We start from the raw sequence: 288,358 nt of genomic DNA, 5'->3' as shown, positions 1-288,358 counted from the left end.
CCTTCTTGTATTGATTTTCATTTATAGGTTTTCATCCTTTTCACTCCCATTTCTCTGCAGTGATGGCACCTTGCAGCTTGCCTCTCACTCTGCCTCTTCCTTCACCTCCACTCAAGTAAATGCCTTACGCGTCCTCATGCCGTTCTTTTGTGATAATATCAGACACTTCTGGACTTTGCAATACCAAGAGGCCTAAGCTGCGACAAAGAGCATGCACCACGGGTGAACGGGCCTCGGTAGCCTTACACTATTCAAAAGCAATAAAGGTCAGGCTTTTTACTTATATGTCAGAGAAAAGGAGCTGGTATGGATCCAGAAAGCTTTCAGAAGAGAAGAAGGCACCAGTAGCTATCAAAAGATTTCTTATAGAGTATATTCACAGCAGTGTGAGGACTGAATTTAACTCATGGATGTTGTTGTTACTCATATCAAGTGTTTGCTGTGAGTTATGAGTCAGGAGGTGGATTGGCTCAATACATATATTGTTAGGGGTCTCTGTGTCCACATTGTGGATTCTGTAATCACAGCAAGGTGCCATGATGGATGAAAAATAAACAAAATGAAATCAGACTTGTCAAGTTCCTCGGTTTCGACCACTGACCCGCAAACAAGCCACTTTTCCAGATTGAAACAAACACATGGTCAGCATGAGCCTTCGTTAGTTTGTCTCACTGTGTTATTTTAAACCCAGCGAGTTATAATATCACTTTTGAGTTGTATTTACAAATGATTACAAGTCAAACTGTCTTATTTTACTTTGATATACTTTATTTTATATGAGAATTGTGCTCTGAAGTTTGACACTTTGTCCAGGGAAATTATTATTGCAACACGTATTTTGAGTATATAATACTAAGTACTGATTTCAGTACCATATAATGCAATTATGATTTACAGAAATATTTTTGAAACCTTTTATTTCTTTTAGATGATGTTTATTTAGTGACAGTAAGAAAATCTATTGCTATACTGACAAATAAACATTGAATGGTTTTTCCCCTCAGACATGAGTTTGCCTCACTCTTCACTAAAACATGTGTATCCTCTCAATTTCTACGATACAGTCAGCAGCCGACTGAATAGGTACTGAGAACCTCCTTTAAAATTGTGTGAATTATTGGTAGCATTGATTCAACAAGGTAGTCCTAAGAGGTTTTGGTCCATTGACACAATAACATCACAATACTCAGGTAGACTGTGACAATGCTTAAACAATGCTCAGTAAATACTAAGGTGTGTACGGTGTGCCAATAAAATACCCTGTAAAACGTTACACCAGCAGCAGCACAGCTTGAATCATTGATACAAGACAGGATGAGTCCTTCTTTTAATGTTGTTAACGCCAGATTAGGACCCTACCATTTGAATATGGCAGCGGATGTCAAGACCCTTCAGACCAGGACACATTTCTAATTTCTTGTTATCCAGATTTGTTGAGCCTGTGTAAACTGTGACTTCAGTTTCCTATGATTGCAGGAGTGACACACTGTGTGGCCTTCTGCTGGTGTCGCCCTTCAGGTTCAAGGTTCCGCATGTTGTGCACTCCGAGATGGTCTTCTGCATACTTTGGTTTTGAATGGGTGGCTATTTGTGTTACTGTTGCCATTCTATCATCTCCAACCAGTCTCATCGCTCTCTCCTGCCCTCTGGCTTCAATAAGGCATTTTGTTTTTTTCCAGCGAAGTATTGGTCATTGGATGTTTTCTCTTTTTCGAACCACTTTTTGTCAACCTTAAAGATGGTTATGCATCAAAATCCCAGCATATCAACAGTTTATGAGATCAATAACTCATCAATACCTCCACTTCATTTCTTTAACCCCTTCTCACACACCTCAACAAGTCACTGGCCAGGTCTTGATACAGTGAGTTGCTGCAATGGGATAACAGATATACCAACAAAAAATGTGACACAGGCTTCGTACATAATTCACTGTTGTTTATCCAACAATGCCCCACATGTCTGACATTTCTGTGCCTTAGCTGATTAAGTGCTCTGCTGAGAGGTGAACGTCACTGGATGTCGCTGAAGTACATTATATGACGTGGTGGAACACTTCTACGAGTTTGTCCCTAAAACCGTGTTACAGCTTATTCTTGAAGATAACTGCGCAAAACAGGAGTGAATCGGTGATGACCTGAAACAGCCTGAACACTTAGAATGACTTTACAGTAGATTTGATTGTATCCATGTCCTTGAATGAACTTTCAATCAAAAGACAAGAAGACAGGTAGCTAAATCACATCTGTCCACAAGTGACTGTGACTTTGTACCTGTAATATCAGACGTTATATCTAAACCAACACTATCCTCACAAACAGGCTTCAAGATTCTGTGTCCTGCGTATAACTTGTAGGCTTAAAGTACATACAAGGAGCCAAATCTACAAAGAAGACTTTGTTTAACCAATTAGATGGATAGCCTTTAGATTGTGTGCAAACTAGACACCGTGTTTGTTTTGACTGTCCGGCCAACAAAAAGAAGGCAGAGTATCAGCAGTGCAAAATGTCAACTAAGGGGAGATAACGAAATGGCGTCCTCGGAAATGTATGCCCTTACTCCCTCGCTCCTTACACAAACACGCTAATATCAATGCTAGTTATTAATTGACCAGACAAAGAGTGATCCAAGAAAACTGGCTGCTTCTCCCTGATAACGACAGACCTCTTAAAGATCCGCGAAAGAAGGAAAAAAGCTTGAAAAGAAAGAAGAGAGACTGTTGGGAAATGAACTCATATACATGTCTGTACCTGTGGTCACCTGGACTGAAATATGACTGTAGATTTGAATTGGTATCAAGTGCACAGATGAAGGATAGCTGAAACAGAAGAAACTTTTATCTGCAGGGCAACTTATCACAAAGACGTCTGAAAGCTGCAGCGTTGTAAGTGCTTTACAGCTCTGAAAAAAGATCACGATCAGGTGTCCATCCTTTACACATCAACGGAGGAATGTCAGGATATTGCGCAAACCATTCAATGTGTTCAATTACACCTTTACTATGACCAATTCTGAGGAATTCTCAGTGCCCCTTTAGTAGGAAATCAGAGAAGAATCATAGTTATGGATGAAAAGAGTGTGGTTTTGAAGTACAGTTCAAGTTCAAATGATTATGTTAGAAAAGCATGATCGTTACTATTATTAATAAAGCAGCAGCAGCTTCATAAAGGAATGCTGCTCTCCAGAGTAGCTGTAATGCTTCTTTTTTGTAATTTGTCATTCTTCTTGGCCCGAGGTGTTGCACAAAAATTGCATTCACCCGTATGACACAAATAAGAAAAAGAAAAACTGTAATTTATTAATGAAAGATTGGTTTAAAGAGACCACAAGAAAGTAGTCGGCAACCACTAAGCAGTACCTCAGGAGAATTGGTGGGTTGCTGAAGGACACATGCAAAGACACTGATATCATTTTTCACACCAGGGATTCAAACCAGCAATATTCTAGTTACAAGCTTGCTTATTAACCTCTCACCCAAAACTTTACTAATAATAATGCTAATAATAATAGAGTCACGCTTTCGGGAGCTTGTAAATGAACTTTACTTCTGTAAAGTATTAATTTCACTCCAGATAACTTCCATTGAAAGTGCAAATTTATCATCATCACTGTAATTAACATAACTCAACAGACCAAGTGCAATGCTGCAATGTGTTTATGCAGTCATGTCTTGCATGTAATTTCACTTCACACTTCACACATCATATCTGGTGGAAACACGTCTGAGTCAGAAGCACAAAAGCAGAAAAAATCCAGGAAAAAACATGAAAAAAAAAAGTCAACATCTGCTCTACTTCTGAAACGTTGCTGGTGGGAACTGTGGTGTTAGTGTCAGGAATTAAAAGAAACAAAACAGAAACAAACAAACAAGCCCCTCTGGTTGAAAAAGCACTGTTATTTGGAAGAATAAATCTGAAACCGTGCAAAATATCATATAGTTAAGTGTTCATTTATCACGCCCAACAACATCATGTTTAACTAATACATCTGAGTGACAAATGAAATTTGATAATTAAAAATAATAAAATAAAGGTGTTAAAAGTCTGATAAAATGTGTTCAAACGGTACATAAAGATGTTTGGTCTTCATGTAACATTTGTTTGACGCAGAATGTGACAGGATCTCAGTTTAGAGTATAATGAGAAATATGATGCAGTGTGGTGACGTCATGAATCGGTGGCATTATGGGTTAGTGTTAACGTGGCTGCAGAGGGGATAAGCAGAGTGTCATTTTTCCACACAGTGGCACACTTGTTGGAGCTTTTACTGAGTCTGCCATGTTTGCTGGAAATGTGAGTGTGAAAACCTGAAAGGCATCACTATGAATCCTGGTCATCATTTCACTGGACTGATGTGGATACAATCAATATTATACAGTCTTAATCTTTGTGATTATTGCAATTAGTCAAATCTGTGTCAGACACTCGATCATGTGGATTAATGCAAGCTGTACCAGCTTAACCTAGCTCAGGAGATGTATTAGTTGTTTCTATAACATAAATCTTTAGATTAGACAGCTGATCGGTTACAAAATCTACAGTCATTGATTCAACTCACCACCTGGAAAATACCTAGGGCGACGACGTGCCTCTGAGAGCCCAGAAATACAACTGTAAGAAGAAACAAGAGCCTATGACTTCACTGCTGAGACATGGCATGAATATGACTTACTTCTTCAGACAGACGCACGACCACCGCGCACCCTCTTTCTTTTTTCGCCCCAGGTCCTCACCTCAAGCACTACTTTGCTATTTTCCTCTTACTGATTGAAAAAATCTAAAAGTGTCCAGTAAAACAGGGGTCTTTGCCCCTGTAGCCTGGCATTACCAGGAGTCCTATTATCCTCAGTGATAGCGCTGAGACGCACACACACACACACACACACACACACACACACACACACACACACACACACACACATCGATCACACATCACTACATTCTGACATTCTGAAGACACCAATACGCACACACACATACACACACACACACACACACACACACACACACACACACACACACACACACAGACACGTGCGCGCGCGCAGCCACAACAAAAACATTGATTTGCCCCCCTCCCTCTGCAGAAAAACACTGCCAATCTTCACCAAGCTGTAATTTTATGGCACAACAAAATGAAAGGGTAATTTCAGCCGGGTAGTGAGGGAGAGGCACAATCGGAGATAAAGGGACAAAGTTTGGTGTCTGAAAGGCCGGTGATGATGATAGCAGCCGTGCAGCGGGAGAGAAAGGAAAGAGAGAGAAAGGCCGTTTGACAAGGCTGACAGCCTCACGCCTCGCTACCCAGCTCAGCGCAGAAAGACAGGCGCTAAAACACTGCAATTTAGATAGTTTACTGGCCATTGTCAAAACACTAGCGCAATCTGTGGAGGGTTTAACGGGTTTAAAGTCACTCAGTAGCACCCCTCCACCTTCTACTCATTACTTTCCGCTGTTGTCTTCTGTATACATGTGGCGATTGTACAAGATGCTCGATCTGCTTTGTCTCTCACTGAAATTTCAAAACAATTATACTGAAAAAAATATAGCATAGCCAGAAATCACTATTAATTTGATCTGTATAAGAGATATTATCTATCTTAGTTAAGTAGGTTGTGGTCCTGCATTACTCGCAACAGGTGATCATTGATACACCATAAAGGTACAACATTCATTTTCATCTGTTGTCTGTTGGGTAAATAAATATTGTCTTTGAAAACCACAGCAGAGCATTATGTCACGAGTCTTACTCCGGCGTGTCCTGACGATTTCTTTCAGAACAGCTCCCGCTGCCTCTTACTCACTTTGTCCTCCTTTTCGGGCCAGATGGTATCAGTTTATTGTGGATCACTGATGAAGAGGGCTTGTGCTTTTTATTCAGTTTGAAGGAAGATCGGGATTGATTGATATTGATAACTTCAAATGGAGGCTTTGGTCTGCGGTTTGCAGAGTGGAAGATGTCCAACCATTTCCACTTTTCCTGCCCTTGCTGAGAGAAAACAGTGCAGATTCTTCATTGATGAATGCACTCAGCAAAGCCCAGAAGTCTCTGACAGTTAATCAGTTTTTCTACTCCTTTGTCTTTCCTCCTGTATCATTCATTTCCTCTTGTCTATTGAGGAGTTTTGGTTTGCCTAGTTTCCCCAAAACATGTGTTCTTTACGGTCATTAATCATGGGAAAATCTTGAACTTTTCTCATATTTCAGTCCGGCTGTCAGTGGTGTGTAAGTTACTGCAAACTGAGTTACATTAGTCAAGCAAAAATGAATAACTTATTTTTAAACTAAAACAACTCCTCTGACTTTTACTTGTCTCTCTCAATGCAGATGTCTTTATAGTGGGCTCACACTGATACAGCAGTGATACGTCAGCATTGTGAGGGTCACTGATTTACATTTACACAACTTAGTTAGCAGTCATATAGTGGTGCGTGTTAGTTTTTTTTAGAGATAATGAATTATTATAAATAATTACTGCTTTCAACTCAATATGCTCCAGCAATATTGATTTTTCGTTTTAAGAACTCACCAAAACACTGAAGAAAAAAACAAAAAAATAGATCTTTAACTTGATGAGGGTAAGTAGCAAAAAAAACAACTGCTGTAGTAAACTACCAATGTTGTAAAAAGTGAGCTCATGTCCTAGGTACTGTAGAGTCAAAAAAAGAAAAGTGTAGCATTTACATCGTTTTGAAAATGACAGAAATTATGAAAATGATGTAGTTTTCAAGTTGCACCACGAGTGGGTGCTGTTGTTGGTTTTTGGAATGAAACCACACACCTGCACAGAGAAGAATAGGGTATCAATGTTAATTAAGCATGGCTAGTACACATTTGTATGGATAGAAATTAAGTTGGATTGCTATTATGTGTGACTTTAAAACGTCCAAGTCCCAGGAGAATTTTGAAGCATGACAATCTGGAGGAAACATTGTTGTTACTGTCCGTCTATGCTTGCATGTGCAGAAGAAATATTCGCTCCAGCCATGGTGTGCATGCACAACATTTCAGAAAAGTTGTCTTTTCCCCCATTTTCACTGGGACTGAGTCAGAGCATTTCCAAAAAGTTCCACCTTGGCATCTGTTTTCATAAAGTTGCGTTTTCAGTGGTTCCGACCACCGTTGCCGCGTAAACGGACTCTTAAAATGCAACAATAGTTTTCCACTATCGCTTGAAGGGGTTGTACTGTATATGGAGCCTAAATCATAGGCTACCACCAGCTCATAGGACCTTCATCAACTGTCACAGCGTCATGTATTTCATGACAGAATGAAGTTGCTAGTCTAATGCATCGAAAAGTGTCACCACATTTATTTCAGGGTTCAAAGTAATCATCATCTCCTGCGTTTGCATTATTGGATATTGTAATTTAGTTGATGGATTAACACATTAATCTCTCATGTATTTATGAATGTTTTGTTGGGATAGTGATGAGGTGAGGGGAACTTTTGTGTTAAGTACTGTTTCTATGAGGACCAAAAATGGAGTGAGAGAGAATGCAGCTTGACTTCATTGCTCCTCATTTATCTACCTATTACAGCTCAGTAAGTTGTTTTCACATCATTTATGTGAGCCTCATAAAGGCCTGTATGACTTGTCTGGAATTGGTTTAAGAATTCATTAGTTTTGCCAGTTTCTTCTCAATGACACACCTATTAGGTCAGTAACGATGGTATAGTGGTGTTAGAGAGCTTTAATGCACATTGGTAAGAGCAGTGTCCATTACTTAACAGTGCTTTCATCCTTAAGATGCCCTATGTTCAAGGTTGTTACTGAAATGGCTATGATCCATAGTTATATTGAATATTTTTTATGGTTTCTGACATTTTCCATGCTATAACATAAAAGGCAAGATATATATATAAGATACATACCATTTTGTAATTAATATATTTGTGTGGCCTGTAAATACTATAAACTTGTAACAATGAGAGCGGCATGTTTAAGGGGCTAACTGTATTTTGTTGATGACGATAAAACTTTAAAGCAACACTGAGACACATAAATACAGTGAAAACAATGCATTTAGAAAAACAAGAATGTTCATTTGACACAAATGCCAGGGGACATGTGTAAAAATTTAAAACCAATTAGCCATTGAAAAAAAGTAAAAAGACAAACAAATGTTAACGGCAAAAGAATTTCATATGTTCAAGTGTTTAACAATAGAAGCATTCCACCTGGACTGCTCCTCATGGAGCTACCTTTCATGGGGTCAATTCGAGACAGTTATATATGGTACTTTAAAACATAATGTTGCTCGAGTAGCAGGTTAATTTTCAACATGTTATTCCAAAAACTGCTTGTACTCAAAGTAAGGCAGTGGCAGTTTTCTTTTGTTTTTTGTTTGTACCAGGCCAAGTAGCAACAATTTGAACTAAAAAACAAGAAGACCCCGGGCACTTGAACAAGTTTCTCTGCACAAATGACTTAATTAAACTGTGCCAGTTTCGGGGCAGGTCACCCAGGGTGGTGATGTTGGTCCTGTAGTCAGTAAACCTATTAGGTCCACAATGAAATATCTCAACAAGTGCTTGAAGGATTAGATCCCTCAACTCCCTTGTGTGGATTCAGCTCTTCGGCTGAGCTGTGACATTTAGCTCTCTGAGGGAATATATTAGATTGCTGTGAAACGCTGCGGCTCTCACTGTGAAATTCTCTGTTCCCCAGCAGTCTGTTTAGCTACAAGCATGGTTACAAAGGTCAGTGGTAATTTTTATTGTTTTCTCACAATGAGTCCACATTTCCAGTGTCACTATTTTCTACCTGTTGGGAAAAAAAAGGCAAATTATTTTGTCCAGAGATTCTAGATGGCATTTAATAACATGTCCAAGAACTTGATCAACAAATCCTGACATGCTAATTCAGTAAGCTGCCTTCTGAGTCTTAAATGAAAGTGACATCCTATCCACATCTACACGCTCAGTCGGGACTTGTACCAGACGAGAAAAGGGTGAGGCAGAAAGCATTTGATCATTTTTCCTGACGATGTGGCATTTCAGCATTTTCCTCCAGTCCCTAAGATGTTTATCCATCAGCAAAGGTTCCCCTTTACTTTTACCTCACTGATGATTCCTCAGCCCCACTGAGGAATCATTCTTCTCATGGATGAGAAGTCTTGACCACCATTTCATATGAAGTCCCACCAGGACACAATAAATGTCTGGTGTCTATTTGTAGATGTGATGTACGACAGAAGAAAAGATTCAGAGGTCAGTGAGAAGTTGAGACCAAAAGCGCAAGATAGTGCAGAATACCACAGCAGCTATACGGCTGTATGCAGCTCATACTTACTTCTAAAGTGAACGTGTATAGTTTTGTATTGCCTTACAGTGGTTGCCTACACTTCAATCACTGAGAGAGAACCATAGAATGCAAAGAATGAATGCGGGGGGGTCCAATAAAGCATATTGCCGCATTTCTGAGGGATTTCTGTGACATACACAGAAAGTAAACTCAAATAAGTCCTGTTCAATAGTTGGGGAGTGTGTTTCTGTGTTTGTTGGCGAGGAATGTCATTTCATTTATATAGCTCACCATTAGCTGCAGCCTAAGCAACAGCTATTTTTCCTGGAGTTCTCAGGAAGCACAGGGAACTATTGGCACATGGTCTCATCACAATTGTCCACAATAGTATCATTCACAAGAACAAAAGACTGTGACAAAACACTTTAAAAACATGAACACATTACGAATCATTTTATCACAATGTCCACATTAGCAGAAATACATAGAAAATAGACATGACACAAGACCAAGTTTAAGTTAGACTGTTTGCGTAATGTAGAGGTATTATAAATCTCTGATGTTTAGGCTGCACATAGCATCTTAAAACTGTGTATTCATTAGAGCTAACAACATCTTTTACTGTAAATGATAGTAAACTGACATGTATTCATATTTCTCACACAATAATCTTATTAGTCCTCTTCATTTAATCAACACGGTTATCAAAGTATCATCAAAATCCCAGATTACACAAACTAAATAAATACATGAACAAGACGTTAAAGAGACAGTCCTGCCTGCTGTTTGTTTTTGGTGCTTGTCAGGTCTCCTTCTGTGTCTTTTGTAAAGTCTCTATCTTACCTGTTTTGTCCCTTCCTGTTTAACTTTGCTTCCTCACCTGTCTCATCTCTGTCGCTGCACACCTGTCCTTCCTGTTTGCCCTCCTGCTGTGTGTCCGAGCCTCTTCATGTGTTTCACCTGTGTGTTCCCCTTCCCCTGTGAATATAAACCCCCTTCCCTCTTGTGTCTGTGGCAGATCGTCTTCAAATTTAGCTTGTGTTTTGTTTTATGGGAATGCTCCCGTGGAGCTCACTCAGGGTACCTTCACCTGGTTTCAACTTTACGATAAACTCTTTGAACTTTGATCACTGTCAATGAGTCTGCTTCTGGTCTGCCACTGATCCGTGATGGTGCTGTTGGAGGATTAACTGTCAAGATGGACTTCAGTAAAGAGGAGTGTCTGATGTGATGAATTGTTTGACACTGTAAACGGCAGGGAGAGGTGGAGGAGGGGAGGTTGAAGAAAAGGGCAGAGCGAAAGGGGTGGAGTTTTCTTCTCCCTGGATAGTGGAGGGTAAGAATCAGCTAGCACCTGCATATTGATGATGTCATTTGGAGGGTCAAGAACAAGAATAAATGGGGAGGGGATGAATGGATGGATGGATGGATGGATGGATGGATGGATGGATGGATGGATGGATGGATGGATGAATGGATGGAAGGATGGATGGATGTTGAGAGAAACAAGATTTTGGGGGAGGAATCACAGTTTAGAGGTCGTAACCTTGAGTATTGATCAGGTTTTGTCATTTCCATGGTGACTGGAGGCCCCCTCGTTTCTGACCTGCTGGAGTACATCAGACCTGAGATCCATAACTCCTGTTTGTTTTCTCTCTCTCTCTCTCTCTCTCTCTCTCTCTCTCTCTCTCTCTCTCTCTCTCTCTCTCTCTCTCTCTTTCTCTCTCTCTCTCTCTCTCTCTCTCTCTCTCTCTCTTTCTCTCTCTCTCTCTCTTCTTTCCTATCTCACACAGACATACAGCGACACACCTACACAGAGGTGCAAACACACTTATCAATGGAGAATAAAGAAACACACACACACACACACGCACCTACACTTACACACACACACAGCTGCTCATCCAAGCACAGGAAGAAACTGAATTAAACCTTAAAAAACAATCTGAGCCTGCAGAGAGAACAATTCATCATGATCTCTGTATGTCAGAGCTCCGTGTGTGTGTGTGTGTGTGCGCGTGTGTGTGTGTGTGTGTGTGTGTGTGTGTGTGTGTGTGTGTGTGTGTGTGTGTGTGTGTGTGTGTGTGTGTGTGTGTGTGTGTGTGTGTGTGTGTGTGTGTGTGTGTGTGTGTGTGTGTGTGTGTGTGTGTGTGTGTGTGTGTGTGTGTTTTAGGGTTTGGTGAGGTGGCAGAAATGGGACCAGTCAGTGACCAGTAATCCACACATGCGTACACACATGTCCTGGCCAACCCTGATCCTTAAACACTCATCCACATTCCAGCCAAGGTCAGCTAGACTGTAAATGAAGCTTCATGTTGACCAGCACTTTGTGTGTACTGAGGTAAAAAGAATGAAATGAGAGACAGAGGAGATTAACAGGAGAAGAGAGGTGCACGCGAACCAAATCCAGAGAGTCTGTTAGCGACCATCTAATTCTGCCTCATTCCAGCCTGTAATAATTTATTTTGATATCTATTTTCTTAACAGTCTTTCACACTTTTGAACCATGGGGGGGGTGAACTATATTTTTTTCAATTCACATTTGCTCTGCTATCTCTCTTTTCAGCTTTGTCCACATGTGCTGTGTCCATCGCTCCTGGAGTCAGTCAAGGCAGTAGAAGGGCTCAGTAGTTTGCCCAGTAGGCTGGCAGGGGCCCACAGAGCCGAGGGGCTGCCTCTTTGTGAGGAAATGATTTTCTCTGTGCTGAGGAGGACAATCCAAATCATCTCCAGCAATCTCAGTAATGGCCCTGAGACGCCGCTGCCTTTGTCCTGTAATGGTGACAGATGACTGGGTGGGCAGACGGGGGCCGTCCAGCCGCCTAGTGAAGGAGCGAACAAACCTTCACACACACACACACACAAACACTTGCATAAAATGCCTCTCCACTAGCAGCCCGTGTGATTGCAGGTAATTGTCTCTTCTCGGGCTGTGGTGTTAGTGGTTATCCTTAACGATCACTCTCAAAGAGGAGTTCTAACTATCTGTCCTTTCAAAGGAAAGATGATTCCACTTTACAGAGTCACGCCTGAGCACCCCACCGTGCCCGCCTCCTTCACACATAAGAGCTGTGGCAATACTGCTTTTAATGCCAGTGTATTAAACGTCTTTGGCCTTTACGCACCTCAGCTGACATGTCAGCATATGAACAGTTAACACAAATACGCATATAGTACTGTCAGGTCTCCTTCAGTATATTATTACCACATTATTTATTTAGGAGAAAGAAAGATCAACAACATTAAGGTGACTGACACCTGTGTGTCATTTGTTTGAATTTCCTAATAAAAAGGCTGGATTTTATTCAGGCAAACAAATTGAACAATAATAACACCCGAGTATCTTTGAATAATGTATTAAAATAGATGTTTTTAAGGCATTCTGCAACAGTTGGCATTTCCTTGGCTTGTTTAGGACAAGGACCATGCTGTTTACATGCACAAAGAGCTTTCTTTTTTCTTTTCTTTTTTTTTTTACCATTCAGTCTTTTAAAAAAAGAATAAAATTAAGACCTTTAAAAAAGGGTTTTGTACTATTGAATGGATATTATTCATCAGCAGCTGCAAAGAGTCTTGGCTTGGACATTATTATTTGATTTATTCAACAAATTAGACTGCAGAGTATCACAAGGTGATGCAAAATGATATGTAATGTGTTGCTGCATGGGATGAACGTAAAAGAAAGATAAAACAACACCATTCATGTGCTCGAACATTTAAGTTCAGTTTCCCATGGTCAAAGCACTGCATGGTAAAGACCGTTCAAGATGGAGGAAGCGCTGCTTTGGTTCAACTGTGTTGTGTTTTGAGTCCCACCACTGTCCCTCTTACTATGACATGAAAGGACAGGTTTGGATCACCAAGGTCGAGAACATGAATCGAATCATTTGACGTGTCCAAAAATTCGACTTTTAGCCAAACAAGTCTCAAACACATGTCAGTGACAGAATCAATGGGTGTAAATGGATAAAGCCTGTTGTCTTGTTCCGGGCCTGTTAAAGACGGGGTGTGAGATGTTCAGTTGCAGTCCCAATGGCCTGAGGTGTTACCTTCACTTAACTTGTTTGATAGCCACCAAACCCAGCTTCTGTAAATAGAGTGGCACTCTTCCAGCTAAACTAATCATACACTTCGAAACAAGTAACACGACTTAGGAAATCTTCAGTTTTCATCATTTCTGTTACTAAAATGTCAAGTATTTGTTTTATCATATTGAAATTGTGAGACATATAAACAAAGCTGATATGCGTATACATTTTCCCTATGTAGTAGTACAATTTCAGTCATCAGGGATGTTATTCATGCACATTCCACTTTATTGCAAAAAATTGGGGCTGCAAATTCATGAAAAAATCTGTGTCATCACATATATGTGCATGAACAATTCCCATATGGTTAAATAGTAGTTTAATAGCTAGATTAAACTATAAATAGTTTATTCCTCCAACTTCTGCAGCATTTCTCCATTGATCTTTCATTCCAAAGCTGCAGAACCGTCTTCACACATGTCACCAATAGGAATCAATAGGCAGAGGATACAGTCAATGGCAGCTCCCTCATTAGGAGATGCCCACCAGCAGGCCTCGGGGCAGATCAAAAGGGCTGGTCTGAATATTACCTTCAGGAATAGAGTGGGTTTTTTTTTTTTTTTTCCACAATCAACTGAAGCCGTCATGTCTGACTGTCTGAAGCTTGCAGGCATAGCACTGTGTGGTCATTTGGGTTCGGTGGTGGGTTGTTTGTCCACTCCAAAACAAACTGGGTGGATCTTGTCCAAAGTGTTTGCTCTTCTTCACAGTCAATGTGGAGACAAGACGTGCAGATCGACCGTGTTTAGGCTCGTGGTTGACTGGCGAGTACATAAGTTGGGATTGAGTCGGTGGTAAACTCAATAAATGCAGGACTCATTCGGGTCTTCTGGGTGTGTCTTTGAGCGTGGGAATTTCTTCCACTTGGTCTCCTATGTACAATAAAGCCAGAGAGTCTGTACACCCAGTCACCTTCATCCCAATTAATTACATAACACACCCATTCTGCTATACACTGGGTTGATTTAAAAAAAAAAAAAAAATTGCGTTAAGCATCCACACATAATTGCCAATAATTACAAAGAGCTTTTTATTTTTTTTGCTTAAATAAGTAAGCGTTACATATCACTACACACCTATAGCCTTGATGCAGCTTCGACAGAAATCACAGATTCAAGGTGGCTCTGGAAAAAAAAGCACTGACCTTGCCACACTTGTTTCTTTGGCTTCTCTCTGACCTGGTTACCATATAAATATGTGGTATGTGGCATTCTGCCTTGTGGACTGATCACTTGAAATAGTCCTACGTCACAACAAAGATACACTGAAACTGGGTGGGTCTTGTCCTGGAGACCCAGCGTCACAGGTCATTCAGCTCTGTTTAGCAGGATACTTGGTAGATCTAAACTTCCAACTTTCATGATTGATAGTGAGTACTTCCCTTAATCTAGATCCAGAGTGTGAGGTCTGCTGATAATAACCATTTGGTCTGTGGCTCAGCGTTTGTTCTGACACACACCGTCACCCGAGAGACCTTTCACAAGCTGGTGTTGGCTATCTCTAATCATAACATTCGAAGTTTCACAAATGGACCGCAAATAAGTTCTAACATGTCATCTCAAGCAGTTTCACTGGAGTCTAAATACATCTCATCTCAGTTTTCAGAGTGTTCTTTCAAAGCAAAACATATGTATGTATTTTAGATTTGGATTTTCAATATATTAACACAATCATTTGTCATTGAGGGCTACCTTGTGCACATTTATGTTTTAAATAATGAATTCAGTCGATGGTAGAATAACTTTGCGGTGTACAATATACATGTGAGCACAGATTTCATGGCTTGACTGAATGACCGTGCCGTTACAAAAACAAAATTTTAGAATTTAATTCGTCAAAAGTTTTCAGATGATGTACTAAGATGTCATACAGTATACACAAATATCACGCCAAAAAAGGAGCTCACTGGAACTCTTATGAGACTGTGAAGAATCAACATAATAATATCTCGTGTACACCATTGCCCATGTAGTCCCAAAACTCGTGTTAATCTATCAATAATGACAAAGTGAAAAGACCAAGTGCTTCCTCTTTTATCGTCCCTGATGACTGATAAAAGACACGAGTCCAACTGAATCACATACCTTGACCAAAGACCATACACTTTAGATAAAATGTCTTTTTAATGGAAAACTTTTTATACTGTGAAATGCTGAGCGATTAAAAAGTGGAAAAATATAATGCAATATTTTAGATGTCTCACCCAGGCCTAAGTGTTACTTAAACCTTCCAGGAAAACCAAGCCGAGCAAGAGCCTTCTCAGGAGGACGCTTACTGTAGAACTGTCTGGATTAACTGCACTTACAGTATGTTGTAAGTCTGTGCGTGTGTTCGTCTGTGTGTGTGTGTGTGTGTGTGTGTGTGTGTGTGCGTGCGTGCGTGCGTGCGTGCGTGCGTGCGTGCGTGCGTGCGTGCGTGCGTGCGTGCGTGCGTGCGTGCATGTGTGTGCGTGCGCGTGACGGACAATATGTAAGAGAGCGGAAAGTGGTCGGGGCCAAATTGCTTTATCGTTTGTGGATGAATTGAATAAAGTCATATCTGGCCTTTTTGGAATGTTACCACAGCGTTCAGGAAAATTGGTTAGTGAAGCAATCTCGCTGAAATTTCCAAGATCCTGTTACACTCTGACCATGCACTCAGTGAAGAGTGTTACGGAAAAATATCGCATGGATTTGGGGGAAAAAAGGAAGTGGCTCCATGAACAAAGTCAGAGCCATGTTGTTTGGGGACGCTGCTTTAAAAACAGCAGTGAAACTTGTAGCTGAAACAAAGAGCGGCTCTGACTGTAAACATGGAAAAATAAATGTCCAGCAAAAAATCTCACAACCAGACATCCATTCCAAGTCCAATTAATTCTTATCTTGAAGATGGAAGTGCAGTGAGGAATATGCTACAACAAAAACATTCACCAGTGCACACCAAAGTATGTAGCGGTCACTTTTAGCAGTGAATAAAGATGAAAAGCTCCTACATACGGTGGGATTTCAGCATTCTTATAGATTCATGAGCTGCTCCACTGGACTTCTCAAATTTTGATATAATGGAAAGTTTGACTGTATGATATAAAGCTCCATTGACTATGAGGTGGGAACTAGTGGTGGGAGGATCGATCCAAATAGCAATAATAGTGATACCTATGTTGGTATCGATATCGAACGATACCGGAGCAAATGAGATCAATACTCAGTTTCAGTTTTTCCACTGTATGCTTGCTGCTCCACCCGGAACACTAGTTCTGCAGTGAGCGCTTTGTGCACTTTGTGTATTCAAGAAACAAATCCTGTGTTTATATTGTATGGAATAAAAATATATATTTTTTGTGATGTTTGAACAAAGAAATTCATTATCATAATAAAGTTTTTTCTGTTTATCTATAAATTTTTCCCAAATTCTGTCCTAATTTTCAACTAAATAATAAACCAAAGAAAAAAAAACATAAAATCTCTCAACGGTCATGAAAATGCATTCATATTTTTTCAAATTCGATGATGCATTACCTTTGGATATTACAAAGTATTGGTATCGGCGATACTGGCCCTGTATTGACTTGGTATCACATCGATATCAAATCTTGCAGTATCGTGCACCACTAGTGGGAACAGCAACAATGTATCCAAATGAATGAATAAAAAAATAAATGAATAAATGTTCCAGTATCAGTTATGTGCAGTCGGGAAAAGAAAGAAAAAAAAGTTTGTATGGAAGGAAAATAAAAATGGTCTTCATACTCCATGTCATTTAGGTGTATCTGGCCTGGAGTCATATCTGCAACATTTCTGTAGTTGCAAGTATCCATAGATTGTAGCAGCAGTCGCGCTGTGGTGTGTAGAGAGATGACAATTGGCAAATTTTTGACAGCGTTTGAAGATTATCTCAGTGTATATTCATTCAGCCCTCCCACTGTGCAGCACATGACCAACGGAGGCTTTCAGGCCAAAACACAAGACATCATTACAATATTCTGTCTGCAGGCCAAAATTGCACTTTTAATAATGGAGCAACCCAATTTAAATATAGTATTGCAAGAAATTATACTTGCAATAAACTAACACATAAGTAAATGGTGTCTTCGTGCCTTTGGGATTTGTACTTTAACAAAAGTGCGATGGTATTTCCAACTGGGCTGCTGTTTTCATTTGAAATCACATATGTGACTGTAGTTGGGTTTGTTATATTTTCTGAAAATTGCCCTTGACTTTTGAGGTTTTGTTCTGAATTTCTGTTTGTTGCGGTTAAATATATTATGTCGTATTGACATAAAATCCGATTTGTTGTGAACACATTCTTCAGCAGTAAGGCTCCATCTGATTGGGCATTTGCATGGTAACATCGTTTATTGCAGTTCAGTCATTAGCAGGATGTATATTGCCAATGTCGATATTGTGAAGACAATAAATTTAGATTGTATAATGCAGCCCTAGTGTACACCTGCCTTTAGACATTGATGAAATCTGAAGGTGTTGGATGATCTTTGTTACCTTGATGTGTTCAAATATTTTCTTAAAGGCATCTGTCACAAAGCGAGCCTTCAGTTTTACCTTCAGGTAAACTCCTGGTTCTGCTCCTTCAAGTAACTATAAATTTCTAATGTTCCTGATGAAGAAACAGTAGCCAAGCATGTATTTGTTACCTACTCATAATTATGGCTCTAAGGTGTGTATGATTGCTTAAATAGAAGACCATGTGCATGCAGCCTGCATTTGTCCTTGTGTGTAGGTGTATATGTTTGTGTGAGAATGTATGTGCGTGCATCTTTGCAAGGTGGGGCAATTTGATAAATGACACCAAAGTAGAATAGACTGGTGTTCAGATGGCTTCAGCCTTGTAAAGATGTGACAAATGACGGAGCAGAAAGTATTGATTCCAATCTCTCTGGTGCAGTGTTTCACTGTGAAGGCTGCGTGCGCGCACAAACATACACATAGGGACACGTGCACGCGACACAGAAGTGTACTCACTGGCACACACAAGGGAAAAGAAGGAGAACAGTACACATACAATGAATGCATGCATTATGTGTGGACATGTATGCAATATGTGACTACTGTGTGAATATGAGAAAAGGGCGACAACTAAAGTGCGTGAGTGCGTGAGTGCGTACGTGCGTAGACTGGAATCTATTTGTATTTGTCAGTGACATGTAATGTATTGTACACTGGCTTGCTTTCTACAGATGTGACTGCAGTGCGTGTGTGTGTGTGTGTGTGTGTGTGTGTGTGTGTGTGTGTGTGTGTGTGTGTGTGTGTGTGTGTGTGTGTGTGTGTGTGTGTGTGTGTGTGTGTGTGTGTGTGTGTGTGTGTGTGTGTTCTATTGTTAGTAGTTAGCCCAGGGATCCAGCAGGAGTCCCCGGTCACACACATTAAAGTCTCATCTCACTGTGTTTTAAACCAGCTGTGTTTCTCCACGCTGTCAAGAACATTCAGTCGGTCAGATGATATTTGTCTGTGTGTGTGTGTGTGTGTGTGTGTGTGTGTGTGTGTGTGTGTGTGTGTGTGTGTGTGTGTGTGTGTGTGTGTGTGTGTGTGTGTGTGTGTGTGTGTGTGTGTGTGTGTGTGTGTCAGGGAGTGTGTCAGACTGTTTGTCAGGGTGCAGAGGAGTGTGTGCCGTGTTAGCATGATCACACAAGGGGTCAAAGGTCAAAGACAGCTAACCAGGAGAGGATGGAGGGAGTGGAACTGATCAGATGAAAAGGGAGGAGAGAAGGGTGCGCAAAATAATTCAGTGGAAGGGAAGGAGAGGGCTGTCAGCCATATTGCCTTTATGGACCTGTGGATGATGGGTGGAGGAAACACACAGAAGGACAGAGGGACAAACTAGACTAGACTTTACTTCCTCTTCCTAGTCTTTGCTTTATTATTTTGTAATTTTATTTATCTTTCCTTTTACATTATTCTTTTGCTTAGTGTATTGCTGCCACAGAGGATGCTTAACAGTGCTTCCACAGAGACAATAAAGAGCTCTTCTCTTCTCTTCTCTTCTCTTCTCTTCTCTTCTCTTCTCTTCTCTTCTCTTCTCTTCTCTTCTCTTCTCTTCTCTTCTCTTCTCTTCTCTTCTCTTCTCTTCTCTTCTCTTCTTGAATGATGTGGTCGTGGTTTGTGGCTAAGATTAAGGAAAGAAACTGAATGGGTCTTTTTCTGTGGTGAGTCTGAGGTTTCCCGGTTACATGAAGGCCAGCATTAATTATTCAATCAACAGTGTCCTGTGGTTGATTTAAAAACAACCTCCAGGCCTCTTACTTGCCACAAAACGTCCCCAGAGTCGTCCCAGAGAGAAGGTTGTTGTTCTCTCACACTGGATGGAAAGCTCTTTTAAACTGTTCAAGGGAATTCTACATTAATAATAATAATTAAAAAAGATACATAGGTAGTTAACAAAAGGTAATCAACCAATCATGCTGTAGCACTCATTTTAACAATGAACTATGCAGAACAAAATCGATCTTAATACCACCACCCAATTTTACCTGACTTTACAAAACTCCCTTTGAGGATCATGTTATTTATTGCAGCAATTGTCCAACCGTCTAATCATAGTTTCAAAGCTCTACATTTGGGTTCAAGTCTCGATATCAGTAAATGCTGATAATTCTGGCTGCACAACAAGCTACATATTGTGGGTTATATTCTGCATAACAATAATAAGGCCTTTGGCTTTTGTCAGGTTCACTTCAACACGTGGGCAGGACGAGATTAGGAAATACCAACTTTAGAATTGGAAGATGACCTGCTTGACCAACTGAGCCACAGACATTCTGACTAAGTATTTTATTGTGTACATATATAACAAACATTTTGGGTGGGGAAACTGATGATTTATGTGCCTGAGATAGATCATCATAATTATCATTCAACAGAATTAGCTGGTGCCAGTTGCATCTATTGTAGCCAAAGGCCAAGATTTATGGCAGCCTCTGGTTCCCCAAATAATTATGACTGATTAAATGTACAGAAACAGGAGATGCCATGGTGGAGAAAGACATTCATGTTTTTTTGTAAATGCACCGAAGGTATCACATCCAATAGTAAAGCATATGTCTCACCCAAAGACTGAGTCCCAAAGATATAGTTGTTTTCAATATGAATAAAAAAGCCAAGTACATGAATCACTCAGCCTCTAAATCTGATGTGTGCTTGGTAATGATGTACTGAGATGTGGAGGAGGACCAGAACACACAGTTTATAACTAATGTGAACCAGCAATGCTCATTCAATCAACGGATGACATTCAGAGTGGGTGCAAATACCTATCATGAGCTCACTCATGCTGTTGGATCATCTCACACTAAAACTGTATGACACCAATAATATCATGGATGGATGGATGGATGGATGGATGGATGGATGGATGGATGGATGGATGGATGGATGGATGGATGGATCAATTGGAAAAGATTTGGATTTGGATGCGCACAAACACTATCATTACTGTCAGTCAGCATGGCAGAGAGCATTCAGCAGGGGGTCAGTGCAGGGGTCAAAGACATTCAGAGGACCAACCACCATCCTCCCCATCCTCCCCAACACGTCCTCCCCTGGAGCACCACCTCCCATCACCCTCACTCCTTCCTGATCAAGCCCCTCACATTCACCTCTCCTCCTCCAGCCAGTATGATGTGTGTGTGTGTGTGTGTGTGTGTGTGTGTGTGTGTGTGTGTGTGTGTGTGTGTGTGTGTGTGTGTGTGTGTGTGTGTGTGTGTGTGTGTGTGTGTGTGTGTGTGTGTGTGTGTGTGTGCAGCACCGGGCTTGCTCTTCTCCCTGATGTGCCTGCTCCTGAAGCAGCTATTGGGGGAGCATTACTTCCCACCTTTGACCTGGGGTAGAATTGACTCTTCACCAGGCCTTGAGGGGTCATGCACCCTTGACCACAGAGGTCATCTAGTCAAAGTCAGCCAATCACGACTGTCTTTGATTCACTCCTCGACCCTCCGCTCAGTGGGAAGGAGGTTGGGCCTGCGGGGGTGGGGGAAGCTGACCATAAAAACATACCACCCTGCTGTGATGGAGCATATGTTGTAGCGTCTGCCTATCATGGCAGATCTGTAGGGTTTCTGTCACAGCAGTCGCCTTTGACAAGCCTCAGCTTGGCTGTGTGTGTGTGTGTGTGTGTGTGTGTGTGTGTGTGTGTGTGTGTGTGTGTGTGTGTGTGTGTGTGTGTGTGTGTGTCCAGCCTCTCTGGTGGGAGCAACATGCGGGACCCCACCCATGATTTTACGAGCATTAAAGGGTTAAGATGTGGTTCTATGGCAAAGGTTACCGTTTGGTTAATGTTTTTGTTTTTACTACAGGTTTTTTACGCTGCAGCTTGTTGATACTGCCAAGCTAAATATATGTCATTTTTAATTGCAATGACAATAAATCTGTGTGCTCTTGTCCTTTTGTTCGGGTCAATGTCAGGGTTAACTCTGACGGTTAAGGTGAGCATGAGCTTGAAAATGTTTTATGTCAAGAAGAGGGATCCACAAGTTAAGCTGTACAAATGTGTGCCTATATGTTAGGGGAAGTACACATGACACTAAACAGATCTCCAGCTGATCTTAGAAATGCAACTAAGCTCCTACATGATACACAGAGGATTCTGGCCAGGATGTATGACTCTATCCAGCGGCCTCCTGCTGGTCTGGTTTGGTCTTGGGGAATAGAGTTTACTGGAAAGTGATAGAGAATCCTTACGGTCATGACCGTTGGTGTAATCTAATGACCGCTCTCTCAGAGCGGGAGGGAGGAAGGGGGACGAGGGGGCAGTGGAGGCCACGGGTGTAGTGGACAGGAGGCAGGAGATGAGGAGGGGGATGGTCAGGAAGGATGGGTGATGGTGAGTGGAGGGAGGATGTGGGGGGGGTTCCTCTGTCCCCGGTACTGACCGGCTGGTGTTGACCTCTATTCAATCAAATCAGATAACCAGCTCTCAGTCAAAGCCATTGTCTTGTCACGTGCCATCAAAAGCTGAATACAGATTTGGACTCTGGCCGTAAACCCAGAATATTTCACTAATAATTTACTGGGCAAAGTTTGCACTTCAGTTTTTCTTCTGGTTTTGACTTGCTTTGAATTTTACTCTTCAGAGTGTATTATGACAAAGAGGTTCTTATTCATTTTGCCTAAGAAAAGAATGTAATCAATATAGAAACAAATACAAATTTAACATGCTGGATGAGACATTATTTGAGTTGTTTATTGGAATACTTTCATTATTGTGTGCTTGTTTCCATAATGTATGGTGTGTGTGTGATGCATGTGTGTGTGGCTACCCTGCTGACCTTTGAGGATTTATGAGCTGCAAGTGTGAAAGCTTTGTCATAGAGATATATCTGCAAGACCTATTGTGTTAATGCAGTGTGTGTTTGTGTATGTGTATCTGTCTCGCTCCGTCTATCTTGCTGTGTGTGTGTGTGTGTGTGTGTGTGTGTGTGTGTGTGTGTGTGTGTGTGTGTGTGTGTGTGTGTGTGTGTGTGTGTGTGTGTGTGTGTGTGTGTGTGTGTGTGTGTGTGTGTGTGTGTGTGTGTGTGACAGGGACTAATTCCATTAGTGGTCTAGTGCTACGGGAGATGAGCAGGGATTGACAGAGCTGCAGTCGTAATGAATTGGCTCTGGCAGCATCACTCAGCCTATAAGTTCCTTCTCTTTCTCTTCCCCTTCCTTCTTTCCTCCCCCACATCTCTATCTCTCTCTCTCTTTCTCTCCCTCGCTCTCTGCAACACTTTCAGCCAACTGCCTCTCTATAAACATGCCCTTGTTAGAGCCTCTCTTGCTAATCACAGCTCTTCATTACAGCCATGTCCGCTTAACTGGGTGGTTTCATTACCGCTGCTGCGCCTGCAAAACACCAAGCTACCTGCATTCACCAATTTCCTCTCCATGACTGTCAGACCTCACTAACAAAATGAGCAATTAACTCATAGTCACTCTATTATGTTTGTGTTTATGTTTAGGAATGATCTCTTTTGTGCACATGAAGTAGCACCAGTGAAGTGATGGATTTTGTTGGTGTCATACTTTGCAATGCAAACGAGATGCACCGGCCACGTTTTTAATCTTCATCATTCACACTTGAGAACTTAGTATTAAATTGACAAACAAGCAAAAGACTTAAGACTTGAGTCCAGTTATCTCTTATTCGTTTATCTAGGTCATTTATGTCCTTCTTGACCTTTGATGCAGAGGTCATTCCAACAATTCTATAAGTTTTGTTTGTTATATCTCATATTCAAGTTTTTAAGTTTATAGGTTTGTGATGGTAAAAATGGAAAGGGGATTGAACCAGTAATACATATAGGAAGCTGCATGAGAAAGTCCAGATACAGTGAACACATCTGAACAGAGTCATCTCATACAGACATTGTATTCTTAGCTGCAGCTCCAGAGAGTTTACAGTTTGGTTTAACCAATCACAGATTCAAAAGCGAACTTTATTCAGACACATTGGGGTGCTGCTCAAATGTACATTTGCATTCACTGGAATGGTATTGTGACCATTTAACTTCTGAGAAGCAAACAAAACTCCAGTCTTTGCTCTCCTAAATATTAACATAAATAATTTACAGTCAATGTATTTTACAGTTCCTTGTGTCTGGACTAGAGGGGCAGCTGGATGGACGGAGGACTGAAAGCCTCCAGGCAACATTGCTGACCTTTAGGTGGAGAAAGCCCCTGCTCCTGTAGTGGGGGAACCCTACTGGTTGCTGCAGAGCCATCAGACCCAGTGATAAAGGAAACCAAGGTGGCAGGGGGCTTCAAAAGGGCACACAATGTCAATACAGGAGGAGGAGTGGTCTTCAGGACCCCCACTGGTACACTGAAGATGAACACACTTGGGGTCTGTAGGTCTTTATGCGAGCGTTCTGAATCGTTGGCCTTTGTGCTCATTGTGTGGCGACTGAATGTGATCCCGTGTCTTGATCATCAGCCTTGAATGAACTTCACGCCTCATGACATCAGACGCAGATGGCACTTTTCTCTCAGCGAAACGTCTTGAGCGGTTCAAAAAGTTTTCAGCGCAATTTGCAATCTCCTTTGTGGGCAACTGAAGCAAATCTGTAGAACCACCACATGCCAATAACTTTTTCAAAGAGCAACATGTGGATATACTTAGCAAAAACGGCCACCGATCAGCTTTGCAAATCCATTTATTTTCAAGAAAATGTGGTTAATGTACATGTATTGGACAAAGCAGTAAATACTAGTTAGTAGGGTTGCACTGATACCAGCTCAAGAATTTAAGTTCAAAATATCCGAGGTATCTGGTCTGACCCTGTGTGTGGGTACTCAGACTCATCGCGTGACACAAAGTTTGACATCAACGGATATCGGCCTTTCAGTGGAGCAGGCAGCTTATCATCAACAAATGAACCATATCAGCCACATGGGATTTTTTTTTTTAATTATTAAAAAAATACTATAGCAACAGAAGTAAAGTTTACTGCAATTAATGGACAGGGCCTCGCCATACTATGGCTTATTCTCCATAATGGTCATATTCCCACCGGTTGCAGAAACACGTTTTGCTCTGTGGCCAGTGCTCAAAGTCTGTTTTAATGGAAGCCTCCTCGGGTTGTGCAAAGAAAATAAAGACAGACATGAAGAACCAACACGAAAGGGCATAGTAAACCTGATCATTGTCAAAATGACGGGAATATTATTATTATTTCACTTCATTCATACGAAATTACATCATAGCTCCTGGCAACAGGCCAGATGGCAGAGAAATTACAGTTTGTAATGGTTATGTGGTTGGATTTTTGTAAACTTTGTGAGTCAAGTTCATGTTTGAGAAAAACAAAGTGAATATTCTAGTGCCAGTAATCAAAGTGACAAGCTTTTAGCAAATAGGAGTTACAAAGATGAAGCATACAAGACCATATGGTAGAATGTTATCTTTTTCTGTGATAGCAAAAGACAAATTAGATCAGAGTTGCAACAGCTTATAAATATTATCCAAGTCTATAATGCAGTAGACATTGAAAACATTTATAACTGTCAACCTTGAATACTAGAAGTGAAAGAGACCTCCTCATACATCCTAAACATTAAAATTAAAAGTTTCCTTAACTGGGTATCATGTGGAATCAACGTACGTTTTTAAGATATAAGGTGGAGCTGGATGATATTAGGTGAACATGCAATGTGCTGAACTTAATAAATGCACCAGTCATGACATTGGCAGTTCAACTATGCAAATACAACTTTGTGCACATTGTTAAGACAGAATACACTGAGGGAAGCTGTTTACAACAACACAACAGTTACTTTACCAGGTAATTAGTCAGTTTTTGTTATAGGAAGGTGTGTTATTAAGCAATGATTTGCTTAGGGAATCTATTTGGCCAGTGGCCTGGTTGGTTCAAGCAAATATGTGCTGTGGAGGGGAATTCAATTAATTATAGAATCATGTAATTAATCACGATTAAAATTCCTACCAGCTCAAGCACTAATTATGATCCAGTAGAAAACTTATCAAAGGGTTTTCAAAGGCATTCAGTTCTTCTTGAAATCAGAGTTTTCAACTTGGAAAAATATATTCTAGGCACATCTGCAGTTCGGCTTAATACCGCAACACATTTGAGATTTGACAAAATGTTAATTCAAGATGTTTGTAATGTTCTTAAGCATAACTTGTACATCTAGCTACAGAGCGTTCAGACAGCAGTCTGCCTGCCCCGGGCAGTGATCATATAGACGAGTGTATAAGACAGCGTGGCGGGAGATTAAAGGTGCACATTTTGACAGAATTTAGTTATTTCATGGGCGCAGTGCATAAACATCTCATCTCAAGGATTTTATATGAACCTGCTATAAATAACTGCTGCTACAGTTAACCAGGCTCAGACTAGTTTAACTGTGTTTGCTCTTATGCTGCCCAGTGTGAGAAGATAAAGCTGCTCATCACAAGAGTGACCCCTTAAGATGTTCTTCCACTTGACATTTTTGAAGGCGAAGGCTTTAGGAAATTAACAGAAAATAGCACCATTGTGCCATAACACAAAATAATAACACTCAGAGTGGGCGGGGTCAATTAACCAAATATAAAGTCAACTGGACATGAAACATTGCAATCTGCTAATTGCAGAAGCTTCAGTTTGAAAGATAAATAAACCCCATTCCTCCACCCTCTACTATACATAGATAGGTGCAGCCTATTTGAGTGACACAGTATGGAGTGGGTGCTTCTCCATGTTGGTAACCAATCAGCTGCCATAGCACAAGGCACTTGCATATCTGCTGGAGATCTGCACGATTAATAATGGCGCTGGCAGAGCTGGTTGCATCAATTCAAAAGATACACCGGACAGAAATTATTTCGGACTATTTCAGATTTCAGGCAACGAACACAAAACCCCAAAATATTGTTGCTCTGACAAGAAACTACAGCAAATGTTCATGAGCACTCAAATAACACCACCAGTGGACTCGGACACCGTTGTATTTTGTTCAGCCTTTTTGAGTTTCTGTTCCAAGTGCAGTGTGGCTATGCCACTGTGTAAAAATCTAATTCTCAGAGGTCTTGGAGAGGCTATAGTCCAAATGTGGTGCGACCTGAGTGCAATGTGAAAGCAATGAGGGTCGACTGTGGACCAAATGCTCCAAATAAGCCACAAGTTTGATCTATATGAGCAAAGCAGATGACTTTCTAAATCCACAGCTATCCCCCTGACACAAACGGAGTGATTAATCATCAGTTCATGGAGAGAGGGCTTTAATCTCTTCCTATAACAATGCCACATTGTGATGCACAAAATCAGGTCTGTAATAATTAAGGATGCACCGATAGCGATTCCAGGATCGGGTATCGGTTCGATACCAGGCATGAGTACTCGTATTCGTACTCGTACAAATTGCCACTGATGCCACTTTACGGCAGCGCACGGTTTACGGCACTTCACGGACGGGCAATGAGGCGAAATTTAAAATTTTTAATGGCTTTGAGCAAACTGTGCGCTATTTTTTCGGCCATCTTTTTCGAAAATTGATCGTCCAAATGACGGTTGGAGGCTCGGTGCCTTAAACTGCACTGAAATGGAGCTGCCGCTACTTAAACTGACTTTAGCAGCCAAAATACTGCCTGTGTTTGGTCTGTTCCGCCAAGCGCACCCCGCCCCCCTTCAAGAGAACCCGACCCAGTGCTGTGAAGGTGGAGACTTGTGGCAGCGTGTGTTAGCGTCAATTTAAAAAAAAAAAAAAAGGTAAATTTGAAGCAGGAATGGCGACCCGCCACTCCAAAATGAATGTTGAGGAAGCCCTGCAGTTTCTGACAATGTTTTATTGAGAGCACTTTTTTTAAATGTTGGTTCTCAGTTTCTGACAAAGTGTTAAGCCTTCCTGCTCTGGTCTCCAGACCGTGGTCGGAAGACGCAGGGGAGATGAACTTGTACTCGGGGGCGAAGCTGCAGCTTCGGGGTTAACTCCTTTGCCTACCAGCCGGTTGAAAGCAGGACGTGGAACTCCGTTTCTGAGATGAACACTTGTTGCATTTATGAGCCAGTCACTTTTATGTACAGCTTCTTGTGAGAATTGTTCCATGCACGCTCACTCCCTCGTGCACACTGGCCAAGCGAGCAGCACACCCCAAAAACTGTGAAAGGGGCCACGCACCCACACTCTGTGATAGCAAAAAGTTTTATTGAAATGTTTTCTTACAGTATGCGTGGCAGTGCCATAAAATAACTCATTTTGAATGTCAGTAAATCACAATGTAGGAGTGTTGTTCAAATAACATCTGCGGAAATTTTTTTTATAATAATAAATATGTGTGTATTGGCCTAAGTACTCCGGAATCGGTGAGTACTCAAATGCAAGTACGCATACACTACTCATTTTGTAAAAGTCACTTCTCCAGTAGTCATGGAAATATGAAGCTCCACTTTGTTAGCCATCTCTGTGTTAATTGAAGATCTTGAAAACAAATTAAATCACAATGTGTGTATCCATCAATACATCCATCTTCTATCCCACTTATTCTGTTCAGGGTAAGTCGATCCCAGTTTACAGTGGCCGAGGAGGATACACCTGGACAGGTCACCAGTCTGAAACAATGTGTGGAAAAAAAGAAGAAGAAAAAAATCTCCCAAACCACCCTGATCCAGAGTGCTTGAAGATAGTAATTAAAAGCATCAAATGGCACCTAAGTACTTAACCTAGGTACTTCACTTTGAAGTATGCAAGATTTTGACAGTTTCCTGTGCATTTTCTGTCTTTTAAAGTAATTGAATACCCATAATAAAACTATTTGATTAGTCCACAGTTGCCAGTAAGTTGTTACAGATGATCAGAGATGAGCAGAGTGCATGCATAATTCAAAAGATGGGGCATTTCTGTTGTACGGAATATGCACAAATGTACTTTTATGTCTTAATCAAACTGTTTGGTCATCGGTGAGTGCTTTCTGTTCAGCTGAACTGCTCCCACTTCCTGTCATTTGCTCTTTTATACCAACATTGATTCTGTAGGTCAGGTCTGCTGACCAGTCCCCCTCCCCCTTGGAGACTCTTTCATGTTCCCAGCAGCAACCTGACACCTTCTCTGGACACCAGCAGTCAGCTTCCATAATCCATACATCACACACGCATGCATTGCCACATAGAAACACATATTACATGAACAATGTAGTCACACGCATCTTCCGATTCACACACGTACAGGCATGTTTGCAAACCCACTTTCAGCATAACACACACCTCCTCATGTCGACAGTACGACATCTCACCTCCACGCCAGATGTGAATATTATGGTACAAATTGATTGACTGCTTGTTGTGGTGCATGGAGTGTCTAAACACATTCAAAGTAATTCTATTAACACCTCAGCGGCACTGACAATGATCCATATGGCTTCAAAACCACAGGCCACATCACATCTCTCTCTCATATCAGTGCAGACTTGCCAGAGTATACCTGGCTGTTAACCCAATGCATGCTGAGGTAGACTACAAACTGTAGATGCATGGATCTAAAGAAAAGTGGGACTCTTCAGACATAATATAGGACAGCAATTGGTAAATGAACCCCACCTATTTGCACTTCAAATGGATGCTCACCATTGGTAATGGGCTGGTGAATGGAAATGGTCATGTATAGTAGAAGAAAACCTCTGAAGCTTTAAACAGCAGGTTATACAAAATAAGTCAATTTACAAACTTGCATTCTAACTTCATGATTTGAGCGAGCAGGGAGGATTAAAACCTCCCAGTGGTGAAGGAACTGGCTCTCTCTCATTATCCTTAAAAAGATCCCCGCAGTCATGCAAGAGTCAATTACGTGTTAATGCTACTCAAATATGTGTAATTAGTGCCTGGTTTGACACAGACATCGAACCAATAGATTTATGTAAATGACATGCAGGCTTCAAAGCTACAAAAGTATATATTTTTTATGCATGCCCTTTGGTCTGACTTATGGCCCCCACTGAGGAGGAAAAGACTGACAAAGAGTTGACGAAGTGAGTGCAGTAGGAGCAGACGCCACCTGCACACGGCTTCATTGTGTGCTAATTGTGTCTTTAACTATACTTTCCGGTGTTGGGGCATGTGTGAAGCAGGGAGTCTCCAAGCTGATGGTCTTCCAGCAGGTCCATATATGAAGTACCTTGTTAAGCTAAGGTGGTCGATAGAGTCGACGGTGTTTGTGTGTCCTCATTAGCTGCAGGATGTCCCTCAGTAGGAGAGGGGAGGTAAGGAGGCCCTCATCGATGATGAGGTTGTGCATGTGTGTGAGCGTTTGTGTGTGTGAACCATCACATTGATCGATCTCACTCATAATCTCCCATGACCCCCTAGGCAGCATGAATTACACCAGTGGGCAGTGTGCTCCCCGTGTGTGTGAGTGTTTGTGAGGCTGAAAGAGTTTGGGGGTGGGGGTCTCTATAATTACAGCAGATGGAGATAGTATCTGAGGGACCTGCACACAGGGGAAGCTGAGTGAGGGCAAGTGGATTAACTCAAGGGAAAGAAGATGTGTGAAGAAAGCAGTTCTTCTTGTATACTTAACTCTGCTACACAAAACAGCCAGGCCGCTGGCTCCTCTTGTAAACAGTGATGCAAGTTAAAGCTCGTCATTATTTTCTCAACTCCTTTATCCATTGCACCTTTTCCATACACGACACAGAGTTACAGCTGTAGGAGGAAACTAAAGATAGTGAAGTTTGTATTTATTACCCAGTGCATCGATAACTATGCATATGACGAGCATGCTGAGTTTGAAATTACCCTGTCGAGCTTTTACCGCATGCAGAGATGCTTTGTTGGGTTTTCTTTATTTAGTTGCGTCCTATTGTGCACTTGTATGTGTGTACAGCAGCATGTTAGTAATACAAAACACATTCTTCCATGGAGTTTTATCCTATTTCATTTTACAGTTGGCCCCTGTCATGCAGCATATGATGAGGCATGCCTACAGCTGAAGGAAGTGAGGAAGTATACTAATAAGTGTGGATGCAAACAGCATTGGTATTTGGTATTTATTATACCTCAAGGATGCACGCAAAGCATACATGCCTGCGGGGAAAAGCGATGTGTGGAGAAATGCAGCCCCCTCATTCATTACACAGAAACCACGGTGCACAGTGTGGGTGCAGAAACAGAGGCGTCAGGCAATAACGCATGGAAGCTGGTTCAAGTTTAGCACAACCCAACGCTTCATCATCCAGCAAAGCTCTGCATGGGTAAAACAAATGAACGCAAGCACACATTCCCAGTTTTCCTGATTGTGATTGTGTACATGGTGCATTTGTGACAGTAGAAGTTTTGAAAGCGTGTTTCAAAACTACTGCACACAATATTTTAATGAGAAACCCATGGCGAGTGTTATTGGAAGCAACCTTCGTGGGTCAACTTGTCGTCAGATCACATATAATTTAATGTTTCTTCACACAACAGTTTTCCACAGTCTGACGAGCCAGATACACAATAAACCCAGGGTGCTTCGTGAAAATTACTCAATTTCAAACTACAACATGAGGAGAAAGAAATATGAAAAGATAATATTTGAATAACTGCACACAAATAATGACATATTTGCCTCAGATTTTTGTTGTACATTACTTAAAAACTTTAAACAAAATGTAGCCCACTGTTTTATAATAAAAATTGAGAAATGACCGGACATAATGCTAAAACAAATCTAGAGATAAAAAAAACGTAAAAATTAATTTTGGCTCAACGTTCTCTCTTAAAATAAATTGGAAAATTATATGTATTCCTTTCGCTTGACTTTTGAATTTGTCCTTTAAATCTCAGTTGTCCTTTAAATTTCAGTAGGCTTGAACACACAAATCTGCATGGAAATATTTACACAGGCTTTAATTTTGACATTGGAGGCAGAGGGTTGCCCGTGGTCAATGAATTGCCATTCTGTTTCCATTTATATAAATTTTTATTATATTATATTCTAAAATGTGTCCTTAACAAATTATCCAGTATATCCATTCCTTTTCAATCATTTTCATCATGTAAAAGTGTGGTAGCTTGCTGAAACGGTCTGGGTCCAAACAGCAGCTTTGACCAGTCATTGATCCTTTCACAAGTAAAAAGTCAGGAGTTCTGAGCTGCATAGACTCTCATGGGGTTTTTATCAAAGTTTGCCTCATGCATTTGAATCTCCAAGCTTCACTGTGGCTGACAGTCCTTTCACTTTGCTGATGACTGCTGATGAAAGCACCTGCTGATTGTTAGCTGTGTGTTGATCAGTGACAAGTTGGAAATATCATCTTGATGATATTTTAGAATGTACTACATTTCTTAGACCTACTTACGCATGTATTTGTATATCCGTCCATCCATCTTGGATCCAGCAGTGGTGCTGGAGTCGATCCCTGTTGACTGTAGATGATGGCACACCCTGACACACACGCCGAGAACCCCAAACAAGCAAAGAAAGAAAATGCAAGCTCCAAATAGAAAAGGCCCTAAACCCAATGCAGAGCTCTTCATTTATATGAACTGTATTTGAAAGTATCTCAGAACAAATGAGGGGTGCAACAATAATGTAAGAGATGTAATCTTTTTTATAAAAGGGAACCAAAGTTATGTTGTTGACGGGTTTTTTTTGTGTTTTTTTGTTTTTTATAAAACAGAAGCAATCTCATCTTCTCCTTCAGTCCTTCAGCCTCTCCTGTTAATTTTCTTGGAGAGGAAAGAGGTTGGAGTTATATGAAGGTTGTCATATGAGCCAGCTCATACATCAAACCAGATGACCTTAGCCTCGGTGACAGTCAGGACAGGACAGTGTGTAGTGTGTGTGTGTGTGTGTGTGTGTGTGTGTGTGTGTGTGTGTGTGTGTGTGTGTGTGTGTGTGTGTGTGTGTGTGTGTGTGTGTGTGTGTGTGTGTGTGTGTGTGTGTGTGTGTGTGTGTGTGTGTGTGTGTGCTGCTGTGACTGCCTGGACATTCGTCCTCTTTTTGTTTTTAAGCCTGATTTAGTTTTCCGTCACATTGATCTGTTCTTCTTTTTCTGCCGTGTTATCTGATTTCTGTGCAAATACTGGGAATATGCAAATCAGACACAACCAAACAGTGGGTGAAACCAGGAAGCTGTGCGTGCAGAGGGATATCCTCAGGTATAGGATTACACTGGCTGAAGATTATTATTGATTTGCTCATGGAGCTGTCAGTCTTCGCTCAGCCAGCAGGAGCAGGGTGACTGACAGGGACAGGGCTGGGTGGCCTGCAGCCAACCAGGAGCAACCACTCTGCTGGATGGGCTGGGAAGATGGAGGTAGATTGAGGGAAGGATAACACAGAGGGATGAGGGTAATTGATGATTGTTTCAGCAGTGGACCGGGGAGAGGAGAGGGAGAGAGCGTGAGAGAAACATACCCAGAGAAAGAGAGGGAGGCTGATTAATGGGAGATAGAAGAGAAATCACTGAGAGCTGAGGTAGGCAGGTGATGAGATGGACACACTGGATGAATCTTTCACATCTGCAAACATAAACAGGCACTGAAACAAATGTGTAAATTATTGCACATGTTTAGTTTGAGGTGGATAAATTTCCTAGTTTCACTGAAGGTTAGAATCTGTATTTGTGGCTCAAGTTGTATTGATCATTATTCTGTCTTGTCGAAGGTGAAGCTAAATTATCGAAGACTTCTCAGTGCGTAGCACTGTCATCTGTGTGCATAATTTTATGTGAGTACTCCGGATTTCTCGCACATGCATATGAGGCAAATTAGTGATCCTAAAAACGCCCACATGTCTGAATGTGTAACTGTATTTGTGTTTACTCTGTGATGGACCTGTGACCTGTCTAGTGTGTACCCAACCATCACTCAAAGTCTGCTGGGATCAGAGTTGGATGAAATGATATACAACATGGATAATGTCAGCTACTATGTACAGGTTCAGGGATGAATCTCTGATATCAAGACCAGCTTTTGTACAGGTCATATGTAGACTGACTCCTTTTTTTCTAATTCCATGATACACTATAATAGAAGCCCATATGCGTTTGGAGTGGTTAGGATATCTCACCTCACAGTGCGATATCGTTGGTTTGTGTCCAAGATCGGAGACCTTATTGTTGTGCAGTTTGCATGTTCTACCTTCTAGTTTCCTCCAGTCTGAAAACGTGTTTGAGGTTACTTAGTGTGGATGGATGGATGGATGGATGGATGGATGGATGGATGGATGGATGGATGGATAATTCATCCATCCATCCATCCATCCATTTTCTCCCGCTTATCCGTTTCCAGGTCGCGGGGGTGGCAGTCTGAGCACTGTCACCCAGATCCCATTGCACCGATTCAGAACCTTTCCTGCAGGTGGTGAGCCGACGGGAAGGTGGCGCGGGACACGAACCCACTACCTTGATATATATATATATATATATATATACAGTATATATATAATTTTTTATTAATTTTTTCAAACTCAAGATGTGATCATGCTGTGGAGCCTCGTTAAAGTCAGCCACTGAAGACATTGCTCAAGCACGCCTTCGAAACTTGACTTGACTTCGAAACTGAGACGCTTGACAAATATAGGTACTAAACATGTACGCACACAAACAAGCAAACAAGGCAGCCCAGCTAAAACGTGAGCCCATAAACATTACAGTGGGAGACAGCACACCCAGACGTGCTGTGATGGTTGGTGCCAGACAGCAGGGTTGTTCCATCTCAGAAAACAGACGCCCTAACTGGATTTTTAAGCACTAAAGTGTCTAGCTCGTGCTCTAAATAAATAAATAGTTGCATTTCTGGACTTTTTATTGTGTACATTTGTGCATAATATAGAGGGAGCTTGCATTTACATTTCAGGCATTCAGCTGATGCCATTTCCGACAGTTACTCTAAGTGCGAGCATGAGAGGATCGGGCATGATATATTGAAAGCAATGACACCTTGCCCTCATCTGCAGAGAGTCCGTGTGTGTGTGAATTTGTGTGTAAGTGTGTATGTGTGTATCTTTCAAAAGTCGTCCTTACAAAGAGGCACTTTAATCACCCAGTATCCGTATACACGCACACAACAATACAGCATGGAAAAACCCACACTCACACACATATTGCAGGATTCTTTTCTCACACTTCTTCTATTCATGTTTCGCCTTCAGCCACTTCTATACTCAATCTCTATGGATCGCACTCTCTCGCTGTTTTTATCCCCACACACGCACACGCCAATACACGGTGGTTCCCTCGGAGTGCAGACGCATGCAGAAACAGTCACTTTGATATTATTAGACATTGCACTTTCGAAAGCCAGATGATTCATGTTTTTATTTGAGAACCATAAAACAATAAAGTGTGATTGCTGCGCCTGCTCCTGCTGCAGCTTCCTGCCGTGGGACAAGACGGAGACCCATAAATGACAGTTTTGATTTCTGCTCACGCGTTACTCTTTGCCGTGTAAAATTATCCATATTCATCTGTGGTGGCACAACGAAAGGAGCTTTTAATGAAACACTGACAAGACATATTTACACTAATGAGCCCTGACAAACATACAAGTCACATACAGAAAATGTGTAGCACACTCTAAACACTCTAAATGTCTGTATTACATGTTAATGGTCATCTCATTCATTCAATGTGATGCACTTGAATTATATTACTCAATATTGGGTAATATCCAGATGTTGAAATGCTTCCACTGCCACGGTTTGATGGAAATTGTACTAGTTGTACGAGCTACTTTACTTTAAACTGTGAAGCCTTGAAAGACTGTGAGAGGCCAGAAAATGTTGCCTGAAGGCATCATGTGTGCTTCAAATAAAACACCTGCCAGACCACATCGCTCTGTCATTGGAGGTGGGGCGGGCTATGGCCAGAAATCGTTACTTCCCAAACTGTCAATTCAACAAGCATCGCAGCTTTGCAAAGGTATTGACTCGGCGCAGGGAGGTGAGACAAGGCTATGCTGGTATGCAGGATATGAGCTCTACTTTGTGTGCAAATGAAAAGAAAGAATTATGAAAGGCTGCATGGATGAAAACATATTCCCCTATGACTCAAAATATATCTCCCTAAAGGTCACACACTGGTTATTTCATTTGCATTGGAAATTGATATATCAGATTTCAACAACCACAACTATCACTCTGAATGAAATGGAGCGTGCTCAAGTGATGGTGGAGTCAGACATCTGACCCTCATCAATTATGCCCCTCTGAAGGGTTTTACACTTTCAGACACTCAAGAAGGAAGGAAGAGGAACAGAATAAAAGAAGAGGGGAAGTCCATGCATGCATTAATGTCCAGCAGATCAGGTGTTTTCAACATTTCTCTGATGTAGATGACTCCCTGTGCTGGGGCAAGGATTTTTAAAGGCTGGATTCACTTTGAGGGGCAATTTTTGATTTTGATTTTATTTTTTTTTTTAAGTATCAACCTTTAAAAAAAAAGTATCTTCATGCTTTTATCCCACACACTAACCTTGAGTCTGTTTGGTGTGCACCAGGATTCAAACAATAGCAGCAGAAACAAAGCAATCCCACCGGTGCTTAGTTTGATCAAGTAAAACCATTGATGTCTTAAAGGAGACATATCATGCTTTTAAATCCTTCCTTTTTACATATAAATCATACAGTTGTGGTCTATACAACGCGGAACTGCAATGCTTGGGTCTGAATTCATCATTATTAGAGCTCCACAGGCCCCTTTTCAACCCCTTTTCTGATGTGCTTCTGAGAGCAACTCGTTTTGGGGCGGTCTCTTCAAATGCAAATGACACACTTCATACCCCGCCTCCTCTCCAGGTTGCAGAGGTGACACTCGGTTCAACTACACCCTGTTCGGCCATCTTTGTAGTTTGATAGAACAGATACAATTATCTAGCGGCGCAGAAACTTTATATTCACACATTATTTACAAAATGTCAACAACGGAAGATTTGTCCATCCAGCCATACATGTTGGAGCCAGAGTCGGACCCGGCGGAGCGAGATGAAAATGACGATGATGCACCTACAGAACAACGTCTTCATATGGATGTAACGCAATGGTGTGTTACTATATTTACACTAACTTCTCCATCCATGCCCACTACTACAATACTGCCTGTATTACAATGACTATTTAACACAGAAGTTACATTATAATCTAAAACGAGCACACAGCGCTAACATATGAAGACGGTGCAACTGCTAATGCTAACAAAACAATGACAGGGACGTCTTATCATCACACTTTTTAGCGTTATATACAGCTTACCGAAGTGCTCTGTTCGTCGTCTCCATAGATAGAAGGAACTGACCGCTCAATCAGACGAAGTCTTTCGGCAAATCCTTCTTTATACTGGCGGAGGTTGCTGAAGCAGTCGTCCTTAAAGTGATTCGCGCACACAAAAATGACCTTACCCACAGATGTGGGTACATTTCTGTGAAAAATAAAACTCAACCAGGCACTTGGAAAAGGTTCTGATGCTGGGAGACGGTGTAACGAAGCTTGTGGGTTACTACATCCAACAACCGAACATTTCGACTTATCCTCTCGTAACTTCGGTTGGACTACAAAATCGCAGCGAGAAACAAAAATGGCGGATTGCTCGAAATGTCGATGTCCTAATTTGGCAGTTCCGCTGAGAATACTGTGACGTCATTGTTCAAAAAACGTAATAGAGAATAGAAAAATCGAAACCGATCGCAAAATATGACCAAAACAGAATATAAAGATATCAACGGAGCACCTGAAGAGACTACTTTGAACTTTTCTGTACTTCTAAACACTCTAAATATACAACAAAATGCATTTAAGGGCTAAAAAAGTGGATTTAGCATGATATGTCCCCTTTAACATGCTTCAGATATACAGGTTACGGGCTTGAAGACATCAGGACTCGACCACACAAAATATGAAGTCAACCCAACCTCACCACAGGTGTGGTGAAACATTTGTCATGTTGTCTGTGAATTTCACATGTTTTGACTTTTTTGTTCTTTCTTCTTGTTTCTACTAAAAAGCACCTGCTTGTTTTTTTTTGTTTTTGTTTTTTTTTTTACAATGACAAGTTCAAAACATTTGTTGAGGAAACTTTCCGCATAATCAAGGTTACAATGTTGTTTTATCGCCATGGCAAAAACATCCACATTGTGACCTTTATTGGTAGAGTCTGCGCTGTCCTTGTCCGGATGTACATCGTCTCTTGTCGCTGGGATTCTTCGTCGGCCCAGAAACATGTTTGTCGTATAAATTGGTAACTTTATTTTGGCTGAAGGTGTGCATGTGCATGTGTGGATGTTTGTGTGTCTCTCTGTGTGACTGAGGCTGTACTCTGGACAAAGCTGCTGTCAATAATAAATGGACGGGACTCAGTTTTATTGGAAATATGATGCAAATGAATGGGTTTTTTCTTCATTGTGTAAGTTGTATAGAATGTGGAATTATTTTATTGCAGCAAACATGTGAGAGAGAAAAAATAAAATTCAAATGTGACACCAGCATGAAAACTAAGCCTATGTCCTACATACAGTTTTATTTTTTAAAGCATCACAGTCAACCTGAATTTAAAAGTTTTTCATGATACCTACCATTTTCAAAGACAATGCATATTATACCACAAAATGTCAATTATTGGGCTGAATAAAATTCCATTTGCTTCCGGTGTTTTTGACGATAATGGAGTCAGACACTCCAGTGTACACAGAATTATACAATTATTTATTGCAAATACTAAAAAAAATTGATAAATGTGCTTCTTTTCAAGCAAACACGGCTTGTGATCCACATTTCTGTAGATTGTATTGTACATCAGGATCATTTTCCTAACATTTCGAGCACTTGGTTAAAATCCACTGTTTGTTGGTGAGGACACTCTGCCGTAGTGATTACCACCATAACCTCAAAGCATAAAGATCCATGTTCTGTTAGGGATTAAATCTTTCCCTGAGTTTGCATGTTTTGTCCATGCACGGAATCAGTTTTCCTCTGGTTTCATCCCACAATCCACAGACATGTTTGTTCACTGGTAATTGTTAGCTCTAAATGCTCAGTTGGTGATAGCATGTGCTTTAATGTCTCTTGTAATAAACTGGTGACCTGTATAGTGTCTATTTATTTTTGCCCAATAAAAGCTGAGAAATGCTTCAGCACCAAACGTGGATAATCACCCCTTATAAAAATAAAAAATAAACAGTTTTATAACAACGTTGATGCTTGTAACACAGTTTGAAAGGTGTTCTTGTATTATGCAGCTATCTGAGGAAGAAACTCGCAGCATGTTTATTTTGCCACCAACCTCACTGAAGGTGAAAACTTCAGAACTGAAGGCCTCTGAGCCTTCGAGAACTTTTTCTTTGTACACTGGTATACTTGCCTCCAAAGTTTACAATTTCAGTTCTCTTGATTCCTTTCTCTTGCAGTCTTTGTGAACTGTCACCTCTTCCACGGTGAGTTACGTCGAGGCCAGTGGATTAAATTTACTACAGCTGGGCCCATATTTTTAAAGGAAAGGTGATATATTTTTGAAAATATGTCCCGTCGTAAAAAGGTTGTTGTGATGTTTTTACTCGAGTCTGCAACTGCAGAGCATTTGGCATAAGTAAAGCGGCTATGTACGAATATAATTGTTTTCTCCAGGCTTTGACTTTCCTGCCCAGCACACATTATTTACAGGCAGATGGTGGCTGTCTGCCACACCTCAAGGTGCTTGTGTCAATGCCAAGTACACACACACACACACACACACACACACACACACACACACACACACACACACACACACACACACACACACACACACACACACACAAAGAGACACACTGAAACATGTCCACTTGTCACACCACCCCTGGCCCCACCTCAGTCTGTCCCTTTAGCCTGCCACTCCACCAGCACCTCCCTTCCTCCTCTGTCTGTGTGCGCTGATATACATGTCTGTATGTGGCGCGATGTGTGTGTATTGGACCGTGAGTGCACACACGTCTCCTTCTCCCATCTGAAATATGGCTGCGTCCGCCTGGCCTGTATATCTTGACTCGTTCCTTCAGCGAAAAACCTTGGTCGCTGCTGATGGAAAAAGCACCACCACAAATAGCTCAGACACACACACGCACGCACGCATGCACACACACCCACACACACACACACACACAGAGTTCCAACAGGTCGAAGGCTGAATGAAGGTAGCATGCACTTAATGACATTTGTAGAAGACGTTCATGCACTGTTGACTCATGGAAGAAAAGTGTTGTATGTGGCCATGAAAAGTTTTAACAAGAATAAAATATAAAATCCAATACCTGGTATATAACCAGAATAGACCATCTTTGAAGTGCTATTGGATGCAGTCCATGCTACAAGTTTATTGCGATTATGGATTTTTTTAGGTTTTTTTTGTTTATTAGCCATTTGACACGGTCACATTGGTGTCAGAACCCTGATGTTCTGTTTGGTATAATCTTATAATGTTTGTCTTGTTTAGTGGTGAGCAGTCTCATTTTATAGCAAAAATAATAATGGTTCATACTCAATTGCACAATTTATCGCCAGTTAGTCCGGTCTTCTTCCATGATTTAAAAACATGCACTTGAGGTGGAAATTGTGACTCCATAAATCTCAAAGTTGTAATGGATGGATGGATGGATGGATGGATGGATGTGTTTTCTTATTTTGTTCCATGTTCCATACTGTCATCTTTCATGGGTTTAGTTCTTTATAGTTTTTAACATTTAAACAATTTCTTATCTTATAGGTGTGTTTTGATATCCTGGTCATATTTAGCCATATAGTTGTCTGCCTGCCTGCTTGAGTGTCATGCATACAGTTGTGTGCGAACGTTAGGGCACCCCTTTAAAAACTGCATATTTTATATATAAAAAAATATATGTTTATATTTATATTTATGTTTATAGTCTCTCTGGTATATGGGAAAAAAAGACAATGTTATCAGGAAACATTAATGCATAGTGACATTTTATTTTATGAATTGAACAAAATTACAAAAATATAAAACATCACTTTGGCATGTGCAAAAGTCGGGGGACCCTGAGAGTTAGAAAGTGTCAAATTCTATTTACAAGTTCAGACCTTCACCAGCTCATTAGTCCTGAATCATGTGTCAACAATTGTCATTAGGGAGTGCCAGCTGGTGCCAATTTCAGGGTTTTCGGGGACAGGAAGAATGAAAGTTATTGATGCCCACAATCCCGGGGAGGGCTACAAGAAGACGGCAAAGCGTTTTTCAGCTTGCAGTTTCCACAGAGCGAGGTATAATTAAGAGATGGCAGGTGAGGGGAACTGTGCAGGTCAAGATGAGATCTGGAAGACCAAGGAAACTCTCGGAGAGAACAGCTGGTAGGCTCGTCAGAAAGATAAAGCAACACCCACATTTGACTTCAAAAGACCTGCAGGAAGATTGAGCAGACTCAGGAGTGTTGTGCACCCTTCCACTGTGCAGCGATACTGACACACACAAGACCTTCATGGAAGAGTCTGCAGAAGAAAACCTTACCTGCGTCCTCATCATAAAAGTCAAAAATATGCAACAGAACATCTACAGAAGCCTGATGACTTTTGGAAACAAGTGCTGTGGACTGATGAAGTTAAAATTTGGCTACAATAAGCAAAGTTATGTTTGGAGGAAAAAAGGAGCAGCATTTCATGAAAAGAACACCTCGCTAACTGTTAAATATGGGGGTGAATCCATCATGCTTTGGGGTTGTGTTGCAGCCAGTGGGACAGGAAGCATTGCTCGGGTGGAGGGAAGAATGGATTCCATTAATTACCAGCAAATTCTGGAGGCAAATATCACAGCATCTGTGAAAAAGCTGAAGCTGAAAAGAGGATGGCTTCTCCAACAGGATAATGATCCTAAACATACCTTAAAATCCACCATCAACTACCTCAAGGAAAGCAAGCTGGAGGTTTTGGAATGGCCTTCACAGTCTCCAGACTTAAACATCATTGAAAATCTTCGGGTAGATCTTAAAAGAGCTGTGCATGCAAGACGACCCAAGAATATCGCAGAACTGGAAGCCTTTTGCAAGGAAGAATGGGGGAAATCCCAAATAATAGAATCCAGAGAAAAAAGGATCTACAAGCTGTGATATCTGCCAGAGAGGGTGTTACTAAGTACTGACGCAACTGATGCTGTAGGGTGCCCCGAATTTTGCACTTGCCAAAGTGAAGTTTTTTATTTTTGTAATTTTGTTCAATTTCTAAAATAAAATGTCACTATGCAATAATGTTTCTTGATAATATTGTATTTTTTTCCCATATAGCAGAGAGACTATAAATATGAATATACATTTTTTGATGTATAAAATATGCAGTTTTTAAAGGGGTGCCCTGACTTTCGCACACAACCGTATATTCTCATATAGGTTCCTTGTTTATGTTATGCTGGATGTCTGCCCTGTCCGTGGGCACTACCCTTGCTCTCCTCAGGTGTCTTAATGCTCCGGCCACCATGCGTCTCACCTTGATTACTCCTTTATTGTTCTCAGCTGTGCCTTTTCTAGCTCCTACTCTCTTCTATGTTTAAAGTCTCGGGCCCTGTTTACACATACCCGGGTTTATAGAAAAACTGATATTTCCCCCTCTACGTTTACAAAAAGAATCTTCACGGTCACCGACCGGCATACACACCTGTAGGGGGCACTGTAACGAGGAGCATGAAGCCATGATAGCCAATCAGAATCCTGGAAAAAACACCACGTCACATAAATCTCTGCCTTCCCCTCCTTTGATGCAAACGGAGACACAGAGTTTTTCTAAATCTCCACTATGGCCGGGGTTTTCAGGAATCATCGTTTGTGGTGAGTCCTCGCTGTGCTGATGTGGAAATGCAAGGTCCAAACGCAGCGCAATATCACAGTTTTTCAACGTGTATCTGTAGCCTCAGTCTGTCCTTATCAGTCCCTCTATTCAATGACCTGTTTAGTTTCCTTGCTTCCTGTTGAGTTACTAGTTTTGTCATATGTCTCCTGGTCCGCTGCTTTTCTGTGATTCATTTTTCTTGGCAGTTTACTTTGACTTTGGCTTTTGTTACAATTACTTGGACCATATAACCATTAAAGATAGAGTTTTTGAGTGATCTTTACACATACATTGTCAAAATCCACTTGCATTAGGTACAGCCCACAAAAGTACATTAGGTACATGATCAAGAGAACTTTCAAAGCAAGCATCGTCATAAGAAAGAAAGATGATCTATCTCTTGTTAATCCCAGGTGGGCAGGTCTGAGTTGTTGGAATGTTTTTAAACTGGACTTTTATGCACAACCAATGTTGAACCAAAGTTAACAGAAAATGATCCCCAAAAAAAGACAAAATAACCAGTTAAATCCATGAATGACAGGAAGTGGACAGTTACAAAAATAAAAAAACAACTGTCGCATGCAAAAGACCATCCAGACACATGAAAGTCCAGAATCAGATGGTTTATACAGGACTGTCTCAGAAAATTAGAATATTGTGATAAAGGTCTTTATTTTCTGTAATGCAATTAAAAAAGGTACTGAGTGCATTAACTGACATTTTGAATGTTTGATTTTGTTTTGCTGTTATAAATCTTTTTTTTTTACTTGGTCTGAGGAAATATTCTAATTTTTTGAGATAGGATATTTGAGTTTTCTTAAGCTGTATGCCATAATCAGCAATATTAAAATGACAAAAGGCTTGCAATATTTCAGTTGATGTGTAATGAATCCAGAATGTATGACATTTTCATGTTTTTAGTTGCATTACAGAAAATAAAGGACCTTAACACAATATTCTAATTTTCTGAGACAGTCCTGTATATACAGGTTTCCTGAAATGGCTGCACCTTGGTGTAGGGGACAGATCTCTAACCTCATAGTGACAGTTTGGATTGCAAGTCTTTCTCTGTTGTTTTAGTTTGTTCTCCATGCAGGTGCGTGGCTTTGCCCTGGCAACTCCTCTTTCCTCCCACGCACATTTAAGGCAAATTGTTGATTTTAAATGGTGGTAGTCTGAGCATGTGTCTATCTCTCTGCGTTTTCCCTGCAATGGATTACCAGCATGGCGACCTACCTTGACCCAGAGTGAGTTTATTTCACCTCCATTGCCCTGCAATCCTAAAGATGGATGAATGGATTTTTGGATCTGAATTAATTGTCAGAATAATGGAAACTAAGATTAAATTATAAAGATGTAACTTAGCGGGAGAAGAGTTATTCTTTAGGATACTAAAACCTGTTGTATTTTGTGAAATGAAACTTTAATTAAATGTGGGCTTGAGCAGACTAAAATGTGGTTCAAGCTTTGTGTGTGTGTGTGTGTGTGGGGGGGGGGGGGGGGGGGGGGGGGGGGGGGGTTACTTCAACTGAGTTAGAAACTCACTCAAACCACAAGGGTTCCGTCACAAACTGGCCCCATGTCCACGATATACAGTCCATTCCGAGGTGGGATACTCTCCTGCGTCTTTAAAGAAATATTGTGTTTGGTTCTTTTTAACCTGCTTCAGAGCCCAATAATGAGTATTCCATGGACGTGTCTGTGATGTTAACAGATAAGGAGTCAGCTCAAACAAGAAACACGCCTCGGGAAAGTGGTCATGTTTCTGCTGTCATCGATTTGCTGCTGACTGACCAGAGAAAACTTACTCTTCATACCAGACATGGGAACTCTCTACATGACTCTGATTGAGAGGGGTGCTACAACTAATCAATCCACTGCTTTGATGTTCCGCTCAAGATGTTTCAGCTCTTCACAACATACCAGCTAGACCCACTGCAATGTTGAACTTCCCCATATGTTTTGTATATATTGAAATTAATTGTCCTGGCTGGTGATTCACAATGCCAGAGTGATAGATTAGTTGTTAATTTTTTTATTTTTTTCTTCAATCGCGTGTCACTTCAAAGTGCAATAACATATGAAAAGTGTCTCATCCAGCTTTAAAAGTGTTTCACCGCAGTGTGGGATTGACTTTCACTTCACTCCTTGTATGCACCATTCTCTCATTAGTGCCACCACAGCTTTCTAGGGCTTTGTTCAAGAGCACTTAAACGGTCACTGAGTGTTAACATCTAATGACAGCATTGCACAGTAATCTTTAATGTGTCACACGGGCTCTCCAGTTGCACAGTGATGAGTGGCGGATGATTGTGGAGGATTATGTAGAAAATGGATCCACTCAGGTAAAGTCCCCTTCAATCTCTCAGCTCCCTCCTCCAAGTGGTCCACAGCCTTGCAGCTTGATGAAATCAATTATCAGTTTCCTCACTCAGATCACAGACTTAGCGACGACGGCGACGTATGGAAAGACCCACACCTGTGAAGACTCCCAACAGGCACAATGAAGAAACAATGAATTATTCCATTCACTGTAGCAGAGCAGGCTGTGTGGGATGTGTTTAATGAAATGGAGGCACTCACAATGCTCACACACCACAATGCTCACACACACACACACGCACACGCACACACACACACACACACACACACACACACACACACACACACACACACACACACACACACACACACGCGCGCACGGGAGTTGCCAAGATATTGAACGGGAAAGGGCTCGGATACCTCCCATAGCTGCTTGAGAAACAGGATGCCCCAATCAGCCTTGGGCAATTCTCTCTGCATGTTTGCACATTTGTTTGTGTCTGACAGTTGACTCCATGCTTGTATGCATTTCATCCATGTTCATGCACCTGTATTCATCATCGTCTGTGCTGCATGTTGTATTTTCATGAGAAAAGAGTAACCACGGGTGTATGAACTAATGAGTCTCTTTGCTTTTCTTTGTGTGCACCCAACTGATCGGCTCTTTTTGGGTTATTCACCGGTTATTACAGCTCAGCAGTGCTAGAGGGAGCCCTCCTACACAGCACTCAAGGACCCAGCTCTCTCCCCTACATACAGCCCCCCCCCAACAGCCCCCAGGCAGCCAACAGGGCCACTGGGCCAAGGCCAGTCCAGGCCTCCAGCCCCGGAGATGGGCTCGGACGCCCCAGGGGACCAGAAGGAGGACCTGCCAGGGCCTGAGCCGTGGTCAGCCACAGGGTGAGACAAAAGAGCGAGGATGCTGAATGCAATCTCACCCTGTCACTCACTCGGTGAAGGAAATGGGCAGAAGAGAGGGGCCAAATAAAAGGTGGGAAAACAGAGTGAGAGAAAGACCGGGTGGAGTAGGGGGGAAATCGCACAAAGGTAGAGAGCAAGACAGAGGTCCTCGCAGGGTCGAACGGATCCATCAATACAGTGAAATGAAAGAAAAGAAAAAGATTCAGGCCAGGAATTATTTTTGGTCGGTTTGAAAAAAAAGAAATAAAAACCTTGCCACTTTGCAGATTGGGTGTTTAGTGTAAAAACCCAAGGTCTGAAACGTGGCTGCAGTCTGGGTGCTGAAAAGCCATTCTCTGAATTCTGTTCTTTAAATGGGGAGAAATATTGATCTGGCTCAGCTGGCCCTGTAGCGCTCTATGTGCAGTGTGTGTGTGTGTGTGTGTGTGTGTGTGTGTGTGTGTGTGTGTGTGTGTGTGTGTGTGTGTGTGTGTGTGTGTGTGCCTTTGTCTTTTAGGACCTAGTGGGGGTGGCAATGGGATGTTACCATGGATACAGCCTCACCCCCTCAACCATCTCAATGTGCACACATACACATGCATGCACACACACACACACGCACGCACGCACACACACACACACACACACACACACACACACACACACACACACACACACACACACACACACACACACACACACACACACACACACACATCCAAACTGATAGTTTTCCTAAAGGCGCATGGTAAAAAGATGCAAACATTTCTTTAGGCGTATGTTGACGTGTCACAGTCCTGGATGAACAGATAAGGTTAACAACAGTATCCTAAGGCTAAACAGTGCACACCCACACACACACTCACACATACACTCACATACGCTCACACACACACAATCAAGGTAAGGCCAAGAGAAACCGGGAAATCATGTGGAAGAAAAAAAACTGGCAGAACACTAATGTGCGACACAGACTCATCGCTCATCATTTCCTTTCAATTTACCCTCTTTGTCTCATGTATACACTCCTCTCTCTCTCTCTCTTACAGACACACACACATACACACGCATCATGTAATGATATCTGTGTACAACTCCTGCTGTATATATTTACATAACCATGCGTGCTTACCCACACTCCACCTCCAGGTAGTTTGCGTACAAACACAGCAGTCCAGTGAGAAAGAGACATGAGCAGAGGAGATCAGAGGGGTTTACTGCCTGGTAACTGATATAAATACCCCTTATTACAATGGTGACAGGAGTTTCTTCCCTCCTCTGGCAAAATAGCATCATTAGCGTCCCCCACACTCAACTACACACTTACATACACACACATACTGACCCCAAGAAACATGGACAAGCCTGGAGATGAACGAACACATCGAGGGGACAACAGCTGATTTTAAATGGAGGTGTACAAATGTGATTACACATTGAACAATGAAACAATCACATGAAGGCACACACATATTTACATAAAAACGCATGCAGACAACGAGATAAATATGAAGTGAACGGCTGTTTTTCCAAAATGGTGATGTTGATCATGATAGATAGCGAGGGGTTTCATGGGGTCGTTATAAGGCAGGAAGTCGCAGTGCTAGCCGACATAGAAAGATCAATACGCCCAGGGTCAGTTACAATATTTAGGGTCACATGACTCCAAGACTAAAATAAATCAGGATGTGAAATATTGTTGGGCTGGATGGCGGGATGGGCCAGGGAACCAAATGAGTCTGAGGTAGAAGAGAAGGCTAAGATACAAGGAGTGAGGCATAGAAAAACAGAAGAAAATACCAGGTTTTATAAGATATGATACAGCTTTAAAGGTTTAAAGTGGTATTTTAAACACAATGAGAGCAAGTATGTGAGGACATGTGTGGTCATGCAAAATACTACATTCTATTCAAAAGCAATTGTTCAGTCACACATTCACAACATGGCAATTACTGGGCAGGAAACATCTATTTTCTTTTTCCCCATATTGGATTTGTAAAAACTATTTCCCACCAGTATCCTGTTCATACCTCTAAGGAATGGAGTGTTTACTTGCGTGGGGATATTTGTTACATACGTGGGACAATAGACTCACAATGTATTTTATTCATTTATTTATTTGGCCTGTTTGTGTCATTGAATGTTTATTCTGCTTTGAAACTAAAACTGTCAGGTAAATTCCAAACTTGCTCAGATAAAAAGAGACTCTGCAGTGCAATATATATTTTATACATTCAGCTTTTGGACAAATAAAGTCTTTTTCTGTCATTTATCAAATACAAGTTAGAATTATTTGCACTTTTTCTCGAAGACACACTTTGGTATGATGGGATGGAAGTGTTGTGGTGCTTAGGGACTTTTTTTCTCGTTGGCTCAGTTTGCTGGGGTGGCGCAGGGCAGTTAGGAGGATTTTTCATGCCAAAAGAAATTATTGATAACGTTTCTCGCAGTGGAAAAGCTTATTTCAAATCATTAGCCTTTTAAAGCCTTGGCGAGTCTCAAAGGCTTCCCCAGATCTTCTGCTGATGTCCTTGAAAAAGCCTTTTGGCATGATGATATCATATTCAGTTGATAAGAGCGAAACAAACCTTAAACATGAGAGGTTCAAGTAATATTTCCAATTCTCTGGCTGTAATCACTTTGATTATCGACTGTCCTGTATTTTACATCCATCATGGATATAAAATGAAAATCTTCCATTTCATTTGTCACTTCATATGCACAGTTTCAGAGACAAATGTTGGAGAAGAGTGGCTTTGCACATCTCTGTATGAGGTGTGTGTGCATCAGCTCTTTGTGTGAAGTTGGTCAACTTATTGAACTCAGTAAATCATTCAAATCAGATCAGTAAGTGTCTGTAATTTCATGTGATTGATGAAGCCATTTATAATAAGGACTTAGATGAAGCATAAATGAAACTCTTGATATAAGCAGATAGTTGCGACTCGAGCACAAATTGTGAAATCTGCTCGCTTCTGGTCGTCTTCCACTTTAACTGAGAAAAGATCATATCTCACCTAATCATTTTACTGATGAGCAGATCTGGTGTTTTGCTGACTAATGCCACTGCTGTCCAAGTGGACAGTGCACAATAGCAGACGGCGAGACAGATGAACAACATAAAAGAGCAATTGTGTTTTCTCTTAGAATAAAGCTTTTAAAGTTTTAGCTGATTCGGCGCAGCCGGGCGAGCAGGGTGGGGAGAGAGTGATAGATGGAACCGCAGATACATTGTTTAAAGGAAAAGCCAGAGCAGAAAGAGCTGCCGTTTAGCTCGTAGCTGCTCAGGCTGTTTACAGATGCTGTGCTTCCTATTTGTTGTTGACTGATTGTCGATTCACTGCCCCCACAGAATTATATCCGTCTCTCTTTAGTATGCAGCAGCATGACTCCAAACCCAAAAATGTATCCACTTATAATAGACCTCAGTGATTCTCCTCCGTGTGTGTGTATACGTGTATGTGTGTGCACACATGTGCATACATACTCATACATGTGTCGTAAGCAGTCATATGTTTGTGTGTTTGTGTCTGTTTGTGTAATTAATTGAGGATTTCTCAGCCTATTCAAGGAGAGTTGACCTCTGACCTTCTTAACAAGTAGCAGCTCCGCCCCCCTCTGGCCCCCGATTCTCTCCATCTCAGAGTGTGTTAAAGGAAATTAGTCACACACTTAACCACACACACCCTGCCTATTGTTAAGTGACTCCTAAAGTGTGCCAGAGAGGTTTCACGGTGCCTTTAAACAGCTCTTGGCTCGCTGCAGGCTCGCTCAGGTTCAGCCATGACGCCTTCTGCACACTGCAGACGAGCTACTCAACCTTGGCCCGTGACTCTTAAAGACAAAAGGAAGGCTTCTGGTAAACAGAATCCTTCCTTCCTTCCTTCCTTCCTTCCTTCCTTCCTTCCTTCCTTCCTTCCTTCCTTCCTTCCTTCCTTCCTTCCTTCCTTCCTTCCTTCCTTCCTTCCTCTCTCTCTCTGTCAGTTGTGAATCTTTGGACAAATTTTAAGTGCACTGCTGAAAGTAAGTGACAGTAAGCACTGTCTCTTTTATCAAGAGCAGCAGGCTGATAACTAGTCCGTTCCCATGTGGCTCAGTATTGGTGATTCCAGGAAGTGGCACTATAACACTCAAGGTTGCACCAAGAGATGTGGATCTTATCTTAGAGAAACACAGATAGAGGCTTAAACTCTTAGTTTTGCGGTTTAACCGGCAGTTTTTTGAACCAACCTCGATTTTATGAAGTAAATAGTACATGAATTTGAGTAAATGTTATATTATAAGGTCTATTTCTAAATCTGGTTACCTTCACTTTATTATTTGGTCATTTTAAAAAAAGAGAGGGGAAAAAAACATGCCAACGTTAACTAATTTAGGCATATTGAAGTTTAGATTATTGGACCTCGAAAATCTTGGCTTATGCCTTGTTAGGGTCAGTAATCAATTCAAGAAATCCGGGAGCAGCAGAAACACACTGTAATTGGACATTTTTAAACATGACCAAAATATGTTAATATATTAACTGTGTGTGTGTGTGTGTGTGTGTGTGTGTGTGTGTGTGTGTGTGTGTGTGTGTGTGTGTGTGTGTGTGTGTGTGTGTGTGTGTGTGTTTGACACACACACACACGCACATGATTGAAAGTGTCTGCCGATTATTGATTTCCCACAGAGAAGTTGCTAAAAGTCTCGCAGCTAATCCTGGCGGGCTGAACACGCAGTAGATAATGACGTGTAATGAGCTAATGACTTGCTGAAATATTTAGTAGCGCTCAGTAAGGTTGCACTATTAGAGGTGGGAGAGGTCATTAGAGGACCGTCTGAGGGACGGCCCTTCGATTAGTAACACCCGGGGCCTTCGCCTCTGCTGGTCCTTGGAGCTGCACAAACACACCGGCAGGTACACGCATGGATGAAAGCACACACACCTACCAAGATACACATGTAGCTACGCGCACTTATGATCAAACAGGCGAAAAAAATAAAAGGCCGAATGGCCGAAAAAGCACGGCTGTTAGGAGTTGGACCATTGATCGGTCAGCTTTTAAGAGAGTGACCTTTTGCAGAGGGCCCTACTGGCCTTGATAAATCTGATCTGGGGGCCATCTGTGTCTGGGTGGGAGTAGCCTCTCTGGGATGGGACCCCAGAGAGGAGAGGAGAGGAGAGGAGAGGAGAGGAGAGGAGAGGAGAGGAGAGGAGAGGAGAGGAGAGGAGAGGAGAGGAGAGGAGAGGAGAGGAGAAAGACAATGAGGAAATGCAGGGAGAAACAGCACGGGAGAGGAAAGGTCAAATAGAAGAAAAGTGAGAAGATGATTGAAGCAGAAACGGTAAGAAAATATCTCAGATGAGTGGACAGAGAGAACATGAAAATAAAAATGAGAAGAGAAAAGAGGAGAAGAGAGAAAACAGACTGGAACTAGTTGTCTGTTATTGGCAGCTAATGAGTTGCTGGACTGTGATTGTTGGTTGTAAGTCTGACAGTCCACACCGTCGTCCCACAGTTCATAAGGACTGTGCAGAAAGCCATTTAATAGCCTATCGATGCAAACAACTTAATTGCACAATGACTATTGACAATAGCTTTTAACATCCCAGGGTTTGGAGTGAGCTAATAGAGATCAAATTGTCTAAGTTGGCACTTCCTAATGTCTAAATTGCATCCCATTTGTTTTTAAATTTAAGGACTGAAATGCGATGAGTACAAATGAGCGCACCGCGACTCTGCCTCTTCTTGTGTGTGTGTGTGTGTGCGTGTGTGTGTGTGTGTGTGTGTGTGTGCGTGTGCGTGTGCGTGTGCGTGTGCGTGTGCGTGTGCGTGTGCGTGTGCGTGTGCGTGTGCGTGTGTGCTGTTCTTCCTGGCCGCCGTTATTGAGGAAACATTGAATCGAGGCACGTCACAAACCAAAGTGCAGAATGATTCAATGCAGTTTAATTTGCTGAAAAGTGAGTCGTCTCTTTAGTTGTAGTTGATGATGGTACTCCCGCAAAGATCGGTCAAGAAAGTCATCTGACACCAGTGAAACGTGCTGTAAAGAACACGATATATATGTATATATAAAAAAATAAAAAAAAGATAGTAAGAGAGAGGAGGGATAGTGCATGAAACTGGACGCTGAGACTATTAATACAATGTACTGTAAGTAGTACTGCTCTCCCTTCCAAACAGCTGGTAAAGTGCTGGGAGCTTTGCACTAATGCAACTAATGTCATGTCCCCATCACTTCAGCTAATACACGGCAGTTTGAGAGTCTGCTGGCCTGAAAATGATTCAAAACATTTAGGCCATTTAATACTTAATAAAGGATCATCTGTAGGGTGCTTGTTATTGAGCAAGAATATTCAGCAGGAAGATGCAGCTTATGATGTTTTGTTAATGACTAATTCCTGAGAATAGTTGGTAAACAAGAATTGGTTTTCAAAGCAGGTCTTATAAGAGGTTCCAGGGGAGTAGCATCATGAAAGTCCAAGAAGCAGGAGGGTGCCTTTTTCCAGCATGACTTTTTAGAAGAATCCAAAATGAAAGGAGACGTGTGGAGGATAAAACTACTTCGATCTCATTATAGAAATAGTTTTAATTAAGTTTAGAAGTGCACAATGTGTGAGATTTGATCAAAAGACTCACCAGGCACTTCAAAGTATTTAACTTGGCACAATGCAAACAACCAGCTTGTGGTGAGCCAGTAGTTTAGTTCAAGGACTATATTCATGGTTTGAAGGTTAAAAAAAACAAAAGACCTACATGCACTTATGTAGAAATTAAACTAATTTGAGTATTTCACCTAAAATTTCCACTTGTATTAAAGATATGAGGCTGGGAAGAAAAAAAACAAGAAAACAACTTCCTGTTTGTTTTCGTCACCTGATTTTGTCAAAGCCAGGAAGATCTGCTGTCTTTGGAAGTAAAATGTTGCAGGAAATGCTGAAATCTATAAGGGAAATGTTGTTGTTTTTTTTCTTTTGTCTGCTGCAGTTGCTCCCATGATACGAAACACCAACACACACAAAGTCTAACATCAGCAGCTGCAGTGAAAAAAAACATGTTGACTAATAACAAAACCAGCATGTTCCTCACAAACTAACCACTCCTACTGCCCCTTCAAAACTTAACCTTAACACACACGCTCAGACATAAACACGCACACACATGCTCACACACACCATTACTCTTTCTTTCTCCCTATCCACTACGTTTAATTCCCTTTGGAAAAGACAGGTGCAAACGTTGATTGAGCCTGAGCCAGATTTAGCCCCAGCTCTCAGTGTGCGTCCAGCTGTACTCTCCAACCCACTGAGATCGATGTCCAGCCAGCCAGGCAGCCAGCAGGCAGGCAGCCAGGCAGGCAGCCAGTCAACCAGGCTGCGCCCAGCGGGCAGAGGGGGCCTACGGCTTTCCCCCGGCCCCAGATACAGCCGCGCTTCACTGGGCTCATTGGGCAGACCACAGCGGGGCATCGCACAGTGCCAAGCCCAATCACTGCACCACTGAGGCAGGATGTGCTGGAGGCAGGGCTGGGAGGGGACCCCGAGAAGCCTGCTGGACTTCCACCCGCTTTCCCTTTACAGCTCCTGCTAAAACCACCTTTCCTGCCTGCATCCTCCACTATACACCTCCACCTCTATTGAACCCTCACTCCCTCCCTCCTCCTCTTCTCCCTTCCTCTCCTCGCTCCATCCATCTTGGAGCTACTTTGATTCAGGTCTCTCTCTTTTCCATCCTCCATCCTCCATCCTCCCAGCCCCAGCCGTTCTCCAGCCAACCACAGTTTCCTATTGATTTATTGATTGCTGTCTGCCTGTGGGAGAGCGGCCGCAGTCTCCCTCTGCTCTCCCCTGCATGGATTTGTCTTCCCTTTCCCCTCCTTTCTTCTCTCTCTCTCGCTCTCTCTCGCTCTCTCTCTCTCTCTTCACCCTCTCCATCTCCCCGTCGATGCAGTAGCTCTGAAACATGAATTAGAGAAAGCAGGGGAGTCCAATTTACCGGGAGAAATCGGATTCATCTTCTCCTACGCTCATTTCTTCTTTTCTCCCGCTCACTCTCTTTCACTTACACCTGTCTGTCCCCTCCATTTTCTTCCTTGTTTTGATTTTTTGGCCGCCCATTTCGGGACGTCACATTTTTGCAGTTTGAACGTTAACGCCGCAAGCATCTAACAACGTTTCGTGATGAGGTTAACTATGATCAGACCTCTTTTAAATTGAATCCAGTTCTTTCAAATACAAGAAAGAAAATCAGTTTTAACTCTCTGGCCGTGCAGAATATTAATTTTCTGGATGGCTGCAGGTATTTCGACTTCAGGAGGGGATCAGGTTGTGAATGGACACAAATCAGAACATTTCATTATGCTTTGAATTACATACAAATGCATCCCCCAAAGTGATATTGACTCAATATGATGGAGGTTTTGGTGTCATTGCCACAGTTCGTTTCATATGTTTGTTTTTTTTCTTTTGTGCGCAACTGCAAATATACTTACATTTCTCCTTCTTTGTTTGCTCTCCCTGCACTTTATGTTGCATTCCACAACGCTGCGGATTCAATCACAAGCCCTCCAGCCGTATTGTATGGGTTTGAGCTCCAGGCTGAGGAGAGACATGCTCTTATAGAACGCCGTCCCCTGAACTGCAGGTTAGCGCTGGTCACAGAGAAAAGCATCTGATGGTCTGACCTCTCGGGTCGTCTGGCAGCTCTCTGGGTTTGGAACAATAGGATGAGCTGTGATGGATGTACACACAGAAAGAGTCAGAGAGAGAAGAGGAACCTCAATCTATCAAATTTAGTCTGCAATGTCAACAGAACATTTTGATCAGTTTTGGCTCATATGACTCACATTTGACTGTTTGAATATCTCCAGATACACAGATTGGACATGGACAGTAAACCTATTGTATTTAACTGGTCCGTTCATTGAATGATTACCTAAGAAGATCAATGTTATCTTGTAATCCCGTAGATCATTTTCCTTTAGTTTTCTCTGTTTTGTGAGGTGGCTGAATTCCTTCACTTCAATTCAAAAAGATGTCATCACAGTGTTCCTGTTGGACTGCAGCCAAACCACCAAGGCTTTCATTTGAAATACTCTCTATGGAAACAACGATCTGTACACAAACTGCCAAAGAAGAGAAACTATCATCGCACTGCGATACGACTAAGATATAAAAATTGATTACTTTAGTTTGTCTTTATAGTTAATTTTTATGCAACTTTCTGCATCAGCTCCAGCACTCATGCAGGGAAATATACAGTGATGCATTATGAAGTGTTACACCCTCCCTGACACTGCGAGTTTTAGCAGGAACAGTTCGCTGTTGTTAAATTAATGTACCGAAGTTGAACTTTTGTAGCTATGGTCATAGATGAAACGATACTGAAGCTGCTGTCTCTCTCTGTCCTGCTGCCTGAGGCCGTTTTTAAGTTTTCCATGAACATTAGCTTCAGTCCACAGCAGATCTGTGCATGGATTTGTAGACCCTGAGAAAACTTGAGCTCGCCTTTATAAGAGCTGCCTCCCGCTGTCTACTTGTTTTCAGTCGCTGCTGCTTCTTCATTTATTCATTCATCACCCTGTTTCCTTCAAGAACAGGTGTTATGCCAGGTTTTGTACGGTGGTTGTTTCCCCCTCACGCGCAACAAGAGAACATACCAGGCTTTAATAATTACTGAGTCAAAAATGTCATTTACAAAATCCTGTGACTTCAGCTGAGCATGAGGGAGTCTTTAGTCCGACCCACACAGCTGATGTGTCAGAGCAACACATGCCTGCAAAATATAATGCAAATATAAATGCTCAAACAGAAGAAAGACAATTAAATGTCGGGGACGAAGCGCTTTATGAATCTAAAGTGAAAACACTAATATTGTGAAATTATGCCTGGAATTCTCAGCTGTACACAAACATTTGATGGACCAGAAACCATCTAAAATCATGATAATAATTCAGTTTTGTGTCATTAGTTTTTTATTCATTTGACAGTTCCCTCAATCAATAGCAACAACAACATTAACAACAACTGTAAATGAGGTGAAATTTGCCCTACAAAATGTTGCTGTATTTGTTGTGCCTGGCATGTATTTATATATATATATATATATATATATATATATATATTTATATAGCAGCACGATCCCAAAATGTTATTTTTCTCTACCAAGGTTTTATGATGCCGCTCGCTGATGTTTGTTGAATGCAGCCTATTTTTTTTAAAGAGTTCCAATAAACCGCTGAATATATCAACCATACCAACCATACCACAGTTCAACCCCAATCCATCGTCAATATTTACAACCTCTGCAGAAGGAGCTGGGATAATATCACAGACAAAACATCAACTGGTCTTTGCAGGTTATGGTGAGTATAGAGAAACAGGACATCTGGACTCACATTATGTAGTCCCACAGCAAACTTTAGCAGAACACACTATGAATACATGTTGTTGATAGTATTTTGTTTTTAAATGATGAATGGCGAAATCTCTTGAAAGTTTGCACATTTGACATATTTTGCTTTTAGCGCTTTCAGTTTTCTTTGCTTCCATCTTTATTTCCTTCTAGCATCACTTTGCATGAAGAATGAGTTGACAGAAGTTGTGCTATTTTTATTACCGAAGGCTTTGAGTCCTTCTTTCCAGCTCTGCGCCAGCTGCCAAACTTGTCTCCGCTCGCTCCCACTGCCAGAGAGATCTCTCTGCAAGTGATGTTTCTTGTCCAGGAGAGGAAGACAAAATCCCAAATGGGGATGGGAGGGAGTGGGAGGGGAGCGCTGCTGCCGGTGGCATTTGACTGCAGCTTTTCAAGAGACGACTCCAGTTCTGATTACTGCCTCTGTGCAGGACGCTCCTTGTATTGATATAATCCGCACTCCTGAGGTACGCCTGTGTGCGACGGGGAGCGTGAGATTAGTTTCCTGACTGGAACCTAGTTAATTCCACAGAGAAGGAGAGGCGGCGCACCTGAGGCCCCGGGAAGACACGGGGCTCCGACAGGCCGGCTGCACAGGCAGAAGGCGACATCCACTCAAGTTGCGGACGCAGACAGAAATGTTCTAGGATACATGTTTGAACTCACACACGCACGCACACACACACAGGCTTTATACACACCTACATACACGTGCACGCCCCCCCCCCCCCCCTCACAGTCTGACGCCGCCGCCCCGGCAGGAGCAGGGGGGTTAGGTGTCTGCAGGCCAGAGAGTGGCAGCACAAGGACAGACGTCTCCCTGGCTGTCTGGCTGCCGACAGGTCTACTCGATCAATATACTGACTCTCTCTCCTTCTTCCTCCCCTTTTTCTTCAATCTTCTCCCCCTCCTTTACTTTGCTTCCTCAATTAACCTTTTCATTCTTCCTTTCCTTCTCTCATCTTTATTTTTTCATACATTTACTCACCGTTTTCATTCCCTCTTTTCCCTTTTTTATCCAGGTTCTTTCTCTCTATCTTATCACTGTGTGTTGACCACTTGCTCCGACCCTTCAGAGTGACCCCAGACACCTCCCTCTCCTCCTCTCATTAACTGTTCATCACTCGCCTTCTCCTCCATGAGAGATGAACAATGGGCGCAGGGGCAGGAAGGAGTATTTAAACACACTCAAGGCCTCCTGCCACTTGAGCCGAAGCACCAAACACAATGCAAATTTTCTCCGAGGTGATGTTATTGACTGGACGCTCCATCAGTGGAGCTTTGAAAATGAGCAGGCTGAAATAAAATGTTTTTTTTTCTTCACACGCACACACACAGATACATACACACACACACACACTCACACACACACACACACACACACACACACACACACACACACACACACACACACACACACACACAAACACACACACAAACAATTTTCTAACAGCTTTTTCTACGATGGTGCTCAACAGCAATAACAGTCAACCATTTCATAAAGGTGTCTTTATATGTGCATTTTACACACACACACACACACACACACACACACACACACACACACACACACACACACACACACACACACACACACACACACACACACACACACACACACACACACACACACACACATATACATATATAGAGCTGCACATAAGTGGCATCTGCATGTTTAATGCGATTTCCCGTGAGGTGTCTTTATTTGAGCATCTGGTCCCATTGAGAGCCAAAACATCTTCAGCAGAGCTTTGAAGGATGAAAGGATCATGAGGGCGTTAGCACCTACAAAAGGAATACGAGACCAGCTCAGACTGCATTTAAGACTGTCATCCTTTCATATTCGGTGAAGAAAAGCCTAATTTAGAACTCAGACTTGTTTTAAAGTTAACATAAATGTGCTTTGTTTTTGTTTTTTGTTTAGCTTGACTTTAAAACTTGCATAACTGCTTGTCAAACAATATTACTACGATGCTTTTACAACAGTATCGTCTTCACTGCATGAGTATATAGAGTCGTCTACTCAAACCGTGTGTCACACCAAGCTGCTGATTATTTCTCTGAATTTCTGTGAATGCTGCAGAAAAAGATCACGTACAGGTTGCATATGCCAAAAACCTATTTGAAACTGACAGGAAGCTTCTGTGATCTTTGTCACTTTGTTACTGGACTGTATTTTGATGAACGATGTAAAATCCCTGCATGTCCATGAGAAGACTGACAGCAGCGACGATCAGTGACATGTTTCATCCATGTCCGACGTTCTCATGAGAGACGTTCCCATCAGAAGTGGATCCAGTGTTAGTGGGCAGGGCACAGGGGTAAACTGAGAGTGAACCCTAGAGGGTGGGGCAGGCGGTGGGGGCATCCAAGAGTGACGAAACTGAAGGCAGACACTGATGTCTCTCTTTTTTACAAAGAGGGATTACATCTTTTAATGTTTGAGTTGGTCTATTTATATACTCATCTCGCTTTGGTTCATTGAAAAGATCCATGTGACGTCTTCATGTCTCAACATTAAGACTAGGTTGGACATGTCACCTTCGTTCAGTTGTTCTCTTGAAATCTTCTATAAAAATATGTATGAAAACCAAAATGAGACAAAATTCTGAAATTAAACAAAAAAAACAACTATAAAGAGATGCAAAATCACTGCAAGTTGACACAACTTGGTGCAAAACATCTGCTTAATAGAAACAAAATACAAGGGCTTGAGGTTGTTTTTGTGTCACTTTCAGTCTGATCCAGTCGAGAGAATAGGGCGCCTCTCACTAAAGCGTTGCTTTATGCTCAACGAGGAACACTTGGAAAACGATTTGTCCATCGCACAATGACACACTCTCGCTTTGATTTGCTTTAGGGTCACCAATTAACCTTGCATGCTTGTTTTGGAACTGTGGGGATAAGGAAACCCATATATGTACAGAGGGAACACGCAAACAAAGAAAGGGAGGGATTTGAACCGGCAACATTCGCTCTATGCGCAAACCACTACGCCACCTTGTGGTCGTACTGATGATCAGGGTGCGATATAATGGCTGTATTCCTCCTGTGGCCTTTTGCTTTTGTTTACAGACTACATCCACCAACAGTCATTTTTGCTTCTTCACCAGCAGACGTCATCAGACACAACACATCGAATAAATGTAGTCTCAACTCTGACACACCACACCTCTCATGTGAATCTTGATTCAGTGCTGCACTTCCTCTTGATTGGTTTCTACTGGACAAGTAACCGCGAGTCTTTGCATTCACTGCACCCGGTAAACTTTAGGTTTTGAACTATATTGTTTACATAAAAGAAGTGTCATACAATAAACCACCGGAACCTTACTTCAAGTATTTAGTTGCAGTACTTCACTAAAGTCGCCCTGCAGTCCTTGTTAGTCAACAGGAGTGTACACTTTACGTGAATCCTGTTGGTTGTTTTTTTTTCAAGTAAGGCCATCATAGTGTATGTAGTTTGGTGTTGGTGATGGGGTTTTTTGGGCATGACCTCACCCACCGAGGAGTGCTTACATGTCTCTAATCTCTTTTAGATGGGATGCCTCACTTTCCCATCATGAGTTTTTTTTCTCGTGGCCCCTGGGTAATAAATCTAATGGTCTAAAACTTGCTATTCCTCCCCCAAAACAGGGAAAGAAACTATGCGCTTTATGTTCTCCTGAACTTCGTTACGCCGTGCCAGAAAGGAATGGTTTCACAGGAAAATGTATGTATCGGCTTTGATTTTTGTCTACTTTCTCGCAATATGCACCCGCTGTAGTGGAATAAAAATTGATTTTTTTTTAGCTTTTTTGTGCATTAGCTTTTAAATTTGAAATTGTATTTGCAGAATGTGTTTGTGATCAATGAGAGAAATCAAGATTTATAGCTGTGATGTAATATACAAGGAACCGCAACATCTGAATGTCTGAGAGGGGGATTACATCCTGTATTATCTGCACAGAAGATCTGTCTATCTATCTATCTATCTATCTGTCTATCTATCTATCTATCTATCTATCTATCTATCTATCTATCTATCTATCTATCTATCTATCTATCTATCTATTTATCGCCTTCACATAATGCTCTATTATCAAAATGTACACTGAAATTGACTGTAATTTTAATATCACTTTTTTCTTTTAATAAAACCACGTTACCCTGAACCCCACAAACATCACCTCTGTGCTAAACTTTAATGGACTTTATTACTGAACGAAAAATACATTTTAAGCCCTAAGACAGTGAGAAATAATTGGGGTGTTTTCTCATATGTTAGCCATTATTATTGTTTTCTTTCCTTCTCTACCTTTTTTGCCTTTATTTGCTTTGATACAGATTTACTTTAGCCTTTAAGGAGATAAAAGCAGTGAATCAATTTCCTCTCATCTACTCCTAATTACTCTTCCTCATCATCATCATCTCCATCTTCATCACCTGCCTCTTTCTATGAAGGCCTCTTTAATGACTGGGTTTGATGCCCTGGGTGCCTGTCTCCAACTTTGGAGAGCTTCCTTGAAGACAAGCCTTTCATAAATACGCATACAAGTACTGGAAACAGCCGTGCACACACACACACACACACACACACACACACACACACACACACACACACACACACACACACACACTTACACAACCAGGCACACAGGCTGCCCTTGCTCCAGACTGTCCATTGTGTGTATCTGCAGCCTTGAAGAATCTTGAGGAGTGTCTTAAAAGCATGAAGAGGTTCTAAGAGGGACACACAAACAAGCACACACACTAATGGCCTCAGATTAGCTGTCAGCAGGCACACACACACACACACACACACGCGCACACACACACACACACACACACACACACACACACACACACACTTCACAGAGTCCTTTCGTCTCTGCAGTCTTTCAAGGGAAAAGAACAATTTTGGGGGCCCCAAAAGGCTCCCAAACATCTTCTTTTTTGTAGTTATGCTTGGAAGTAAGGTCAAAACCCTCGATATTCTGTCCCTGGAACAACAATCTCAGACAGTCACCCTGTTTGTGTTCTGTGTGTCGTCTCTGGTTGTGGTTGAAACTTTTGGGGCGAGGTTAAAATAAACTGAAAAAATGTATAAAGTGATTTAAAGTTATTTATTTCACTTATTTCACTATTAGTAAGCCAAACAACAAATATGGGGTGCTTCTTAGCTCTTAAAAAGAAGTATATAGTCTGCACTTTTTACTACAGGTCAAAGATTAGTGTAACAGTAATACTGGCATTTACTCTCACTTTTTCATACTTGTGTCTTCATTTACTATGAGTGAATTAGAAAAAAATATAAAAGAATATTGTAATACAGGTTTGGGTATGGTAACTACAGACAGTCTTTGTTTGTTTGCAAGTATTGTACAGAAACGTCAGGAGCTAAATATGGAAGCGTGTCAGACAGCCCTGACCACTGAGAGTCCAATGAGATTTCACAATCACTTGATAAAAGCTGTACAATGATCCGTGTAGAAAAGTTGTTTTGTTTGGCTGTCCTTGCCAGCCGCCTGCTTTAGATGATCCTCAAACTTAGTCTGTGCTTATTCACATGTCACCAGAATTAACAGAGTATTTGTATCTTTCTTACTGTAATTCAGTAGGTTTGATTAGGCTGAATATATAAGCTCTTCATACAATCAATACTTGAATTCACAAAAGCATTTTATTTTTGAACCCTAAATAAAACTGAAGCACATCATTCAGATTGACATCATCTCAGTTATCCACTTTTTTATTAGCAATTTTTCAAATTACTCTTGAAATTACTTTTTTTTATTTGTGAAAAGCTTCAAGCTATGTTTCATTCACCAAAGTTTTAACATAAAAAAGTAATCAGCTTCTCCTAAATACTCAAATATATATCATAGTAAACAACTGCTCGTAATAATGTAAATCCTATAGATTCAAGAAAGATTCTATCTTTTGTCAGTTAAAATAAATGTTGCCACAACTTCCTCACTGTCAACTTTTTCATCAGATACTTTTGTGGTTTTAATAAAAGACATTCTGGTGGTCAAACTGGTCATTTAGAGTGTTGTGCTTAAAGTTCTCACCTCACAGTAAGAATGTTAATAGTTTGAACCCAGTTGAAGGCCTTTCTGTGTGGCGTTTTCATGCTTACCTCTTGGGTTTGTTCCTCGTCCTCCATTTTCCTCCTCCAGTCCAAAACTAATTCAGCTGAATTCTACAGTCTGGCTATGTTGCATAAACTGGTACCGAGGGTCCGAGGCTATCCCAAGAGTAAACCTCGGGCAAAAAAAAAAAAAAAAAAAAGACTCGACACATACCATCACTTTCCAACACATCAAAATGTTGTGATGCTGCAACTCTGTGATGTGGCTGCAGATGGAGTTTTATTGAAATTGCCCGTCCATGTAGTTGCTGCTTGTGCTGCACATCAGAACAGTGCACTTACTCTCCTGAGTCAGCAAAAACAGTGCTGCAGCTTTCTTGTGATTAATTGCTTTGCATTTCTCCCGATGCAGACATGCAGCATCTTCAAGTATTATAATGGTGTGGATTATCATGGCTGAAAGAATTTTAAATTTTTTTAAAAAAAAAGTAATGCAACTTATTTACAGTTTGATAATTCACAATTTTTTATTTGCTGTTTTTCTTTTTTGTTGCATTTATTCCATCGTCTTGATCATGAGACAAACAAACAAAACCCTTTAGCAGTGAAATACAGTATTTATTTGACTTCCCTTTAGGTTTTCCAGAGTGGAAATGCTGAGAAACAATATGTCTCAACAGCTTCATACTTTCCTCTGGGCTTCATGAGTTTGTCTTCTAAATGTACAGAAAAAAAAAGAGCGCAAAGAAAGTTTCTGAGTTATAGGTTTATTGAAATGTAGAGTTGAACCCCAATAAACAAGGACAGTGTGAAACTGTCTGTTACACAGATTCAGGCAAATTGGTTCGGCACAGTTTAACGATCACTTTGTTATATCCAGTTTAGGAATTTGTTTGATATGAGGCGATACTGTAATGCAAGTACTTTTGGCAGTAACATTCAAGTGACTTATCGCTGTTATGGAATAAATGATAAGTTAGAATTACTGAAAAGTCAATGTGTTTGACTCTTTGTTATAGATTAAGACAGCCATGGAGGCACTGTCTCTCTCTCCTTCCTGCTGGAGGTGAAGGGACCTTCAGTTTCAGCCAGAGCTTTTCTCCTCTACAGGATCTGCAGCTATTAGCCGCCCTCACATCACATTTATAGCGGCTGTTATTCACAAGGTGGTCGTTTTTCTCACCTATTTTGTTGATACTTTTCGGGTTTCATTGGTATATTTTTTAATCATATTCTTTCTAGAATTGGTGTTATGATGAGTTCTGCATCACTGCTGAAAAGTGTGTCCACATGCAAGAGCAGTTGCAGATAAAAATATTCGACTTCAATTACTCAAACAGACCATAACAGTGTGTCCACCATTAAAATCCTGAATAACTGACGTAATTGAAGTGAATCCCTCAGTAGAAGGAGTCAGGATCACTCCTTACTTTTTCTTATTAACTACTGTACATCCCACCATTTTTGTTAAATGTAAAGAATCAAGTTCTAATTTTCCTGCACAACACTGGTCATATCCAATATTGTTTCTTTTCTTTGTGGCTTTACTGGACTTTCTCACTTTCTCGACCTCACAGGAGCAGGCAATAGTGGCAACAGCACATCTACTGTGGTCATATCCATTGATTCGGATACAATGCAGTTATAGTCCGAAGCAATCACCATTTCTTCCAGCCTCTGCCACGAGAGTCAGACAAACAGCTGCAGCAGAGCGTGCAGAAAAGTGGCATGTGATGCAATAAGACATAAACATACGACCACTCTTCATTGTGCACATGTAACTAGCAGAGCATCGTAACAAACACACTTGCTGCCCCCATTGATCAGTGGAGGAAATAATATTTTGAGATGAGACAAAAACTCCTGAAAGGTTACATTCACAGATTGATTGTCATACTAAAACCAATAAAGAATCTGTTTGAAACAATATTTGAGCCACACATTGCCACACACATAACAGTACATCGTCTATATAGTCCTGAATGTCGTCCAGTGGCATTCAAAAACTTAAACCTAAAGGTCGTTTTGCGATACTGGCCTCAGAATTTTACTCTATTGAGTATTTTGCAGCCCTGGGTCTCCTCTAACCACAATGACAGTGTCTCAATCAGAGATGTGAGAATTAATTAAACTTCTATAGCTCTCACTCACTGCATGTGGCTGCTATTGTTATTTTTCAAAGAGAAAAGTTTTAAAATCTGTTCACCGGAGTATTTTAAAGAAATCCCTGCTGTCATCCATAATATGCACATTATGCTTTTGTATACTTTCACCAGTGAAGGAAAATCAAATAGGCAGATTTAAGTCACCGGGGTGGCTTACTTTCCTGTCCCCCACCGTCCCTGCATGTATGTGAAGGTGCGTGCACTCGCATGGCAGCAGCCTGCTCGGCTCGGTGATGGGGGACATTGATTTTTTTCTCTCTCTCTCTCTCTCTCTCTCTCTCTCTCTCTCTCTCTCTCTCTCTCTCTCTCTCTCTCTCTCTCTCTCTCTCTCTCTCTCTCTCCCCCCTCTGCTTTCTCTGGGATTTTGACAGAATCATAGCACCATGGAAACAAAGAAACTGCTTTGTGACAGAGGAAAACCTTTCATTTCAGCTGGAGTGAATGGCGGCTTGCCGCTGATAACAGCATGGGTAATCAAACACACACACACACACACTCGTAGAGAAACACACATGTACACGTGTACGGCACCACAGAACACTCACGTATAAGGTTAAGGTATGATTGTTGCACATGATTGTGAAAATAAACAACTCAAAGGTCCCTTTTCACTAAGCTGCAGCTCAGGCACACAATCACTGTTATTATCAGCTTCTGCAAGGAAGAGATGTCAGCTGGAGGGTTATTTCTTATCCGGTAAAACAGGTGCATACTCCTGGTGTTGTGTGGAAATACAGATCTATTTATCATAAAAAAGTAGGTTAGCTTTTTTTTTTTTTTTTTTTTAAGAGTATCATCCCACAGGCATAAGGTAGTGCATGAGTCTATATTCCTGTATCATTAATCTGATCCTGAGATGAAAGTCCAGTAAGTGTGATACACTCTTAAGGTGCACTTCATCCTCATCTATTATCTGTAAATTTATATTCCTATCTCAACACGGTGCATTTTTCACCTGGTGTCTGATCATATTAATGATACGGAAGTTTGTCTGCATCTTGTACTGATCTGTTTTTGTTCTTTCCTCCAGAGCAACACTGACATAAAAGCATTAAATAATCAGATTACTTATCTGGTATTCATCTCTGTATTGTTGTTAGATTATATGTAAGTGATTGTTAGCATGAGAGCGCATTTGGATTATTTCATTAGGAGCATAGATTTTATCTTTTTAAAGTCAAGCTAATCCAACAAAGCATGTGGAAAAACAACATCCTAATAGATAGCATGCAGTACGAATTCTGAAAGTCCAGAGTCAGATTGCTCTTCATTAAACGATTTGACCCCAAAATATTAGATTTCAGAGATTCTATTGCATTTAGCATCTTTTCTATCATTATTGAGATGACGAGGGATCGGATCGATTCTGTGTCAAATTAACTTGAAGAACACCAGACTGCCAGACTTTCTCTGTGCGTGTGTGCGTGTCTGGTTGTGAGCACACATATTTCCAGATGTGTTTAAGGTTCACCTAAATGAAATTAATGAGCATGTGCAGGCATTTATATCTTCATATGCAATTTACTGTGACTGTGCTGTATTTGTTTGGCGGTGTGCGCGGGAAATCATTTTAGGAGAGTTTTTCAGACAAATTGGAAGTTTCCATCGAACCAATCATTCAGTTTTAAGATGTTAAGGTTCTATTAGGTAAAGGTTAAGGTTATGTCAGGAGTTGTATAGTGAGATGGTTTGAGGATTCTGTAAGGGGCAAGCATTCTGTCAATGGGTGGGCTCCACAAGTAAGGCTATAAAAACCTGTATATGTGTGTGTGTGCGTGCGTGCGTGCGTGCGTGCGTGCATGTGTGTGTGTGTGTGTGTGTGTGTGTGTGTGTGTGTGTGTGTGTGTGTGTGTGTGTGTGTGTGTGTGTGTGTGTGTGTGTGTGTGTGTGTGTGTGTGTGTGTGTCTGCTGTGGCATGCTGAGTTTGTCTCTATTGAGCTGTTGGTGTAATCTGAACAGCTCTACTGAGAGGCTCCTAACCTGAACCAGAACAGAAGGACAGCAGTCAGTGGTCACTGAGAGCCGGCAGATAAAGAGACAATCTGCTCGAAAAACATAACTCGCCCTGAAGAGGTGACAGAGGCAGGCCTGGAGGTCCTCGCCATCCACCAACATGTTGCCTCACCAGAGAAAACCAGAAACAAGTTGAGGTTACTGTTTGGCACACACTGCGGTAAACTTATAACACACTGTGACTGATAAACTGCTCAAACTGGATGAATTCTAAGGCCATCCAAAGTCCAGAAATGACTCAGACCATCTGGATGTTGTACTATACAATCTGACATCAAATATCCATTTACTTTTGTGGCATTACCCTTTCAGGTGTGGGAAAATACACTTTGTAACAGCATCCGGGATCTATACTTCAAAGTAGATGTGGATCTTACATATCACTGATATCTTCATGCATGTATAATTTATTCTCGATTAATGGTAAACAATTTCATAAACATCTCATAAAATATATATACCAACACGTGTTACTGTAGGTTCAACCGAACAAACTGTGCAGTGATGAAATCAGCCTCTTTTCCACTATAAGGCACATGACAGAATAAAACTGGCTTGAAAATAAAACTCCTCATATTGTAAGGCAGAAAACATCACAAAACAGTGTCAGTAGATCCAAGAGGTGCCATAAAATGTTGAAAGATGACACATACATATTCCTGTGCCCTATGCTTCATATAAATAAATTTCCCAAACTATGTGGTACTATGGCAAAATCACATTGTTGTTTTTTTTTACAATATTCAGTATAATATAGATCTGAAAACTGAATCCAAATTCTTAAACTAAGACTTCAACTCAAAATACGTTTTCCTATTGTATAAACCACACAACGTGACAGCATTGCTAAAGATCTGATCCCGTTGCTTCAAAGACAGCTGAGAGGGACAAAGTACCAGAAGACATGTACCTCAAAACACTGTCTTCAACTTTCATTCTCTCTTTAAGTACTTGTCATGTTTTGTTTTTATTATTTCTCTAAAAAAAATACATTAAAGCCTAATGTTTAAGCTTTAATGTATTTCTTTCATTTATTTGTAAAGCTCTGTGAATCGCCTTGTATCTGAATGGTGTTCTATCAATACATTCGCTTTGCCTTGGCCTTGCCTTGCCTTGTAAGCTCTACAGTTCACAATCAGAAGAGGTTGTCATGCAAAAAAATAATCGATCTTACAATAAAGACACAAAAGTGAATTGATATTGTTCATTGTAGAAGAATGTTCGTGGGATCAGTTGTTCAGTTCAATAAACGCACGCGTATGGTTCAGTTCTGTCTCTGGAGTGCAGACAGGTTAGGTTTAAAGAGCATCAGCTTCACAGCTAACACTCGAGTACAATCCCAGTAAAACATCCGTGCACCAGAAAGAATATACCTGGGTTTCTATGAAGAAATGTAGTTTAATCTTGAAGGATTGTCCGGACAACATTTGGTGTTTTGATGTGCATTCACTGTGTCTCTTTGCCCTGGCCTTTGGACAATGACTCGTCTCATCTGAAGCCACTCACAGCTAAATGTCCCATCTGGTAACATTTCCACGTTTCTCCGCCTTAAATCAATAGCAATAATTTTCCTAAGACCCTTGCGCGCACATACACATACACACACACACACACACACACACACACACACACACACACACACACACACACACACACACACACAGGGTTTGGGGGGGTGGATATGCCTCGATCTGCTTGTTTTTGTTTCGGTTGCCATTTAATTTGATTGGCATTTCTGTGGCTTGTTGTCCTTTGAGCATTGGGTTTTGAATGTGCACTTCAGTCTGAAACAAAACGACATGCTCATTTCTTCATGAGCGTGTCGGTCGTCAGATTCACAACTCTCGATTGAACTCATTGATCGTTTTACAACCAATATTGTTGATTTGTGGTTCATTTATTGAGCGTTTTGGCTTCCCAACAAATCAATACCCCCTTTTGCGATACTCCCGATGCACAGGAGCTGAGAACACACACACACACAATCACCGGTCTCCATTTTAGCTCGCTCCAGCTGCAGGTTGGGCTTGTGTGATGGCCGACACTCTGCTTTGAGGTGCAACACATTAATGCGGCTTGCTCAAACAAGCATGCGAACACATAAGAATACATGCACACGATTGCAAAATAGCGCTCACACTCACACACGCCCAAACACACTTGGCTGCGCACCGTGATTGATCCGGGACCAACGGAGCCGAAGAAACCGTGAGTGATGCTTCGTTATTAATGTATCCAGATGAGATAATTACTCAGCCCTTCTGCTCCTCCGCTGGTCAGCCTGTTAGTTAAACACGCGTCGGGGATTATGATGTCAGCCAGATTAAATGATCAATTACACACACGGCAGAGTGCATGCTCCCTCTCCTGCTCCTTTCCGAAAACACACAAAATATACACACAAACACTTAGTGTGTGTGTGTGTGTGTGTGTGTGTGTGTGTGTGTACTGTATGTGTTGGTCAGTGGCCGGTTGGGCAGGGGCCCTGGCTTCTTGACCTTGAGCTCTGGGGTCAGGCAGCAGACGGCCAGCCAGCTGGACATTTCCATCAGAAAGACCCCGAGGACCTCTAACACACACACACACACACATAAACACGCACACACAAACGCACACACACTACCTCTAAGATCCCCTCCCTCCTTTTACTTGTATCTCATTTTCTCCTGCTGTGGACGGTTGGATGGTTTATGAGTGCAGAGAAGCTACAGCCATTCATTTTTCCCTAACTGGGGGTCTAATGGAGAGGTCTACGCTGGAAACCTGAGCTCTCACTGAGTAATGAGCCGCCCTTTGCTGTCCACTGTAGTGTGTGTGTGTGTGTGTGTGTGTGTGTGTGTGTGTGTGTGTGTGTGTGTGTGTGTGTGTGTGTGTGTGTGTGTGTGTGTGTGTGTGTGTGTGTGTGTGTGTGTGTGTGTGTGTGCGCGCGCGCGCGCGCACGCGTGCATGTACATGTGCGTGCACTGCCCAGTAAGCTCCGTGCGGCCAGGCTCTGACCCTGTAAATGATGTCTCTCCTCCCCTCATCCACAGTGGCTCTTTACTGCTAATAACCTCTGATCAGATCTCACATGGCGGAGTCCACTGCTGGGCCTGGACTACCTTCAGCCCAACGGATCGCTAATACGCTCCAATCAACCGTGAGCTTCACTATTGGAGTTTGATGCGCAGGGATTCGCGGTCGGGACGGGTCACGCCCAGTGCCCCTGCGTTGTAGCTCCACCAGGCCCCGCCATGACTACCTCTGCCATCTCTGAGAGAGCGTGTGTGTGTGTGTGTGTGTGTGTGTGTGTGTGTGTGTGTGTGTGTGTGTGTGTGTGTGTGTCTGTGTGTGTGCGTGTGTGTGCGTATGGGGGGTAGGGAAAGTGAGCCAGCCACTTCTCCACAGTCTAATGTAGTTAGACCAGGGCCAATCAGTCATCCCGACCAATACTAACCATGTCGCTGGGCCTCTCCTTCCCATCTCTTCCACACAGGAGCCACGGAGAGCAGAACTGTACATTTACCTGCAATTAGATTTGCTGGAGTATCCTGCTGGGAGTGACGGCGGCTCCCTCAGACCAAGAGATGGCGACCAATCCTGTTGTATTGCATTTATCTACATAAAAACACATATGCTGCCTGCGTGGGTGCGTGGGTGCGTGAGTGCGTGCGTGCATGCGTGCGTGCATGTGTGTGTGTATGTGTGTGTGTGCCTGCACTTTGGTTGGTGACAGCCCAGTAGTGTTTGCCTGGCCCTTTGCAAAAGGTGGTGGATGGATAATGATTTAACCATTGAAGATTAGTGATCAGATGAATACAATGGAGTGGCTGATAGCTGCCTCTGTCTGTTTGCTCTGCCTCTAGCGGGAACGGGACAGATCTCATGCGCACACACAGAGCTACGTTGATTTAATCCCCTGTCACTGAGCTCAATACTAAACTCAGTGTGAGCATGAAGCACTTTTGACTGGGGACACAGCTCAGATTGTGTGTGTGAGAGTGTATTCATGTATTTCTCTCTTTGTGGGGCCTGAAAAACTGCAGGAACTCACTTCCTCACCTGCCTTGGTGAGTCCAAAATTCATGGCTCAATAAAAGTTAATGTGTTGTTATGAGAAGTTTTGTGGTTTTATGGCTGAGGTTACAGTTGGGTAAAGGTTGGAGTCATGGCAGGATGAGGGTGGACACTTAGTAGTGAAGGTTAAGGTTGGAGTGATGTGCAAGGAAATGCATTATATCAATAGAAAGGTCTGACAAAGATATTGCCTGAAAGGCCGAAAATGCAAGGTGACACACCGGCTGACATGTATGTGGGGATGAAGATGTGGTTTTTAGAGGTAACGGTAAAATTAAATCAGGATTAGACAGTTGGTTGCAATGGTTATAAGGGAATGTGATAGCAGAGATAGCAGTGTGTGTGTGTGTGTGTGTGTGTGTGTGTGTGTGTGTGTGTGTGTGTGTGTGTGTGTGTGCGCAGTGTAAACACGTGCAGTTTCGGAGGACGGCTCTCACCGCCTCGTCAGAATGCACACACACAGATTCCATTCCCTCGTCCCTGAATCCCCTCTCGTCTCCCTCCTCTCCTCCTTTCGCCACTCCTCTCGCTCCTTTCTTCACCTGCACACTCCCCCACCCCTTCCCTCCCACTCCGCTGTGATTTACTGTGCCCAGCCCCTCCCCGCACCTTGCCAGCACATTAAGAGCATTTAAACTGTGGCCGTTGCTAAACAGGGGTCTTTGAGGAGACGCGCCACACATCTAAAGCCCATTACAGCTACATCAACACTGGATAACAATGACTAATGAACAATAGATATCATGAGAGACTGTGCCAAATCAGTAATCAGTATTCACTGGTACAGAGAGGGTGTGTGTGGGAGTGTGTGCCGGGCTGTTATTGCTCCATTCATTCACACGTTCTTTCATTGTTTGTGCTCTGGATCAAGAGTACGAGTCTCACAAACACATTCAATTTGGCCAAGATCTGCGGTACAGGCCTGTAACTGAACTTACATATTCTTGTGTGTATACCCGGAATTGATGCTGTACAAATGGCACTTAGATTACCTTTTTGTTAACCAATAGTGTTGCATCCACTACTGTTCGTGAGATGTAGTGAGATGCAGAGAATTTCTATATTTCCACTCACCAGCACATGCTGTCTTATCCTGGACTTAACTGTGGGATAACAGGCACAAATAAACCCCAAACTCCCAACAAAGCAGTGTTTCCATTCTCCTGAACGAGACCTTGTTCCAGGACTTCGGTGAGGCTTTGAACCTGAGTGCGGAGGTATTTGCAGGCTTTGCCCTGCCCTGCAGTGTTGAATGGAGAAGGTGGAAGTGGCGTCCGTAATCCCATAATGGCAGGTACATAATGACAGGGGGAACCTGTGTAATCCTCTTTTAGATGCAGCTATCATTGTGTCTACCCCAGCCACTTTCCCTACTAATCCCAGAACCCCCCCCCCCAACCCCCACAAGCATGCACACACAACTCCTCAACACACACACACAAATACCCACGCTCAATGCCCCCAAGAAAAAAAAAATGAGAAGCTGGGATTTGTTTGCATTCTTGGAAAGGATAAATACACATAACTAAACAGACCGGTTTCATTCACAAACACTCTTCTGTGCTCCTTGAGCCTCAGACAGTTGGAGTGGGATTGATTCACTAAACTTCCCAGCACCTGAGAAGAGGTTCACTGATGAAACCAGAAGCTCACAATATTTCTTTATGAACGGCGTTATAAGGCCGTGACACACAGGCTCATTTGCTACATGTGGCCAGAGAGTGCCCTTGAGCGAAGAGGCCTGAAGGCAGTGGGTAAGTGACAAATTAGACAGTTGGAGGACAGGAAACTAATAAGAAATGCTGCAGGGATCAGACTGACCATGGTCTCCAATTTCATGCTGGAAAAAGTCTTATTTTTACTTCATCTATTCAGGTCACCGGCTGAGGTATTATCATGTTGGGGTTTTTTTTTTACACTGAGCTCCAAAATGAAGAGTTGAATTATTCCACCACCGTGAAGCAGTTGGAGTAGATTTTATCAGAAGCTGCTCAATGAACCACCTGCACCAAAGGTTGTCATCTGACTGATTTGTACATTAACTTTCACCCTACAACCAAGTCAAATCTGTTACCTGGCAGAATTTGGCAGAATGATGACAGTAATTCACAACAACACAGTCAGAGTTGGTATGAAAAAGTTTCCATGTGCGTAGAACAGTAGTCTTCTTTATGTTCGGCCGGTTTGGTCCTCACCGACAGAAACACCCACAAAAACTCTTACACTTTCACAAACACTCAACACTCACAGAGACCTCTTGTGCGCCACGGTAAGCCGCTCACCGCCAAACACAGGCTGACACACAAAAAGAGAGGACCATCTCTTGTTGACATAAAATATATAATCCTTCTCTTTTCTGAGGTATAGATTTTCAGGCCCAAGTAAAGGACGGCAATCCTTGACCTAACCACTGAGCGCCTTGTTAAATCTACACACACTGTGCACTGCGCACACACACACGCACACACACACACACACACACACACACACACACACACATCACTTTTACCAGGTGAGACCTAGTTATTAAATATGGCACTTCCCATGGCTGAGAGGATCCTAACTGATCAAGAGGGACACTCTATTTCAGAGCATTATTAAAGTTTAAACAGTGACAACCATTTCTGAGCTTCCCAGCGTCCCGATGCAGGAGACACACAGAAACTAATTCGCTCGCAAAAACAGATCATTCTGTAAAAGAAAACAAATACATAAAACAGTTATAATGAGACACCTTGTTGATGTGTTGTATATCAGGAAGGCCTGATTGTTAAAGTGCCCCCCCCCTCCTTTTCAGTAGATGTTGTACTTTAAAGTCTCACCTGTGAAGAATAAACACCACAAAACCACACAGTTCTATGCAATCACATTTCTAAAAATGAAATCATGCTGCTTATCATGTCATATCAACAGGGACGTGTCTGGTTGATCTTTACAAAAACCACATCTGTGTGGATTTATATGAAGCGATTGAAGGATCTGAGCCGAATACATTCACAGAAGCTCTGTAATTGTGTTGTTAAACAGCCTAGCAATGCATAACCACACCAAACACTGATGTGTCTCCTGCCAATTCAATTCACATTTTGCATAAAAGAAAAAATACCTTATTTTGGAAAGCATTCTTTCACACTGCACGGATGGATCATTTCCTTTAGGCTTTGTGTTCGTGATTTACTGAGAAAAAAAAATAACACAGACATTAGTGAATTTGCCTCTTTGTTCAGATTTACTGAATCAGCTGCCTCTGCACTGGATTACCACCAGCCTAAAACTTTTGATTATCACGAACTTCTTAAATAAAATCATTTCTTTAATGTGGTACATCTGGAAGACATATTCAATTTTTATTGGAAAAAAAAAAAAAAAGCCTGAGACTGCAACCGAAGAGAGACGGAGAAGACCCCCAATTATTTCAAGTTACTATCTACCATGAAATAAAATGCATCTTAATTTACCGGTCTCGTCAGTCATATTTGAACAGGTCTTCACACATCAGCAGGACAGCATCCTTATTTTTTATATTCACCTTTTAATCTGTCCTCAGTGTGTATCTAGCGGCACACTGACCACAGAGCCCCCAGGCCCTTGGGTTGGCTGACCCCTTCACCCCTGACCCCTCAGCTGATCAAACTCTAACCCTGGGACAGATGGATAACGGACTCTTTGCTTTATCTCCTCCTGACCACACTCTCTTTCTCCCTGCCCTCGCCATAGCCCTTCTTTTCACCTCTTGCTGCCCTGCCTCTCTTTCCCTTCATCTTCCCTCTCCTGTTCTTGATTACCTAAACTCTCACATCCACTCATGTCCTCACCTATACACTCCACTTTCTCATTTTCTTCTCCCTACTCTTCTTTCTATGTTGCACTGCTCTCCAACTCTTCATCTTCCTTGCTTATTTTCACTTTAACCTTTTTTTTGTGTTTCATTTCCTGTCTACAGTCCAACTTTGCCAAGTGTTTCTGTACTCTAATATGTACTTATAAGCCCTAGGAAAGATTTTTGTATAGAAGAATGAGTCAAACAAACCAAAACTATATGAAAATATGACAGTAAATTGTATTTAAAATGTCCTTAATGCATGATTATGATTGCGGGAAAAACAGTGCTTGTGTCATACTTTAAGCTGCTGGACCTGATGATAACCACTATAGGAGATTGTTGAGCTTGCCACAACCGAATTAGTTTTTTCTCTTTTAAATATGACTTTTAATCTTGAGGAAATGTTTATGATTTCGAGAGATTGTATTTGCACACATGCATGATTGCAACCTGCAAAAAAAATGCAGAAAATCTGATTAAATTCAACATAAAATATGTCTTTCGTTAAAAACTTCTGTGTTCTTTGATGGTGAATTTTCCTTGGTCTGTGGGTTTATTTCACCTACAAGAAAATGTGTTTGAATGGGTTCAGAGATGCTCCCGTTTCTATCTGGATCCCACTGCAATCCTGCAATTTAAGTTTATTTATCCTGCAAAATGAAGAAATAAAAAAACCTTCTAGGTTTCCAATCTTTATAATCGTTCTCCGTGTTCCCTCATCTATCTCTCCCTCTCCCTCTGTTAATATATGGGATCATTATAAACATTTATGCAGCTTCTCGTGCCAAAGGGGCTGACGCTCAGGCGGATCGAACCTTTCGATTGATACTGAAACAATTTGCATACTGATTCTCTTTCAGTGCGCACGGATCCATAACAACACCGGCCAGCTATTCAAATGCGCCTGCATCAAGAAAAGCACGGAGAGAAGCGCGGCGCCGGGACAGGAAAAGAGAGGCTTTTTGCAAGACGGATAATTTTGCGATTGGAAACGCAGACGCTTGCGGCGGCGAAGGATCTTTACCTCGGTCAGGATTTCAGACTCTGGCGGCTCTGGAACAAAATGCTGGAAGCCGGAGTGGAGGAGGAGGAGGAAGAGGAGGAGGAGGAAGAGGACGGGGATAAAACACACACGGGTGGAAAAGCGAGGATATGGCTGATGCTTTTTTTGCTACTGTTGTCGTGTAGTAAAAGAGTTTATGTAAATTGATGTTGAAGTGCTTCTCGCTGTGCTGTGAGGGAGTGAGCTGTGGGTGGATGATGGTGCAGACGCAGGATCCTGCGGTAAAGTCTGGGACTCCAGTGTGAAAGTGTGCGCGTCGCAACGCGCGTGTGCATGTCTGTGTTTCTGTGCGGCGCAGAGGAAGAAGTGTTTGAATGCAGACGTTTCAACCCTGGCACCCCGTTGAGAGGAAGACGCGGGGAGAAAAAGGTGCTGTCCAAATCTGGCGCACACCATCAGACTGTTTCTCTGCACTCAAACTTAAAGCAGCTGCGCCACGCGTCCGTCCGCAGTATCTGCACACAGCTTGTCAGTTCAAACCCAAAGGTCCATTCCCTTTCAGAGCTTAACTATATCCTAAAATAATGCATATGTCACCGTCGGTGATGCTACAACTAATGATGAAGAACTTGTACTATTTTATAGCAAATATTAGTGTGCGTAAAACGCGATTTAAAAAAATATATAAAAATAGAAGAAATTAATTTCACAATATTGCGCACGACAGACGCAGTTGTTTTGTCCCATGAAAGAACTCCTGCACGCATTAATCTGAATCTGAAGTCATTCTCTGGAGAGGTTGAGGAAGTGCAGTTCATTTTGATGTAAAGACAGTGATGCACCATGAAGGATGATTATCCGGGAAAACATGTTGCCAAGTGTCTTATTGGAAACCAGCCCCACCCTCTTATTGTTATCGGATGGGAAAATGACAAAGTGCCTGTTCAATCTTATTTATAGTTATGAATGGTAAAATGATTGCCTCCTAACCATCCCAAATAATATAAGAAATTGTTATGAATAATGCGGAGACAATCCATTTAATATGAATTAATTTGCATTTTACTCTATGAAAACTTACAGAAGGACCAAGTCTTAATATCATGTCGTAACTAATTACTGACTGTTGATGGCTCGATTTCAAGTTTTTATTTTTTCCTGGAGACAATCTTTTTTTAATCTCCAGATAAAATATTGAACTAACTTTGAAAGGCGATTAAAAATACGAGGCATCATATAAAACACCACCTATAAAATATTTTTAAAAATCTTCTTCTTCCTCTTCCCTTAACAGAAACTTGAGACACTTTTTCAACTGTCCTCTGATTAGCGATTGCCCTTATTAGTGTTGCCCCAAAGCTCAATTCAGCCGCTTGGTGTAAGAGGTCACTTGGACTGGAGGCGCACATATATAGGAGCTGGTTGTGCTATCGTTGTCACGGTTTTGCTGTCATAATTAGAGTCTCACCAAAGTTACAGGCGGTAATTGAGCGGCATATGGACATCTTAATGTAAAGTGATGCCTTATTATTCTCACATGAGTGCACGAATCATAGCAAGTGACGCGGAATAACACTTGAGGAGAGGCAGTTGATTTACCTCTGAGCAAGGCAGGTCCGGCATCTGCTGTTCTGCCATGATGGCATTTTCAAACTATTAAAAAGAAATTAAAAGTACATTCCATAATCAAGGGGATTAAATCTGGAATTCATATTATCGCAGGCTTGAGGTTTGTAGTTTTGCAGTCCTTATATCTTTAACTTGGAGAAAAACCAAAACTTTGAATGTGGTAAATACATTTTTAAAGCATTAAAATATGAGAAGGTTAAAAAAGTAAATTAGCTCTCTTCAGTTGGTGATGCCATTTGGCTTTTTGCAATTTTTTTTATTTTCCAAATGACTCTTTTTAAAATAGTTGTTGAGGATGTGAAAATAAAATTTAAAAAATGCATTGAATAAACGTTATTTGCGCACCTTTAAATTTCAATATTTTGTCTTAAAAGCCATGTTTCTAAGTAAAACAAATATCTGCTGATAATGTAAATAATCTGCTTATTCGAATAGGGAAAACTAGGATTAACGGCGAAAGAGCCACAGATAAAGCAGAATAAAAGAAAACGGATATTGTTTGGTATTTTTAGGCTTGTTTATTCTAACAAATTGAAGGCCCGAGCCCTCTAGGAATTATAATTTTATTCAGTATTGATTGGCGCGGTGTGGTGTGCTTTCAAGGCCTATACTTCAAATGTACTCTAAAGGCCAGCCACCAATGCTGCAATGCACATTTCTTACAGAGAAATCCTTTCAGGTGTTCTCAAATATTTTATAGTCTACATATCTGCATTTGTCCCACAGCACACCTGGATTTGATAAAGATATGACATCAAAACTATCATCTGAATGTAGAGAATGTAGAGCTCTGGATTTCGAAGGTGAATCGGTGAATTAATTTATGGGTTCAAAACAATAAAATAAAAAAAAGGCGCAATTTGATTTATTTTCTAAAGGTTAATTCAGTTTCTGCGTGCGCTCGACCTTGTGTCATATCCATCCGCTTTAAATGACCAAACAGGCCAAACTCAAGGAGGCTCATTTATAAAAGTTTAGTTTCACCAGATGCCATTTAACAAAGGCATATTTCTAAACAAGCTGTAATTGTCATTTTAAACGTCTGTAAGGCTTGCATCGCTGTGTCATTTTAGCAGGGCTGCTGAAATATTGATCCACGGTCCCTTCAGCCAGACATTATATTGTTTCTGCTCGGATATGCTGCTGTGGGCTTCACGGGAATGATGCCCCTGATTAATAATCAGCGTGGAACCTGTAAGTAAATGACACAGTGCCTTTCAGTGCCCATACCCTGTCCCCTTTTTTTATTTTTTTTTTAAATATATATGTGTGTGTGTTGAAACCCGGAATATTTGGGAACTCGTGCAGCAGCACATGGACGTGTGAGGCGCAACTTGTTGGGCTCTGCCTGGGCTTTTCTTTTGTGCTAATTGAATTGAATTCCCACTGAAATGTATCCTCTTTCAGGGGTGCTCGGGAAAGCGCCTTTCCCTATATTCTCTTTGCAAAGCAAATGTCACAGGCTCGTAAGGCCAGGCCTGGCTCGGCACAATGGCCGCAGAGAGCCAGCGCACATAAACACTGCGCGGCTCAGGTCGTGCAGACGTGGCAGGAGCCTATCGATCCGTATGAGAATGTGTAGATGAGGTCTGCTGCCAAGTAAGACCAAACCTTAGCCTTTCGTACTCATCTCCTTTCTGCATCTCGTTTGTCTGCGTGCGAGTGTGCTGCGAAATGAAAATAAAAAGTGAATAAACCTGTCTATAAAAATGAAGTTTTTAGAGAAAAGGAAGGTCGTGAGCGTAAACTAAATGGGGGAAAAAAAGTCCAAATACATATAATTGACAGTGATTTTTTTTCTTACTTTTTACTAAATTTAGATTTAAATGAAGTACAGCATGCCAGGTTACAGTTCTTTTACCATTAATATAATTATGTCTGCGGTGTTTTTGTTTCCCTGTTGTGAGCTGCCTCTAAAGTCCATTATGTCCACTGGGCTGCACGCTTGGACAGCCACACTTGAAGGAATTAGTGTCCCTTTGTCTCGACACACGTCACACACACGCCGTTGACATTGACTTCACATCAGAGACAGTTTAACTTCTTCTCCTCTTTTTTTTTTTCTTCTTAGTCTTTTATTTAACTCGTTCAACCGAGCGCTGGGTCTATTGTGGGTGGGAGGGGGCCCGACAGATGCGGGGCCCCTAGCAGGTCCAGGACAAGGAAAAGTCTGAAAGGTTAATCTGTCCCCCCGCAGATGTTGGCTTTGGGAGTCTTGAAGCGTCACCTTTGACATGTCCCTCATTCAGCAGGGGGTCCAGAAGGACACTGACCGCTGCAAGCTGTCACCTCGGGCCGGCTGAGGACGCAATGCTGCACCGCTCTATTAGGCTAAACGGCCCCTGAAACCCAGCCAGGGCCCGGGTCCTTCATCAGGCTGCAGGTTGGGACACTTTTGACTCTGCTGCTGCATAATGTCTGCTGCATAACCCATCCTGTTAAGTGTCTGCATGTCTTTTACTGATCATGTGAATGTAATTGTGAGTGTACATGTAAATATATACGTTTTCCAATAATAAAAAAAAAAAAAAAAAAAAAAACAGATGCATATTTAAACACATCCTATGTTGTTGAATTTCATTTATTTCCCAATGCCACCGTGTAATCAGACATGAAATATCTACTTAAATAACTCCAAACATCGGGATTAAATGTGCTTCGTCTGCAAACAGGACACACACACACACAAACACACACACACACACACACACACACACACACACACACACACACACACACACACACACACACACACACACTCATCCTCACATGCTGGGCTTGGTTCGTTAAGCCTAATAGGTGAACAATAGACACATCTGCTCATCTTTTTCTATCAAAAGAGAAGGTAGTACGGTCCTCTTCGTTTGGTTAAACCGCCACATATTTGGCAGAAGTGTGTGTGTGTGTGGGGGGGGGGGGGGGGGGTGGTGCTGAAGTGGCCTCTAATAATGAAAAAGTGGATCTCTGTGATGAATACATGCAGCCTGTAACTTCATCGACAGCCCCATTAGGCTGCTAATTACCTCATTTTCCCTTTGCTGTAAATTTGTGAATTTATTGCAGAGTTGAGTAGGAATAACTGGTGCTTCCACTGCGGGGATTTTAAGGTTGTTGTTTTTTTTATTATTATTATTATTTCACTTGTTAAAAAAGAAACTCCAAATGAACCCGGAAGTTTACTTCATTTGCAGTTAATGATTTAAGGAGGACTGAAGATACCGCCTCATTACTGCGCTAATGAATGAAGCGTTTTCTAAACGGGAGCTGGTTTTTAAACATTATGCGCCGTGACGCACCATTTCTCCACCCTGCTGAGCGTTTAACTTTAGAAATATGTCTATTTGTATCACTGACATTTGCAGTAAAATGCTTAAGGCTGCTGCATGTGTGCTGCTGTTAGGAGCAGCTTTTAGCAGGTGGCGTAATACCTCCCTTCCTTAATAAGGTAACTGACGTCAGAGTAAGGGGGCGGTTATGTGCGTGTGTGAGCGTTTGAGAGAGAGAGGGAGAGAGAGAGAATGGGAGGAGATGGGAGCGCACAGTGCGCATGTGTGGACGGTGATCTGTGCTGCGGTGGAGCGGGGACTGGACACACACAACTAGAGAGATGGCGCGGCACCCGACCGGAGCGCAAGGACAGCTGGTTGGCGGTGGGGGGGCTTGAATTATAAAAAGAATCAGAAGAAAAAAAAATTAAAAACAAAAATATCAAGAAAAAACCGTGGGGGTTCCAGAAAGGACTAACCATAGCTGAAATAAGCAGCAGGGTTGGAGAATAATCACTTCATAAGGACTGAGCGGAGGCGAGCGCTAAAAGGAGGCTACTGCAAGAAGAAGAAGAAGAAGAAGAAGAAGAAGAAGAAGAAGAAGAAGAAAAGCAACAAAAGAGAATTGAAGTTTACTGGACGTGAGAACTTGTGGACATTGGCTGCCTGCGGTAGGTCAGATAGATGGTTGGTCCACAGCGCTGCCCGGATCATGAACGCACAGCTGTCGATGGAGAATATTGGCGACCTGCACGGAGTGAGCCATGAGTCCGTGTCCGGTCACGGAGAGCTGCTCAGTGGCCACAGTCCGCATTCCCGTCCGAGCCCCCGGGGTCTGAGCCACCGAGCTATGGGCATGGCGACCCTGCTGGACACCGGAGAGTATCACCCCGGGCACCACGGACACCTGCATCCAGCCATCAGCATGTGCGAAGCCCCCCCTGGCATGAGCGCCAGCAGCACTTACACCACCCTGACCCCCCTGCAGCCCTTACCCCCCATCTCCACCGTGTCCGACAAGTTTCCTCCCCATCACCACCACCATCACCATCCCCACCATCCTCACGCGCATCCCCACCAGAGGATCCCCGGGAACGTCAGCGGCAGTTTCACGTTGATGCGGGAGGACCGGAGTCTGGCGCCCATGAACAGTCTGTATCCCGCATATCACCACAAGGATCCCTGCATGGGTCAGAGCCTCTCCCCGCTGTCTGGCTCCGGCCTGGCCAGCATACACACGTCTCAGGCCGGCATCCCTCCGTACGCTCACCCCGGTGCCGCCATGCCCGGTGAGAAGATGCTCACTCCCAGCGGATTCGAGGCTCACCACCCGGCCATGCTCGGCAGACACGCGGAGCAGCACATGAGCTCCTCGGCGGGCATGGTACAAATCAACGGCCTCCACCACCACCCGCACGCCCACCTTGGCGCGCAGGGGCACGGCCAGGGGCTGGGGAACAGCCGGGAGCAGGCCTCCGGGCCAGGGCAGCATGGGGTGGGCGGTGGAGGGGGTGGTGTTTCTGGGGGACAGATGGAGGAGGTGAATACCAAAGAGGTAGCGCAGAGGATCACCACAGAGCTGAAGCGCTACAGCATCCCTCAGGCCATCTTTGCCCAGCGGGTCCTGTGCAGGTCCCAGGGGACCCTGTCCGATTTGCTGAGGAACCCCAAACCCTGGTCAAAGCTCAAGTCCGGCAGAGAGACCTTCCGCCGCATGTGGAAATGGCTGCAGGAGCCTGAGTTCCAGCGCATGAGTGCGCTCAGGCTCGCAGGTGAGCGAAGCCTCGGTAAAGCTCCTTTTTCTGCTTTCTTTTTTCCCCTGAATATAATGCAGTGAGTTAAGAGCAGTGGCTTTTTGTCATCACGGAGGGTCACTGGCCTCTGAATGGTTCCTAATGCCGAGCAGCGAGCAGGTCAAGTGGGCTGGAAAGCAAAACTGACCTTGTTGTATTTACTCAAAATAAATTATAATTCACGGCAATACAAGTGTGCGTGCTCAAACAAGGTTCTATTTAAGATAAATGCTCCCTCTCATCCAACGTTTATAGAATTAAAAAATACTTATAATAAAATTATTCTGGAGGTTATATAATATCAGACTTAGAGGGAATAACAGACGTGCATTATTTAGACATGGCCTCTAAATTTGAGATTATTTCTAATGGCTGGTCAAATCTAGTATTATATAATATGACACACAATACACGAGGGTGAAAAGTCTTTCACAAAGAACAGAGCCCCCTGCACAGGACGACTGTGGCTGATATCAATACACGTCCCATTTCTGTCTCCACACTGATTTGGGTGCTTGTTTGAAACAAGCTCTCTTGTCATTTTACCTCAAAATATCGACCTCTGGACCCTGTACGTAAACCAATCCGTCTCCCAAAAATCGTTAGGAATGTGTTTATTTTGGTGTTGATGCAACTGATCGGCTTTTTTTTTTGGTGTTGCCCTTGGTGTAAACAGAAAGGGTGTGTGTGTGTGTGTGTGTGTGTGGTGGGGGGGGGGGGGGGGGGGGGGGTAAAGTGTGTGCGTGTGCACGTGTTGTGGGGAGTCTAAGATAAACTAAAATTAAATGTCAAGTGAAGCTGGACTCATGCATTATTCAGCTGGCGAAATGGGCTCTGGCCATCACTTGGTAAAATTATAGACCTCATATCACAGTGGAATAGAATAGAATAGAATAGAATAGAATAGAACACGTGTTCATGTTTGCTTGTAAAGCAGCTCTGACTTGACTGAGGTTTCTCTAATTAACTGATAGACCTCTGTATTAATTTGTCCCTGAGGTACGCACGAGTCAATTAGGGGCGCGCAGCGAGGCCTAAATACCTTGAGCGCGTTCACAGCCAACCAATAGATTATTTTTTTTTTTTTACCCTTTATAGTCCCAATCAATGACCTACAAATGGGCTTTTTGGCTTTTTGAAAAGTGAGGCAGTGGAAAGTGCGTGTATCTGCACGTATTGGTGCGTGTGCACGCGAGTGTAATCGCAATTGATTATTTTTCAGTTTTCCCATCTGCTGCTGCTGCTGGCTGCTGTGTGTGTGTGTGTGTGTGTGTGTGTGATTGTGTGTGTGTGTGTGTGTGTGTGTGTGTGTGTGTGTGTGTGTGTGTGTGTGTGTGTGTGTGTGTGTGTGTGTGTGTGTGTGTGTGTGTGTGTGTGTGTGTGTGTGTGTGTGTTGGTTGAGGATGAGATTTTATCACTGACTCTTTTGCAAATGCATAAACGAAAAACACAAATTCCCAGTTCGAAAGATTGTTTTGCTTATTCAATGAGCTGATATTTATAACTGATAAAATATCGGGCCTGCTCCACTTGTGCTTATTCATTTTTTCTGTGTGATTCATGTTGTATGTCTTTTTAAACACAAATGTACTGTTAAAAACTTTAGTCTTTATTATAAAAATCAAAAAATGCAGTTAAAAAACTTATTTTGGGATATTTTATGAAAAGTTGTGGAAAGAAAAAAAAGAGGATTACAAAGTAAATTAATTTACAGGAATACTCGGAGCGCCGTTGTATTGATTGGTTCGTTCCTGTGAACTACATATGTGATCGTGTGCTGAAGTAGATGTGATATTCTTATTGATTTTAGGCTCCTGAAAATTCATCTCGGGCCTTCTCTGCTTTTCCCACGTTTTCAATTACCCATCTGAATTTGTTTGTATAGAATAGAATAGAATAGAATAGAATAGAATAGAATAATTAGGATATATTAATAGATTTTTACAATGTGAATCATTTTTGATTCTTATATTCATACTTTTTTGTTCAGTGTTGCTTATATTTGTAGTATTTGCTATGATCAGTCGGTTAATCGAGGTGAAAGATCTCCCTGGAATAGATTCATGTTTGTCTTTTCAGTTTAATATTTGCAGGACTTGCAGCTCAGAGGTGTGTTTGTTGTTCTCTGAGCTGTGTAACATTATGAAACGGGACTGTCGTCACTTCGTGTCGGTAAAGACCCTGTGTGTGTGTATGTGTGTGTGTGTGTGTGTGTGTGTGTGTGTGTGTGTGTGTGTGTGTGTGTGTGTGTGTGTGTGTGTGTGTGTGTGTGTGTGTGTGTGTGTGTGTGTGTGTGTGTGTGTGTGTGTGTGTGTGTGTGTGTGTGTGTGTGTGAGTGTGTGTGTGTGTGTGTGTGTCCAGTCTGTGAAGTTATCTGCCTGTTTGTAATGATTAGCCGGAGCAGGGCTGTTGTGTGTGTGTGTGTGTGTGATTAGCCTGATAATGAGGCCGTTGTTATTTTGCCCCTGGTCCTGGGAAAGCTGCCTCTCTGGCCGGGCCTCCTGTGTCGGGGTCGGGCTGCTCTTTGGAGGCTCCTGTTGTCTGAGTGGCCTTCACTTGCTGCTGATTTATGGCAGCCTTTACAGGAGGAGCTCCGGATCTCTGTTAATATTTACCAGCACTGGAGACACCGGGCTGCTAATACTCACAATTATACTCCAGTTTATGATCATGCCAATAGGCCGCCTCACTGTACTTCAGCACACAGCTTGAAACCAGGTTATGGAGTGGAATCTGCAGGAAAATCAACTTTTATTGGACTGATTTAATTGTTATGTTTATTGTATTGTATTTTTTATTTGACTTTACTTGCGCTTCAACTTGCATTGGAAACGAAATGCTGCAGATAATACATCACAACAAAGATTAAATACATTTTACAAACAATGAAGTGCAGAAATTAGGATTGATTGCATATGTTTATTATGTTGTACAAAATGCGGAGTTGTTAAATTAGTTTAGCTTTACCCTCGGGTGATTGGATGTTTGTTTCTACATCTAAAACACATCAAGCTTACCGACTCACCGTGGTTTAGATCATGTTTTTCGGGTTTATAATGAAATGAATTTATCCGCCTTAGTTGCACTTTGCAAAAGGAAAAAGAAAAAAGAAAAAACATAATCAGTGCATGGGTACTCGTTGTTTTGCAGCTGGGATGCGGCGTTCATTAATTTCCCCGGTGAGTCCACTCCAGACCCGGCTCCAGCAGCTCACGGCTGCCCCCTTCTGGCCCCAGCTCACACATCAACCGCCACAAAATCATAAAACATAAAATGAAAAGGCAGCGAGATCAGCTGAAGTCAGGCTTTTGTTGTCATACGGAGTCCTACATTTGTGCTGTTGATAACACTCTACCTGCACGTCGTCGTGCTCCAGAGGTTCTTGCATGATTTCTTGCATGATTTGGGGGCAGCCCCAGCTTTCAGCACCGTGGACAGCGCTCATTGTTCCCCCGCTGACGGGGCTTCTCCTCTGGCTGCTTTCCATCAGCACCAGCTGGTCCAGTTCTCCCGGGCCGTACGTCAACGTGACTCCCAAACAAAACGAGAAGGAGGGAAACTTTGCTGTTAATTCCCATGCATAATGACAGTTTTCCTTGTGATTAATAGGCTGTTCAAACATGCAAGCTGTTACATCAATATGTTCCACAAAACCTTCTGGGAAATCCTGGAAACCTGTTTGTCTGTCTAGGAATCTCCTGAAAAACTACTATTCTATACACTGAGATGGTGTCAGAGTGAAGGGGACACACGTTTGGGTGAGACGGAGGAAATTATTCACTGAGGAGGTTTATTTGTGTTACTCTGACTGAAATGCCACAGCAGCTGATTTGACACGTGAAAACAGAACGAAGGAACCTGTCAGGATTTGCATATGCTTCTTTGGGAGCAATTGCATGCTTTCCCAGATATTCAAATCAGTAAAATGATTAAAGATCTTTAGATTTTGCTCTTGGTGCTATTTACTAATGATGGGCATTATGACTTGCTTCCTTTCAATATACTTTAGCCTGTGAATGTGTCCATGAATGTAAAGCAACAGAGAAAATATATGATCATGCCTGAAAGGCTTAGCCTTTATTTATTTATCTGAAAGGTTTGCAGTAACATTTGTTGAACAAATGAGGAGGGGCTTTATCAGAATCAGAGCCCAGGGATGTATTGTATTAGCTGACACAATGCAGAATAACAAAACCAAGAATACTTTGTTCTCACTTTAATCAGGACTTTGTCACATCTATAATTACCGTTGTGTTTTATGCCTTCTGACGCTGTATCTCTTTCTGTTCCCTGAATCCTCCACAGCATGTAAGCGTAAGGAACAGGATCACGGCAGAAGTGAGCGGGGTAATGTGTCCAAGAAGCCCCGGCTGGTGTTCACAGATGTGCAGCGGCGGACACTCCACGCCATCTTCAAAGAGAACAAGCGACCATCCAAAGAGCTGCAGCTCACCATTGCCCAACAGCTGGGTTTGGAGCTGGCCACAGTCAGTAACTTCTTTATGAACGCACGCCGACGGAGCCTAGATAAGTGGGTAGACGACGGCTCCGGTCATCCAGCCAACTCTGGCCCCAACGCCTGCACCAAAGCCTGAAGACGGACTGATTTGACCAACTCATGGACTGACTCAACCTCGGTGGAAAAGCTTTAAAACTTTAGAGAAACAAAGAGAAACTTAAAAAGACCTTGAAGCAACATTTTGCCCTTAAACATGTACTATATTGATATTTATAGTATCCAAAGATGAAAAAAACAAACCAAAGACTTCTTGTTTGACCTGCTTTAAAATGTTTGTTTCAGCAACACGTTTATGTGTAACATACTGCAAAAAGACTATAGTTTTTCTCCCCCTCACACACACACACACACACACACACACACACACACACACACACACACACACACACACACACACACACACACACACACACTCACACTCACACTCACACTCACACTCACTATCAATGGTCTCTAGCTTTACTACACCCTCCCCTCACCTCCCCAACCAGTTTCAGTCTATCATTCACCATCCTTATCTTTAATCTGATTGGTTGGTTTTAATGATGGGTCCCTCAATGGAGGTCTAATCAGCCTGTTGGCAGTCTGATCTGCAGCTGGCCACACCTTTGAAAAGTAGCTAGAATGTGGAGCTCCAGTGGGATTGGCCAATCAACTTTAAAGAAAAACAAAATCCTACAGGAGCACGTGGATTGTTGGGTGGCCTCACTGGATCAGCTATGTGGACTGTCTGACTGTCTGTCTTACTTTTTTTTTTTCTTTTTTTAATGTCCTGATGTCTGTCTTTCTATCAAGCATTCCAGACAGACAGGGAAATGTCCATGCGTAGACTGCTAACCCCAAAACCTAAACCAAACCAAAAGATGTAAACCCTGACCTCACCCCACATGGTAGTGCTTTCTTCCGACATGCTGAGGCGTTGAGTACTTTACACAGAGAAAAACCAAAGCCTCCGTCACCCTGAAGCCTCTCATGCAGCTTTGCAGACAGAACCGCTTGGAAACATGATAACGAAGTAAATTGACCAAAGAATATATTTTGTAGTGAACCATAAGAGTATTTTTACCTCTTTTCCTCCCTTACCTCCTGAGGTAGACTGTTAGTTACGTCTCACAGAGAAGAGAAAGTTACTGTTCATGCAACATTTTGAGTCATGCTTTAATTTGTGCTCCGTGCTAATGAAAGTAATATATGGCGCCAGTCTGAAAATGAATTATTGACATTTGCCTTATGGATGCCTTCTTGAATCAACCAAAAATATCCCCGTTTTAACTTCACAATCAGTCAGCTGAATGTTACTGTAAATGCTCAGTGTGAAGATTGAGCGCTGCGGCCCACCCTCTGAATCAAAGCTCTACTCGGTGTGTCCGGACGCCAGCAGCTGACTGAGACAAATCTGCTCTGTGTTTTCTCTGCAAAAGACACAAACACAAGATGCTGGCTCGGTGTGTGGTCTTGACACTGTGTGAGGGAGGCAGACAGCCTCTGATGGGGGGAGGGAGTGAGGGTGGGAGGGGGGGAGGGAGGGTTCCTTGAGGACAAACTGCTTCATTCACCACTTCAATAATAAGCACTGAGCGTGGTTCCATCACCCCCCTGTGCACTTCATATGTATTCGATTTTATCTCCTCATCAAAGATGTTGGGCAGTCGGGATGATATCAATGATCAAATCACTTTCAGGCGCTTACACAGCAATGTCAGCTCGTCACCTGAATACAAAAGCACTTCCACCCCTGCCTGCTGCCAATCCGCCCGACCCTCCCCTCCCCCCGCACCCCCTCCTCCTTCCTCCGCTCTCCAGGTTAAGCTATGCATTTCGGCACTAGGAGGAAAGCACTACACAGGGCTGGATCAGGGGGGCAGCATAGCATTAGATATATTAAGCTGCCCCCCCCCCCTTGCCTTCATCCTACTCACGACCAGGGTTAGCAGCTCTGCTTCATCAGAACAAGCGCTGAAGGAGAGGCGAGACAGAGACACAGAGAGCTGCTTCTTCACCTCTGAGAGAAAAAAACCCAAAAAGATGACAAGAGACAAAAAAAAAAAAATGTGTCAAGACCTGCTGATGTTTTATAGTGTGAACCAAAGATGCTACCTCACTCAAGTTCCATACGTGATTTCTATCACTTTGATGATACCAAAGATAACCAAAGATTTTTTCTCATTGCACGGCCTCAACGAGTGGTGTTTAAAGATGTGTGATATATGTGTCCCCTCCCCCCTCTGTCTCCTCTCTCCCCACCCCTCCCTCCCATCCTTTCTTCTCGTGCTCTTTCTCTCGCCCCGCTCTCAAACCCATGCACCCCTGCTATGCGTGCTCTTGCTTTATCTGTGCTCTGATTAAAACTCCATAGATAGTCATGCTGACGTAGCTATAGGCAGATGTGCTGATTGAGCCGTAGATACACACAACCGTCCACGCAGGTGCCTGTGGGGTTACAGCAAAACTTGTCCGTAACGTGATCAGTCTTTGTTTGTGCTTGTTGGTGACAGAACCGCATTCGTGTCTACTGCTTTATCGACACAAAAGACAACTGGCATGTAAAATCTGACACTGTGGCAAGCCAGCGAATCCATCAATCTAAAAACTGGCAGATGACAGATTTCACAATCATGCATGTGAATTCATCATAGTGCCCCCCCCCGCCCCCATTTACTACCACCGCCATCGCAGTTCTAACTTTTGCAGCTATATTTCACCTGGCCCTGCCTCTGAGTGTGTATCTATTGGTTGATAAATTTCTGATCTAACAAGTAAGTCAGACATCTTCACATGACAATGGGCAGACAGCCTGACATAGCCATGGGCAGAATTGTTGACTCAACTATAGGCAGACATGTTCCTGAAAGTAGAAGCAGACGTGTTGCAATCTTTCTAAAACTCCCAGGACGAGTGCCTTGCTTGAACCAAAGTGTTAAACCGCTGTTGACCTCTCACCTTTGACTCTGTGAATACCTCAGCCTGTAGAAGGGCCACTACTGAAGAAACACGGAAAAGGTTTTTCTTTCTTAACTTCTCTTTTTTCTTTGTTTTGTTTTGTTTGAAATCACACCGTGGTGCTTTCGCCAGCGCAACCATGCAATGAAAACATACCAAAGGAATTTCTGTTGTTCACTTTTACAGATTATACCAAAGGTCTTTGTTTCTCCCTTCCCCTGCCCTCTTTTATCCCTCCATCCCTCTTTCCCCTGAACCTTCCTTGTCTCTCTACTGTGTGTAGGAAGGCCCAGCACTCTGGCCGTGCATGTCTTTTAACAATGTCTCTGAATACCTCATAGTAATAATTGCTTTGAGTTCTGCATTGAGACGTCTATCTGTGAGTAAGGCAGGACTCCATTTGTGTGGTAATTGTTCTTGTTACTTCAAAAAGCTGTATGATTATCTATTTTGAGGTTGTTATTTTTGTTTCGTTTTTTGGCAGAAGTGCTCTGTTTCAAGTCACGGAGGACAAGTTTCAGGGTTGATGTATGAAACTTATGGGATGGAGGGAGAAGCGTATTTTTTATCAGACGTTAGTTTATGCCAATCTTATAATGGTAGACTATTGCTTTTACAGGGTAAAACCAACTGCTGTGATATTGTGTTCATATGTTCCCTTTTCTCTACTTCTGTGTTGTGATTTTTATTTAATTGCATTTTTGTATTGGTTAACCACTATTTTAATTTATGCATTTGTAGAAACTCTAGATTTGTATATAGTAGGTTTTTAAAAAAGAAAAGAAACAAAAAAGACCATTTATGTTACAGCCTTATTTCCCATGCTTAGATATAACAAAGGAGTAGTTTTTCTTTCTTCTTCTTCTTCTTCTTCTTCTTCTTCTTCTTCTTCTTCAGCTAAATCCTAGCCGGCATTTCAATGTGTGTTTTAAACACTGCCAGAAACCCAGACAGTTGATTTGCCAACGCAGACAAAGTTATACAGAAGCTACTTTGTTGAACAGCTGGCAAAAAAAAGCAGTGTGTACGTGTGTTTTTTCTATTCCTTTGACTTTTTAAATAACGGTTATTTTATGGGTATTACTGCACATCCAAAGATTTTTAAAACAAACCAAAAATTGGAAAAAAAAATATGTATAATGTTGAAAAGCACTGGCATTTGTGAGGTAGACTTGTTGAGTTTTGATTTGCCATTCGCACGGGTATAGAATGTAGAAGGCGTAGGGCTATGTAGGCAAGCTTACTCTACCATGTGGGGAATCTCCTGTTCAATGTACAATCCGAAGCATTTGAAACGAGGGCTACAAGCCCCCCGCTCACTTTGCTGTCTCATGCACCGAGTGGGGTGGAGCGTAGGCTGGGCAGCCGGTCTGCCAGGGGCTGTGCCACGGAGCTGGGTCTGTTTTTATTGCCGTGGCACCGCCGCCTCGCTCCATCTAGTATCTGTTCGTTTGGTACGTACTCGTGTAATGACTATAAGCAAAGTCTAATAAAACTGCAAAGAACCTTCCCAAGGAATCCGTGTGTGAGTGTGTATGGAGACGATCGCATGGATTGCTCATCCCTTTTTCTGTCTGCAAGTGTGTGTCGCACGTGATCAAACTGCCTGCTGTTGTGTGTGTGTGTGTGTGTGTGTGTGTGTGTGTGTGTGTGTGTGTGTGTGTGTGTGTGTGTGTGTGTGTGTGTGTGTGTGTGTGTGTGTGTGTGTGTGTGTGTGTGTGTGTGTGTGTGCGTAAGTGTGGTTAATCGGTGCATATCACAATGGCAGTTATTAGTACTGTTTCCTCTCTGTCATGCTCAGGCAGCACAGAGTATCCACGGACTGAACGTCGTTCACCAAAATGTCCATGACAGATCGATTCCACCACCAGGTTATGCAGTTCTTACATCATGGGATGGAGCATGTGGATGCTTCTCAGCACAGTCGAAGGTGCTAATATTTTACTTACAAAGCCCTAGATCGATGAAGGAGTGGATGATGCCGCATGGACCTAAGTTTTATTTTTTTCCATATTATCTGTTACATATTTCACCCATAAGGAGAACCCATATGATGGGTAGCTTGGCTACAAGTCTCATAACAATACTGCAGCGCCGAAGACAATCATCTGGATCTCTTGAGCTGGGGAACTAGTTTCTCACCCGCAGAGGGGTGTCCTCCAGCTATTCATATACAAAGATGCTTGAAGGGTTTTGATAAACAAGCATATTTGTTGTCATAGACATGTAGGTATAGATTACAGTAGAAGTTGATTTTGCACTTGTATTTCAAAAATGAAATCCCATTGCTTCTGTCAGCCTTGTGCTTTTGTCAACCTTGATCTCTTCTTTTATTTGGCCTCCCTCTTAATTCACAATGCCTCTTCAGTTTTCAGTCTATGTATGTATGCAAGTGTGTTTATGTGTGCGAGCGTGTGTGTGTGCGTGCGCGCGTGAGAGAGGCAATACTGTTCGGTGTTACTCTCAGATGTAGAACTCCACGTCTCATGTCCTGATTTCTCATTGCCTTTTCCCAGGCTTTGCTACTGCTTTCTCAGTGCCGTGCAATATCATCTGTTGTGATTGCTAAGCAAATGATAAAAAAAAAAAAGAAAGAAAATTGAGAAGCAAGTGATGATGTCATCCAGCTTTTTTCAGTGTTCAGATGTTTCAACCTTTCTGTAGTCACAAAAAGTAGAAAAATAAACTGTTGGTATTTCCAGCTTCTGAAACGTGTCTTTTGTATTACTGTCGTTTTAGTCCATGTGTTGGATTTGTTTCTTGCAAAGACGCTTGATAACTGCACGACAAGCAGCTCCAGAAGATCAGAGGATGGTTCATGTATAACACCTTATTTTAAACATCCACTTGATGAGCAGATTATGTGGATGATTTAAATGGGAAATTCCTCCTTTTTTTAAAAATGTTTTTCAAAAGATTATATTCCCCAACTAAACGTGATCTTCTTTTTCAATATTTAGCCGAACTGCAAGTCGCAAAGACGTAAAATGAGTCCAGTAAAATTGTCACCCTGCTTTTATATTGCTGTCTCATAAAATCAGTGATGTACTTTTGCCCCTTACAGTGCAATAACATATATGTCAAACTATAAAATCTAGACAGCATCCAAGGTAGTGATGCCATCACTCCATTTCCATACAATATCCAGGTTTAGATGAGTCGAATCCATGTGATATAGCTTCTGTGGGATTCAAAGAATCCACACATTGTGAAATTCGCCATGCAAATGCTATGCTATGTATTTCATTTAGATATACTGCATTATAAAGCAGACACTGGAGGAGTCAGTTGCTGCCACACTTGACTGACTGAACACTTTCACAGCAGTGAAGCAAACTCAGCAGTATGAAGCTCTGAGCTCCCTAAATTCCTATCAGTTATACGCTCTCAGTGGTTCAATCATATTGTACTTTAGTTAACAAATAAACCAGCAACAGCTTGTCTGTGTTCGTGCAGCTCAGGATCAATTTGTATTTCTTATTTAAATCTAAAAGGACGTTTGTTTCTGAAGTACTTGCATCCTGCCACTAGATGGCGCCGTAAGTGGATCTTTCGATAGCACAAGTAATTGCAGAAATTCTCTGATGTTTATGTATACATTAGCAGCCATTACTACATGTATTCATGTGTCATTTATTGACATTGTGCCACTGTGAGCTGAAGTACCAAAAACAAATGAGTTTCATGTTCTGTGTCTGCAAAACACTTGAAACGCCCCTGTAATCCCTGGAAAATCAGCAGGTTTGTCACTGCAGCTTTCAGAGGAGCTACTATTAGATATTGGCTGAGTTTGAAACACTAAAAAAAAAAAAAGAAGAATTTGCACATTGGCAGGTCAGTGTGCTTTGCAGACATCCAATGAGCTTGAATGATGAGCTTTCAACTAAATGTGGTTGTTTACTTTTAATCTCAGAAAGGTTTTCAGCTTAACCTCATGCAAATTATTTTGATAACTATAGATAATCAGCATAACATGTTGGATCGCCACATTATACCACTGTGTTAGCCTTAGTGATTTCAGACAAGGAATCCTCTGTGCCTCGGGGGCATTAACAATACATCTCTTTAATCACTGGCAGGGTTGGCTGCTTTAGTCTGAGAAGAACAGACAGGCTGATGAAATTTCACCGGGCACAACACAAACAATAGTTTCACGCTGACTCAGCTTTGCTCATCAGTCAGATTACAGCTTCAGACCAACCGGTTTGAGGTAACAATAGATGAAGGTTTGCCCAGGCTGATCATGACATGATACAGCTATTTTTCCAGGTCTGAATCTGTTAAAGTCACAATATTACTAACTTTAAACTCTGGATTTCCACAGTGCGAAACTATGAGAGGCTTTTCAAGCAAACAACAGAAAATCAATACTCTTTGGCTATTTTGAATCAGAAATATCTGCCAGGTCTAAGTTATTCGAGTCTGAAACTGTCACAACAGTTACAATTGTGAATTTGCACTAAGAATTTTTGAAACTGATTTTATTGAGTGAATTATTGGATTACCTTGAACTTTTTTTCCTTTATTCATATTTACTCATATATTAAAAGAAACAAATCATATAGAAAAAGGGCATTCCCCTGACCCCCACATTTTTCCTGCTGCTGCCCGCAGGGGAAATATGCCCCATGCTTTGAACCTGCTGCCTTAATCCAAACGTAAATCCAGTCAAGCTGCATGGAACGGCATGTAAACACAAAGTTCCAACAGGTTTGAGCAGAATGCAGATTAAAGATGTTTCCTCTGCTCTTTTGCAATGAAGAAAAACACTACACATCCCAACAGGAGCCGAACTGCTGGTTTTAAACATTTTAATTTTTTTCACCTGATACATGTTCATATGTGGAGGCTCACTTTGAGCTCTTTGTTTTTATTGAGATTCTTTTTTTTAACCCCACAATAAGAGGACATTTGATTGATGTTAGTTGCTGTTGTTTTCTTTTCTTAATTTAATTCTTATTAAAAAACTTGTTTCTTTAAAAAGTAAGGAACATTACGTACTAGCTGTTGAAAATAAGAAATGAAACAGCTATTTATGAAATAAGCATTTCTTTTACTTGGACTTGAGTGCTGCTGATGACACCGTGTGACTCGATATACAGATTAATTAATTTCAAAGAAGCAGAGAGACGTAGTCAAACATCTGAGATAAACTATATCTACACAGTCCAACATTACTAATTCAATACAGAAGTCATGGTATGTTCAATACAACTTTATTGAAGATGTGACTCAGCAGAACAGGGACAGCTGTGAGACTAAAATGGTTTATATCCATTTAAAATAGTCTTAAAAGGAGCCACTTTTAATCAAATTTTTTACTTCCTCATCACCTCTTCCTTTAAAAAAATACCCTTTATTGTCAGATATGCTTTTATTTGAAAGCTCATATTGGCAGATTAATTAGATATAATGTAAAATCAGAAAAGGAAAAGCAGAATTAGACATTTAAATACACGATGTTTGGAGGATTCTGTTTATTGAACGATAAAATTGCTGCTTTAAGAAAAATTCTGAAATGACAGGTTTATAAAAAAAACCTCAAATCAACAAACATTCCTTCATAAGGTTGATAAGAAGCAAATTTGCCATTATTTTAAAATGTGATTATGAATGACTGCTTTCCTCCCTGTGATTTCCCATTGATGGACTGGTGACACATTGAGAGCGTACGGTACCTTGCTTCACCTATTGCAAACTTGACTGAGACAAAGACAACGCAAGGAAAAATATCTACAAACATACATGTCTGCACATATAAATGTATGTTAGCACACATGGACACGCACAATTTCGAACAATAAAACTAAATGCAGAGAGCAAGAATCATCAAGCTTTGAATAACTTCAATCAACTTGTCACTGGCGTGGCAGAAAAGAGCTTGAGAGTGCATCCTTTACACAGCTGGAGGGCAGCAAATACCTGCTCAACTGTGACCCCTGCCTCAAATACAACATGAGGATAATATTCTAGACTGAAGCTGAAAAATATTTTCATCTGTGGACTATTCCGTATTTGCCAAAATCACCCACGTAAACATGTCTGATGGTTTTATTTTCTGCGGTCCTGGCAACATCAGCTCCTCCCGTCAGCAGCCAATGAAGGAGTTCAAACCCCATATTCATGCTTGTTTGCCAATAAAACAATGCTTCCAAGTGTTTCCAGCATGATAGCAGGAAGCTAAAACGACGAGCTCACACTAATGTTTGGGATCAATTGCTCAAACACGTCATGGCCCAATGTGCAAGAATTCTGACCAAAAGAATGAGCAACGTTAACCTTCTCCCAGTGAAAGTCTACTGTCTTTACACGGTCTGTTCCATGGCCTGCTGATCCAGAGGGGGGGGAAGACAGCTTCGACGCTGTCACCTGCTGAGCAGACAGGAGTTTGTCTGGTTTTTCTGTCACTCGGGTCGGGTGTGGAAGCATGTGCTGCTGCGCCACTTTGGCACTTTGATCTTTCTTCTCCACCCTGCTGGGTTACTGATAGCGCCAGGTCCAGCAGGATCCCACTGGCCGTCTCTTCTAATAGTTTCCCAGTTCTGCAGCTTCTTTTTTACCCAGCAAAATGTACTTTATTTTGTCAGGTTATACAGCCAATGCACGTCTTTCTGGGGAAGATGAGTTTTTACATCCCAGAATCAGGACACATTCTAGCAAACACATCACCTCATATTTGATTTGTTTGATTTTGATATTTGATTATTTTGGAGGTAAGCTAAAATTACAATTACAAGGCAAACTATATGGACTTCACTTGTATAGAACATTTTGACCCATTTGACCAGTTTGGTTGTCTCAAAGCACTTCACACAGTCACATGCACACACATACACATTCACATACAAAGAATGACAGCTGCCATGCAAGGTCCTCGACATTCATTAGGAAAAGTGTGGGATTGCTGTCTTGCTCATGGACACTTCCACATAGGATCGAGGCAAAATGCACGGAAAAATCTAAAGACAAGCTGTGACATTTCTCCTTCAGCTCACCTGAGTAGCAAATAGTACTGCAAGTCAATATAGAATTTTAAAGAGAAATCTCTAAAATGACAGTTAGTCAGTGATCCAGCCTCTTCACTCAGTTTAGGGTAGCAGGGTGGTGGAGGAATCCCGTCTGACTGTGGGTGACGTCAGGGTGCAGCAGCCCATTTCGGGACAAACACTCACATTCACAACCTACAGGCAATTTATAGACACCAATGTTTTTGGATCATAGGAGGTAAGAATTCTCAAAGTGTGGGGATGCCTTTTCCCACTATGTTGTTTTTTCTTCAATTGAAAAATTCCCGATTTAAAAAAAGAATAAATAAATAATAAACATATTTAATCAAAACACTACTTGATATAACTCGGTGAAAGGCTAGCGACCTGTCCAAGGTGTATCCTGCCTTCGCCCATTGTTAATTGGAATTGGTTCCAGCAAACCCTGAAACAGATGAAGTGGTGAAGAAGATGGATGGATAAATGTTACTGGGTTTGTTCATGTGGTGTAAATTCATAATGATATAATACACTAACGTACAAAACCATAAGTGTAACAAAAGTTGGAGACAATATTATTAAGACCTTCCAGATACAAATTAAAAGTGTCTCACGAGTATGAAAAAAAAATTTTTTTGGTTGCTTTTGGCCTTCAAGAGGCAGCATATTAATATATGAACAATGTTAGGAAATAGGTCAATCATAAATTAATTTTGCACTTGCCAAAAAGATAGCATGAGTTGGAGGAAAGGCACAATTATATTTCATTAAGCTGGTTTGTCTGGTGTTCATTATTTTTCAAAGAGCTCTTAATGATGTTTTTACACTGTCTGACACTTTGCACAGAATACTAGACTATCTTATGGGTGCAAATATTAAAGCAGCATTGCTTCATATATCTGCTGACAAAATGTTTGTTAAAATAGTATCTTTGTGAGTCTATTTTTATTTTTGGGAATATTATATTGAAAAAATTACTATTTTTTTCAGTAAACTATTTTGAGACAATTTAAGTTTGTACCTTTGTTGATAAAGTGATATGATTTAGTTAAATAAGTGAATTCATATCCATATAGAGGAGGCATACTTTCAGAATAAAGGTTTTTGGTTTTTTTTCATTAACTTAGAATATAATTCAAGTCTCGCGAGGCCCGGCCAAGTGTATATTTTGGAGTGGAAATCCAATTATAGTCACCATAACAAATATATCCACAAATTTATCAATGTATTCTAGGGTCCGTCAGCATGTTGGGACTCTTAACTGGAACATATATTAGTATTACTATAAATATTTCTGATGTTTGGATTAAAACGCAGAACAAAATGTTCACAACGCAAGGGAACAAACCCTCACGTGCGCACGTGAACGCGCACAGCCTCGCACTGACCAATCAGCTTCCAGAGAGTAGCCCACCACTTCTCCTGGTCGTTTCCCCGCTTTCTGCCCGAAGACGTCCGCGGTACAGAGCATCGCGGACCGGGGATATTCGGAGTGGGGGTTATTTTCACAGGTGAGACGCGGGCATGTCTCCCGCGGAAGCTTCGGTAGTTGGCGGTTGCTATGGCTGCGAGTTCATGCGAGGCTGTGGCCGCGAGGGAAGTGACGAGCGTGGCTGTTGTTGGGACACGTGACTGGAGCTGCACTGATCTGTTTTGACAAGCAGGGAGGGAGGAGAGGAGAGGAGGGGAGGCAGGCTGCGAGCATCACGACCAGGAGGGACTCACTGTTCATTTCCTCCGCATTTCTCCTGAATTATCCCCGCAGCGAGCGACCTGCTCCGGCGGAGCCCCGGCGCTCACCTCGGCCTGTCAGTGGACACAGCGACCGCCTCTCGGCCCGCGCTCTCGGAAACCGTCGTTACCGAAGCGTCTGTTCAGGGAAGGAGGGGGGGAAAGTCGGTGCTTCTTTTTTTCTCTCTCTCTCTTCTTGTTGTTGCTCTGAAAAGTTTTAATGAGGATCACAAAGGAAGTCGGTACAGGTGGCGTTTCTGACGCCAAGTAGATGGACGCGTTTGGAGCTCGGCTCGTGGATAAAGTGGATCGTACCGCTGCGATATCACGATTTTTACACGCTGGGAATGTTTTCGTCGTAGTTAAAAAAAAAGAAAAAAAGCAACATCAATAAAGACTTCTAGGTAAACTGTGGCTCACTTGCGGCATTTCTGCGGTGGTTTAAAGAAGCAGCCACGGAACGTTCGTCGGTTGTTTGCTACCTACCGAGCCACCGCAGCTCCGCGAGCCCGCAGAGAGGAGCCAGTGTTCGGGACACACGCACCGACATGAACCGCTGCCTGACTATTGCTCCAGGTGCAGGAATCCCACGCGAGTCGCGAGCTCGCTGGTTAAACCAGTAGTCGTGTCGGTTACTCGGCGGGTTGACAGGTCGGTTGACTTCGCCTCGCTGTCAGCGGGTCGGTTGGACGGTACAGTGCTATCCGATGGAAGCGTACAGCAGCGTGCTAACAAAGCAATGCTTTGTTGTTAGGTAGGGGGCAGCTGGCACCAGCACGCAGGCTCCACAGCTGATTATACTGCTAAGGTGATCCAGCAGGTCTCAGTCAACCGCAGGGGGGGGGGGGGGTGGTGTTTGGGGGCGTCCAGACACCGAGGCCAAGACAGAAAAAGACCAAAGAAGACCCCAGCAGGAGATCCAGAAGGCAACCTGATGACACTGGACAATATGAAGTCCGAGCGAGGTATGTGGCCCACAGGATCACACATCCACACACAAACTCGCACATCTCCAGGGTGGACAAGGGCTGGTCAGTGTGTGGGCAAACTGTGTTTTTTTTCCAGCTTCAGTGGATTGACTGTACCCAATCCCCCTGAGACAAAAAAAATAAAAAATCAGGCCAGGGAATTATGTAACAGCTGGTCAGCCTAGTCACTGGTTATGTGAACTAACAAAGCCTGGCCCGGGTAAATGAGGACGTGTCGATACAACACACATGAGAGGCTCTGGCTTTAAACCTTACCAGGACTGTCAGGTGTTTCTTTTCACCCAGTTCTGCAGCGGTGTGCAGCTCACCAGCCGCCACGCTCTCTCTCCCCTCTTCCAGGAGTCTTGTTTTGACAGTCTCCTGCACAGGGCTGCTGCAAAATGTTCCTGACACCCACCCTGTTGTAGAAATAAGGCTCCTGCCTTATGCTCGCCAACCTGTTTACAGCTTGCTGTATTTGCAGCATGAGGTAAAACAAGGACAGAGGGGACTGCCTTGTTTGTTTCAATGTGATTATGCTAATTTTACCATCGCCTCCATTAGTAAAGGGTCTCTCCGAATCCAAATCCCCGCCCCGTCTCGATTAAAAATAGGTCCTCTATAAGCTTCTGGGTTTTTTTGCGAAATCATTGTTTTCTTCGGGCTTGGTCCTGGAGTAACCCTGCCCTACTTGCTTCAGTTGTCACCCATTGAAATGGCCGTCAGCATCCACTGTAGAAGTCGGATAATTAGCATTTCTTGGGACTCAAGCAGGCCAGGGCCAGGAAATCCAATCATCTGAATCAGGTGTTTGTTACCGCAGTGAGTCGCTCAAGCAATCTGAACAGCACTGAAAAACAGAGTGCTAAATGATTGACTGAACTAAGCTGTTTGTGATCCACTTCCATAAAAGCAGTGAGCAGGACTTGTTTTGAGTTGTGATCAAATCATCTGCTGCCAATCAGCGATGGTGTTTGTGTTGACATGTTACACAGCCAGGGCTACCGCCCACTCTGAAAGGCAGCTCCATTTGAGTCAATCTTCTGATAATGGACCTCCTAAACACCTTTTAAACCTGTGCCCCATATGCACATAGGCTTTTAACCCTCCACTGCAAAACCCTTTATTTAGACTCCGTGACCCTGACATCTGGGCGATGTGGCTGCCCAGGGCAAAGGGCACGCTGACTGGAAAACAGTACCAGCCTCAGCCTCAGTACCTGGGTCAACTGTGTGAACAACAAAAAACTGCTCACCTTCTCCTGATCTACAATCTGTAATCCTGTTTTATATGAGCCGTGAGATTGAGAACTGCTGGCCTGCGACACATCACTACAGTGCATCTGTTCTTCAACCTTCACGGATTATTAGCATGTCGGGTCAAATCGCTCTCTGTCATGTTCTAATTATGAGAGCCGAAGCCAGTAGAAGCCGCTCCACAGCAGCAGCTCCCCGTTTGACTGGCAGGCACTGTGGTGCTATTGTTGTTTTGAACGTATTGTACCCTTCCTGTGGTGGATACACCAAATTGCTTAAGGGCCAGATACCTTCTTTTCTGGTTGCTTCATTCCCTGCTTTCAGGAAAACAGAGAACTGCAGTGGTGAGAGGAGTGGTTTGCTCGGTAGCCCGGACTCTTGCAAGGTCGAGTTGGGCACAAAGCCGCTCGGTTCATTGCTTTGATGCCGAGCTGAGGGCTCTTTGGAAAGCCTGGCTCTGGATATTAAGTTTTCGGGGGAGAGCTGAACAAGTCCAGGCATGTCCATTTTTTACTGGGATAGGTTTCTCAGGTGGGTGAAAGGGGTCATGCAAAGGGTTCGAGTGGGGAAAAAAGAATTACTCCACCTTTCTTTACTTCTGGCTTCACTTCTTGTTAAGATGCCCGCTGGAATCTGGATCCAGATCAGATCAGTACTTGCGCAGAGGAGATTAAATGAATCCAGTCTTGGGGTGATTTGACAACTTTCCCTATGGTAAGGCTCCTCGCTTTTTCTAATGAACTTGGTTTTATAAAACCAAGTTATGTCATATTTTTCCTGCTTCATCCCAACTGAGATCATACAGTCCTGAAATAGAATTAGTTTTAGAAAGTTTTAGTTCATCATGCTGAAATTACCTGTCCACTATTCATAAGGAATTAATCAATTTAAATATTTATTAGAGTAAAATAGATTAATTTCCTTATTTTTTTTACTATGAATATTTGTGCTTGCATTGATTGTGATTAATGTTTTTTGTTGTTTATGGAAGAAATACTTATTTTGAAGAACAGAAATATGTGCTGTTATCAGTTTGGGACCTTTTGTCTTCTAATTTGTTGATTTTCTTTTTTCCTGAATTGGCATTTCGAGGCAGAAGCGGGATTAGTCCAGGTCTTGAAATACTGCTGCTATTCAATAGAACAAAGCATTTCGCCTGCTGGTCGGGAGGTGGGTTTTTTTTTGTTTTTGTTTTTTCTTACTCAATTCACGCAGCATCTCTTCAGGGCGTTTCTCGAGCTCCGCCTTTTGTTATAAAGGGAGAAAAGGAGCACTTATGTTCTGCTCAGAGACCTAACCAAAGTCATCTGACCCTCCTTGTTTTCCTGTGAGTTGAGCTATGAGTCAGGACAGCATGTGTGTGTGCGGGCGTGAGTACACACACATGCTGATGAAGTACTGAGTTTTTTCTCAGCTGGGTTTGCTTTGCTGCCTAGAGTAGACATTAGGAATGGAAATAAATAACTTTGCATTAGATGTAGACATGACGCCACATCAATAAAGATCTTAGCAACACCCTGAGAACGGTAACTGACTGCTTCCTTCTTTATGCCCTCAACCGCAGCTTCCATTATCATCCCTTTTGAAGTCACGCTGAACAATATACGCTGAGATGACCTCAGAGGTAGTCATGGTGGAAAGCCTTAGTCAGCTGGCGAGCCCCGGTGCAGTGTTTCTGTTCACTGCAGAGTTATTTGTATGGCGGTGCTTCCTGTTTGGAGCCTTAAAGGAGGGGATGAATGCGAGTCCACCTTCCCCCCACTCAACCAACTCACAACACTGGCTGCCTCCTGCGTGTGCGTTCAGCCAGATTACAGCTGTCCTGAGATGTCCCAGACACTTGCCAGGGGATCAGAGAATACACTCTCACTGACGAGGGACCCAGATAATACAGAGCGACGCACACTGCTGTCCCATATAGCACCTGTTTGCTGCTCTGTTGTCTTTGCATCCCTCCTCGGCTGTGATTTTATCCGCCACAGCAAGAGCCGGCCAACAACAGGTGCTCGCTTCTGCTTCGCTCCTCTCCATCTGTATCTTTGTTTTATTTTCGAGACGGAGTCATTTTGAAGCTGAGACACCATATTTGCAATCTTCTGTGGTACATCACAACTAGAGATGTAACACGTCACAATCGGTGTCACTGAAATCATCCCGGGTATTTGTACTGTAATAGATGTTAAAACAAAATAAATAAAAAATATATATATATTTTAATGTACTTTTTCAAAATGTATGGATGTTTTTCTTTAATGCACTGTTTATTAACGTTTTACAATGAAAACCACATAGCACCTACTTTTTATTGCCAAATTTACCACAGTTTTTGTTTTTCTAGGAGGCATTGGTGTAAATATTTCTTCCTAAGTGCTATATTTGCTACTGCTATACTTATTAGTAAGCAGCTACTCTCAACAGAAGAATCTGATTAGACAAGAAACTTCACATGAATGCTTCAGCATTAAACTATAAAACTCCACCATGCAACTATTTCCTTGTATGTTTATATTTTCTATGGATGCACACATAGAATGGAAGCATACAAATAAATGGACATGATCCAAAAGAGTGGAACCTACAGCAATATAGAAATTACTTTGTGGATTTTCGTGGCTATATTTGTGTTGGCGTAGACAACGAAAAGAAGGACGGCTGAATCCCAGCTTTGCTGATATTCAGTCCAAAAGCTTGACCCCTAGTTGTGCATTGTATTACTTAAGTATATTCTGATGTTTGTTCTTATGTCACATAGGTTTTTAGCAAATGCTAGTATTAACTTTAGGAATAACAGTCTTGATAAAATGAGGCAGAAATACTGTAAGAAAATGGCAACACTACTGCTGTGATTCAAACTGAACAGCAGAGGTATTACTGCAGTTTAATGGCTTTTTAAAAAAATATATGAGCTACAATTACCTGCATCTGACAGACTTTCAGTAGCAATGGTTGAAATTGTCTTTTTTTTTTTTTTTTTTTTAAATGTGCCTAATCATCACCAATATAAACATACTTGAAAATATCCGCTTGTTTTCTTTCCGATGACTAAAGATATATCATGCAGCAGTGATTAATAACTAGTTTAAGTCGACATGAGTGCTTCTCCGTATTGCCTTTTCAATACAACAGTGCAGCCATTTGCTGACATAGCTCCACTGAACATGGATATTGGACTCACCATTGTACAGCCAGATTTAGAGGCGGCTTTCACAATGAATACCAATACTGGGTAGGCAGTCAGCTGTGAGTTACTATCCTGGCCCCCAGAGTAATCAGCCTAAATCAATGCTGTTGTGACAGGTTTGACTGTAAGTAGCCCAGCCTAGTGCTGCATGGAATCGGGCCCCCAGTCCTCCCAGTGCAGTAATGCGCTTATATAACAGTGGAACATTTAATTTAGCACACCAGCTCTTTATCTAGACACGGGCACAAATGTGCCGTTACCCTATACATGTATTTATAGACCTCTTCTTTAAGGTCACTCAAGTCACCGTGTGCTGTGCCGGGTCCACGCGCACACTTGCACATAAAAGCAGAGCTACACATTTAGCACAGCTACTCCGCATTACGGCTTGCTGTTGACACGTTATAAGGAGACATAAAAATACACCATTCTGACTTGATGCTGGACTGGCTGAAGCTTTAAGTGGCAGCATGGGTCGTATTTCCACTGCCAGGGGCCCCTGAGCCTGCCGGTGATGTCACTTGCCGTGCATTCGTCACATCCTCCCGCCCCTGTGGATCCTTGTAGCCAACCAGCAGCCAGCTCTGCAGGAACAGGAAGCGCCATCTGGGCCTGGTGATTCTGCTTGGCAGGGGTGGTGTTGTGGTGGGAACGCCGTCCATGTGTCTTTGTGAATTGAAATGTTTTTTGTCGCTATTTCTGTCTTTCTTTGTGTTAAGGTGACATTCAATGTCAAGAACGTCTGAGTGAATTGGCCTAAATTGAGACTTTACTTTATTGTTTACTGAAAATCATCCTCTCATTCATAGAAGACTTCATCTCCATGAACAGTCATTTCTGGCTGTCCTCTGCAGTTTATCCTTCCTTCCACTTGTGGTTTTAATCCCTGATGTGACATAACAAGATTGGAGCTAAGCTGTAAACTCTGTGGGACTAACACAGTTAGCTCAGAAATCCCAATAAATTGAATAAAACACAAATTCTCATCAGTTTCCACGGGTTTGTCTTGAGTATGCATTTGTCATGCTTCCACTACGTCTGCTATTTCTGTAACTGAGAAACCACAATGAGAGCTCCTTGCTAATCTCGGCCAGGTTTAGATAGGAGTTGTGTTCAGGGATGGGTGATTACTGCTGCTCTGCAGAGGAGAGCAAAACCTCACGCTAAAGTCATCCCTCTATGACTATCTCAAATCCACTTTCACGTCTCTGTATTTTTCCTTTCCACTCCTCTCTTTTTCCTTCCCGTCTGAGTCACATGAAGTAGACATTATCTACAGTAACACCTCAGCACTTAACCACATATATATCCACACAATTGGCATTTGCACCAAAATAGATCTAGTTTAACTTACTATACAAAACACAAGGGCAGCGCAGGTGACAGTCGGCTCCTGAACGATTTATTATTCTGCTAATGGATTGAGAAAAACATTTTGAAGATCTACTGTTATTGGCATGAGATGAGGAAACGTGAGGTTATAGTTGAGATCAGGGCTCTAACTAAAAAGCTTTTCCGGACAAATGCAAATGTGTCAGTATGCATCAGTCCTGAGAGCTGTGACTGAAAGGTCTGGCACAGCTAGGGTTCTCTCTCTAACCTTTATTTAGTCAGGAGAGCCATATTGAGATTAATAATCTCTTTTACAAGTGTGTCCTGAGGAACTGAAGGGGCTGCGAGTCTTGCTCAGAGACCCCCGGCGCATGTTTTTTGGGCTGTGGGGGAAACCGGAGTACCTGGAGGAAACCCACACGGAGAAAACATGCAAACTCTACACAGAAAGGCCCTGTATTTGAACCAATGACCTTCTTGCTTTGAGGCAAGAGTGCTAACCACTGCACCACTGCAGTTTCATTTGCATTCTAAAATCACTTTTACTTGTTTGTGAAATGTTTGTATACGACAACATTTTCAAGTGAAAACGTAAAACATTTGTTGGGTTTTAGGGGTCCGTTTACACAATAACAAGCTCAGACCACTGAGAACATAACTTGGAAAAATGTCTCCCAAAGTGAAACTTCATGAAAATGTTCTGACTCCATCTCTGTGTCAACGGGATAAAACATAACTTTTCTGAAACATCCATAGTGGATAGTTCTTATGCACATGCAGGAGAAGATAGACAATACCAATAAAGGCGACCTCCAGAATGGAGTGACTCCCAGTCCATATTCTCCTGGGACTTGGAAGTTTCATAGTTGAGAGTCACCCGTAATAAGATTCCAGCTTCGCCATCTGTCCATACGAAAGTCCAGATACTCGCCGCAACAAAAACAACCAACAGCAGGATCTCGGGGTGTTTCTGCTGTTTCCATGTAAACAGACATCGTTTTCACAGAGAGTGGTTCCAGGGATCCTCCTCTGAGGTTTTTAAAACCTGGATTGGAAATTGGATTTCCATGTGTCGAAGAAAATCACAGAATGACCTGATCTTGAAACTAGAGCCGGCCTGAGTGATGTTTCTGCCAGTGTTTGGCTTTACTTTAATGTTTTGGCATGTCAGATATCGGAGAGCAAAGGGGCCGTAGCCTTAGTTTTGGAACTACTGATGTAGATTGACTGAAGAGGGCTGAATTTCTATCTGGTTTTGAGGTCTGTTACTAGACACTCCACATCTTTTGTTACAAATAGTGTTGCATAAGCAGTACTTTAATCAGGTTCACACACCTCTCATCTGTTTCTGTGTTCCCCTGCTGACAGTCTGCTATTGTTGTCTAGTACTGAAAGGAGCTGTTGTGGACGATCCAGTATTGAACTGCCGGATAGTGATATGCGGACAGAACAAGGCAAAAAGAAATTTGTGGAGAGCGTTTTCTTGACTCGCAAAGCCAAGCATTTGTCTGCACTGCAAGAAATCACTGATACAAACGAGCCTAATTAAAGATAAGATTTTATTCTGACCTGATAAAAAATCTTTCCTTTCTGTGACTTCGCCTTTCAGTGCAGTGGAATACCGATTACACACACACACTCTTTCAATTTATGTTAACGGAGAGCACCTCAGGGGCCCTTTTGTGAAGGCGTTAAGCACATTGTTTATTAAGAGCAGTGTGAGGTTAAGTTAACTTGAGACTCATCACAACTATCCTCTTTCTTTTTTTCCATTGTCTCATCCCATCTCTTTCAGGCCGACTACCAGGCTCAGTATTGAGTCAGGCGATTGCTCTATCACCCCCCGGGATTGCTTCATCCTACCGTCAAAGCAGCTGACAGTCAGGCTGTCCTGTTCATCCGAGATAATGCATCTTTTTCCCTTCACTCAGCTGATTTTTATGGGACTGGGTTCTTCTTATTCATGAGCACTGTTTATAAACACAGCAAAATTTTAAGAGTCGAGGAGAATTTTACTGAGCCTTGCAACTGAGAATCATGATGCAGCACTTGATCTGCATGGATCAAGCTGTGTCCAAACTTTCCACGTGCCCTTCTTTGTCCCTAACTCTAATTCCAGTCACAAATCAAATTGGCCTCGCTTTGCCACAGCTGACACACTTTCCATGCACCCTTCGGTGCGACTCAGGTTGCTTAATGTTGACTCTTCTTTCTCGAATCTGGCATCGCCAGCAAGAAGGAGGTCAAAGGCTTGCGTGTTTCGTGTTAGACGGGGTGTCTTTGATTACAGAGCAGGGTGAGGTTGTCCTACTGCCCTAGTCTCCTGTTGCTGCAAGTCGTCAAGTGGGTTGCAGGGTAAGAATGAATAGAACTTTAAGAATCTTAATTGGAAGAAGTATCCCCATGTATATTCATTATTTAGTGGCTTTCTTTATACAACAAGTTGATTGCACCTTTAGTTGCACTATTGTGTACATTGTGAAAAACTCAACTGGGACCTATTTTTAAATTTTTACCAGCTTTTCCAGAAGTGCTCACTCTGGTCCTTGTTGCATAACTGGTATTAGTGAGGCTATGTTTTTGCAATAGACTACTCCTGCCTGAATAATAAGGGGTTTTGTGGCCTCCAGCTAGACTATGTGCAAATGAGGTCAGAAAGGGCAATGCAGAGGGCAGTCCAGGCCTGTGAAGCTAATGTTACTGGCATTTCAGGAAAGAAGAGGTGGGATTAGAAGAGGGGAAGTGTGATGAATTGTTATGAACAAGTACTTGGTATTCACTCGAGTCCCCTTTAGCCACAAACATGACCACCGCATAATTCTGGATGGCGCATCCTTGTAAGAATTGATTAGGGAAGTCCACAGCGGATAATGTGTTTAGTTTTACTCGGCTGCACATTTACTCAGACTGCTGCATTTAAACCTGGAATCAACCCAGTGAAACCAGTTTTCTACTTTTAGCCACCGAGCCACTCATTTGAATAATAGGAGGGTTTAAAGCACCTCACTCAAGGACTTCAGTTGCTATGGCGGTTGAAGATGGAAAAAAGGACATTGCATCTCATTCCTAACCAAGAGGGTCCAGCAGGACTGGGATATAAATTTCTACTTCTGCCGTCAGCTGCTGGCCAACCACGTGCAGATTAGTTGTTTTTTTTTTTTGTCAGATCAGAAAAGAAGCACATGGTGATTTCACCAATCTGAAACCAGTGAGAATAGGATGACTCAATGGAAATCCTGCAGGCTCACAGCTCCCAGTCCACCGCAGTTACTCAACCCTGAAAAACAGCCATTGTTGTTTGTGCTTTCATTATGGAGTACTGACCTAATACTGTAAGAGAGATGAATGGCTAAAGGGGATTTCAATGTGTGAGTGTACCAGAGGTTTGCTGCTGCAAATTAGAATATAAATTAGCTGACATGCTAATGCTACACATGTAGCAACACTAGAATAGCCACAATAATGTGTTTATCTCATGTCCCAATCGGGAGATTTCAGGATTTTTAACAGTTTGTAAGTTTCTTTTTAAAAAGGATTCTTGTTTCCTTTTCTTTTCTTTCTTTCTTTTTTTTTTTTTTAGAAGGGGGGGGGGGTCAAAGCAATATTGACAAAGTGAAATCTATAAAGTTTTTTTAAACATCCTAAATGCTGTCAATATGAATGTGAAATTTGTATTGTAGGCAGATCCGCCACTGGAGTTGTTTCAATGTTGCTTTTCTCCAAATGAGATGTTGTGGAACCTAAACAAGATTTGAAGGCATCAAAGCAAGTTTTGTCTTATTATATAGTACTGACCGTGAGGGTGGGGGCAATCGGCCAATCAATTTCCTTCAAATATATAAATATTTTGTCTCATAATGGGGGATATGTGTAATTCAAAGTCTTTAGAAAGTTTGCGATCGCTGCTCTTAATTTTTTTAAATACCCTGAAAGATGCATCCAGTATTTAAAAAGTGGATGGCTGCTAGTACACTGTGTATGTTGCATATTCAAAGTTTCAAGAGGCGTCTTGACCACCTTGTTTGTTTCTGAAGCTTCATTGTTGATCTTTCCATGCAAAATAATGTAAATAAAATCAAAATATCTGTGAGGCTGTAGAAAGTATTTGCATACGTTGTGATCAGATATTGATGCAAAATACCTGTAATTTAGGGATTTTTTTCTTTTTTGGCAAGTTTGCAACATGTTTTAAAATTGATTTCATTATCTTTTCCTTAACAAAAGTTGCAATGCTGCAGTTTCACATTGAGCCTTTTGTTGGTATCATACAGGAATGGTTCTGAGAGTGAAAGAGGCTAAATGTTTCTTCCTTTTGTTAAAGACGGGTAGGGCCACTTTGGTCGTATTGTCATGAAAGAAAACTTGCTCTGTTGGTTTTCCTGATTGTGCTGTTTGGCCTCATTCATGGGATTTTTTATTGTAATCCTGAGTTTCTAGGTGCTTAGACCCATCTGAATATCAGGTTCGCATTATACTGGAGAGCCCTCTAAATGTTTTTTTTTGAAGGATCTAATAATCAATTTGAAAATTGAAATGTGAAAATTTGGAAAAGTGAAGGAAGATCTGGCTGATATTTTTCCAATCAATTCATCCATCCATTCCAATTTATGCAACTCTGAATCACAGGCCACAGAAGCTGATCCCACCGGACTATGGGGAACATCCTGGACCAGTTACCAGTCCATCAGAGGGCAAGATGCAGACAGACAGTCTCCAACACACACACACACATTCAAAATGACTAGCAATTTAAAGTTAAATGCATATTTTTGGATGCCTGGACTCAAAACCAGGGACATGGTGAACAACAGTTCTGTTTATGCAGTAACAATGAAGGGAGTGTGAGCCGAGAGCAAGGTGTCGTGTCAGTCTGGGTCAAGTGTGTGCTTGCTGCAACAGGGAGAATAATGCCAGCTGAGTTCACTAAACAGAAGAAGGTTTTCTCCCCAGCTGGAACTGTACAGGCAGCCCGCAGCCAATCAGGGTTGGTTGCTATGTGTGCTGTGAATCTTCCCCTTTGTGTTGCAGAGTGGGAGAGGGACACACATGACACAGAGTCCATAGTCCTGAAGGAACATTTGAGCTAAACATGTGGGAGAGAAGTGGAAAAGTTTTGACAAAGGCCGACTCTGAGACTAAAATACCTAGAGCTCTGGAACTAAGTGGTGGCGGATAAACTTTGTTGGTGAGATGTGCTGGCAGCCAACTTGGTAGTGAAGTTTTAAAAAAATCGGGAGCACCTGGAGTCCCCAGCTAGCTCAGTTGGTAGAGCATGAGACTCGCAATCTCAAGGGGGTGGGTTCATGTCCCACGCCGGGCGCCACCTTCCCGTGGGCTCACCACCCACAGGAAAGGTTCTTTATCAGTGTAATGTGATCTGGGTGACAGTGCTCAGACAGCCACCCCCGTGAAACGGATAAGCAGGAGAAAATGGATGGGATCACCCGGTTTGCAGTAATTCAAAACAAATGTGATTGTTTTGTTTATTCAATTTGATCCTGGAACCACTCGTCCTCACGAGTGATCATAATTATTTACAGTCATCTGACAAAAACATGTCAGTTTCTTGGCAGGACTCTCCTCCACTTCCAGTGTTTTTTAATCTGGTAATGCAAGGCAGACAAAAACAGGAAAGGTGAGCTGGCAGTGACGTGTGATTCATGTTATAAAACGCTATGGAAACACAGCTGACCCTGTTATTACCACTGAAGTTTACTAGCCATCCTCCACTCCTTTTTCCTCACATATGAGACGGGATAAAAGCTCTGCTCATTCAGGGATTCCTGCCCAAAAACCTGGAGTGACCCAAACACTGAGACTCAGTCGGAATAACACAGGCAATCACATGCAGGGAGCTGACACAAAGCAAACATGAGCACATAAACGGCTTAGCAGACAAAACAGAGTCTCTGTGTGCAATACAAGTACACATATAGAATCTGAGCACAACACACACGCTGTAAACAATTGCCCAGTGTGTATAGTCTCTGCACATCAACGCTCACTCAGAGAGCATAGCAGGAGCATTAATTGTCTTCAAATACATTCATGTCAAGCTGCAATTTGCAGTCACATTGAAAGTCACATATTGGAAAAGCTCATTCCACCACAGCGACACTCTTCAATCACCGTGACGGGAATGTTTAACACAATGTCTCTGTTGCCTTGGCAACACTTGTTCTGTTTTTTTTTGTTTTTTTTTCCACGGTCAGCAGTTGTGATCGTTGATCACTTTTCTTCTCGAGTCCCAGGTCAATCAGCCTGGAGAGAAACGACCAAGGCCACGTATCTCTTCTCCTTTAACAGCAACACCTCCTTTTATGTTGGGACTTTTATAAGAAAAGCCGTGGTTGTTTATTGCAACACAGCTCCTCAGTTAATTGTGTCTAGTGTCCTACTGGTGGTGTGCTTTCACAGAAAATTTTATAAGACTGAAACATTTAATGCCCCCTTCGGTGCAGCGTGTATATGTGCATTTTCCAGCTGATCTATAGCTGCTGCAGATAACAGACGCTGGGATCAATACATGTAAGATAAGCCTCTTAGCTTTCATTGGTAACCATCTGCCCACCAAAAGTGTATCAGCAATAATTAACTTCAGTTCAGTTGGCCAGACCTTCGTTGCGTCATATGATTTTTGTAAACATGAAAACATCCTTTGGTGAAAGTCTGCAGAATTGGTCATGGATACAATTCTGGTTTTCACTTGTGTTCCAGGGATTTTTTATTTATTTTTTAGATCTAAATAACTGAAAACATGCAGGAGTTTGACAATCTTTTGGTGTTTATTACAGTTTGAGCAGTCATTCAAGCAGAACAGCAGCTGTAACGGCAGGAGGTCTTCAGGCATAGCAAACCCCTACAAAGAGGTCATTTCACAGGTTGTGTCGTTCATCCATCTTCTTTCTCTACCCACCTTATCAAACCTCGGAGTCACTGGAGCGCCTGAGACGATCTGTTGGTGACTTAAATCAGGGTAATTGCCCCAGGGTGCTAGCCACTACACTATCACGTGGCCTGCGGGTAGTGTAAAAACATTGCTTGTGAAAAAAGGTATTGTCAAGAGAAGTGACGCAACAAATGGAAGGATTCAAAGAATTCAGTACTTAACAGCCACTTTTGATCAATATTTAGATAGGTACATTGAGTGAGGAATTTTAAGCATGTGCACATTTTACATTGGCCTTACATTCTGAATATGTTCAACTGAAGTGTAGGAGTTCTTTTCATATAAAGTACCCCATAAGTTGTCTTAATTCTTATGCTTTAAAGGTCGTGTTTGAAGACACACGGCGCCAGTCAACATCATAATGCGCTTTAAGTCACAGAAGTGTCCCAGCTTACCACAATCAGACATTATCAAACACTTCATGAAAGATTCCTTTGCGGTTTGTTATTAAAATGATGGATAATTAGCTTTTTCATGATGTTTACAAAAAAGCTATTTTTTTCGTAATCATCAGGCTGACGTGATGGCATTGTACACATTGTCAGTCTTGGAACAATAGCTATAACAAGAAACAACACACAAAAAACAAGCAATAAAATCCCTCCTCTCAACAACACTGAGAGCACAGTCGGGTGGTACATTGTGTGAATCCTCATCTAATCCACACCTCTTCATTTCACTGTGCCGTGATCCAAGTACATCATGTTGCTGCTGGCTTGACTGAGTGGCTCGGTGGCAGGGTGAAACTGAATCGCATGTGAGGTGTATATTTTTGGTAACAAACCTGCTAAAACAATGTTATGTAAGCATGGCAAGTCTGGAAAAGCCAGCGTTATGTCAATGGATCGTGGGATTGTGTAAATCTGTCACAGTAGAGCTTCTTTTTTGCTGACTTTATGATAGTGTTTTGCATATTTCTGGACATGCTGGCGTCTTTGGAGCCTCTTGAGAATCACCCTCAGGAATAGAGAGAAAGGAAAACCACAAGTAAGCAGTTGTAATCCCTCACATGTGTTAGAGAAGTGGATGCAGTTAAGTTGCTTTCGCAAGCCATCTGGGCTCCAAATATAGTCGGCTAGAACAGGCTCTCGAACAAAAAAACACGGCGTTGCATAGAATTCCCATAGTGGTGGAAATGCAGTTGCCAGAGCTGCTGACACTTCAGATCTGCCACCTGCTTTGCTGCCAGTGCATTCGAATACCCGGAAACTAGACGTGCCTCCATCGTCCGGGAGGACCACAGTGGACATCAGACAGCCCCAGAGTGGATCTCAGGGAAGCCCCTTTCAAACTGCTCCAGAGGCTGTTGGGACTTTTACTGTGAGCACTTAGGTTTGCAGTCATAGGAGCAGAGATCCGTGTGTGTCAGCATTCTAGCGAGTAAGACTGATGAAGAAGATTACTCTTTTCAACCATGTTTATATTGTCTTCAAGTACATAGTTGAATGGGGCAACCTACACTTTGAAAATCTGTGAGAAAAAGAGCAAAATGTGAGCCACCAAGTTGCGTCTATATTTATCTCACCGGCGGCTGCAGTAAGGAGATTTAAGCGTGGAAGAACCATCAGTGTAATCTCCCATTTTGCCTCTGTATATTCATTATAGAAGTGCAGCTGTGTGTACGTGTGTGTTAGGACGGCACGAGTCTCGATACAAAGGCAATTTCAGTTCTGCCGTTCCCGACTGAGTGTGCCATTTTCTCCTGAAAATCAAGAAAGACGTTGCCTTTTGAAATCTGTTGGAGAATGATTAGTGATGCTCTGGTAGTCGGGTTATACGGTGCAGCAGCAGTGCTTCATGTCGGGTTTTGTGGCCATTTCCTCTGGTTATAGGTGCTGATCGCTGTTCGATCATAACACAACAGGCTGCGTGATTGCCGCTTGCATGTGTGCCTTTGAACGTGTTCTATAATGCACAGGATTGGTTTTTCGATTGAGGTTCGTTCACTAGCGCTGTGCGTCAGTAGAGAGCCGTGAAGAAGGGTCTCATTGTGTAAATATATGAGCTAAGATCATAATCGTGGTATCACACAGCCCAGGGCCGCATATGCAATTCACATCTGCATGTCCATGCATGATTCAAGGTCATCGCAATGTCACATTTTCCATTTATTTTTCATGCTTTTTTTTTTTTCCGCACAGAGCAGTGCCAAAGAGGTGCAAATGCTGGTAAAAAATAAACTCTCTGCCTGATCACAATGAGGAATTCACATTTTGGACGGCTAAATCTTCCCTGCTTGATTCCATTGGGATGGCGCCGGCGATCATTGTGCATAAAGTGGACACACCTCAGCGAGCCCAGCAGCCTGCTGCACTGAGGCCGCCTGGAAATGGCTTTTAATTCACAGCCTCCCAACTGGCTGCTTATCTCCAGCCTGCAGCTCCCCGCCCCACAATCAAACGGCAACTTAAGACGTGAAACATTTCAAACATCAACATCAACTGAGATTTACTTTTAGGTCTCAGAACAATCTTCTTGACCTTTTTTTTTTCTCTTCTTCTTCTTCCATAAAATCGGTCCTAGTGAGTTTTCTCAGTTTAATTATTTATTCGTTTTGAGAAAATGCACTTAGCCTCACTGGACCATTTAGAGATTGAGTGTCCCCCTTAGGGGGACTTCAGTCATTGCTGTGGACAGTTAATAATTATTCTCACAGCCTGTCGAGGAATTTAAATTGGAATAAAGCAGATTCGTATTAAACTTGCCATCTTTTAAACTGTTTTCACCTCTAACTTAATTTTAATTGCAGACCTGTGTATTTTACAGAAAAATTTTTTTTTAATTATTATTTATATATTTTTTTTTCTTCAAAGTAACCGTTGAAACATAATGTATTTAGAGGAAAATATTGTGTTCAATATACCTCATCACCGTTTGCTGTTTAATAGGCCCTCTGCCGACTTAGAGGTGACTTTAGACCAGCGGTTTATAGAGTGTGGAGCACCAGAGATTCAATGAGGACACGGCAGCGGGAAAAAGAAATCTGGTGGCAAGGGAAATGCATTGTATTTTTATTTTAATTATTGAAAAGAAAGTGTTACTAAAGAAAAATAAGTGAGGGTAAAGCTATTCATTTTGTCAACAAAAGATGCACATCCAGAACAGAAATGATTATGAAAGAGATGGATTGAAATAGTAAACAAAGCTTCAGTCTTAAATCAAAAGTCAGGCTGCTACAACAGTCGAAGGCTATAAATTGACTCGACATTTCCAATGAAAGTCTAATTAGAAGGAAAAAGGGTTTTTTTAAATTGCTGAATTATCTCAACAGCCATTAATAATGTTTTATCATATGAAACATATTTTCACATCTGGAATTCAACAAAGAATTGCTATACATATGCACATGATGAGCATGGAAGTTTGGGGAGATTTGAAAATTGTTTAGGGTGCATTGTTTCTTCCAGATTTAACAGATTTATCCAATTCTGAAAGCGCTCTATAAATTATTTGTCTCTCCTCTTTGTTCCACATATGCTTTTGATGGCTTCAGTACATCCGAGTTCATGTGCTCGTTTCATTTTTGTGACTTGAACAGAAAAAAGTTGCCATTTCTCAGCATATGCTTCTTTATTCTGTGGGTGTGAATTAACATTTAGCAAGTTTTTCTTTTTTCTTCTTTTTTTTTTTTAACAGTACCTCAACGTATTTAAATTTCACCTAATTGTCTTTCTTCCTTTACTTTTTTTTTTTTACTTTTTCTTGCATGTTGTTGGGTCTGTGTGAAATGCATTTGACAGACAGTTCACTGGAAACTTAGTTCAACAGGAAGACAGGAAATCGTTTTAACAAACTGTGCATGCTTCCTATGTGCCCTGTAGACGACTTGTCTGTGTCTTCCTGTGTGCGAGTGTGCGTGCGTCTGCGTCTGATTGTGTCTGCAGCTTTCTGTCTGAGAAAACCAACAGCCCGGCTGTGAGTGAACCCGGCAGTGTTTGTCTCCCGCTGAGACTTTGACGTGTGACTTTTTGTTTCTCATCTCCCCCTGGCAGCAGTCACCGGTCTCCATGTGTATTTTGCAATCAGTTTATGATTTAGGTACAGTCAGATGCACGAACATTATACAGCGGCTGTGTTTTTCACATCTGCTGCCAGCATTCAATGCATTTCTTTGTTGTACGGGAAAGTTTTGGTGTTGGGCTTGCCAAATAGGACTTTTTAAAGATGTTTAGGAACTCAAAGATAATCAGTAATCAAAAGTATTTGTTGGATAAGTATGCCTTTGTACAGATGATACACGTTGAGTAAAGCACTTAAAGCACTCAATCAGAGGAGGATGGGAGTGGCGGCAGTGGCGCATAAGCTGCATTTAAATTAGCTGTGAGTGTATGTGTGTCCGAGGCAGCGCTATGCAATGACTGTGTGGTCACAGCACAGGGATTAATGGGTCATCTTATCTAAACGTGTTTGTGCGCTCGTCTCTTACTTTGGTCTCCCTCTCCCTCTGTCCTCCCATCTGTCCCTCTGTTAAAACGTCGACACTGCTGGGTGCAGAATGCAGGAAACATTGATCCCAGCTACATGTATTCAGGTTGTGAGCACAGTCGCATTCAAAACCTGGTGCAAGTGCGCAGGATTCAGTTTTCTTTTTTTTTTTTTTTTTTTTTACAAACAAGCCTTTACAAAGCAGTTTGTTGAGGCATTGACATGTTTGAGTTTAGTTGTTTGCCCGTTAGGTAATGGTGAGTCATACCAAAGTGTGTGTCGGTGTGTATCGCCGTGTGTTTGCTTCAGAAGCCTGCATTTGCTGTCGAGTTTGACCCCTCTGCTCTTGTCCTGGAAGCCTTTCTCTATCCCACATGACTCTATACTGGGCTGTTGGCCTGAGGACATGGAGACAGCTGAGAGGTGTACACACAAGCGTGTGTTTGTGTTTTGGTGTACGTGCGTGAGCACCCAATGCCGACCAGCCGATCTGGAGGCGGGACTCCAGCTGCACTGGGTGGCAGTTGGTCACAGGTCTAATAATAAGACGCCTAAATCTTAATCTGACCTGTTGCATAATTCACGTCACACATTATCAGGAGATGGAGGAGAGATCACATGCACATAGAAAAGAGAGTGGGAAAGAAAACAGTTCTCCTTTGTTGGTTTCATGTATTTGGTCTTTTAGTGAGGAATGCAACTGAAAAAGCTTCTTATTTATACACTGAACATAAACCTGATTAGTATTTCTGTTTGCATTTCTCAAGCAGCACTAGTAGTTGCTATGGTAGTCCCCCCAAATGAAACCACGAGCAGTAATGGAGTTCACACACACACACACACACACACACACACACACACACACACACACACACACACACACACACACACACACACACACACACACACACACACACACACACACACACACACACACACACACACACACACACACACACACACTTTATAATAAAGGTCTGAATGACATCATGCACAACCAGAGAGCAGCAATGCCGAAAACCACATTGACCTTCAGGGGTTTTCACACCTGTTAGTCCAGACGAGGGTGCGCGTTGAGTGTGGATCCAAAAAGTTCATTTCATACATTCTAGTTAGTAAGGATCACTGACTTTTGCCGCTCTGAACCAACAAATTGAAGATTACACTTCCATGACTACTGATTGTGACCAAATAATCCGATTGACGTTCCCCCGCAGGTACTTTGTGGACCCACTGGAATTAATTTTTTTTTCTCTGCATAATCGCTTCCTGACTTATTTACACACTTTGATGAATTCTGAACAAAGTTTTGGGGCTTTATGCTGCGCTGTGCCAGAGAGCCGCTTTGTATTTGGCATTAATGGAACACGGCATTAACATCACTGTTGCGTCTGAGCTGTTGACAGTTGCTCGTTCATAAAGTTGTCGGATCAAATATCAGTGAATGATCACTTTTGGCTGTGGTTGCTCCAGGTTTGGCTGTGTTTGACCATATCAAGCCAACAATCATAAAGCTCCCAGAATAAGAAACCCTTTTACATCAACCTTGTTTTGGTTCACACCCGAGTGTGAGTGTTGTGATCACACTCTGCACTCTTGGAGGGTATTTAAAAAAAATTTAAGGAAGATGGGAGTTGTGCTGTTTAAGGAGGAATGAGAGGAGTAATGTTTATTATGTTAAGGTTAATTTTTGGATGTGATTTCTCATTCTAACCTGTTTGATTACTTTGCTTTGAAAAACTAATAATATGTAAGTCCAACATACACCAAAGTTGGCAGTACACATATGGAGCTTGTGTTTTTGGTCAGTGCCAACATAATATCTGAAATATTTTTTGCTTGTTTATGGAGTCTGAATCTAGAGTGTGGTCACATATTTTTTTATTTTTACTAGTGCTCTAAACTTCATTATAGAAGATTAATGGGTCTGCTATGTTAACATTTCCATGCCTTGCCAGCTAAAATTAGCAAGAATAAAGCAACAAAAATACATGAAAGATTTATTTTTGTATGAAGCTTCACTCAAATTATTGACAAAAATGATGGTAAGAAGCAAAGCATAGATTATTGTTAATTTCATCTAGTGAGAAGTGAATGTAAGATAATCATAAGGACTGCTAATGTCATTTGTACATTTCGATACAAACATTAGTGAAGTGATGACACTGTCTTTAGCTTTACTTGTTGTATATTTACAACACAGCCAAGAGTCATCATGTCTTAAAATATGTGTTTCTTTCCGGTTGAAAGAAAAGCAAGGGAGGAAAAGGCTGAATTAAATATTAAACCCATTCTTTAAATCAGTACTCCTGAAAGTTTAATAAGCAACATTAAACGAACCTGCTGTACCAAAGGTTAAAATACAGAGTATTTGTTAAAAAAAAAAAAAAAAAAGGGAAACATTTTGAACCCAGCATCAGTGATGCAGTCGTGATTTGTGTGTTATCATTCCATGATGTTTATAAAGGACAGAAGTGACTCAAGACTCTGCACTCTGCATATGTCCAAAGGTTTTCTCCATCCTTTCCTTTTTCGTCGTGTTCTGCATCTTGATCACCTCTCAGTGTCGATTTAAGCTCTGTGTGTGTGTGTGTGTGTGTGTGTGTGTGTGTGTGTGTGTGTGTGTGTGTGTGTGTGTGTGTGTGTGTGTGTGTGTGTGTGTGTGTGTGTGTGTGTGTGTGTGTGTGTGTGTGTGTGTGTGTGTGTGTGTGTGTGTGTGTGTGTGTGTGTGTGTGTGTGTGTGTGTGTGTGTGTGTGTGTGTGTGTGTGTGTGTGTGTGTGTGTGTGTGTGTGTGTGTGTGTGTGTGTGTGTGTGTGTGTGTGTGTGTGTGTGTGTGTGTGTGTGTGTGTGTGTGTAGGTTTCATAGGAATGTTGTATTGAGGCACGACGCCCTAATGAATGACATCTCTCATCTAAGCATGTGCAGGCTGGGCCCCTCAACCAAAAGACTCCATCACTAGTCTTTTGTCCTGCACTGCGTGCGTGCGTGTGTGTGTTTACGTGTGTGTCTCTACGCCCATGCACTGCCTGTTTGTGTTGCATATGTTTTTAGTGCATACACAAGTGGTGTTGTGTGTCACAGTGTCTTTATTTGTCTGTGTTCACGTGAGTTTTTGGCATGTGTGCTTTAGGGGCGTTGAGCGTATGTGTTCATGGGCTTGGCTTTCGTCGAGAGCAGCAATCTGACACCCACTGTGAACACATGAATTGGGGCTCCGTGTGTGTGTGTGTGTGTGTGTGTGTGTGTGTGTGTGTGTGTGTGTGTGTGTGTGTGTGTGTGTGTGTGTGTGTGTGTGTGTGTGTGTGTGTGTGTGTGTGTGTGTGTGTGTGTGTGTGTGTGTGTGTGTGTGTGTGTGTGTGTGTGTGTGTGTGTGTGTGTGTGTGTGTGTGTGTGTGTGTGTGTGTGTGTGTGTGTGTGTGTGTTACAGAGGGTCAGAGTAGCACACCACTTTCCAGAGGCTGTTTTTCTCAACTGCCTTAATCACCCCCTTCCCTTCATACAGGCGATCTTCCTTTGTCTTACGCTCCTGGGATTCATCACAGTGTCACCTTTAGCCCAATTCCTGACAGCACCTGATGCCTGTTCCAGTACAGACTGGAAGTGTATTAAACCTGAACGACAAATCAGCCTGTCAAAGCCGACCACATCCAGTACACTCGAGAGAACCATCATGAAAAAGCACAGGACCGTGACCTTGAATGTTCACCTTTGTCATATACCCCCCCCCCCCCCCCAGCAGTGCTTCTTCTGCACTCTTTGTTGAAGCCTTTCTGATTCTGGCCCATGAAAAAAAAAAAGGAGGGGGGGGGCATGAGATTGTAGAGAGTGTAGCCTCCTCTCCATCTCGCTCGCCCTGCACTTATTCAGCCTACAGCTGGCTGACAGACCCCCACCCCCCCACCCCACCCCTTCCAGCCCTCCCTGCTCATGTTTTGTGTTGGACTGCGTCTCTCTCCACGTGCAGCAGCAGCAGCAGCAGCAGCAGCTCAGAGGCATGTAGGAGGAGTTCCCTGAGAGGAATGTGCGTGACTGGCTGGCTGAGTTACGTACACACACACACACACACAAGCATAAACACACATACAGCAGCAGCTCATAGCTCACACTTCTGCAGAGCCAGTTGAGGAGGACACTGTTCTCACCAGACCTGCATTAGTGGGAGGAGGACCGTGCGTGCGTGCGTGCGTGCGTGCGTGCGTGCGTGCGTGCGTGCGTGCGTGCGTGCGTGCGCTCACACTGTCTGACTTGGAAAAAATATAGGGGAGTCCCCCTCCAGATCTGATGAATTAGACTCTGATCCAAATATTTAGCGATTCAATGATTCTAAGGAGGCAGTTTCTGTACGTCATCCTGCTGTGATTTTCTGTGCTGCTGTTTATCAGCTGACCTCCTGCAGGATTCTAGGAGATTTTTTTTTCCCTGGAGGAGTGCAGATGATAGCAGCTAATACAACTTCAATAGCCTTCTAAAAATACCCTTCTTAAGATCTAACCTTCAATTAAAACGCAAACAGCAGGTTTCAGTTGATTTTGTTTTGAAAGGAGACAAAGCTAAGTTTTAACTGAAGCTGGCTAAAAATTCATCTGTTGTGACTAATAAGATACAACAGAGTGTCTCGGCGTGAGCTATAATTTCACTGTAAAAGCCTGCTGATTATGCTTCGTCTGTGGCTGTGATGTTTTTATGTCACTGCTCAATTTAACAAGAGAGGGAAATACTCTCCTCCAAACCGGTGAAAGTTTGATTCAGCTCTCCTCTGTCCTGTACGCCCCACCCATACTACCCTGGTAAAGTTAGTGAGGCATAGAGTGGTGCAGTACATACAGTACTCTCTTCCTGCCGTCCTTGAGTTTAAAAGCAAACGTCACACCTTTTAACCAGGATTTTAGTGCTTTTTATGTACAATTTTATTTTAGTACTTCACCTTAATGTTCAATTGTTTTATCTATGCTTTTCCCTATGTGTGTTTGGGTGTGTGCGTACAGTGCAGAAGCAAGGGAACAGTCAGTGTGTGGCTTCACCCCTCAGCTCAGCTGACATGGAAGGTCTAAATATATTCCTTTGAAGCAGCCAAACTGGAAAAGTAGTGTCATCCACCGCCTTCCCTCACACCTCTTTTCTAAACAAGCCTTTCCACCCGCAGAATGATCCTTCCACTGGAGCTAAAACCTTGACAAAGAAATGCTTATGTCACAATAAAGAGTTTAATTGCTTTTTTTTACATTTGTTTGTGAAGTGACTTTCGAGCACCTCCAAAACCTTTTGTTTTCTTTGTCTCGTCCAGATGCAACAGAGGAGTTTTTCGAGTACGACGCAGAGGAGTTCCTGGTGTTCCTGACCTTGCTCATCACCGAGGGAAGGACACCGGAATGTTCCGTGAAAGGAAGGACCGAGGGGCTGCACTGTCCGCCAGCCCAGTCGGCAATGCCTCCGCTTCATAAGCATGAATGCAGCGACAAACTGCCCCAGGTAGCACACCTGCACATACCTCTTAGTCTATTAGCCTGACCTAGTGGCCTTTTGTTTTTTTTAAAGAGCCCAGAAAAGGCATTTCCTTTTACTCGAGCTGCTTTCGGCAGAAGAACCGTTGCATAACGTTTACTTAAAAAGTGGGCTTGAACCAAAATGTGACGTGAATTATTTTCCTGAGAATCCTCTCAGCTCTTTTAAGTGAACTTCCTTTGGGTCCCATCTGCTTCATCGCCAAAAATTCAAGATCCCCCATGTTGACATCCACTAATGAACACTAACCCTCCGCCTTTGTCTGCCGGTGCCCGTGTGTCCAGTGTCGGCAGGCGAGGCGGACACGCTCCGAGGTCATCCTCCTTTGGAGAAACAGCATCCCCATCATGATCGAGGTCATGCTTCTGCCAGACTGTTGCTATGGCGACGAGTGCCCCCCAAGTGACCCCATCAGTGACCCGGTCATCAAGCAAGACGCTCTGCTGCTGGAGAGATGGACCCTGCAGCCCATTCCAAGACAGTAAGACCGTACACAAACACAAACATGGGCGATGCTGACAAAAGTACGCTTTTGTCAGTTTTCATAAAACACATTGACAGCTCCATCCACACAAGCAAGAACACAAAGACAAGACACCCAGTGTGCTGCCTCCGCCTCCGCCTTTTATCCATTCCTGTCTTGATTATGTTATTTATACTGTTTGTGCAGCGCGTGCTTTCACGCAGATTGCCTTCTTTGACAATCTGCTTTGTTTGTAGGTTGCCATTTAAGGCTTGTTTAGCTACGTTCAGTTCCTGGAAAAACAACCCTGGAGTTGATTTTGTTGAAGTCTTTGAGCATTTGAACAGGGACACGGTAGAAGCTAAGAAACACAAGAGAAGAACATGAGTGGGAGGAAGCACATGGTTTGAAAATAGTACCAATGTAAAGAGCATACATTATCTGGTGCATCTACTGCTCAAGAAAGTAAAACCTAATTATGATATAAACGAGCACAATGAGGGGTATTATGGAGTTTAAAATATACTCTTATATTTATGTACAGTATGTAGTGTGACAAATGTGTACACATGTATTTGCTTGTACAGGTTTGATCAGCAGTGAATCTAGTGTGACAGCTTGTTGTTGATCTTAAACAACTTCTCAGAAAGTGGGATTGGGAACTACTAGGTTCCGTATTCCAACCCATGTGTGATCAGGAACTCTCTCTGCACTGTGTCTTTGAGCAAGGCTCGTGATGAGACTTGAATTTTTCAGGAGAAAAAAAAACATGTGCCACCTGAACTACAATGCTGTTATGCCTGATATATCACTGTTTAACATGGCCAAGTTTAGCAAATGTGGACCCCAAAAAAAATCTTTATCCTTCCCAAGATCCATTAAATTGCTAATAGTTTAATAAATATCAACAATACACCCATATTACAATGCAGTAATATGTACTCCCAACAGTATTTAAGGTGGTACCTTAAAGAATTCTGATTATTAACTGTACTGTATTTTGCAGCATTTCTGGGACCAAACACATCAGTCACTCACAACAAGCCACGAAAACCTTGTGTTTAATCCACTTTTAGAAAAGATGTGTTTTCACTTTGATAGGCAGACATTTGCAAAAAAAATCAGTTCTATTGTTAAATGAACATTTTCTTTGCCCCGCATCAGTTTTTCCTTCAGTCTGCAGCAGTAGACACTCTATGGTAGGTTGATATCGCCCTCTGAAACAAAGGAGCTTGTCTTGCCAGCATGAGACTGATTGATCTCAACTTGCTTAATGAGCATGAGTGAGTGAACAATCAGTATAATGAGCTTCACAATAACGGTGTTAAAGTAGTGCAAAATATAGGCTATGCAGCATATTGGTGGCGCTCACTTGACTAGCTACGTATTGTTGTTGTCCTCTCCAGAGTGTTCAGGCAAATGTGTCCCTGGGGGTTCGCCACTGGAGGAAATAGCTGGGGGTGTTTGCTTGGGGAGTTTTAGATGTTTACCCAGATTTTTGTATTTTTCCAAGGGCTATAAATGAATTGTTGGCTTTGGTTTTATGTGTAAATATTTTTAGTAGTTATTAAAACATGGTGTTTCACTTGGATGAATATTCATTTGTCGTATTGAATCGAAATAATCTTCCTGTGCTCGTAGCACGTAGGGTGTAAAAGGCTGAATGTTGTTCCTTCTGTGGCTGTTACAGCGTGCAGTGACCCTACACACACACACACACACACACACACACACACACACACACACACACACACACACACACACACACACACACACACACACACACACACGCAACTTACAATACCCCAATTCTCTGCCACTCTCTTCATAATTCAGGAATGGTGGCTTGTTGCCTCTCCTTGCAGTGCTTCATGGATGCCTTCATTCTTGCCTCGACTGATCAAGGATGCAGCCTCCGCTGGGATGTTTAAGTCAACAAGCGTGTCTGATATGCTAATGTACACAGAGAACACTGACCACGCATATCATCTCCATGTTTGTGAGCACATTTAACATCCAGCAGACTCAAATTTGCAGCCACATGTTGGTGTTTGAACAGCAATGCTACAAAATTGTATTCCACAAAACGGAAACATCGAACTATAATGATAAAAATCCAGTTAATTGGTTTGGCACTCAGGGGGTTAATTAGCCTGACAGACTGGCCCACTTTCCTTCTCACGTGTGTAACAGGGGACACGTTGCTTTGGAAAAAACACACACACTTCCCTGAGACACTTTCTCATTAACCTGACATACTGGCACACTTTCACCTTCTTTTAAACTTGTGTTTTTATAGGAGCGGCGATCGTTTCATTGAGGAGAAGACCCTGCTGTTGGCCGTGCGCTCTTACGTCTTCTTCTCGCAGCTCAGCGCCTGGCTCAGCGCCTCCCATGGCATCGTCCCCAGAAACATCCTGTACAGGTCAGACATATCGCTTCGGAAACCTTTATCGCTAGTGGGTGGCATGCTTGTCAAGCAGGCTGTCGTACTTGACTTGTATAGCTCCAGGAAGAAAACTAAAAGGATCAAACCAAGGTTTGAATTTAATATACAGGTGTTGACAACAATCTGTGTTCTCTCCCTTTCTGTGCAACAGGATCAGTGCTGCCGATGAAGACATGGTGTGGCAGTTTTCACAGCCGCCTTCGGAGCACATTTTTCCCGTCCCCAATGTCTCTCAAAGTGTTGCACTGCAAGTTCGTGTCCAGTCGCTCCCCCGACAGCCCACTTATCCCACCCTGGCCTGCAGCATCCACACCGGCCTTCCTCCGCTTTACAGCAAGACTCACAGCCTCAGCCCAGACTTCAACAGCCATGGTGGACTACCCACCCTCAAAAAGAGCCAGGACCCCAGCAAAGACAACCTCCTTCATAATGCTAGCATCTACGGCAAGACTTCCAATTCCATGTCCGGTCTTCTTCTCAACGGCTTGCCCATTCCCAACCTTCCCATCAACAACATCCCCATCAACAGCCTTCCTCACACGACCGTGCCGCATCCATTCAGCAAGAAGAGCCAGGAGCCGGCCGAGAACCACACGTACCAGAACGGAGAGCTTCCACAGGTCAACGTCCCCCAACGTCAGGGCTCCCCACTGTTCCATAGGCCTTCCAACTCCCCCACTGCCTCCCGCTCCCACTCCCCTTCTCCACTGCCCACTAGTAAAGCGGGAAAGTGGCTGTACTCGGCCCTCAATGGTTCACCTGATCCCACACAAGTGGAGGACTACGGCTCTGGCACCAACAGCAGTGAGAGGTCAAAGGCTCCTCCAGTCCCCGAGCCCCTGAGAGCTTTCAAGAGTTTCTCATTGGCTGAGCCACCCCGCTGCCCGTCCCCGAGGCCCAGCGCTATTGAGACAAACCCACTGATTGGCTCCCTGCTGCAGGAGAGACAGGAGGTTATTGCCCGTATTGCACAAAGGCTCAACTTCTGTGATCCCACAGCACCGCCACTCCCGCCCGGCCTCTTCGCCCCCGACAACCCTCCCAAAGCCATGTGGGGCAGTAACCACGAAGACATAACTGCCACTAAGACCAAAGAGCCCGAAATTTTGCCCTACGAGACTGTGGGACGTGTTTGGAGCAGCCCCTTCAACACACCCATGATGGACACTTCTCTGGGCAAACGAGAACCTTCCTCCCCAAAACCTGCCGCCTGCAGGAAGCTGAGGATGACGGAGATAAGAGACAGAGAGGAGGAGAGAAATGGAGAGAGAGACCGAGACTGGGAGAAAGAAAAAGACAAGGAGAGGGCGAGAGACACTTCCCTCATCGCCCAGGCAGTGCAGGACATCACGAGACTCATTCAGGAGAGACTGTCCGTCCCGTCTCTCTCCCCCATGCACAGCAGAAGTGGCAGCCCCCTCCATCACACGCACACCACCACGATCACCCACACGGTCCGCACATACTCGCACGCCCCGCAACCTTCGCAGACTGCCACCAACGGCTACACCAACGGCCACATACCCAGCCACGAACTTCACAGAGGCGGCACGCACATAGCCGCCCCACACGCGCCTGTTTGCACAGACAAGCCCGGAGTCAACCCGGGCACCGAGCGCCACTCGCCCGGGCCCCAAAATGGTGCTCAGTTTACACTTGAAGAACACTCCTTCAGGGGCCAGTCCCACGCCCATGCTGCTCAGCGTTTACGAACTCCCCCGCTGGAGAGGCGGAGAGTCAGGTCACCCAGCAGCCATGAATCGCCCTCCGCCTCCCACGCCCAGATTTTCAGCTGGAATCACGACAGAACCAGTCCAGCCACGAACTGTAACAGAAGCCACGACCACACCAGGCCTCGGCCACAAATGCAGAATTGTGCATTAGCTGAAGCTTGTGCCCTCCAGGACGAGAACCAGGCCCCCTCGCAGTCCGGATGCTCCAGCGCATCCAGTCCAGACTTGACTCCTCCTACTATCCTCGTAAGTAGCACTCTTTATTCCTCTACTTTCACTCCCACATTAAGGAGAGAAGAGAGACTCTGTTACCTTTTTCACTCCACTTTGTTTCTAATGCTCAAATTCATGCTATCGCAAAAACAAATGTGGGTTTCCCTTTTATTAGTTAATTATTATATTGTCAGTGAAACCAGCACAAGCCCCCTTTCAACTTCCCAAAAATATTCTTAAAGCATCAATATTGTATCAAAGATGCTGTGTGGATATGTAAAGCTTTTTTTTAAATACAATACAGTAATCTTTAAAAGTGCGAGCGTTTTAATGTGGAGTATCTGGTGTTTGAATTAAGAGTTTTCAAAAATATTGAATTACTCCTCAAGCCTCATGCGTGAATAATTCAAAGGTAATCACTATTTAAACTATTTGTGCTCCACTTTTCTCTGTAACTTCCAAAATTGCCATTTGCTCCATTGATATGTACATACGGGTATAAAAACCATTAAGTCAGTCCAAGATGATCAGTTGAGCAAAATTTTCTAAAATCTTTGCAAGTATCATAAACTCCACCGTGCTTCTTCTTTAATTCCCAAGTATTTTTGTAACTTTTAAACAAAACACCCAAAAAAAAAATTTCTTCCCTATTTCTAACATCCTGTGAGGAACGTGATTTCATGATGCTGCTGATTTTGTCTCACTTGCACTCGTTCTAATCTCTCACCCTGCCTTATCTCTGCCCTGCAGCGAGCCCACAGCCCCTCCCCCCTTCGTCCCTGCAACAGCTGGAAGAAACAGAATCGCCACTCGTTAGACGCCACAGCGACCAAGGCCTTCCACCCCTGCACGGGCCTGCCTCTGCTCTCCAGCCCTGTAAGACGCCTCACTCACTCACTCACTCACTCACTCACTCACTCACTCACTCACTCACTCACTCACTCACTCACTCCGCAGCCCACTGTCACGCTCGGCCTTTAATTTGAACATTTGTCGAGATGATGACGCTTTGCTCACATGCAACCAAACACCGAGAGCCTGAGTCATGATTAGCAGTCTTTGTCGGTGTCGGTGCAGCTGTGTTTGTCATAATGCCGCGCTCGCTGCCCTTTATCGCAGGCCATCTGAAGCATGAGTCAGCACACTTTTGACCAGTCAGAAAGAAGCAATATTTGTCATTAATTCTCTCTGAAAGATTTTGTTTTTGATTTACTCCTGCTGAGCTACCGAGGATTTATTCAGAGTTTATATACACACAGATACACAGAGAATATGAGTCATCTGCGCCTCGTCAAGTACATTTCATCGTCAGAATTTCCTGTTTTCTGATCGGTTTGACTCACACACAGAAACGCTGAAGTGTGCAGACACATGGGATTACAGCCGTGACAATACACAAGTTTAACTCTTACTGTTGGCGATGTGTGTAATGAGAGACTTCAAACCGATATTGACCTCAGGATAATCTTAGATATACATAGTATTTATTCAGGTAGTGCTGGGTGATGAAATGCTGTCGATGCAGCCGTGCAATGAAATCTAAGTCAATTACGACCTTTCAACTTAATTACTTGATAAAGCGATGTGATAAAATCCTGTTAGTGGCCCGCTAACACGATACGCTGTTCAGTCAACAGTGGGGCACAGACAAGCAAAATACTAAACTAATAGTACTTTATTAATCCCCTTGGGGAAATAGAAACGCCACAGAAACTCACCGCGGCGCCTCCCATAGAAACACAAGCATCGTTTAGAAGGGCTGTAGATCAGTTTGAGAACCACATAACGTCGTTTGTACAATGTGAATTGTGAACAAAAAAAGCCCCCAGCTGAACTCAAGAGTTTGACTCTCAACAATAAATCATTAAACCTTCCCAGTTTGTATTTGTGGTGTATTCAAAATAAACGCAAGTCCAAAAATGTTCAAATAAGTAAATTTGCTTTAAATGAGTAAAGTAAAAAAAAAAAAACCTGATTAAAAAGACAACATGAAAACCTGATATTGGAAGACAAAAGCAATAAGTGTGTTATCACTGTGCTTTAGATGGTTCTGTTCCTTGAAGGGTCACAACAGGTCACCGTCAATTATTAGCAAGAATTCATTCACAAATCAGACTTTTCAGCACATAAATAGATATACTTGCAAAAGTGGTAACATCCCTTCAAGTTTTCTACATTTTGTCACATTTCAACCATAAAATGTCTTTTATTGGGATTTTATGTGATTGACCAACCTGACGTGCCTCATAACTGTGAAGTGGAAGGAAACAGTGGTAAGGTTCAGAGGGTGTAAAGTACTTTAGCAAGCCACTGTACTGCGATAAATATTGATCAAGTTGGGCAATTATATATATATATTGCCATTTCTGCCATAGCGCCCAGCCCCTGTGTTCAGGTTGACCTTTCGGTGGTCATGTTGGAGTCTGCGATCGGGGATAAAGTGACAGCTGCTCTGTGTAAATCATGTCTTCATGTGTCTGCTGCAGGTTCCTCAGAGGAAAAATCAAACAGGCTGCTTTGACCTGGACACCTCTCTGACGAGCTGCAAGGGTTTGCCTTGGGCCTTCGGGAAAAGGTACGGCTTCTCTCCCCTGTCGTCTCTTCCTGCTGTAGCTCCGGTTCTGAGTCTGTGTTGTTGTTGTTGAGGCTCAAGTAGTCTCACTGGTCTCATACAATCAGAGGACAAGAGAGATTTCCTCCAGTTGCCTCCCACATCGTCAGTTGATCATCGTCCCATCTGGATCCAGTTACTCACACTTTGGTGCTTCTCGTCATCAGTTGAGAACCCACCTGTTTTGGTTTTTTTTCTCACTTTGTAATATTTCAGCTTTGTGTGAAGCAGTAAAAACCCTCGCCATTTGTTGGCTTTAAAAGCCAATATTATCATAAAAAAAATCTAGATAACCACATCCTACACTGTTACAAACAAAAGCCTTGGATGAACAGTAGTACAAAGAAATCCTCTGTGTTCCAGTCGATGAGACAATAAAGTAGTTCTGTGCCACAACAATAGGTCCCCCCCCCCCCCCCCTCTGCTGACTTCTCTCACGCTGCCACCTGCTGAAGCTCCGTTGTACTGTGACTGCATCTAGAATCACACACATTCAGCTCAAAATGGCAGACGGCACAGAACCAGCTTTAAATACACAGAGCTGCTTGGCTCAGCCCACACGCCGCACATGTGGGTGGAAGCTCGGAGATGCTTTTTACAGAGCGTTTGATGCTCTGGGTTGAAAGTTCACTCCATCCACCTGTGATCAATTCAGCTGATAGGAATCCAGTATCATCCTTCCTTCCATGTACGTCTTCGATGTGTTTGTTGTGGTAAAACTTGATCCAAACCTTTTAATCGAAAATGACATGTGAGCAGAGGACTCAAACCCTCAACACTCCCGCCTTGCTCTGCCAGTGACTTAAGATAGCAGAGATTCCTGATTCCTGGTGCTGCTTTTGTTTCCACACAAAAGAGAAGTCAGTGGGAGATAGTGTTATCTGGTCTGGGGGACAGGTTATCCAGGACTCCGTGTGGATGTTTTGTCATGTAAAAGCGGCTGGAGACGGTTTGACATGGCGGTTCTTGATCGGCACGTGTGTGTCTGAACCCCCCAGGGTGTGTCCGAAGAGAGAGGGATATCCAGACGAGTCACAGCAGCTGTTCAGTGCCAGCGCTCCACCTGCCAGTCTCAGCCTGCTGGGAAACTTTGAGGTACAGCACACACACGAAAACCTTCATCTTTATTTATTGAATTGTTTTGCTCACGTTTTCTTTCACCATGTGATGTTGCTAAAAGCTTTTAAGTCAGTTTACTATTGCATATCTCTTTTTTTTTTCTCTAGAGAATCAGACTTTACCTACAGGACCATAAACGGAGTCTCAAACATTTACAGTGAAAATCGAACCTGTGTCTGAATGCGAGGGCCGCAGACAGTGAAAACGATGAACTATTGAACTCTCGGTTTTTATTTTTTCAGGAGTGTGTTTTGAACTACCGCCTGGAGCCTTTAGGAACTGTTGATGGCTTCACAGCTGAGGTCGGCGCCAGTGGATCCTTCTGCCCCAGTCACCTGACCTTACCCGTGGAGGTGTTGTTCTACAGCGTCTCTGACGACAACGCTCCCTCACCATACATGGCAAGTTTAATTCATCCAGTCACAAAAAAACAACTACTGATCCTGAGAATCAAACCGTCCTCTGTCAGTATGTAGGCGACTTCCTGTGTCTGCTAGTGATGTAATGTGTAATCTGTTCTCTCACAGGGTGTGATAAACCTGGAGTCCCTGGGGAAAAGGGGCTACCGTGTACCTCCATCAGGAACCATACAAGTGGTGAGCTGTTTTAACACTCCCCAACATAAGGTATCTGCACTTAAGCCACGTGAAGCCGAGAACAAAGACCTTATTAGACAAAGTAACCGAAGGAAACAGAGCCCCCTACTGGTAGAAGAGGGAAATTCTTTGTGTGATAGACAAAGGGAATGCTTTGGTCATAGTGGGTTTTATTTGCTTTTCTCTGTGGAGTTAAAAACTCGGGGTGATGCTTTTTATGTGTATGTCCTCCCTGAATTTGTGGACGTTTTCTCTGGGAACTCCAGCCTCCGCCCACAATTCAGAGACGTGCTTGTCAGGTGTAGTCGTGGCTCTAAACCAGCAGCGTGTTTGTGTTCGTCCCGTGATTGACTGGCGACGTGTCTGTGGCGTATCCCACTGCGGTATGACGCCAGTATCGCAGAGGGACGGATGACTGGATGAAAGGATTGTAGGACAACTCGTCCACTGATGAGATTTTGTGAAAAAAAATCCTGTACAATGTACTTTTATTATTTGTTATTTCTAATTGATATTTTTCCAAATTTACTCAGCTTATTACATGTATTTTATTTATAGTGTGGAAATATGGGGAAATAATTATAAAATAAACATTTGACCCTTATCTTTTTACTAAGAAGACCATGAGACTCATAAATCAAGCTGATTTTTATGCTCCCCTCAGACCTTATTCAACCCTAACAAGACGGTGGTGAAGATGTTTGTTGTAATGTACGACCTCCGAGCCATGCCAGCTGGACACCAGACCTTCCTACGCCAGAGGACCTTCTCTGTCCCCGTCCGCCGTGACGCCAACAATCAGACCAGCAGGAGGCCGCTCTCCCTGGGCCAGGGACGCACCTTGCGCTACCTCGTTCACCTGAGGTGAGACATTAGTTGCTGTTGTTGTTGTGGTTTTTTTTCCTGTCTCACGCTACAAGGAGCCGATTGAAGTCCGCCCTTGCTCATCCACCCCTCCCCCGTCTGCTCCGTCCGCCCTCCAGGTTCCAGAGCTCTAAGTCTGGGAAGATCTACCTCCATCGGGACATCCGTCTGCTGTTTTCCAGGAAGTCCATGGAGGTGGATAGTGGTGCTGCCTACGAACTCCAGTCCTTCACAGAGTCCCCCATCGACCCGCCGTTCTCCTCGCGCTGCTGAGGTCCGACGCCCTCCCACGAGCGCCGGGCAGCCCGCTACCGAAGCTTCAGTCGAATCTCAATGCCAGCGACAGACTCTTGTTCAGTCCAGTCGCCCCCTACGGCTCGAATTGGGAAAGAGATGAGTTTTACAGACTGCTGAAAGCACCTCTCACCTGGCTCGTGTCCACAAACTTGACGTTTCCTCCCTCCCGCCACTCAAAACTGACGACGGGGGGGGCCGGCTCCGAGAGCCTGAGAAACTCGTGAGACGTAAACCTGGCTCTCTTGTGAGGAACACGGCCTGAAACGGAGAGGTCGGGTCACTGGATCTATTGCGAGTGTGTTTCTGATGTTGTTACTCTGGTCAAGACGTTCTTACCAGACTTTGATAGGTTTGTTTGTTTTTCTTTCCTGCTGTCGCGTGTTTCCCCTCCAGCGTCTGGCAGGAGAGTAGAGACCAGTGATCATCCACACAAGCAGTTCGATTAAAGGAAGAAAAAAAAGAAAGAGCTCAGGATAGTAAAGTTTTGTTGACACAAATCCGAATGTTAAGCGGACCTCTGAGGTGTTAAATCCAAATTTATTTAATTTTAACTGAATAAAAAGGCACTTTGAAATGAGAAAATTAAAAAAAAAGATTCCGATTTTTAAATCCTTGAAGATCCGATTGACTCTGAGGGAGGGAGGGAGGGAGGGAGGCAGACCGACCGACCGAAGAGGAGCCGGGTGGCAGACTGTGGAGCGACTCGTACCGCCGGACCACGATGGAGTCACGTCAACGCGTCACAGCAGAACATCAGAAGTGCACTGTGTGTTTTTTTTTCTCATTATAACTGGAAAAGAAACAGAAAATAGTCATATTCTAATACTTTTGTACTGTTACAGAACCACTTTATCGGAAGTGTTGCAATAGAAAGAATAACCTTAGTTTAGTGTTTACACAATCACTTTCAGTTCCTCAGTTTATTTAATATTTAAATTAATATTTCAGTTACTACTTGTGACGTCTGTCATGCTAAGATGATGTAGTGCAAACTGTATATCATAGTATGTATTTTTTTGACATCAATATTCAAATCTGAACAAAACAAAATATATATCTTCTAAATCAATCCTGAAAATCTCCTCTGTCTCTCTGTGGTTTCCGTCTTCATTCCCGTGTCTCTCACACACACACACACACACACACACACACACACACACACACACACTCACACACTCAGCAGTAACACCATTTAATGAAGCTTTACCAAATTGCCAGTGAGGAGTTGGGCTTTGGTTTCCACTCTCCTCACATGAGGCAGGGATGTTGTGTGGAGGCGTGACAGTTGATATTCAGCACAATTCCAACAATCACTGACTCACTCTGGCGTCTATAAATACAATACAGCCCAGATCCATTAGTGACAGACCTTTTCATTACTGCGCCCCTGATGCTTTTCAAACTCATCTAGTACCCTGTGCTCTTTGGGATATAAACAACCCACACTAAATTGTTTCATCGTGTTAGTCTTGCAGGGAAGCAAACCAATTTCCACATGAAATACTAATAATTTTCAACAATATTCACTGTGTCGTTTAGAAACGTGCGTCCGTCTTCTATTCTGCTTCATGTAACTATGGAAGCTGGAATCCGTCGCAACTCACAATGTGCAAACACTGGCGACACACTGGACTGTGTCTCAATCGCGCCTGCCAGCGAGTCTTCAACTGGCCTCTGACGTGTGTTTTCGTTTGTGATGTGGGACGAAAACAAAAGTACACCGAGAAAACTCGTGCATGCACTGGGAAAATGTGCTGATTTGTTTTTTAACTATTTATTGAACAATAAACAAAATACAAAAGAAACGTGGAAATACAAAGACCTCGCAAAGGGGAAAAAGTTATTTACCAACAAGATTTACAGTACAGTGGGTACAACAACAAAACGAAAAAAGCAAACAGACAAACATAACAGCGCAACGCAAGCGAAACAACAAAGTTTGAGTAACTGGACACGAGAAAAACAAGTGTTGTGGGGTTTTGTTGGCTTTATTACAAAAAGGTACAGGGTTCCCAAAGTCCCACTACCACTGAGTGCCTCCTTATAAGGCACAACAACAATAATAAGAAGAAGATTTCTTGATTTCAGTTTTATTTGAAATGAATAAATGTATTTCGTGTTTAAATGCACAAAAATAAGCTCACACCTCCAATGGTCAATCAGGGCCACATTATAAAAACAAACCTTTTTTCTGTTTGTTTTCTTATGTCCCTGGTATGAGATAAATTACTTATTCTGCAAGATTTTACTATCTCCTTATACCCCCCCCCCCCCCTTAAAAAAAAATGACATGGCAAAGTGTGATCAGTGTTCATATTCTAATACTTTTGTACTGTTACAGAACCACTTTATCGGAAGTGCTGCAATAGAAAGAATAACCTTAGTTTAGTGTTTACAACGTGACGGTGAACCATCTACGTCACGTGAGCAGGAGACCTGTCACGAAGCGTCGCAGTCCAGATGTGCAGATTTTGTTCTGAGAAGTGGATTTGTGACGCAGCACGTGCTTCTCACAGCTGATCGCCGCGTTACGCAACACACGTCGGAACTAACCCGCGTGCGTGGCGGGAGCGCCCCGCCGCACGGGGTGCGCGCGAGCACGCGGCAGCGCGCGGTGTCTCCGCATGTGACGTAGTTGTTGTGCGGGAGTGCGCGCCCGGTGACAGCAGCTGTCGTGTGTGTGTGTGTGTGAGTGGACACGGAGAGTAGGCGAGCAGCGACACAGAGCCCTCGAACAACCGGTGGTCACGATCTGCTCCTAGACATGTCGGGAGATAACGAAGAAACCCACTCGGTGGAGGACACAGCCGTGGACGAGAGGGTAAACGGCAGACTTTTATCAGCTCCCGCGGCGTTAGGACGCGGCTTTAGCTTAGCATCGCATTAGCATCTTCGCCCCGCTTTTTTTGTTGTTGTTGATAGATCTGTGAAAGACGGCTACTAAAACCCAATTAGGCTGATCCCATTATTGATCACACCGTTTTGCAACACGGCGTTGCAGGTAAACGCAGGTATTGTGTGTGTTGTTAAACATTGTGACCGGATGGCGATGTAGTGTCTTAGCGGGCGCTAGCCGCCGAGCTAACGCTAAATGCCGTTGACATTCACTCACTGGGAAACACTGTTAGCTGCTAACGCTCACTTAGCTGTGTAGCCTCGCTGTAGCCTTATCTTTAATTCCCCTTTAGCGTGCAGTGAGATTACGGTTTTGTTAACTGCCTCCGCTGCTATGTCCGCAGACGGTAAATGATTAGATGTCGGTTTAACGGATCGGCTCTGCCGGTGAGCCAGCCCACACCAGCGTGGATTCGATTGGTGTGCCGAGCTGCCGAGAGCTCCTGCTTAGAGCCGTGAAGCAGCGGCGATCTGCACGTCAATTCCAATGTCACATTCATTTTCTCCCTGACCACTTTGTGGCCATCCACGAGCTGCTGCTCATATTTCCTCATATATTCTCTTCTGGATGTTTGTGTGCGTCAGAGAAAGTCTGTTTCTGCTCAGCCCTGAGCTGTCATGTGTCAGACTGCTGGTTGGAACCCTGCAGGCAGCAGCCCCAGTTGTTTGCCTTCCCTGTTGTGCATAATGTCTTTTGTTTGTGTTCCAGGACGTCCAGGACAATATGATCAGTCCAGAGAAAGCAGAGGAAGCCAAACTGAAGACAAGATACCCAAATTTAGGAAATAGACCCGGAGGTTCTGATCTACTCCGTAAACGCCTGCAGAAGGGGGTGAGCCAGCTCCTTATCTTGTGTTTGCCTGCAAAACACCCAGGGTTCACATGAAGATGCATTCATTTCCTGCTGTTATTATGCATTAGTATATCTGCACTGCAATGTAACAGTGATTTCATTTCTAGGTAAGAAAAAAACCTTTTCCTCCACTGGTGTCTAGTTGCCAGGTTCTTTCTCATTTGTCTAGAACATTGGCAGAAATGTGTATTTATTTCATTGATATTGTGTCTCTTGCTGGCACTGTTTCTACTGCTTTTGGATTTGCATCACTAACAACCCACCAGCGAAGTACTGGCAGGGTTATTGTGAATACCCTCCAATAAATGTTCTAATGGAAACTTTGCCGCATAACAGTATACAGTAACAAAACATATTCACGTGCCCATTAAGTAAAAGAATAAAACTTCTGTAGGAGAGGCACAACTTCTGTTCTTTCTGGCTTTGGAAAACGACTCCTGTGTCTCTCCACAGCAAAAATACTTTGACTCTGGCGACTACAACATGGCGAAAGCAAAGATCAAGAACAAGCAGTTACCGACGGCTGCGCCAGAGAAGACGGAGATCACGGGGGACCACATCCCCACCCCCCAGGACCTGCCCCAAAGGAAACCCTCTCTGGTGGCCAGTAAACTGGCGGGTTGATGCATGCACAACCTGGAAGGCCCCTTACTGCACCTCCTAGACCTCCCTCCCTCCCTCCCCACTCCAGTCTCAGAGCTGTAACATTACCTCTCTCACCACCATTCTGCCCCCCTCCCTCCACCAGCCTGGACCCCACCCAACCAGAACCCACACCTCTTGTTTATTTTAGTTTCAGCCCCCGTCTAAGCCCGTCTCGACCCCCCCCCCCCCCCCCCCACTTACTTTTCCCTTCATCTATCCTCATTATTTCCATGTAAGATACACTGAAAGATAGGACATCTGAGTGTGAGTGTGATGAGCAGTGTGTGACGCCCCCCTACACGATGGATGGACGACAGAAATCACTGTGTTTACAGCCGAAGAGACGGAGTGAGCTGCAGAAGCTGCATCACTTTAAGTTCGGAGGGCTTCAGTTTGGCTGTGTGTTTGCTTGTGTGTGTGTGTGTGTGTGTGTATATATAAATATATACAGTATATATATATATATATATATTTCTTTCTGTTTGGCACAGGGGCAGGCGACAGCTTTTAGAACGTTTTACATCTGATTTGTATCATTTCACTGTTGCGTCCTCATTCTAAATCAGCTTGAGTGAATAATTGAATATAGTAATTCAAGAGGCCAAGTTTGGTTTTGTCAACACTTTAATTGTGTCCTCATGTGAGGACCATAGGGCCAACCGAGGACCAGGGTGTCGTGTAGATGTGCATGTGTGACGCAGGGCTCCCTGAGGTGCACCTCGTCACGCTCCCTTGGAATTTTTAGGAAGCAGACATTGAAGAACGGGGGTGCTCCACGAAGCACTCCACTGCGGGCAGGTGGTTCATTCAGGGTCTCCGGGACCGAGGAGAGGGCGTTTGAGGGTTACGCCGTTCCCATAGGTGTGCCACTTTACGTCAGCCTCAGATAGAACCGCTGTCCTCTCCCGGGTCAAAGCTGTCATGAATGAATCATCTGAGAGAGCTATGCGGGACCTGAACGCTAAATTTGCGTTGGGACCAGACTGCGTCCTGTATGCTGTGTTGACTGTAATTGTATGCTCGTAAACAAAATGTACATGGAACTGTGTGATAACCTGGGCGAAGGAAACCTTGTATTATTACAAGTCGAATTCGTTTGAGCTTAAAAAACAAAACAAAGAAATGTCCCCAGCTCTGTCTAGTGCTTTTCTAAAAGTCTGAACAGACAGAATTGGGATTTCCCCCTCGACGAGCCAACACTACATCCGTCTGAGCTGTGCATGTGTGTGGCTGCCCTGCTGTCACGTTGTGCCATTTTGGTTTTGTAAATAAAATAGTTTTGCACAAATGTTTAATAGCTGTCTTTGTGTCCTTGATTGTGACCTTAGAGTAACTTTCAAGTGTCTAAAACGTCCGAGAAAAGTAACTGCTGGTTTCGATTCGTGTGAGTAAACACCTTTTATTTTTCAGTTACTGCGTCGTAAAGTAATATGGTTTCATCATTTTGAGCAAAAGGTAGGTGCACAATTTAGAAATTCAAAGCAGCATTACTATGATAGTCAATTTGCTTTTTTCTGACGTACAATTGCTTCCTGTCACTGGTTCTTCTCGTGGCCCCAAATGAACTTTTTAGAGCGGATAGGCACTTTGTGGAGAGTCAATAAAATAAAAGACAAAAGTGTCCTTTCGGTTCTTTACTTTAGATTTACTGTATTGATAGAAGATGAATCATCTTGTTTTCACATAGAGCAAAAAGACATTGGTAGACACATTATATGACAAATTACACAAAGGCTCTCACTCAGCATCCCTCAAATTGCTCCACACCCTAATCAATAGTTGATATACGCAGTACAAAAAATTATTTTAGATAGTTTTCATATTTCTGATCATTTTAACAGAAAGTGAGATCGATGTGAAATTCTTGGGAAAACCATAATAGGAGACATTTAAAGCATGTCGCTGATTCGACTGCTCAGTACTGGATGTCTGCTCTGTGTGGGAGACTCACCTGTAGTTTACCTTCGTGCTCGCAAACAAGTCAGCTGACAGTTTTGTAGAGAGCATGGATAGAACTGATTATCAATGTAGAGCAGAACGCTGACCTCCGTGATGATGTCACTCTCCTCTGACCGCCATATCCAGATCAGACTCTTCTTCTCCACCTCTGCAGTCACTGATCTCTCTGTGAATCTCTCACTTTTTACAGCGGTGACGACGTGCAGCCGATCACTTGCTTTTTCTTTTACTAGTGATTCCACTACTGTGACACTAAATAATATTCTCCTGACATACACCTTCCCCATGACTATTTCACTATCTGTAAAATTCGTCTGTTTGTCCATGATTTAGCATAAAACGCCATCGATCAGCAGGCTGATTGAGATGCCGAAATATTCCTGAGGTCCTTTGCATTGATCATTATGGCAGAATGTGTGTGTGTTGAGGAGGGATATGAAATGTGCAACCTTCTAGGTGGACTGGGATCTATAAATGGAAAGTGCGTACAGGTTTGTGTACCTGTGGTTTTACAAATCCAAAGACTTCTTGGTGCACGCCACTTTCAGCTTTTGGCCGCACGTACACTTTTAGTTTGGATCCAACTTAATGTTTTATAAATGAGGCCCCTCATGTTGATGGAGGCCTGATGTGTTGTCATGGTGACCTTGCATGTTGTCATGGAGACCTGATGTGTTGTCATGGTGACGTATTGTCATGGAGGTCTGATGTGTTGTCATTGAGACCTGATGTGTTGTCATGGAGACCTGGAGAACTCGGTGTCAGCTGGGCGGTTTAGCCTTCTCGGGTCTGGGGGGCGGGGGCCCGGGCAGCAGTGTCCGGCCCGCTGGCCTTGACTGACACACACCAACCATATATGAGATGTGTTGCTGCTCCTTATTTTTTCTGCCATTATTCTTCAAGTGTCAAAATCATTCCTCTGTATCTGTCGTTCTTTTGTTTACTTTTGTTTTTCTTTGTTGTGTTGTGTCCGGCAGCCAGGCCAGTTTCTAATAAAGGCAGCAACAGGAGGAGATTCCAAATCTCTTCCTGTTCCAAAAGCAAAAACCCCTTCGGTGGCCCAGAAGGGCCAGCAACATAACACACCAACAAAAGCCACAACACAACAACAAAGAGCCGCAACACAACAACATAAGCCACAACACAACAACAAAGAGCCACAACACAACAACATAAGCCACAACACAACAACAAAGAGCCGCAACACAACAACAAAGAGCCGCAACACAACAACATAAGCCACAACACACCAATAAAAGTTCTTAAAAGTTCTCCGACTGCTGCGTCCTTCCGATGTGGCTCTTTGTTGTTGTGTTGTGGCTTTTGTTGGTGTGTTGTGTTGTTGGCCCTTCTGGGCCACCGTAAAAAACTGTTTCGACAAAGAGGGCCCTGAATCAACAATATTGATTGCCCTAGCTGCCAAACAAGACAAGAGGAATTTATTTTCTTTTTTTTTTTTACAAGATGTCAATAAATAGCCACATAATTACCGCCATTTAAAATATGTAGTTGTCCCTAAAATTTCTAACAACACAGTATTAAATGATGTAAATACAAAGTCTAGCTTGAAGAGTCTGAAACTAATGAAAGAAAGAGACTTAAACACTTGGACATCCTCTGCTAGAATTGAAATGATTTCAGCCATTGGGGAGTTTCAGCATCTACAACCAGATGTCATTAAAGGATTCAAAGAAACCTCAGAACACAGGGGGCAAGGGTGGACATCAACACTGAATGGCATCAAGAACTGCATTAAAAACCCACGTCATTGTATAAACTTCATATCCGATATGAAGCACACTTGGACACCCGAAAATGTCTCAGAATACCAGAGAACTTAATCTGGACCATAATGAACCATCTGAGGTGGATGTCATTCAGTCAGCTGACACATCAGGAAGAATCCTGCAGGGAACATCCACGTTTGAGTTCATGCAAAACCTTCCTGATCTGCAGGTATTAAAACATTAATGTGGAACTTTACCCACACAGGAAATGCAATCATCTTATTTTCATAACTTAAGATCATGCAGAAATTCACTCTGCTGCACTTTTGATACTAGAATGTGGTTGTGTGGTTATTTATGTGGTTTAAAGTTACACCCCCCCCCCCTTTTTTTCGCTCGTTTTATGTGATTTACATGTTCTGAACAAATAAAATAATGTAGTGATGTAATGTCTGTACTCTAGAATGAAAACCGTGTGATTAATCGATTCGTTTTTAAAGTATATTTTAGGATCAAGAACAAAAAAAACAGAAAGGAAAAAAAATACAAAAACGCGTTGTTTGTGTAGTTATACACTTTGTCCACGGGGAGGCGCTGTTCCCATGCATTACACACACTGACGTACATTCGCCTCGGTTTGTCTGGGTCGTTTCATCCATGGTACACACAAAACACACTGCCCTGAAGCGAGACTCACATGTACATGCATATTCTCATAATTCTGACTATTACAGTAGAAATACATCAATAACAATATTAATTACAAGAATCTGAATTGTGATTTTCTCATTTCAACATATCAGTACTTGAACATTTGTATATCTATACACAAATTAAATATAATACGGTTAAATGTAAAATATATAACCTTTATAGAGTCAAACTGAATGAAACACAATAAAATGTACATGATTTCTGTATCATTTGATTTTTTTTTTTTTTTACTTTATTGTTAGCACTATGATAAAGGCCAGATTATGAATCAGCACCATCGAGCAAATTCATGGCTATACATTATATTTTGAAAAGGTATGTTAATGTTCCCCTTTCAGTTTGGATAATATAGATATGTGTGTGTAAATAATGTCATGTTTGTGTTAAAACGATGTGTTGCTTTTGGTTTTACTGAGGTTATGAAAACTAAAATTAAGCTGTGAAAATGAAGAGGCAGATGAATTTCACTTGAATAACACTTTTATACTGCGTAAGCAGTCGCCAAGGCGCTTCACACTGTTAATCACATTCACACACCGATGGAGCGGCTTCCATGCAAGGTGGGGTTCAGTGTCTTGCTCAAGGACACTTCAACATGTGGACAGGTAAAGATGGGAATTGAACCGTCAACCTTCCGACTGGGATACGACCGCATTTCCAGCTGCCCCAGTGTCAACAATTTTTGTCATCCAATTTTATTCAAACTTAAAAGCAAGGACTCCAGGAAGGGTTGCCACGGTTACACAGTCCAGTGTCGACTGGTGATCTAAATTCAACTTAATACATTAACTTCCCATGTCCCTGATTAATGCACAGCTTGAAACGTGTCTCTCTTGTCCACCCCTCAATGTTCCCCTTTCAGTGAACCAATGAGCAACGTTCCTGTTTAGATTAGCCATTTTCAATGCTGGTTATCTTTGCATTGTATCACGATCACCTAACACTTGTTTAACCAGCTGCTATCTCTGTCTTTTTAGTGTCTCCACTCTCAGGACACGTGTAAACAGAAGCTGCTCAATGTACCACGTCAAACATTGACTGCCCCCTAACGAAGATATGAGGTATGTACAATGATGTGGTACTTTGTGATTCTATGCTACATTCTTTATGAATACAGGTTACTCCACTTCAACCAGTTATATTGTAAGGTCAGTTTCTGTGTAGTGTTTCAGATTTGTGCTCCATGAGCCCCTTCTTGCCCCTCCGAAGGTCTCTGATCTCGATACCAAGTAAATACAGGACCAATATCGCAGGTACCGATCCTATACCGATACTTTTTAATATTCAAGGTTAATGCATCATCAAAGTCCTAAATCTGGATGAATTTTCATGACCTTTATTTTTTATGATTTTTTCCTTTGGTTTATTAAGCCCCGTTCATTATGTAGTTTTAATCACTAACTTATGGCTGGTGTCGGCTGGGAACAAAAAGCGGTCTGTTATGGAGTTGATGGAGGGAGAAGAGAAGAGCCCAGTGGCTGCAGAACTGTGGCCGTTTATTCCTCTTTTTAATGCACGCGGAGCAAATACGGTCATTTCACACACACACACACACCCACCCACCCACACACCACACACACACACACACACACACACACACACACACACACACACACACACACACACACACACACACACACACACACACACACCTGCAGTATAACAAAAACTACACTTCCCAAAATCAAAACATGCTACAAAGCACCTGCCATTTAAAGTGACAGGCTCAGCAAGTAACGCAGGAGAAAACGGGAGAGAAACTAAAATTCAGAATAGCCTCTCCTACTTCCTTACCTATCCCTGGACAACCTTAACCAGCCGTACAATTAGTAAAAAAAAAAAAAAATGTAAGGAAATTCATAATAGCCTATATGTGAAATACTTTCTTTATTATTTTCTGTAACAATGACTTGTTTGTTGCTGAGGATTAACCCTTTGAGTTTACAGTCTTGGGGTGTGTGGTGCTGCTTCATCTTCAAGACTCAATCTTTGGTTTGCCAGTTTTTTTACCCTAGAAGATGTATTCAGCTCTAATTCTGCCCGAGCACGAGTGACTGGGTGAACGAGTCGATGAACGTGATGACTCGTGAGTCACCGTTCAGCGAAGTGACTCACGGGTTTTGACCGATTCGCTCAATCTCAACCATCACTACAGCGAGAGAGCCGGGACGGAGGACAGCTCGGAGCTCTCCCGGTGAACACGGACTCATCTTCCCGCTGTGGCCGAGCCCCCGGGCGGACACTCGGAGCTCTCTGCCCCGCTACATGCGCTCACCCGCCGGGTCTCATGCAGCGCGCGGAGACGCCGGAGCCGTAGCCCAGATTGGAGCGAGGACATAACGACCGACTGACCGCCATGGCAGCGTCCGAGCTGTACACCAAGGTAAAGCGGGAGCCGCGCTCCATCCGCCCTCTGATCGATGCACATCCCAGATCATCGATGTTCTGTCCTCACTTCTGCCGTTTGATTTGATCGACACACCCGCGGACACTTGACGTTCGCGTCCTGAAACGAGCAGGAGGCTCCGCAGTGGCTTCTCCTTCGAATGAATGAAATCGGCCTTGATCGCGTTCAAAACACGTGTTTTTTGGTGTTTTTCTGGTGTTTGTAAAGTGATGATCGATGCCAGTTTAAAAGGGCGTAGCGGACATCAGGGCTCCATATGAGCAGATGCGACACGGTCGCCTCGTTTTCCTCCCCTCAGTCGTCCTTTTGCAACATAACGCCTCCAAACCCCGGTTTAAATCTCTCTGTCGTCTATTGTTTATTTTGTTGTCGGTGTTACAGATCCATCATGTTTTCCCCTCTTTGAGCTTCATGTTTTCCACCATCCCCTCTCTGGAAGCAGAGGAGGAGGCTGTGATGATGCAAAGGCGGCGCCAGCCATCATGGAGGCTGTTTTTTTTTTTGTTGTTTTTTTGGGGGGGGGGGGTTCTTTCCCTATTTAAATCTTAATATTCGGCTGTAGCTCAAACATGCACACCCATATTTCTTTTGTTTACATTCTATTGCGATTGTGTGGTTGTGAGGCGAGTCCAGCGTGGTCGGATGTACCAGGGATGCTGCGATGAATGCAGCATCCGTATCCTTTAGCATCCTCATCCTCATCCTCCATCCAGAGCGCTGGGAGGAGGCCCCAGCCAGGCGCTCCACTGGAGGCAGCACAACACTGCTGCCCAGGAGGCCTGTCTCACTCCGGAGCTCACAAGGTCACAAGTGCTGCTGCTGCTGCTGCTGCTGCCAGTGGGTGAAAATGTGAAGCGGTGAGATAAAGAAAGTCTGCTTTCTCTACGTGAAAGAGAGGAGATGAGTCACCCATCCCCCCCCCTCCTCTGACAGCTGGCGTGCCCGGCTTGGAGAGAGCGTCTGTGGTGGAAGGAAGACGTGATGATTAGTGGGGAAAAGCTGTGCTGGGCTGCAGCGATTCTTTATAAATGAGAGAGATTCCTCTTCCAGCAGCACCTCGGAGGCTTGGGAGGGGTGTGGTGTTTGAAGGAATTCAGACGGGCTCAAAACGACTCTGTGGGTTACGCTGACGTCGGCCACGACCCCTAAATAATACTATTCTCCTTATAGGAAATCAGCGAAGGACCAAAATGTATCATCAGCCGAAGTCCTTTTCTTGAGCAAAACATCCAAACAATCACTGATTTAAGCTTCTCTAATCCCCGTTGAAATGAGCCGTACTTACATCTTACAGCATTGATTTGGTGAAACGTGCAACTGTGAAGATAAAACTTTCAGGAGAGTTCAGGAGTTGGACTGTGAATATGTCATTATCAAGCCTTTTAACAGACCAGCCACTTTAAAACCTGCTTAAGCTAAACGTCGGCGAGGGCAATAATTACCTTCGGCAATGAAAGTTGGGCAACCAACAAAGTTGCCAGCGAAGGGGATGTTTCCGTCTGCTCGCTAACCGTTTCTAAATGATTCTCCAAAAACTGTGAAAAAACGTCCCATACAAAGCGGATGGGAGTGGTACCTCATGGAGATCAGTGTCTGTTGCCATGGAGACACTCTCTGCTCAGTGTTTCACATAGTGATGTAGCTCCCTGAGCTACCCAGTTAGCATCGATACGAGCTAAAGGCTATCATGCTAGTGATGCTAACTCGGTTCCTCGATATTTTCTGGCCTCATGAGACTTTTGATGACCGTTGTTCACTTTCAGTGATGAATCCTTAAAATGACTGGCAGATATAAAAACTCCACTCACATGATTCATTTACTGCACTGCGGGGATGTTGCCTGCTTTCACTCCTTTTAGAGGGAAGGATTGATGCAGTGGATCTGCTTAAGTTGCACAAAGGTGTACGTTTACAACCATCCACCCGCCAAACCGCGGCAGTTATCGACGGAAGCTGCTGAGTCGGTCTCCTCTGCCAGCTGCAGCTCGCAGCCCTCCGTCAGCTCAGCCGTCCACTTGCATGAGAATCTCTCGGGCCGTTAAATGGCTTCAATTTCAGGTGGATGTTTGGACGTCGGCGCGGCTGCTGGGAAATCCAAAGTTGGCTTCCTGCTTTGAATGGTGTGTTTTAGAGGGCGGCCTCTGATCTCAGACCCCTCTCTGTGGTTCACTTTTATAGCGCAGGGGTGGAAAACCCTCTCCCCTTTGTGTGTGTGAGTCAGTCTAATAGAAGCTTATTGAGCGGGTCCGAGCTGAACACACACACACACACACACACACACACACACACACACACACCCACACACACACACACAGCATCAGATTCTGCTCCCGTCTGACTTGACCGCCAGCGTAAAGAGAGTCGAGTCAGAGGTGAAGGTCTTTCCATAAGACCCGAGTCAGCCTGCTCTTTTCAGCGAAGGAGTGAGTGAGTAAAATAGTGTAGTGTAAGAGCAAGGGTGGGAAAGCGAGGGGGGAGGTGGGCGAGCGAGGGAGTGGCAGCCGTGAAGTTTCAGTATACGACTCAAAGATCCAAAGAATATTCTCAACACACAACCTTCAAGTGTGAGTGTTTTTCTGTGCCATAACATAACGACGTGTCATTATTCTATAGATTATTTTACAGTCCCTGGACTTTATTGATGATCGTGGTGTTGATCGAGTGTCGTCCAGTCAAACAGGAAGTACTCTAATGACTCCTTCAATCCGAGCTTCGTAGTTTATTCATACATTTTATTTTTTATTCAGTTTTCACTGCTTAGCATTTCTCTGTTTCTGAAACAAATAAGCTATTCTATTCTATTCGATTTGATTCTATTTCCAATATCTAAGTTTAATTTCTTTCATTGCTTTTGTTTGGCTTTAGTTTTCTGTGTTTTTTGCTTGGAAACCAACAGCTTGTGAGTGTTTCTTCCGTATCAAATACATTTTTTCCTCTTTTAACGATAACAACACCTTAAATATGAGGCTCTGTAAACGTCATTAGTACCTGTGCTGGACTCCGTCAATGGTTTCTTTGTAGGCACACGGACAAGCCGCTCCCTGCTTCACTTACAGCCCCCGTTTAATAAAACACAGTGGAGTTTTGTAAGTTTATGACTTGTAAAAAAAACGAAGATTTCATCCAGAATCGAACAAATGTCATGTTCCAAGGGGAAAATTGATTTTGTTTTGATTATCAAATTAAGTGGAATAAGCACATGTTTTCTGCACTGGGGTTATATAAAGGCCCTGCCATGGGGTCTGAAGAGAGAACACAGAGAAAACCTCAGACAAGTTCAAACTTCCACATGTTTGGAATAGATGATTCACTTCAGTCGTCCTCAGAGCGTACACTATATACAGTCAGTGTGTGTTCTTACCCTAGACATCGGTTGTATTGCTATACCGACAACACTAAACATGAAACTACTTTGTAAAGCAGATGTCATCTTTATTCATCAGAAATTCAAATTATGAAATATGTAAGGATATAGACATATTTATTAGAGCTTAGCAGATTGACAAATAGTTCTACCTTTTATAGCTTAAAAATCTTTCTAAATGTCTGGAAGAGATTTTTCCAGTGTGTTGTCAAATTTGTATAAACTTTGATATGAATGACTGATTCCTGCTGTCTTACAGTACATATCTAGCACAGATGTGCTCCGGTTCTGAGACTTTCAATACATTATTTCTAGTTTGAAATATGGAAGTTACTAAATGTGGCCACTTGCCTGATGAAGGGTTGAATTAGCACCTCAGTGAAGCTGATCACATCATTATTCTGTACATTGCAGTCGACGTGGTGCCTTCAGGGTCACTCTGATGTAAGACTGGATCATAAAATGCCTCAAGTCATTACTTCAGCATTACGTATGCTTTTTATTCCAATGTATTGCTTTTAGCTTTATTGTTATATTTTTATGTATTTGCTCGTCCGCTTGTATTTATGTCGCCCTATATTGGTTAATCAGGTTTTTTTTATTTTTTTATTTTTTAAACGTTTCTTTTAGTTTTGTTCTCTTCCTTGTTTGTGATGTGATGTGTGACTAGAATAATTTCAACTGGTCGTACCAAAGAAAGTGAAAACTAAATCATAGGGTGAAAACACAGTGGCCTCTTCCATGTTGTTGGAGGGATTACACAGTCACTGCATGTGGACACTTCGGGGGGAATCAGATCCCAGTTTCTTGTGGGTCAGTGAAGAGTGAACACGTCGAGCACGCTGCGCACAAGGCCGCATGCCGGCGGGTGAAGTCGCTCGGCGGTGAGCGTATCGGGCAGCAGCTGACGGAGGGGAAAGCACCTGCTGTTACATCACTTGTTGGGGTGCTGCCAGAAGCACAGCGTGTCTGATCCCTTCAGCTCGCAGACGGCAGTGCGGCGGTTTGGTTTCGACTGGAAGTGAATCATCATTTTGGTTCATTGAGCGCAGTGGTACAGTAGGAGGTAAATCAAAACTAGAACGGGCACACTGAGCCTGATGTATTGGCTGCTTTTTCTTTAATGAATACAGCTGCTGGGTTGCTCTTCATCACAGTTGATTTGGGCCTGCTGTGCTTTTTGTTTAAAAACCCTGAGAAGTGGCACCAATGCTGAGGTTTCCTGTGAATATTCACTCCCGTGTGTTGTTCAGTCACTTTAAGGCAGGAGTGTCCAACATACAGCCTCACAGGGCAAAAAAAAAAGAAAAAAGCGCCATCTCACAGAGAAAGGAGGCTCACGGCTTTACTCTGAAGGCCGCGGAGCTGCAACTTCCGCATTGGTGATGCGACTATCGCTGCGTAATGACGTTACATACCTGCGTCGTTACGTGGCGTTCACAACCCCGCCCACATTTTAACTGCTCTCTCTCTGATGGGACGGCACAACAGAGTTGGTGTCTGGCTAACTCCGCTCCGACTCGTACTGCGCAGTGGGACCCAGGCCTAACATGCGTGTCGGTGATCCGATCCTATGTGGCGAGCCCCGACGCAGACTGTTCACACTTTTCCGTAGCATGTGTTTTAAGGCTCACCACTTCGAGTTGTATTACTACCTCTGTGCATCTTCTGCTAAACGGTCAAACGGCCTGTCTTGCGGTTATTACCCCCAGTCTGTCCAAAGACGAGGGGCCCCAGACGGTCTCCTCTGCCAAGGCTGTCGTAAGACACCGTGTCTCTGCAGACTCCCAGGCACGGGGGTCTGCAGAGACTGAGGGGCCTTTCTCTGGATTTTCCTCGAGGAAGCATCATTAAAATTGACTTTATGTTGAGATAGCAATTGTTCACGAATGTTTTAATACACATCTGCACTAAAATGAAGGAGAATCTGGAGTCGTTCAGATATTTGTATTGCACATTGGACTGTGTGTGGCCCAGAAACTAAAACGAGCTTAATGCTCCTGCTCTAAGAAGTTTTGTTACTAAGTTTTAAAAGAAAAATTGCTGGAGGTTTGCAGGCTGTCAATGTATGTCTCTATTTAGGAAACTGCAGCACTCTTACTGAAACTGAACTCCCTCGGATCCATAACAGTCACTATTTGTTTGCTGGAGGTGTTGGCTGGACTTCTGTAAGCGACGGCTTCTACTCGCTCCGGTGTCTGGTTTATTTTTTGCGACTCTGTCAGTAGTTGGGGAGCATGTGCATTAGATTACTGAGATAACCTGGTTAAAGTAATTGCGCCGTCATGTTGTATACACTCTGGCATGCAGTCACCGCAAACAACACACTAAGGGTAGCTGCAGAGGCAGACTAAGAAAACGAGATGTTCACTTAAGTGTGACCAATCTGCAATAAGACTTAAGTTATTGTCATAATACGAGAGGCGAAGGGTTATCATTATATTTGAAGTTGCTGTTCAGTGTTTAAATCAACACATGACTGCATGTCACTGTTACTGAACAGAAGAATTACAGACGAAGAGAAGTATCTCGGCAGTGTATTACAAAACAATATTCAACCGTTTATCTCATTTGTATGTTTGGGAGCAGGGACGCATCTCGACATCCCATCTGAAAAACAGCACTGAAACGCTCACATACCTGCAGGATACAAGCTTCAGCTTTATTACTCTTGTGTTGTCAGTCTGTGGTTGTTTTTTTGGAAACACGGTCAGTAGTTTATGGGGGGGAAAAAAAACAAAAACTCCTGTTTGTGTCCCGGAGAGCCCGTGAGCATCACAACTCATGTGATCGGTAAAGGAAGCCGGGATGTCTGCTGACGGACAGCCGGGTTAACCAGTCAGCTGTGAAACTCTCCTTGGTGAAGGCTGCTTGTGTATCGCGGACACAATGGGAAGATTTCATCATCTGGCCGTGGAGCTCACTGGCTGATCACTCAGCGGCTGGTCGTGTGCGGCTGCAGGCATCCGGGGAAAACCAGCAGACTCACAAGAATGAGCGAGAAGCCTGCTGAGCAGACAAGATGAACCGGGAGTTGGAGTATATGTTTGTGGAAGTAAGTTGTTGCTTCTCTGAAGCTTTAAAGGGATTTCTTTCATTCATTGGGTTTAAAGTCGGAGAGCTCCTTAAGATGTTAGTCCTCTGATATTTTGAAGGAAAACTAATATTTTAGTTGGTTTCTTCACAAATCTTCAGTTTTAAGATTTATGTCTGATTTTGGTATCGTTGCTTCCCTGATGGGGACCGGGGAGCTTCGGTCCTGACACACCCTTGAACACAGTTATGTCACTGAAAGCAGCGGGACAGTAATAACAACCGATGAGCTACAAATCACATTTCGGCCTGCGCTCACTTTGGTATCTGAACAACAACTATCTTTGTGAGAAAAGAAAGTAATTTGAATCCCTGGAACCAGTTCGGCTTTTCCCTGGATGTTTTATGTCCACGGGACGGCACGTCGGACTTTGCAGGCGGTGGGAAGCAGTTTGTTCTTTCAGATCCTGGTCACATTTTCATGTCGAAGCATTTTTACATTTTTACAACTCGGCTTTTTTAACATTGTGTTTGGTTTTAGCGAGAAAAAAATTGGTAGAGAAAACTTTAGATTTCTGAGAAGCTGGTATTATTCTCTGTGTCTGTCGGTGGCGGTCACACGGTGTGGGACTGGCGATCACTTCTCGCACAGATCCCTCATCCAGGAGAGCACAGCACTTCTTTTACACTACTCCGAGATTGAGCACAGGACAAACTAATGGGATTAAGTTGTGGGCAGCATCACAGCTTCTTAGCAAGAGACTCTGATCTTCGGCTGTCACCAGACCATTGGCACGCCAGCAGTGCCAAAAGGCAGAGTTCTCTACTGGGCGGGTTGAGACTTCCTCCACCCTACCAAACTCTCTCCATCGGTGCTGCGGAGGTCTCCGAACCTCTGCGTCATGCTGCGTCTGCCCAGCTGAGCAGAAAAACAGCAGATTCTCACATGAGGGGCATCATGTGACGGGGGCTCCTGCAGTCTGGGACTCCTCTGACGGCCAAAAACACGGTTCACATGCCACTGCTCCTGCTGCTCGCCTCTGCAGGACTGTGGTGTAAAATGTGTTTATCTATTTGTGCTCCGCTCTGCTTTCCAGTGTCCAGTTCGCTTGTTTAAATTCCTCTGAACATGAGGAATGAAATCCTCTAACATGAAGAGTTTCTTCCGGATTATTGCAGAGTAAAGAAGCTGTGAATGTGACTCGGTACAGTGAAGAAGTAGCCTGCTTGTTGTTCCCTGAAGTTTGTATTGGGATTATGGGCCAGATTATACTTCTTTTAATCACTTTTTGGGATAAATGCAAAGCCCCAACAGACGCATCCAAAGTACGTCTCAAAAATCTCAGATGGGAAAAAGATTTTCCTGCAAATCTGATCAGGGTTTCCGTCCGTTCTCCTTGTGTTAAGAGGTAAGTGATCAGGGAAGGAAAAGCCAGCAAAGGTTCAGAGGAGTCGCTTCCACTTTCCAGGCCGCAGTGAAAGCTCAGAGCTCCGTATTAGCCGGGTGAAGTCTCTCTAATCTGCTGTTGACTCTCAGCAGATTTGTACACACTTCTCACGGACTCATGGCCACAGACGTACACCTCAACGTACTCACCTCACACACACACATACACACACACACCGATGTCCTGATTTCAGCACACCGTTGGTGTCCTTCAAAAACGAGGCACTGCAGTGGCGTCACAGGGCGGAAAGCCGTCTGTTTAACACACTCAAAATCAGCTTTATCCATCTTCAGATAGTTGAGATTTGTATTTAATCTTGTTTGCGCTGGTTTTGATGGTAAGAGGTTTAGTTATGCTGAACCCATCATATTGGCTCTTTTTGATCAGCGTCTGTGCTCCTACCTGTGATTCTGGATGGGATCAGATCCCAAGCAGAGGCTTCGAAGTAGCAGTAGCAGGTGGTGGGTACATGCAGCCATATGGGGCTGTAATAAAATTGCGGTGTCGTTGACTGGAATAGGATTAGCTGGTGTTAAACCCTGGAGTTAGCCTAATCAGGACCTGCTCTATTGTCTCAGTTAAACCAGGATTAGCATCAACTCGGCTTCGAACCTCCAATAGGAACCTTTTCTCTCCGGCTCTGTACTGTAACTGTGGACCACACTAACTTTTACTGACCTCATCTGAGGTAGATAATGTCCGTCTGTTGCTCTCGTCGGGGAATTCATCGTCCTGACCGCCTTGAGATGAAGTGGTGCTTTGAGATGTTTGAACTGTGAATGCAGCAGCAGCACAATGCTGCCAGTGTGCTCGCCTCGCAAAATCCACGCCATCATCCAATATGATCGATTAAAGCAATGTGTTTTCTCGCTAATCGTGTGGCATCAGTTTTACACACTCTGTTTAATTTGTCTTGCGAGGAAATCTCTGGAAGTGGATTTATGTCCTCTGTGGCTCAGGAGGAGTTTGACCTGAATGAAGTCAGAGTGATGCCATCAAGGTCGGCTCAGCGAGAGCAGGACTTTGTGATGCGGCGCAAACGTTACACACACCAAATATGTTGTCGGTCTGCAGGAGATTGCATCATGGGAAATGTAGTGTTTTTGCAGCTGGAGGGATTTTAAGAAAGATTCTTTCTTTTTTGGTTAGAAACAAAAAGCAATTTTGTTTCTTGTGAGTGTCTGAACTTCACAGAAGTTTATCTCTGAACTCCTCTTTGAAAAACCAGATCAGAAGTCACTTTGCTGAATTTCTACTTCCATGTATTGAAATGAAAGAAGACGCGGAAAGTTGCACATTAAACTTGCCGTTATGTTTGCAGGTGAAAGTAGAATTGTTTTCATGCACGTATTCTTTTTATTTGAGCCACATTGGAATCGTGTCTCTTTGCATTGTTGTGACTGCTCATGCTGCAGGCTCAAGGTTGCTGGTGCCACTGACGTAGCTGCTCATCCTCAGATGCCCCTCTTCCTCTCCGTCTGCCTCTCACACCAGCCCGACGGCCGTCCGTCGCTCCATCTCGTCCTCTCTTGAAAGCAGACGGATTCACTGCGCCCCTGACTCATCACTTTTCTCTCTCTCGCTTCCAGTTTCTGCTCTATTACGGCTTCGGTTTTATTGTGGATTATGACGCCTTTGAAGCACGTGAACGTCTGCCAGTGTGTGTGTGTGTGTGTGTGTGTGTGTGTGTGTGTGTGTGTGTGTGTGTGTGTGTGTGTGTGTGTGTGTGTGTGTGGTCAACCTTCACCTCTCCTCTTGTTTGAAATCTCTGTCGGTCTATAAATATGATTCATCGCCACTGCAGCTCCACTGTAGTGCTTTCTCTTTGTCTTCTGCTTGATGCATGTGTGCAGAGGAAATGTGCAAATTGGCAGCACACTTTAGTGTTAACTAATCGTGAATAATGGTGCATTGCACGTGGTTTGTGTGTCTGTTTGATGCTGAGGATCAGGAATTGAGCTCAGTGATGCCTCTGTGAGGTGTGATGCTGCTCTAAACTCCAGCTATTTTTAGCCTCTTCTCCTCCTCCTCCTCCCCTCTTTCTCTCTCCCCCCTCTCTCTGTTGCTAGGAAGCTGGTTGCTGGGACGGTGTCCTGCAGAGACCAAAAAGATGCAATGACCAATGAAAATGTTGGAAAAGTGAAAATCAGACCTCCTTGTTGTAACTGCAGCTCTTACTGTACCTCCAGTTTTGGCTCCATGTGACATATTAAATGCTAGAAGGTTATTAAAACCACCTGATGACACACTGGTCTTTAGTAACATGCAGTATTGCTGCAGCTTGTCCTTATTACTCCTCATACCCATGTACCCTCAAGGATTACTCACACATTCCCAGTGTTTTAAACACACGGGATACTACTCACACGTCAAAGCAAGATCTGGTTACGCAGCATTCGTCTGTATTAACTTAATCTATATTATGCCACATTTATATTATTCATGAGACACTTTCACACAACAAACACAACATCCAAAATATGATGAAATAATTTGTTGTGGAATTTGCTACTTCTTGTTCCCCTTTTCAGTTTTTAGGAAGTCTCCATGCAATTACATTTGTTTTCTTATTGATGGTCGTAGAAATAATTAAGTCCCTTCATCTATTCTGTATGCAGAATACTTCATTTATTCATTTATTTGTTGTTCTGTGCAAAAAGCATGTATTATCAGAGGGTTTTTTTAGTTAACATTTAACTTAAGTTTCTCTTATTGTAACACATTTTTCCAATATTTTAAAACCCACCCACCTCTTGGTACATTTTCTGATATTGCATTCAATAGACTTCTTTTTTTGAGCAATTTTTTATTTTCATTTGTAATATATTATACACAACATATATACGTGTGAAGGAGAAAAAAAACACCCACACCAAAGGAAACTCCAGCTCACAAAAACAATCGTCAAGTTGACAAAATCTAGTCACAGATTATGTCAGTTTATTTTATCTTACCATGAATTGTCTTGTCAATTCAGTACGTTTTAAACTCAACACCTCAATATGGTTTCCACTGAAATCTTATAGTCATGTTAAGATGCTCTTCTAGTGTGTTTTGTGATCAGGTTTTTATTTACACTATATTCAATACAACATGTGATTATATGTGTAACGAAATATTTACTGAAAAATATAAAACCTTTATGTGGACGATCTCAGACTTTTATTCTAACATAGACTCCGTTAAATCAGCTAATACCTGCTGTTTGTCTGTTGACTGTGATTTATTCTTTTTTTTTATATAGATATGTCGATTGGTGCCGGCGTGTCTGAATGTTAAGTTTTGACCGTACAGTGTGAGAACTCTGTGTCTTTGGTTCAGCTCTTATTATAAATTTTTCATCGAACGTGTGTTGGTGAAAGAACAGCCCATATATTATTTAAAAATCTTTCATATCTATATACAGTAAAGCTGGCTTCAGACATTTAGCACAGGCTGAGCACAGAGACACAGCTTCTCTCTCTCAGCTCAAAAACTCCACCAAAAATATTCATTGTCAAGTTTCATATTTTTATCACTTTGCGTTCATTTATTTCCTCCGATATTGACCAATCATGTCCTATCGTTGTTTACTGCCACTCGGTGGGAAACATTAGACCGCGGTAAACAATATTGATCACATTGTCTGGCGCTCCTATCGAGGTGGAGACAGGAGATCCTGTAGTGATTCTCGCCTAAAAGAGGAGACTGGGCCTGAGGGTCTTTCTGTGCATGTCGGTGCTTGTGTCCTGCCACAGTTCAATAACTTATGTTCATTATTGACTCTAAAATTGCCAGTATGTGTGAATGTGACTGTTTTCCCTGTGATTGACTGGCGGCCAGTCCAGACCCCTGACCTTAAGATGGATAAAGCTGTATATAGAAGAGAAATCAATGGACATATGGATAATTTAGGGGCCTTGTTGGGAGCCGGGGCTTTATAGATAAACTAGAACTAGAAGTAAAAAGGTGAAATAGTGTCCGTTCATGCCACTATACAAGGTAGATAAAGCCAGTCTGAGCTTTTATAGCCAATGAGAGAAAATGGTAAATGGACTTTACTTGTATGGCGTCTCTCAGCTGCTTGAGCAGCTCCAAAGCGCTTTACATTGTTCATCACATTCACTCATTCACACACATATTCACACACCAATGGCGGCTGCAGCCTTGCAGTGCGCCGTCACTCCAATGGGAGCAGTTCTGGGGTTCAGTGTCTCGCCCAAGGACATTTGAGCATTTAGACAGGTGGAGATGGCAATCAAACCTGCAACCTTCCGATCGGTGAGACAACCGCTCTACCAACCGAGACACGTCGCCATGCAGAAGGTGTTTTTGTCCATGACGTCACCACCCATCCAGATGATCGCTGGTGCGGCGACACATGTAATTAACTCGTTTTTTCTCTCGCCATGAGGCCTCTCTCTCTCTCTCTCTCTCTCTCTCTCTCTCTCTCTCTCTCTCTCTCTCTCTCGCCTCTGTGAAATGATCATCTGCGGTTTATGTAACGAAGGCCCCTCAACAAGAAAGTGTCATTCACATATTTGTGTTCTCGCAGTTCACTGCTGGTGATCTGACTTACATTTTGAAGGTCCTCACCTTCAAGCTCTCTTCATTTCTTATATAATGTGTTTGAGAAAAAAACGACTTGATTTTGAGGTTTTTCTTCATACTCCGATCACCACACAGTCATCCAGTGAACTCTAGTTGAGTGTGTGTGTGAGAGCTCAGACCCGCTCTTGCATCTGTGAGCTGAATTCTTGAGACATGTGACCGGCAGTGTTCATCTCTGTTTTTTCCACATGTCTGTGATCAGCTGATTGCCTCCAGTCACAAGTCTGTAAGACCAGAAACGGTTCATTAGGAGTGTGTGTTTCTGTGACTGTGTTTTCTTCAGAATTTCAGTAATGACCATGCAGTATCCACAACCGGGTTCTTTACTGGTCATAAGCTACTATCTGTTTATTAGTTTGTTCCCACAGCTTCATGAGCTCATGACCGTGAGACATAGACGCCAGTGTTTTCAGTGTGGACGGGCCATTTAATTGTTTGCAGAAAGGAAGCTTTTATTAAAACTCATCCCATCGATTCCCTGAGTGATTCTTTTCTGTACCAATGAATAAGTTAAACATTGAGTAAAAGAAAATAAACTGTTATTGTGCAGACAGGGTAGTAATGATTCTATATAATGTGTTTTCTTTCAATAAAACACCCGTTTAAATAGATGCAGATTATTTTGATGCACACTGTCGTATTGGTACAGATACAGTATCATCATTGACAAAAAACTTCTTTTTTTTATGACAAACCAGTGACGTGTGTGGCTCGTCTCCTTCTCCTTTGATTAATGGAATTGTATGAATACTGAACTGAGTTCAGATCCACCCTCTCGGTCGTTATTTCGGCCAATCTGGTTATTTTCAAGTTAGTTTCAACCACAAATGTCTCTTTCTTCAACACTCAATCATTTCTGTGAAATATTATGTCCATTTTGCCAGAACCTGTGTTATTTTCTGCGTGAAGAGTGAAGTGTTGCCAAAGGTTTGAAGTTTGATTCCACTATCGTGCGTGTGTGCAACTCATGGCAGTGAAAGGAATAAAGCAAGATGCCTCACCGCGCTGCAAGTTGCTGACACTTTGACAAAAACCGTCTCTTGACTTTGTCAGTGGTTTTGTTCAATGTTAACCACGATGAATAATCACTGGAGCCAAATGTATTTATTGTGGTCGTCACGTCGTCCCACCACAGAATAGATTTGACTGATATGAGAGGAATGGAAACACAAGCTGTTAACGAGTATAATGTGTATAAAACCATAAGAATTATCAGGAAAACCCTCAAATGCACCGAGATCATTGATCCGTGACCTGTCGTTGTTTGACTGACTCTAATTTCGTCTCTTTCCGTCTGTCTCCCAGTGTGCTCGGGTGTGGATCCCCGATGCAGACGAGGTGTGGAAGTCCGCTGAGCTGACAAAGGACTACAAAGGCGGCGATGCCTCCCTGCAGCTCATGCTGGAAGATGGCAAGGTGAGGATGATGATGGTTGAACGGGGAGCAGCGAAGGCCTTTCTTTGTCGACGCTTTCTCCTCGTCTGTTTGTTGCTTCCATTTCATCTCATCGGGGGGGAGCCGGCTTTGCCATTAACGCTTTCCACAAATGAGATCTGCATGCAAAGACGCCCCAAATGAGCATCTCTGCTGTATCACAGTGCATTTAATCCTTTGGCTGCGTGCAGCTCCTACTTCTCGCATTCATTAACAGGCACTCCTGCAAATGGATGCATGCTCGCAGCAGACCCATTTGCTGTATTGCACCGTTTGATTTAAGATTCATGTGATCATATGCAGATTCGACCACTTACACTGCCTTCAAAGAGGTTTGCTTTGTGGTCCAGGTTTTCTGCTTAATGTCTCCAACAGTTTCTTATTTGATTTGTTGAAAACAGCGACTGGCAAATTATTTGAATTAATGCAGGACAACTGGAGATTAAATAAGTTAAAATTATGGATTCAAGGTTATTTAATTGATAAATGTCACACACTGTGTCTGAACGTTAAGAAGAACAAATACCTCCTGTTCACATTTTGAAATAAGACGCTGAAAGATGAAAACTGTCCATGGTTTTGTTTTGGTGGGTTGAAGTTGTCGGCTTCTGGTGATGAAAGAACTAAACTGAAAAACAAAGGAAAGGTATTGTTATACCGAGACACGTTTCCCATACGGCCGTATAAGAAGAATATAGAAACATAACCTGTGAGGATAAACCGTGTGCAGGGGGCATTCAAGTCCAAGAGAAACACTGAAAACCAGATTTAAAACTTCCAGCTCTGAACAGAGTCTCCTTTTGGCCACGGAGCCGGAGAGAATCAGAGACTAGTCTCATGACGTTTCTAAAAACCGAGCATGAAATAATATTTGAGTAGTTTTAGCCTGTGTGGCTTTGATCTCCACAGTCCGGTGGCCTCCGGCAGGATGGGAACGCTACAACAAGGAGATTGGAAACCTTTTTCTAATTAATTCTTGGAGAATGAGTTCCTCATTAAGTTTGATTTGAACCATTCTGAAAAAACAAAAGCAGGTTGGTCTCATCATTTGGTGAGCATAGACAGAATTTAGTGAAAATTGCTACTCTTAAGGATAATATTACAGTAGTGGGAATTGTGTTGACTGGCGGGTGATGAAACATCCGCCGGTTTTAGTGTGTAACAAGTGTGATTGACCTGAATTCGTGGGATGAGGCTGGTGTCAAAGGGATCAAATCTGAAGTGTGAAATATAATCAAGTAGTTTGTTCAACTGAGTCTGAATGTTATCGTTTCAATGTCATTCAGTTTTTTTAACCTGCAGAGCTGCTTCTGTGTCACTTTTTTAATACTTTTTTGCAGCGTGTTCAATGTAGAACTGGATGTATAGATTTCTTGAACAAGACTGCAAAGGAGACCACTTGCAAACTATAAAGTCATAGATGATGTACATTTTTGTCTTAACATTTTTATACTTTTTATCACGAAATAAATCAGAAAACTGACACATATGAGTTGTAAATAAATAAATAGATAAATGCCATTTTCAAATGTGCACTCACAGTTAAATATGCAGCTATATCATACCCAATAAGAAATCCCATTTCAGTTTGAAAGGGATTAGCAGCATTATTTTTTTTTAATATTTGTGACCACGTTATTTGACTTTGTACAAATTTCATCTGCAGCTCCAAAATCAAATTACGTGGTTGCGAATGACTTCACATTAATCTGCCACATTTGTGAAAAGTAACGTCGTAGCGAACAACGGCGCCATTCTTTGTCTTCTCCAGAGCATTGAGCACAAATTAGACCCCAAGACAAAGAACTTGCCATATCTGCGAAACCCCGACATCCTGGTGGGCGAGAATGACCTCACAGCGCTCAGCTACCTCCACGAGCCGGCCGTGCTGCACAACCTCAAAGTCCGCTTCATGGACTCCAAGCTCATCTACACCTACTGCGGTGAGTGCTGCAAACAAGCATTGACCGCTCAAATTCACTATTTTGACACCGTTTCTGATATTATCTCACCTCCAATACACACTTTTTTTGGTTGAGATTATGATAAATGTAGAATGTTTGATGAATTATTAGAAAGAGTCGATTCTGTGGGACTTGCATACATTCATGGTGTATCAGTGGAAAATAGAAACTGATTCATCAACCATAGCAATATTTACATGCCATCTTACAGTAGCGTGTAAATCACATGATTAACTGTTCAAAGTAGAAATATTTACTCGTGTCACTTTCAGTTGTCTAAATCCCACCGGTTTAACTTTCTGATTCAACATTGCAGATTTTGTGTGCGTCTCTTATGCAATACATTTGTTAAACAGCCTTCAGAGACCATAGAAGTTTTTTCTCTGAAATGTGCATTTCACTACTAAATTGTATTTTAATAAAAGTGTGTTTAAAGCCGTTCCAAAACACAAGGATGTACCTGAACGCATCCTGTTCTTTCTCTTGTCACTATAAATTACTAAAGGAGAATTTTTGCTGACTTTACTTAGCACCAAGAAAAAAAAAAGAGAAACTTTCTTGTATCACAAAAGTTTTAAGGTTCTGGTGTTTTTTTTCAATGGTTTTAAAAGATCCATCGAAACTTAAGAATGTGTCGTACTGTATGTAATACTGTGAGACCACTTCCTGCCGTCCAGCTGCTCATATTTTTCTTCACCCTCTGCATCACAGGAATCGTCCTTGTGGCCATCAACCCATATGAGACGCTGCCGATCTACGGCACAGACATCATCAGCGCCTACAGCGGCCAGAACATGGGAGACATGGACCCGCATATCTTCGCCGTGGCAGAGGAGGCATATAAACAGATGGCCAGGTGTGTGTGTGTGTGTGTGTGTGTGTGTGTGTGTGTGTGTGTGTGTGTGTGTGTGTGTGTGTGTGTGTGTGTGTGTGTGTGTGTGTGTGTGTGTGTGTGTGTGTGTGTGTGTGTGTGTGTGTGTGTGTGTGTGTGTGTGTGTGTGTGTGTGTGTGTGTGTGTAGAAGTTTGCATGTTACCTGAGCAGCCTGGGTTAAGGTCTGTGCTTCGCTCGGCCCTCCCTCTCTCTCCACACTTTGTAGGTCAAAGCTGAGCCACAAATAGCCTCATGATGGTCTCACCCTATCTTTTTCTCAGTCGCTCTTTTAGTCTTGCTCACTTAGATGCACACGGACACTGCAGGATCCAAGCAATAGATCTTTTCAGTGTCGCCTTGGGGAATTAACGCCATCCGTACACTGACGTGTGCATGATCAGTATATGTACTATATAGGGACTGGATCGCGTGTGAAAAAGAAAAGTCTATGGTGGAAGTTGGATTGAAATGCCGAGGAGACCCCTGTGAAGGAAAGCAGCAGAAGAGACACTTTCTAAGATTCTGATCAATATATTATGACGATACATCCAATCAGCCATAACATTATGACCACCATTCCCATGATGTCCAGTTCCATTTGCTTCCAGAACATCCGGACACATCAAGACATGGACTCAACTACACCTGTGAAGGTGGGCAGTGGCATCTTAAAATGTTAGCAGCAAATCCTTTAGGTTGTGAGGTGGGATCACCATAGGACCACCTGCATCAAGCCACGACCCAGTCACCACTTCACAGTTTTTCCTCCTTGCTCAACATGTGATGGATCCTGACCAGGAACAATCCACAAGAGCTGCAGTTTTTTCTGAGCCAGCTATCCTCCTTGCCACAGGGGTTCATGGATGACAGTTACTACGATTGTTCAAACACAAACAGCCAGATATCGTCTTCTGAAAGACTAGCATCTTACCACGCTCCACAGTGTGACTGATGGAGCTTTTAACAACCATTAAAATGCAGCCGAAAGTGACGCAAATATCAAAACCTGGGCCGAAGCCAAGCAGCAGGGAGTGGATTCTCAAGGCGGACAAAACATGAACCACGTCTATGTTCTTCATCTACTTGTTTTCCTGCAAGCTTCGTTTATTTATTCCCTGCAGACACCGTTGGCACACGTAGATGTACACAACACAAGTATGTGAAATTCGTGTCGCCGAATGTAGCAAGTAATGAACAAAAAGTGCTGAATTCTGTAGGAGCCTTAACAAATTAACTTTGATCACCAAAAGTTAGAGGTCGCCTGATTCACTCTCCCCATTTTTGCCGTGATGAAGAGATAATCAGTGTTTCCTTCAACTCATAGTGGTCATAATGTAATGGCTGATTGGTGTAGATCTCCACCTTAAAAGGTGACAGCAGGTCACTATGTTGGAGGTTTCTGTGGCTGTGTAAAGTGATTCAGATTATTTTGGAATTAATCAACATGACAAAGATACAAACATCTCAGACAACCTGTGAAGAGCAGATTCCTCAGGTTTGCACGAGGAGGAGAGGAGGAGGAGGAGGAGGAGGAGGAGGCATTGGCTCGGGTGTTATATGTCATGCGGGTAACGAGGAGATACTGAGGGGGTGAGAAGGTGTAGCGACACCTGTTCTGCCTGCAGGCAGCGAGATTGTTTGTTGATGATCGTATGTGACACGTTCTGTCTGCCCAAGGTGCACAGCGACCATCTGTGTCACACCGATTATTCCACTGTACGTGATTACAGCCCTAACGGGTTACTCATAACCATATCCTGGCGTTATGCAGGGTTTACACCTGAGCACGATGTGTTGCCAATATAATTCTCCCGTCATCCGTGGCACATTTGTACCTTTCATAATGTGACGTACTGCACTTGAATAGGGTTCTTGAATGGCCGTGTCAGTTCGTGGCTTTCTTTATATTCGTGGAGAATGTTTTGTTTAAAGAATCGCCACTCGTGCATGTTGTGACTTGTCGTCGTAAACGCAGCTTTAGATAAACATATGAAGGAGGCGGAGCTGAAACCACCTCTCTGACATTCACCTGGACATCTACGGCCTTGTTCTGTCTCTCCTGAATGTTTCAGGGACGAGAGGAACCAGTCCATCATTGTGAGCGGGGAGTCCGGAGCAGGAAAGACCGTGTCGGCCAAATATGCTATGAGATACTTTGCTACAGTCAGCGGCTCCGCCAGTGAGGCCAACGTCGAGGAGAAAGTCTTGGCCTCCAACCCCATCATGGAGGTGAGGAGCAGATGAACACCAAGGGTTAACTGCCTTCACTCCAAAATACATTCATCTGTACAGATGTTTTGGTTTTTCACCTCATTTCTGCAGGTTCTTTTTAATGCAAGTTAGTACTTAGTTTCCATGCCGATAAATGTTCAGGAGGGAGTTGGAGAGCTCTGCTCTCTCATGTCCCTCTCCCAGCCTAACATTACTCTTTCTTCAGCCAATCAGAGAGGAGTCCACCGGATGAATATATAGCTCTTTTTGTTTTTTTAACCGTAGCACTGACGGCCCTTAATCCTCCAAGTGTACAGGCAAAGTAGACTGTGGCATTGGCCTGTTTCAGTTGACAAATCAGTGCGTTTGTGTGCGTTCCTGTGCATGACAGATGGTGTTTTCATGTTGGTACATGTGAAGATGATGCTGGCGAGGATTGTCGGTACATTTTCTGCTCAAACCGTTTTTGTCTGCAGTGAAAGACTATATTTCTGGGCTTGAATCAGCAAAAAACTGAATCGGTTCACGTTGGTCGCATGTATAGCTACAATGTGTGTGTTTTTGTGCAGCCACACCCGTCTACCGACAAGTCCTGGCGGGATCATTGATCAATCCTGAATATTGAACTGAGTGCTGACCGCTGTCGGTTCACTTGCTGATGTTTGGAAGCTCAGCGGGAAATGCTCAATAACAAGCGAAGGACATTCTCCAGTGTCGACTGACAGAGACGTTTTAAAACTGATTTGTCGATAGTTTCTTCAGGTTTAAACCTGCAGGATGTAAGATTCTGACGCCATAGCGCCAGAATGAATTTAGTCTTCTAATTTGGAGAAAAGACAAGATTCTGCACATTAATTTGCAGGAAAAATACTTTTTTAAACGTCTTTATTTTCACTTGATTTTTATCACCAGTTCCGTTAAACGCAACCTGTTGCTGTGCTGTCATATTCAACGATATTTCAAACACTGTGTGATTTGAGGTCAAAAGAAATTTGGAAAGGGCTCACTTGGCTCATGTATTAGATTCTTTTCTTTTTTTTTTAAGTCCGGACCTCTATGAATGTTTTTGTTCCGTTACAAAGATTTCTTTTATTTCATTATTTTCTTCTTTCTTTATGCAGCTCCACAACATTCTGTTTGAAACCAGCACGTGGTTCTCAACAGCAGTGTTTCTCCCTGCCACAAAACCCCAGCATCAGTCTCATGTCTGCTGTTGATTACAGAGATTAGATGAGTTTCTTTGTCACATTTTGTCCAAACTGATTTCTGCGTTTTCTCCTCAAAGTACCTTCAACATGCAGTTGCCAACGTTAAACCTTTTTGGTTTTTCTTTGGAATAAATAGAAAGTGTCAGCTGGTACCATCCCAGTGATCCGTTGTTTGTATTAAAATGTGTTCCTCTCTTACTTCCCAGGCCATTGGAAACGCAAAGACCACCAGGAACGACAACAGCAGTCGTTTTGGCAAATATATCGAGATTGGCTTTGACACCCGCTACCGCATCATCGGTGCCAACATGAGGACGTATCTGCTGGAGAAATCACGTGTGGTTTTCCAAGTGAGTGCACAACTGTGCCTGCAAGTTTACATGGATGAACGCACATCTGGGGTGTGAATTGATTTACTTGAAATGATTTACTCGCCGCTATTGTTTAGCTCTGAAGCGCGGATTCACGCACAAAGGTGTCTTTGTGAGACACCATAACAACTGTAGTCTCCCAAAGTGAGCAATTTTACAGGCTTAGAACATCCAATAGTTTTGACCTAACAACCCTAATCCACAATTTTGTGTCCTTGTCTTAGTAACCATAATTTTACTTTGACTGATGGTTACTGCTGCCGTTGAAGGAGCATTACTAGAAGGCAAAATTCCTTTTAATCCCATATTTTGTTCAGTGTACTTTACAACACTGCAAAAGAAAATGACGACATAAAAACATACACAGATGCTTAAAGCAAGAAGATGAAATTAACTTTAAGGGTAATAAACTCCAACACAGTTCATGACTTTCACTTTTGGTTCACATGAAGTGTTTCAAAGGCCTGAGCATTGGGGCTTGTGGCTGCAGAATGAGCTGAAAGAGCTTATTGATAATAACCAGGATTTAATAAGCACAGCTTTTGACGTTGGAAATGATGTTATGAAGTAGTTTCCGATGGTTGATTTAGCATCACTATTGTTTTTTTTTGTGTTTGTCACATCTTCTCAGCTTGCTCTATAGCGCTTTATGCAGTGGCATAAGAATTCTTGGGGTTTTTTTTGTGCTTTTTTTTTTTTTTGCCTGGTTTGATTAATTACGAAAGAATGCAACGCAATTTACAGTGAAATCTCCTCTTTAGTTGCTGCAGGATTTTGCTTGTTAGATGCAGAAAACCTCACAGTTACTGGAAAACTGGTCACAGGTGATGCGTCGAGGTGCTGAACATCTCAGGAAAGCGAATGTCTTGTTTTGCATTTTTGCTCTCTGACGTCATCGACTGAACTCATAAATAGCAAAAGCAGCAAATGAGAGGCGACGCTACTGTTAGTGTCTCCTGGTGCAGATGAAGCATGCGGCAGGAATTCTCTTTTTCACAAAGACAAAACACAGTAAATTCCTTTTTCTTAACAGATCTGCTGGTAGTGGATTCATGGCATGCTTCTATCTTTCTTATTCATTGTTTATCTGTTCAATTCTATTTAATAGCTTTGGTCTCACATCTGTGAAATATACTCTAATCACTGAATAATACGAGTTAACATAATATATAAAGATTGCTTTGCAATGTTCTCAACTTTAATACTATTTAAGATTATTCATATGCTTCACAGTCATTAGAAATACTAAAGTGCTGAAATTTGAAGCGACTGTCTTTTATTTTATTTCTGTCTTTATGTATTTTCATTGAGTGAAGCAAAGACATTGTGAAAATGAAGAAATTCCAATTCAGATGAGAAAGGGTCTGTAGACGACAGCCTTTAACTGTAAAACATCTGTAAGGTAATAATTTTCCTTACGCCTGACTTTATTTTGCCTGGTTTAATACTTGGTTATATGGCAACATTTCATTTTATCTGACCTTATTTTTTATTTTCATTTCTTTGTTTTGTTTCTGTTTCTGTTTCCATTTCTATTTCTATTTTATTCTATTGTTGATATATGTTTTACTCTTGTTTTCTTTTAATTCCTCTCATTCTTATTTTACTGTCTGATTTTCCTGGAAAGCACTTTGGTGACCTTGAGTGTTGTAAAAGGCTTTTTAAGTAAATGTTAATTGATTGATTTTTTTTTATTATCACTTTTACTCCTCTTACAGTATTATTGAATTTGTTGTTGGTTTTATGTTATTTTGCCAGATTCATTAGTATTTTTCCTTTTTCATATTACCAATGCGCCTTCATATGCCGCACAACCAAGTTCATTGTGTAGACAATAGCAGTTTGAAGCTGTCTTACCTTGTGAGCGTATTGTGCTGACTGGTGGAGCCAGTAATGCAGCTCATACTGTAAGAACGAGGATGTATCCTGTTGACCTGTGCGCAGGTATTCACGCTCACACTGTGCTGACACTAAGGACAACGTGGAAGAATGAGGATGTTGGCAGAAGAACTTTTCCCCTCACGGTTTTCACACGGTTCTGCCACTAAACTGTGTTCGGGTTTGTGCGTATCTGTGCGTGCAAGCATGTCTACACGGTGATAACGGGCCTCGGCCAGCAGATATTCCGTGTGGACTCCGGCGTGTAACTTCTCTTGTTTCACCAAAATCTTATCAGGTACTAGATAATGAGTGGGATACAAGTGGCTCACATATGGCGTTTGATTTTCTTACATGTTGCAGTAAAAATGAGCTGAACATGCATTCAGACATTCCCATCGACTCCCATCACATATGTTCTAAAGCCCTTGAGCAACGCACCAAGTTGCCAGCTGCCGCTCATCAGCACTGGCAGATGTATAATTGCAAAGCAGAGCCAACGTAATTGTAAAGAAACAACTTGCTGATTTCTCACTCGTAGCAGTACATCCGAGACAATAAGGGATGAGGACCAACTTTATGTTTGATCGGTATTGTGTACTTGGTGCCGCCTCTTTTTTCAGACACGTAATGAACTCTTCCTGTTTTCCTCCAGGCGGACGAGGAGAGGAATTATCACGTCTTCTATCAGCTCTGCGCGTCAGCCCATCTACCCGAGTACAAGATGCTGAAGCTGAGTATGTAGCATTTATTTGTCCCTGCGTCTCCACACTCAAAGGAAAAGTCATTTTTGTAGTTTTCTGCAGTGAAGTGCAAAACTCCGTCACACACACACACACACACACACACACACACACACACACACACACACACACACACACACACACACACACACACACACACACACACACACACACACACACACACACACACACACACACACACACACACACGAACGATGTCAAAGTGTAATTCAGCCACTCACAAATAGCAGTGACTGACTGCAAAAGCTGCTGGAGAAATGCTAAACATTTTTTTCCACTTGATCCTGAACAATATTCTCCTGCATTCTAGCTGCAAACTTATGGTAAGCTTCATTAAGTAATGATACGTTGTGTTGTTTTATAAAACTCAAGGATGCTTTAAAAAGATAAAGACACAGTGAAAGTGCAATAACGAAGCATGATATTAAAAGAACACACACCCGTACTGCTACGATAGCAGGTTGAAAGCAGTGCTAAGCAGGGGGAGATTTAAATGGATTTAAAAGTGGTCAAGTTATCATAGTCTCTCTGGGCTTTGGAAAAGAGCACCAGAGGCAATTTATATCAGCAGCACCCAGATCTGGTGTGTGAGTCATGTACCAACGGTCTGCTTATCACCGAAGACTGAGAAAATAAATATATTAGATGTGTTACCTGAGTCAGCTTGAATAAAAAAAATAACTAAAGCCAGAGTCTTGATTCAGACTCATTATGTTTTTGTACCTCATTCCAACAACCTCATGCTCGATGCATCATCTTATGTTGTTTTTTTTTGGTAATGTTTTATCCTGTGTCTCACTCTTATCAACTCTGTATCGCTCCATGTCTTGATGGAATGTCTTCAAATTAGTTCTGTAGTTCTGACATCTACTGACACTGGAAGATCATTTTGAGGGTCAAAGGTCAAAGCCACCATTCAAAAGCCATATTTCATGTTTCATGCATTTACTCTATGCAATGACTTGATATCAATTGTAGATTGTGTTTGTGCAGGTAGAAGAATCATGATCTCAATGATTCTAGATTCTTCACAGGCAAGGCAAATGTATTTATAGAGCACATTCAGACAAGGAAACTCGCCGTGCTCTATGAAGAAATAAAGACAATAAATTTTACAAATAGATTATATAAATACATTAAACCAATCAATTAAGTATCTTCAGTGATTAAGAGTATGTAATACTTTGAAACCTCTCATATTCTCTCTCATGCACTCTCATCCTTTTTATTAGATCAACTTCACTTGGCGCTTTTCCTATATTGGTATTAGACATCAAAAACACCCACAAATAGTACATTCGCTCACACGTTGTCCCAGGAACCTTTGCAAACAATGGACTCGCTCTACACATCCAGCATAGAAAAGAAATGATACTACGGTCATTTTGTTTTATAGTCAGACATGTACGTAATATACCAGAAGACCCTACTGTGTCCCCAAGAAAGAACTTGTATATCCTCCAAAAAATAACTGCTGCACCCATGAGGTGTGTGAATGGCTCCGGTAATTATCAGATTTTATATGAGTTCAGAGAAATGTGACCATGTTTCTGCTGTGACTCATTGACTGTGGTCAAACTGGCCGGCATGCAGAGAGTAGAGAGCTCCCACTGTGGACCTGCACCTGCTCATATCTCTCTCTCTCTCTCTCTCTCTCTCTCTCTCTCTCTCTCTCTCTCTCTCTCTCTCTCTCCTGCTGACTTCCTGGCTCTGTTAATGGAGTGGTTGTCACCATTGTGCCAGTGACTCGTGTTGCTAGGCAACAGGCCTTGCCCTAATTCAGCGTAAAGTGTCTCTAAAGAAACCGATCGAGGGAAAGTAGTTGGGACGCCGTCGTCCAGACACAGAACTCTCTTTGAGTTCCTGTCTCTGTTAATCTGTTAGTGAACAGACATGTGATGGCTTTTTCAAGATAATCCACTCTAACCATACCAGTCTTTTGAATTCTATCTTGTGTCTATACTGACAAATTCAATATATTTTCAAGCTTCAGTATAGAAATCTGACTGACACAAGTCCTACTTCATCATCTCTCACCAGACTAGACTGGGTACTGTGCTGCACAGCCCTGCAGTGTTGTTTTGTCTCTGACGTCTGACATTAAAAGGTTTTTTTATATAGGATTTTGACCTTTTTTGACCATAATGATGCATCAACTCAGAAGGATCAGCGTTTTGCAACACGTGTCCCTATATAAGGTACAAATAATGTCTGTGCAGCTCAACACAAACCGCACTATGTGAAACTGCACTCAATGTGTAAAGGTGATTAACCCTGTCTTTGTCCCTCCTGTCAGGCAGTGCAAATGACTTCCTCTACACCAGGCAGGGACGCAGCCCTGTGATCGATGGCGTGGACGACACCAAGGAGCTTTGCAACACTCGCAGTGCCTTCACATTGCTAGGTACCACATAAGATGTGCATAAGATTCGCTCAGAATCTATACTTGCACATATTTGTTTGCAAAACCAAATTTACTCTTCATATAGTCTAATGTACATTGATGAGAAGTGATTTCTGGATTGACTAACTGAAGATAAGAAATCCATCACTGAACAGGCTGGGGAAGCTCTTTTAGTTCAGGGGTCACTTAAAGGCTTAATGGGCCTGGAGTAGTAAACATACAATGTATTAACTTAGAAATTATTAACCCTCCGAGTTTTAGCTCCATTTTAATGCAACAGTCTAGTAGTACATTCTGAAAATGTTTAATTTCTGAAGAAAAATAAGTACAAAGTAAAAATTGTGCCTACCACAGTATATATCTCCAGATTAATGGTAGCAGAAGCATGTCTCGTCTTTTGGTGGATGATTTCTGCACGGTGCAGTATTCATGTCACAAATTCATTGCTCATGGATTTCATGACAGTGCTATTTCTTTTACTGCTGCATTATTCCCAGCGATGCTGCCTCCTGCTTTTCTACTCTGATCTTGGTGATATGTTTGAAGGTTTACAGTGATATTGATTATTTCTTTGTTTTTACCCTGTGCAAGATCATCCTGCAGGCTTGTTGTTTAGGGGTATAGGGGCATATTTACCTTGTTCAACGAAGATGGGTGACCAACGAGAAGTTGGCTGAGAAGGTTATGTTTTCATCAGCCTGTATTTTGTTCTTGGTTTGTATGCGTGTCTGTGTATGTGGGTACGTAGTTATTTTAATAACTTTTCGAAAAAACTGCAAATCCAGAATTGCAGGAAATTTTCAGGGATGATTTCTCATCATCCAAGGACCATTGATTAGATTTTGGGACGTTGACGGCTAACCGTTTTTAAATAAATCCCCCAAAAACTGCGAAAAAATGTCCCATACAAAGCGGATTAGAGAGGCACCTCATGGAGGGGAGCAAAGGAGATCAGTGTCTGTTGCCATGGAGACGCACCCTGTTTCACACAGTGATGTAGCTGCCTAGTTAGCATCGATATGAGCTAAAACGGCTATCATGCTAGTGATGCTAACTCGGTTCTGCAAACAAATGTGACGTTGTCGAAGGTTTGCGCTCTACCGAGTGTAACTCTAGTTTAGTTTGTGAAACGCCACACAAAATACATATCATATCACATTTGCCACCTCAAAATGTGATATCAGAAGATTGTTGTTTTTTTGTTTTTTTTTAATCATCTGCTCTTCCACAAAAGTATTTGTTCAAATGTAAATTTATGAAATCTACGAGAGGTTACTACAGAGAGGTTGAGGTTACACATGCGCAGTAGTATTTACTAATAGGTGTATGTCTTCACTTGTCACAACCTTAAAGACAAGTTGGTGAAGTGTTGTGAGTGAAAACTTTAAATCTTGTGTGTGTGTGTGTGTGTGTGTGTGTGTGTGTGTGTGTGTGTGTGTGTGTGTGTGTTTGGCAGGTATTAATGAGTCCTACCAGATGGGGTTGTTTCAGGTGCTGGCTGCCATTCTGCATCTGGGAAACGTGGAGATTAAAGAGAAAGATTCAGACAGCAGCATCATTCCCGTAAGAATGATTTTCCTCCTGTGGTTTGACAGAAGGATCAGATGGCTTGTGTCTTTATGGATTCTAATGGCCTCTTTCTGCTGCAGCCCAACAATCGTCACCTGACGGCTTTCTGCGAGCTGGTGGGCGTCACCTACCAGGATATGTCCCAGTGGCTGTGCCACAGGAAGTTGAAGACGGCCACAGAGACGTACGTCAAGACCCTCCCTCGTCTCCAGGCAACCAACGCCCGCGATGCCCTGTCCAAACATATCTATGCCAAACTCTTCAACTGGATCGTAGAGCACGTCAACAAAGCTTTGATCACCAATGTCAAGCAGCACTCCTTCATTGGAGTCCTCGACATCTACGGGTGCGTGTGTGCACAACATTCCAGCCATCCAAGGTGGGATTTTTTCTGAGTTTGCTTTAAAAAAAAAAACCTCTACTTTTGTTCTCCTTCAGGTTTGAGACATTTGAGATCAACAGCTTTGAGCAGTTCTGTATCAACTACGCCAATGAGAAACTCCAGCAGCAGTTCAACATGGTGAGCAAGTGTGCGTTGGACTTTGAGAAACAGCCGCCGTTCTCGGGTTCAGTTCAAAAATACCCAACTCTGTGTGTATGCGTGCGTCTGCACAGCATGTGTTCAAGCTGGAGCAGGAGGAGTACATGAGGGAGCAGATCCCCTGGACGCTGATCGACTTCTACGACAATCAACCCTGCATCAACCTCATCGAAGCCAAGATGGGGATCCTGGACCTGCTGGATGAGGAGTGCAAGGTTCCGCCTATTTATGTTATCCACTGTTAATTTACACTGAAATGCTTCACATCATTTTTCTAAATCGTCATTTAACAAACGCTTATTTACAAGAGTCCGTTGTGTTTTAAATGCAAACTGTTTAACTTGTATAGCAATTATTGACTCACTGGGTAAACAAAATGTTTCTCATGAATATAAATGGGGCTCGTGAGCTGAAAAGGAAGCTTGTGGGTTCGTCTGTTCACATCCCGCATTCTGCTTTACTGCTGTTGACACTTACCCTGTCACTGCGTCGCACCATGAATGAGACTCGGGTCTCCGCCACCTCCACCCCCGACTGAACGCAGGAGCTGCACTTCTCTTCTGTCTCTGGCAGTGAAGTTGCCTCGCACTTTACATTGCGTCGCACCATGAATGAGATTTGACTCGTTCATTCCTACTCGTTGCTTGGTTTTTATTTTCTCCCATTTGCTTCCAGGAAGAGGAATAACATAAGTTTGATTTCCGTTCTGTCTGGTGGACTCTTCTGGTAATGTGGTCGTGTTCGCTTCAGAGTGGATTGATGGTTGTATCTGGCCGAGTTCTAATAATGGTGCAGCCGCTGCCAGTCTGAACACATCAGGCTCTCTGTCCAATTGCGGAGTCTCACTATCGGCACCATCGAGACAATTTCACGGCTTAGTCAGATCTCTTAACAAAGCTAACTTATCTCTCTGCGCCTCTCAACCATTGCAAGGTCAATTTATAAGCTGTTGACATTGAAGGCGAGCCGCATAGCTGACATGATTGTAGGGAAACACTTGTATGTGTACGAAGAGAAAAATGGAAGCAGCTCAGTCCAATGACTCTGTAATAAACACTCATTTAATTGGTAAGAAAACTGATATTGACACTTCATGCTCTCCTGATCGGTTTAGTCACGTGCTATAACCCTTTCTTCCCCAGATGCCTAAAGGTTCAGATGATTCCTGGGCTCAGAAACTGTACAACACCCACCTGAAGACCTGCAATCTGTTTGAGAAGCCGCGCATGTCCAACCGCGCCTTCATCATCCAACACTTTGCTGATAAGGTGAGACTTAATGTCGCCCTGTTGAGAGTGTGTGAGTTTAGCCATTAAATCGTTCTTTTTATTCCAGATGTAGATTTAGTTTCCTGTCTAAATGAAACAGCATGTGTTGGTAGATTATGGCCAAAGGCAGCGGTGGCTGCTGCAGTGTGAGATATTTTTAGGGCTACTGGAGGAAGGATGACTTTTTTTTTTTCCCCATAGTTTTCATTGCGTTCGCCTAAATAGCCACTTTGACGATGAAGTACTGTGAGCGAGTACTCATGTAATCCACTTTGGTATGATAGGTTTCACATTCAGCATCACTGCAAGATGACAGAGGAATGTTTGGAGGACTGAAATGGGCTTTCCTTTCAGGTCCCCTGACATTATAAGGAAATACATTAGGAACATATCTGACAACCCTTTCTATGATTAATGTTGATGTATTAGAATAAACCTGCGTCAAGTGTTCAGGCTGTAGGCTTCAGTGTTTGTGAATTTCAGTGTTGAAAACGTGACGTGAGAACATGCAACTGAAACATTTTATTGTTGAGCCCGCCGATGAAAAAAGTCTTAAAATATCCTTCCTGGGGTAACACGAGCTTCGCTGTGGTCTTGTCGACCCACAGGTAGAGTACCAGTGTGACGGTTTCCTGGAGAAAAACAAGGACACGGTAAACGAGGAGCAGATCAACGTCCTGAAGGCCAGCAAGGTGAGGCACACGAGCACAGACGACGACATAATGTGTTCAGTCAGTCTGCAGCAGATTGAACCGTAACCAGAGGCTTCAAATACTGAGGAAAAACCAAGTAGTCTGCAGCTCCTGTAAGATCAGGCACCTGATCTTTGAGAGGTAAAATGACCCTTTGTCTGTTGACAAAAACATGCCATCTGAAGGTTTAGGGAGGCAGCGCCCTCCTCTGGCAGGAAGGGGGTAGTGTTGAAGCCAGCAGTATTAAAAGAAATATGAGCACAACTCACACACACACACACACACACAAACACACAGTTGGATCAGTGGCTGTCACACATATCAATATATATGCATTAAATACTCCAATTGCCACTACATGTAATATTATGCCATAATGATAGTGATACTCACGTGTAGAAATTTAAATCGAGACAAATTAATAACACCATGCACATAAAAAATGGCACTCAGCAGGTTGAAGTGTTGACGACTTGAAGATATTGTGTGCGTGTGTGTGTGTGTGTGTGTGTGTGTGTGTGTGTGTGTGTGTGTGTGTGTGTGTGTGTGTGTGTGTGTGTGTGTGTGTGTGTGTGTGTGTGTGTGTGTGTGTGTGTGTGTGTGTGTGTGTGTGTGTGTGTGTGTGTGTGTGTGTGTGTGTGTGTGTGTGTTCTTGCCCACCTTCTTCACCAGTTGATCTCACAGAGAGACTCATCAAGATCAAGATTCATCAAGCTTCTTTCATATAAACTCTTATTACTACAGTTTGGTGCCTTTCTGATTAATTCGTCTGAAACTGACCTACATTTAGCAGGTTATTGAATTATTGGTTTCTCATTTAACACATGAACACAGAGAATTAAATACCAAAAACACAGAATGTCTTTATTGTATTGCGAGCAGCTGTTCTGTTGTTTGTCAGTGTGTGAAGATAAAAGAGTCTGAGGATTGACACACTGAACTCTTCACCTCCGAATGGATGAAAGCAGGGAAGAAAGTGGAAACTGCACTGGGTCCTGCAAAGTGCGCAGGAGTGTCACAGTACTGCTGACGTCTGCTTGCGGGTCTAATCAATACAACGTTTCAAGAAAAAGTGCTCGATGAAAGCGATTTCCCATGATGCACTGCGATTCTGTAATTGAATCATAACGAGAAGAGATAAAATCCCAGTGCAGCAGTCCTCTCGCCAAATGTCTGCAATTTATGTTTTTAGGTCTGACGACAGTGGAAATACATCTAAAAAAAAGAAAGTGTTTTCTTCATCCATCTTCATCAGTCTGTCATGTTTTATTCACCTTCGTAGTTCAAGTCCTGGATGTGTGTCTTAGTTTTGGAATCGGTGATGCTGATTTTGACTTGACCTGTGGGCATTTTTAGACATTCCGATTTTCTTAAACTGTTCCTTTTACTGTCATTGTGTTTGTCTCCATGTTGTCCATGTATGTTTGGTTCTGTCCTCATCATGACAACCTTCCCTGCCAGCAGAAGGTAAACACAAGCGTTCTTACAACGCTGGTCCGCCTGCAGCTCTTCATTTCGCTTCTTCTCTTGTTTTTTTTTCTTTTCTTCTTTTTCTCTCCTCCTTCCTGGCCGCTCTCTTTGGCACAGAGTTATTACTTTCTAACAACACCGAGGAGATTGAAGTCGTTTATGTGTGCGAGTGTGTGTCAGCCTTTGTTTGCTGCATGGGGGGAGCACTAAAGGCACTCTTGGAAGAGAAAAGAGGATTCGACAAAGAGACGGAGGGTATTTTTATCTTTTGGAGTGACGCTGAGAGCGAGCAGCACGTAAAGCCTTTGTGGCTGTGGCTGTATTGCTTAATGCCGCTGGTTAGAGACGCAGCTTGGTACGGCTCTGAGCACAGCAGGAGGACCTGAAGCTGCACACGTTAACACAGCGTCCTCCTCATATAACCTCAGCGTTATATGAACAAGACTGGTGTGTGTGTGTGTGTGTGTGGGCTTTACTATGAGTTACTCATTACGCTATTAATGTCCTAATACCATGGCGACACATTGCCATGCATTCATATATGGCCAGTGCATAACGTCATATATGAGAAAACTAAACCCTGTCACTTTTTCTTTAATTAGCATTCACTCCGTGAATGAATCTAACAAAAAGCAGATCAAGCGAAATCTACTCACTCATCAGCTCAAACTGTCAAAACAGCAGCGTCTGTGCGTAAAATAAAATTAACTCTCATGCTTCTTTCACTGAGCAACAGCGCTGATTTTTGTAACGTTGCCCTCCTGCTATGTGAGCCCGTATGCACTGCAGTAAGTATGGCGTGACTCCAAGGAAAGCAAATACTTTTGGGGTCATTTATTATCTTTATAAGTTGCACATTTGACTTGATTTAACAGTTAATCCAGGGTGAAACGTCACTATAGCGTTTCAGTTTGTCACGCCTATCTGAATGCTGCCCTCAGTTGTTCAGTTTCTGACTGTAGCTGGGCTGCTTCTCGTAGTTCGACCTGCTGGTGGAGCTGTTCCGCGACGAGGAGAAAGCCACCAGCCCCACCGGACAAGCACAAGGAATGGGGGGCCGCACCCGCCTCAGTGTCAAGCCTGACAAGGGCCGGGACAAGAGCAGCAAGGAGCACAAGAAGACTGTTGGCTGTCAGGTGAAGATCTCAGTATCAGTGATGGGTTTTTTTTGTTTTTTTTTAATTCGTCACTCAATAAATCTTTTGCACGGTAGCACCTTTTATACAGGTTAGTGTATACTATATAAGATACTACAGAATACTAATAAAACAATAACAGGATGATGCAGAACAAGAGAGAGCAATACACTGCATACAGCTCATGATGTGGACACTCGGTGTACGTATATACTCATCAAGACAAAAATATTCAACATTGAATCCAGTTTTCAATGAACATCAAGCTGGACAATCGCAATGAATAATAAAAAAAACTACATCTTTGTGTATTTGAATGTAATTGCTATTATTTTGCAATTGGTTTGATTGTCGTGCACCACAATGCTTCAGGTAGTAAACTACTGAGTCCAGTTCTAAATGTGTTTGTGCCGTATTCACATTGTTGTTACTGCAATATAATGTCCAAATTACTGTTCTTGTTCAGATTGCGAGCATGTTTACGCTGCGACTGTGGCTGTTAGTGCAGTTAGTGGTCAGAGTGTGTTTCACCGGCAGTCTGTGGAGTTAAGCATGTGTTCATGCGGTCCTGCTGTGTATGTGGCACAAGATGAGCTCCACTGCCGCTGCAGCATCCCACCAGCCTGCTGCAGTACATTTAATAACAAATAATAGTAAAGCTGTAAAAGTAACTATGTAATGCGGACATGAGCAACTGACATCCGGCCGAGTACGAAATGCGTTTTTAAAGTGGAAATTATAAGAATCATGCATTTTGATTGACACATCTATTATATGATGATGATGATGATGATGATGATGATGTTCTCTCTTGTAGTTCCGTAACTCACTACAAATGCTGATGGATACTTTAAACGCGACCACGCCACACTACGTCCGCTGCATCAAACCCAACGACTTCAAGCAGGCCTTCTCGTGAGTCTCCTCTCTGCTTTTGCGTGTCTTTGCGTGGGTTTACTTTCTGACAGTATGATCACACTCTATCACACTCTGGGCTGGACAGTGGTGGTAAATAACTGAGAACATGCAACGACATTATGAGGAAATATTTTGGTTCTGTAAGTCGTAGTGTTACATATGATTGAGCGCGGCTATGTTGATTGTTGATATGTGTAATTGACAGGTTTGATCCCAAACGTGCGGTGCAGCAGCTCAGAGCCTGCGGCGTCCTGGAAACTATTCGCATCTCTGCTACAGGATTCCCATCCAGGTAGTGAAGCGCCCCGGCTGCTCTGCAGCTGACTCTCACACTGCGTCACATGTTGGTGTTTTGCCCCTGAGGAGTTTTCGGACTTATGAATGTCTCAACACGTCTTTTCAAAGGTCGAGTCGTCATCATCCCCAGTCATTTACGGGGTCATGCACAACAAGGAGAGCCTGTTTTGGCCTTAAATTCTGGACTTTAAAATGGTTTCAGACTTTCATTATGAGTTGGAAAATTTATTTTTGATCATTTATTCTAAAGGTGGTAAAACCTTTAATTTCTACCAAACAAAATCTGCAGTGTAGAACATTATTGTTCTTTGTAATATTGTGATTTTTTTTTAATTGAAAGAATTTCTTTGTAGTCAGACAAAGGCGCTTTTACCAAGTGAGACTAAACCAAAGCAGTGTTCAGCAGTCTAAGTGTGTGTGTGTGTGTGTCTCTCTCTCTCTCAGATGGACGTACCAGGAGTTCTTCAGTCGTTACAGGGTCCTCATGAAGCAGAAGGACGTGCTGCCCGACAAAAAGTTGACCTGCAAGAACGTTCTGGAGAAATTAGTCCAGGTCAGCTTGTTTTTCTTCTTTTCCTGCTAAAAACCGAATTTAAAGCTCCAAATGTACACAAATCTAGGATATTTTCGCTTGTGACTTTCTCCTCTGTCTCACCTCTGACCTTTGCTCCTTTCCTCAGGACCAGGACAAATACCAGTTTGGTAAGACTAAGATCTTCTTCAGGGCTGGACAGGTGGCTTACCTGGAGAAGCTGAGGGCGGATAAGTTGCGTGCAGCCTGCATCCGCATTCAGAAAACCATCCGCTGCTGGCTGGCACGCAAGAAGTATCTGCGCAAGCGCAATGCCGCCATCACCATCCAGAGGTTCACCAGAGGATACCAGGCCCGCTGGTCAGTCACTCATCCCGCTGGACTGCAAAAGAAAATGTTGACTGTACATGTTGACACTAAGGAGTGGGAATCGTGACTTAATGTCTCGTTTCTCTTCAGCTTGGCCAAGTTCATGCGTCGCACTCAGGCAGCCACCGTCATTCAGAAGTACCAGCGGATGTACGTGGAGAAGAAGCGCTACAGGCAGAAGCAGGCTGCTGCTCTGGCCATGCAGACCATCCTCAGAGCTTACATGGCTCGGCAGAAGTACCAGGGGGTAATACTTCTACAGTGTTTGTCACACTTTTGCTGATGTTGATTCATATTCATAGGCCTGAAGTCGAGTTATTGTGAAGTTATTCACGTTATTATTACATTTGTTTTAACCACTTCCTCTTTCTCTGCTTTCCTTTGTAGCTGGTGCGGCAGAACAAGTCTGTCATCATTCAGAAGCGCATCCGGGGCTGGTTGGCTCGGTGCTGGTACAAGCGCTGCCTTCGCTCTATCGTCTACTTGCAGTGCTGCATCCGCAGGATGAGAGCCCGGCGCGAGCTCAAGAAGCTGAAGATCGAGGCCCGATCTGTGGAGCACTTCAAGAAGCTCAACAAGGGCATGGAGAACAAGATCATGCAGCTGCAGAGGAGGATCGACGAGCAGGTGACACGTTGACCTCTTTTTTTTCCCTTGTTTGTTCCATATTTCGTCAGTATTCATGTAATAAACTTCATATTTTCCCCTGTTTGACTACCAGACCAAGGACAACCGGTTGGTGAACGACAAGCTGTCCAGCCTGGAGACTTCCTACACCGCAGAGAGCGAGCGGATGCGTGGCGAGCTGACCCGGCTGCGGGGGGTCGAGGAGGATAACAAGAACAAAGCCAGCCAGAATTCGTCCCTGCTGGAGGAGCTGGAGAAGCTGAGGAAGGAGCTGAGTACCACGCAGCAGGAGAAGAAGACTATCGAGGACTGGGCGCAGACTTACAGGAAGGAAATGGAGAAAGTAAGACGGGATCCACCTCTGAACGTTTTCATAATCACCCAGCGCTCTGCACGCTCGGGATGAATGCTCTACTTATATTATATGCATCTTTGTGTGGTCTGCTTTTGTCTGCCACACTTGAATCGATTTGATTTTAATCAGCGGTCCAAAGAAATGTCAAATGTTTAAACACACGGCTTCTCTCTTCCCCACTTCCCTTTTGACCTTTTCCTCTTCATCTTGCCAAGACTGTAGCTATGAAATAAAACAAAACTCCCCTCTTTAAAAGTTTGACACAGAGGATTATAGAAATGGCTCCTAACAAGTACAATCCCTGTAGTGTACTGAGAAATAGAAATGTCACAAAATATCACATTTTCTGGCCTGAGGAAAGAGTTTTTCCCCCCCAATTCAGGAGCCACAGCGCAGCAGAGGGAAAGGAGCTCATGGTGGGCTCCGGGGGCAGTACTGCCCTGGGGCAGGTGAGCACAGGAGTAGTGAGACCGTGAGGTAGCTGCTGTGTGTGTGTGAGCCCCGTGGTTTAGTGTAGTTTGTTGTCATTCGTGGTCGTCTGCCGACACACTGTTTATTCCTGCTGATCCTATTATTGACATTCAAAGAATGTCGCTTGTCGAAAGGCGAGCGTCAACATTTCTCTGTAAGGAAACTGACCGTTTAATCTGATGAACTCCGCAGACGCGCCTCCACTTTTTGAAGTTGGTGCAATTATTTGTTTCAAAATCTGTTCGTTTTTTTTAGTCAACAGCAAAGAACAAACCAGCAGACGAGCAGTTCGTAACAAAAAGCACTATGAGAGAGGGAGGTCACCTTTTTGCTTCTCTGTCTCCTTTACATTCCCCCTTCAGATCAGATCGAAAATAAACCAACAGAAGGTCCACGATCCTCAAAGGCAGATATTGAACACCACTGTGATTCAACGTGTGTCCTTCTTGGTGACAACTAATTTCCCTCATCAATTCTTAAAATGATTTCCAAATCAATTTGCTATTGTATCATTTATTAAAGTATGGCTTGGCTTGTTTCAAGTCTTTACCTCGGCACTTCGTAGTGCCAGGAGAAAATACAGTAATGAGGGCGAGCAGCCTGATAAAACAAAAGTGAGATGCTTGTAATCAATATTATGATGAAAATGAAGTCAGCGTTGCATCACCTAACACACACACAGTGCTTGTTGTCGGTAGGAATACACGTTTCCTTGTATTACTTCTTTGCTGTGAACTGTGAAATGCTAAATAAGAAGTAGTACGTTTGATTTTGGGAAATAATAAATCAGAAACAATGCAAAAATATAGCTAGACAGATAAATTGCACCTTAAAGTAAATGTCTATTGTTGTTTAAAGCAGTGTATAGTCCATGACTATAGACTCCTTTGAGCTGTTTGGCAGTGGGAAGAAAACAGTTGTATAATATAGAAGAACTGATTCAGCTAGATGTTGGAGTAGTGCGACTATTTGTGTCTTAAAACTGAACGATGTGATGATTCCTTTTTACTTATATTTACTTTCTTACTGTAAAACTGAAAGTAACACCACTCCTTCATTTCAAATACATGCGGGGGCTTCGTAATGGTGTCTTCGCAATGTTTTTTATTAAAGATGCCAACGGTGACTGACTTTAGTACTTCTGTGTGTGTTAGACGGTCTCGGAGCTGACAGATCAGAACGGTTTGCTGAAGACCGAGAAGGACGACTTGAACCGGTTGATTCAGGAGCAGAGTCAGCAAATGACAGGTATGTAGCACAAGAATAATCTATATCAGGGGTGCCTAACCTCGGTCCTCGAGGGCCCCCGTCCTTCATGTTTTAGCTCTCTCCCTGCTTCAGCATACCTGAATCTAATCGAGGACCGAGGTTGGACGCCCCTGACCTACAGTATATGTAAATGTCTCTCTCGGAGCCGTTGCTTGTGTCCACTCAGGGACGTTTAAGGGTTCCTTACATTTGTACCTCGGGGGCTTGCGTACTTGCATTAAAGTGCATTTCCCTCCTGATTTGTCTCCTCAGAGAAAATGGCTCGTACGATAGCTCAGGAGACTCAGCAGCTGGAGACGGACCTGAACGAGGAGCGTTCTCGCTACCAGAATCTCCTGACAGAACACCTTCGCCTGGAGGAGAAATACGACGACCTGAAGGAGGAGATGGCTTCCTCGGTGAGGAGACACAGGCACTCGCTTCAGAGAGTTTCACCCGACTGATGAGCAGTCTGCACGTTTCTACTCTCGAGCCTCAGTCTTGTTTTTAACTTCTTAACACAGTGCTGTAATGAAACTGCTGAGTCGGTGTATATTTCCATGTAAGGCTCGCTGAGGCTTCACTGCAGCAGAACGCACATGGTTGCCAGTGTAGCATCACTTTATCCTGTTGAAGTGCCCCTCCGGTGAGGACGGGTAACGGGTTTCGACACATGTACTGGGGCAACAATGATCAGGGTCCAAAGCGTCACTTGTCTTTGGATACAGTTCGTTTATTTATATGCAGTTTCCTCCAGTTGATGCCTATCATCAATTACTCAGCCGACTACTGAGTTCCTTATAATTCTATAATTCCAACTATAATCAAATAAACTTCTGCAGACTGCCACTCACCTGACCTCTCCCTTTCCTGCACATCTGGCATAAAATGCCCTGGAGGCTTTATAATCTCCACCTTGCCCTAGCTCCACCTAGTGGGCAAACATAAAACCTACACGCATGGCCTGTCAACAGGGGAGCACACACAGACAACAGGAATAAACAATAAACCAATATGAAACATAGAATGGCTTCTACAGCTCGTATTGATGTTTTAACCGTATCTGTGGGAGTTGCAGAACAAAATCTGTTATCTTGAGTAAAAAGTTTCTTTCCTCTCCTCTTTCAACCCGAAGCGCATCTCCAAGCCTGGCCACAGGAGAACAGACTCCACCCACAGCAGCAACGAATCAGAGTACACCTACAACTCTGAGTACGCCGAATTGGAGGAAGGTTCCCGCGCCGCCGAAGTAAGAAAGATGAGCAGGAGTACACTCAGATTCCACTAAAAGAAACATTCAGATACATGAGTTCTTCTGAAATCATTGTGAAGTGAAGCACAACACGGTATCACAGCATGAGCCAGGAAAATGTTTTTAAAAAGAGAATTACGCTTGTTGTGTCTTTGTAGAATAATAGTCGTTCATGAAAATCTTGTTTAAAAAAAAAAAAATTATCTTTTGATGTCTTAAATTCCTTTGTGCTTCAGGACGTGACACGAGGAATAGACACTTCACTCACGCTCAAGCTGCAGAAGCGACTCACAGAACTGGAACAAGAGAAACAGTCGCTGCGCAACGAGCTGGAAAACAAAGAGGACCAGTTCCAGCGGGCTAGAGCCAGGGTACGCTGTCACTCCACTCACTTATTTCACCATCGTAACAAGTTATACACAACTTTCAGTGTTTGTACAAAGTGGTAAAACAGTCAGTGACTGTTGCGCTTAGAAATGACAATGAAAACATAATTTTATTTTTAAGTCATTTTATTGTCCTGACAAAGCCTCGGGGCAATCAATCATCCACCGTTGGAAGGCCTGTTCATTTTCTATTTGAATGGTGAGACATTTGTTTGGAGTTTTCATTTGTGGAATGAGCATCACAGCTGCTTATGTGAATTGTGGCCATGAAAAGTCAACCGAGAGCGCCGCCCTACTGGACTGGCTGACTTACGACAGATGAAGGCTGTCAAATGAGATTGTGTGAGGAGGAGATGTCCTGCTGGTGTGGCTGTGTGTAGGCCTTCAAACAGGCTGCTGACGCTTCTGTTTAGTAAATTAATTAATGTTTGAATTACCAGTAACTCTTGTTTCTTCAGACTTTAATCATACAGCAGCAAAGATTTGGGATTTTTCTATAAATGCGTCTTCCTTCTGCATGTGGTACCATTTAAAAAATTTATCAAAAAGGCTTTTCCAGTAGAATAACCTGCTTTGCCAAGATGCATTTCATTTGTTTTGTTATCGAAGGATTTAATCAGCTCTTTCTGCTCTCGGTTTTAGGACGACGCAGAGTTTAAAAAGGCTCGTGGGGCTGAACTGGAGTACGAGTCCCTCAAGGTAAGTGGCTGTCAGACTGAAGAAAAACTAACACACGCAAACTTTAACGACCTTCACTGATCTCCAGAGAGAGATCTGATCATTAATGACCCGTGATCGTCTGAAACGCCGAACCTTTTGGCTTCTCAGCGTCAGGAGCTGGAGTCTGAGAACAAGAAGCTGAAGCACGACCTTGCGGAGATGAGGAAGAGCCTGCTGGGCGACGCGGCCACGGGCGCCGGGGCTCCAGGTTCACCCGCCTACAAGGTGCTGCTCGAGCAGCTCAACGCCTCCTGTGAGGAGCTGGACGTCCGCAAGGAGGAAGTGTTGATCCTCCGCTCGCAGCTCGTCAGCCAGAAGGAGGCCATGCACCACAAGGTGGGAAACACTTTTTTTATTTATTTTTCTATTTATTTTTTTTCGCTGTCGTTCTCCAAAACACAACCCTGGTCTAGTTGTGAGTGTGCTGTCACCTGAATATCACTGAGACACGTCTCTGTTTGCATGTGGTTGTTTTCTGTCAAGACTTGCTGGCATCACCTTCTCACATTTAGATGTTCTCACCCTCATCTGTTTCTGTCCGTTTGCAAATTTTTTACAGAAATATGACAAAAAACATTTTTGCCCCAAAAAACGATTGAAAGATTTTTTAATTGTTTTTTTTTTTACATTTATGTAGAAAGCAATTCGTAACATTTGGGGTGTCAGAATGACATTTCATATTTGAAAGAAATGGATTATATTACAAGTACATCTTTAAAAATGCGAAAACAGAACATTTCGATTTTTCCATAATGAAGTTTGAACTGTTCAACTTGAATGTGTTTCAGAATAATTGCAGTTAAATATTTTCGCATACAAATGATAAAGAGCCGAATGCCATATGTCAAAAGAGCATTTTATGAGCGTAGATGTTTTTCCCAAATTTTTTTAACTACAATTCTCAATCATCACAATCATATTTAAGGAAACATTTCTTCTTCTTTTTTTTATATAGTTATACAAGTAGAAATAACTGACAGAACAAATACATTTTGAAGACTTTCGAGAGGCACCTTTACATGCCAAGTCAGTTAGTTTCTTTTTTTTTTTGTCAGCTGTAGATTTCTGGGGTGAAATTCATCTTTGTTCACGGTGTTTGTGTCACTGTCCCGGGCATTGTGTCTAACTTTCCTGTCTCCACCTTCTCTCCTCCATTCACGCTCTCCCCACAGGATGAGAAGGTACAGTTGAATAAATGGCACCAGCATGTGTGTTTCACTGGATTGTCGTCTGTTCTGTGTGCAAGAAATCCCATCCAGGACTGTCAGTGCAAACTCTGGGGCTCCTTTATGAGTAGAAATTATGATTTGAATCAACGTTTGCCTCTGAAAACACCCAATAATGTCCCTAATAACTGAAGCAACGCTGCCACCCAATTGAGGAAGAAGTGTTTTTCCTCAGTGCATCAACTTGGTTTACCTTAGTATAATAGTTTCCTCAAAATTAGAGAAAAACATGGTCGTCTCACAAGTCTTCACTTGTCCACTTGAATTATTTTTCTTTGAATTGTCGGACATTGCAAACTCAGTTTAAGGACTGAAGTCACAACAGCCAGCTGAGGGAAATAACTTGAAAAATCTGTGAAATCTGACAGTGTGAACACATTCCTGAGTGGCATTTCTCACATAGATAAAAACAACTTGCACCAAAAGCTCACGCAAACTTTGATTAAATCCAACGTAAAACACAGCTTTGACACAGAATCACAAAAGAAATATGTTTTACCCCGAGAGGCTCATATGAACGCTGCCTGCCCTGGATGTGGTCTGACTACTTCACCTGTATTGTCATTTGTATGTACTCATCAACCAGTTTCATTCTGTCATTAAACCTTGTGCTCGGCGGTCATTTTACCATCCTTTGAAAACGCAACTTGCTGTTCATCACAACAGTGGATATTCCTGAAGCTTGTGTGGCTCATTAAAGACTTGCTTTTGTGTCGTCACATTAATAAAAAAGAAGTGATCCAGCTATTGAGCCCACGATTAAATTTAAACTTTCAAGTATTAATGCAACTAAATGGTGGGTTTCTTGTATTACGCTGAAGCTGCACAGATGTGTGGATTTTTAATTTTTTTCTTGCTTCTGCGCAAAAGTGAAAATTGTTTTTATTCACATCCACATTAAAAGTAATGATCCTGTCTGATCAGAGGTCGAAGTAAATGTGTAACTGGGGTGTGAGATACTTGTTTAGGATGTGATGACGGTTTTAATCTCATTACTACTAATAACGGCGGAGGTGCAGTCGGCTTGTTTCAACTGTGTTTTTCCTTTCTTCTCGCTCCGCCTGTCCAGGAGACGATGACTGAGCCTTCGGTCTATGCCGACGACGTGTCCAAGCTGAAGGACGCCGACGAACTCAAGCAAGCTTATGTCGGCCTCAAAGACACAAACAGGTACGACGTTCCAGCGAAGCCGAGGATCCTTTTTGAAATCAGCGCCCAGTGCGTGTTTTTGTGTGTGTTTGTGAGCCCCTGTTTGTCCCGTCAGATCTCCCAGGTTCATGCGTCAGTCGCTGGATGTCAGCGATCTCCTGAGTAGGCTGAGGTAACCGCTGAGCCGTGGCCCCCGCATGCTGCAGCAGAGAGCATGAACGGCCATGCCGTCGCTCCCCGGGGGTGAAAAGCTGATGTCGCTGCCGCTGACACGGCTGGTTTCACACTGCGGTGGCAGATTGAAGGCTTGAGTAGCGTTTTCTAACCCGACGGCGTAAGAAATAACTTAACCAGCTCGAGTCTCGGCTCAGATCCAACAGAACGGGACGTTCTCCGCTTTAGGTTTTGTGACGTCGACTCACAGGAAGGGTTTTGTGACTTCGAGAGATTCTGTAGGCTCTCAGTAGTTTCACTTGTCCTTCAAAAAGAAGTCAGAGGATCTTTCCATTGACGTCACCAGTCCTGGTGTTAGTGTGGAGATGATCACAGCCTTTGCTCTTTCAACAACCACTTTGTGGCAGAAAGCATGAGAACGTGACTCTTCTTTCAGTTTAGTTTAGGTACTTTGGGAGAAGGAGTTTTGTTTCAGCTTGATGGAATGAGTTTGATGTTGATATTGCATGAATCCGCCCACATTGCGTGTTTGAAGCAGAGATGCACAGCACACTTGAAGAACGTTTGTGCTGCTACACCTTTTGTTTCGTTTCATTGAGTTTCCACAGTTTTGCTTCTCTTATTGGCTTGAAAGCGGCGCACTACCACACAATGACGGTAAAATCAATACATCGAACGCACATGACGTTACAATAACAAAAAGTAATGTTTCTTTGCGTTGTAAACCCGCCGGAACGTCCTTCAAAGTTGTGTTTTGCATCACTGCATTTTCTCTCTTTCTCCCAAGCTGCTCCATTATTTTCTTTTAATCACACTAAATCATTAAAAGAAATGCAGGAACATTCTCAAATAAAAAGCAAAACAAATTAAATTCCCCTCACAAGCAAAGCACAGAGCCTGATTTACTAAATGCCTGTATAAATTGTGCTGATTTATCTGTGAAATCATGTGACGTCGTGTAGTTGGATGTGTTGGTGGAGGACAATATTCATCGTTTCAGAGCATTAAAGCATAGAAAATTAGATTTGGCACGAAAAAGGCTTTTAATATGGAAGATGATCACAAAGTAAAAACTGTGACCAAAAAGAGAAACAGAAGATATTCGGAACGGTTTGCAAGATCTAAGGAGTACAACACAGAAACAATCTTAAATAAAGTCAGCAAATAAAAGTCATGGGGAATCAGCTGAGGAAAGGCCTTTCAACCCACGACATTAGGCAATTCACACAACAACTCTTCAACATGAAAACACTTCAAACCAGTCGGTTTTTATGTAACATAAGAAGTTCAATCACCTTCACGTGTTTCTCTACACTCGCACCGTTTCCCACTGCACGCACACGACTTTTGTCATTCTGCACACATCTCTTGTCAACCCATCTATTGCTTTTTCTATTTTTCAGTTGTTTTGTTTGTGCTTTTCATCTTCCTGTTGTGTTGTGTGTCGGTCAGATCTGCTGCTCCAGACTTCCATAAGCTGAATGAGGACGGAGAGCTGTGGCTGGTTAATGAGGGCTTAAAGGAGACCGTCAGGTGTAACTGGATGTCAAACACAAGCGTCGTTTCTTTTTCTTTTTTTTTTTAGTTCTTTAGAGCATGATCCATTTGCCTTTCAAGAGGAAAGGATAAGATCTGCTTTTTTTCTCTGTTTGAACAGTTTCTCTCACACACTTTTATTAACCTGCCGTGGTTTTGCCCCACGTTGAATTTGCTGCATTGTTTGATATTGTAGACAGCTGCTGGGTGTACACACTGTTCTTTACAGGGTTTTGTACAATGCATAATCCTCCAGATGCTTAAAATTGAATAAATTTCTAATGACGCAGCAGAATTTGCCTTCCCTCCTTGGTAACCTTGCCACTCGTGGTTAATGACAGTCCATTAAATGGTACAGCAACACATAACGACGTGCCTCAGATAGTGTTTGCAGTGTTATTTGGCTTCACGCTGGGACTCTTGGACGTCCATGCTCATTAACAGTTGGACTAAAAGCTCACAAACACTATTTGACTCAGATCTGTTGTTTTTCATCACATCAACTAAAGTACTTTTTTTTTTTTTAACGTTTTTTCTTTTCTTTTTCTTTTTTTAACAGTTTCTTTTGAAATTTCCCGTGGTAAAAAAATAATTGTTAACAAATCCACAAGGAGCATTATTTGGTTATACATCTAGTAAAAAACAAGCTGTTTTCTGATTGTTTTATAATTAATTTTTTTTATTGGTGCTTATACTGTGTCTTGAGTGAGCTGGGGGCAGTTAATCGCCATATCAGGATGTTATAAACATGATTTGAAATTTCTGTCATGTGTCAAAAAAAGCATCTTTACTAATGACGAATGCGCTGGAAGTAAAGTGGATTGTTTGTTCACTCAAACGCTTCACCTTCTCTTGAAAACATTTTAAATATCCTACTTTTTCTAATATAGAAAATAAACTCTTGCATGTTGGCAGACGATTTCCTAAAAGGGAAGTTGAGCTTCTGCCGCCTGAGCCTCTTCTGACCTCTGACCTCAGACCTCAGACCTCAGACTGTTCTTTCGGCTTGGTTCAACATCTCGAGAAGAAACATAAGTTAAAGACTCAGTGGCAGAAATGAGTGTCGTTCAGAGAGGCTGGACTCGGGGCTGCTGCTGGTGTCTGAACAGCATGCTGCCGCTGCTGCTGCTGCCACTGCTGCTGCTGCTGCATCCCCACCCTGGAACAAACTTCTCTTCTTTCCACACTGCAACCATTCTCTGATGCTGATTCTTGTCTCTTTGTCTTTATTCCTACTCGCTCCACCGTTCTCCATTCTCCTGCACCCCCCACTCTTCCTCCTCGTCCTCCTCCTCCCCCTCAGGTTATTGGAGCACCAGCTGCAGACTCAGCGGAGGACCAACGATAATGAGGTGGAGTCGTTGCGCGGCGAGCTGCAGACCGTCAAGGAGGAGAACAACCGGCAGCAGCAGCTCCTGGCTCAAAACCTCCAGCTGCCTCCGGAGGCCCGAATCGAAGCCAGCCTGCAACACGAGATCACTCGCCTCACCAACGAGAACCTGGTAAGCTGCATCGCGCTCACCAACACACCGATACCGGCCGGCTGAGAGGAGGCGGCATCGTCAACAATATGAACAGCTCACCTGGAGTAGCAGTGGTCAGAGAAAATAACAACTACTTCAGTGTTTTCAGAGCTTGTGAAGCACAAAATAAGTTTGGATTCAAAAGTATTTTCCACAGACAGTAAAAAAAAAAAATAATAATAATAATAATCCACTGGATGATAAATTGTTCATTAACAAGTGAAATGTGCACATTTCTTATTCTTTCCAGGTAAAATATTGTTAAAGAGCATAATAAAAGTTGATATTGTTTGCCTGCCATTTGACAGATGAGATGATGACTAATTTAAGAACATATCCAAATATGCATGGTTAATATTCATGATGTTTATCACACATTGCTTTAGACAAAAACAATTAGGTGATGCCTTCAAAACTATGCGTTCAATAATTATTTTTAAAAAACAGAACTTGTTATACACACTGTAAGCATAAAGGAGCGCTAACAGTAAAAGTTTGGACTTCCACACACATTTAAAGTGAAACAGCCTCTTCAGCGCTCATTTGTGTGGACGGTATCGCCTGACAGGAACTTTTGGCCGACGACCCCACGGCGTCCCAAGAGGCTCGAGTCATCATTTTACGACGGATGGTTGTATGTAGAGACAGTCTGCGTGTGTGTGTGTGTGTGTGTGTGTGTGTCTGCATGTGTGTGAAGACTAACTGAGGTTGTTGGTCCGACGTGATATGGCACCGGGTGGCGCTCTAACTCTCTCCAGCAGCTCTTTTAACCCACAGCAGAGCAGCTCTGCACCTTCTTCTCCTTTCTAACATCCAGCGAGTTTTCGGCCTTCATACCTCTGAAAACAACTATTAGTACAGCAGCCCAGTGTTGGTTATAGATGCCCCCACTTTCCTCTCTGTTTGTTCTCTGAAGGCAAAGCTGCAGTTTATTCTATATTTACAATTCCTAAAAAGGTTGGGACACTGTGGAAAATGTACGTGAAGATTTTCAATTCTCACAAACATCCAAGACTGCATTTTCTAACAAACTGGGAAGCAGGTCTGTGACATGAATGTCAATGAAAAGAGCATTTCACATGAGATAAAGTCTCTCAGAAGTACAGATGGACCGGGCTTCATCAGTTTGAGAAATGACCAAGTGCGTGGAATTGCAAAGACAGTGAAGCTCTCAATGTCGTTAGTGCAAGAAATAGTAAACCAGAGACAAATTCAAAGGTCAGTATTTGAAGAACTTCCTGACGTCTTTGTCTGTCAACACAACAAAGAAAACTTTGTTTTTCTTCTTTCTGGATGGTTTTGAATTTTCTTCTCATCATTAACAGTCTAGGACTTATGGTGATAAGAAGCATTTCTGCCAATTCCTGTCTGTGGTAACAGAAATATAAACAAACTGAAAAAAGGGAAATCATATGTGAATAGAGTGAAATTCAACATCTGACCTGTTGTTTATGTTCTATTGTGATCAAAGTGTGACTTTGTGATTCACATTCAGATTTAGTGAGCAGTTTCCATGATGTTCCCACGTTTTTAGAGCTGAGTTTGTGCACAACTGGGTTTTTCTTTTCTGACTTTCACATTTCTGGATTCAGGCTGTCTACCTAAGTTTGACTGTTTTTCCTCCTGCGGTGAACCAGTCAGAGACTCTGTCCTCACTATCCTGTGTCTGTCTCCCTCACCTCGTACTCTCGCCTGCTCTCAGGATCTAATGGAGCAGCTGGAGAAGCAGGACCGGACCATCCGCAAGCTCAAGAAGCAGCTGAAGGTTTATTCCAAGAGGATCGGAGAGATGGGAGGTGAGCGAGGAGTCGTCAGTCAGCTGGAGCTAAATCTCCTGTCGTGTCCATGTTAACTGATGGTGATGTGACGCGTGTCTCCCAGCGGGTCAGGCCGAGGGCCAGACGTCTCCAGGACAGATGGTGGACGAGCCCATCCACCCCGTCAACATCCCCCGCAGGGAGAAGGACTTCCAGGGCATGCTGGAGTACAAGAAGGAGGATGAACTCAAACTGGTCAAGAATCTCATCCTGGGTAAGAACTTCATGGTGCCGCTGTAGTTTGGAGAACATTGCGTGACAGCAGATCAAAACCTTTTGGAGTTTTTAGGAGTTCAGGTGACAGAATGTGGCAGAAGTGAAGCGGCTGCTGCTGTGTTTGTGCAGAGCTGAAGCCTCGAGGTGTGGCGGTGAATCTGATCCCAGGCCTGCCGGCCTACATCCTGTTCATGTGTCTGAGACACGCAGACTACGTTAACGACGATCAGAAGGTCCGCACTCTGCTCACATCGACAATCAACAGTATCAAGAAGATCCTGAAGGTATGCAGACTCTACGCTACTCCGCCGAAGGTTTATAGTTTATGTATCGATTAGAATTCAACATTACATTGATTTGGTGGATCAAAAGTCATGTGTTTTCATTCATCTTGTAACTTCATGTTGTTTACTTGCTCACCATGTCAGAAACGAGGCGATGACTTTGAGACGGTCTCGTTCTGGCTGGCCAACACCTGCCGCTTCCTGCACTGTCTGAAACAATACAGCGGCGACGAGGTAAGACCGGCAGGCCGACACAGAATGATCACAAGAGCTCACACTTGTGGTTTCTGTAAGAGAAAGTGGTCAAATATTTTTCTGTAGTGTTGAATTTGTGGTGGAAGTCATTAAAAATTCTGACCTAAATTATAATTAATAGCAGTACTCTTGAAAATGTATTTACCATTTAAAGACCACATCAGTCATTCATTCCTTTGATTCAGAAATTCTGTTTCTGGTAATTGAAAATGAAAAGTATGCAGTACTTTAGTTCTTCCATAAACGAACTGGCTGTGATTCTGTATTTTTGCTCTCTTAGGCCTTCATGAAGCACAACACCTCGAGACAGAACGAGCACAGTCTGTCTAACTTCGACCTGGCCGAATACAGGCAGGTCATCAGTGATCTGGCCATCCAGATCTACCAGCAGCTGATCAAATGCATGGAGAACATCCTCTGGCCCATGATCGGTGCGTACCCAGTCTACGAGCTTTCCACTGTTGACTTGTTGACGAGCGCCATGCCGACACTAACTGTGTCTCCCCCACAGTTTCTGGCATGTTGGAGCATGAGACCATCCAGGGCGTGTCGGGGGTGAAGCCCACCGGCCTCCGCAAGCGGACCTCCAGCATCGCCGACGAAGGCACGTACACGCTGGACTCCATCATCCGGCAGCTCAACGCCTTCCACTCCACCATGTGCCAGCACGGCACCGACCCCGAGCTCATCAAGCAGGTGGTGAAGCAGCAGTTCTACATCATCGGAGCCGTCACCCTCAACAACCTGCTGCTGCGCAAGGACATGTGCTCCTGGAGCAAAGGCATGCAGATCAGGTAGGGGCCGCCGGTGCTCTGGCTGGAGGGGTTTTGTTCTTCGCTGTTGGCGCCTACAGTGTGTGTGTGTGTGTGTGTGTGTGTGTGTGTGTGTGTGTGTGTGTGTGTGTGTGTGTGTGTGTGTGTGTGTGTGTGTGTGTGTGTGTGTGTGTGTGTGTGTGTGTGTGTGTGTGTGTGTGTGTGTGTGTGTGTGTGTGTGTGTGTGTGTGTGTGTGTGTGTGTGTGTGTGTGTGTGTGTGTGTGTGTGTGTGTGTGTGTGTGTGTGTGTGTGTGTGTGTGCAGGTACAATGTGAGCCAGCTGGAGGAGTGGCTCAGAGACAAAGGTCTGATGACCTGCGGAGCCAAAGAGACCCTGGAGCCTCTGATCCAGGCCGCTCAGCTGCTGCAGGTGAAGAAGAAGACTGACGAGGACGCCGAGGCCATCTGCTCCATGTGCCTGGCCCTCACCACTGCTCAGGTAAACACTCACCGTCACTCAGAGACGCCACATCAGCTTGTCCCCCGTTTGAACTCTTTCAGTCTGTGTCAACGTCACGACATCCAGCAGTGAATTTATTTAGACAATTGTAAGGTGTAATATTCGTCCCGGCCTCTAGGGGTGTCTGGATGAAAATCATGTTTTGACTGTTCTCAAATCTTATAAAGAGAATTTGTTTCAAATCATATTTGAAACTCTCTTTACAGGGAATATTGTCCGAGGACTGAGGACTGAGTGTCAGTAGACAATATCACATCAGAAACAATTTTCTTGAATAATATTTTGTGTGTGTGTGTGTGCGTGTGTGTGTGTGTGTTTTGTCTCTTACAGATTGTTAAAGTCCTGAACCTCTACACTCCGGTCAACGAGTTTGAGGAGAGGGTGTCTGTTGCTTTCATACGCACCATACAGGTAACTTAATTATTTAGATTTACGAGGACAACACCATGACATTTTTACACAACTGGATAAAAGTGTTTAAATAAAAGACTAACATCTTCCAAATAGTTACAGATGGTGAATCTACTAATTCACTCGATTGGTGAAATGTCTTAGGAAAAGCCAGTTTTGCATCTTATGCACATGTCAGGTCATTTTATGCATCTTGGCAATAAATATATTGCATCTTGGTCTTTTAAGAGAAATAAAATAAAACCGCGGCCTCCTTTTGGATTCGTATGAACTCTTTCTGAACTCCTCTGTCTCCCTGCAGACTCGCTTGCGGGACCGCTGTGAAAGCCCCCAGTTATTGATGGACACAAAGATGATCTACCCGGTCACCTTCCCGTTCAACCCTTCCTCGCTGGCTCTGGAAACCATCCAGATCCCCGGCTCACTCAACCTGGGCTTCCTCACCCGCGTCTAAACCCAGCTCGCAGGTTTTTGTCAACGTGGCCACAGTCCGAACCGGGGAGAAAGAAATAGATTTTTCCGGGCGCCTCAGTCGCTCCCAAAATTAGATTTGTATTGAAACAATTTGAAAAGCCATGTCCATTAAAATAAGCGAAATGTGTGGCCACTGCTCCTCAATCCTCCCCGCCTGAAAGCTTTGGAACAAACGGTCCCCCCACCTCTTTAACCGCACATCTGTACAGTGCCCCCACTTCCACACTGGCCTGCATCAGCTGCTTGTACAAACGCCGGCCTGGTAGAGGAGCTGCAGGATCAGATCACTGCCTCCACCTCCTGCTCTCCGCCCCCCACAGCCCTCGCTCTGTGTTCCCACTCCCGGTTAAGGTAGATGTCGTCGTCGTCCCGTTCTCCCGTCAGAATGTTCGTACTGAATCATGAGAGCAGGCGCAGGAGGAAACGCTGACGCCTCACAACAAGGAAGTATTCTGTGATTCAGCCACTTTCACACTGGTTGTCCCTGGCAACGAAGACGGATGAGAGATGATGTGCTAAAGCTGACGCTCTCTCTCTCTCTCTCTCTCTCTCTCTCTCTCTCTCTCACACTCCTGTACGTTCTCATCTTACTCTCAGTAAAGCCACAACTCATCTTCTGTACTATATTATTTATACATATATAAATATAAATATGAATAATATATATCCTGTATTTTATTTATTGCACTCACCTGCATCCCTGTTTAAGATCAGAGGCTTTTCGGATGCAGTGAAAGAGTCTGAAGTGGAGGGGAGTGTGTGGGGGGGGGGGGCAGCTTTGTAAACAGTTTAAAGTTTTAGTTGCTGTGTAGGCAGTTTTTGTCAGTATGAGGTAGAAAACATAGTATAGTTGGATCGAGTGCCAGAGCAGATGAATATTTTTAGGTCTTACACGTAGAGATGTCACATTTCTCCTGAGAGACTCAGGACTCGTTTACAGCAAAACACAAACAGACGCACAACTCTGCACTCTGCTTACTACTTTTGTTTTGGTCTCAATCCGAGGCTTTTTTCTGTTACGCTTATTTTTGTGTTGTTATTGTTGTTGTCATTTTCTTGAAGCGCCTCTCTAAATTTAAGTGTTAAAGGTGCTGGAGCGTCGCTCTGGAGAACAATTCATGTGCAAATTTTAAATCTAAAAAGCTGTTTTCACGAGGGAAGAACCTGCTGTATGAAGAAAGACGCCTATTAGCATGCTTTGTGACAGCACAGATATGAGATCTGAATGAGAATCACACTCACAGAGAAGTCTGAGCTCCTGCGCAGTGTCTTAGTAAATGTGTGGATCTGATTTGAACATTTGCAGGAAAGTTTGGAAGGGTTCTTCAAGAAAATGAGAATCATAAATCCATGTATTACTGAGCATCATGGACAAAAAAAATCAAGTTGTACGTTGGTTTTGCAGCTTTTGGATTTAATGTTTCTCCCCCCCCCCCGGTTGCAGCCTTGTGCGTTTCCTCCCACACCTCTTCCACCCTTTGCCTTCCTGTTAAAAAATGTTTTAATGCAGAGAGACTTGTGGTCGAGAGCTGTGGTTGTGACGAGTCGTCTCATCGTGTTCGGCTCACTTCCTTTTGAGCTCCTCGTATTACCTGAACAGCCACGTTTGCCTGTTGCCCTCACGTGAACCTTATTTTGCCCCCAACGACCCTTTTGTTGTTTCTTTACATGCGTCACACATTGCCAACAAATGTGATTTTTTTTTTTTTTTTTTTATTTCAGTGTAATAATCAGGCTTGAAATGGTCCTAGTAACTAAAGACATGGTGTGGAAGTGTCAGTGGAGAAACTAACTAACAGATCAGGGTGAAGGAAGTAAAGAGAAGCTGTGTGAGACCATTGTTTAGTGTTTAAAGATTTAAAGAGGATTTAACATCCGTCTCCGCTCGTCGGGACCACCTTCGATCAGTCGGCCTTTTGTTTGTTTGTTTTTATTTGTAGTGAACGGAAAATATCTGCTGCTTGTTCCCGAGAAAGACTGAAGGAATTCATCAACCACATGAATGTCTCAAAATGTTCAATGATTTTAGCTGCACATTGTGGACAAAAAGCCTTATTGAATGACTCGCTCTCTGAATGACACACACACACACACACACACACACACACACACACACGCGCGGTGGCCATTGTTTTGTTCTGTCGGTGCAGTATTTTGTTCCCACTGTAAAGTAAGTAAAATGCTTTTAAATGTGATCATTTTTATTTGGATGAGGTGTTTGTGTGTCGTGCCGTTGTTTATCCAGCAGCCAGAAATGCACTTTGTTTTTTATTGGGGAAAAGGACGTCTGCTAAACGATAGACGAGATGCAGACGACTCCTCCCCTCTCACACATTCCCGGTCTCACTGGACGCCGCCGCTCGTCTCCCCTCATCGTTTTTAAACTCCATCTAAAAACGGCTGCAGCTTCAGACTTGGTGGACCGTGAAAGAGACGAAACCGAAACGCGGATTCCCTGGTTTGGTGGCGTTGAGCAGAGCTTGTTTCCTCCTGAGCTTCTCTTTAGACTCTCAAACAAGACCCACATTCACGCCCTCACTCTGCTTGTTTTCTTCTTCTTCTTTTTTTCACAGTAAGGAGAGAGTTGCTTGTACGATATGACCTAGACATTATAAATGACCATCAGCACTAGCAGTAATCGTGCCATTTTAACAATTGTTACAGAGAATATTTAATTCCCCCCTTTCCCCCCGGATGTTGTGGCGCCGGTGCGAGTACCAAGAGGCCGGCGCCAAATGTCTCCGCTCTGAAAACCATGTGTACATTTGACAGAACTGGACTGTTGGTAGTTTCTGGTAGCTGTGCTTATAGTGAATGTGTTCACCGTTAAGAAACTTGGAATAAATTGTCAAATCTGTAAAAGTAAAAAAATAAAATAAAACAAATCCATCACTGTCTGATTGTTCTGTTTCTTATATATCAAAGTGTGTCGGAGAAGCAGCAGGAAGCTTGAAGAACCAACCTAAAGTGTGGTGGTTTTTTTTTTTTAGTTTCTAGGAGATTTTTGAGCAACAGAATGGAAACTGACGCCTCCAGGATAAGAATGAACACAAAGCCGTTCATCTTGGGTACTGCTTTATCCATCACAGGGGTGCCGGAGCTGATCTCAACTATAACAAACACACATTCATGTTCACACCACAGTCGGGGAAACTGGAGCATCATGTGCACACAACAAACTATGGACTCAAACCTGAGTCGTTCTCCCTGTGAGACCAGAGTCTTCATCCACTGACTCTGCAGTGAAAGTAGCCTGGCAGGTGATGCTTTAGCGCCATATGAAGCAGAGTTGGAGCTTAAAGATTCATAAGAAGCTTAGCGTTCCAGGTCTGTCCCTCGCTGACAATCCTCTTCACTGGAAGGAGCTGCGCTTCCATCCTCCAGGACAAACACCCGCCGGAACAAAGTCTCCCCGTGAGGTACGTTTATTAGTGATACCACGGCTTCAGTGGGATGTTTTTACATTTAATCTGTTGTGATTGAAATTTCTCCTTTGGTAAATCTGCTAATTTGAAACAGTACTTGACTTTTACCTGTAATTCTGCTGCTCGAAGCTCTAAATCACCCGGCCAGTGGGTTCATTTCTAGTTGAGGATTCTGCCGAACTAAAGTGAGGCCTTCAAGTACTTTTGTGATGTATACGATCTCTGTATTATATTGTAGTACTATTGTTGATCATGTATTGTATAAAATATCAGTCTGCATGGAAGCACACAAGATCAAAATAAGTTTCATTGTCTTTTCATGCTGTTTTATTATGTGTGTTTATTAATGTACACAATGTCTACGGTTCATAAGGATTAACTGTATAATATCAACAGAATCAAATGTAATCCACAAAATACTGCATGTAAATTCATGTACTGATGTTTCATTGGGTTTTGTAAGTCCTAATGTGCTTCTGTTGTTTGTTTTATGGAGCACATTTTAGATCCTCAGCAGTGGTACATCGTAAACTTTTGCTGTGATTAGTGGTTTTAGGAGCTGTTTGGAATTTGTTAACATGCTCTGTCCTGTGGGGGAATACTGGCTGTGTGCTCCTCCCAGAATAGCAGCTCTCTTCTGGAGCTCTGAGAAGGATCAGAGAGGAGTAGATTACCGACTGCTTATCTCCTGTGTACCACACACACACACACACACACACACACACACACACACACACACACACACACACACACACAGAAGAAGTGGTCTCAGTCCATTAAAGAACCTGAATAAACAATCTGCGTCTTGATGTTTGCGTCCTCCTCAGGTGTGACCACCTGCAGCCATGTGTGACCAGACGTTCGTGGCGGCCACGTTTGGCCCGTGCGACAACTGTACAACCCCGAGTCCTCTGATGAACATCTACATCAAGACCGAGGCCATCAACTACTGCTCCTTATGTGTGGAGTTGGTGAGGCTCTCCACTGTGTGCTGAACAGAACCACGCGATTCCTAATCAATATATATCAGTACAATGATTGTCACATTTAAATGATATTCAGTCACGCTAACTGTATATTTGAATTTTTAAATTAAGAATTTTATTTCGGCAGTCTTCAGAAAACAAATCAGAACAAACAACCTTCAACTGTCCGAAAGGGTTGAAGCAGAAGTTTATTTACATCTACGTCGTCACAAAAAATAAACAAAACAAGGCTCTCTAGATAATGTCACACAAATAAGTTTTTTTAACTAATATTACCACTTTTACAATACAAATTCAAGATATACTATGCAAAAGTTTTATAGAAACAGTTTATACATGCACATCAAACATATATACATGCGTACACACATATACACGTGTACATACATACATACACATGAATGTACATGACATATACATAATATCAATAATATACTAATAAAATTTCAGCAATTACATTTTAAATACAACCTATAGTGTGGTAATATTTAAATTAATGATATTCTCTATCACAACATATGTTTTATGATGTTTATTAAGTATTAATATACTTTTAATACTATAGAAATTAAATGTGGTCAAATAAATCATCATAAGATGTAAAAGTAAAGTTTAAAAACATGAATTATAGGTTCCTGAGTCAAAATTCTGGTGTAATACATAATTTTTTCAAGAGATCTTAGAAAAGGTAGAAGTATTGATCCGTTATATTTCCATTTATTTACTAAATAAATTGCCATTCGATATTTTATTTTTATATACAAATATTCTTGTGTATCTGTGAAATATGTTTCGTAGGTAGAGGGTTGACGTGGGTCTTGTGTTCAGAGGTTCATAGGTTTGAGTTAAATGCAAACAGAAATGAGAAATTAAGTTTTTGACTATTAATTTATTACAATATAAGTAAAATAACTAATTCAATCAAAATGTTCAGCCCTTTTTCCACCTTTACAACTTAATAATAATTTAGAGTGAATAGACATATAAAGGTAAAGGCTGCTAAGCTATGACGGATGACCTTTATGTTTCTGTATGTTTTATTTACAAAGTTATAAAAATGTAACATCACACCTTTGCGATAGTTTATGTTATTATTTTATCTCAATCACTCTACATCATCAGCTCCCATGACATTATTTTCACAAGGTGAAACCTCATTTACATGTGTTGAATACCAAGTAATTTAAGAACCAATACAGTCTAGTATAAATCCCAAAGAGGAAAAAACTTTGGCGGGAAGTAACGGAGTAAGAATATTTAGATAACAACTACACAGAATTGGAATGTCAACCACAGGAGTAAAAACATTTGTGTGAAGTTTGTGATTAAATAGTAAAGAGGATAAACTTGTGTCACACACCAAAAAAAAAGTTTCATAGTTAAAGCAACTTCATAACTTGTGGTTAACTTTAAATAAAGTAATTCATTACTGTTTGGAGAGAATTAAAGTACTTTCACCTCTTCAATACAGAAAGCTGGGCACACGGTATAAGGAAACATTACATCGATTTTTGATAACTTAAAAAAGAAATATCATGCTTTAAAATAATATAATAAAAACACAGTTTGTGAACCAACCGAGAGAGATTAATTTCATTTTATTTCATTCAAACGTGAAACGTTGTCAGAATGAATCATCCTGTAAACCTGTAAATCTTTGCACGCAGAGTTACATCAGTTGTCAGGCTCCTTTCATTCATTAGAAAAAAACTACCACTGTGAGTTATAAAAAAACTTATATTTCTGTCTAATTCCCCTCGTGAAAATGAGCGGACGACAGAGTAATGGGGTATAAAAAGCAAACTTCCCTCAACTCAGCAAGACCCTCAAGTTCATAGCGTCAAACCCAAATTTGTCAATAACAAATGACTACTATTGGCCCGCTAGTATTATACAGTGCATAATACTTCAAATACATTGAAGGATATTATTATTATTAGTTAATTGGTGTGGTGTGGTGTGTTATTGTTATTTTTAGATTTATTATTAGCCTGTAGAATAAGGTTCCTGTTAAAATTTAAATCAGAAGGCTGCAAATAAAAAAAGAGAGATACAATTTTTATTCAAATTTCTTTTTAATAAATTAATGCCATTGATGTGATTTTATTTTTCTTTTAATTGGAATAAAATTTAGTTTGGGTTCTTTTGAAAAGGCTCCTTGTTAAATCTGGAGGAAGATTTTTTTTTAAATAAATATTAAAGTTTGCCGGCGACTTTGTCCAAGTTTTACATTTTTTCTCAGTGCGTGTTTCAGTCTATCGCAACTTGGCCGTGCGCGCTCCCGCGAGGCGCGAGGAAGAGGGTGGGGGGGCGATTGGTACCAGTGCAGCGGCGGTAACGTCACAGCCGCGCTCGAGGAGCTTTTCCACAAACGTTTAACCTCAAACCTTCTCCTCCTCTTCCTCCTGTCGCGGGGTGAAGATGGCCTGTCAGGCGCTGCAGAAAGGAGAAAGTCTGGCGACTCTGAAGAAGGAGAGCGACAACCTGAAGAAGAAGCTGGAGGAGGAGCGCGGGAAGCTCAACGACGTGGAGCGTGAGTGATAAACAAACAAACAACAACAATCCAGCGCTCTGTAACGCCGCTCCAACGTGCAGTCTGCATGACATATTATTAGTTTTTAATTATCTGACCTCCTCATTGTAAGACTGGACTGGATGTAGTATTTTCCCTGAATATTTCTAATATAATTATAATATAATTGTACTTTATATTACCTTTGCATATTTGTGGCCAACAGTTAAATTTTATTTTATATCTACTTGTTTATCATGGTGTAATCTGTATCTGTATCTGGAGCTACTTTTTAATTTGTAAAATGTGATTGAGTTTAAGATATGTTAAACCAGTGAATTGAATTGAATTGAATTTCTGCCACAGAAGAAGTACTTAAATGCATTTACAACGTGTCTGCATATGAGTTTTATACTTTTGATAACAGTATGTTTGATTACAGTTCGTCACTGTGACAGTCGCTCTACTGTTGTACATATTTTCAGTGTTTCCAACTCTGCTATTTAAAGACCTAATAAAACATCTGCTAACATATAAGTTAAATTGCATTCAATAAATAAAAAATGCCCATAAATATACATTGAACTGAAGTGACCTATGTTTTCTTTCAGTGCACCAGGTGGCAGAGAAGATCGAGGTGCTGGGCGCTCTCTCCATAAAGACCCGCCGTCTGCTGAAGGGTCACGGAAACAAGGTGCTGTGTATGGACTGGTGCAAAGACAGGCGGCGCCTGGTCAGCTCCTCGCAGGTACACCCCCCACCACCACTACCACGACCAACAACATCCCCACCACCACTACCAACCACCACTACCCCCACCACCACTACCACGACCAACAACATCCCCACCACCACTACCAACCACCATTACCACCACCATCACCACCACTACCCCCACCACCACTACCACGACCAACACCACCCCCACCACCACTATCCACCACCATCACCACCACTACCACTACCCCCACCACCACCACCACCACTGCTACCCCCACCAACACCATTAACACCACCGCTACCCCCACCAACACCACCACTACCACCCCATCACCACCACCACCACTATCCACCACTACCCACCACCATCACTACCACCACCACTAGCCCCCCATCACCACCACCACTACCCCTTCACCACTACCACCCCATCACCACCACCACTACCCCTCCACCACTACCACCACCACCACTACCCCTTCACCACTACCACTCCATCACCACCACCACCACCACCACTGCTACTCTCACCACCATCACCACTACCACCCACATCACCACCACCACTACCCCTTCACCACTACCACCCCATCACCACCACCACCACATACAGAATAACCCAGGAGGAGGAGCAGTGTGTATAAAACGGCTGTATGTGTTGTGATATTTGATTTTTTTCCCGCCGTGTTTGTCTGTAGGATGGGAAAGTGATCGTCTGGGATGCCTTCACCCTCAATAAAGTGAGTAGACTTACACATCACGTTGCTGTGTGGACGTAAAAGAATTATAGGAGTAATTCAGCTTGTTTATATGAAGGATGCCGGATGTGAAAACGGCTCTTTTACCTCAGGCATCACATAAAGTAGCAGTAAAACATGAATCATTCATTCCATTGATATTTAATGTTCAGCTCTAATGCATTCTGTTGAGCAAAAACTGATTGATCATAAATACTGAGGGGCTGAGAACAAACCATTGATTGATTCAACATGTACTTCAAATCAATAATTGAGCTGTGGCAAACAAGGTCGGTTGGATTGTTGGTGACTCTATTTTATTTAAGGAAGGGGGGGGGGGGGGTCAACTTATGCTTCCATTTTCCTCCGAGAGCGAGGCTGCAACATGACTGAACAAAAACGACGCTAAAAAGATTATCTATCCATCTGGCCTGTGTGTGTGTGTGTGTGTGTGTGTGTGTGTGTGTGTGTGTGTGTGTGTGTGTGTGTGTGAGAGTGTGTGTGTGTGTGTGTGTGTGTGTGTGTGTGTGTGTGTGTGTGTGTGTGTGTGTGTGTGTGTGTGTGTGTGTGTGTGTGTGTGTGTGTGTGTGTGTGTGTGTGTGTGTGTCTAAAAGGCAGCAGTGGTTCACCCTGGTTTAACCCAGTGAATTTAATCCGTTAATACGCTCCACATCCAGATTCACTACACAAAGTTATAGATGTTTTATCCTCACTAAATAATGTATTTTTCTACCATCTATGAATTTTTGTTTTTATTTTTGTTAGTTATTTTCATGATGTATTTTCCATCTTGTGCGTTTCCCTGCAGGAGCACGGGGTTCCCCTGCCATGTACGTGGGTGATGGCATGTGCTTACGCCCCCTCAGGCTGTGCGGTGGCATGTGGGTGAGGACGACGTTTGTTCTTCTGCTTTTGTCACATGTTTCTGACGGACTGGCAAACCTCTCCACTTGTCGAAAACAAACCAGCTTGCTCTGATTGAAAAGTCTTGTTTCATACAGATGGTCTGGCATCGTGATCACAAACCTTTTGTCAACAATTTAAATGACTGCAGATGCTTTCTTCTTTTTTTCTCCACCAAGGACTTCTGAGCTTTACTTTCTAAATGTCTAATGCGCCGGCGACTCAGACAGAACAAAGGAAAAACAGCCAATATAACCCTTAAGACAACAACACACTAAACTTCAGAATGTAAAGCTCCAGTAAACTGTACAGATGCATCAGGTACTTTCAAAGTAAAGCTACTTTCCACAAGCTCCTGTCAGAAAAGGCCATTTAGTGCCAATGGATCAGCTGCCGATAAACACTATTTATTTATTTGTCCAACCAAAAATGAGCGATTTCATTTTTATGTAAATGATTTGGCGTGTCTGCAGCTGAAGTGGCTTCACTCCCCTGAAGTTCTGTGTAACAGTTGAGTTGTTGAACTGTGATTAATGACTGAGAGGCATCGCGACACGATATTCATCCGGGGATGTTTTGGACGTTTTTCTTCCAAAGCGGATTGGATAACAAGTGCTCGGTGATCCCACTGTCGATGGACAAAAATGAAAACTTGGCTGCAAAGAAGAAGTCTGTCGCCATGCACACCAACTACGTGTCGGGATGCACCTTCACCAACACCGACATGCAGGTGAGCAACAAACTCCACCCCGTTAATGTTTTTTTAAATAATTTTTCATTGCAGTGGAATGAGTTTCAGGAGGCTAAATATAAAAATATATTCTCACGATTATCATTGTGCCTGGAACATCTCTACAAAACAAGAAAGGTGGTAGGAGATAAGAAGGAGGAGGAGGAAGGCGCTTGAGAAACTTGTCTTTAATAATTTACCCCAGTCGGAAGCTGAGGTAAGAAAAGGAGCGAGGAGATGGATGGTGGGACGGAGGAAAGACATGGGGGGGCATGAGCCTCTGTCCTGGGTGTATTAATAGACACTGAGTGGCTTTTATCTCAGACAGAGTGGAGCAAGCTGACCTGGGGGCAGGACATTTAACACACACACACAGACACACACACACACACACACGCATGCATGCATGTTTTCTTCCTCCCTGACCCTCTTCTTTTCACTGTGTCACACACATGCGTGACTCCAGCACATCTCATTCTGCATCTCACACACGATAGTGTCACAAACACCTCCTCTCTCGTCATGTCACTCAACAGAAAGGTCATAATAGTGTTTGCTTCTTTTTTTTGGCTTTTTTTTTTTTTTCTGGAATAGTGCATGAGAAGCTGCTAACTGTCAAACAATGTTTAATCCGCATGTTTTGATGAGGGTTTTGAATTGTGGCTCCTGAGTTTGCATGTGGGTTGATGAACAAACCCCCTGGACGTAGTTAATGTGTGGTGACCTGCAGAGTCACTAATGGAAGAAGCCTCCCGTCAGATCACGGAGGTTTCCATCTGTGTGTGTCAGTAATTGTGGCTTACTGATAATTGCTCTCAAGTCAGAGGTGGAGCTGCTCTCAAGTCAGAGGTGGAGCTGCTTTCAAGTCAGAGGTGGAGCTGCTCTCAGGTCGGGAGTGGAGCTGCTCTTGGGTCAGGGGTGGAGCTGCTCTCGGGTCAGAGGTAGAGCTGTTCTCAGGTCAGGGGTAGAGCTGCTCTCGGGTCAGAGGTAGAGCTGCTCTCAGGTCAGAGGTAGAGCTGCTCTCAGGTCAGGGGTAGAGCTGCTCTCAGGTCGGGGATGGAGCTGCTCTCAGGTCAGAGGTAGAGCTGCTCTCAGGTCGGGACTGGAGCTGCTCTCAGTTGGGGACTGGAGCTGCTCCCAGGTCGGGGGTGGAGCTGCTCCCAGCACAGGCAGGATATGCTGGGTTTAGGACCTGAGGTGGTCCAGCAGGAGCTCTAATCCAGCAGCCAGCAGGGATCTCTGATGTCGGCGTGTGTCTCAAAGCCTCCATAATCTGTTTTCATCAGCAGAGGCGCTGACATTTCGGCGTTTTGCTGACTTGTTGGTGTTCAAACATGATGCACAGTGAGAGCTCAGTACGTTTGGGCCGGGAGCTGCTGACATTTATGTTTGTTTGTGTTTGCCATCCGACTCCTCAATATTCATGCTCTGGTCTTATGAAGGATTTTCCTCCTCCATGTTACATAAGAGCTGTAATTCATGTTAAATACCTTATATTTAGCTTTTTTAACGACTGAACATCATCCTAGAACTAGTTTGAAACAACTCGCTGTAAAACAAAAACATACAAGAATAGCAGACAATGATGTTAAAAACTTGTAAGTATCAAAACAACTCAAAACACAATCCAGTCCGAATGTTTGACAGTTTCATTTCTCATTTTTAATTCTTAAAAATGAGAAATGAAAATCAAGAGTCAATATCATGTAGAAAGGAACAAATAACCAGTGATCATTTATTTATGTACAATCAATCTTCTTAAAAACCAGGATGACTAAAGTAGGCCTATGACAAGCATTTACTTATTTTACTTTACTTTTATTTCTTCAAGTTTACTTAAATGCAGCCATTGAGCGTTGCAATAGTATTTCCAATCAAAATAAATGAGCCGTATTCCTTTGTTGTGATCTAAATGACTTCTTTTAAAATCATGTCTGACTACTTCGCCCATAATGATGATATCAAAAACACATAGTTAAAAAGTAACTCTTACTTTGGTCTTTGAAAGGATTACTTTTGCATCTGATTGTTTACATTGGAAGTATGGTGATAGTAGTAGTTCAGTACAAATATCCAGTCCTGTTTCCAGCTCTCATTGTCGGGGCCGTCACATTTTATCTCCTATTTTATTTCTCACTATCGACCAGCAGCAGGTCCGCCTGCCGCCACTTTGCTTGCCCTTTGACGCGCGATCGTCCTGGAATTTCCAAAACGCCAAACGCATGTAACCATGAACTTCCTCATTGGCGACTTCCTATTGGTCACCTGACGGTGTGAATTGATTGGTCACATGCACTTCCTGTAAAAAATCACAACAATAATAGATTCCTGATGTCGCTCCTGATCCAAGCCTCTTGATTTTTCTGATTGTGTGTGTGTGTGCGCGTGTGTGCGTGTGTCTCAGCTCCTGACCTCCAGTGGAGACGGGACATGCGCTCTGTGGGACGTGGAGAGCGGGCAGCTGCTGCAGAGTTTCCACGGTCACACGGCTGACGTCTTGTCTCTGGACCTCGCCCCGTCGGAGACCGGAAACACTTTTGTCTCTGGGGTGAGAAATAAAGAAGAATAAAGAAGTGGAGCTGTTGGGTTTGACGTTCACGTGGCTTGTGTGTGGGAGGAGAAGACATACGTGTGTGTTTTGCATGTGTGTGTCCTCAGGGCTGTGATATGAAGGCCAATGTGTGGGACATGCGCTCTGGACAGAACATTCAGTCTTTTGAGAGCCACGTCTCCGACATCAACTGTGTGAAGTGAGTTCAAGACACAAACAGTTTTACAAACTGCAGTAGCAACAAACTTTCCACCTGCTCCGGTACTTATTTCACAAGTATTTTATGTCGACAAATAGTTTTGGACACCAACGTATAAAATAATGGGCAGTTTCTTATTCTGGTTTTTCTTTGACGGGAATCGTCTCAGGCCTCCGTCATCTTTAGTGACAATTAATCTCTTTTACTTTATCAATTGAGACATAAAGTAAACATTTCCCTGTTCTAGATTAAAGTATCCAAAGTGGTCAAACTTTTTAAGAGTCTGTGATTTAAAACCGACAACAATATGGAAAATATTGCGTATTGTGATGAAACCTGACATTCAGCGTCTCATCATGCAAATCATTCAGACATAAAACGCTCCGGAGCAGAACTGATTTAACCTTTGAACATGTGTGCAGGTATTACCCCAGTGGAGATGCATTTGCATCAGCGTCTGACGATGCCACGGTGAGTCATGTGACCCGTTTCTCGGTCGGTCACCCTCCGTGTAAACGTGTGCAGTTTAATAGTGTGTACTGTGGAGCAGCCGCAGACTGTAGTAACCCGTGTGTTGCCGGTCCTCAGTGCCGTTTCTACGATTTGCGAGCCGACCGTGAAGTGGCCGTGTACCAGAAGGACAGCATCATATTTGGTGCTTCTACCGTGGATTTCTCCCTGAGCGGTAAAGAGTCTGCAGAGCACTTTCAGCTAAATTATTCACAGTGTGGGAAATACATTTTGAAAGAGTTAGAAAACATACAAATCTGTTGGGTTTTTTTAAAACGTAAAAAAAGAACACATTTCCCCTCAGTCCCCCCTGTTATAAATATAATATAATATAAGCGTACGCCTGGAAATATTCCAGAAGGCAGTTTAAAAACATCAAATCATCCCTTTGTGTCTCATCCCTTGTTTCTCTAAAACTCCCTTTTCTCTTCTGCCGTCTCCTCCCTCCCGCAGGTCGCCTGCTGTTCGCCGGGTATAACGACTACACGATAAACGTGTGGGACGTTCTGAAGGGAACCCGCTCCACCGTCCTGTTCGGCCACGAGAACCGAGTCAGCCGAGTCCGGGTTTCCCCCGACGGCACGGCCCTCTGCTCGGCCTCCTGGGACAGCACCTTACGGGTGAGCTGGCCTTTTCCCACATTAGCCTCACTTATGGCAGGTCGGCCACCAGGGGGGGTTGTGAAATTAAATGTAGAACGTCCTCTTCTACTTTACCTGTTCAAAGTTGCACAAACTGGGATAATAGATATTTAGTTTTTAGGAGAAAGCTCCACCGTTGTCGGTTTTTTAAAAACAGTACAAGACATGGCTGATTAACAACCAAACTTGTGGTCATTAGGAAAATCATGCACTTTAAAATATTTTTCGTTTTTTAAAGAAAACAGGCACTTTACCAATGTCAGACTGCTGAGTAAGCGCTTTAATATTTGCACTTTATGGTAGGATTTTAGGAAGAATTAGTCTATCATATTTGTTTTACCATATTGTTTTTATATGTTTCTAACCTTGTAGAGTTTTATGTGGGACAACGGATGGAATTTATCTTTGTGCTAAATCCGGCATAATTACAGTGACTTCATGAAGAGATGGCCTGTTCATTAATACGTACTGCCCCGTCCAAATAAACAAAGAAATTAAATCAACGCCTTCAGTATGGTTCAAAATGTTTTCGTATGAATTTGCAAAAACCTGCTCACATATGAAATGATAAAGAATAAAACTAAAACTGCTTAAAATATTCCCCTTCATGAGTAATGAATGTAAAATGTGTGGTAGTTTCACAGTTTAATCTATAAGGTTATTCTTTGATATGTGTCTATATTAATGTTGTTGTTTTTTTCCTTTGTCAGGTGAGGCTTGTTAACTGTGAATTAAAATTAGTTTATTTTATAAGCCAAGCAGCCGATCTACAGCAGATTTCTGACCTGAACTCTTAAAATGAAGAACAAGATGAAGGAAACGAGAAACTAAACCGTGTTTCTTGGTGTTTCACACTCTGATCTTGTTTTTCTTGCAGATTTGGGCCTAGACTCCTCCTGATGCTTTCACCCGACTGAAGGAAGCAGCAGCGGCAGACAACCAGCACTTCCTGAAATCAACACCACTGCAGGAATGTGTCCATAAAGGAGCTATATCTTTATATCCTGATTCTTAGGATGGGTATTTATTAACGTTTGGATTCCCAGTCTTGGTTACAGTTAGCTTTATGACTGATATCATATGACTGTGTGTTATTATTAATATAGTAGTGGCGATAATAAGCTGCGTAAAAAGCCAAAAAGAAGTGATCAGCGCGAGTAAATTGCCATGTAGCTCTACAGGAAACACTAGTCTGGTAAAATATCCATTTTCTGTCACCATGCAGTAAGTTTACATTTGATCTGGCACAGTCCTCAGCTTTAGAAACTCCTCAGAAAAAAAGCCAGTCAATTATTTCTCCCCTTTAATAGTATTAATCGGTGTTAGTCTTACATATTGTTGGAAAGCCTGATTAGTCGCCTTTACAACGAGGAATCACTTCTAATGACCGTGCGTTCATAGAATTAGCAACACAGCAAAATGTGTGGGAAGCACCTCAAAAAAGTTTGCTAAAGTATATAATACTTCACCAATCAGTATTATTAAAGAGGAGAAATAATTGATAGAAATAATGTTTCCAATACTTTTTTTTTTTTTTGAGTTTATTTAATCACTGATGTTTTAAAACATTAAGAACTTAGAGCTATTCTATTGCGAGAAAATAAAGATCTTTTCAGTATTTAGTTTTTGCTTGTTTATTTTTTTTGTATTTCACATAATCACGTGTCCATCAACACGAGCTGGACGCTCTTTGTCCTTTTAATCTCTGAGCTCATTGAAGAGCTTTGTACACAGACAGCTGTAACAGGTCAGTTTGTTCAAAAACATTTGACGATTGTTTCTGGAAAATCTTGGTATCAACAGAACACAGCAGGGTGTCCCGAGCTACATGATTCCTCCGACTCCAACTGATTGCTTGACCTTCAGCCTCCCAGGATGACCGACATTCACTTTCAATGGTTCTAATCTGTTGTTGTTTTCTTCTGTCACAGCCTTGTGACTTATTAAGTCAGTGAAGCATTTGATCCCGGAGTTGTAGAAAAAAAAAAAACTTAAGTAGATTTGGAAAAAGTGGTCAACTATGAATCTGGTTTGCAGCTGAGCACAGTGCTGAGTCACTGTGACGCAGGTTCCTCTAAGTTTGTTTGGTTTTTTTGTTGGTAATTACCAACTCTTCAATCTGTTGTTTTTCTGATTGGACTGATGACAATAGTGTTAAAAAAAAAAAAAAAAAGATCTTCTGTAACTTTGGTCTTATCGGTCTTTTCATCAACAAATCAACATTCGTTTAAAACCCTTCGGGCCCTGAAGGTCATTTTTTCCAGTTTGATTACTGTTGATTTTACCTTCATTTTTCACTATTTAAATCTTTTCAACTTGAATGTTTGGTGTCATTTTTTACAGCACAACCTCACCTATAATTATTCAGTAATTTTGACATACTGGATGAACTCACTGGACTTACAGAACAAAACTGAATGGGGAGAAAGTTATTATTTTTCTTCTAATGTATTTAGACAAATACAAATACAACACATATACAATTGTATAAAATCACAGTTTTGAGTAGTTATGATTTGACCTTTGTATTTCACTATTTAAATATGTTAGCCTTCAGAAGCTTGTTTGAGCTGTCCTGCATGCTGCAAATTTAGTTTTTGGTCAGATAATGTTTTTAATCAGCAAAAGTAGCGAATAAATTCTTCTAATGCTTATTTAAGCTTTGTGACGGCATTTTTTATTTTTTTTTAAAGGTAAAGAAGCAACTTTAAGGTAACTTTATTCTCCTATAACTTGAGAATAAAAAGGCTCTGACTACAACAATATGTATAAAAGTGTTTGGGTATGATATTGAAACTAATAAAAACAACAAAAAATAAATGTATATCCACTGAGAAATTGGAAATGCATCTATTTTAAAATATATTAGTTGTAGCTATATATACAGATCTTTTCAGAACTTTATTTATTGCTTCTTTGCACACAAACATGAACATGTTAACAAATATAAATACTGATTTATTGCTAAAACCCAGCTAATACATCAAAGTATTTAGTAATCATTTTTCGCTTAGTGGCTTGACTTTGTCCTCCAATGCATTATTGATCAGACTGTCTCTCTTCCTCACATGTCTTTATTTGTTCTAACATTTGATCAAAGGTCATCTGTCTTCATCCACCTCATCACTTCAAAGAAGCGACTCATGACCTGTTTATCACGACTCTGCTGCAGTGAAATACATCAAATCTGCCATTTGGCCATCAATAGTGTCCCGGAGGTCACGTGGCAGCTTCTACTGTGGAAGATGCTGTGAATACACCTCAGAACCTTCAGTGTTTTCTTGTGATTCTGAGTTAAATTGATGGTCTGCATCAGGTTCTTGTTCTGTTTCCAGCTCGTTTCACTGAACCTGTAAAGTTACAGGTTGCAAGTTTTTCTTTTTCATTGTTAATTTGCTCAAGGTTTTATTGACTCCTACGAGGGGAAACACCTCGAGGGAAACACCCAAATGAAAATAGTGCTGAGATAAAGCAAAGAGAAAAAAAGTTTGGAGGACACGACATATCATAGTGTGGTGAAAGTCCCCAAAGATATCTCTGGATTTGCCCTCGTATATCATCTACGAGCTTCCTGTCACCTTTCACTTCCTCATGACTGATGGAGACTGAGTGACGTCACATCGAGAGAGAGAGAGAGAGACAGAGAGGTGGTGAATGACATCAAAAACCACAACCAAAAGCGAGTTAGTTCTCAGAATTGTGGAGGAAGCAGAGACATTTGGATTCCTAGTTAAAGTACTTCTACATTTTCAAGCTTCATCCAATCTGCTACATCTGCTGATGACACCACTGCATAGGACTGATGTCGGACAATGGAACAGCACAGAGAAGGAATGAGGCAGTAGGCCGATGGCGTGCTGACAACAACCTGAAACATCTACGCCACAACAACGAGGGAATTGATACTCGACTTCAGAAGATCTGAAGACTCTGACAGATACAGTAGTAATTCCTACCACAGAGAGCGTCCTGAACTAATTCTTATCCTCGTGCTTTATTTAGATGTCTATTTCTTCACCAGTTACAGAATCTAAAGCACATGTCACCTTTACGCTCTGCAGGTCTGTTGAAGCTGAGAGGGATCATTATTTTATTTTATTTTTTATTTTTTTTGTATTCTGCCATCAAGAAGAATAAAACATATCTTGTGACAATCACATTTCTCATAAGTTTTTTGTTTGAGCCTTGTCTCGTGACTCCTGGCTGAAGGTTTCTGCATTAAATCCATAAAGACTCGAGGTCGGAACACATTTCACATCAGAGTTTTGACTGCAGCTTCCAGCAGTTTGTAACGTGTGTGTGTGATGACGGTTCTCATACCGAACATTTTCTTTTGTTCTTTCTTACGTGGAGACTCACGCTTATCAAGGCCGCCACATTCAAACAGCCCATGGTTTGGGTTTGATCTAGTACAAGATGTATTTTTGGGTTGAACAATCATACGATCCCCCAATGGAAATTTATCTTCAAAAATCATTTCTCGTCCTGCCAACAAAACAACACTCTGATTCACCAAAAAAGGGAATGAACTTCCCTGCCTGGGTTTTTCTGTAACATAATGATTGATCAGCATTCCTTGGAGCCCAGAGACAAATTTAAAAAAAAAGACAATAAAGTTGTGAATGATTAACACTGTGAATTTAGATGTTAGATATTGACAGGAAGGCAACCATAACTCCAAATTTTCAGTTCGACGGGCCTGCAGTAACACATTTAAGACGGATTACTATTCAATTCCAACTTAATAGTTGTTTTCCAGATTGACCCTTGTAATTGTTCTTTATAAGACACATCTTTATACATGGAAACGTGAAGCAGCTACAGTAGAAAAATCTATTTCTGAGCTGTTCACCATTATCACGAGGGACTTTCTCATAATAACAAGTGTTTCCAGAGTGAGAAGTAGCTTTTTGTTCCTACGCTCCTCACTTGTGGAACAAACTTCATGAGTACCTGAGGACTGCTCACACACTCACTTCTTTTAAAGTAGGCCTTAAAACAATATTGTTTGCTCAGGCCTTCCATAAAACAATAGATTTTACTTATCTTATGAACATATTTAAAGTTTTTACAATCCAAAACCAATGTCATTCCATCAACACACCACTCCTGCTGAATAAAACTTTTAACCTTATTTGTCCTCCATTTGATGATTTTGTGAATCGCTTTGTTTTGATGTATTTCATAATCTTGAGCTCTTTTTATTAGGATGCTTAATCAGCTTGTTTCAATGTATTACCTCTATATATCCTTGTAAGCATTGTGATGTATGGTGTGTCTGATTGGAGCTATGTAAATAAACTTGCTTTGCCTTGCCTCAAATACATTTTTACTCTGTGAAGGAACTGGAGTTCCTGGAGAACTCCCGTGCACAGGGAGAACATGCAAACTCCACACTAGGAGACCCAGAATCTTCTCACATGATCCACGTGGGTTCCCTGGAAGACAACAGACGACATACATTTGAATAAAACATAACATAACAAATATTCTCATAAGTACTTATAAATATATATCTTATACATGAAATATACAACATATTTGGGGTTTTTATACAAGAAAAAAATAACAAAATATAGTATCATGTGAGTCTAAGTGGAAGTAAAATGAAAATTATGTGAATTATTTACATATAATGTGGCGAAGTTCCGGCGCGTGTTTTCCGTGGAACACCGCGGGGCTTTTGCGTGCAGCGGCTCGTGCGGAGGCGGAGCCAATAAAAGAGCGTCCAGCTGGGGGGGGATGCCGCAAGTGCTCCGAGGTTCTCCTTCCGCCGTCTGTGTGTGCTCAGAGCAGTCTGATATCGCTGGGAGGGTGAGCTTTTGTTCTTTTTTCTTTTTTTTTACGCACCGATAAACCGTCGATTTTCAACCCCCGAATGCGAGTGTGTTTTCGGGAAAGGGCCGCTGTGTCCGCGGGGCCCCGCTGCGGTTCTCTGCAGCGGGTTAAAGTGCGTGTACGTGGCTCGGTTAGCCCGGTTAGCTCCGTTAGCTCAGCTAGCCGCTGGCAGCCCGGTGACGCTCCTTTGTGTCCTCGGCTGACACATCCGTGACGGAGGCCAAGCGACCGACCGAACCGCCGCACACGCTGATTATTAACATCATGCCCAGTTAAAGCTCCAGTTTTGTCAATATCTGTGCGTTATGGTTTAACGTCGTGACTCGTGAGCTTCATGAGACTGGATCCGTCCGCCGCGTTAGCCCTCTGAGCTAACTGACGCTCGCACGTCTTGTTAAGTCCATTCATGACACCCGGTGCTACAAGCTACAGTTTTAAAACTCCACAAACGCCCCGCATGATAAGCGTTTTCCATTTCTGTTCATCGTATTTGAATTACACACGTTTCAGTTCCAGGATAACGTTGTATCAGCTGATATAACGAGCACATATCTGTTAACTAGTGCTAATCTTCCTGTATCACACTGGTGTCGCCCTGGGACGTTAAATATGGTTTTAAACGAGGAATATAGCTTGACTAGTTCAAGTGTAAAATTATTCACTCAATCTGAAGCTTCAAGTTATAAATGCACTGTCATTTAAGAATTTGAATCGAGACATTTAACATAGTAAAAGTTAATACAAGCCAACGCATCACACCTGCTTGTATATCTACATGTTGATGAGGAGGAAGCTGGATTCTGAGGGAGATTAAGTTTTGATAAAGGTCAACAAAGCTCAAACACTGACTGGTCTGATTGTTTCACCTGTGGATACAGGTGAAGCTGCCCTGCTTCGCCATCACTAATTTCAGTTTTTACTACCTTCGCCAATGGAAGTTGGAGGAAGGTTATGATTTTGTCTGCGTGTATTTATTGTATGTATGTATTTTACCAACTTTCTGAGAAAACATTCAACCTGAATTGCAGGAGAACTTCAGGGATGATTTCTCATCATCTAAGGACCAATCCATCAGATTTTTAAAACATTAACGGCTAACTGTTTCCGAGCAAATCCTAAATAACTGCCAAGAAAATATAATTCAATATAAATCCGAGTAAAGAGGCATCTCATGGAGATCAGTCTGTTGCCATGGAGACGCTTGTAATATTTAGGTTTGGCAAGTGTCCAGAAACACCGGTGTAAGCACATTGACTCAGGTAGTGGTTTATCTGTGTGCCACCGCTCAAGTGTTTCTCTGTGATGTTGCTATCTGACAGGCGAGTGAGCATCGATATGAGCTAACGTTCGAGTGATGCTAACTCTGTTCCGCAAACAAATGTGGCGTTGGAGAAGTTCTGCACTCAGGAGAGTGCACGTTCTGGTATGAAATGTTTATGGGAGGAATAATTTTAAGTAATCCCTACCATCATTTACTGTAAATGAGTGTTTTCTGACTTGGTTAGCAGATTGTATGGATCAATAAAATAAGGAATTATTGATTTAAAAAAAAAATTTGTGCCTCTCTTATAGAAAATGTCGTGTGGGCTGCGGAGAGAGACCCTGGCTCTGGCGGAGGACTACCTGTCCCTGTGCTGCAGTAGCCCATGTCCAGCTCCTCCACCTCCCAGCGAGTCAGCCGCTGCCATGAGGCGCATGGCCCAGGAGCTGGAGAAGCAGCACCAGGCTCACTTCCGGTCCCTGGCCCAGACCTTCCTGACGCAGTGCGGGCCGGACCCCTGCGTCAGCCTCAGGCGGGTCATGGGGGAGCTGGTCGGCGATGGACACTTGAACTGGGGGAGGGTTGTTACCCTTTTCACCTTTACTGGGGTGCTGGCCAGACGTCTGCTGGTGCAGAGGGACGCCACTCCGGGGCTGGACCCCGGGAAGCGTCAGGAACTGGGACAGGAGTCCGTAACCTGCAGGGGACTGGCGGAGACCATAGCTGAATACCTGGGAGGGGAGAAGAAAGACTGGATGTTGGAGAATGACGGATGGGTGAGTCTCTTCTGATGCGAGTAAACACAGATACTGCAGATAAGAAGTGTCCTGATACACCATTGTAAAAGTGAAAGTAGATTTTATTTCTGCAATAGATACCTGCCAATGGAAACCACCCAGTTTAATGTGATCTCGTCTGTTTCCTGTTGTGGTTTTTCAAGTGTGATTTGACTCAAAATGTAGGTCTGTTTCAGTAAAATGTGCTTTTCTTCACTCTTTAAATGACGAGATGATGCGATTGAAGACGGGCTCCATTATGGAGCACATATGGGCTGGAGTCGGTTGTTTTCTAAAGCAGCTCATTTCTGTATTGACTGGAAATGGTTCAGTTGTGATGCGCTCCGCCTGGATTAAAGTCACACAAACCAACTGATGGCTTCATTGGTTGAAGGTCTGCTCCAGTGAATGCCCCCCCCCCCCCCCCCTCCCCCTTCCTTCAGCTGGCAGCTGGTTTCAACAGACGCTAACGGGCCCGGCCAGATGGACTCTGTAGTAACAGTCAAAGCCTCAGTGTGTTGAGTTTGGCACGGCACAAAGTCAGCGCAGTATGACTGGAAAAACAAGCAGCTGTGAAGCGGCGAGAACACCTGGAGCTGAGAGCAGGTGCACTCGCTGCTCCAACGTCTGAAACAAAGCTGCCGCAGTGTTTGAACAGCATCTGAAGCAACCTCGTATTTAAAACCTTTGACAACGGGAGAAGTCGAATTAGGATAGGCAACATTTCTTTATAACCTTGCAGTTTGTGATTGCATGAAACGACATAACGCGAAAGAGTGAGACCAGAAACATGAGATCAGGTGATGCGCGCTAATCTTGTTTTGGAATTGAATACAATCCTATTGATCGCACCTGAATATATGCCAAACCCACTGAATTTAAAAAGGGATAAAAATTAAGGTTGGAGTTACGTGATGCACCTGAACGCATCACCCATGTGTGGCCGCACCAAGCTCATTAACCTGTAAAAATCCATAAAAATAAGCGATTTCTTCAAGCCTTGATTTGTTTTTCCAAATAATGGTGCTCTTTCTGTCGCTGCTACTTTACACCAGCTGTGGCTGTAGCGTGTTTTCCACATTTAAGGCAGCGGAGCTCCAGACTTCCTGAGAATCAGGATAAACTGGCTGCAGCAAATAAAATTCTCTTGAGTAATCAAACTTTCTCCTCCTCGTTCCTCCTGCAGGAAGGCTTCTGTGCGTTCGCCCGCACTGCCAGAGACGTGAGCCAGGACTCGTCCATGAAGACGGCGCTGTTTGCTGCTGCTGGCGTGGGCCTTGCCGGGCTTACCTTCCTCCTGGTGCGCTAGGCCACGCCCCCCCACCCCCACCCCGCTCTCCCACGTGTCCACGTCCTCGGTTCATTTGGCACGACCGCGTAGACATTTTGGATTCTAACCGCAATGCTGCAACAAACGGGCTTAATCTGTTGTGATTTCAGGGTTGTGATCTCATGTCATCGACTGAATGTTTGCACAAACTCGGACACACACAAACACGCGCGCGCACACATCCTTACTGACGTGTCACTTGCTCCTTAAGATTGTAAAAACACATTTCAATGCCTTGAGAAATTTTGGAGCGAGTGACATCAGCCGGCATATCTTGGGTCTTGTACTAAAGCACAGGCTCCTGCACAGAATCGCGTCGCTTACAAAGTGTGTGTCGTCGACTGTGCAGTGAAAAGACGTCATTTCAGTTTGCCCACAGGTTGTTTCTTTTTTCTTTCTTTTTTTTAATATATAAAATGATCAGCTGCCTTTTCACTTCACGTGTTTCCCCGAGTTGTGTACGTGGTATAGAGACATTCTAGTGTACAATGTATAAATTAATATATTATATTTATATGGAATGAAAGCGTTAAGCAGTGGCCCTTTTTTCTAACCGCTCTGCAGCTAAACTCTTCGTCCTGCGTTCATGTGAACCGTCTGATTGGCTCGGTCAGCGGAGCTGCACTGTTTGCTGTGACGACCACACAATGGTGCTATAACGTAGTGAGACGTTTCATATCGACCAAACCAGGGACCAATCTGACTTCAAACCTATTGCTATTGGAACAAAGCGATGCGACGACCCCCCCACCCCCCAAAAACTCTTGAACATTATATTTTTACATTGTTTTTGTTCTATTTATTCATCACTGTTTTTGTAATAAAAGGAAATGATCGTAGACTTTGTGTGGCGTGGGTTTTTTTTTTCCTCCTGATTACTGAAGATTTTTTTGACTGTGGCGTGCCAGGGAATATGAATAGTGAATGACTCTGCTTTTATGTCCAGACACTTTGTCATAAATAAGGTATGATGGAGCGTCTCTGGCCAGCGCAGTGCTCCAGTTACACCAGAGATTTAAAGCTCCGGGCAGCGCTGCCTTTTAAACCAAGGAGTCAAACATGTGAGCTGAAATCAAGACGGTTCAGTCCTGGGAGATGGAGGATGGATCTTATGATTGTTCCTCATTTGTACACTTTAGTCTGAAGGTGGGGAGGGAGAACTGGGCAGCAGACGGCAACAAAGCTGAGAGGTGAAAGTTGGTGTTCACAATGGAACCTTTCATGATCAGAGTCCGAATACAAGCTGAACGGTCTTACAAACGGGATCAGTCCATTTTCTGTGGTGATGCAAGATTTCAGATTACACTTTAATTTCTTGAGAAAGTAAAACTTGAGTTGATGTTTAAAGGTTATTTTATTGGTCCTGCCTTCAGTTAAACGTGAGGCTAAAAGTTTAGTGATTAGTTTAGTGATTTACTGAAGTAAATTGATGAGTTCACTTAAACAAGAGATCTCAATACTGTAGAGCAGAGTCAGTGGCCAGTCCTCCATTACCTTCAGATTGTATGAATGGATTTTCTGTAATATGTCTATATAATACCAGAAATGGAAAAAGTACTGAGGATTTGTTCCCCTGTATTGTATTCAAATACAAATAGAAGTACTCTTGTTGCAGAAATGTTCCATAGCACAAAGTACGCTTTGCTCAAGCGCCTAGGTTTTTGCTTTTTTTTTTTTTTTGTTGTTGCAAGAGCTGCTTCTCAACTCAGTCTTCTGAACTGCACCTTACAGCTACAGCGCCCCCTACAGACTAGAAGCTTCTCTCACTGAAGCAGGTATGTTGGAGCATATTCCATTGTCCAGCAGTTTTATCATTTCCACTTCCTGTCAGGACAGTTTGACTCCTCCTGACTGACTTAACTGTGGATTTCTGTTCTCATGAAATATTCATCTTATTTATAATTGTATAAATATAGATCTGTATTTACCACTGACCACAATCTGTTGAACTCAAATCAAATTCCCGTGAGGAAAATGACTTAGTTTAAGGTCAGGGTGAGGGTGAGGTTCAGGGTGAGGTTGAAGGTGAGGTTCAGGGTGAGGTTGAGGCGAATGACTTGACAGTGAGTCAGTGTGGGTGAGCGACGGCCACACGAGGCTCAGACATCTTGTCCATCTCTAGTTTTTCAGCTTCTTTAGAAATACAGGAATGCAGTGATTCATCATGGCGACAAACAAAAGACAAGAAAAGTTCCTGGTCTAAAAGTGAATGATTGAAGGGAAAAAGGTTCAGAATGTGAACTAGAACTTCACACAATACTTTTATACACAACAGAATCGACAACGTGTCAAACGTCCATTAATTCATGACAAACACTCATACATACCCAACATATTGCAATAGATGTGACAGAACTTAAGTCCTTCATGAAGTACTTTGAATAATAGTGGAGATATTTCTCATCAAAAATATAAAGTAACAAGTTGTAAAGTAGCTCAGTCAAAAGGCCGAACACACACTGGACAGGACACACAACACAGAAACACACATTCACACCGGCTGGACATTCAGTTACTAATTTGCCTGAAATGCATGAAAACAGTTTTTCCCGTCTTCTCGTCTCATCCTGGATCTGCTTCTCATTTCTCTGTTAGTGTTTGTTTGTGTTGGAGACCACGACCACTTCTTGTGTCTCTCTGCTTCCTGTTGTGCTGCTCCGGCTGTGCATCACAAACAGCCGACACTTTTCCTCTCACATCCTCTGTCAGAAATATGAGTGAAGCTTGTGCACTTTGGGAACTGCTGCAAAAAAGCGGAACATTTTAGACACATTATGTTTTGGTTCTTTATTGGGCTGTTTGACCTCTGTGATAGTAAATTGAAGGTGAATACTTCATTTTTTTAAAGGTACAAAAATATAGCTTATTATGCAGGTTTTTTTCTTTTTTTTTTTAAAACACATTTTTATTGTTTTCATGCACACAGAAAATACAAACAAAAGCAAAAAAAAACCCACCAGACAGGAAGTTGTCTATTTAAACAAACAGTTTATTCCATTCGGAAAACTGTCTGCCCCTCAGTAGCAGATTTTTTAGATCTGCGGGTATATTATTTAGGAAAGGTGTCCAAACTGTTATTAGTAATAATTGATCTTTACCCTTTGCTGCAGCTTGTAGCCTTTCATGAGGGAGGATAATAATGATCTCCCTGTACCAGATAGTGACACTAGGTGGGAGAGTTTTCACCCAGTATTGCAGTAAAAACTAAAAGGAGTTTTTCAAACAGCTTATAGTGTGACGTGCAGAGATGTAGGTCTCTAGACGGAAGGAAACCCCCTGGGGTCTTTATTAATTGTCTTTTTAAATATCCCCACTGATTTCTTTTGAAATTAGTGACCAAAATCTCGACATGAATTTGCATTCCCAGAAGTAGTGGAAATACGTCCCCCTTTCCAAGTTGCATTTAGTGCAAAGAGGTGAAGAGGAGTGGTCAGTCTTACTGAAGATGACAGGAGTTATATGCAACCTGTGAAGTATCTGAACCGAGTACAAGTAGTTACGGATGTGATCGGGTGTTTGGATGCTTGCCAATCATCCTCAACATCTTGATTGTTTAAGTCTTTTTCTCATTTATGAGAGATGCCTGGGAGATGGGATGTAGCGGAAGACCCAGGAAGTGCTTAAAATGATGCTATGAATTGTTTTCTGTTTTCACACTTCAGAAGGAATCTCTCTGCACGTCTGCAGCGGAAGAAGTGATCTGTGAAGACACAAAAGGCCTAATCTGTAGAGAACCACAGAAAGGATCTTTGGGAATATTGAATGTATCCTGCAGTTGTTGGAAGGACAGTAAGTTATTGTCTTTCAGTCAGTTACATGAATTCTCTTGTCCCTCCACGAGAGGAACGTGGGTGAGCCCCAGGAAAGGAATCCGAATCCTCCACGAGGTGCCTCTCCCAACCGCTTTGTACGGTAAAAAAGCTTTTGCCGTTTTTTGGGATTTATTCGGAAACGGTTTGCCGTTAACGTCCCAAAACCTAATCGATTGGTCCTTGAATGATGACAAATCATCCTTGTAGAATTCAGGCAATTCGGGTGAGTAGTTTTTGCAGAAAGTTAGTCAAATAAATAAATACAGTACATACATACATACATTCAATTCAATTCAATTCAATTCAATTCAATTCAATTCAATTCAATTCAATAAATAAATACACGCAGACAAAAACATAACCTTCTCGTCCAATTTTGTTGGCAAATGTCATTTTAAATATAACATTTGCTGTGTACTATCTACGACATTTATGGGCCTATATAACTTTTAATCACTGACAAATATACCAAGATCACATTCGTATTGATACGTTGGGAACCTAACAAATCATCAGTTGAGTGAGTGTTGAAGCGATCGCATGACAACAACGAAGCGTTAACGTGTTGAAGCTTAACAAAATAAAAACTGCCTTCATTCACAGAAAAAAAAGAAATATCAATAACTACATAAGCTTGAAAGCATTCCAATAAATTCTAGTTATGCCAATAAATTATGACCACAAATAGACTGTCAGTTTTGATCAGGAAGTGATTCTGGCGTGTTCCTCTGACATTTTCTCAAAAAGGCTTGAAAAGCCCAACAAAAGAAAAAGCAGCTTTACAGGTCTGTGCAGAGGATCCTCAAACCTTTATGATCAAAGAGTAAAACATCGAAACCAAAAGTGATAGACAGGAAACTATAAATTACTTCGTTTTACTACTTTAAAGCTGGTATATTACTTCACTCAACCTTCGAAAGAAATAGATAATATTTAAAAGACAAAGCGGCTTTGCTTCTTTATCACTTTCACTCGACCTTTGGTTGTTATAAAACTTTACAAACGTGGTTTTGAATTCATGCAGCATTTTTCTTCTTTTAGATGGTCCTTGTCCTGCTGTTCTCCTTCTGTCTAATCAAGAAATATAGATTTATTGAAACCCAGAGTAACTGATTAACTGAGACATTGAGCAGACTTTGAGGTCTTTGTGTTCTTTGTGACGTAATTTCACTCCCACTGAAGTACAATTTATTATTGAGTACAAACAAGGTTTAAATTAATATCAAACATTCTGATTTTTAAGTTCATTATTTTTAACAATAAAAAAAAAAAGAAATAGTCCCAGCCATATATCTAAGTTTGTTGACCAAACGTTAATATTTCAGTACTCATCTGGTTTTAAAGTACATTTTTATTGAACAGAGATGTTTTTCTCTAGAAAACTGTATCAAATGTCCTCTAATAACAATACAATCAAATAAAGTTCAAAAAGTAAATAAAACTTGCTGCAGGTTTTGAAAAGTACCTTTTGTACTTTCACATGTAACTGTACAATAAACTAAAATACCATAACTTTAAATTGTACAACTTCTTCCTATTAGTTCCATTTGAGGATAACTTTGGTACTTTTGATGTCACCTAAATGTGATTCTGCTATTTTCCCTCTAAACTTTTCTATAATTATAATTCTATAGTGAAGTCTGTAATAAAAACCTGCGCCACTATTTAAAACACTACATTGAAATTCCGTCACGGCGAGCCTGTGATGATTATCGGAGGTTGTTTGTCTGAGAAGAGTTTTCAGTTCCCAGCTCTTGTTCTCAGATTTGATCTGATAGGAAACGAGGAATAAATGAGCAAAAGGTTTCCTCTGAGTTCTCTCTTAGCGTCGCCTTGACAAACGACATTGTGTAAAAAAAACCAAACAACAGCAGACAAAACAGATGAATAGGTGATCGTTTATTGTACTTGTTTTCCAAACTTGTCATGAACAAGATTGCACAACTTGGGCGATGATTTACGGGCAGATGCTTTTAAAATGTCAAACAAGCTCCGACAGAGTAGGATAGAATCCCTGGCATTCATGTTGTACTTTGGTTTTCTCCGCAGAGACTCACCCACGTTACAACCCAGTCAAACAAGAAGGACACGCACAAGGTTAAATGTGAGGACGACAAGGCGATCGGTGGTTACAAGTCGGACGTGCTTTTAATTTGTTCTTTCACGAGGTTGGACTTTCCGATATTCTGGTGACCAACACGCCTTAAAAGGTGCGTAACAGTAAAAAAAAAAAAGACCACGTGACGATAAAACACAAAGCGACCTCGTGACACATGGTGGCGCTGATCGATTTCACCCTCGGATCACGTCAATTCAAACTGAAGGAAATTTAAGTGTAGATTAATAGTTTCTCGTCTCCTAACTTCGCTCCCGTTGCCAGGCCCGAGGCGACGAGAGCAGATCTTCAGATCGGCTGACAAGCTTCTGGATTTCCTCGTGTCCACACCACCAGCGTTTTTAGTGTGGACAGTCATTAACAGAAGTGCAGATCCACAGCTGCTCCGTCGACCTCCGCTCTGGGTGCGTATTCACACTGAAGACATGCGGTCGGGCCAAATTTTAAGTTTATGTTTGTATTTTTTAATTTTTTTTTTAAATAAATGTGTGTGAGGAAACACCTACAAAGAACCAAACCGCGTGTGGTTCAGTGTGAATACGGCGGCTGCTCTTCTCACCGTCTCGTGACCGTGAGAAGAGCTATCGTCATCCCCCCCGGGACTGCATGGCGGCCTGCGGTTGGCACTGTGACACGGCATTGATCACCTGGAAAACATCGGGATTTTCACCGTCACCGTTCTCACGATATTCAGTAAGCGGGTCTGCGTGCGACGCACTCACCGTCTGAGGGTGGGGGAAGGTCCCGCTTTGCAGCTTGGAGTGAATTAACTTACCGTCCACCGACACCTCGAAGCTGTCTGAGAGAACAGGACAGGAAAACCTTCACCAGCAGAATCTTTTCTTTTACAACGACGACAACAACAAAATCCATCCGGACGTTTGTTTAGTGTGTTTTTAATGCACGCATGAGTTGTGTTTTCACTCTGACACTGTCAGGTATGTGTCGTTATCTCATATCAGGTCCATCTACAGACAGAACAGGCTCGCGTGAGAGCGGAGTGCCACGCCCACAAAACTACTTTAACAATATTATCACTCCAGGAGCAGAACATCCAGGCCGATCAGCATTGAAACGTGACGATTTTTAACCAGACAGACAGAAAATAACCTACTTTGTCTCCCGTAGGCATATGACAGCTGCACACCAGGCATCTGGCCGACATAGCAGGCGATCTGCTGGTAGTAGTTCGGGTAGCCTCATCCCTGACTGTCACATGAAGCACAAGAACCAACATGATACTCATCTGACTTTCGATTCTCAAATTGATTTTGAAGACAGACCAGAAACTTACGACATCTCGATATGGACGCGCGGCATGGCGGCGGTGGCGATTCAGGAGTCTGCTGCAGGGCAGGGAGGCGAGCTGGAAACTAGAAGCGCCGGTGGAAAGAGTGAAAATGCCTGATGCGGGTGCAGCAGCACCTTTTATGGGAGAAAACCACACCCGAGGTGGGAGGACGGACTTCTTGTAATCAGGTGGAGTTCTCAAATGACAATCTGAAAGCTCGGGTGGAATTACAGCCACAGTCCACATCCATGCAGGCTCCTTCTTCCTCTTTGGCCTGAGGGGAATGAGGGGAGTGTCTCCTGTGAGCTGTAGTGTTACGGTTCAACAAAGGATCCTCAACAAATTCTTCTTCATCGCTGTCGTGTCAAAGTCTCAGAACGTCAAGTCAGATCGCAGAGCGTCTAGTCAGCACGTCAGAATCTAAACTGTGTATTAGTTTTCACTGTATGATAATGGAAACATTGAGTCCAGTTTGATTTGAGGGGAGGTTTCTATGGTTTATGAGTGTGCATGTGTCATGGTAAATAGTGTCTTATACTCATTATAATTTATCATCATAGACGTCCTACCTTCCTGGCTTTAAGCCAGCAACTCTTGGTTCACTCCCTCTTCCAGCTGGCTTTCAACCAGCAAACATCCCCTCACTCCCTTCTCCAGCCAGGCCTTATCTGCCTGGGAACCAAGGTCAACGCTCTGCTCTTGCTAAAACTCAAGAGTTCAATAGTTCTGCTTCAAACCCCTCCTTCTCTTACCCACCGGTTAAGACTCACAGGAGCAACTTGTGAGACGCACACTCGATCCTGCAGACAGCCGAATGCACTCTGCAGGATCCTGGGCCTCGGGGACCCCAATAAACTTCTCCTGTTTTAACACTTTATTCCAAACAGCACCGACAACAACAACAAAATATCCACGACACATGTTCTTCCTGTGTTGGTTTCCTCCCCACAGTCCAAAAACATGCATTCTTCAGTCCTGTCATTAAAAAGCACAGCTGCTTTAAAAGCATCAATATAAACACGTCGCTGACAGCTTGGTGGGAATTTCTTAAAATAAATGGATCTTCACTCATTCCCTGCAAACTCACACCCATCTGGAACAATCCCGACATCCTGCAAAGAAAGAAACCAATAAACTTCCCAAGATGGCAAAATAAAGGAATAAGACACTTAGAACAACTTATCTCCAATAACTCTTTTATTCCATTTAATGAGCTAATAGAAACATATGGCATCAGTCAAAGCAACTATCTGGAATATCTTCAGCTTAAGTCAATAATACAAACTAAGTTCAAACTAGAACAGATTAACCTGAATTTACCTCAGACAGTGACAAATCTCCTGAAGATCTCAGCTCCTAAACCTCTTTCTAAAATTATCTCAATCCTGTCAGGTTCAAATATCTCATTATCCCTTCCCACCTTCAAATGGGAAGAAGATCTCAACATCAACAGAGACCCAACGTTTTGGTCAGAAATCTGTACAAATACATTCAAAATGAGCAAAAACCCCAATATACAGCTCATACAATACAAGGTCCTTCATAGAGTTCATTACACAGGACAAAGGATGTTCAAGATGGGGCTCACTCCCACTAACATATGTTCAAACTGCACAGGTGATCTCCCCGATACCTATTTACACGCACTTTGGCTGTGTACGCCAGTCCAAACGTTCTGGCAAAAGATTTGTGAAGACTTATCGTTATGCCTGGGCTACCCAATTCCGGTCTCACCTTCACTTTGCTTGTTAGGTGATCTCACAGAAATTAAAAGAGAAAAAAATGAGTCCTGCATGCTCCTGGTTTCCCTAAGCGTCGCAAAAAAGGCGATCCTCATGAACTGGAAATCCAAAAATAATCTGAATATAAAGTTATTTAAAAACTTACTTCTAGACCACATCACATTGGAGAGAATGTCTGCTTGTAGGAAAAATCATTTGACACAATTTGAGTCCACATGGTCCCCAATAATTAAATACACCATGTAGCCCTGTGGGGGGGTGGTGGCTCCACCCCGGGGCTCTGGGGACCGTCGGTGGTTGGGGCGTCGTGGCTTTGGTGGTTGGTGGCTCTGTGGGCTCGGGGGGGTCCTAGCGTCTATGCTGGGGGGCTGCGGCCTGGCCTGGGGAGTCCTGGGCGGGGGTGTGGGGGGGGCTCTGCCCTGGGCGGGGGTTGGGCCCGCTGGGGTGGGGTGGGGGGGCTGGGCGTCGGGCCCCGGCTTGGCTGTCGGCTGGGGGGGGTTGGGGGCGGGTCGTCCGGGCCCTGGGGGTGCGGGGCCTCCCCCTTTCCGGCGGGGGTGCCCGCTGCGGCGCTGGGGGTGGGTCCTCCCTCTGGCCCCCTCCCCCGGTGGGGCGGGTTGGCCCCTGCTGCCGCGCTCCGGGTCTGCCTCATTCCTGGATTGGGGGGAGCGGGGGACAGGGGGGCTCCGGGTTCTGGATGGACGGTTGACTGAGAGTGACCTCCAGGGCCTGATGGGTGGGTGTGTGTGTGTGTGTGTGTGTGTGTGTGTGTGTGTGTTGGGGGGTGGGGCTGTGTGGGCGAATGAGGGGGGGTGCCCTGACCACTGGCCTCCGGCTGGGCTCGCACTGGGCCCTGCGGGTCTCAGACTCTGCTGTCTGGCCGTTGGGTGGGGTGGGGGCTCCCTGCCCGGGTCCCCTTACGGCGCCTTGTTGGGGGGGGTGTGGCTCCCCGGGTCCTAGGCCGGCCGCTCGGGGGTGGGGTGGGGCAGCGCGGGGGGTCCAGCTGGGCCAAGGTCCTAGCGACGGGGGGACCCCCTCCCTCAGAACCCTCCCTGCCTTACCTCACCTTATATTACTCCACAATAGGGAACAGTGGGGCGGTGCCTAGGTGGGGGGTCCGGGCTACTTAACTGCGGTCTGGGTCCTCCCCCGACTTTGCACCACCCACAATTTTCCCACACCCCCTCAAGACGCAGGGTCTTGAGGGGGTAAGCCGCTTTCGGGGTTCTGCCGCTTGTCAGCGGTAGAACGCCCGGGCCCCCTACCCCCCAATTTTAAACCGCACCATAGACACACACATTGCATCCACCTCTTCAAAACACAAAGACACACCCTTACATACATCCAACACACATATAGGGCAGGGGAAGGGCGGGAGACGTGGCTCCCCCCAGCACCTCCCGCTGGGGTCCCGCCCCGGCCCGGGGTGAGTGCGGCTGGGATGTGGGGGGCGCACTCCCTTGGGCATGGCGCTCGTGGGGGGGCTGGGGCGCGGTGCTCCTTCTCCATTTGCTGTTGGATTAGTGGAGGTTGGGACACCGCGGGGTGGCCGGGTGGGGGCCCGGCCGGCGTCCTGGGGGGGCGAGAGTCATCACTCCCCCACCGTCCCGAGTGTGTGTGTGTGTGTGTGTGTGTGTGTGTGTGTGTGTGTGTGCGTGCGTCTGCGTCTGCGTCTGCGTCTGCGTCAGGGGTGGGTGTCTGTGGGGGGTGGGTCAGGTGTTGGGTATTTCAATTAAAACCGGGGGGGAGGATCATGGGGCGGGTGGGATATGAGGCTCCTGGGGGTGTAGAGTTGACTGTCCTCCGACCGGGGCCTGCGCCGGCCTTCGCTTTCCTGGGTCTGGGGGCGGGGCTGGTCCGGGGCGCGGCGGCTGGGGCCGTCTCTGCCTTGCCGGGTTGGGGGGGGGCGGTGGGTGGGCCTGTTCCCGGGGGTGCGGCGGGGTTGGGGGGGCTCTCGACCCGCTCGGCCCGGGGGCCCTGCTCCGGCCTTTTCTCGGCTTGGCGGCTTCGGTCGGGGCCTGGGGTCCTGTGCCCTTTATCCTTCTCTTGTGGGCCCCTCTTGCCTGGGGGGGATTCCTCTCTGCATTCTCCGTCGGGTGCTTTTTGGGCGGGGACGTGGCTCTCTGGGGTGGTTCGCTGGGGTCTCCCCGGGCCTGGGGGGCTTCCGTCCGCCGGGGTGGCGGTGTGGAGCGTATTAACGGATTAAATTCACTGGGTTAAACCAGGGTGAACCACTGCTGCCTTTTAGACACACACACACACACACACACACACACACACACACACACACACACACACACACACACACACACACACACACACTTCCACTCCTCACGAAAGGTGCTTCTGAAGTTGCTTGTTCTCTATCATCATTTGCTCAAACTTTAAAAATCATGTTCCTCTTTTGTTGTCACCTCTTTGTTAATTCATGTTCCTGCTTCACGTTACTGTCTAGATAGAGCTGCTCAGGCTGGTTAATCTAAGAAATCATTTTACTGTCTAGATAGAGCAGCTCAGGCTGGTTTAATCCAAAAACAGTTGGAAAATATTTGGATCAGTGTGATAACTGCAAATAATATATGTAGCACAACAAGGATATTGTATGTTATCCCCCCACCCCCTCCCCCCTCCTCCCTCCTCCCTCAATCTTTTTCTCTCTTTTCTCTTCTCTCTCTCTTTGAGCGTTCCCCCCCGGTCGTGTACGGCAGCCATGCCATCTTCTGACGGAGAAGGCAACAGGAGGAGACTCCAGGTCTCTCCCTGTTGCAAGACCAAAATCTGTTCTGACTCCGAAGGCTCTCAATCACATCATATTGTTGGCCCAAGCTGCCGAACAGGACAAGGGCAAAACAAAAAAAAACAAAAAAAAAAAACATGCATTTGAGGTCAATCAGTGATTAGAAGCTGCTCGCAGGAGTGATTGATTGATTTATAGTTTGAATAAAGAAGTGCAGATCAGGACAGACGAATGATCACCGGCTCTACTTTCAACACTCAAAGTTTACAAGTTAACGGACACATTGTTAGTATTTTACTTCCGATGCTCAACAAGGCAGGCGCTCCTCTTTAGTTTCTGTTCCTGCGCCAAGCAGCTGACTTTTAGCCCCGTGGACTCGTCACGATGGAGCCTTGCTGTCGGAGGATTTGTGGAATGTGGTTCAGCTGCCATCAGAGATTCCGATTCCAAAAAGATCTGATTAGAATTTCTTACACTGCAGAACTTTTTTTTTTTTGGAATAATCTCAGACATTCCCCGACATCTCATTTAAATCTGCTGTTTTATTTTCATAGTTGAGCATTAATTTACTTTTGTTCATGCCGTGAAGGACATGAAGAAATAAACAAAACCGGCTGTTTTTCTGAATTAACAGATTAATCATTAATAATTATGAGGAAACATAAGTCATTAAAAACAATTACCCAGTTTTTTAAAATTATGAGATAATCACCTCACAACGCAAATGCAAAGGAGCTGGACAGCAGGTAGAAGGACAGCGGGTAGAAGGACAGCAGGTAGAAGGACAGCGGGTAGAAGGACAGCAGGTAGAAGGACAGCAGGCAGAAGGACAGCAAGTAGGACAGGCTTTGTTTCTGGGGGACAATATTTTCTGAGGAACTGTTTTGATCACGGAGGGTTTAATGAAATGAAAGTAAAACACTGTGGCTGGATGAGTGTGGTTAATGTCGTCATGTGTTTTCAGAAATAAGCAATGTTGGTCACCGTGCTGATGATGTCATAACATCATGGGTGCTTCCCAATAGTCCCTCCTGTCTGCTTTCCTATCCACTTTACCTTATGGATGACGTCACGGGGGTTAAGGAAAGGTGTTAGGAGGCTTCCTAAAGGAGTTAGGGAAAGATGATCACGCCGTTGGGACCGTCTGACCGCACTTTCACTAGGTGATGTAATAACAATCCGGCGGCGAAGGTTAGTGACGTCAGACGTGGAGAGAAAACTATACATTTCCAAAAATGAACAGCAGAAAGCTCACTTCTACCACTTTCCCCTTCTAACCGCTGATATAATCTCATATTACACACGGTTTGAATTGAAATTAAAAGAAAAGAGGCTCCAGGCTACGAGGAACTAAAGTGAAACAGCTGCCAGGTGAATAAATAACCAATCAAAAGTTTACTTTCCTGTGTTTGTTTTACAACATCTGCATAACATTCAGAGTTGGGATGCAGGTTTTATATGATTTAAAGTTGTTCAAGGCAGATTATTGCTTTGGTAACTTAACATGACCTGCGTTGAGTCATCGTGAGTTTCCCTAAACGCTCAGATGAGCCAGTCCCTTTAATTGTCGCTGCAAGGAATTGTGGGGCAGCATGATCTGGTCTCCTCAGGTAAAGGCTGCATCTCAGTGGTTCCTGGGTTACAGGAGGTTCTAAAGGAAACATTGAGCCTCCTTTCCTTTGCTCATTGAGAATTCCAACGCTCCTGATCATGGCCGCCACTTAAACACTTCCGGGGGGGTTAAGGAAAAGAAGATAAGAGGGACCATTCGGATGCACCCCTTGTTTGTGCTCTGCGGTACATTGTTTGGTTCCGTCAGAAAATATTGTCCCCCGGAAACAAAGCCTGTCCTGCCGGCCGCTGCACACTTCCGTTGTGACTTTTTGTGGTTGATTGTTGCAGGTCGAGGTTTTAAGTCCCAAGTGTCGAGTTTCTGCATTAGCTGCCGGGGAACGATTGTACGGTGGCCCAGAAGGACCAACAACACAACAAAACATTTTGAGATGATATAAATCAGTGCAGCTTGACGGTGGCGGCTTGTTTGGGACTGGTTTTTTTTAATTATCGTGGCTTAGAGACATGTGAGGACAACATATGAGGACAACTTTACCAGCCTGCGTGTCACTCCAAGACGTTGCTGGTGACCAAAGCAACGTAAACCACGGATGATTCATTAGTTTTGTCAAAAGGTGTCAGTTTCATCAAATCAAAACCCTTCACATGTTCTGGTTTTGAACATTTTGTCTTTTAAGATTGAAGTTGATTACGTCCCGGCTTCCGAGTTTTAATCTACGGTCCCGCTGGGCTGTAACGTCTAACAGCACAAGTAGAAGACACACGTTGGACCGGTTTGTTTAGGGACGTCTCTGTCATCAGTAAGTCTGTAAAAATGACAATCATCCGGTGTTTGTGTTGTTGCAGCTGAAGTTGGCAGCGGTGTGGAAAGGCGTGGACATTTACAGTGACAACACAAACCGGTTCTTAAAAAGTCTGCAAGTTGAACCGACCGTGAACCGGAACAATCAGCTCTGCTTTATTAATGAAACACCAGAAACCTGAGCAGGAGGCTTCCTGTGTCCCGGGCAGAATTCTATTTGTCTGGTGTGTTGACGCTTCAAGAGATTCCCATCATTCTTGAATTATTTGGTATATTATCATAGATGTCAACATCACATCAGGCTTCGACGACTTGGTTCAATATTCTTTAACACGATTTGTTTAAAATTGTAATTAAGTGCAAATTGTGTATTTGTTGGTTTTCCTCAGTAAAAACGTAATTTCATTACATATATACCAGATTAAAATGCCTATAAATACATTAGATGACTGTTTGTAAACTGAGAAGAAAATCGGTTCAACTCTTTAGATTTATTATACGAGGTTCCTCTTCACAGATGTTCCTCCTGCAGAAACTTCTAATTTATAGTACTACTACATGTTTTTACTTGTCCTGGTATGAAGTTCTGTTCTGGAGGCCGAGTCGATGCCAAAACCACAACTGCACGGAGGAGAAGTTGCTGAAGAGTTTGTTTGTGATCCTGCTGAATGTTTCGGATGAGTATCTGCAGCAGCTGCTCTGAAGCACGTCGTCACTGAGCTTCTCTAAAAACCTAATAAGATCAAATAAGGTTTCTTTACCTCTTGAGGTAAGAAAAGTTGTGTTTTTGGACGTCCATGAACACGTCCGTCCATCCAGGCCGTAACCTGGACGTCTATTTAACAGCCTGAACTAGTCGAAAATAAACGTTTTAACCTGGCTGTAATCTGGATGTCGATAAACATGTCCACACTTATAGGCACCGTGTGCATATTCTTCTATTATATTGTATTTTTACCTGCTTTTTTTGTGCAATACATCCACCCCCATATTCTGTACATGTACACACTTAGGCACCGTGTGCATATTTTTCTATTATATTGTATTTTTATCTGCTTTTTTTTTAGTTCCTGCTATGTGTGCTTCTTTCTCCTTACTATCCTGTTGTACCACTGCAAATTTCTCCACATGCGAGATAAATAAAGGGATATCTTATCTTATCTTATCTTAAATACAACGTCCAAGAAAGACGTCTGAAATACTTTCATTCTGGCTCTTCTGAGGACGGCTTCTTGATGTCTAGAGATGACGTCTTTCAGACGTGTTCTGGACCACTTTTTGCACAGTGGGTTTTTCATTACTTCGTTTAGCTGAAAGTTACTTTTTTTTGCCAAATTAATTAAATTAATTAATTAATTAATAAAGTACACTAAAATTATATAAAGAATTGTCACATATATGGCAGATGTACAATCTGATATTGTCTGGCAGTGAACTGCCTGATTTATAGATTTAGTGGTTTGTATATTTAACGTTGTGTTTTTCTTTTTTCCCCTTTTTTTCCTCCCTTTTATTCTATCTTCAATCAATAATGTTATTAATATGGAATCACAGGAGTGCCAAAAATGAAAAGGCACTAAATGTGGAAATATGAAAAAAATCAATAATACCAAAAATATACAAAGGTAGTCATAATCTTTTTCTATCTTGTCTTGGCTTATTCCATTTTGTCAATGCTTCTCCTGTTTTGTCTTTGTCTTTTCCATTTGCTTTTTGTCATTGCATTTAATCGATGAGTCAAGCCGCCTGGAAAAGACAAAAGCAATACAATGCAAATCAGCAAGGGCTGTGGGCGGGTCTTTCTGTTCAGGGTGACCAGTCGATACCTGATCGCACCATTCCTGCTTGAAGGACGTCATGTTGAGCAATTTTTGTTCATGCCAATAGATGGCACTGTTGCATTAAGAATACGTTGGAAGTATTTAATTTATTTTTCCTTGAACACATTTCTTAGCTCTTCTACAATATTGTAAATGTCATTTCTTTGTTTTAGTAACAAAAGTATTTTGTTTGATGAAGAATCCGCTGGTTTGTTGTTTTTTTTATGCGTCTACTTCCTGCTACTACAGAGCCACGGCAAGCAGGAATCAGTGCGATCAGGTATCGACTAGTCGCCCTGAATAGAAAGACCCGCCCACAGCCCTTGCTGATTTGCATTGTATTGCTTTTGTCTTTTACCGGCGGCTTGACTGGATTAACTACAATGACAAAAAGCAAATGGAAAAGACAAAGACAAAACAGGAGAAGCATTGACAAAATGGAATAAGCAAAGACAAGATAGTAAAAGAATACGACTACCTTTCTATATTTTTTGTATTATTGATTCTCTTCATATTTCCACATTTATTTCCTTTTAATTTTGGCACTCCGGTGATTCCATAGTCCTGCAGCTCTGATCACAACCTGAACAATCTTTCTTCAGGAACGTCTCGCCGGCGTTTCGAGAGAAATAAACAGAGCAGTGATATGTGATGTTTTATTGCATTTCTGGAGAAAGAGTTACAAACTGGTCAGGAGTGAAAGCAGAGATGTTTTATCATTTCAAACATGTCACAATAAAATAAAACCCACATTCCTCATATTGATCCCTGAGGAAACTGTAGTCTGATCATCGAATAACCAACACGCTGCGTTGTAGGTGTGGAACATTTGGTCAATTTAATAATAATTTTGTCCATGAATGTGAATTAGATGTGCTGAAGTCAAGAAGAAACCGTGTCGTCGTTGAAAAACCACAGACGGATTCAACTCTTTTCCAAATGTGAAAGAAAAGTATTTCTCCTTCTAGAAAAATAGTGAAATGTTGGCGTTTGTGCAAATATTGATTCCTGAGTCAGATGAAAACATCGATGTGCTTTTGGTTTGTGAAAATGTAAATAAAACTCTGCAGGAAGGAGCCAGTTAGCGTAGCTTAGCATGAAGACCAGAAACACGAGGAAAGTTCAGCTTCATGAAGAAAGTTTCTATTTCTACATTCAACAAGTGGTAAAAGGTGAATTAAACACATTCAGCACTTTAAAAAAAGATATAGATATTTCATTTATCCAATTTTGATTGTATTATTTATACAGCCAGTATGTTTATTTAGATTTAACCTGATGTATAATTTATTTACTAATCTTTTAATTTGCATGTCAGATCATTCTTTTGCATTTTATTTGTATTTTCAATTTGCTGTGAAATTGCATTGTTGATTAAATTTTATTTAACTATTTTAAATGATTTTATTTGGTATTTATTTAATCAAATCACTTTACACATTTTGTTTTCTTTATTGCAGCATGAATTAAGTTTTAATTATTAGTATCATTCCATCTTACCAATTGAATAAAACAGCTTTGTTATGAATTCAGCTTATAGTGTTGTTTTTTTGTTTTTCTGGTGGAATTTTTCATTTTGTAATTTCTTTTTGATACCAGAAGGAAAGTTTGAATTGTGCTGTATGTTCACCGAGGAGGTTGTAGTTTGTATTAAAAAGTATATAAAATGTATGTTAACTGACAGATGGATGGACAGATAGTTTCTATTCCCTCTATTCCCCTGAGAAGTTGTTTGATTTAAAGTTTCCAGACGGAGTCGATGGGAGCAGACCTTCGGGCCTCGGGCAGCTGAGGAGCTTCTGGATTTGCGTCGTGCTCACACCACATTTGTTTTTAGTGTGAACAGTCATGAACAGAAGTGCAGATCAGCGCCGGGATCCTCCGAGCTGTTCCCGTCATCCCCCCGCTCCGGGTCTGTATTCACACTGAAGACCTGCGGGCCTGATCGATTTGGTCCTAAGACACATTTTTTTTTTGTGTGTTTTAGATGTTTTCGGGGTCAAATTTGATGGTTTGAGTTGAAAAAAGAGAATCAAAGCTCTGGTCTGTCAGTGTGAATACAGCTGTAGGTTTCTCCTCCGTCTCATTACGATGACTCCGGTTCTTCGGGCTCTGATCCGGCCCTTAGACAGAGGATTTCACCATAGCGACGATCTGGAAAACATCCGACACAGAGACATTGTGAATCAAGGGATCTTGAAGAAACATCTTGATCTGGTTTCATGTGTTAACAGCTGCCAGTACATTTGGAAGCCATGAACACGACATATGCGATGAGGACCAACACACTCACCTCCTGCGCTTGAGGGAAACGGCCAAGTTGAAGCTTGGAGAAAACCACCTGGTTGTTCACCTTCACCTCGAAGCTGTCTGAAGGCGAAACATCAACTCAGCACAACAACACAGTTCATGTTTACACACGACGGCTCAGCGCCGGCCAGCCCGACAGGTTTGGGGAGAAAAGACATCGCTGCCACCGATGGGAGGCTTGTTTTCCTCGACTGATGCAGAAAGTATGTACAGTATTTAAAGGTAAAGATACATCATGTGATCAAAGTGGAGTCACACTGCTGAGGGATCATCGTTTTGCAGGCAGACAGAAGAGATTAAAAGTAAACTCACTAGGTCTCCCCTTGAATCCCGTCACCTTCACTCCAGGACATTGAGTCCTGATTTGTTGGGCTATTTCTTCGTAGCGCCATCCGTAGCCTCATCCTGAACTGAGGCAACAAGACGCAAAAAGAACTAAATATTTATCTCAACACTTACAGACCGATATCGAGCTAAACTAAACCTATAATGAAGTGTAAACAAAGATGAATCACCAGCAGGTACTAATGAACTTTGCTTTTTTAACAAAAACTTACCAATACTCTATTTCCACTTGTGCCATCGTTTCTCTCCTGATGCGAGCCGCTGCAGAGTCAGAGCCTCTATGAGAGGAATGAAAAGCAGAGTCCGGATGTGTTTGAACAAGGAAACCACACCCAGGGCGTTCCAGCCTGAACCAGCTTGTGATTCAGCATAATGACAGCGACCTGCCCTCCTCCTCCTCCTCCTCCTCCTCCAGGACCCTCCCTCCCATCTCAGCTCCAAGTAACGCCTGCTGGAGTCGCCGGTCTCATTCTAAGACACACTGGAAGACCCGGGTCATCAGACCCACATCTGCAACTCACACCTGGAACTCACACCTGGAAGGAGGGCAAGTCAGGAACGGTGTGAAAGCACTTCAGTGTCAAATCAGCCGGGTCAGTGGAATAAAGGCTGAAGGAAAAATATGAACAAACTTTTGCTCGAAACAAAGAAGAAAAGTGATGAGTCGTGAGTTATGTCATCGTCAAGACATCAAGGGTATTGGGATTTAGAAGTAAAGGAGGCCAACAATCTCCATGTAGTCCTGCCTTGTTATACCACTTTTCTACCACATGGTGGAGTAAAGAGTCTCTTAAAGAGAGCACTGCCTTTGTATTACTGCAAGAAAGTACATATCTGAAAATATTTGCAATAAATGCGCTTTAAAAAAAAATAAAAACCTGTTGGGAACATTCTGGTTTGGCAAACGAAGAAATCAAAAATCCTCATTGCCACAGAATTACATCGGACTTATGTTGGTGAAAGATTGTTTTATGGTGCCACGATAAACATTTTCACAAACTCACGGTATGATTTTCATGTTGATGAAATTTAAAAACTAATTTAAAAACAAAGCTTTGACTGGAGCATCTTACTTGAAATGACTTGTTCAGTTCTGTTTCCGTTTCTTTTCTATATCACATTTGTTAATCTCACCAAAACTAATTCCCTAGTGGAGAAGTTAGGAACAGCAGTTACGACACTTTTGAAGCCTTCCAGCGAGCCACTTGGCTCACCACTGCCACCCACTGGTGAAAAAAAGATATGAAACCATTTCTACTTGCTGGACCTTTAAAAAAAAAATAAAAATCATCCTCCTGACAGACGAGTAATGTTGAATCCTTTTATTTGTTTAAAATGGTAATCCAGTACAAAATGTATACAGTAATACCCTTATGCTTGTCAGTTCCCCTGAATAAAATATTTTAATCTGCTCAGCTCATGCCAGATAAACAGTATCTATAAGATACACTAGATCGTAATTTGCTCATACAATAGTTGATGACAAAGATATAGCAATAGTACCTTTGTAACAATAAAAACTATCAGCAATATTTTGGTGGACACACTTTCAATACAATAAAATTACATACAATATTCTGTAAAAGTTGCATTGCAATCTGCCCATATTTTACAAGATTTTCAAATTCATGTATATCCTTTCATTAACTAAGAGACAGAAAGATGTGATACGAGTCTTGATACATTTATAAAAAGGATCTGGTGGCATTCTGCGGTGTTGTGGTGCCTCGGTCTCAGCAGGCGGTCCTTTCCAAAGCTGCTGTAACAGATGTACAATGCACTTACATTTCTTCTTTTTCCTATTTTTGTTCCTTTTTTTTTTGTTGTTTTTTGTTAAAACAAGGCAACTTCTCAAACGTCACAATAAATAAAGCCTCTGCAACGACACAGTACCTGCTCTCATGTCCAGTTCACAAACCTATATAAAATATTTAAAACATTTCGTGTATGTATTAAAAAAAGGTTCAGATGGTTGGTTTGTGTTGGAAACAGCGTCGCCGTGGACCAACAACAACAACAACAACAGTCTGCATGCACGCTGCTTTCCACCGACACACAGCGGGATCCTTCCAGTTGATTGGCTGCTCCTTGGCTGTTGACTGAAATAGAAGACGACGGCGCCGCCTGGCGCTCTGCTCTGCTGGCGGATGGATCAGGGCATCAGCCTCAAGGAGCGGTGGGGCTCTCTGGCGCCACCTCCGGGGTGAGGAGGGTCTTCCTGTGGGAACGTCACCTTGTCCGGGGTGTAGTCGTTCCTCTTCAAGTCTGAAATAGAACCAGTCACAAAGCAGAGTTACACATTCGCCGTGTGTCTCGGTCACAATTGCAGAAGAACGAGGTTGAGAAGTACCAGCAGCGATGTTTGTATTTACTGAAGTTTGTGTCTGTCATGTTGGTATTATTAACAATGCTCTTTCTCTCGGCCCTAATTTGCACCAGCTGTGACACTGTAAGTCACTAGCAGCGTTTCACCAGTGGAGCAGCTTGTGGTTCTGACTTGAAATGATTCGGGTTGAGAAATGATTAAAACTAATTTGAATTTAGTAATCCCCTGTCTTTTTTTTTTTTATTTAAATTTAATTTCGATCTTTCATGTTGAAAATTCAGCGAGTTTGCAGAGCATGAATGCTGAGTGCATGAAAACCTAATTCACTGAAGTCCAGTTGGTGTTTTGGGTTTACTGTGTACTGCAGTGTTTCCTCTCCTACAGCATCTACAGCAGCTACGAGTTACATCTCACGCCAAGGAGACTGAAGGCCTCTAGTGGTGACGGGGGGAATTACGTGGACATTAAGTGGCGTTTGCCAGTTGTTTCCTGAACATGGAGGAGGTTGATGTAAACAGAATGTCTATGAGTGTCAGACACTACAAGCTGAAGAGGATGACTGAAGTGTTCCGTTAAAAATAAGATGAAGTTTTTCCTTTTAAGTACATCGAGTAATGACGAGTGAGGAATGTCCATCGCAGAACCAACAAGCAACCCTCTGATAAAAACAACGTTTTCAAAACCAGCTGTCAGATCGAAGTATTTTACTAAGGGGGAAAACACAGATTTATTATTCGTGTTATAAAATGTTTTAAACCAAGTTCTGAAGTTCCACCGTCAAACTGCTTTTTTGGGGGGGGTTTCACAAACTATAATGATATATATGTATATATATTTTTTTTTTAAGGGGAATAATTTCCATAGTAACACATGTTGAGCTGAAGCACCACAGGATGACATCATAAAGCTTGTGTGGAGGATTTTTTAAAAGACTAAGGTTTGAAATAGATTGTAGTTACCGAATCGCATCTCGAAAAAGGATCTGGAAAGAGTTTCTCACCGGGAAGTTTGAGTTTCCGACAGCACGAGTTGCAGTGGTGTTTCGCTCGGAAGTTCCTGATGGCGTCGTCGCCCAGGTTGGCCGGTCCGAAGATCATATCGTAAGATCTGCATGAGGACAAAACAAGACGACATCACATCTGTGCTTCATGTCTCCAGTGACAGAAATGAATTGAAGCAGGTTGGTTCCTGCACTCACCCCTTCTCACCACTCTTTATAACCGACGGGTCGGTCAGGATCTCTCCGACGCCTGCACACACACACACACACACACATTAATAACTTCAGCTGTTGAGACATGAAAACCTTAGAGCACCAACATGGAGGACAGTGTCTCCTTGCGACGGCGGCGTTTACCCTGCAGGTCGAGCACCAGCAGCTCTCCGCGGGTGTACTCGAAGGTCCAGTGGCTGAAGGCCAGCATGGTTTCCTCCAGGAGGTTGGTGGGGACGATCTCGTCTCCGTTGTTGTTGTTGAACTTCCTGAACTCGCCGGTGATGCACTCCTCGATGGCGAACCACTGTCCCGCCGAGTGGCAGTACAGCAGGTAGACCTCCAGAAACCTGAGGACGCAGAGCGAGGCGGTGAAACGGAGGTCTGAGAGTCTTCGGCGACACCAGGAGAGGATCAAGTCCAAGAGACGAAGAACTCATGAAGGTGAACAGCAGCTCAGGGTTCAGACTGGGAGGGATGCTTCTAAATCACAACTATTTTAAAATGAACAATTAAGTCCTTTCACTTAACAGATGTGACCACGTGGAGCCGTCATGAAGACACAAAATGTGTCGAGGCAACAGGAATTAAACATAAAATAATAAGACGTGATGGAGTCTTTCACTGGATCTGCAGTTTGTTATTCACACAGTGACACACAGAAACGGGTTGATCCGGATTCTCTCTGGGCGGTGCACTATGCTCCAAGTCGAACTGAAATGACTCAGACAGGTGAAACACCTGCCAACATGATAAATCAGAGCACAGGACAGTTTGAAGATTTGAGGGCTGCTCTTCAGTGATTCATTACCTCGGAGAATAAGGGATCGCCTTCGGCCTGATTTGGTTAAAGGCAAACGTCAGCTTCTGAGCAGCTCGTTGTTGCTGAATTTCCTGAAGTGGAGCAGAGACACAATAAGAGAAACTTGTACAAAACATTGACTACATTGGAAAAAAAAGCAACTTGACGATCGTCAATAAGAGGGACAATCAGCCGTTTTGGTTCTGGGCTGTGTGGCGGCACTGAGCAGGTCAGAGGGTCGTTCCTCACCCTGAGACAAAGGTGCAGCACCGTGTCATCCTTGTAGATGCTCTGCCACGTCTGGACGACCTCGGGCAAGAAGGACTTGACGATGTACAAGTGTCCTGGCTTCAGGATGTCGTACTCCGACCAGGTGCAGAGCACCTTGAGGGCCCGCCGCAGGCCGCCGCCCATCTCCTCCTTGCTGAGGAACTCGATTTTGGCACAGAGGCCTCGCTGGGCCCAGGAAGACATGCTGTTGTTGATGGTGTTGGGAGAGCTCTCCTCCAGACGGTAGACGGTCACCGGCTCGCCTGCAGAGACGCCGAGCGGCAGGTTACACAGCGTGAATGTGTCTCAACGCCCCAGCGGACATTTTTCATCCCCTACTGCCACAGTTTCTGAGTCATTAAAACTCAGTGCTGAACGTTTCAAGCCATGAGCTGATAAATGAGGCGTGACGAAAACTTCTCAAGCACAAAGATTCAACTCGTTAATACAACCTGTCGACAAATGCAACAATGTTGGTCTTTTTCAATGCCAGAAAGCCCCTAATGTAATAACTTCCCAAAATCATTATAACATCTTATTTTATACATATAATAAACTCAGTCACGTGATTAAAGTGACATTGAAAAGCCTACCAAAATGTAATACCTGCAGTCAGTAATATAATAGATAAATAAAGCTGCATTTCATGGAAATAAAAGTTTTGTTTTGCAGCTTTGGTTTGCTTATGAAAAATAGATGTGGGGAATGGGACAGTCATCATGTTCATTCATTAATGATACGAGGTCTGCAACACCCTGAATCATGGTTGTAAATATATTCCACTAGTTTATTACATTATTGGCAACTTATTATGCTATTACCTTTACTACATTCTGAATAGAGAAACATGATGAGCTTATTGGTTGTTACACACCTTCAACGATCGCCCCTAAAATCCCCACCATGATTCCACGCTGCGAGGTTGATTTAAATGAATATTCAGATTAGTTTATTTTGAGCTTCGTTGTTAAGGCGACATTTGCATGCTCCTACCCTTCTGACCAGCAACCAAATGAAGAGAGTTTCTTTTTTTTTTTTATCCAAATGCTTCATTACTTATTTCAAACATTAGAAAAGAAGAAACTCCATCCAACTCTGAAAAAAGAAGCACAGGAATTAAAGCCGTCCTCAGCAAGACACAGCTTTATCTTATTTAGCAGATCAGGTTATTTTCTAATCCAGGAACTTTAATCTCGTCTCACACGCTGCGTCTAAAGGTCCAACGGGAAAGACGCCAAACTCCAAGTTGGTAGCAAAAAAAAAATCACGGCGAGATTGCTGGAAGATTAAATTGAATATACAAGTAATGTCAATTTACCATTTTAAACCTACTGGTGATTGTCCAGCTTCACGGAGGCACAACACTTTGCATCGGAGGTTGTTTTTTTTTAATTACCCTGAACTGCCTGAAGCCGTTAATGCGAGTGTGATCGTCTGTCTGTTTCCTCATGGCAAAACAAACAGACGGAAAAGATTCTAGTAAACTTTGTCATTAAAGTTAAAACCCTGAGCTGCAAAATATCAAACAACTCGCTGACATGTGATTGGCTGTTTGTTGACTTGTTGAAGGTCGAAGTGTATTAAATAGCTTGAAACTGATCAAACTACATTAAAAAAAACTGAATTTGGGAGCAAGTGAAAAGGGTTTTACAGGGTGTTCTATGTAGTAAAGCCCTGAGTGAAACCGTAGAGGTGACTGAAGAACTTCTGTGAACAACACAAGCTTCGACATCCACATGAGTGAAATCTGCTGCTTGCTGCTCTTTGCACTGTGGGTGTGTGTGGAGATAATCGGGGCAGACAATAATGTTTGGTTCCTTCTTAGTTTGGGCGTGATCGTGAAGCAAACCGCTGCAGGTGAGGAAGGAAAACAAACACGTCTCTTATTTGTTTAACCAGTTCCTCATTCTCCAACTGTCTGCCTTTGTTTGTCAGAGACGTGACATCCAGGCGGCGGGGACAGAGTGAGGAGGGCGTTTGGATCCGGTCTCACCTCGAGGAGGCACCGGGGTGAAGGGGATACTCTGGGACAGCCTCATCAAGTTGTTGCGCTCCACAGCTAGAAAAGAACAAACGCCACAGGTTAGGGCGACGGCCGCAGAGCGGCCAACAGGAGTCGGGATATTTAAGTCCTTTATCTCAGTAAACTTCTGATATTATTCTTTAGAGCAACATTCATACAGGTCAACACGCTTCACGGACACTTAAAGTGATGAGATGAAACTAGAAAGACCAAAGAAATGTACAAGACAAGAATGAAAGGGGAGACAAAAAAAAAAAAAAAAAAGTGATACGGACTGATAATAAGAATTATAAGTGATAAACTTGGATAAAGATCTTCACGGACAAAAATAGATTAAATTAGATGAATGACAACTAATGGTATAACAGGTGTGAACAGATAAAACTGAATTACATGTTTAAAAAAATAAAATAAAAATAAAAAAAAAAGTTAAAAATATATTCAATCAATAAATATATACAATTCAAAAAAATATATCAAATAAAGTTTGATGGAAATAAGACAATAAATTAACCAGCAAAAATAAATTACGTAAAAAAAAAAAGCTGAAAAATGTTTGTAAGATGAATAAATAAAAGCTAAGCTGAAGAGGATTTTTGAAGTTGTTGTTTCCTCTTCCTCTTCAGACAGACTGTTGAACTCGGGGACCTGAGGCGTCGCTTCACTTCATACACTGATCATCTATTCTGGGGAAACCGTTCCACTTTTAAAACTTTACACAACTCTTGACTGGCAACCAAACGGACTATTAAAGCCATTAATAAGGCAGCGATGGAAGGCATGAGGAGAAGAACAAGGCCTCCGGCGCTGAAACCTGCTCTCACCTGAGTACTGGTAGCTCTCCATGGGCTTGAAGGGGGAGCCGATCGCTGCGGGGACAAAAAGACGAGTCATCAGCTTCTCAGCAGTGACTTCTTGAAAAGCAGCTCTTTTGAAAATGTTTCTCTGAAAGCAGCTCATCTGAGGTCACTGTACAACTTCACATCAACAGAAGGATGAAAGAGCTTCATAACACTTTTATTCCTGTCGTAACTTCAGTATTTAATTATTTTTTTCCCCTCAACTTGAAACAGACTGACGTAAATACTGAACAGTTATGGATCAACCTTTTGCTAATAAAGTGAGAGATGAATTAACTGATGTTCTCAAGCGTCATTGAGGAAGTTAACGTAGGTAGTTGTGGATTGTTGGGGTGTTTTTAAGGGACTTACAGTCCTTTCGGGCTCCCAGGTGGGCGTGGCGCGGCGGGTAGAGAGAAACGGCAGCTAAGACCACAAAAGAAGAGTAAAACACTGGGGTGGAGACAAGTCTCTTTCAAATCGTTCAAAATAATTGTCAAACTTCTGAATCTTCTACCGGATCAGGTGTTTACATTTTGCTAAAGCGGGCGGATTATTTCTGACCAAGTCGGATAATCTGCAAGTTTCTGCACGTGTTTGAAATGAGACATAAGAGATGCTAAGAAGCTGGGCTGTGTGAAAGAAAAGTGGGAAAGAGAAAGAGGCGGGACGTTTAGCATTTCAGAAGACAACTGGGAGCAAATATGTCTGATACAAGGGACCACGACTGGATCAAATGGATGGTGTGAATTCTTCTTTACACCAGCTGAGAAAAGGTATCGGGGGAACTGGTGACGCATGTTGGAGATGTGGGAGGAACAGGGCGAATCACTTTCATGTCTTTTGGGAATGCCGCGCTATGAGCAAACACTGGCTTGATGGCCACAAACATTCAGGATCAGTTTTTCTGTTATTATTTGAAGCGATCTACCTGGGTCATTTTGCACTGGACAACTTAAACCGTAAAGACAAGAAACTGCTCTATAATCTGTTTGGCAGAAAGCAAAATAAAGCCATTAGGAGGAAGAGTCAAACCCGAAACCACCAACAACTGAAGACTGGATCCACATTGTTCAAGAGGTTCACATGATGGAAAAACTCTTTTTCCAATCAGACTGCAAAAGGACACATGGGTCCAACGGTCGGAAAATGTCAAGCCTGTGAGATCAGACTTTTTCTAAACGTACTGCTATTTGAATCAATACTTCTCCATGTATATTATTCTATTATTCACCCATTTAAAAATGTAAGAAACAAGACATGTGTCAACATTGTGCACGTGTTGCTGCTTGATGAGCTAAAAGAGACAACAGATCTTACCACCGAGTGTGTCTTCTCCAGGAGTTCGCCTGGGACAGCAAAAAAAGAAAGAAAGAAAGAAATCAGCATCACACCAGAACTGAACTGGTGTTCTAATCAAGTCTGTGAAAAAAGACCCAACGTGTGTGGATGTGTGTGTAAAAACACTTACAGGCTGCTGGCTTGGGCTGATTTGACCTGAACTCTCTCCTGAGGAAGAAAAATAAAGTTGCTCATTACTGACAAACCAAAACAAGTTAAATTTCGACGTGCAGATTGAAGTCTTCAACCCTCTGGACTAATTCTAAAGCACGGCGACTCTCCTCACCAGTAGTGCAGCCCTGGGGTCTTCATGGAAGAGGATGTCTTCAGCAGACACTCTGCTCTTGTCCTTCTTCGTCAGAGCTGCAGACACAACAAATCATTTGGGATGAACAAACATCTGCCACAGACCATCAGCTGATGTCTCTGCACAGCCGACGCTTTGAGAGCTTACTTGACTCGGGATGAAGAAAAGCTGGTTTCCTGTCAAACTCTGTGAAGCCAGCGTAGGAGTTGACTGCTCTGATATGACCGTGACCTTCGGGATGAGTCTGGAAAGACAAAAGTCGACGCTGAATCTTCTGATCCCTTTGTTTGTGAGACGATAGAGCTCGAACTTATCAGGCTATATCGTGTAAATGGACGAAAAAATATGTTGTTCAACACTTTGAGGATGTTTTCACTGAAAATGTTGCCGTGTTATTCCACAGAGTATGAATTCATTAAAGCCAAACATCTAATACTTTTATTTTAAGCACCATTGTTAGATTGATCCTGAACAGTTGAACGGACATCAACCAGCAGAGATGTATGTCCAACTCGCAGGTTGACTAGATAACAGCTGGAATCTGTTTTCTGCCTTAAAGTGGGCGGCGCTCTAGTGGGAACTTCCTGTTAGGTTACACGCCTTTGTAATAATATGTGTTAAAGTTAGATTGTTTTTGGCTTGTTGGTGTTTTAAAAGGAAATGGAAAATGTTGTATCATCCTCCAAAGACAAACTGAACTTGTTCAGTTGAAGTTTGGTACAAAATCAGGCTGACATGGAGCATAAAAGCAGTATATTCCTCTGACTTTACATGTTTTGTGTTGTGATTCTTCACAATTCCCTTATCTGAAATATAGCCAGAAAGCCATTCAGTTTTCTCCACAAACTAAAACATTACAGCTCACCTAAACGTCACCATCGCCCCCTAGTGGCTTGCTGAAGTACAGGCAGCACTAGTCTTTAAAAAGCTACCAAAAGCGAGAAAGAAAAAATCTTCATTTCGAAAGAAAATGATCAATATTACTGGTACCCTATTTACTGTATTCAGTTTTTTAATTTTCACAGCGTCTGAAAAAGATTCTGGCCGTTGGACAAATGCAGACGATCCTAAATAAGATCTGTTAGTCCGTAACTTACCGGGTGAAAATGTTCCTGTTTGTGACTGATCAGAGCAGCAATTAGCAAATTGTAGAAAGTTATTGAGTGAAGAAAGAGACACTGTAAAAAGCAAGTGTATTTCTAATATTTCTATTTAGAGTTTAATGAAATACAGAAGCTTAGTTTTTGACTGTTTGTTCTGAAAATGCTTACAAACAGAAAAATCCCAAACAATAGTGCACTTAGTGGAAAGATGATAATTAGAAAATGTTCCTAAATGTCCACGTGACACACGGACCTGCGATTGGATGTGTGCGGTCGCACTCTGCTGCCTGCTGGATGAGGAGGTCTCTTTGGGCGTCGAGTGCTGGAGCTCCCCACTGTCTTTATGCCCTGAAACAGAAACACATTTTAATAATAAAAAGAAAACCAAACAAATCATTGCCTGATCTGCTGACATAATGAAAATAAAATGATCCGTTCCATTAATGTGATTGTTATTAAAAGAAGTAAAACAATCTCCCCGCCCTCACCTCCACCTGACACACAACCCACATGAATTATCATCAATCGCCTTGCTGAAGATCCGACAACCAATCACTTGTGCATCAGTCACATCAGGTTTTAAAACCTCAGAAGTGCCCAGAAACAAACAAGTTAGTTGGAAAGGTTGAAGAGGAGAAAGGTAAAGACAGGAGAAGGCACCAGCTGAAGGACCACTGGGATCCTGATCTGGAGATGGATAGGCCCCGCACCCAGCAGACGCAGCTCCAACTCAAACTCAAACCTCTCGTTGTGTTTTTCCCGTTCGTCCTGTCACCTTCTGACCCGCCTGGACGCTCGCAGCAGGAAGCCGCTGGTCCAGAAACGGCCAACTTCTTCTTTCTTGGTCTTCTGAGTACAACAGCGGGGGCCCGGGTTCCACCCGGGGGGACAACATTCTCCTGGGTGTCACCTGGTGGCGACGCGGCTTCCAGGGTTTCAGCTCCTCCAGTCTTTGTACTCGGAGAGCCCAACAATTCCTCGTCGTGGCAGAACGCCTCGTTCACATAACCACAGTTCACTTCCCCCTCACTCCCCCCGCTTCCTAACCCCCCTCTTTTCTCAGACTTTGCAGCACAAGCAGGCAAGCAAGCAGACTGAGCAGAGCCCGGCGTCGTAGAGACAACAACAACAGTAGGATACACACACACACAGTTTTCATCCTCGTTTTTCTCCTGAACAGGAAATTCACCCTCCTTCTCGTACTTACCCACAAAAGCCCCAAACTCTACAGGGGTGCTGTCTGGGTGGAGGTGGTGCTGGTGCTGGTGGAGCCCAGCGAGGGCGAGTTCGGGGTGACTGGAGCCACTGGGGTGGGAGAGGGTGCTGCTGATGTGGAACCGAGCCCCGGCGGAGGGCACGTTGGGCAGGCTGGAGGGGGAGTCGGAGAAGCCCGGCTCGAGTGGACGGGTCAGCTTACTGTGGGTGAGGGAGTGGCCGCGGAGACGCAGCTCCGGGGGGGAAATGGCCACAGCACTTTGGACAAAGGCACTGGGGCCGGCACTGCCCGAGGAGCCAGCCTCTGAAGCAAAGTGTCCGAGCTCAAACAAGCCCCTCCTCTCAGGACTCATTGCTGGGTTCAGGGTGGGGTCCGTCCCGGGTTCTGTTCCTGAACTAGGTCCGACTCTCCGGCGGCTTTCTGTCCCCGCCCCTCCTTCTGCACCGATCCTGAAAAGAGATTCTGCAATATTGGCTCCCGACAGCGGGAAAGAGGAGCCGAAGTAGGCTGCCACGCTGCGTTTGCCTATCCCGGACGATTTGGAGTGTGGGCCAGTGTCTGGTGGGCCGGGGGCGATGCTGGGGACCACGTTCTTAGACAGACTCAGTTCCCGGGTGATCTGGTTGTGGACCTTGCTGGCCTCCGACGCCCTCTGAGCGGTGAGGGTCTTCAGAGTGTCCACCGTCAGGGCCGAGAGGTCCTGCAGGTGGCCGATCTGAGAATCCAACGTGTGCAAAGATCGCTTTATGAAGTTCACTTTGTTCCCGACCTCCTTCAACTGCAAACACATGGTCTCCACCCTGAGGACAGACGAGAGGCTTCAGTTAATCACTCAGCCATTTGTGTTTCCTGCCGTTTGCTCCATTAAGCCTGAAAGTGTCAGAGTCTCCAAATGAAGTACCGGTAGTCAAAATTCTTTACTCCATTTAAGCAAGTCTGACAAAACCTTCTATTTTCACTATCACGATCTATATAGTAGGTGATCTAATTCTTTTGATTAAAAACGCTGCTTGTTCTTTAACATTGTGAAACTCTGCAGGTCTGAAAACAGAAATACTTCTCCGAGGTGAGACGTATGCGTTCTTCGCTTCCGGAGTGAAATTGATCGTCCTTCTCATGAAAGTATGTTTCTACACACTGCTCCTCAAAATCGTGAAGCTTCTTTTGGTCTTCTTCTGTGAGAAAAAGCTCTGGGGGACGCAGGAAGGAGACATGTTAAACTAAACTGCAACATCACTTCATCTGATAATCATACATGTTCAGGAATACCATTTCAACATACTTGGTCCATACGTATTCTCTTTCTTCCTCTTCCTACACATACAGAAGAGGGAGTACACGTGGCACAGGAGGATGAAGGGGGGCGGGAGGACAGGCTTCTCATGGTAGGCCATGATGAAGTGGTAACGCTGGTACTTCCACACCAGGTTAGAAATGGACTTCACTTGGAGATACACATTGCTGGAACACAGAATACAACAGTGATCTTTAAAATTACTTTAAATTTTTTATTGTTTTTTTTTAATAAAAGGTTTTCTGTCACATACATTAGTCCAATAATAGCATGTGTAAAACAGTTTAAAGCATCTTTTGCACCCCCAGCAAGACAATGAGTCCAGATTAAAGCGCTTGATCTTACATGTCAGGATCATCACAAATACAGACTCCATTAGAGGAAATAGGCATGAAAGAAATGTAAAAAAAAAAAACTCTTCCACTTACTTAAAGAAGGCGATCAGGAGGTTGACCATCAGTATATATTGTACAAAGAGGTAGACTGCTTGTAGGAGGGGAGTCAGCCAAACTCCTGCTCTACACAAGGGCTTCACTGCTATGTCACTGTTATTGGCACACACTGAGGAGGTTCAAAAAACAAAAACAAAAACAACCCATTAAGATAAACACAGACCAGGTAAAATTTGAAGGCACTTTCACTCACTCTCCCTTCAGTTGTTTTTGATCTACACAATTCATAACCCCGCGGACATTCAGACTCCTCCACAACAAACCCTCTGCTGAGACAGGTTTGTGTCGTAGAAAAACAATTGTCACATGTCAAAACATGTAATGTAGGTTAAAATTACTAAGATAAAGGACTAAAATTACCCTGAAATATTCACATTATTTGCTGTACATGTCTAATTTATTGCATATTGGTGATAACATTACATCTTTACATCGTCGATTGCAAGGAGGTCATGAGAACAATGATGAATTTCAGCAGGTTGTGAAACCTCAGAATGCCAACTCAGGATGTAGAGCAAATCCAGGTGTTTTGTTTCACCACAGATTCAAATGTGCCCGAGTCAAGTGATGATCACATAATGGCTGTTTTTTATCCGGACCTTTCAATAGCCGAGTCGAGCCAATCAATGCCAATGTAGTGAAGCAAAAAGCCCTGCCCTCCACGAAGAGACCGGCGTGGGCCGCCTCTGTGTGAAAACCTTGCTGGGCGAAAGAGGCTGTGAGGGGAAACGATGATTCGGCCGTTGCGGGTTTGATTTCCAGTGCTTGTTTTGAGTGACAATCACTTTTCATGCCGTGGTGAGGAGCGTTGAAGAAAACCGTCCTTACACGCGTAATCTGCCCTACCATCCTCATCGTCCTTACCATCGATTTCATAGGCATACACTTCACCGTACATCATCCAGTACGGCTGGAAGACCACATCTTTGGCCAGCGTCCAGCTGGGCTCCTCCTCCGGGTACAGAATGGCTTTTCTCGGGACACCGTAGCTCAGCAGGACGACGGCCATTATCACCACGATATAAAACATGTTGGCCACCTGAAAGAGGTTCGGAACTGTGGTATCATCTCTGTACGATAGTAATATTTGACTTCTCAAGCAAACGCACACATTTTTAGGGTACAAACGTCGACTCAGGGGATTCAAAGTCAGCACAATTTCAATATTTCAATTTGTCATTCATTTTGGTGTCATTGCTACCAACAATTTTTATGTTTACGATATCTGTAATGCTTGTATTGAAATCCCCAAAGCAGATGTTAGTGACGCTGGAGATAAATCTATTAAAATATTAATGGTGGACACTAAAACACATTCAGAGTAGATGAGGTACAATTCAACTGGAGAATCAGTAGGACGGGAAATATGTTTAGTAGCTTTCTTGCTGAGATTTGGAAGATGAGACCGATGCCACAGCATCAACACAACAGTGCAGCTGGGTCTATTTTCATGGAGTTGGCTGAACATTTAAAGGAAAAAATAAATGGACTAGTCTTCAGTAAAGTAATTGTAACACATTTATGTAAATCATAGTATGCTTGGTTTGTTTACAATCGGCTTTATATGTTTGGCATAAATCCCAGCATGAAAACCAACAAACACATTTCACATAATGGCAAATGGATTAATACAAAATATTGATATGTGGTATTACATATTACTAACTGACACTTGTATATGTGTGTTTTGAAACTGAGTTACACAGAATTATAACAATGTGGTAAAAACATGGATGATTAATGCCATTTAGATATGAAGGGGCACAATTAAATTAACTAAATTATTATTGTACAAACTAGCAACAACTATCTGTACATCTGGGGGAGAAATTAAATTATAAAACAATAACACAAAAGATGTTCATCATAACATTATGTACCATAAAATATCCTCCACAGCGTTTATCTGTTTGAGGGAAATGGAAAGTTTATGGCTTCACATCAGTTGTAACGCCTTCAAAAAAAACGGATTTAAATTTGCATCACACAATGGTGTAACCTGGACGCTTCTGCTTATAATCTGAACCGGCCGTTTGAGCCGAATCGTTACTGTTCAAGTTTGTTTGAAGTGTCAAACTCGAGGTAAGATGTACTAATCCCGCTGTGTTTTGCTTCAGACACATGATAACGAGGCAAACTTTCGCCTGAATTCCCCTCTGCATGCCTCAAGCTCGAGTTCCTTGAAAGAAACAACACTGACTGATGGCATCATCATTACTTAAATTCAATCTATGAACGCAGCACATGCAAACCTGCATCGCCCAACATTATCATGTTCCAAGCGCAGTACTGGTGTGATGCGGGACTCACCATTTTAGCGATCATCATGACGTACGGCCCGGCCTGCTGGTTCACAGCCAGGATGTCCAGGAGGCGCACATACCAGAAGATGATGTTGAGACAATAGACCGTCCTCCCAGGAACAAAGGCGTCCCCTCCCGCAAGCCTCAAGCCAAAGCCAATAAAGAAGGTCACAATGGCCAGAAAGTCTGACACATTGAAATAGTCGCTGAACCACACCTTTACTTTCTGGCTGATTTTGCCTGCTTCAGACATAAACATCTGGAATAAAGGACAGGAGTGACAAATGAAGAAGATATTTGTGAGGTTATATTCCACAGAGAACTCATCTTTTCAGAACAGAAGGATGCCCGTACTTGTTGCCATTATTTGTCATGTCACAATCCACATACCTCACGGATTTTCTCAATGGCTGAGGTGAAGATGTAAAGGATGACCACCCACTCTTGAGCAGAAGGCCATTTCGGCATTTTCACCAGCACCACGTATGTGTACAACATCAAGTAGCCCAGGTAAAAGAGCTGAGGACAGGAGGAAAGAAAGACAAGAAAACACGGTTCAACATTTGGCTTGGAATGTTAGGCGGGCCCCCTGAAGGTGGCGCAAGAGAGCTGCTGCTGCGTTTTCTTTTATTATTCTGAAAAATGAAAAGGAGGATAGAACTATTGTTCAAATCCAACACGGATTTAAAATCAGATTTTATTTTTAGTGTAATGCAGATTACACTAATACATTATGATACGGTAAATCTTTATTTCCAACATTTTATTTTCTTCCAAATATAGAAATATAACCTATTCCTGTAACAGCTGGAGCCTATACATAAAAACATCAAAGAAGCCTTTCACATTGCTAATGCCTATGATTCTGATTAAATTAATTAGGAAATTGTCTATATGGGAGCTAATGAAATGAAAAGGACCAAATATAGATAGTTCTACCATCAGCTGTGAAAGCCTTATTATTATTTACAATAGAGTATTGAGACAGATGCCACAGCCTGAGGGCCGCCTGTTGTCTATGTCTGCTATACATCAAGATCACATGGTTCTTAAGTGATACATAACCCCTGTACCAAAGCTTGTACAAGACTTTATTTTTCAATAAAATAAAAAAAGACAGGTTAGCCACAATGTGAAGTGTGGGAAACTGATTAAGTCTACAATTGAGAAAGCTGCTCAAGCTTGACATGTGCGGTGTGAACTTTGGGAAAAGCAGCCGTTCTTGTGAGAGACGGGCGAGTCAATGATGCAGAGGTGCACTGATGTGTTGAAACTGGGCTGAAAGCAGGCACAGCAGATGTAGATAAGCTCAGGCCGAGGCCACATTATGTCGACTAGCATGTTCAGTGATGGTATCAGCACTTCTTGGTCTCTGGCAGCCTGAAAAACAACTGTCTGTGCAACTAAATACCCCGGCGATGAGCCTGGGATCCTGAGAACCAGCCTCAAGCCTGTGTACATAAATAAACATGAGAAGAGGTAAGTAGAAATCAGTATGAGTAGGACAGTGGGCAAGTGTGTTTCAGAGAATACTTCTAATAAAAAATTTATTTTGAATTAAGCTTTAACAGTTTTTCTTAATGTCTGATGAGTCCTTAAGTTGTTTTTTTTTGCATTATGTGGAAGAATCCCATTTACAGAAATTCATGTTATTAATCTCAGATTACAAAAGCAATCACTCCTCAGAGCCAAGCAGAGGGAGCGCTCCTTACCATCTGATAAATCGCTGACGAAGCAAACCTTCTGAGTTCATTATAAAGAAGAACAAACGGATCAGATCGCTATAAGGAATGACAGACGGGACAGCAGCTGACTGCTGAGGCTTTAACACAGCAGGAAAAATCTGGTAATTCTTTTGGGCTTATAATGATTAGCTGTGACATGAAACAACCTCATGCAATTGTACTTCCAAAATGTCCCCGTAGGTTGAGAAATCTTTGTCCTCTTGTAACCTCCACAAAACTGATATGAAGTGACAGTGCCGCGTTTCTATATTTAGTGTCTGTCTTTTCTGTGCGGGCGGTTGACAACAGAGGGAAACACTTTGAACTGTTTAGAGGAGGCAGTGGTTCTCAAAGTGTGGGGAGGCGAGCCATTGGGGGCAGCAGAGAGCTTCAGGGGAGGCGCAGGAACAAAATCTTAGGGTTGGGGTGTACCATTTCTCACCCAGCATAATCATTCTGCCTAATTCATCAAGTAATAAGATATTCAACATTAAATTACTTTGCCGTGAGACATAAGAAGCGATGGGAGGGACGTATTCTGGTTCAAGCCTCATCATTCAGCTTCCTACATTTTGACAGCCAATCATTTCACGCAAGACGCATTAAGTGAATGGGTGGCGGCAGTAAAGCTCATGAAGTTGTGCCATTGAGCAAACCTTTTTCTATTCATACCTCATATTGAAAATAAATGTATACTTTGTAGGTTGTGCTGAACAGAAAAATGACTGACAGGATATGAAAGCTGAATTTCCTCATTTCAATCATTCTCCCTTATGTTTTACATTTGGCACAACTCTCAAAGCATAAGCACAAATTATTATTATTATTATTGTATTACAATAGGTCATTTTACTGCCCCCCCCCCCCCCCCCCCCCCAAAAAAAGAAAAGAAAACAAGAAAAAAACATAAAAGTGAACAGTTTGATGAAAGGTTACCGTCTTCTGCTGAAAAGAACATACCGTGTTGGACCAGAACTTCACAATGGGAGCGTGGTAGAAGGCATAGATTTTCCTGGTTAATGGCAGCTTTCTGGAGCGAACAGGTATCTCCATGTCATTCTTCACCTCCACATTGTCATGGGATCTGGTCTCTTTGAAGACATCCTGCAGAGGTTAGAAACACTTGAATTATACATTTGAATTAGTTTGCAATGTGGCAGAGAAAATCCAAGACAGAAAAAGGTCAACAGGAGGCACGATAACATCGACAAGATAAAAGTATATGAAAGTCACTGATGCTACAGAGAGAAAACAGGACCTCTTCATTAACTCCTTAATGCACTAACCATTTGGATGTCCTCGGCGATGTTCTGGAAGTTGTGTTCGCTGTCCTCCATGGTCATCTGGTGGTCGTCCTGACTCTGAGGGATGTGAGCCATCTCAGCCTTCGATTTGTACTCCAACAGGAGGATAGCAGGCGGCACCAAGATGCTCAGAATCACCTGGAAACACACACTCATGTGGGTGGTTGTGGCTTTATTTGTCAAGACAGGCGTCCGCATCACACGCAGTAGCGGTCGCCTTGACTCCAAATTTAACCGGAAATCCAATAACACTGCTTTAGCAGGATTTCTCATTCTCTATACAAACATGGCATTATTTGCCAACTTAAAGTGTGGCTCATGAAGTCGACAAATTAAGAAACCAACAGGCATTGTCCGACGATGTGTCACACAAACTGCTTACATAGAAATATATGGCATCAACTAAATTTTGTGTGTATTCAAATATAACAGTTCCGTTTATGGCCTGCCAAAGACCTCGCGATGCTCCACTGAATCAGAAGCAACAACATCATCAACGTACGCCACCTAAAAGAACCTGGAGGAGATAAATAAGTAATGTAAAACCAAATATCCAGCCATGGTTCCATTAAAATGTATGTACAAGGGAAAAGTTAGGAATATGTTACTATATTGGTGAAGCACAAACTTTGATCATTGCCTCATTTTCAGAAGCAGTTAAATCGTGCAGCGTAGCAAGGTGCAGTTGTGAAATTTCTGACGCCATCAGAAGACTACTTTTTATGCCACATCAAATAATATCACAACCACTCCTCTTTCGCCTAAAATCAACATTTTTAGAATGGAAAATTTGACATGCAAATTAGAGCAAGGGCATTAAAAGAACATTTCTGTAAGTCAGATCACAGTTCAGATTCGGCATTGCAGGCACCCCCAGCTCTTTGTTAAGTTTCCCCAAAAAATAAAATCTGGATGGAGCATGAACCTTGTACCAGGAGTTCTTGCGCATGTTCAGCCGTCCCATCCACATGTCTGACAGCAGCAGCTGGGTGCAGGTATGAGCCACGAAGGGACGTAGGTGAGAGGAGACCGCCAACTTCAAACAGGTGGAGTTGCTCCAGTTCTTCAGCTCATAGGTCAGAAGCTTCATGGACATGGTCTCATCCTGCCTGAAGGACTGCTCCAGCAGGTCCACAGCCAGCGTCCCAAACTCACTGATGTACACCAGCACAATTAGGTCACGATGCGTTTTTAAGAAAGGATAAACCATCCATCTGGATTTTTAATCTTACTTTGAGTAATCCTTGAGCTCCTCCGAGGTGTCATCCACCACGTCACTCTTCTTGGCCTCGTATCCCATTGACCGGCACAGTTTACAGGCCACCAGTGCCTTCGCCATGTTCTCTTCTCCATGCTGCCAGAAGAAGAGCGACATTTTCTGCCTCTTCATCAGCACGGCCCACACCAGAAGCTCGTTGAAAGGATAAGGAAAACGGCGAGTCTCGGGGTCGTCGATGTCCACAATCTCTTCTTTGCTTCTCTTTTTGTTCTGCTCGGTGGAAGACTCCAACTGAGAGAAAAAGGAGGCAGGTAGTAGTTCTAAATGGATTCTTAAATGCAGAGAGTTGTTTTTTTATCTCATAGTCCAAGAGAAAAAGGGTTTCTATTTTTTTTTTTTATATCAATTCCAAAAATCATCATACCACCAACAATATACATCTTGTGTACACATTTTCCATATATATATATATCAACCCATACTTTGTACAGATGAGTGAGAACCTTATCATAAACACATTTTAACTTAGAATGAGCCAAAAATAAATAAATAAATAAATAAATAAATAAATAAATAAATAAAAAAATTAAAAAATTAAAAAATAAAATAAAATAAATAAATAAATAAATAAATAAATAAATAAATAAATAAATAAATAAATAAATAAATAAATAAATAAATAAATAGTTTGGACCCTATCACTCCCCTCACTATTTTCGTTCCCTTCTTGTAGTGTCCTCATTTTTTTTTTCCGTTGAAGGGGAGAAACAACATTTGCTATGTGAACCGTGAAGTAAGCAAACAAAAGAAATAGACAATAACGAAAGTATATTTGTTTCAGTGAGCAGGATGAGTGTACCTTGGGTTTGTATGGCTGGGCGGTCTTGATGAAGTGGTTGTGCCTCGTTTTCTCCTTCTTGTCTGCCTGCATGCTGAAAGACTCGTGGTTTTTCCTCAGATGAGAAGCAGGTCCCGCCATGTGACGCCCAGACCTCTGCAAAGAAGAGGAAAAAAATATTTACTGGACGACACTCGACACTTTAATTACAGTTTACAACAAATTTTTATTCAAAAACACCCAAATGTCGACGTAGCTATGTGTGATATACAAACAACATTACTCGTGACCTTGTGCAAAATAACCTCAGTTTAATCTTAAGAAATCATGAAGTGAACTCCAAAAAAATAAATTTTTAAATATTAACAAAATAAAAGTGGGATTAGAAAACTGAGACACTCAAGATATTTCAACTGTATCCACTCACCCGACTGTTACCATGAAGATTGTTGTAAATTATTCGGAAGCGTTTCCGAGTGTAGTTGCTCCTGTAAGTCCCGCCCATCAAGTACTCAATGACCAGGCCCACATCAATCAACGTGATCTTGTAGTTTGGAGGAAGATGACTCTGTAAAAAAAATTAAAAGGCGTTGAAAGCAGCAGTTAACAATTATTCTTTACAGCAAATTGACGATAAAAAGTGACGTGAACTAAACTAACTACCTGTTTAACATCTCTAACCAGGTGAAGGAGAGTTGGGTTATTGGGATATTGTTTCTAAAAGAGAGGGAAATACAACAAGCACATTCAAAAATACACGTCATTTCAATCCAACTCCTCAAACAGAGGAGTGTGTGTGCGTGTGTGTGTGCGTGTGTGTGTGTGTGTGTGTTACCAGGTTGTAGAGCTCCTCCAGCCGATCGATTGTCAGAAAACGGTGCATGCTGACGCCATTTTCTATGAGCAGCTTTACAAAGTCCACTCTGTCCATCACCAGTGCATCCAGCATTGCTTGCTCCAAAGAGCTGACCTATAAACACAGAAATAATCACTCAGTTATGCAGCATATATTTTTACAGCAAACTGTCATTTATAAAATAAACACAATTGGTTTGAAAGACCAAAAGAAATAACATACAAAGAAAAAAAAAATTTCATAAATATACAAATGACTTGATACAAGCGCCAGCAGTTCCTTTGGATTCAAAATAAACAAAGCTCTGAGCGCTGCTTAAGAAGACAACTGTAAACGGGTTCATGTTACAGTCAAGACAAGCATTTTATAGCAGCCTGCCTGAGCTGGGTCCCCGGGATTTCCAGACTGAAAATTGTGGTCGTCAGAGTTTCTGGGGTCATTTTGGGTAAGTCCAAAGGTTTTGAACTAATGATGACCAAGCAAACATCTCTGGGAGCGGTGGCTCGCACACACACACACACACACACACACACACACAGACCAACAAACATGCACACATACCAGGAGCTGCTGTCCGTACACAAACACGTGGTTCTTGGCAATGTCTACACGGTCCCAAGCCAAAGTCAGGACCAGCTGATCGAAGGCAGATGCGTTTGTGCCTGAAACACACAGGTACAAGCATGTGGAAGCGGCAAACACAGAGATACTAAATCACATGCAAGTCCTGTATGTTTCCCGTCAGACACGTAGCAGGATCAGAGCAGGACAGTAGAGGAGGGCTGGGGCAGTAAGACAGGCAATTTCACACTAATACAACAATAGAGGAGATTAGAATACACAGTAAATCCCAGCTCAGTCCACTGGTATGCTCTTCAGTAATCTGCCTTATTGTCCTTTAGAACCCATCTCAACTAAATGATCATGATCACATAAACCTTAATGTATGGATGTTGAGTAGACATTTTTAATGGAGGTCAAGCTGATAAAATATAAAATAATATACGATTTACTGTTTTAATGCAGCTTTGAACCATAATGTTATCAATCCCATTTAATCCAGAGCCAACTAACAGAACTTCGGCTTAGTGGAAAATGGAAAGCTCTCTGAGCGACACCCAACACTTTGTAAAAGGCAGGAAAGCTTTTGTACCCTGGACTCCTTTTGAGGATGAGTTACTGCCGACTGCACCTACAGCCAACAAATATTTGCTTGGGTGAGCATTGCAGCCACAGGCCTGGGGTTTATCTTTTCAATGTCTGAACCAGTTTCTCCTCACTGATTGATTATCAGTTGCAGTCACTTGCAAATTCCTGGCTTTTGTCTAAAAAAAAAAAAGAACCTGGAACGAAGGTAAACAAGCATCAAAGATGTGCTGCACCCAGCTATAACCTGAACAACACCCTCCTTTGGTGTGATAAATAGCGGACAGAAAGAATTCTGGTCTTTCAAGAGAGCTGATTGGTAAAAACGTGTGTTATGTTGCTCCAATTTCAAAGTCATTTTCACAATTAAAAACACCAAATCGTCAAATCAGGGTGAGTACAGACTAAAAGTCTTTTATTTTCCCACACAAAGAAGCAAACAGGAGAGAAAAGGCGGTGAGAGATGAAGCTCAGTGACTGACAGCGTTAGAATAAAGAGTCCATGTGAAAGCAGGCAACATGATCTCCTCTGCAGCAGAAAGAAAAGGGGCACACTGGGGGAACCGTGTTCTCAAAGCATATCTATATCAGAATGAAAACATTACAGTCTTGAAAAGTTAACCTCGGAATTCCAACAGCTGCAGAACACGATTAGACTGAATCAACTTCATGTGACTCAGCTCCTTTAATAGACGGGCTCGTGGGTCGCAGGTGGCACAGAGAGTTCAGAGGGGATTCGGTCACCAACCTTGGAGTAAGGCCCTCAGAATGGCTACATCAATGTCCTGGTTTTCCTCGGAGCTGATGTGAAACACAGTGATCTGTTTTCCAAGAAAAAAGATACGTGTTTATTTTCAGGTTCCCGCAGAGAAAATCCACATGATTCAAGTCTTTGCACGAAAGGTAACAACGTATAGTGCCAACAGTGGACTCGTCAGCTTTTAGTGACAGTGTGAGCATGATACAGTTATTTTCTAAATGGTTTGACTAAAGTGATCAGTTATTTTTGTGGCCATCAATAATTTGGCTCAACCAGCTCAGCGAGTCCAAACTGTGAAGGACTGGGTGCAGCAGGTGACATGAGCTTTATTAGAAACCTTTTCCAGATCAACATCTGAATTCTGTCTGGCAAATACCGACTGAGAATGTGATCGTCTGTGATTTCCAGAGACCACAATCATCAATGCATTTATACATAAATCACAGGAGAACAATGAGTTTCGTGATGTCTTTGGTATCAGTATAGGCCTGCGCTAGATGTCTGTATATATAGAATCCAAAAACAAATGGCTCATATTAGATTCAGGGACGTAGTCAAAAAAAAAAGATCCAAAGAATTGGAGGCACTGTGATACGTTGTGTTTACAACTCCTCGCTGGGTGGTGGGAGATTGAAGGGGGAGGAAGAATCGTCTCTCTGATTGGCTCAATTCTTGGCTCACACTTTTTCAGACCGAACACAACAAAGACAGAATATAACACCCTGTGTGTGTGTGTGTGTGTGTGTGTGTGTGTGTGTGTGTGTGTGTGTGTGTGTGTGTGTGTGTGTGTGTGTGTGTGTGATCTTACTCAGCGTGTCAGCATGACATGCAACAATAAGTTCACGTTAACACAACTTCCAACACCATTTTCCCCTGAGACTAACCAACATTCATATTTAACACCTTTACTGCAGACTGAAGAAGCAGGATAACAGCTCAACATTCATACAACTTGTAAAAAGATTTGTTTCATCTCATAAAATCACTCAGGTTGTTGCAAATGTAGTTTACTGTCAAATTCACATTTATAGAAAACTAATTAAAATTGCCAAGAATCTTAATCCCTGAGAGCAACAGTAATATGTGGACAAAGTTATCTGCTCACCAGTTCTTTGCTCTTCATGCACTCCATCAGAGTCTGAAAGAGATGGATGGCATCGCTCTGGCTGAAGTTGAAGGTTTTCTTGATGGTTGCAATGATGTCTGTCTCGACCCCATCAGGAAGTCCACTGGGGTGTAAAGACAGCACAACTTAGTTACAACCACACAATGATAGAAAATATACCTTTCTATGTTTCCTGAGTAAAAGTTCTTCAGGAATACACCGAACAAGCTTGACACAGCTTGAATCCCACACCCAGTTCATGCTTCAGTTTATTTGACTAAATACCAGTAAGTCCACCAGAACAAAGAGCATCAGAAAAAAAAGAAAAGGAGAGAATCAATGAATTTAGTTGTCACTTATTACTCATATAAACAAAAACATGTTTAAGCATTTTCACAGTTTTGATTATAACTATTATGTCCCCAGCCACATGGAAAGGTTATCATTAGTTCATGTCCAGGTGGAGCAATTTTTGTATTTCTGTCTGTTTTCTTTAAAACGCTTGAGCTTAAGCCGTGCCTCGAAATTGTGACTGAGTGAGTGATGGTCTGTCTGTTTTCTCTGTGACAGATAACTGTCCAAAGCTTACCCACCTTCGCCCACAGTCCGCTAGCATTGGCTCCAGCTCCCCTTCCCGTGATTCTAAGTTAAAGTGACATATGGGCGGATAACTTAAAATAGGAAATGCATAATATTATTATAGTTTATTGAAGTTATCTTGTTTCAATTAAATTGTGGGAGGGGGAAATCCTATTTCTATTCTATTAATTTATCTAAACTATATTCATGGGATGACTAAACCTTGTGTACAATCATTACTTTGAATCTGGAAGCATTTCTCTCATTGGTTATCAAAAAGCTCAATGCTGAACATGCTTCTCGCCGGACTGGATTCTTTATTTTTTTTTTTAAATAGTCAATGGAATTCATATCAACTATTATTTATTCAGGACAGGCGGAAACAAATTTAGTAGGTCAGCTGTTGATAGACGAAGTACAATTGATAAGTTGAATAGTTAAACTGGATCACTATTTGTGGATCTTGACCCACATTCAGTTGAGAACAGCCTGCCAGCAGGAGACTTCAAACTAAATGTCTGTCAGCTGTTTTCAACTTGTCAGTAACACACAGACTTGTGTTTACTTTCTTACTGGGACAGAAATAGGTGAGAGCTGTCAAAGGAGTTGAAATAAAAAGTTAAAAAAGATGACTGTGCATGAGGATTCAGTGGGTGAAATCCACAGAACTACTACAACATTCATTTGAGGAAATGCAGAATTTTCTATCAGTTTCTCGCCTTGAATTGTTTTAATTTTTTCCAGGAGTGATTTTATTGTGTGAATCGTTTAACACAGTGTATTGAGAAAAAAAACCCTTTGTTTCGAATCTGGTATGTGTGTGTGTGTGTGTGTGTGTGTGTGTGTGTGTGTGTGTGTGTGTGTGTGTGTGTGTGTGTGTGTGTGTGTGTGTGTGTGTTTTCATCCTACCCTCCCTCCTCAGTTTGCTTGTGGACGTAGGCCAGTATATCAGCAGCGCGGCCGGTCCCTTCGCAAACCACCACCGGCACCGGGGGGCTCTCCTGAAGATAGTCCAGCACCGTCAGGATCACGTTGGGACCGCCCTCAAAGATCAGGGCTACGACAGGCACGCCCTGACCAATTCCTACGAGACGCAGAGCGCTTTAAAACCAGGCTGAAGTTACACAGTGCCCTTCAGCTACAATCTCATTCGGCTACAGCTCCACCCAAGTGACAGTTTGCCAGAGGTTGATGATAATGTACATCTCACTGCCATCGCCTTCATCCAAACAGGCAATAGCAAACTGCCAATATGTCAAAAGTCATTGCCAACAACATTGATTTTATTACATAAATGTATATGAAGTTTTTGGCAAAATAATAAATCACAACAGATTAATTTGTGAGTTCATTAACCATTGATCGACTTTATGGTTTCCAGGTATTTATTTGACATGAGCAGTACTGTGCTGATGAAAAGTGGAAAACATTACAATTATCTTTGATTTTCTCTCTAAGACCTAAAAAACCCCCAAACAAAACAAAAAACACACGGCAACTTGTCTTACGCGCATGAATTCTTTGGAGGTTGATGTGCTTCTCCAGGTCCCGCCGCAATTTGACCTCTACGCCATACTTGCCCACAGTCCCATCATCCACCAGCAGGAAGTGAGAATGCAGATTGTTGAGAACGTTGAGTTTGCTGAGAGGGTTCAGCAGCGTCTGATATGGAGCGATGATCTACGTGGTGTGTTTACAAAGAGACATTAAAAGAGCAGAAGAAGAAGAAGAAGAAGAAGAAGAAGAAGAAGAAGAAGAAGAAGAAGGCATGAAGACAAGGCCACAAGTTGAAATGTGCCAAACTGAATTTTGTATCTTACATCTCTGCCAATGAGATCGTTCCGGTTTTCAATGACTCCCCAGGGTGCAATCCCGATAGTGCAAATTTTCTTCGACGATCTTGAGCAGTGTTCTTTGAGAGCGTCTCCCACATGCTTTGCCACACCTTTGGGGTGAACGCATTAAATAAGATTAAACCTTCATTCATGTTCAAAACATTTTCAGTATCATTTGCCCTCTGCTTCACCATTGCAGTATTCATCCATGAAATTAAAAGATGCTGCAGGTATCCTCGACCACACAAGAAAAGAAGAGGTTGAAACATCAGAGCACATATGACAAACACGCCAAATGATGGCCCGCAACAAGTGTATTAGTCCTCCGAGTTGTTTGTGAACCACAACCCTCAGCTAATAGACCTCCTGGATTCAGCAGTAATTAGTGAGACTGGGGACCATCCCGAATAGTCTGGGTGCCAGAAGGGGCATTAAGAGTAATCACTGGTGTGGGTAATTGACCCTGTGAGTAATGATTTAAACACTATGATCAGACCACACCATCTTAACGCCGCGCTGTGGCTGCAGACACACCTCAGCCCCGGCTCACAACAAAATGACATGCTTAGGGGCCGGTATTACATCTTCTGCTACATCAGCGCGTCACCCTAATGGTGGCAAGAGTGTTTGTGCAGGGAGTCGTTCCTAGATTCATAATTTAGGAACACTAACCTTAGTTTTTAATTAACATTTAGAGGTAGACTTACTTTATTTATTCAGTTATGTCAATATCAGTAAGCATACAGTTTATCACACCTCCTATGTTTGTGAGTGGCATTTTATGGTATTATAAAGAAACGAATGCATCTTTTTCTCATAGAAAAAAGATAACTATGACAGAAACATTGATTTTTGGGGGGAGAAAAATGGAATAAAACAATGCATATTTAAAGCAGCAACATTTAGGCTTTTGCCCTTTTTTGGTTTCCTCTATGCATATTTAGAAGGGACTTTTTTACGATGACTGAATAACTCACCAATTGCCCCTGCAGATAAATAAAGAATCTGAAGGTGTAAGAGAAATAAAAGTGGTGCTTTAAAGAGTTTGCCGATTAGCTTCCTGTAGAAAACACTTCAAAACCTGCAAGGTTGGAATAAAAAGTAAAAAAAACTAAAAACAAAAATGTATCCTTATACGACTGCTGCATTAGGCTACACATCGAGCTCTGACCTGTGTTGACCCCTCCGGTGAGGATCCAGGCCCCGGTGGTGACAGCAGCTTTGATGAGGCCCTTCCCCACCACCTGCTTGATGCGAGGGTGAAGCTCAAAGTTCTGAACCCCTCCGTGGACAGAGATGAGGATCTTGGGAAGCTCCATGTGCCACTCCTTCAGCATCAGCCGCAGGATGCTCTCTGGCCGCGTGTCGTGGGACAAACGTGCATACTGTCCCCAAAAAGAAACACGAGAAACGTGACGAAACAAAATGCTTTCACGCTCACTATGAAGAGAAAAGCAACAAAAAGATTTAATCTGAGGTCAGCTCGAGTGCATCTTAACAACCTGGACTTGAAAATAGTTCAGCACAGACAAACCTTTTATTACGCCAAATTTAGAGTAATGCACACTGAGCAAAGATGCAAAAAGTAGTGCAAAGCTCCATTTCTCTGGAAAAAATAAAAATAAAAAAAGCAGCAGAGAAATTGCCCTCCTACCTTGGCCCTGTATGAATGCGACCCTCCCTGGAAGTTGATGACACCATAGGCGTCAGTGGGGCTCGCCTCTGTGTGTTTTTCCACCGACCACTCCTCCAGCTCAGGCATGGGCAGGTTGGGATTCTCACCCAACTTCACATCCGAATACTTGGTGGCCAAGCTGGCGGTGAAGCCAACATGCTGCCGCACCAGCCGCCCACAACAGCATCTTTGGGATGAACAGTTATTTTTACAATGCTTGCACTGTGATACACACATCCTCAGCTCTATTTGCCTGAGCCACACTCATGATATGACACAGGCAAAATAACAGAACACCGATGATCATTTTCAAGAACAGAATGTAATTTGCCTTCATAGCTTAGGACTTGAGAAAACAGCTTTCACGTTAAACTTCCAGGGTCAGAGAAACATGTTCAGAAAATAAAGTCTTAGAGGATTAAACAAAATGTACAGCAAGAAAAAAAAAAAAGAAAACCTGCACTGATTTTTATAGGTAGGGTAAATATCGCACACACACACACACACACAAAGAAAAGCTATTTATCTTGGAAAGTGCAGCAAAGTTATGTAATATGCAGTTTATTCTCAGAGCACAGTGGCACCAAGCAAAACACAAACGTCTCTGCTGGTTTCAGACCAATGCAGTCGTCATTATCCCGTCCCGAGCCCACGCTGGTCAAATTGCAAGTATAGTGGCACGCATCTGAGTGGCCATGGGAGTGTTGCTTTTAAAATGAATGTGGTCAGGCACACAAGTGGCACATTGCTATCTAGAGGCAACAGAAAGCGGGCGTGCGACTGAATAACCAAAAACAGGCTTCAGGTTGCAGGGGCCGTATCTTCTCTGGTATTATAAGAGCATTCTGAAAACATTACTGTGCAAAAATACGCAGGCTGCACAACATCTGCACACTGTCGTTACCAAAGTTATGCAAGCTACTCAAAATCAGCACGGGATGACAGACACTTATTTTAGAAGTAGTGGAGTTTCTTATAAATCTACAAAGAAAAAGTAAGTTACGTTTTGGCAATGAATGTGATCCTAATGGAAAGTCCGATTTATTTCCTTCGAAATGGTGCCACATCTGTAAGGAAAACACATTAATGGGAGCACTGCAAAGCATCACGCACATAATAAGTATTGCAACTCCTCCTGGACAATGCAACACTGTTTGGTGGAGCGGACGATCAAGGATTCAAGGAACGAGACAGATTAACAATTAAGAATTAAGAAAAATTAAGAGACTTTCCAATGGTACAACAGTTGTAGGCTTCGGAGGTTTGTCTGGACTTTTTTTTTTTTTAATATGTTATCTTTCATATCTTAAAGAGAGTACTTTATTATTATTCCAATAAAAGCTGTGTGGCGTTCCATAAGGTACTATATTAGGCCCATTACTGTTCTCATAATAGATGCTTCCTCCTGGAAGTATAAATCAGAACCATAGCATGAGCTACCACAGTTATATTGACGACGCGCAGCAAACATAGAACCAAGCGATAGAACTACATTAAATAAACTTACTATATGTCTGGCTGACATAATGGACTGGATGAAACACAAAGCCGGTGAAGCTGCATTCTGTTTTTTTGTACCACATATGAGAAATTCTTTACCACTTTATATTCACCTGGCACTGGCTGTGAAATTTGAAAAAGCCTAAAAACTTTTTACTAGGATCAGCATTCTCATGAACCAATTTCTTGTCTCTTAATTAGTCTTTGTCTACCTTTTATATTCCCCTTGAATTTTATTGATTTTTAACTTGTTTTATTCAATTGTGATATTTTTCTTGTCTGGTTTAGTTTCATTTGTTTCTGTGTACTCTTACAGTTTCTTTTCTTAATATCGAATTGGTGTTGAATTACATTCTTTTTATGCCTTTTTAAATTGTGAATCACTTTGAGCTGCATTATGAGGATGAACGGTGCTTTACAAATTAGTTTATCATTATAATCATCATTAAGAAGTATTGTTACAAAAAAAAAAATGTCCTTACTCTTGTGAGCAGTACTGAACACTTGCATTAGTTTATCAAGACGTTCTAATTGAGAGACAGTTTTAAAGGGGGCACTTTCTAATGGTTTTCCAAAAGTAATAATCGTCCCCATACTGGGGAACAATGCTCCAGAAGTGAAGAAAGTCTGTCCTCTCTCTCCCTGGCTTGTTCCAGTTTTTAAAAAGTGTGTTGCTCCAACCAGCCAATCAGAAATCAAACCCTATATCCCGTCATCAGGGGTTTAGCCAATCCCAATCAAGGTACGCCCTCCCTTTGACCCTCCCACAATTAGTCAGCTCTGCTCTGGCACATGGCACCACGAGAGGAAGTACTTCCTCCTCTTCCAAAGATGGGCATGTGTGGGCGGAGCCAGTCCAGCTCACACAGACACAGCACATTCTGAATGCAGCTCCTATGATCCAATATTCAAATGGAGGGAAAATCAAGGAAAAGCTGGATTTGGAGCAATAAACTTTGAATACAACGTTTTTGGAGCAACGAGACCATGTGAAAGTGTTGAAAAGCTGGATAACATGACTCCTTTAATGTGCACAGAGCCGTTGCATCTTGCCAACATACTTAGGAAGGGGTTGTCTTTTCCGAGCACGCCCTGTTCCTTATAGGTTCTGGCAATTAAAAAAAAACGAGAGCTTAAAAAAAAAGAAGATAATAAATCATAATAAAAGCTTTGACCTCTAACTTGCGAGCCTATGGATCTAAAATAATAACCGTTATTTACAACATATTCTAATTAAGAAGTCTGGTGTTCCACCAAACATAACTGCCTGACAAGAGGCAAAGCATGAGTAAAATGAGTGATTCAGTTGTGTTTGTGCACCGACTTGAAAGGAGACAGAATAACGTGGAAGTTATTGGTTCCTAAAATAAACAGATGTATGAACCAAGAGGAAGCAGAAACAACAGCTAAGATAAACTGTTAGTAAATGACACATTACAGCCATAAGTAGTAGATTCCCATTGAGGTGATAATAGTCAATAAATGCAGGTTTATTTCCAACACTGGTAGTTAGATACCCAAACACACAACTGTATGTTTTTTATATTTCACTAAAACTACAATCTGATGCAAGTGTGTTTGTTTAAAGATGATTTCCTTTGAGTTCATCAATATTAACTGAGTTTGTCCTCACAACGCATATCCAAAATGGTCATATTAGTAGTCATTCATAAATGATCCAACAGACTTACAATCAGTCAAATGATGATACGAGAAACCGTGATGATAGTGTGAGTATGTGTTTCTGCACTGGCGACAGGCGGCACACAAACATTTGCAACTCAATCCATGGAGTGAAAAAACCTTATTAGTTTAGCATTTATTACAACCTGCAACAGTTGCAGTGCGCAAAACTAAGGAGCAAATGAAAACAAAACAAAAAAAACAAACAATAAACATCGACAGCTTTTATTCCAACTCGACTCTTTTACTTTCATTGCACCACTGATGCACAGTTAATGTGTAATATAAACAAACTTAAGCCCTTGTGCTTTCTCACCACCTTTAATTGCCTTTAGGGAGCATGTGCATCCTGACACACAAAGCCTGGAAGTTAATTGTTTCCTGAGCGGGGTCTGTTGTTCAGTGGAATTACAATGTGAAAGAATTTCTCTCCAGGCTTTTTGGGGTGTAAATGAACCGGTTTGTGCACATCCTGTCAGGTCAGTCCTGTCAGGTGACAGAGAGCGAGCGAAACAATCCCTGAATGGAGACTTACCGGACGAGCTGCTGGCAAATCTGGCATCCTGGAAGGCATCTGAAAGGAATGTCAGATCAATGTGATCAGTCCCTGATTCCGATCTAAATGATATCACAACATGAAAGGGCTAATGTGAGTGTTGGTCTCCCCCCCCTGTGAAACATTCCCAGTCCATCAGGTTGGTAGAGGACAGTAGGAAAGCTCAGCAGGTTAGACTGGCCTTTAAACTGTGTAGAGTTATGAAGCCTGCCGGAGGGGAACTCTGTCACTGACTGCGGTTAAATGCAGACCTGTGGTCTAAAGTGAAATGTTTGGCACTGAATCATCTACCGGGAGCAAAATATACAAGAGTTCAAAAAGAAAAAGCGAGTGGCAAATAATTGATGGCAAAGATAACACGGGAACGAGGCAAAGAGTCACCCAGTTAACATGTTAACTTTAAAAAATGAAAAGCACACAACTGATTGACAATGTGACTGAACAGTGAAACCTGAGGCCCACGGATGGCTGTTAACCCTTTATAGTCTGTATTGAGCTCCTGGAATAGTGGTACTTGTGTCAGATTTCTAGAATGTTATAAGATATCCTTGAGGAAAAAAAACAAAAAACTATGGAAATGTTTAGTTGCCAAGTATTTCAATAAATGGCCTTTGACGATTTTAAACAGTGAGAGGAAACATCTCAACTGAGAATATATAAAACAAATAAGAGGATTCAGTTTCCTTTGTCTGGTTCTCAATAACAAAATGTTTAAACCACGACCTTTAACTGAGCTATTATGCCAGTGCTTCTCGTGCACATGAATGAGCGGCTTTCATTGCAGGCCAAGAAGAAGCCTACATGCAATTTTAGCACCACATTGTAAAATTCCAGTAAGTCCACTGTAACGTCCTGAAACGGCTCACAAAGCAATATCAGCAACAGAATTTCACATCCACATTCAGAAAACATTGGTTTTACACCCGAGTCCAGGTACACAAGGATATCTTTTAAAATGTAGTATTTGCATGCATTCGAGGAACACGTTTTGAGACAATATTCTGAAATCAATATAAAAATTCTATGACAGATATGAAAAATACAGGACACACTGGTTCCTCACTTGACTTCCCTCTCTTTTGAATCAGTAAATATAGTGACAGACATAAACATTAAAACAGACTCATTTTGCCCTTGCAGAGTAGTGGTTAGGGTTTGGTCCTGCTCTGACACACACCATGCAATTACACTGTTTCCATGGCGATCGCTAGAAGACACACAACAGCATGTCAGCAACAGCACATACCTGTGGGGGTCCTTTGACACTGGAAGTATGTACACACATTCCCTCTTGGTGAAAGTGCTTTCTATCCAGGGTTTCTGGGACTGTGAACAAAATGGAGAGAGTTTGTGTTCAGTTGACAGCAGCTGATGTCGCTCATGTTGGTGCTTATTGCTCAATTGTGTTTATGTGCAAAGGGCTTCAGAACGCGCTTCAAGAAAGTCGTCGGCGGAGGATGTCGAAACTCTTGCGCTATGCAGTGTTAGCACAAACTGTGCAAACATTTACGCACTTAAGTGCAGCATAAGACGATAGGAATAAAGACGGCGGGGCATGTATGTCTTGCATTGTTTTTTACAGAAATGATTCGTACCAATGAATATATGAAAATAAAAAGGATTAAAGGACCTATAAAAACTTTAAAAACATGTAAAAATTACAATTGCAAATGATATGGCACAAAATATATAAAAAAAAAAAAAAAAGGGTATGGGCCAACAAAACAATCACACTCTCTAATCCCAGTTTTTCATCACAAGGATTTACGTTACAGGAATTTTCAATTAATGCTTCAGGCCGTATTGTTCCTCCGGTACAGCTCAGAGGAACCCGGGGGCGATTAGGAGCATTAATCCCACGCAGCACAAAGAGGGAAACCTGCAAACACCATCACCTGCTTCACGCCAAAGCATTTCAAATGTTTGTCAAACTGAAACGACAGAATTACAGCAATGTTTTCTGTTGGGAGTTTACTGCACACAAACCTTGACGATGGAAACTGAGGCGAATCCATAGAGTGTGAGAATACAAACAGAAGAAATGCTCCAGAAAAATGGTTCAGGACCGGTGATCATGTGGGAGAAAGACATGCAGTCGAACAGCGAAAGTTGGAACATACGCTCCTGAACAAGGATTCCGTTTTGCCAACAACAAAGTCAGATGCTCCACAACATAAACAAAGCGGTTCCACTGTGATCCCACAGCTGGACCGGAGCCAGCGAGCTGCTCAGTGCGTACCTGGATGTCCTCCTCTTCATCTCTGTGTTTAAGGGCTTTGTACAGGAACATAGCAGGGCTCCTTCATGCATCTCCTGGACAGACCACAGTCACCGCAACCTTCCCCTGGAGCACTAGATCATCAGCAGCAACACACTGTACACCTGCTCTCTGAAGGTCCGCACGCAGTCGTCCACGCACGTCTCAAAGTCTACGGGGACACGGTGACCGTACAGATCCGGCCCCAGTTAAACGCTGAGTGATCAGTGAGAGGCTGCAGCCTCCAAACTTCATCCACAGTTAATCTGTAAGAAGCCACTCAAGGGGCAGATGAATGTGTCTGCGACGAACTAGATATTATACTCAGGCTGGGGAGAAAGAAGCAAGGGAGGCGGGGGTGTGGGAGAGGATTAGTGGATAGGCAGAGGCCTCAGTGATATATACCTAGTCGTCTCCTGATGACACCCCACCAACTGTGATTCACGCAGCAAAACACAAAACCCTCTTCCAAGGCACCGCGCTGACTAACTCTTTAAGAGGCCTTTATTTTGAAACACCTGCTGAAATGGCATACAACAATCAAAACATGGTAAGCTCAAGAGGTATGAAAGACTGCAAACTCTTTATGAATCGTCCACAGGTAACATCTGTTCACTCAACGTACTGGGGGACTTTCAGTAACGCTAGACAAAAGGAAAAATGGTATTCGCCTTCAGGAAAGAGTTAATAGTATAAATATTAGATCTGACTTTATGTATACATAAATACTACTTCAACAAAAGGGAGAAGCTATTCACCTTAAAACTTTTACTCTTCACATTCTTTTTGAACACAAGTACTCTTGGAATTATTCACAAACCACAAAAACCATGTTAAAGAATATCGGCTTCACAACACTGGCCACTTTCTTTATAGATTTATTTTTGACAGAATTTGATGCAACAAGGTAAATGAACCAAAGTTTGTCACACTCTTTTGTTGGAGTAAATTATAAGCTGTGCAGAGAGAGTTATCACCCCTTCCTATCTTGATATATGTTTTAAATGTCTCACTGAAGACTTAGTTAACCACACAATGCAGACAAACCCTCAATTATCAAAACCACTTATTTTGGAGTTAAAGTAAGAGTAAATGCAGTTCAGTGTTTATAGAAGCTATATATTCCACATACCCAGCTTTTATTAGCCAATATGACCAAAACTAACAATTAAGTTTGAAAACTTTGGGGGGGGGGCTCAAATTTGCAAAATATAAAATCTTTATCTCTAAACCGATATTCTGCCCAGCCCTAACGTGAGGATCATCTAATCAGACCCAATACCTGTTATACATTGTAAATACTGAACAGAAAGAGTCGACAGTTTTGCCACTTTATAGTGTTTTGTGTTTTTAATCATTGTCCACCTTGTTTTAATGTTCTGGGTCCTCTTATTTTTCTTTATCCTGTGCTATGTGGAGCTGCTGAAATCGTTTCACCGCCGTATTTAGGTCAACCGGGTTGAGTTTTTGGACCAATTGCAGTGTGGCTGTGCCAGTATGAAAGCACCGATAAACCCCGGACCAGACTAAAGCCGTCACTCCAACAACAGCCTGAAGAGACGGTCTCAGAGCGACATGAACGATGCAGTGTGATAGTAATCGCAGCGAGGGTGCAGATCAAACGCCCTGTGTACCGTATGTCACAAGCTGGAGACGAGGAGGGTCCAGTAGTCTGATGAGCAATGCTGATGACTTTATGAATGCACAGCTCTCTGCAACACACCATAATGTGAACCATGTGATGAGTGAGTGCTGGAGAGCGGCTTTATTCCCTTCATCAAACCTCTAGTAATTAGAGACTAAATTGTCATAGAATTGCAAAGCGAAAACCCCGCCGAGTTCTCCAATGCAGGACGAAGAAAGTCTCATCTCAAGGTAAGGACTGGTGCATTTCCAAAAGGCTTGAGTACTTAAGTTTTGGTCTAAATTTAAGCATTAGCCTAAAGCTTGAAAGATGGGAGAGTTTGTCACCTAAAGACAAATTGACACAGAAGTTTAATTATATGTACATTAATTGTTCTTATTCAAACTTAAATGCTGAGAAAACATTGTAATGATAAAAATGAGTATTACTCTTTCAGAAGATTTCAGAAGAGCAATTCTCCAATGTGAGAATCCTTCCACAATGAAATTAGATAACACCATAAGTAACTATATTCTAAAGAATCCCGTTAAACTGCCTACATCTAATGAGAGCACAATAACAAACATTATTTTTCAAGGCTCTACATGTAACACCCCTGTTGAAGCACTGGTATGGAGCATGTCATTAGAACATGAGTAACAGGCAGAACAACTGAACTGAGCACTAACGTGAGGTCATTTGTGTTTAGAAGATTACCTTTTTGTTGAAATGATCCTAGCAGGAAATTAATCTTATCTTGCTGGTGAACATAACTATTTCCTTCTCATTCGAAAGGCACAAGGTAGAGAATTTAACAAATCTTCTCCGGCAAAGCCAAAAAATTATATATATACACAAATTAAAGCTGTATGCAGCCTTGAACTGTTCCTCGCTACTTGCGGGACTCTGACAGAAAATGCTTTGCTCACCAATTCTATCAACACGCCAATTTTCAGGTCATTTGGAATTACCCCCTCGGACTAGTTCTCTCTAGAAAATTCAATTTGGTCCAAAATCTGCGAAAATCCAATATATGTTTCAAAATAACAGACTTCCTGTTTTTCAGTGTGTGTGTGTAAAAGACTTTTTTTGTGCATCTTGGGGGTGTTACATATGTGTGCCAACTTTCGTAGCTCGAGGTGAAACGAGATGTGGGGGCTGAATTTTTTAGATTTTCCAGGTGGCGCCGTTGAGCCATTTTGCTGGTGACGTGTGATTCTTCCAAATTATCACATTATTTTGCCGGGCCCGATGACTGTGCAAAGTGTTGCAAAAAGTTATGTATGTTTAGGCCCTAAAAAAAAAAGGCTTTTTCTCATGAGTTAAAATAGTAAGAGTTAATAATCTTTACAGTTTCAATCGGGTCCTTCTGCACTTTCTGTGCTCAGACACTAAATACATATTCTGCTATTCTTGATTTCAGCCTCTGGTTTTCCAGGAACTGATATTCAACTGCCTGGCTGGCACATAGCATTGCTGAGTTATATTAAAATGAAATTGTGCAGCTCCCGTCAGTGCACAGTAAAACTATATCTTCCAACATGACAGCTCGCCCTCACAGTCCGCGGTTCATCTGAGACCACCGCCAGAGTTTAGGAGTGTTGATGATGAGAGGACCTAGCAGCAGCGCCCCATTGAACACGTGAGAGATCAGCTTGTCTGTGCACTTCACGCCAGATGACACCTCTCTGAACTGGCACACGAGCAGCACGGTAACTCTTCAGAAGTGTTATAAGATTTGCTTTTTTAAATAAATGTATATTAACAACTCCATACTTGAGCGAAGCTGTTAAAGTTGAGCAGTCATCATTGTCTTCTTATTGACTTTCTTCATGACCTTATCAGTGTTTAAACACAATTGCCAGAGCAGTGCTTCACACTCGAGGAGTGAGGTGAGGTCTACTTCGCTGGGACAGAAAGCTTTTAATGAAACACCTCTTGTCTTTTTGATCCCACACAGTGTAACAAAGTGTTAATGATGAAGCGGGACTGTGCTCTGCTAACCTGTAACCATGGCACCTGAGAATGTCAGCCAACAAAAGACTTGAGCTTCAAGTGCTGCTGCCAAACACACACACACAGACACAGACACACACACACTCTTCCCCTTCCTCACACCCGCCCTCTTCCTCTACGGCTTCAGGTTTTTGATTACTCCGTCCCTGCGCAGAATAAAGCCCAGCACCTTCCTGCTCCTCGGAGCTTGACATGCTGCAGGTTTTGTTTGTGATTGGCCGAGAGCGCCTGCAAGAATGTTCATATCTTCTTCCCACCGTCATCCTTCAGCAACTCTCCAGTGAGAGAACACCGCCAGCTAAACTCTTCCCCGCTCCGCCCGCTTCAGCCCGACACCGCCACAAGGCCGTTCATTCAGTCCGTCGTTCCACCACCCCCGCCCGAAGGGACGATAACATCTGGCCTGGCAACTCCTCCACCCGTTTAAAAGAGTGGAAGCAATGGGGTCAGCATTTCATTGTGAGCAGCAGCCCAACAGAAGAGTTCTCTGGGAGTGTTACACAAAGGAAACACAATTTAATGCTATTCTAACAGTTTACTGCTGTTGAAGTTAACTGAATTGGTACCTGAAGAAAATCCACATCCTTCCTAATAGCAGACACATCAACATCTTAATGATACAAGCTCATCTTTCCAGTTTTAAATAAGAAATACAATATATTTTCCTATAAGGACGACAACCAGCATCCCTGATGTGAGGCTGGAAGTGTGGAGTCAGAACTGGGGCATCTCACACGGTACACTGAGCTAAAGCTCTTGTCATGAAATTCTCCATCCAATAATCTCAATTTCGCACTACTCTTCATTTTAAAATGAGAAAATCTGCAGCAAGCAGTCTGAGTAGTGATCAAAAATCTCAACAGCATTTATAAAACTGATGGTGAATGTGACATTTTGAAATGCCATTCGAAAAAATCTGATGGTAATGTTAACTTAGACTTTAATACATGTATAATGAAATGCTACTAATCCAAAACACAAGTGCTTCTGACTCAGAAAAAAAGCTGTGTCCTTGCTCACTGCAAAGCAAGAGTAATACATCAAATCCATGTGCAACTGCTTAATAATTTTCTGCAAACATTTAGCAAATATTTGCCTCAGTAGTAAAACAAACAAAATGTGAAGACTTGACCCTGGCAAAATGCAGGTAAATGTGGAAAGTCCTCCCAGTAACACGACTGTCTTAAATCCCTCGGGGATGTTAATCTTAACAATATAACTGGTTTTTTTTAGATCACCATTTCATTACAACACAATCAATCAAATGCTATCAGGACTTATCAATTTTCCTTCTTTGAAACATCTCAGTTGATCCACAATTGCCGCTCATAAAAGGAACATCAAATAGAGAGGATTGAGTTCACTTTGAGTATTAGATAAGAAACACACACACACACACACACACAGGAGCCCATCCAGTCATAAGACCAAAGTGTGACGGCTCTCCAGCTCTCTCCCTTGTGACCCCTGGGCAGAGCTCTGAAAGGCTGCACAGCAGCGGCTGACACAATGTTAGCATGCCACCCTGAAGCCCTGCGAGCAAGACGCTGCAGAGGCCAGAGCTGTATAGCATGTGACGGTTGTTCCTCTCTCAACATCTGCTGCTGGTCATGTGAGCTTACCAATACTCGGGTTCAAGCAATCTACTGTAGGGAGATGGCAGCAGGGGAAGTGCCACGTTATTGTTTCAGTATGGGTGCTCTTAAATTATAGGGCATGCCATAAAAGTACGCAAATCTCTACTTGGGTATTTTATATTGGTTAATATTATAAACATGAGATAAAAAGAGCAAGTATGCTCTATGGGCAGTAAAAAGTGCATGTGGTCAGCATTGCACAGCGAGACGACACAGTCAGCTGGATACTATGAGGGCGGAGGCGCTCCATTCATAAAATCAAACTGTGGCTCTAACCTATATTCCCGAACAACCTTTATCGGTCATCTTCGAATGGCCTTGTGTCAATGCTGTGAATGGATGAGTCTCAGTAACAAGCCACAGTCACTCTGCAGGCTCACCTGCACACAAGCAGGCGGTGCTGGAGTCTATTCTGGAGCACAACAATAGTGATGCCAGATCACTTTCTATCAGCTCTCAGGGCTGCAAAGCCCAGGCTGATGACCAGTTAAACCGCCTGCCATTACATAAGAGACGGCACCTGGCAGCAACTGAGCTCCATCACAGATTTTGTAATACGGACTAAATCATGCCGACTGCTCTGATGTGGAGTTCAAATCGCGGTGCTGCTGTAACACTGCTTGGGGCAGCAGAAACAGCGCTTCATCCAGGGTTAAGCTGGGGCATGTGACGGACTTGGGCCTGCACTGTGGGAAATGGGAATGAGAAGAGCGGCTGAGGCGCTGCTCTGGAGACTGACTGACTGAATGAAGGCAGATGAAAATGTTCACACTGGGATGTGTCATGGAAAACTACGTATCTGCGTAATGATTTGGACATCTTCATTAGAACTACTGCACTACTACTTTCACAACACAGACATGACGTCTGTGCAGCAGCAGCTGACCAAACGAAGGGCAAAACACCAAAACCCAAGTTGCTCCCAGTGGTGTGCAGATACTTCGAATGTCAGCCGTCACCACTGAATGTGACAGATCGTGTGAGGTGCATTAAGAATACTTAGAGTGAAATATGCTACATTACTGGTGGAATCCACTTCCAATTGGTAAAGAACTTGTTTTGAATCATTCTGCCACAGTCACACATACTATAGTACATGGAAGTTTATATGTGTCAATATCAAACAGGGGCAGCTATGGCTCAGTTAGTGGAGTAGGTTGTCCCTCATTCTGAAGGTTGTAGGTCCGATCCCCATCTGTCAACATGTTGAACTGTACATGAACAAGACACTCAACCCCAAATTGCACCTTTGCATGGCAGCCGCCTCGATTTGTGTGTGAATGTGAGTAACATTGTTAGGTTTTTGGAAAAGTGATATATAAGTGAAAATTATTTACCAATTACTTGTTTCACCTTAATTCACTTGAAACTGCAAACAGAAATATTTACATCATTTCCAGACGACAAGAGATGTCAAAGCCACACGGTTAATGTCAGAACTGTGTTGATCTCAACAATCAGAGCATGTTGAAAAGCACAAGTCGATATTATCATGACGTTACACCGAGACAACAGTGTAGTATGAGTCAGAGCTGAGGTTTAAGCCACCCTGCCAGAGATCCTGGCAATGCAGGAGCAGTAAAGAACCAGACATGATGTTCTTGTGGGGGAAGAGGAGGCAGTTTGTCACGAAGAGGAAGAGGTGAAGTCACATCCCACCAACACCGGAGTCTGGGACAGGTTAGCAGCCGTGTGCGCAGCAGGCCTGCACCGTGTCCCAGCAGACAGTCACGAGGGGCTCACGGATGTTTATCCACACGTCAACGCCACCGAGTCAACACCACGGAACGTTTGTTGACCCTGACCGGAGCAGAAAGGTTCCGGGTCCGGACGCAGACCTGGAGCCACTCCGGGGTGCAGTTTGACGCGTTACGCGGCGGCAATGTGTCTCTCCTCCGACGGATGGAAGAATTAACGTGCGTTCAACGAGTCGTGACGAGCTGCTTTCACAGGAGAAACACACGCCGGATGTATATCCGCTGCGTAGCGGGACAGCAGCGGCGCGGAGGACCGCCAGCTGCCGCGGCTCGTGAGCGCCCGGTGAGAACCGAGCGGTTAGCTCGCGAGCTAGCTACTTAGCCTGCTAACGGCGCTACTCTTCTCTCCCCCAGACTCTGTCATCCTTCACCCTTTACACTCCCCCGACCGACCCACCGAGGCCCGGCGGAACCCGCACACAGTGGGCTCAGTAAAGAGCAACGGGACCCGCCTGGGTCCTGACAGCCGGAGGGAGGGAGTACACATGGGGGGGGGGGGGGGGGGACCCGCAGGTCGGAAAGCCCCCGATCGGTCACGGTCCTCCACGGCAATTCAACGGGACTATAAAGCCACCAGACGCGGCGGCGGGGTGCCCCGCGGCGGCTCACTCACCATCCTCTTCACCGGTGAGAATCAGGAAGAGCTCCGTCGTGGCTTTTATCCATCTATCGGCGGTGCTCTCAGTTAGCCTTGGAAGGAAAGCCCGGTGGACGTTAGAGAGATCCGCTTCGGCTGCAGCTCCAACGGAAGGTTGCTTTTTCATAATTGTGCGACTCCAGACTGACGCTGCGTGACGAGCCGGCTGAGTCAGCCAGCTCCGCGTCACGTGGCCGGGGCGGGGCCAGCGGCCACGTGTGCGCTTTGTTTTACACACAGGCTGCAAAGTGCAAACATGCACCACCGATTCATCAGGCCGTGGCTTCACGCGACCCTCAGCAGAGAGAGCCCACTTTATTATACTGCAACTAAACACACACACACCCATACGCAGGTAATCTACATACTGACATTACCAACGGACCCCGTGATATTTTAACAATATCACCATACTACAACATCTGGTATCGATCAGATGCTGTTATTATTATTATTATCAGTGGGGGATTTTGCTATGGGCGAAGTGGGCAGCTGCCCAGGGCGCAAACTCAACAGGGGCGCAACGTGCACAGACTCAGATACCGTCTCGTGACTCAGTTCCCTGTCTGCGCAGCGAGCTGTCAGCTCATGCAGTTGAAACCGGATCGGACACAAACTTTCTCTTTTGTTACTGAAATGGTTCAGGGTTAGGGTTACTCTTTTTATTTACATACTTGTAAACAAACACAAGCAGATGCTTTTAGAAAAATTAATGTGTTTCGTGTTCTGAATTACTTGAAAAATAACTATGATGGAGAAAGTTGAGCCTGACCTTCAGCGTTTTGGCCAAATTTGTCCTTTCAAATGGTAAATTAGAAGACGTGACAGAGTTAATAATCAGAGACTCACTGCCATCTATTGACCAGCCGCCACTGGTGGGGATAATAATAAAACTTGAGTCCTGTAAGCTTGACAAGAATGTCCCAATCAGAAATAACACCTCACTTTATCAGAAAAAAAACCTACCTTTCAACCCACATTTCCACTGATCAAGAGAAGAAATCACGAGTTTCTGATACAACAAAGCTTTATTTGAGCTCCAAATCACAATGGTGCTTCCATTTTTAAAGTGTTCTCTGCAGTTAGGATGCTATCCGACGACGCCACAAGGCCTGGCGAGCTCCTGTCTCAGTGGTCCTCTGGCTTCCATCCGTAGACACGCAAGCAAGGCCCTGACGGACTTGAGGGCCACGTCTCTTCCCTGCTGCTCTTCAGGATCTTTGCTCATCTGCCACTTGGAGAAGGCGTTGTCGGAGATCACTTCCTCGTCAGCCGGCCAGTCAAAGAAGAACTGGAGAGGACAACAAATGTCAGTTTGCTGCTTCTGAAAATACTTCTGTTAATGTCAAATCCGATTTCTAATTTTTGACGAGCTGCTTTCATGTCAGAGAACAAGCCTTTTAATGCAAGGTTAAGATTTCACTGACACATTCAGCATGACTACTAGGATAATGCAACTACTCAGGAGGAAAATCACTTCTCCCCACATTTGATATTTTATACGCTAAAACATACAACTATTTTATACAACTATTAGAAACTGCTTAGTGAATTCACTGCAAGTATCAATGGTGCTCATGAAACTAATGTAATGATCCAGAGAAATTAAGTGAACTTAATCTACAGCTTCACCTACATCAAATATAAATATCATCGACAAAAGTTTGTCTTTATAACTTTGACATTCTGATTTTGTGATTACTCTCCTTTTCCACCATAAAATACTTTTCTTTCTTTCTTTTTTTTTTTATCAATTTGGTGTCATAACCAACAGTGGTGTTTAAGTATCCAGTCATAAAATTCAGTTTCAGGCTCGGAATGTGCATTTCAGTGTGCAGTAGACTTTGATTTTCTTCAAATGTTGTGTTGAAAGGCTTTAAAACTTCTTGTAACTGCTGTTTAGTCTCTATTTGTAAAAAAAAAAAACGGTATAAGAAAGCTATGTTTTACGTGTCCTTATAAGTAGTACACTGGGATGCAGCATTTACATGGAGGATGACCGAGGGCAACGACCAGCGCCTGAAGAGCTTGAAGCGCCTGCAGCTGTTGCTCAGTGCCTGAGTCCAGGGATTCCAGCAGAACCGGCTGTCTCCTCTGCATGACGCTCGGGTCCAGAAGGTCGGTGGCGTCAAAAGCTGTGCAGCAAAGCAGGAGGAAGAGTGAGCGCATGCCGAGCGGCTCCAAGTGGAGATATTTCAATCAGCGTTGCTATTTGAGCAGAACACAAGAGAGGCGTCTCTTCCAGGTGGTGGCGAGCTGACCTATCACTGCTGACCGGCACACAGCGGTCATCAGAGCCCTCAGGAAGGACGGCGACCTCCTCTGACCTTCATCCAGGTTCGCCTGATAAACAGAACCGAGAGGAAGAAGAGGACTGGTCAGTACAGACATCCATCATCATCCATTTTTGACTATGAATTTTCATACCTATACCGAGTCAAAGATCTTCTGGTCTCTGACCGTGTCGTCCAGGAGGAGTCTCTCCAGCAGCTCAGCTCCTCAAGAAACAGCTTTTTAGACGGTGCCGCGGCGGAGCTGGAGCTGTTCAGCTCAATCAACTGGAGTTTCAGTGGGAGATGAGATGAGAGAAGTGAATAATGTGATGAACACAAAGGAGATGAAGCAGAAGCGTCTTATCAGTTGGTTTGTTTAGCTCAGGCCTGTCCAAAGTTCTGGTCTGGAGCCAATCAAGGCCCACGGTCAGATTTTTATGGCCCGCCCCCTCTGACCTAACACGTTATGTTTTATTGTCACAAACAAAATAAAGAAATTCAATATGGATTGGCTATTTCTAACTAATGTTGGTGGCGTCCATACAAAGTTTGTAAAGTGTCAAATGCTTTTATAAAATGAATTATCGAAGGAGGTCAGTGTCACGAGGGGTCAACCAGCAGTCAAGTCTGTAGTTCCCATCCAGCTGCTGGTGGTTTGACTGAGGAGAAGCTCCTCCTGCAGCGAGTCTCACCTTGGAGGTCTGTGGATTGTTACTGGGCTCCATGGGCCTGCTGCTCTTTGTCACCGGCTTCGTGTGGCAGGGCTCCTCTCTCTGCTCTCTCTGCTCTCTCTGCTCTCTCTGCTCTCTCTGCTCTCTCTGCTCTCTCTCCTCCCTCTGCTCTCTCTCTGCTCTCTCTGCTCTCTCTCCTCCCTCTGCTCTCTCTCCTCCCTCTGCTCTCTCTGCTCTCTCTGCGAGGCTCTTTTCAGTTCTTACAATTGTAAATCTGACTCCAGAGGAGTCAGTGCCTCACCAGTCATGAACCTCACCGCACGTCACTGATATGTATGGTGATCTGACACCTAAATACGAGGCCAGGTTTTGCACGTGACGTCAGAGAAATAGTGGTACCACCGGGCACGCCATTTTGGATGCACTCTGACTGTAAACTACACACTGAACAGTCACACTTCAGGCATGATTTGATCAGATATCAGAGAAGATGAGTTTGTTCTGTGGAGCTGCAGGCTTCTGCAGTAACAGGCAGGCCGTACAGGCTGACCAATCAGCACGCGGCAGCGCTTTGCTCCTCCTTATCGACCCTTTCTTCAGTGCTGGGTAAACCAATGAGAAATGGTTCTGTCGGCACCGTTCACAACTTTTGCAGTGGGGATGCACGGAAACCTGTCCCGTTCTGTCCCGTCACATTCTGTGCAGTGGAAACATGACTTCTGTCACGTTGCCGATACGATCTGATACCATTACTTTGTAATATTTAAGGTTAATGCATCATCAAATTGCTAAATCTGGATGAATCTTCATGACTTTAAGTGTTTGTGTTTTTTTATGATTTTTCCTTTGGTTTATTAATTAGTTAAAATCTAGAACAGAATTTTGGAAAAGCTTATAGGTAAACAGAACGTACTTGACCATATTCTTTTTTTTTATTTCAAACAATTTACTCCCATACATTGTAATGTCTGGATTTTTGTGTTCAGGGTGGAGCAGCATGCATACAGGAGAGAAATTAGAAGAAAGAATTAATCTCAGAGCACCGGTATAGTTCGATATCAATACCAATGTAGGTATTGATATTATCGATATTTGGACGGATCCGCCCACCACTACATCACACAGCACCAGATGACAGACAACAGGTCAGTTCTCAGGTGACAGCCCACCTGTGGCTCCTTCAGGGGCCTGGTTGATGCAATCAAGATCAATCCTGGACCTCAGTCTACCAAAAACAAGAGTCAATCACTGATTGTAGGAAGAAAAAAAAAAAAAAAAAGTAAAGAGCTTGAAAGTGTATTCATCAATTTCATTAGCATTTATTTATTCAGGAGAGCCACATTGAGAATATTAATCTCTTTTACAAGTGTGTCCTGGCAGCAGTTGATAAAACAAGTATACAGTGTCAAAATAATACTAAAATGTTCTTAAAACAAATAACTGAGAAGACAAAACATGAAATACAATAAAAAGTAGTCACAGAGTAAGAGCAGATGAAAGATAAAACCATGAAAGCCACCAAGCAGTTAAGAATAAATTAGATAAAACGAGAAGGATAAAAGTATTTTGGAACCGATCTTAGATTGAAGCAAAATTGTCCTGGTATTCTGATTCCTCCGATTAAAATGATCGACGGTCAGGAACCTGCTGCTCTCACATGTGGCAATTTGGCCCTTTTGTACTGAAGCTTTTAGAATATTATACCCAAATAAAGATCTTAACTTATTTCTATTTTTCTTACACACTATAGTCGGTTTCAAACTGACTGATAAGTTTTGGATAAAAATAAAGGCTTTAAAAAGGATACAGTAAAAATGATAAAATGACTAGAATTTGTAATAATAAGTCAAATAAAAAAATGGGGAAGAAAACAATCAGACATTTCTGCGCAAAGGTGGAAAGGCGTCGAGTCGTTTGGACATTGATTGAAATGGGATGATGCAAAAGAAGAGAACACGTCTTCAAATAATCAAACACGGTGTTTGTATTCACATTTGTTTATTATACAGATTTGGATTTGACATGCAAAAATCTCTGTTTTCAGTTGTAGCCTCGCAGTCATTTGTTCTATGATGCATACCTGTGTCAGTCTTTGTCTGCACTGTGCTGTCGCTGGTAGTTTAGTGTCCTTCCTGTTCATAGCTATCATTTTCTTGGCCATTATTGTCCGGATCCGCAGTATGTATGTCTGTTGTGTTGTATGCATCCTTTGTCCAGACGAACATTTACGTTCAGAAATACTTTCAAATTCTCGCTGATCATTTTTCCAGAATGCTTGAATTATTGTGTAGTCCCAAAAGATATGTGTCTAACCACCAATTTCTCCACAGTTCCTCCAGCACGTGTCACTTAAAGGTGTCTTGACCAACACAGAAATGTTAAAAGGAGTATTGAAATATCTTTTTATTTATTTATTTCCAATCAAAATCTTTCCACAGTTGGCTATTTAGTCCTTTATGACTATCTGCACACAATCCTTCCCATTCGTTATCTTCAATTATGAAGATATGTATGTTTTTTACCATGGGAGGTGCACCTTAGGGAAATTATTCGTTACATAACTACACATAGAAAAATGGGTCACATGGCGCAGTGGTTCACACTGTCACTTCATAGCAAGAGGGTCGTGGGTTTGAGTCCGGCTGAGCCTTTTTGGATGTTCTGTCTTTGTGAGCATGGATTTCCTCCCACCCTCAGTATTTTGAGAGCAACTGGTTTCCCCTAAAATTGTCCACAACCAAGAAGGATAAATTGCTTGAGCAAATTGATACATTTTTATAGATAAACTACAATTTAACCATGTAATGCGTGTCAAATCAACACAACCCCTTTTTAATTTAGCAAACTGACTAATTAGCTTTATGAAGGAGTTGTGATGCCATGTGGCAGTGTCAGGGTTGTCCTTTCAGTTTTCATACCAACACCTGTGAACTGAAGCGAGGCAGCCACTGTAAAAAATGTCCGATGTTTAAAATCCACAGCCTTCATTCTGATGGCTTATTTTGTTGTAGCTCTTTAGACGCTGGACAAATTGCACAAAAATATTGATAATAAAGAGGAAGGCAGAGCCTTCATTAGTCTAAATAGTTTAAATAAGCCAGGTTACACATGTTACTTTCACTTGGTCCAAATCACTTACATCTAATCTGACGGTGAAAACGAAAATCCTTCTGAAAGGCATTCAAACATGAAAGGTCCTCGATTAGATAGCAGATCATTATAGGTCATTTATCTTTGATAAGTCAATTTTAGCAGTATTAAAGCAATACCACGACTAGGAGAAATCAATTTATGGAGAAGTTTTCATCAAGTAAATCAGAGACTTTTTCATTACATTTGTAATTAGGGCTCTTTCTGTATTCATCATCTTATGAACTTTGTCATGCCGGACACTATATGATGTCATTTTGCATCAGAGCAGCAGAGGAAAAAGCTGTTGATCTCCATAAAGGAAAGGAAAAAAAATAAAATGTTAACCACAAACACGATTAAATAAAAGTTCATTTATTTTAAGGCAATAAGAGAAACCACATCTTACAAACACAAACACAGAAACCCCAGTTATCAAAATGTAATGTAGAAGTTAACACCCCAACCACCCAGCCCTGCCCAGAGGAAAATAAATGTCAAGCTGGATAATATAAAGTGCGTTCTCATTTTGTTGTATGCAATCATCTTAATCATCATCATCATCATCATCATCATCAAGGCAAATTCATCAAGATTCTGAAAGTTAACCAAACAGACCTTTCAGGCACTGAACATGTGTTTTATGTAGTTCAACATCTGTCAGCTACAAAGCATTTGTTAAGCTCCCAAGCATTCATGTCAGTCAAAAACAGCCTTATTGTTTTCAGTTTTTTTTCCCCTTGCTTTGCAAATATTACAATGCAGTTTTTTAGTAAAGATATCCAGCTGTTGGTTGGTTGGTTCTCAACGCCGTGCGTCAGCATCTCTCACCTTCTAAGGATCGATCAGTTCTTCCCTCTGAAGAGAGGAGAGAAAATATATAGTTGGTTCTCGCCGAATGCAAAACACAAGAAAATAAAGACAGTCCCTGAGACGGGATTTCAAACTGTGAAGTGTTACACAACGGCTGAAAGACGTAGAGCTGATGAAAGGTTGTGCCACGGTTCTTTCATGCAAGCAACATGCAGAGGGTGAACAACGTCACGAAGATGGAGTGGTGAGAGTACTAATTCCTGTTGATTAGGAAGGGAGAGGAGTGCGTGACGTGGAAATGAATAGACAAACGGCAGGTGGAACAAAAACTGCAAGAAGAGAAAGGTTGAGTTAATACTAGTCCGGAGCCATATTCTTTCAGCACAAGTCTACCTCGAGTGGCTGAGAAGCCTCTCAAACACTTTGAAAAATTTAAAGTCAACTAGAGACACCTGGTGGTCAAAAGACTGATTCGGTTAAAGAATCCAGGCCAATATTTTCTTAGAATTTCAAAAGTTTTAATGTTTGGTTGATCTTTCAAATATCAGGATATCAGGGCGTTAAAACGTCTAAAAGAAAATAATCAAAAAAATAATCAAAACAAGCTGGCAAGAGATGAAAGGCACCGAGTTAAGCAACACTACTGGCAGGATAGATGCAGGGAAGAGGAGTCTGGGTGAAAGGGAATCACACCTGACAGTAAAGGTTCCCTGGATGAGTCCAAGACCTGGTGAAGATGAAGTCCAGTTAGAAACATGAATCCTTGCACACCTCTGAATGTAAACGATTTAAACATGTTCAAAACCAGGAAGATATGAAGTAGTTTTATACATCGCAAATCATCATCATTGGATAAAATAAAAGCAAAGTGAACATTTCAAGGAACGTTTTAGTAATATTGATTAGTACTAATTAAGTAGGAACCTTAAAGTAAACCTTGTTGCTGTGGTTCAAAAACACAGCAGCTATTTATTTCTCTGGAAAAGTGCCATGAAATGACTGCGTTGTATTTGGTGCGATATGAATAAAGTTGAATTGAACTGAACTAGTTGCCAATTTCAGCTGCAATACTGTTCTCACAAAAGAATATTTGTTTTGATAGTTTACTGCATAGTAAAACACTGTTAAAAAAAACCCCAAGAACAAACACAGTTGCAAAACTGCAGTAACCTCAGAAGTCAAATTTGATGGAAAACAGATGAAGTGCTCTGCCCGGATGGCCTGGGGAGGATTCAAATTACACTCAATCGTTTGAGAAGTAGTGATCCGGGCAGTTTCCTCAATCCTCCGGTACATTACTGTACAGACTGTGATTTCAGGAGCTGGTGCCGACAGTCAAACAACAGAAATCCAAAAAGAATACAAGGAAATATTGATTGAATACAATCACAGGTATGAAAATCAACAAAGCGGAAACCCTGTAAGGACAAGACTCTTGTCTCCTCCCTCTGCTATCTCACCTCGTACACGGTTCCAGCCCAGAACTGCTTCATCTCACCGCGACTGGCTGCCACCACAGCAGAGGTGATGAGGGTGAAGGGCACCAAGTACAGCAGGGCAGGTTGGCCCATCCCGGACAGCAGCATCGCAGCGAATGTCAGGATCATTCCCAGCAGGTAGGCTACCGGAAAGAAAAGACAGGGCAGGTTTACCGGTGGGATTTCTCCAACATGGTTTCAGCTGGTTACTTTGACTCCGTTCACACTGCAGGTCTTGATGCTCTATTCAGATTTTTTGCCGTGATCATTTCAAACGCGGCCTGCCGTGTGAACGTGATCGGACCGGATGCTTTGGGGCTCCAGAGCGCCAGAAGACGACGTGCGCTCAGCTCGCTATTTACTTATGGCACGCCGGTCAGCACCAGGGTTTCCAGATGTGACTCACTGTTTTCATCCCAAATAACGTAAAAACCCAAACAACTCAATACAAAAAACAGCCCAAATCTGAGCCTGTTCAGGATTCATGTTATAACCGTAAAACTATTTTATGTATAATAATGAACACACCATAAACACGCAAATGCACGAAATAAACAAAGTTAAATAGTAAAAGTGTTTGGCTCCCTAATTGGGGGATACCACCTTATCTGGCAACACTGGTCAGCGTGTAGATTCATTGTCCGGTGATTTGTTAAATACAAGCTGACAAAATCTAGACGACATGAGGAGGGAAAGACGGAGAATGAGGTCAAAAGAGTACAGCTTTTAAAAGCTTTTAACATTTTGGCAGAGCCGCTTCCTCTGAGGCTTATTTGTGATGTGAGTCACGCGTCAATGATGAAATAGTCACATGTAGAAAAAAAAAATCCAAATTGGTACCACATATTAACGAGGCCTGGGTCTGGAGTGAAAAAATGTGAACGGCGCTTTCACATGGTCACAAAACAGGTCGGATATGGATCATTTGTGAGTAAAAAAAATCTGAATTGGGTCCCATTTGCCTGCCGTGTGAACAAGACCTTACTTGTTTCACAAAATGAAGTGACGACTCGTGGTCAGCAAGCAGAATTGTTTCACTTAGTTTATAAAACGAGACTTTTGAACTAAACAATCTAAATATGGAATCAAATTTAAACATTAGGTGACATTTTTCAAAAAGTGATGTCATGCCTGCCTGCGGCATTACAAGTTCAAACTTATCAAGTTGAAAGTTATGAAAAGATGTAAATACCAAAGCAGCAGCTGAAAAAGTAGATCTTCCTTCGGCTGTTAATCCAAACATCAAACCTGCTGCAGTAGGCCACAAGGAGTCCTGTTGGATCAGCCGCAAGCAGAAAATGATTACATATTGTATGTAATTGAATCACAAACCTTTGAATTTCTTTAGTCTGTATGACTACCTCTACCACATTTCTAAACTTTTGTTTACAGGCTGTTAAAAGATCTAAAAAAGGTCAAATTCAGCACTTTATAATTGCAACAATCCAGTTCAAATTAATCTCTTTAGGCGTAGATCGGTTACTTCACTGGAGAAAAACTGTCTATAAAATGTTAAAAGACTAAAGTACAAAAAGGTCCAGTGTGTGGCTGGAAAAAAAAAATTATAATTCAGCAGTAGTCATAATGGCTGTCCAATGGTGTACTCTCAGTACTGAAGAATATTCACGTTCACTGGTCTGGCCCTCAGATAATTATCCCATCAGACTGAAACTGCATGTTGGAACAGGAGATGGGTTTCATCCTCACCTGGTACGATGATATCTCCATAACCCAGAATGGAGAACTGCATCCCACACAGGTTCTGAGCCCAAGCTGAGAACCGTGGAACCCGCATCACCACTGGGAGCTGGGGGAAGAAAAACAAAACACAACAAGAAACATTTACATATTTCAACAAAGTATTCCATCACATTTGTGTTGCAGCCTTGTGTATGTGTGACTGTAGCCTCTCATTTTATGCAAGAACATAAAAGTGTGCCGGAACGGAGCAACACCAGAGGTCTGTGAGATCAGAGCTCCAAGCTATAAGTTGCTGCAACTATCTACTAGAAGTTAAAGTCGTGTTCACAGGGTTGAAGAAAAAAAGACTTTACTTAAAACTATAGACATCCCTTTCTTCGTTACTGTGGACTATTGGCTTATATGTTTCAATTTCACTTACTGAAGAGTGTCTATGTAATAAAACGGTGATCAAAACTTTGTTTGCCTTGACATGAAACGTCAAGCAAACAGTTTTCACAATTACTTCATGCTCAGCGACATCATGCAAACATTCAGCAGGCTGGAGGTCTGTGAACAGTGTCGAATACACAGTACTCAAGTACTCAACAATTTCACTCCTTCTTTCGTTTCATATGAATCTGAGAAAAGGTGAAGCACATGCCTTGGAAGAGCAAAGTGTCTCCCGTCCCCTCAGTCCCCACACACCTCAATACAAAACATTAAGAAAGGCAACAAGTCTTACTTTCTCAGAGGGAGCCTGGGGTTCAGCAGGGACCTCCACCATGTTACCTTGTGTCTATGACAGAACCCGCCCCGCCCCAGTGCACAGTTAGTCAATCAGGCTATTGATCCCTCCAGGGCTTCAACAACAAGCAGTTAATGAAGCTGGTAGAACCTCGACGAGGAATTCAACCAATCCAACATTTTCTTTGCTCTTTGTGACGTCACTCATAAAACTACTGCATGCCTCACACCCAACAGCTGCTTATGTGTGGAACAGATTTGTTTTCTTCTGTTTAAGTATGTAGCTTTGATGTGATTTCTACATTATAACACCAAATCAATCCAGCAGTTCTTATGAAATTTGTTACCTGGATGTCAAATTATATTTCGGTAAATCCTGAACCATTTTTTGGTGAAGTTCCTTTTCAAGGTAGCTGGAAAATCACAAAGCTCACCTTTTCTCCAGTTGCATCTGGGCCCAGGGCGACCTGCACCATGATGCTGACTCCATTCTGTGAGCAGAAGAAGAGGCAGGTCGAACCGACTCACACATTCAATAACAGATATTTGAAGTTGGATAGGTCAGAGGGAACCGTACACGCGATGACACACACCGACGATTTTGTGCAACTCAAGACATTTGTTGACTTTCAGGGTTTAAAAAAAAAAAAAAAAAAAAAAAGGACTAAACATAAATATGCATTACAGA

At 42.7% G+C, this 288,358-nt stretch overlaps 8 protein-coding genes and 2 long non-coding RNA genes across 15 annotated transcripts in view; 6 read left to right on the top strand and 4 right to left on the bottom strand.

Moving 5' to 3' along the window:
• Nucleotides 1-80,870: 80,870 nt before the first annotated feature.
• onecut1 (one cut homeobox 1) lies at nt 80,871-86,546 on the top strand (the record flags this gene model as incomplete). Its single annotated transcript, XM_080491406.1, has 2 exons — nt 80,871-81,945; nt 86,257-86,546. 2 exons carry the CDS (start codon nt 80,871-80,873, stop codon nt 86,544-86,546), a joined length of 1,365 nt encoding a protein of 454 aa, XP_080347532.1.
• Nucleotides 86,547-99,006: 12,460 nt separating this feature from the next.
• atosa (atos homolog A) lies at nt 99,007-133,154 on the top strand. Its single transcript, XM_080491660.1, has 12 exons — nt 99,007-99,092; nt 121,525-121,709; nt 122,027-122,223; nt 124,505-124,630; nt 124,806-126,633; nt 127,351-127,476; nt 129,087-129,175; nt 130,210-130,306; nt 130,573-130,731; nt 130,858-130,926; nt 131,591-131,790; nt 131,910-133,154. The coding sequence occupies exons 1-12, from the start codon at nt 99,062-99,064 to the stop codon at nt 132,061-132,063; spliced, it is 3,261 nt and encodes a 1,086-aa protein (XP_080347786.1). The 5' UTR covers nt 99,007-99,061; the 3' UTR covers nt 132,064-133,154.
• Nucleotides 133,155-134,753: 1,599 nt separating this feature from the next.
• arpp19a (cAMP-regulated phosphoprotein 19a) lies at nt 134,754-137,767 on the top strand. Its single transcript, XM_080493422.1, has 3 exons — nt 134,754-134,908; nt 135,692-135,814; nt 136,289-137,767. The coding sequence occupies exons 1-3, from the start codon at nt 134,852-134,854 to the stop codon at nt 136,457-136,459; spliced, it is 351 nt and encodes a 116-aa protein (XP_080349548.1). The 5' UTR covers nt 134,754-134,851; the 3' UTR covers nt 136,460-137,767.
• A 5,469-nt stretch (nt 137,768-143,236) lies between these two features.
• Nucleotides 143,237-192,996, top strand: myo5aa (myosin VAa; the record flags this gene model as incomplete). The annotated part of the gene is made up of 43 exons (XM_080458739.1): nt 143,237-143,263; nt 157,028-157,138; nt 158,928-159,099; nt 159,832-159,976; nt 162,065-162,221; nt 163,618-163,761; nt 166,316-166,397; nt 168,721-168,828; nt 170,285-170,391; nt 170,478-170,743; nt 170,836-170,917; nt 171,013-171,153; nt 172,081-172,206; nt 172,815-172,898; nt 175,349-175,504; nt 176,322-176,419; nt 176,628-176,714; nt 177,164-177,272; nt 177,400-177,611; nt 177,711-177,867; nt 178,008-178,247; nt 178,342-178,590; nt 180,228-180,321; nt 180,595-180,740; nt 181,457-181,570; nt 181,810-181,944; nt 182,602-182,658; nt 182,788-183,015; nt 183,852-183,860; nt 184,975-185,075; nt 185,170-185,226; nt 186,681-186,761; nt 188,068-188,266; nt 188,856-188,921; nt 189,990-190,083; nt 190,169-190,318; nt 190,450-190,604; nt 190,749-190,838; nt 191,140-191,290; nt 191,371-191,653; nt 191,936-192,110; nt 192,462-192,542; nt 192,844-192,996. The coding sequence occupies 43 exons, from the start codon at nt 143,237-143,239 to the stop codon at nt 192,994-192,996; spliced, it is 5,679 nt and encodes a 1,892-aa protein (XP_080314865.1).
• Nucleotides 192,997-196,141: 3,145 nt separating this feature from the next.
• gnb5b (guanine nucleotide binding protein (G protein), beta 5b) lies at nt 196,142-209,728 on the top strand. Its single transcript, XM_080492537.1, has 13 exons — nt 196,142-196,435; nt 197,269-197,412; nt 199,849-199,960; nt 200,551-200,687; nt 201,358-201,399; nt 202,205-202,281; nt 202,897-203,029; nt 205,434-205,577; nt 205,688-205,779; nt 206,202-206,250; nt 206,368-206,464; nt 206,743-206,909; nt 207,808-209,728. Exons 2-13 carry the CDS (start codon nt 197,287-197,289, stop codon nt 207,817-207,819), a joined length of 1,188 nt encoding a protein of 395 aa, XP_080348663.1. The 5' UTR covers nt 196,142-196,435; nt 197,269-197,286; the 3' UTR covers nt 207,820-209,728.
• Nucleotides 209,729-212,727: 2,999 nt separating this feature from the next.
• On the top strand, nt 212,728-216,973 carry bcl2l10 (BCL2 like 10). The gene is made up of 3 exons (XM_080492550.1): nt 212,728-212,744; nt 214,341-214,805; nt 215,992-216,973. The coding sequence occupies exons 2-3, from the start codon at nt 214,344-214,346 to the stop codon at nt 216,112-216,114; spliced, it is 585 nt and encodes a 194-aa protein (XP_080348676.1). The 5' UTR covers nt 212,728-212,744; nt 214,341-214,343; the 3' UTR covers nt 216,115-216,973.
• Nucleotides 216,974-221,827: 4,854 nt separating this feature from the next.
• Nucleotides 221,828-223,860, bottom strand: LOC308106600. Its single transcript, XR_013935161.1, has 4 exons — nt 223,358-223,860; nt 223,178-223,272; nt 222,786-222,862; nt 221,828-222,710 (listed from the first exon to the last, which is right to left on the bottom strand). It is a non-coding gene; the product is annotated as an uncharacterized lncRNA (long non-coding RNA).
• An 8,809-nt stretch (nt 223,861-232,669) lies between these two features.
• On the bottom strand, nt 232,670-235,385 carry LOC308128497. The gene is made up of 4 exons (XR_013936570.1): nt 234,895-235,385; nt 234,650-234,747; nt 234,321-234,397; nt 232,670-234,181 (listed from the first exon to the last, which is right to left on the bottom strand). It is a non-coding gene; the product is annotated as an uncharacterized lncRNA (long non-coding RNA).
• A 605-nt stretch (nt 235,386-235,990) lies between these two features.
• trpm7 (transient receptor potential cation channel, subfamily M, member 7) lies at nt 235,991-277,052 on the bottom strand. 3 transcript variants are annotated; one of them, XM_080458364.1, is made up of 40 exons: nt 276,856-277,052; nt 268,198-268,277; nt 266,931-266,969; nt 263,192-263,399; nt 262,709-262,922; nt 261,523-261,647; nt 261,211-261,382; nt 260,612-260,786; nt 259,124-259,247; nt 258,007-258,079; nt 256,674-256,774; nt 256,092-256,226; nt 255,920-255,973; nt 255,684-255,824; nt 255,278-255,412; nt 254,432-254,709; nt 254,125-254,353; nt 253,182-253,337; nt 252,856-252,999; nt 250,562-250,690; nt 250,179-250,430; nt 248,733-248,907; nt 247,845-247,977; nt 247,405-247,583; nt 247,180-247,312; nt 246,114-246,922; nt 245,160-245,254; nt 243,951-244,047; nt 243,783-243,859; nt 243,627-243,664; nt 243,476-243,504; nt 242,528-242,581; nt 242,141-242,185; nt 241,287-241,352; nt 239,273-239,556; nt 239,033-239,115; nt 238,366-238,571; nt 238,207-238,258; nt 238,009-238,115; nt 235,991-236,947 (listed from the first exon to the last, which is right to left on the bottom strand). In XM_080458364.1, the coding sequence occupies exons 1-40, from the start codon at nt 276,856-276,858 to the stop codon at nt 236,835-236,837; spliced, it is 5,742 nt and encodes a 1,913-aa protein (XP_080314490.1). In that variant the 5' UTR covers nt 276,859-277,052; the 3' UTR covers nt 235,991-236,834. The 3 variants fall into 3 exon arrangements, with proteins under 3 accessions (XP_080314490.1, XP_080314491.1, XP_080314492.1); XM_080458365.1 differs by having other exon boundaries at nt 243,627-243,661; XM_080458366.1 differs by lacking the exon at nt 242,528-242,581.
• A 6,253-nt stretch (nt 277,053-283,305) lies between these two features.
• sppl2a (signal peptide peptidase like 2A) overlaps nt 283,306-288,358 on the bottom strand; it is a 12,928-nt gene continuing 7,875 nt past the window's right edge. The window contains exons 11-17 of one of the 4 annotated variants that reach the window (XM_080458873.1): nt 288,105-288,161; nt 287,669-287,722; nt 286,951-287,050; nt 286,436-286,516; nt 285,226-285,386; nt 284,459-284,492; nt 283,307-283,810 (exon numbers count right to left, since the gene is read on the bottom strand). In XM_080458873.1, coding sequence (XP_080314999.1) covers nt 283,770-283,810; nt 284,459-284,492; nt 285,226-285,386; nt 286,436-286,516; nt 286,951-287,050; nt 287,669-287,722; nt 288,105-288,161 — 528 coding nt within the window. In that variant the 3' untranslated portion in view covers nt 283,307-283,769. Of the gene's footprint in view, nt 283,811-284,458; nt 284,493-285,225; nt 285,387-286,435; nt 286,517-286,950; nt 287,051-287,668; nt 287,723-288,104; nt 288,162-288,358 lie in introns of all 4 variants that reach the window. The other 3 variants (XM_080458875.1, XM_080458874.1, XM_080458876.1) reach the window with 3 other exon arrangements.

The sequence above is a fragment of the Lipophrys pholis genome, assembly GCF_963383615.2.
Source record: "Lipophrys pholis genome assembly, chromosome: 2".
NCBI lineage: Eukaryota > Metazoa > Chordata > Actinopteri > Blenniiformes > Blenniidae > Lipophrys > Lipophrys pholis.
This window is presented reverse-complemented; position numbering and strand designations above follow the sequence as displayed.

Bases quoted from the DNA above. Each gene is read 5' to 3' on its own strand.
- atosa (XM_080491660.1), top strand. From the start codon at position 99,062: ATGACACTGGACAATATGAAGTCCGAGCGAG. The intron at 127,477-129,086 runs GTAAGACGCCTC...TGTCTGCTGCAG, and splicing joins TGCCTCTGCTCTCCAGCCCT to GTTCCTCAGAGGAAAAATCA. The intron at 130,307-130,572 runs GTACAGCACACA...TTATTTTTTCAG, and splicing joins GCCTGCTGGGAAACTTTGAG to GAGTGTGTTTTGAACTACCG.
- arpp19a (XM_080493422.1), top strand. From the start codon at position 134,852: ATGTCGGGAGATAACGAAGAAACCCACTCGGTGGAGGACACAGCCGTG. The intron at 134,909-135,691 runs GTAAACGGCAGA...TTTGTGTTCCAG, and splicing joins ACACAGCCGTGGACGAGAGG to GACGTCCAGGACAATATGAT. The intron at 135,815-136,288 runs GTGAGCCAGCTC...GTCTCTCCACAG, and splicing joins GTAAACGCCTGCAGAAGGGG to CAAAAATACTTTGACTCTGG.
- gnb5b (XM_080492537.1), top strand. From the start codon at position 197,287: ATGTGTGACCAGACGTTCGTGGCGGCCACGTTTGGCCCGTGCGACAAC. The intron at 202,282-202,896 runs GTGAGGACGACG...TTTCTTCCAAAG, and splicing joins GGCTGTGCGGTGGCATGTGG to CGGATTGGATAACAAGTGCT. The intron at 206,465-206,742 runs GTAAAGAGTCTG...TCCCTCCCGCAG, and splicing joins CGTGGATTTCTCCCTGAGCG to GTCGCCTGCTGTTCGCCGGG.
- bcl2l10 (XM_080492550.1), top strand. From the start codon at position 214,344: ATGTCGTGTGGGCTGCGGAGAGAGACCCTGGCTCTGGCGGAGGACTAC. The intron at 214,806-215,991 runs GTGAGTCTCTTC...TTCCTCCTGCAG, and splicing joins TGTTGGAGAATGACGGATGG to GAAGGCTTCTGTGCGTTCGC.
- trpm7 (XM_080458364.1), bottom strand. The intron at 261,648-262,708 runs GTCAGAGCTCGA...TTCACCCCAAAG, and splicing joins CACCGGAGGGGTCAACACAG to GTGTGGCAAAGCATGTGGGA. The intron at 253,000-253,181 runs GTTAGTGCATTA...TAACCTCTGCAG, and splicing joins TCGCCGAGGACATCCAAATG to GATGTCTTCAAAGAGACCAG.